The following is a 288,358-nucleotide window of genomic DNA, read 5'->3' as shown; positions in this document are numbered from 1 at the left end:
GGTAATATCGATGGAAAAGAGAATATACCCTTTCTGAGAGTCTTAAAGCTGGACTCTGCATCTTACATAAATAATATCAAGATTCCACAATTATTAGTTCTAAAAGCAAAGCAAAACTACCCCCACCCAAACAAACAAAAAACACCAAAACCTCTTCTCCCCCTCCTTTTTCAGGAATGCCAATTATCTCTAAGCAGGTTGGGTACTTCACTCTTATTCCAAACAATTAATGCCTGGACTCCATTTCACATCTACCAAATATCCTGGATCTCCTCACAACACATTTGTTTCCCTTTCCTTTATCATTCGAGTTTCTTTAACACAGTGTCCAATCCCACTCTTCTCCTTGCGCAAAGCATCTGGTATATTTGCATCGCTCCCTAATAGTTCTCCAACCCCCTCCAAGTCCTAATGTTCTCATGGCAACAACAGTTCTCAACTGGGAGGAGGAGTAGATATCCTACCCCAGGATTAAAAAGCCTCTAATTCTCAGGCATAGATCACGTTAAAATTTCTATCCTAAATTATTTTTGCAGTCAAAAATATGCTGCTACCCAATTTTTATTACAGACATTCAAATATTTCTAAGTAAGTAACTTAGTAAGACTGCTTCAAATGGGTATCCCACTTCTAAATGGGCAAAGAAAACAGATCTACCTTCATAAGTTGAAAAAGGCAACACGGTAATTGCCTTTAGGACCTACAAAAGGAAGGAATGAAATGTATTTTAGATGTATTGACAATACCTTTACCTACCATTTTTTAAATTTAGGGTAGAGATCAGGACCATGCTGGTCACAGGCCTCCTTCAGAGTTCTGTGAAAATGGACAGCATCCTCTTGGTTCAAGTATGTTGGAGTAAGGTCACACCCACCGCCAAACCACCACTGCTTGTTACCTACAAAACCAAGGCATGAGATTCTCATGCAGACGTTGGACTGTGAGAGGCAGCGCACTACTTGTATCTGCAAAGTGAGTTTATCAGATTCGTTTATTAAACATGAAATGGGGGACAATCAAAAAGTATTTAACTAAATTTAGCTCTGAATGCCCAGGAAAGCCTAAGCAGGAAAGAAAAGGTAAAAGCAGAAAGAGAAGTAGGAAATTAAAAAGTGAGAGAGTAGAACCAGACAGGGAAAGGACACGCATGGCAGTGAATGAGGAAACACCATGTGGGTGGGCCAGGCAGTAGATCTCGAGTCTGGCTGCGTATCAGAATCACATGAAGAGCGTTAAATGCCTCTGCTAGGTCACAATTTAAAGAACAAACAAGCAAAAAACAAGCAAATCTCTGGCCCAAGCATCTACGGTTTATAAAAAAACACCCCTGGAGATTCTGATGTTGCCTGAATTAAAAACCACTGCCCCGCCCCTTACTCCAGGAAACACTTGCAGACGGACACAACTTGACATCTGAGAATAACTATTTCATGTGCTCGGTTGGGTCGACAGACTGCCAGTACCAGTGATCGACTTCTACCATGACAAGGTTGAACCGAACGGAATGTCTTCAAAATGCAAGTTAAATACCTGGCCTTTAAATGCCATCACTGCAGAGACACCAAGAGCCCCAGAGTGGCACCGCATGGATGCTCTGCTGGGCGGAAACACCCGGCCCAGCCTAGAGAGACCGGGGCTGGAACTACATGTCCACAATAGGCACCATAATAGGCTTCACCCTATCTTAAGCCCACAGACAGTATGCTGGGGACTAGTGAGCCAACGCACGTGGAAGACTTTTTCCAAAAGCAAATCCTCCATTTCAATATAACCTTGTACATAATAAGGTTTTCCTGTGGACTTCCTGAGGATTTCTTTTCTTGGGCAAAGAACCCTGTGTGCACTCTGAATTTGATATTCCTTAAATCATTCCTTCTGTGTTGAAGGCAATATGGGGAAGTCACAGCCCAGCCAATACTATTTTCTCTTTTCACCTTTAGTGTACAATCCATTGCACTAGCCAAGGAGTAAGGCTTCATATGCCTCCTGAAAAACCTAGTTAAGATTTATGTATTCTGGGGCACCTAGTGACTCAGTGGTGGAACGTCTGCCTTCCGCTCAGGGCCCAGGATTGAGTCCCACATCGGACTCCCTGCATGGAGCCTGCTTCTCCCTCTGCCTGTGTCTCTGCCACTCTTTCTGTGTCTCTCATGAATAAATAAAATCTTAAAAAAAAAAAAAAAGATTTATATACTCTTTCTCACATTTAGATCATACCCTCTGCCTTGTTTTAAAACACACATTTTGCACAATAATATTTTGCACACCTCCAGGGATGCTTACCGTCGGCTTCTTCTACTTCAAAGTATCTGTAGTTGAAATGGATAGTAGGCGCATGAGGATTCTTGGGGTGGATAACAGAGCTCACGCCCATAGCTGAAAATGGCAATTTACCTGGAAAGTAAAACATGAAGTGAGCAGCACTCAACCAGCAGGCTTGATTAACTCCAACTTAGTTTCTGAAGCAATTTTCAAGAGCTGCTTTTATGTCTTTTAAAAAACCAATTTTTAAAAAGTAAATGTGAACATGCTTCTCTGGTATATGCACCCAAATGGCGTTTTTTTTTTTTTTTTTTTTTTACAGAAGCACTGTTTATTTTACAAATAAAACTTGTGAAGGGAAAAAAAGAAGTTTGAAAGGACTGTGATAGGCTATGGAGACTGATTTACCATCTTTAGTCTTCAGATTTTTTCCTCGGCTTCTCATTTGTTTTGCTGCTTCCTCAGAAAGATTCCCATGAACAACAGAAATGCTCACCCCAGCCTTTTCAAAAACATGCCCATCTTGAAGTACACAGCTGATGCCACCACCTCCTGTGTATAGAAACAGAAAATGAGGAGAGAGCATAAGGGTACAGCAAAATCAAATATAACCCTTGCATGAAGGTGGTGGGATGAGGAGTTATCTTCCTCTTCTCCAAATCTTCTATAACATCAGTATATGTATAATTTTTAAATACAATAAAATCAGGTAATCAGCTTAGCTTGACGACACTGCTACTGAGAGGGGGCAAAAACTACACCTTCCCCACATCACTAAACTGAAGATTTCTTCTACAACTAAAATAAACACAGGAAAGGGATGCCTGGGTGCCTCAGTGGTAGAGCCTCTGCCTTCGGCTCCCTGCATGGAGCCTGCTTCTCCCTTTGCCTGTGTCTCCACCTCTCTCTGTGTCTCTCGTGAATAAATAAAATCTTAAAAAAAAAAAAAAAAAAAAGAATCACATAATATCTTCCCTTCAACTACTGTTCAAAATGGCATGCGTTGGTTATGATACATGAGAGGAGGCTGAGATTAAAAACAGGCATGGGTATATTTGAGGGGTATTCTATTATAGAATTTAAGAGCTTCCTATTATTTCAAATGTTTTTTTCTCAGTGTGTCATTTACCATTTAATTCTGCTTACAGGTAATTAAAAAAAATGGTAGCTATTTGAACTCTTCAGGGATTGGGAACCTTAAACTGAGTTAAGACACATATTAATATTTAAGTATCTGAGCTTTATGCTTAATAGCTAGCTTATTTTTTATTTTTTATTTATTTTTTGCTAGTTTGTTTTTTAAACATTAGAGTTACCATCAAGCCAACTGTTTTATGGAGGTACCTGTTTGCCTTGTTTTGTTTTTAAGAATTTTTAGAGCTGGATGGGACGTAAGATGACCCAGTGCAAACTACCCGCCCCCTGCACATTTCAAATGAGAAAATGAGGTCCAGAAAGATAAAACACCTTATCACAGATAAGATCACACAGCTGGCAAGCGGGCCCAACAATTCGTCTTTCTATGCATCACACAGTATTGTAAGCACTTCACATACATCCAACCTGATAATACCCTCATATATTATTTCTAATCTCATTTCATTAATGAGAAACAGAGGTACACCAAAAATTCAGTAACTTCTGAAGACCGCAGTAGCTATTCTAGTACTTGAGCTTGTCTGGTTCAGACATTACATTACAGAATGGAAAACACTTTGAAGACCACATTTAGCCTCGTTTAATATCAATGTGGCGGTTTCACAGCTCAAAGTCCGCTGAGGAGAAGCGGCAGTAGTATTCCTGGCTAAGAAGTCAGGAATTCCTCAAATTTATGACCAAGATGTGGGGTTTTCACTCCACAGGCAATAACAAGGTCATGAATACATGATTCTCTAAAAACTGGGGTTTTCTTTATTAAAGTATTATTGACATATATTAGTGTCAGGCGTATGACGCAATGATTTATTTTTTTGATGCAATGATTTAAATGTTTGTATATGTTGCAAAATAAGCCTACTTAGGTCATCACAGAATTACGAAATTTTTTCCTTACAACGAGAATTTTCAAGCTCTACTCCCTTAGCAACCTTAAAACACGCAATACGGTATTTTTGACTATAGTCCCCAAGCTGTGCGTTATATTCTCATGAGTTACTTCATAACACAGTTTGCACCCCCGGCTCCCCTGGGTCATTCTGTCCGCTCCCCTCGCCCCCTCCTGCTGACAACCACTAATCTGAACAACTGGGCTTTAATACTGAAGTTTCTGGCCGTTGGAAGGAAAGATGTTCCCAGTAGGAAACCTGGCGGTGCAGGCAGAGCTACTGACACGCAAGCGGTCCTCGCGCCCCTTGAGAACAAGACGCAGGGACACAAGGTGGCCGCGGGCTGGAGTCCGGGCCGGGCAGGAGGCAACCTCACGTTTCCTCCAGGAGGAGAAGGGGTGAATGCGCCCGAGAAACGGGGGAGACGGGGAGACGGGGGAGTCGGGGGAGGGCCGCTGCTCAAGGACAACTCGGACACGCAGGCTCCGCGGCTGAAGATGACCCTAGGGCTCCGAGGGGACCGCCGTCAACCGCGCCGCCCGGGGACGGAGCTCAGGGGCTGCGGACGGACGGGGACGGGGACCGGGGCGGGGACGCGGGGCTCAGGGGCCGCGGGCGGACGGGGACGGGGACCGGGGACCGGGATGCGGGGCTCAGGGGCCGCGGACGGACGGGGACCGGGGACGGGGATGCGGGGCTCAGGGGCCGCGGGCGGACGGGGACGGGGACCGGGGACGGGGATGCGGGGCTCAGGGGCCGCGGACGGACGGGGACGGGGACCGGGGCGGGGATGCGGGGCTCAGGGGCCGCGGACGGACGGGGACGGGGACCGGGGCGGGGATGCGGGGCTCAGGGGCCGCGGGCGGACGGGGACGGGGACCGGGGACGGGGATGCGGGGCTCAGGGGCCGCGGGCGGACGGGGACCGGGGACGGGGACGCGGGGCTCAGGGGCCGCGGACGGACGGGGACGGGGACCGGGGCGGGGCCGCGGGGCTCAGGGGCCGCGGGCGGACGGGGACCGGGGACGGGGATGCGGGGCTCAGGGGCCGCGGACGGACGGGGACCGGGGACGGGGATGCGGGGCTCAGGGCCCGCGGGCGGACGGGAACGGGGACCGGGGACGGGGATGCGGGGCTCAGGGGCCGCGGGCGGACGGGGACGGGGACCGGGGACGGGGATGCGGAGCTCAGGGGCCGCGGACGGACGGGGACGGGGACCGGGGACGGGGACGCGGGGCTCAGGGGCCGCGGGCGGACGGGGACGGGGACGGGGATGCGGGGCTCAGGGGCCGCGGACGGACGGGGACCGGGGACGGGGATGCGGGGCTCAGGGGCCGCGGACGGACGGGGACGGAGACCGGGGCGGGGACGCGGACGGACGGGGACGGGGACCGGGGCGGGGACGCGGGGCTCAGGGGCCGCGGACGGACGGGGACGGGGACCGGGGCGGGGACGCGGGGCTCAGGGGCCGCGGGCGGACGGGGACGGGGGCCGGGACGCGGGGCTCAGGGCCTGGCGCACCCTCGGCGGACGGCCGCCCCCTCCCGCCCCGCCCCCCGCCCCGCCGGGCCGCTCACCTTCCTTCCTCTCCCAGCGGTCCACGGAGAAGCGGGCGCCGCCGTCCACCTGCGCCAGCGCCCGGCACACCTGCGCCTGCGTCTCCAGCACCAGCAGCTCCATCCTGGTCTTCATGTCGCCCGGCCTGGCCCGCAGCTCGCGCAGGGCGGTCACCGGCGGCGCCATGAAGCAGCGGCAGCGGCGGCCCAGCTCGTCGTCGTCGTCGTCGTCGCCGTCCTGCCGCCTCCCCGGCGACGGGCTCCGCGGCCCCCGGCTCCTGGGCTCCGCCTCCGCCCGCTCCGCGCGCCCGAAGGCGGCGGCCGCCAGCCCCGCCAGCCCCGCCAGCCCGGCCAGCGCCCCGCTCAGCCCGGTGCCCGGCCGGGGGCCTCCTCTCGCCGCCGGGCTGTGCCCCAGGCCCCGGCTCGGCTCCCGGCCCGCGGCGCCCGGCGGCCGGCAGGTGCGTCCCGCCGCGCGGCTCCCGGCCCCGGCGCTCAGCCCGCCGCCGCCGCCCCGCGCCGCTCGCCAGCACGAGCCCGCGCTCAGCCCGCCCAGGCGCAAGGCCATGCTGCCCGCGGCCGCGTCCCCGGGTCGGTCCCCGAGCTGCCGCGGCCCAAGTCGGCACCCGCGCCTGCAGACGCGACCTGGGGCGCAGAAGAGCCGGGCGGCCGATGGGAGGCGGGGGCTGCTGGGAGCTGTAGTCCGGCCGATGGGAGGCGGGCGCTGCTGGGAGCTGTAGTCCGGCTGCTGGGAGCTGCGGTGCGGCTGCTGGGAGGCGGGGGAGGCCGATGGGTGGCGGGAGCTGCTGGGAGCTGTAGTCCGGCCGATGGGAGGCGGGGCTGCTGGGAGCTGTAGTCCGGCTGCTGGGAGCTGCGGTGCGGCTGCTGGGAGGCGGGGGAGGCCGATGGGAGGCGGGAGCTGCTGGGAGCTGCGGTCCCGCTGCTCCGCCTGCAGGGGCGCGCCGGGGAGATAAGAGGGTGCGCCTCCCCAGGAGGGCGGGCCCCCAAACCCGGGAGCCGGGTGCTGATGATGTGAAGGCGGAGATAAGAGGCCTTCTGGTCACGTCCCACTTCTGGTCGGCTGTCCGTCCAATCAACCCCCGGGAGAAGCCAAATTAGGGCTGGAGGCTGAGGTCTAAGGGGTCAGAAGTATAGCCAGAGACACCCCCCCCCCCCATGCACATTTTCATCCTGGGTTGCAAATCCTGACCCCGAATCTGTAGAAGGCCCCTTCGACTTCCAGAGCCTGCCCGATGGGCTGGGGCCGGAGCCTGGGAGACTCCTTACTTACAAGCAGTTTCTTTTTCTTTCTTTCTTTCTTTCTTTTTTTTTTTATTTTTATTTTCTTTTTAATTCGTTTTTATTGAAGTTCGACTTGCCAACACATAACACCCAGTGCTCATCCCATCAAGTTACCAGCAGTTTCTAAAGGGAGTCCACCAGGTGGTAAAGGGCGCCTAAGAAAATCCTAGAAAAAGACTTTCTGGGATCAATTCATAACACAGTTCATCACTCAGATCTTCCCAGGTCTTTCTCCTGCCCTACCCACTTGATTATTTTAGAACTAGGAAAAGGAACATGATCATTTTTACTAACTCAACATAAAGCTAATGATCTGGTGTGTTTGGATGACCAAGGGATAAGAGATTTAAAAATACTTAAAATCCTAAATCGTGGGGTGCTGCCAAGTATTGCTCACCTGTAGTACTTTCAACAACTCCTGTAAACTAGGCCGGGCAAACGTTCACACTGCTCCCCGCGACCCCCCAACGCACAAATGCCCACACACTCTTTCTATAGAAGAGGAAAGAAGCTAACATAGATTTGACGGATTTTTGTCATTGTTCCTGTAACCATAGCATGGTGCTATGTTTTCTAGACACAAAAGTGTTAGAAAGACTGTAAGCCACTGGTGGTAGTATCTGCAAGTTTTTTCTTAGTGTCTAGATGCAGTGATGGAATTTCCATGGCCATGGGTCAGACCAGCTGATCAAGCCAGCGGATCTTACCCATCCAGAACTTCCTCCGGCAGCTCTCACACTGGGACGCAATGTTAGCTGGGGAGGCATGCTTGACTGGCTAGCAGAGTCAATGAAAAGTAAAGGCTTGCATTGAGAAGTGAACAAACCACTTTGGGGGAAGAAAACCAATGCCTTTTAGCCATAGTGTGACTTGCTGGCAGGCTGAGTTGCAGGAAGAAAGGGAATATAGGAACTAGCACTTCAGGAAGGGTTTTTCACTCCTCCCTGATGCCTGTGATAGGAGTTTGGCTGGGCCTGCGGGTACTGATTGAACCTCATTCATGCAAAGAACCTCTCCAGCCCAACTTCCTGTAAGAACCCCCTTTCATCATCGCTCTGATTCTGAGAATACCCATAAAGCTAGGAAAAGATAAGCAGGCCCAGGCCATTTGGAACATATGCCCAGTCAGATAGTCTGGTCTTGAGCCAGCTGTGTACTAGTTTGCAGGTTTCCATCCCTCCTCATCCTTAGCCTCTCTGTGCAAAGGGCTGCTCTCATTCCCTCTGACTTCCAGGGCCCTCCCTACCCTCACTTGATTATACTCTGCTGAAGAAAGATCTTTACAACTATCAGCCTTAAAAATAAAATAGCCAGTTATTTAACCAGCAAAGATGATGAGTTTATCTGGGAATAGCAGAGGAATTGCAACTTAGGACATGCAAACTACAGCACTCTGGAGGCAAGAAGGAGAGAGGAATGAAGAACAGAGGGGAGGGCCTTGCTTTTATGGAGGAAAGGAGGGAGTTGGGAGGGGTTGCTTTGGAGGAAAGTTCATAGGAGAAGGAGAGTTGCCAGTTGTGATGGTTTCTCATTGGCTGGGTCACTGCTGGGTGAGGAGAAAACCTTCCTCCTTCCTGCTGGGTTATATAAAGTAAGCGGTGACTGATACTGAGTGAGCACCATCCCTTCGTTGCTCCTGGCCCTATTTCATTTTATTTTATTTTATTTTATTTTATTTTATTTTATTTTATTTTATTATTTTATATTTATTTTTATTTATTTTTTTTTCCTGGCCCTATTTTAAATTGAGTTTCAAAAAATAAAAATAAAAAAAAAATAAATTGAGTTTCACTTATTCAATTTCACACAGCCTGGTTAATGAGTTTAAATCATTTTCCTGTGGGGACAAAGTTGTCTCCAAGGGATTTAAGTCCATTTTTTCAGTGTGGAATTAAAAAACAAACAAACAAAAAACCATCCCCCATTCAAGCTGTTTCAAGCATCGGAAAGCTAGTGGGAACAAATAATAAGTTTACAATAACTTATAAGACATAAGGGCTAAGGTAAGAGTTCTCACCCCCTTTTTTTTTAGTCCAGTTGCCTGCACCGCTTTGTGTTCTGTATGACCCTACCAAGCAAAAAGATTCTGAATAGATTCTGAAACTCATGAGACATAGGTATATGAAGTGTAATTTTTGAAACTCCACATACTTCTCAAAATCCTTATGAACATTCCCTCTCCTCTGATCCCAAAGCCTTGAGCATAACGGACATCAGGCCTGCTCTTTCCTAGAGAGAGTCAGAAGGGACTCTGACTTCATCCCCCTGACGCCTTTACTGCTCTCTAATGACACACACACACACATACCCACCCACCCACCTACACCACATACACTCATGATTCCCGCTAGCTTTAAAGGAAAGATTTTATTTATTTATTCATGAGACACACAGAAAGAGGCAGAGACACAGGCAGAGGGAGAAGCAGGCTCCACGCAGGGAGCCTGACGCGGGACTCATCTCAGGACCCCAGGATCAGAGCCACCCAGGTGCCCCAAGTCCCACTAACTTCACTAAATTGTAGTATTTTCACCAATTCCCTAATTTTGAGGTCTGAACTCAGGCTAATTATTAACAAAGTATTGCCAAACAGATGTGTTTACCTTGGTGCACTTCTGCCAATTTATTAAAAATTCTAATGGGGATGGTGGTGGAGTGGTGGAAGCAAGATTAGCAAAGAGATGGACTTTTGGATTTTTTTTTTTTACTCAATTTTTCTCCTTAAGATTTATTTTTTAAATGTTTAGGTCTTTAGAGGCAAGTATTTATACATTTCATGAAAACAATTGGTTCTTAAAGTGACATATAGGTTAAATATGCAATACAATTTGGTGTTGCTGACTTGCGTTTTTTTTTTAACTGAAGTAATTTTAAAATTAGTTTTTCAGAAGAGGTACAGACACCACTCAAATATTCCAGAAAATTTTTGTGAAAGGGAGAAATCATGGTGCCCCCCCCTTAGTCCCTTGCCAGTAGCCCCTCCACATTCCTTCTCTACAGAAATATGCATATATCTGGGTTTGGAGCAACCATTTGTGATGAAGATTATGAAAATCACATGAAAAAATTTGCAGAGCAGTGGGATAGAGGAGCCTGTGTCCCGCTACATCCTGGAGCAGATTTAGCCCTGAGCTGGAGTTCTTGTTATATGAGAAAAAAATGATTAACCTGCTGTTTGTCAGCTTCAGTCTTTTTAGCATCCTAATTATTCCATCTTGATTTGGACGTCCACCCTGGAACCAACCGGCAACGGCCAGGTGTAGAGGGTGGGATCATGCTAGGACATGATGACCTCCTACTAAAAATGGGGGGAATGGTAAGTGTGGGATATCGTTTCTAGAAAAAAAGGAAATACAATAACCAGACAATACCATTGATGCCCACTCTAGAGAGAAATTGTTGAAGATAATTCTGAGGTATGGAGCTTGTGAATCTAAGGTGAACAAAAATATGGAATTCAGAAAGAACTAGCAAGTGTAGGTGTATAGGAGGTAAGTTTAATGTAGACAGTTATTAAAAGTTATTTCTACCAGGACACTGGGTGGCTTAGTCGGTTAGGCGGTGGCTCTTGATTCCAGCTCATGTCGTGACCTCAGGGTCCTGGGATGGAGCCCCGCATCAGGCTCCATGCTCAGGGGGGAGTTTCTCTCTCCCTCTCCCTCCACCTCCTCCTCTCTTTCTCTCAAATAAATAATCTATTAAAAAAAAATGTTATTTCTACCAGTTCAGTCAAGGTGTCCAGCTGTTCCATTTGCTAGGTACAGAAGCTTCCTGATAAACGCACTCTTTCACTATGCGGTGCTTTCCACAACCATTCTCAGAGGCCTAAGAATGCCCTGGGTCAACTAAAATGAAGAATTGTTTAGGAAGATGTTGGGAAAAAGTGTTGGGGTCTATGCAGGTAACCCTTCTTTTGGCGATCAAGGAGCCATGGGCATGGGGCAATAAGACATCAGACAGCAGTAGGAAAGACATTTCCCTTTGCTCCGGTGTATCTGCCTCCATGGTGACCTCATGGCATTTGCAACTGGTGCTATTTGCTCAAGAGAGGCAGAGCTGCTTTCACTCACGTCGTCGTGGTGAGGTCATCTCACCCGGTGAGCTCCAGTGCTTTCTTGGAAAACACACATCTAAGACTTTTTTTTTTTTTTTCATCTAAGACTTTTTAACTTAAGTCCATATCCACATCTTTTGAAACTTAGGAGTCAAGAATCTAGTTCCCTTCGTTCTCTGCTTCTACCTACAGTAACATTTCCTTCTATGTCTGGTTAGCTGGGACCACGACCTGCTTCTAGAAATGATGAGGCTGGAATGAAAGCAAAGGGTACCTCTGAAGTAGGCGCTTAGGCTGAGATTCTGGGGGGTTAAGAATGGAAATGTGGGAGGGTTTTGGGGGAGGGAGGGCCGGAAGGGTAAAGATTGGTGGGACACCCCCAGCGTGGGTTGATAAGAAGTTCATGGGAGAACTTTGGGAACAAAATGATGAAGTGCTCGAAGTCAGAGCACAGGGAAGCAGACACATTTGGGGGCAAGGGAAACACGAAGTTTTAGGGCCTTTGTGTCAAAGGAACATGAGAGGGAGAAGTCATCAGGGAAGAAAGCTGGCCTCTCTGCTCAGACAGCACAAGTGCTGAGCACCAGAGCCTGGAGGTTTTTTTGTTTTGTTTTGTTTTATCGGTGTTCAATTTGCCAACGTATAGAGTAACACCCAGTGCTCATCCCGCCAAGTGCCCCCCTCAGTGCCTGTCACCCAGTCACCCCCACCCCCGCCCACCTCCCCTTCTACCACCCCTAGTTCGTTTCTCAGAGTTAGGAGTCTCTCATGTTCTGTCTCCCTTTCTGATATTTCCCACTCATTTTTTCTCCTTTCCCCTTTATTCCCTTTCACTATTTTTTATATCAGGTCACTGGTTGCCTTTGAGACAGAGCTTCAGAAAACCAGATGAGGTGGCTGCTCGATTGAAAGAATATACGCAACGGTAGTAACTCAGGGTGCGCAATTATAAGAGCAATCTTTTATTTGAAGTGGAAAATTGGAGCATGTTTTATGTTTGTTTTTCGCCCAAAGGAGTGATGCGACAGGGAGAAACTAAAAATGCAAGAATATGCACCAATAGGCCGAACCAAGCTTTGTTTTCTCTGCTTCTTTTCCTAAATTGAACCATTCAGCCCCCATTCAGATGGCCCGAAGATCACGGGGCAAGGGAACGAGGACTGGGCCAAAGGATGAAACATTCTTGATCCTGGCATAGGTACCTTCAAGGGACCTGGCCGCCTTGCTCCAAACATTTGCCCCCAACCCTTCCTCTCCGTCTAACCAGCACCCAGGCAGCCTTCATGCTCTGGCCTCAACTATAATTGAAGGGTTATGAGAACTCTGTAGGGTAACTACTCTTGGTCAAACTAAGTCCTGGATCATTCTTTTTTTTTTTTCTCTGTAGACATTTATTTAGCCCTTTCATGGGCTAGGTTCAAAAGAGCCCCATAAGGTGGATGGAAACACTCTTACTGCCCTTCGGTGATGGATCAGGAAACTGAAGTTTAGGTTCAGGCATAGACCAAGTGTGGATCTTGTTTCTCATGCCCTCTTAACATGACTCCACTGTTCATCTGACCCAGAGTCGTTTTCCACCAAAACAATAAAACCCATTATTTTCTAAACATCTATACCTGACTAGGAAATTCAAGGGACACAAAGAGGTTACCACCCTCCTCCTATCCTCCCAGAAATAAATATTCCATTTGAGCCACCAGATTATCTCTTCCAATGAAATACTATACAGGCAGTCCCCACTTGACATGGGACTTCAAGACCATAAAAATTACAGTACAAGGGGCACCTGGATGGCTCAGTTGATTAAGTGTCCCACTCTTGATTTGGGCTCAGGTTGTGAGATGGAACCCCATGTCGGGCTCTGCACTGAGTGTAGAGTCTGCTTGAGATTCCCTCTCTCCCTCTCCTTCTGCCCCTTCCCCCTTTAAGAAACAAAAAACAAAAAAACACCATGCAAGCAGAAGCCAAACAAGTCAATCTTAATAATCAATGTGAAAAAAATTATGATTGTTCTTTGATCTTTAAAATGTTTTGTCAAGGGCAGCCCAGGTGGCTTAGCGGTTTATTGCTGCCTTCAGCCCAGGGCATGATCCTGGAGACCTGGGATCGTGTCCCACGTCGGGCTCCTAGTGCATGGAGCCTACTTCTCCCTCTCCCTGTGTCTCTCTCTCTCTCTCTCTCTCTCTCTCTCTCTCTCTGTCTCTCATGAATAAATAAATAAAATTTTAAAAAATAAATAAATAAAATGTTTTGTCAAAATATTAAATACAAAAAAAAATATTAAATACTCAGTTACCATAGGTTATAAATGAAAAAAAATGTCAAAACTAATATTTGTGGTGTGCACCACAATTTAAAGGCCTAGAAACATTCAGAATAAAAGTGTCTTATTTCTCTGTACTTACCAAGAATAGTTTGAAAAGTGCTGGCCTTCCCTTCCTAATCTGTAACCTCTGACAAGGAGTGAGCATCTTTTCTATACCTGGGTGAACTCTCATGCTCTTTCTAAGTTTAAATTGTCTTCCAGCATTTTATTCTTTCTGCTGTCAATGTTGTGGAATATCCCAAGATTTGCTGTAAGTTTTTATTTATTTATTAAAGTGACTTCTACACCCAACGTGGGGCTTGAACGCATGACTTTGAGATCAAGAGTCACATGCTCCCCTGACTGAGCCAGCCCAGCGCCCACCAATGCCAAGAGTTCCTTTGATGTCAAGTTGTTGTTGTTTTACCAGCATCACTTCTGGTTCATCATAACCACTTTATTCATTCATATTAATAAGTTTGCCTTCACCAGGTTCCTGTGATGCTTGATTTTATATCTTTACTTGGCTGTGCCATGTTGGTCAAATCTGAAACTACAGCATCAGCTTTTCCCTGGGTTTCCAGCCCGCTGGCTCATTCTGTAGATTTTGGACTTGCCAGTCTCCATAATCATGTGAGCCAATTCCTTAAAATAAATCTCTCTTCTCTCTCTTTTCTCTCTCTCTCTCTCTCTTTCTCTCTCTTGGCTCTATTTCTCTGAGAACCCTGCAGTTCCTACGGCTAAGTATCTGTCTCAAAATGTGGCAGTAATGACATTTCCATGGTCAGCTATTTCTTCTATAACTTCAAGTATATTCAACTAGATTTTCACTTCCAGTGTTAACCATCTTTTGTTTGTTTACTACGCTTCCATCTCTGTTGGCCAATTACACCCTTTGCTTCCTGCGCATAGACTGAACAACAGATATGCAGGGACCAATCACCGACAGACTTTGAGAGAAATAATGTGATTGCTCAGTGAACCTCATGTGCACCTGTTATTTACGCTGTTACCTGTGAACTGAAGAGCTAGCACAAAGTTTGGACTTGATGCAGTTACCCACCTTATATAATGTGGTAACTTGAAATTTGGACCGCGTTGTCAGGGGAGCGGGTGATATTTAACTAAGCCATGATGACTAGCTGTAATTTGTGCATATTGAAAGCATGCAGTGCAAAGACAGCCTGTATTTACTTTAAAACCATTTGTCTAGATGGATCATTTAGAAGCATCCACCATGAGGGACCATAAGGCAAAGGAAACAAGGTTCTCAGGTTCTTGCATCTCTGTAAAAATGCTATCATTTTATTAACTGGCATTCTTGAAATACCTGATTTACTTTCTTGACTATTTTCGTGACTAACTGGCTACTTATTGAATCACATAAGAAATGTCCAAATAGAGGCAGTGGTGTGTGGTAGAGACAGTTACTAAGGATCCACTTTCCCTGTTGTCCTTTGATGATGGTACGTCAGGGTCGGTGGGGCACGTCGCTGCCTCACTGAGGACTACAATCCTCTCTTAAAGCTTATGATCAATTCTGGCCAGTGGGTTGGGAGTAAAGCTGCTGTCTGCCGTGGCCGGGCTTGCCCTTGGAAGGAAGGGCTGTGCTCTCCCCTGGCCTCTTCTCCACGGGCTGCGATACAGATGCGAGAACAGCAAGTGGAGCACCCACTTTGAACTCAGAAATGGGATCTGTGTGTTGAGTGTGAGTGCCAGAGCTTCACTATATGGCCACCATCTCTGGACAGTAACATCAGAGAGAATGAAAAGTCAATCTTGTTTTAACCTTTATGTGTTAGGGTCTTTTTGTTACAGACGTTTAACTCTAACCTAAAATATATATAGATGGCTCCCTGTTTGGGAATAAGCAATAGCCTAACATAGTGATATAGGGGATTTTTACACATCACATTACAGAGTGAATGGATTCTCCTCCCTTCCAACTTTAATTTAAAGAGGATAAAAGAAAAGCATAAGGGCCTTAGCATATCGTCTTCGGACATAATAAACTGAGTAGGACCTACAGAGGACAACTGATGACGTGAAGCCACCACAAATAGGACGGGTAAAATCTGCCTCTTGCAGAGAGTGAATTTGGTGTTTTCCTTTTAGTACCTTCTGTGCACTAAGGATATGAGCCTCCGTTCCTCACCAACAGACTTGTTGGATTGAGCCTTTCAATATTTAAATTGAATTCCCAGGAGCTGTTAAGGTCTGATGAGACAGACGGTTATCCAGCAATATTTATATAATACTTTTGTGACCAAATTATCAATTTAAGGTAGGGACATTGACATGGAAACAACTTATCCTAATACAGTCCTTAAAATGTGTACATCATGAAATTTGGCTATTTTGTACAAAATGATAAAATGTGTAATGCTCCTGTGTATACACTAGAGGACACTCATCTACTATGTTCTGTTTGAACAAAATTGACTACCGTTTTTCAAACCAGTGCGTAGAAGAATCACCTTGGAATCTTGTTTAAAATATGTACCTTTGGGCTGTGGAGGGGCCATGAATCTGCATTTTTAGTGAGAGACTACCTGGGAGCATGGTAAAGCGGGTGGCTTGTGGAACGTGGCTGCTGGACTTGAAACCTGCCTTTGCTGCTTGTGAACGCAAATGATTATTTACCCTATAAGCTCAGTTTCTCATCCAGCAGATGAAGTTGGAAATAGCACTTACCTCAAAAGAGGAAAAGAAAAGAGAAAGAAAAAGAGAGAGAGACAGAGAGAGAAAAAAGAAGAAAGAAAGAAAAAAAAAGAAAGAAAAAGAAAGAAGAAAGAGTGAGCACTTTCCTTTTAGGGTTGTTTTAATGAATGATTAAATGAGTTAACTTAGAACATACAACCTAATGCCTGGCCATAAATATTCATTCTGTTATTAAAGCATTATTTTTAATAAAGACATTCATTGATTTTGTTGTGGGAAGATTTGAGAAACACATGACTATGCTTTAAAGAAAAAAAAAATAGCCCTTCTCCTGATACTCTGCAGCTGGGGTGAGACTTCAGGTCCTGACCCTCAGCTGGGTGATATGGGAAGGCAGGAACCAAAGGTGCAGGATGAATGGAGCAAAATAAAGCTGGTCTTCCCTGTTCTGCTAAAGAACTTGTACTTTATTCAGAGGTCGGTGGCAATCCTTTGAAGGAGGCAGAAGGTGGCACGATTGGATTTACATTTGGGATCCTTGGCTCCGCAGCAGAGTGGGGGGTGGAATGTGAGGGGGAGGCTGGAGGCCGCTGGGTGGGAGGGCTCAGGCGGTCCAGCGCTGCTCACCTTGACCCTAAGGAATAGTCTCCAGAAAGTATTGGGATTGTTCGCGTTACTGACTCTAAAAATAACAATTTTGAACCTTATACATAAATCCTTTCTGTTTGTAACAGAGCCAAGTTTGTAATAAACCACTCTCCCTCCACGCCACCCTAGGAGTTGCATGCACTGTCGAGGATATACGGCACCCAGTAGGCAGGCACCCCAAGTTTCAAGGCAGCAGACCCTGCAAACAGGACTCAGGGGAGCTGTGCAGGCACCGAGGAAAAACTGGCCTGCTCTCCCCTCAGCACCAGAAGCCGAGAAGGGGGTACCTCTGCATCCACGAGCTGAGCCTGTGGATGATGGGGTGGATTGCCAGGAACATGGCAACGTTGCAGGGTCTGACCTAAGAGAAATAAAATTCTGGTCTATCAGGTCCCCTGCCAGGGTCGGTGGAGCTGCCAGGGGAGCAGGGGGTGCGGATGGGAGAACTGGGGCTCAGGCTCCCTCTTGACTCTGCCTGGAATTCACCACCACTGTTCTGCTACTGTCAAATTAGGAGGGTCAACACTGGGGGGCTGGGGGGGCAGAGGACTAGCTACCCGACTCTTTAATACCTGAGGAGTGACTGGGTGATTTCATGAGAAAGGAATTGATCCCTGGGGGCTCCTCTGCAAGGTCCCTTCCTGCCTGTGCACTCAGCCAAGCTTTCTATCTGGTCTCGAAGAAACGTATCTGATTCTAAGTCTGAAAACACGCAAAATGTTAGGTAGATAAAACAGCTCTTGCCTCTGTTAGGCTCATTCAGATTGCAGACTCATGGGGTATTATCTTAGACTGTTTAGAGATAGAACCAAATCCAATGGCTTTCAAATTTGTGTCAGTATCAGATCCCTTGAAATGGAATGTCCAACTGCTAGGTGGACAGAAAGCAGAGCTGCTTCTATCGAAGGAGGTTTCTGGTTGGCAGTGCCTCTCCTGGTTGTCATACTTCCCACGCTCTATCATGTGACTTGATTCTTTGAACCTCTAGGACCTAGAAAAGCAAAGCTATGTATGATTAAACCAATTCTTCCATTTGGTGGAGGGCAAAAATGAGTCCCAGAGAGGTAGGTATTATTTGAGTAGGGTGCAGAGGCAATGAGGGTGGGAATGCACAGAAAGAAAACTGAAGGTACTGTACACATTCATGGTAGAAAATAAAGTTTGAGGGCCCCCTGGGGGGCTCAGTGGTGGAGCGTCCGCCTTGGGCTCAGGTTGTGATCCCAGGGTCCTGGAATTGAGTCCCGCATCGAGCTCTCTCTGCCTGTGTCTCTGCCTCTCTCTGTGTGTCTCTCATGAATAAGTAAATAAATTCTTTAAAAAAAGAAAAAGAAAATAGAGTTTGGTAAGGATTTTCTTAATGGTTTCTTTGGCGTTGGATCAGTGGGTCAAGAAGAAAGACAAATTGAAATGTGTGAGGAGTGAGAAGGTTTAACTCAGATCCGGAGAAGAATTTCAAACTTTGGAACTTTGATGTCTCCTGCCTGGAATGTGTTTGGTGGAGTAAAGCTGATTATCTGTCTAGAGAGAATCAAAGCAAGCTTTGAATTATAGTCCTGCCTTCAAGTGGAGACCTTCAGCCCTCCCAGCCGTTAGTCATCATCATCCTTGGCATTATCAATCACCCATTAAAGGTCTTTACCAGTCAGACACAGAGGTGCATTTCCAGCCGGACACCGTGAAGGTCAGTAGTTTAGACAGAAAACAACAGGGCTATTTCCTGATAATTCATGGGGGAAGCATTACCCAGTTCCAACCTGTCGAGACTGCTTTTAGGCAATGGGCTTGAGCAATGGAAACCAGAGCAAGGCAGGAAGGCCCACAAGGACCACCAGTGGAAAACAAACAGGGCTCAATAAACGACCCCCCCCCTCGCAAAGTCGTCACAGACCCCAATTATATCCAGGCGCAGTTCTGAAGATTACAGAAAGTTCCAAAAATCCCATACTGCCTCACTCCACCCTGTAACTGGGACCCCTCAGCTTGGGGCAGACAGGCTCTCCTTCGCTGTCCTGCCCACCACTCCCCTGCAGTGGTGTATTCAACAAACTGCCATCTCTTGTGTTTGGGCCTGTGATGAATTCCTTCACCACCTGGCCACTGGCCCCCACCCAACTGGGACACCCCACATTTGGTGGCCCCCTCTAAGCGGAACACCCCACACAATGCTTCTTTACTATGTTTAAAATCAAACTCAAAATTTACCTGGTCCAGAAAATGTGTACCCACCTGATTCAGTTCATCATACTTCTATTCTTAATTTATCTCACTGAACCTCTGTTCTTCACCTGAAAAGTACAGATAACAAGAAAGATTTCTCAGTGTTTTTATATGAATAAAAGGAAATAAGATGTGTTAGCTGTTTACAACAGTGCCTGTTAGGAATTATTTCAAAATGATGGCTAGTTTCTTCTCTGACATGGGTCTCTGATAGACCAAATTAATAAAATTTGAAAGAGGTTAAATTTTTCTATATCTTTACATCTTTTTTTTTTTTAATCCACTCTAATTCTGGGCTCTCTTATCTTTTATTTCTTCCCCATCTCCGCTGCCCTTCTTTTTATTCTGGAATAACTGTGATGACCTTTCATTAATGTGGAAGTTAAAACTGATTTGTTAAGAATCAACGTGGAGAATGAATCAGACACCAATACCCAGGACTATAGTTTGCCTTTAGTTACAAAATTTTTAGAATTCTTTGCCTTAGAAATTCACAGCAGCGGTGTTTGTTTCTCATGACTTTTGCACCTCTAGCTGGTTAAAGAACATCTTTTATCTGTAGATAATAAATTCTATGGCATTGACCAAGGGTAAGTATCACTGCAGATCAGCATTTGTTCAATCCAGGCCAGCCTAAAAAAATTAAGTGGATGGGCTTAACAACTGATTGAAGATTTTAGAACAAACTGCATTAACTTGAAGACATGTCAATAGAAATTATTCATTGATAATTCAAATTCAACAGAAACTGAACAAGGGAGAGGAAAAAATGGATGGATGAACAGCTTCAGCAAGTCTCAGTTTGTGAGATAATATCAAGAAGTCTATATATCAAAAAAAAAAAGATGTCTATTTATCTTTACAGTCAAAGGGAGAGAAGGGGAGGAGGGAGAAGAGAGGAAATGGGCAGAAAAAATACTTGAGGAAATAATGGCCCAAATTCCCCAAATTTGTTGAAAAATATCAGTTCACAAATATAAGAAGCTCAGCAAACATAGTATCGTAGTATAAAAACAAAGAAAACATAGCTTGGAATGTTGTAGTCAAACTAATGAGCACCAGCTAAAAAGAAGATCTCCAAAGACACCAAAGACAAAAGGCATATTTCATACAAAAAGAAAAATATATGAAAAATGGTTGACTTCTAATGGAGACCCTAGACAATGAAATTACATTCTAGAGTTTCAAAAGAAAAAGAATTTATCAACCCGGAAGACCATATCCAATGAAAATCTTCCTTAAAAATGAGGGTAAATTAAAAATTTTCAGCTAAGTAAAATGCCAAAAGAATCATCACTATTAGACCAGCAAAGACTACTTTTACTTCTTAATTTTAAAAAAGAAACTAACTGCTTAAAGCAAAAATAACAAACTATCAGTTTTTAACATGTGTTTATAAAACACATGACAACAATAACACAAAGGATGAGGGAGGAAGTACATGGGATTCTGCTGTTGTAATGTTCTTAACTTCACAGGAAGTGTCCCAATATTAACTCCTAGTAGATTGTGATAATTTAAGGATGAATAATGCGATCACTAAACACCAGTTTAACAAAAACACAAAGAGGCATGCCACAAACACAGAAGAGAAATTAAGATAGAATACTATTTTTTTTTTATTGATTCAAGAGAATGGAACAAAGGAGGAACAGAGAAACAAAAACAGGTGAAAAAATAGAAAACAAACTGCAAGATGCATTTACTTGTTCACCTTGAATAGAAGAGAAATGCTCCTCTTTGTGAACACCCTAATCATTCTCACAGAACTTTTTCACATTATACCTTGCACCACAGTTATTTGTTTATAATTTTTTCTATCTTACTAGCTCTCTGAGGATGAGAACCATGACCAAATGGAAGAAGAGATGAAAACCATGCAGACCTTTAAGTTCACTAAAGATTCAGTTTTAAGTGTCTTTCACGTGACTAGCTTGCTTCCACGTGAATTAAAAAAAAAAAAAAAAGAATAGCAAAGGGTAGGTTTAAGCAATCTTTACACATACTTGTCATATTTTCAAAGAAGCTTTTTGCCCCACTGGCCACTTGGCTTAATCATTTCTATATGGTGCCAAGTGAACAAGAGGCCAAAAACTACCTTTAACCCAGATGGTGAAGAGGTTTCTTGTTGATTAAGGCCAACTCCAACTAACTGGTTGTGTGGCCACAGCACAGTCAGCAGTGAAGAATGTCACAGTTGCCTAAGCAGCCATGGGTACAAGTGGGAGAGGTAACAGCACACCTGATACGTAGCACGATCCTGATTTAGAGTGTCATAATGCTCATCTTTACTGTGACTGCAGTCCCTGGGTTTTCCAGAACTATCTCATAAATACACTGTTAATTATCAGATAATGTGTTCAAATTTGAGGTTCAGAGTATGTGATCATCATATTTATGACAATATTTTTCATATGAATGAACATGGAGTTTCCCAAAACATTCTCTAAAAGCTCATCAATTCTAATTTTTCCCACTGCTATTCTGCAAACAATAAGATGCACTTTGCTAACTTTGGTCCGAGTAAATGAACTCACTTCATTATTACTCTTGTTGTTACAAAGACTTCCTGGAGTAGTAGTTTGCAAACAAACACTTTTGGAAAAAAGTGTTTTTATAGGTGAAACTTGATGATCTAGGTAGAAGTATACTGAATGCAGTTTCAGGATTTATTGGTGTACATTCTCTTTTAGTTCCTTAATTTCCATATCATATATGAAAAGACAAAAGAAGTGAATTTGCCATTACCTACATAAATTTTTTTGAAATGAATTCATTTTCCCTAAAGCTTACTAAGAGGAAAAGCTAACCCTAAAGTCATAACCAAATGTTTTACAGTACAAAAAAATCTGAGTACCAGGAAATGAGCATTTATTCAAATGCTCTTTTACTCAGTGTCTGGTCCCATTACATATTTTAAAATCTACTACAGAAGCAGTCAGTAACTCTCAGCAGACTTCTGGTCAGAAAAGCATCACGGAGTCAAGTCATTTGGCTGACATTTCATAAGAAAAATTTACAGCAAATCTCTCTCCTTGAAATTTCATTTTTCTCCTGGGAGTCTATTCATGGGCATTTTCAAATGCTATTTGAAATCTTGTAAGCAGATGACTCAGTGTTAAAATCCAAAGTCATCCAAATCACCTTCCCTCCAAAGTATAAAACGGACAGATGCAAATATGGAAAATAACTCATTTTCACCAACAGAAGAGATTATTGAATGCAGTGTGGATTTTAGCTTTTTCTTTTCTTTTTTAAGGTTTTATTTATTTTGGAGAGAAGACAGGTGGGGCAGAAGGAGAGTGAGAGACTCCTTAAGAAGACTCCCTTCTGAACATTGGGTTCCCATCCTATGTCTTACAGTTCATGAGCTGAGCCAAAAATCAAGAGTCAGATGCTTAATCAAACAAGCCACCCAGGCGCCTTGCTTTTTTTTCTTTTAACACCACAATTCTCATACTTTTTGAATGCCTATTGTATTTGAAGTCAATAGCACAGATATCTTGCTTGTGGTTTTTATATATGACTAATTTATTAAGATATAATTCACATACTATAAAATTCACTCAGTTAAAGGGTAAATTTTTAGTATATTCACAGAGTTGTGCAATCATTGTAATAAGCAATTTTGAATATTTTCATGATCCTAAAAAAGAAACTCTGTACCCATTACAGTAACTACTCATTCTCCTCAATCCCCTCTGACCTAGGCAACCATGAATCTAATTTCTATTTCTAAAGATTTTCCTACTCTGACCATTTCATTTAAATGGAACTGCAAAATATGTGGTCCTTTGGAACTCACTTTTTTCACTCAGCATAATATTTTCCAGATTCACCCATGTTGTAGTATGTCTAGTACTTCACTGATTTTATTGCTGTATTCTGTTCTCTAGCTATACCACATTTTATTTATTCATTCATCACTTGATGGCTATTTGTGTTGTTCCCATTGTTGGGACATTATAAATAATTCTACTTTGGACATTCATGTACAAGTTTTTTATGGACATGAATTTTCATTTCTTTTTTTTTTTTTTTTTTTTTTTTTGAATTTTCATTTCTTAGTATACACCTAGGAGTAGAATTGCTGGGTCATATGGTAACCCTACATTTAACCTTTTGAGGAACTGCCAGTTCCTCAAAATCAGTTTTGGGAACTGATTTAAGAACTAGTAGCCTACAATAAGGACCACAGTAAGTTGAAAGACAGCTGCCATGGGATATGTTTCTTAAAATCCATAATGAATTTTCAACTTCTAGTAATGGCAGGTAGAATAATTTTGACCATTTGCTCCCAGAAAATCTAGATAAACTTTCTTCAAAAAAATCGAAACAATCAGAAAATCTAGACAAACTTTTTTTCCAAAAAATCTACTTGTAGATATTAGAGAGCTAACTAGGCAGTGAGGATCCTTAGGGACAAGACTGAGGAAAGGAAGGAAAATAATAAAGGTAGAACAATACAGATGAGGCTACCAGTTGGTCACTTTTCTCCTAAGAGTATATACCAACTATGGAAGAGATGAATAAAAAGTTGAGCAGAGTTTTGATACCTTCATCTGAAGGGAGTACAAAAACTAGATAATTGGGCTAATCAAGGAATGGTGGTGGGGAGGGGTAGGGCCCTAGTAAATATCACAAAGGTTAAACCATGAGAGTATAGAAATTATTTTTTTTTGAGAGTATAGAAATTAAGATTTAGTTTGGTCATATATTTTAATCCTTGATACTATATCAAAGTGAACTTGTGTTGCCAGTAGTTCTAGACACTCCTCAGAGCAATGTAAATCCACTTAAGAAGAATTCAAAAGTCCTTTGAGTCCTCTGCAAGATTAAAGAAACTTTAAACTTTAAACTCAAATATATTGGTATGCACATCAAATGCCCCAAAGAAAAAAATAATTTTCAAACTAGATTTTTTTTTTAGGCTCCACACTGAATGTGGGACTTGAACTCATGACCCCAAGGTCAAGGGTCACATGCCCTACCAACTGAGCCAAGCAGCCAACCCTCAGACTTGATTTTAAAAATAAAACACAACAACTATAGGCTGCTAATAGTTAGTAGACCTTAGTTATAAACATATAAAAAAATTAAAAGATGGATAAAATCATAACATATAAATCCTTATGGAGCTAAATTGTTATCAGACAAAATGATTTTGAGGCAAAATCATTACTAAAGTTAAAAATAAATACTTTTAATGATGAAACAGTCAATTTACCACAAAAATATAGCTGTATGCACTTATATCATCACATTTTATAAAGCTGAAAATAGACTCTCAAGGAAAAATAACGTATCTATAGAGAGAGAGCTGTATACCTCTCCTGGTTACTGACAGAACAAACATAAAACTTAGTAAAGTTAAAGAATATTTAAACAATATGACTAATAAACACGACTTAATTCACACATACAAAACATGGAATTTAACAACAGAAAAGCAAGTGAACAGTTATTATTTACAAAAGTTGGTCTTATCCTGGGCCAAAAAGCAAGTCTCCACAAACTTTCAAATGACTGGCATCATACAGAAAATGCAGCCCACATGCAATTGAGCTGGAGAATAACAACAAGCAATGACTATAAAATCATCATGGATTTGAAAGGTATGTAATCCACTTTTTAACATTTTTTTAAATGTTATTTATTTATTTATTTTAGAGAGAAGAGGGGGTGGAGGGAAGGGAAGAGGGAGATGACGGGGGAGAGAATATCTAGCAGATGCCCTGCTTAGCATGGAGCCCAAAGCGGGGCTCTATCTCATGACCCTGAGATCATGAACTGAGCCTAAACCAAGAGTCCAATGCTCAACTGACAGAGTCACTCAGGCACCCTGGTATGTAATTCATTTTTAAATAATCCATAGGCCGAGGATTAAAAACAATAGCAGTCTGGAATAGTTTGAGCTGAAAGAACATGAAAATATGCTATATCCAAATCTATGGGATATACTTGAAGGGGTCCTTAGAGTGGACTTAAATAGCCTCGGATGCAAATATAAGAAAAGAACCAGGCTGAAAATGAATGATCTAAGCATTCTTGTCTACAAGTGGGGAAAAAAAAAAGCAACTTAATCCTAAAGAAAGTAAAAGGAAGGAAATCATAATGAGCACAGAAAATGATGAAATAGGGTCAGCTGAGTGGTTCAGTCAGTTAAGTGGCTGCCTTGAGCTCAGGTCATGATCTCAGGGTCTTGGGACCAAGCCCTGTATCAGGCTCAAGGCTTCTCCCATTGCCCCTCCTTCTGCTCATGCTCTCTCTTGCTGCTCTCTTTCTCTCAAATAAATAAATATCTTTAAAAAGAAAAGAAAATGATGAAATAGAAAAAAACAAAATTCAACTGAAAAGATTTACAGGACCAAAGTTGTTTCTTTGAAAAAAAAAAAAAAAAAAAAAAAAAAGCCACCCCTAGTGAGACTGATAAAGAAAAAATAGGGGCAGCCTGGGTGGCTCAGCGGTTTAGTGCTGCCTTCAGGCCAGGGTGTGATCCTGGAGACCCGGGATCAGTCTTCCTGCAAGAAACCTGCTTCTCCCTCTGCCTGTGTCTCTACCTCTCTCTCTCTCTCTGTCTCATGAATAAATAAATAAAATTTTAAAAAGAAAAGAAAAAAATAGAAAACACAAAGAGATCATAAAAGGAATTAAAAACAGACAATAAAGGGGATCCCTGGGTGGCTCAGGGGTTGAGCGCCTGCCTTCCGCCCAGGGCGCGATCCTGGAGTCCTAGGATCGAGTCCCACGTCGGGCTCCCGGCTTGGGGCCTGCTTCTCCCTCTGCCTGTGTCTCTGCCTCTCTCTCTCTCTCTGTGTGTCTCTCATGAATAAATAAGTAAAACATTAAAAAAAATAAAATAAAATAAAATAAAAACAGACAATAAAGATAGGGTTCTATAAAATTCTGAACACTTTTACGCCAATGGATTTGAACATTTATATGGAATTGACAACATCAAAATCAATACAATTTTCCAAATACAACAAAAGAATTAAAAATAGGAATAAATCTCTTTAATTGCTTGATCCAAAATTTAAAACCTTTCCACAAAATATTCCAGGCCCAGTAGACTTCAGCAGTGAATATTACCAAGTACTTAAGAAGTAACACTGATCTCACACACTCATTTTTCAAAAAGTGGAAATATTTCCTGACTCATTCTATGAGGCAGCAAAACCCTGATACTAAAACCCTGCAAGGACATCATGAGAAAGGAAAATTTCAAGGTAACTGCACAAATCAACACAGAGGCCAAATTTCTGGGCAAAACATTAACAAAGTCCAAAAATACATAAAGAGGATAATTCATTGTTAGGGGCACCTGAGTGACCCAGTTGATTGCCTGCCTTTGGCTCAGGTCATGATTCCAGGGTCCTAGGATTAAGTCCTGCATCTGGCTCCCGGCTCGGTGGGGAGTCTGCTCCTCCCTCTCCCTCTACCCCTCCCTCCCTTTTGTGGTCTCTCTCAAATAAATAAAATCTTTTTTAAAAAAAGGATAATCCATCCTGAACAAGTTACATTTAGCTGAGAATGTAAAATTCCTTTAAATTTAAATATTAAACAACATAATTCACTACAGTAACAGAATAAAGGAGAGAAACCATAAGATCATCTAAACAAGTGAAGACAAAAGCATTTAATAAACCTTAACACTTATTTCTGATTTTTTAAAAAAAAAAACCTCTTTGGTACTGCTACACTGATTGATGGTTTCTTATGAAACTAGACATAAAGGTACCAGATGATCCAGCAATTGCACTCATGGACATTTATCCCAGAGAAATGGAAACTTACATTTGCACAAAAACCTATACATACATGTTCATAGCAGCTTTATCCATGATAATCATAAACTGAAACAATCCAGAGGTTCTTCAATGTGTGAATATTAAACAAAATGTGATGTATCTCTACTATGGAATACTAGTCAGCAATAAAAAGGAGTGAACTACAGTATTTATATATGAAACAACTTGGATGACTCTCCAAGGAATTATTCCCTACTCACATCTCTCTACAACTACAGCCTGGAAACGTTCTCCTGTCTAAAGGACCCATTTGATTAAATGGAGCCCACTCAGAAAACCCAAGATAGTCTCCTCATCTCAGTCACATCTGCAAAGTCCCCTTTGCCATGGAAATCTCCGCAATTAGGACACGGACATCCCTACAATGCCATTGTTCTGCCTACCATAGTCAAGTAGGCATCCCTAGGTAAAAAGAAGAAACATCCTTCACCTCTAATGATCACAATCAATTCCAGATGGATTGTAACTCCAAGAATAAATAACATTTTGGAGGAAAATATAGAAGAACATCTTTATGATATCAGGGTGGTGAAGAATTTCATAACTAGGACACAAAAAACACAACATAAGATTGGGAAATTGGTCTACATTGAAATCAAGAACTTTTCTCATTAAAAGATCCTATTAAAAAAGTGAAATGCAAGCGACTGAGTGTTGGGGAAGATACTTAGAACACACATCATCAATGAAGAGCTGTGCCAGTTTTGGTTCCCCTGAAAGCAGAGCCTGGGAAGAAGACTGGGGTCCAAGAGTATGTGTTACACTTTACAAAAATACAAGTTAAGGACATCCTTCCCCTCCCCCTGAAGAAAATGCCTTAAACGTAATCGTTAACATTCATTAAATGCTTTGTACTAAACTCTGGACTAAGCATTTTGTGTATATTAACTCAGTTAGGGCTTAAATGATGTGCCCAAGAAGTGGGTTCCTTTATGGTTCCCGTTGAGGAGGAAGCTGAGTTCAAAGTAGTTAATGTCCTAAAGCTACTAAATTTTGTTTGTGAAGGCAGGGATATTGTCGTTTTTGTTTACTGCTACATTCCCAGTGCCTAGAAAAGTGCCTCTTCACTGAGTCAAGTGGCAAAGACAGGATTCAAATAGACGCCGTTACTGGTAAAGACTTTATTCTCAACCATGGCACAAGACAACTCGGGATGTTTCTCTTCAATTTCATATCTCCTATTCGAGTCCAGGCTATGAGAACAAAGATAATAAAAGTACATGAAAATGAAAATTAATTTAAAAATCTCATCAGTTAATCTAGATGACTTAGGAAAAAAAGGCAGATGGGAGAGATCAAAGACCTGAAGAACGTTTTAAAATAGTTCTCTCCCCCACTCGGTGTAAGATTGTATACCTGTCATCGCCAGTCACCATGTAGCCCCTGCCAATGAACTTCACGGACGATAAAAACTCACCTTCCATAAACCTTGTCCCAACATCCCAGCCTAATCCCTCATGGCCCTCTCTCGGCTGAAAGACATGTTGGCATTGGCTGTTGGATCAGCAGTTGTGTTACAGCCACTGTCATGGTAAGCCGAAATCAAAGCAAACACTTGATCCTCTAAGAATCAGGCACCTGGGACTTTCACACTAAATCCCCAGCATTTTGTCCCCCACCATCTGGGAGCCTGAGCAGTTCAGGAGTGCTCACCAAGAAATGTATTGTCCAGGCAACAGATCACTCATTAGAAGTTTTTACTGCTGGTGGTGATGGCAGGGTTGGTGGTGTTGGTGATGTGTGTGTGTGTGTGTGTGTGTGTGTATGTGAAACCAATGTGGAAAGGTTCGTGCAATGGTGTACTTTCCTTTTAAGAAAAGTGATTACAATATGATTTCATAAATAACAAAGACCCTAAGGTCTCTTCTGAGAGATCACAATTTCCCTTCCAGTGGAAGATGGCCAGGTTGGTTTTTGGTGGGCAAGGGGAATTATTCAAAAATATCATTCATATTTTTTTCACAGAAACATGCATTTAAATTAAGGATCACAAATCTACATTTGTCAATCAAAGCTACAGAAGTGGCTGTTACCATGACTGTCCATACAAGTTTTTGGCACTTGTGATTATGTCTGCAGAGAAAATAAGCAGTCTAAAATATTTATGTATTTCTATTACTTATGAATTTTGTTTTTTTTGCATTTTGTTTTCTATGAAGAATATATATGTATGTATCCATTACCATATCAAATTACAATTCCTGCTTATTGCTATTCCTTGAGCCTGTTGAAAAGGGAGGATTTATATTTTCCTTACAATATATTAAGTTTGTATACAGTAACTTATGTTGTAAAAAAAACTTATTTATTTTGAAAATTGTAATTACACATACTTTTACTAGAATTATATATAATAAAGTTACAGCCTAAAGGGAGAAATTTAGAAAACACACAGCATATCTGCAGGACTAAAGAATAAACTGCAAATATATGGTACACAGGATTATTTATTATTTATCAAATATTATATTTTATTTACTATATTTTCATTTTCTCAACATAAGAGTCCATAAGTATGACTAAGTGTGTTTGTTTGTTTGTCCTCTTGAAAATTGAGGGCATTTGCAATCTCCTCCTGAAATGAAGAGAGTTTACATAAAGGGGTCTCTGGTATAGAAACTAAACCAGGAGAGAGCCAGGATCATTTTTAGGAGATACAATTAGTAAAAAGATATCCACATCCTAAAACAAAGACCCTTGATGGTAATATAATAAAAGGGAGTTAAGGAGAGGAGGGAATCAAGGTCAATAATCAGCTAACCTTGATATGAAGATTATCCTGCATAATTGGGATGAGCCCTAAGTAATTACAAGGGTGCTTACATGTGGAGGATGGACAAAGGAAAAAAAAAAAAAGAAGTGTTATAGTGATGTGATGTGGGATAGATTCAACAGAATATTATTTTCCCCTCAAAAATGTTGGGGGATACGTGTTGATTCTTTTCCCATTAGCATAAAATGTATTGAGTTAATTTGTACAAATACCCATGATTACCTTTTACATGTGCAACCCTATACTGGATCGTGAGTACAAAATGAAAGAATTCAGAAAGTAAAGACATGCTTCCTAAAGAGTGAGCCGGGGGCTCTAGGAGTATAGATAACGTGCACCCCACAGAGGCATGATTATGTGTGTGTTGGTGTTTGAAATATATGAATTATATGGAGATGAAACTCATGCCAAGTCTGCATTAAGAATTTATATGAGATAGAGTTAATTGAGAATAAATAAGTAGAATTAAAATGATAATGGCAGTGTTGATCTTGTTTTTTGTTTTTCCTGAGATACAGAATGTTTCCTCTTTTCCATTAAGACTGTCACTTTCCACTTATGTTACCATGAACAAAAAATGCCTTTTTCTTCAAGTTAGTATTGGATTCAGCCAACACTTCCCTACCTCTCTTCCACTCCTTCTGGATCTCAGGCCTAAGGTCACCGACCTGACCACCTACTACTTGGCCCTCATCCAGAGTGATCCTCTTCACAATACTGGGGTCTTCACCAAGAACTTTTGAGTCACTGAATTTTCAGAATGGCTTCAAAGGTAAGGTGTTTTCTACACGAGCGACATGTGAAGGGGCCTCTCCATCTGCAACACCTGCTTTAGAGCGCACTCCAGGCCATGGTCATCATCCCCAGCACTTCCTGGTTGGCCGTGTTTAAACTGAAATCCACCAGTTACATCTTCCATTCCTTCTCCTCATGGGTCCCCAGGTTGTCTTTCAGGAGTAGCCTCATGCTCTATACCATGCCTTCCAATCCAACCAAGACCAATCTGACAAGTATCAATAAATACTTCTCACTTTCCTCCACAAACTACACCATCTGGCATCTGTTTTTCATATGTCTACACTTTAGAGATGCCTCCTCTGCAGGAACCATGCTTCTTGCAAGTGCATACGTAGTGGTGAGTCTCTCGTCCAGGTAGCAGAGGCCGTCCCAGCACTCTCACAATACCAGCCTCTTCCTAAGAATTCTTTCAGAGAAAAGGGTCACCCAGACCATCCTGCTGTAGGTGAATTTCTTCGTGGTCATGTGCTGGGTGAACTTCATCATCACAACCTCTTCAACCCTACTATGGGCATATGACTAGCCTGGGTGTCCAGAGTTTTGTGGTAAATTTCTTTAAAAAAATTTTTTTTAAGATTTTATTTATTTATTTGAGAGAGATAGAGAGAGAGAGAGCAAGCATTAATAGGGGGAAGGGCAAAGAGAGAAGGAGAGGGAGAAGCAGGCTCCCTGTTGAATAGGGAGCCTACGTGGAACTCAATCCCAATACTCCAGGATCATGACATGAGCTGAAGGCAGAAGCTTAACTGACTGAGCCACACAGTCGCCCCTAAATGCTACTGTCAGTCCTTTGGTATTAATCAGAGGTAATAAAAGGACAATGAAGATGATGAAAAATATACATCAAAAGTATCATATATTTTTAATAAATTATTAAAATAATTCTCTTAAATATGGGTTCCTCTATCATCACTTCAATTATTCACACAGCAGAAGACTAGATGTTTGATTTAATCAAAATGTATGGAATTAGGGGCACCTGGGTGGTGCAGTCAGTTAAGTGTCTGACTCTTGGATTCAGGTCAGGTTGAGATCTAGATCCAGCCCTGCCTGGGCTCCCTGCCCAGCCCGAATGTGCTTAAGACTCCCTCTCCCCCTGACTTCCCCCACTTGTGTGCTCAGTCTCTTTCTCTCTCAAATAAATAAATAAATCTTTTTTAAAAAGTGATGGGATTTTACTCATAGTATATCTAAACACTGCTTTAAAAAAAGAGTTATTTATTTGTTTGAGAGAGAGAGCTTGCATGGTGGGGAGTGGAGGGGCAGAGGGAGAAGGAGAGAGAAAGCTAAGGCAGGGCCAACACGGGGCTCTGTCTCACAACCCTGAGATCAGGACCTGAGCCAAAACCAATAGTCAGACACTTAACTGACACACCACCCCAGCACCCCTATATCTAAATATTTTTGAAGCTAATGCTACCAAGAATTTGTTAGATTCAATTTCACCATGATTCTTTAGAGGATTCCATCATGATTTGGTAGTCCTATCAAATCGACAGGTTTATTAGTTTTCATTTTGATTCTCAGAACGTGATTATGAAAACTTTTCTAACTTCTTGAGGTGTGCTTTTAAGAAGCTCTTATTGGTAATGAAATGCCTTGGGTACCTTACTGCAAATCAACTGACCGTACATGGATAGATTTAGTTCTACATTTTCTATTCTGCTCTATTGATCTAGATGTCCACCTTTATGTCAACACCATGCTGTTTGACTACTTTAGCTTTAAAGTAGGTCTTAAAATCAGGTCGTTTTCCTCTGCAAAATTGCTTTGACTATGCTAGGTCCTTTGGCTTTCTGTATAAATGTTTTATTTATTGTTTATTACCTTTGACCCTTTCATCCATTTCTCCCACCCCCATCCTCTACCTCTGGCACCCATCAATCTTTTCTCTTCATCTATGAGCTTGATATTTTTAAAGATTCCACACATAGGAGAGATCATACAGTATTTGTCATTTGCTGACTTTTTTCACTGAGCACAATACCCTTGAGGGTCATTCACGTCATCACAAATAGCAAAATTTCTTCTTTTTTATGGCCAAACAACATTTCAATGTATGTATACACTACAATTTCGGTATTCATTCATCCGCTGATGTACACTTAGTTTGTTTCTATATCTTGGTTGTTATTAGTAGCGCCATAGTGAACATAAAGGAAGCGTGTATCTTTTCGAATTAGTGTTTTCATTTTCTTCAAGTAAATGCCCAGAAGAAAATTGCTGGATCATATGGGAGCTCTATTCTTAAACTTTTGGGAAACCTCCATACTGCTCTCCATAGGGTTGCACCAATTTACATTCCCATCAACACTGCACAAGGGTTCCATCCTTGCCAACATTTGTTATTTGTTATTTCCTGTCTCTTTGATAATAGCCATTCTGACAGGTGTAAGGCAATATTTCATGGTCATTTTGAGTTGCGTTTCTCTGATGATTAGTGATGTTGAAAATCTTTTCATGCTCCTGTTGGCAATCTGTGTGTCTTCTTTAAAAAACTATTCAGATCCTCTGACAACTTTTTAAATCAATTTTTCTTTTGCCATTGAGTTGCATGTGTTCTTTATATACTTTGGATATCAACCCCTTATCAGATATATGATTTGCAAATATTTTCTCCCATTCAGTAGGCCTTTTTATTTTTGAGGATTGTTTCCTTTGCTGTGCAGAACTCTTTAGTTAATGCAGGTCAATTTGTCTTTTTTTTTTTTTTTTTTGCTTTTATTGCTGTTAATTTTGGTGTTGGATTGAAAAAATCATCACTGGGCACCTGGGTGGCTTAGTTAAGTGTCCAACTCTTGATTTTGTCTCAGGTCATGATCTCAGGGTCATGGGAACAAGCCCTTCAGTGGATCTGGAAGCCAACCAAAGATGGGCTGATCATTCAGAAGCCCGTGACCACCCATTCCCACACTCAGGGTTGAAGAAACACCTTGCCCTGCTGTCAAGGCAGGGAGAATGTGCACAAGTATGCAAAGGTCGTGGTCAAATGCCTGAGGAGTCAACCTGGATGAGAATTCAGAGCTGGCTGCTCAGAAGACCCGGTGACTATAAGAAGACACTGTGTGTATCACAGCCTCAACCTGAAGGTGAAGAGAGACATGTTTAAAAACAAGCTGATGCTCACGGAACGCACCCACAAGCTGGGGGCTGACAAGGGCAGCGAGAGCCTGTTGGCTGACCAGGCCGAGACCACAGGTCCTCAGATCAAGGACACACGGAAGTGCTGTGAGGAACGGCTCCCGCCAAGGAAGAGAACAAGACCGAGACAAGAACTAAAGCTCCCCATCTTTTATCTCTACAGAGTGGCCTTGGGAATTTTATAGCTCCATCATTATTCAATAAAATATACACTTCTCTGTCTGAGAGGCAAATGTGAATTGTGGTTGTTTTTCTGCCAACCCTGTGGTCATGGTGAGTGTTCAACCAAATAAAAATCTAAGTCTTTTTTTACATGTACTACTGCCCAATAAACTCTCCCTCTTCCCATTTAAAATTATTGAATCACTGAACCAATACACAGGACTTTTTTTATTCAGCTTTAGTTACATTTTATATTAATTTCAGCCAATTCGATTTTACCTGTTGAATTCTGTGAGCCTTTTTTTTTTTAAGATTTATTTATTTATTTATTTATTTATTTATTTATTTATTTATTTATGATAGACATAGAGAGAGAGAGGCAGAGACACAGGAGGAGGGAGAAGCAGGCTCCATGCTGGGAGCCTGTCGTGGGTCTCCAGGATCACGCCCTGGGCTGCAGGTGGCGCTAAACTGCTGAGCGGGATCCCCTCTGTGAGCCCTTAATCTGCCATTGTGCATGCTTAATTATGCCTTCCAGACTTATGATGTGTAAATTTGATTAAACTCATGCAAAATATTGACTTAAGAAAACTAAAAAGAAAAGAGGATAGAGTAAGGTATAATGCCTTAGAATATGTCACCAGAGCCTTATGCTAAATTGTCCCCAATCCAATAAACATCTGCCTTAGATTTTCAGATGCCAATCGGAGTACCTACATTGTCATCTAGTGCAAATTCTTGCATCTTTCCACCAAGATGTAAAAATCGTTAGTTGTATGTTGGTGTTTCTCTCCATTATTCTTTAAATATTACCAGTAGTACTTTTCCTAAGTCACTTCCAAAAATCATTATCTCATCCAAAGAGTAAAGTTCACCTAGATTTGGAGGTGTCCTGATTTAAATTATCTAGGTACTCTTCCTATTCCCTACTGAGACTTCCCTCCTACTTCTACTTTCCTACCATAGTACTTGAATTTCTCTATTAGTACTTGAGATTTGTCGGTGTTAGCTGTAAAATTACGTATATATATTCCTGACCCCCAACACCCATGAGAGTTCATAGCTCTTGATATTGCTTTTATGTTTTCATTCCCCTCATGTATTTGTCTTCCATCTTTTTTGTGTTTGCCCTTCAAACATTTGACCACTTACTTACTCTTTCATAGTGAATGGATACCTATTGACCACCTGCTGTGTCTTTGCTAGATGAGGGCAATACCAAGCCATGACGCATGTGACTACCTTCAAGGAGCTCATACGCTAGAAGAGAAGAAATACAGGTAAGCAAGGGGTCGCAAAGGTGTGAAAAGAATCACTGTCACCAAGGTGCACAAAGGTGGGGATGCTGAAACCCAAACTGTAAAAGTCAGAAAACATGTTTTGGAGGCTATGACAGCCATGCTAAGTCTGGAAGTAGAGGCTGCAGGCTATGTGTGCAGGTATACAGATTTCTGTAGATGTCATCTCTCTTTCTCACCAGACTCACTTTTTTTTTCACCAGACTCATTTTTTAATCTTAGCTTTCAATGCCTACTACTGACCTATTTCTATTGATTACCTCATTCATTTACTCCTCCACCCCATAAACATTTTTTAAAGACCCACTCAATGCCTGGGACTGTTAAATATCAGCTCTTCTTTCAAAGACTTACGACACAGAATTCCCTGCTTTCTCCCTCCGACATGATTTTTGGGAACTTGTGAAATCTGCTTTTCCAAAGTGCAAAGTTCTCATTTGGCTCTGCCCAGTGTTCGTCTCTTGACAAGCAATGACTTTAAACTTTTAGGTTCCCTTTTGCTTTCAAATTCTTCAGTCAGTATAATTCATGGAGTGCTTTCTGTGGACAAAGCACTATATTAAATGCTCCAGAAGATACAAAAGTGACTGAGATGTGGGCTCTCTCCTTGTGAGGGTTATAAATTAACAGGGGAAACATGTGCACAAACAACACAATGAAGAGAATAATAAATGTTCCACTAAAGACATTTTCTTTTTCTTTTTTAAATTTTATTAATATATTTTTAAGATTCTATTTATTTATTCATGAGAGACACAGAGAGTGAGAGAGGCAGAGACACAGGCAGAGGGAGAAGCAGGCTCCCTGCTGGGAAACCCAATGCCAAACTTGATCCCAGGATCCCGGGATCAGGCCCTGAGCTGAAGGCAGACGCTCAACCACTGAGCCACCCAGGCGTCCCAAGACATTTTCTTTTTAAATAAAAAAATTTCTTGGTTAGAATTAAGTCCAGAAGAGAAACACTTGCTTCTTCCTTAATCATTAGGGAGATGGTAAGGTGAAATTACACTGTAAGGACAGAAAGTTTGGATCACATTAAAACAATCTTAAGAGAAATTGTACAATTAAAAAAAATGTCTTTGTATTTTCAGCACATTCCAGGGGAGAGAGTACATGGACCAGTCTGATCATATTCCATGATTCAAAAGTCAATTCATCAGAGTACCATCATTTAATAGCGGTGTTATTGATCAAATTAGACTTAAAAATATATATCAGAATAATGGCATTACCCATGGGCTTTCACTTCACTTTCTACATTATATATTGTTGAAATTTTTGGAACACTTTGTAGTGATCATACACTACATTTATAATTAGAAAACAAACAATACATTCATAAATGTGTATGTGAAGCTTCCATTGTGTTCATTCTCTAGCAAGGTTTTATTAGGTTCTTTTTCAAAATAAAAAAATATAAATATAGATTATAAAAGTTTGAAAGAATATGAAAAATAGAAAAAAGAAAATAATTACCTATAAAGCTCCCATACTCACACAATGGTTACTAACGTTGATAACATGTTTCTTTCCTCTCTTTTTTTCTATATATTGGTGAAATTGTTTGTAAGTGTTTAGATGGTGATGTTTCTTAGTAATGTTTAACCCATAAGAATAGGAACATTTTCTTCACATGCATCCAGTTGTTCTGGCCTAGATGGAATGGTAGATCATGGAACGTTTCCATGAAAATATTTTTTTTTTTTTTATGATAGTCACAGAGAGAGAGAGAGAGAGAGGCAGAGACAGAGGCAGAGGGAGAAGCAGGCTCCATGCACCGGGAGCCCGACATGGGTTCGATCCCGGGTCTCCAGGATCACGCCCTGGGCCAAAGGCAGGCGCCAAACTGCTGCGCCACCCAGGGATCCCAAAAAGATCTTATACATCATCCAGAAATATCCAAACTCTCATATTATCTCCCAGTAAATAAAATCTGCATCTTCCAAATTTACTGTTTTGTAAATGGGTCATATTAATAGTTAAGAGTCTAGATTTTATCGTCGCTTTTCCCCACCTGCTCACACAAGACCTTCATCTCCCAAGAAGTTCCCCCAAATTCTTTTGGGAATTCAGGTAATGTTTTGCACATTCTCTGAGTACAACCAGTTAACCATCTAGTCAGCGATCACTTCCTTCGTCTTCCCCAGCTCTAACCCTTGTAGGCCAGGTCTCGCCCAGTGCCCCAGCTCTGCTGCCTTCTCAGGCTGCTGCCGTGGAGGACTTGGAGACCCTGACATGCCGAAGCAGTGCAGGTGTGTGGAGAAGCAGCATGCAAGCCCACCACCCCCTCAACAGACACACACCCAGAAGAGGGCTCCTTAGCAGTGCTCTTTGTGCTCCATGTATTGACACCCTTGCTCCTCAAAATGTGCTTCACGGACCAGCAACATTTGGCAGACGCACCAGAAATGCAGAATCTCAGGTCTCTAAATCAGAATCTTCATTTTAACAAGAACCCCAGGTGATTCGTATTCAAGTAACAGTTTGAGAAGCACCTGCTTAACGCACCTCCCTGGGATTAAGGCATGAATTCAACTGGGGACAAGGGCAATGTTGGGTCAGGGAACACGAGTGACAAATCAGAGGAATTCTTACAATGATGCCTCCCCTTGATGACCTTATCTTCGTGACTGGGCCACACTTGGATTGTTTGGGTGCTTCTCTCAGGAGGGGCTCTCCCTCAGGAGATGCCCTCACCCCTCACTGCCTCAGACAGATAGACTTTTGGTGATCTGTCTCTACTATTCCAGTTCAACTAAACATGGCTTAGGCTCAAACTAAGAATCTTCCAGACTATAAGAAACTTTACACTGCTGCACATGTAAAATAGACTTCTATTTAGTAACTGTTGATTCAGTACCTATTATTTACAAAATATTCCATTACGAGCTGTGGGAATACTGAAATAAGCGAAGCGGTCTCTGCCCTCAAAGGAGGCGAATAAGATGAACAATGGGACTGGTAGGGACTTTGGGAGACAGGTTGAGGAAGGAGCCAAGAGGTTCCCAAGTAAAGCAGTCTGACTGCAGTTTGGAGAAACCACTCTTACATCTTGGGCCAACAGCCTCTGGGTGCCTGTTCTCCCTGCTTCCATTTCCATTTCTTCGCATTCTTACCCACCCTCCAAGGCCAAGTTCAAATCCCAATTCATGAATAAAATCTGCCCCAATCCTCTCAGCTAAATATGCTTTGGACACTTTAGAACTCCCATCATATCCTGCCTTAAGACCAATGACATGTGTTGAGGCCTTATGGGGTCGGGGACAGAGATACCGTATATAGGCAAAGAATGTATTCTAGTAGGTCTTCTTGGAGTCCCCATGGGACCTAGCATGATGTGCCATACATAGTATTTGAAGAAAGAAAAAAATTAAATGTAACGCAGCTACTGTGTCCATGTCTCCCTATTCAGGAAATGTACCGGCTTGCTCAGATCATCGTCAGAGTGAACTTGAGGGAGAATGCTGAGCACCACTGGGATAGTCAGGACTAAGGCCCCCACCCCCATTTTTCTTTGGCCAGATTTGTTCTTTCACACAGAAACAACGTCTGCATTGGTAGATTTGTAGCTGTGAATCTCAGGTGAACGGAATTTCCGCGAGCTGTCAGCTGGCTAGAAGTGGGCTGGCTGGATTGCCTGTTAGTATTTAAGAGATCTCCTCCCTTAACGGTAGTGCTTTTTATGCCTGGTTTTTCCTGGAGCTGAGATGGCATCTACAGCTCCGATTCTGGCTCTGGATCCGGCTCCGGCTTCAGCTTCAGCTTCACCTCCGGCTCCAGCTCGGGCTCAGGGTCAGGCTCAGGCTCAAGGACCCCTCTCAGAGGCCTGTGGGGTTGCTATTAATTATATAGCATCTTATGAGCTGAACGTCAGTGATGGTTATTTATCTATGGTTAGTCTGAGCATTTGAGGCATTGTGAGGGAGTTTTCGGCCCTGATCTGAGCGATGACACATCTTCTAGACCCTTAGCGATGGTGGTTATGGCCATGTTTCTGGTTTGATACTGGATGAGACACTAATTTAGCGACTGGGGTTTTGCTGTGCTATGGCCGGACGATTCAGAGCTGTGATTGCAAATTATGGGAGATGATAGGGAGAATCTCCGCTCTTTCCAGTGATTTCCCAATGCTACATGGGCATCGACTGTGTGGGAAGACTGAATATGCATTTTTTCACCCATATAGTACTTCAGAGTTAACGTAGATGTATGAAGACTGATGAAACAGGTTGATATTTAAGATGTCAGTCTATACTGGACTTCTTCCAGGAGTCTCCATGATGACTAGAAACAAGTAGGAGTGTGTCAGGTTCACTAATCTGACCCCTAAAACGGCCATTACGGCCAAAGGCTAGGCACCAGCAGGTTTGAATGTGGTGGCTTGTCTCTGAGGTAGTCTGGGTTCTGAGAGAGAGCCCGGCTCTTCTGGGAGTCAAAGGACAGACTAAGGAAAAAACAAAGAAGGCCCCTGTCAGACAACCACGGAAATAACGAAGTGAGCTTGTGTAAAATTTCCAGTCTTGAAATTCAGCTTCTCTCACCTCCGTTCTGTTCCCATTCTCACCCCCTGTTCCAGGTCTGTTACTTCGATGAAGACCCGGATGCACCTGTTTATGTCCCCTTTTTCCAAGACCAAGTTGAGGTGAAGAAAGGACACGCAAGGCAGTTCATAAGATACCTGAAGGAGCGTAAGAGTAAAGTCTGCCTTCCAGTGGTTAAGGTGACTGTGTGAATTTTGTCCTGATGATCTCCACGAGGCCTTCTCTGGGTCTAGAGAACTCCATGATTAGTCACTACCTCACTTGTAAGGTTACTTGTGTTCTTACATGGAATTATAGCCACTGACTTGGAGGGCAAGCATCTATCTTCTTTGAAACCTCTTCATAGTACTGTGAGTAAATCTTAGCCACTAAATGTTTGTTTGGTTTCTCTTGTTTGGACTTTCTTAAGTTTTTATTTCAGTAATCTCTACACCCAACATAGGGCTCAAGTGCACCACCCCAAGATCAGAAGTCTCATGGTCTTCTGTGTGAGCCAGCTAGACACCCTTTGGTTTTGTGTTGTTGTTGTGGTTGGTTGGTTGGTTGGTTGGTTGGTTGGTTGGTTTTTAATGGACCAGCAGCACCAACATCAGCCGGGGACTTAATAGAAATGCAAATTCATGGACCCAGCGGCACAAACTGATTCGGATTCTCTAGGGGTGGCGCCCAAGGAGTGGTAGCCTAACAAGCTTTCCAGGTGATTCTAATGCTCTGTATAGTTTGAGAAGCTCTCCCCTAATGGCCTCTTCCCAAATGTGTTAGCATTTTATATCAGATCTTTAGTCTAATTCAGATGCATGTTCAGGTATTTAACATGGCTAAGTCTCCAATGCAGTAAAACAAATTCTTCTTCAATGGGGCATGCACTCCAAAGAAACAGTCTATACCTTAATTAGGGACATTACATATAGAAACATCCCTTAGTTACTTGATGGGTTCTTTTAACTCCAGTTTTATAAAGAAACCTAATGTCTGGTAGTAACAGAACCAACCTACCATTACCGAATTCCAAAGCTAACGTAATAGTGCATGTAACCGCGCTGGTAGTAATCACACTTTGCAACACATTAAAATTACCTGAGCTCTTAAAAATCTTAGTACCTAGTTTGTACTCCATATGAATTAAGCCAGAATTTCTGCAGTTGAAAGCCAGACATATTTAAGATGCTGTGCTGATTCCACGGTGCCACAAAGTTTGGAAACTACAAGCCTATTGCAAACCTAGTCATAATCCAACCCAGGGTGTAGGGTTTAACAAAGGTAGAAAAGCGACCCCCTTGTTCTCTTCAACAGAGGCTTGACAAAGAGTACTGGGGAACGAACGTGCAAGCTATAGTGATGGCTCTGGAGTTGGAAAACGGGTTACACAAGCTCCTGCAAGACCTGCAGAACTTGGCTTCTCAGAAGAATGAAACTGATGTAAGTCGTTGATTGATTCTGAAAGCAGGGTTATCTTTCACTTCTAATTATGGCTTACTTCTAAGAAATGGGTACAAAACAGGAGGTGACCCAATATGTGCTTGTTCCTCCCCAAGGAAGTATATGAACTTATTCCTGGGAGTTGGCTGGTGTGGGAAGAGTAGATGTGCTGGCAAGGAGGAATGCAGGTCAACACAAGATGGAGAAGACTTTCCGGGAATAATGCACTTTGGATAATTAAAATAACTTCTGTTGCTGGCTTGTAAATCTCCTAGGCCAAAAGCGCTTATATTTTAATGGATAGCAGAATCTCCTGGAGGACTAACTGAAACTGCTGGGCCCTACCCCCCAAATTCCTAATTCAATTGACTTTTAAGGGGCATATAAGAATTTGCATTTATTTCTTTGTTTGAGCTTTTATTTATTCATTTGAGAAAGAGCATGAGCAAGCACAAGTGGGGTGGAGAGCGGAGGCAGAGGGAGAAGCAGACTCCCCACAGAGCAGGGAGCCTGATGCAGGGGTCCTGGGATCATGACCTAAATCAAAGGTGGAGGCTTAACCGACTAAGCCACCAAGGAGCCTCAGGAATTTACATTTCTAACAAGTTCCCTGGGGATGATGCTACTGGCCAAAGGCCATATTTGGAGAACCACTATACTTGAGTGTCCCTAAAAAACTGAATATTAGTGGTGACCTCTTATCTTATAGACTTCTCTGGAGTTAATGATGAACCCTCTACCTTGTGGTGGTAACTTTCTTACCAACCCCTTAGCTTCTAAGAGTTAGTGGGGGGAAAAGTGTCCCAAATACAAAAATTATCAAGATGATAATGGACTTGGATGGATAATGGGTAAAAATTACCCTAGATGATATTGGACTCCCTGAGGAGTGCTGAAGAGATAGAAAGGACTCTTACTCCAGACCACTTACATCTGAAACTTTGGGAATGAGATCTGGGTGCCTACTCAAAACCTCCATGTGATTCAAATAAACAGGGTGGAAAGCCATCGCAGTAGGAGCTCATTAATTAAGTTAATCTGTACTTTTGATGAGATGCCCTAACACTCATATTCATTGCAAGTGGATATTTGTATTCACCTGGAGGTCTTGAATGTCTTGGATCAGTGCTCTTTGGATTTCAGCATGCATATGAATAGCCTAGTGTCCTCTTAAAACCTGATTGCTTAGGTCTGGGTAAGACCGGAGAGTCTGCATTTCTGACAAGCTCCCAGGATTGCTGATCCATGCACTGGAAGTCTGGTAGCAAGACCTTAGGTCATCTCCCATTGCAGACAAGGTCTTTAATGAGTCCTTCCCTGTTTTCGCTTTTGTGGGTTTTGTGTTTTGTATTGTAGCTCTTAGAATTCCTGAAAAGGTTCGTTGGTAAACAGAAGAGGAACATAAAATATCTGGAATACCAGCATAGCTATCAGAAGGAATTAGAAAGGCTGACTTCGAAGGAAGGCATCTCGGAACAGTTTGGTGAAGCATCAGGCAGACAGGCTTAACATCCGAAGGCAACACAGCAAGTCTTCCATCGTAGTAGTTCCCAAAAGCAGCTACTTAAAAATCTGGATCTCTATTTGACAGAAGACTGCTTTACTTTTAATAGTATCCCAATCTTCATTGTCATACATGGAAATAAATTGGTTTTGCATTACAATTTTGTGTTAAAGAGATTGCTATTGGAATACCAGAAGAGTTATTTCCATCAATGTGAGTTTGGTGAAAGCATCTCAGGGACAGTGGGTGCATCAGACTTTAAAAAAGAAAATAAGGGAGGGGTGGGTGTGGTGGTGGTGGGGAACCCACCTTTCTTTATTGTCCCAACAACACACAGATGCACAGTCAGGATTTGATAAATTCAACCAGCCTAAGTGGATATTGTAAAAATTAAATAGTAATTTCTTTAGGTCTTACTTACCACAGCTTCCCCCACCCCCCAGCTTGTATACATAATTTAAGTAGCAGAGTTTTCTTCTAATTAAATGCAAAGCTAAATTTGAAAACCAGAGCTCTTGGTCTAGAAAGGGTGACTCCCACCTGAAAGTGTACAGGGGGACAGGCAGCTGCAAGTGCCTTTCAAAGCTGGAGGTAGACATAGAGAACTGGAGGGTACGCAGGCAATTACGACACTGAAGATAAGTATGTGGATGCCCTTACTCACCCACTGTGGGCCAACTAGCAGCTACTAGGGTAATTGCTTTAGGAACAAGTAATGAGCCTGCAAGCTTGGTTCAGACCCAAGGGTCTCATGTAAATAGTATGACCTGGGAAAAAAAGGTGACTCTACAGGATTGTGTCTTCTAAAACTTACTAGCTTCATGGCCTCGAATACATTTTTTTACCTTACTCGTTGACTCAATCTAGTTGTCTATAAAGTGAGCTTATTAGTATTTAGTTCATAGTTACCAAGATTAAATAAATTAATATGTAAAATATCTGGAAAAATACCTACTAGATTATGTATCCTATTAATTTGTAAAATAGTGCCAATTTTTAAACGTGAGGAAAGCCTATATATGATAGAAGCAATTGCAATGAACAAGCACTAAAATTTAGACAGAATTTTAAAACATTTAATCTTAGACAAAAAGGAAGGTCTTTTTTTTTTTTTTTTTTTTTTTTTTAAGCAAGAAAAAGTGGTCATAAGGAAGAACCAGCTAGATACCTCGGGATAAAAAGAAATCAAACTAAGAAATGGACTGAATATTCAAACACAGCTAATTAAGTGATTTAAAAGTAAGATAAGAAATTCTTAGCCAAAGGAACAAAGAAATAGTATTTAATAGTATTAAGACATGTAGTTCCAAAAAAGATCTAATTAGACTTCCAGAAGGAATGAGAAATTGAGGGGAAAAGTTCCATTGTAGTGAAATTTTAGAGCATGGAGAATAAAAAAAGCTATCCCCATAAAGGATATCACTTACAAAGAATGAAAACTGACATTAATAACAGCTGTCTCATCTACATTAGATGAAAAGAGAAAATTGAAAAACATCTTCAAAATGCTGATGAGGAAAATAAGAGTTGAGGCTGAACAGAACTATTCAGACAAAAATATTGAGTTCACAAAAGATTCTTACCTAAAGGGACATCTGGGTTGCTCAGCAGTTGAGCGTTTGCCTTAGTCTTGGGTTGTGATCCCGGGGTCCTGGGATCAAATCCCGTGTCAGGCTTCCTACATGGGGCCTGCTTCTCCCTCTGCCTATGTCTTTGCCTCTCTCTGGGTCTCTCATGAATAAATAAATAAAATCTTAAAAAAAAAAAAAAGATTCTATCCAAAAGAAAACCTTCGCTGAGGGTGATAATTGTTTTAGTGGCAGAGTACAGAGGCCTGCAAGTCCAGTGTAATCTAGCTGATGGTAACTAATCTTTAAAAAAAAAAAAAAAAAAAGATTTTATTTATTTATTCATGAGAGACACCGAAAGAAAGGCAGAGACACGGGCAGAGGGAGAAGCAGGCTCCATGCAGGGAGCCCAATGTGGGACTCGATCCCAGGACTCCAGGATCACACCCTGGGCTGAAGGTAGATGTGCAACCGCTAAGCCACCAGGTGTCCTGATAGTAACTAATCTTGCAGAGTACTTTATGCTTTAGTAATTGCAACGAGGAAGAACATGCCCCTGGGAATAATCAACCACATAATAGACTTCCTTACCTACCTCTTCACACCTTTTCTACCCTTGCTCTTCTTGAGAACCACTGCCATGATTAGCTTGTCTCTACTAGAGAATTACTAGTTCATAAAGTATTCTTGAATAAAGTCTTACGTTTATAATTATTAACTTATGTAAGATTTTATACCTATTAAAGACAGACATTCATGTTAATATCAGGAATAAGACAGGATGGCTTTTTTTTTCATTTTCAACTGCATTAATTAATAAGTTGAATATTTTTTCCAAACACATCAATTTTCAGATTAACAAAGCCTCCCAAATTCTTAGGTAATTCTCATAAAACTAATAAACACATAGAATAAGTGGTAAGTTTTCTTAAAAGTTCCAATATAGTGTATAAATTTAAAAGGATTTCTTTACATTCTTTAAATTTAAATTAGATTTGCCAACATATAGTATAACACCCAGTGCTCATCCCATCAAGTGCCTTCCTCATAGCCCATCACCCAGTTACTCCATCCTCCCCACCCTCCCGCCCCGATTTCCCCTTCTGCAACTCTTCATTTGTTTCCCAGAGTTAGCTTTATTTATTTTTTTTTTATTTATTTATGATAGGCATGCAGTGAGAGAGAGAGGCAGAGACACAGGCAGAGGGAGAAGCAGGCTCCATGCACCGGGAGCCCGACGCGGGATTCGATCCCGGGTCTCCAGGATCGCGCCCTGGGCCAAAGGCAAGCGCCAAACCACTGCGCCACCCAGGGATCCCCCAGAGTTAGCTTAAAACTCCACACTACTTTGTATATTCCTGGAAGTTCTCAGAGTTTCTCAATCTCAGTAGTATTGACATTTTGAGCTAAATGACTTTTTGTTGTGGGGAGGGGTCCTAAATATTGTAAGATGTCTAGTAGCATGCGTGACCTTCATTTACTAGATAGTTGTGACAATCAAAACTGTTTCTAGACACTGCCAAATGCCTTCTGAGGGACAAGGTCACTCTGCTTGAGAACCACTATTGTAGACAATGCAATAGAAAAACTAAAGGAGAAGCAGCTCTGTTTAAAAAGCCTTACTTAATGTGGTATAATTATAACTAGAACTGAAAAACTATTAGAACTTACAAGAAAGTTTAATAATGTTGCTGGATAAATACCTACAAACCAACCTTTCCTATAGATAATCAGTAAGCAGAGAAACCATTAAAAATATGTTTCTTGTTTATAATATCCACAAATACATAAAATATCTAGGAATAACCCTGACAAAAGTAATTTGAAGACTATATGAAATAAAAATGCTTCCTGAAAAAGATACAATAATGAATTTGAATAATGGAAAGAGGAGAGAAAGACTAAGCTTGTGACACCTCCCAAATCACTGTATAGGGACTAAAGCAATTTGGGACATAATCCCAACAGAATTTTGAGAGCTTGGACAATTTAGTACTAGAGAAAAAAACATCATCATGGGGAAAAACATGGGAACATGCACAAAACTTGCTTAACATCTTTGAGAAATACAAGCCCCAGACCACAAGGCGATACCACTTACTACATACTCATCAGAATCGCTAAAATTAAAATAGCTGTGGACATCATATGCTGGCAAGGCGATAAAACAGCTGAAGCTCTCACACATTATTGGTGAGAATGTAAAGTTGTACAACCACTTGGGAAAAGGTAGGGCATTTTCTTATAAAACTAATCAAGTATCTATCCCAGAAATTCTGGGAGAACACAATTTAGCCCATAACAAATGATATTACTGACTAAAATTAGGTAGAGAAAGCTACAGAGAAAAGACAGTAAGTAGGAGGAATTGACAAGTTAACTCACTTGATGCTCATAACCTATTCTCAATAGATACGTCTGAATAAAGAGGGTTCTAGGGTACTATGTAAAAGTCAATTATAGATGGGGCACAGGGTGACACAGCAATCAGTTGGCATCTGACTCTTGATTTTGGCTCGGGGCGTGGTCTCCAGGTCAAAGGAGGGGCCCTGTGTCCGGCTCTGCTGCTCAGTTGGAGTCTACTCCGGATGCTCTCTGCCCCTCCACACCGTGTGTGCACTCTCCCTCTCTCCCCCTCTCTATCTAAAATAAATAATAGAAACAAATCTTTTTCTAAAATTTTAATTATAAAGGCAGTCACTAAAATAAAAATATATTAAGAACTATAATTTTAAAAATAATAGCCTCCACATTGAAAATTTATATAAATATATTTATATGCACGTTTTACTTTGTACCGCTTAAGTTAGCCCTTGTTTTAGTCCTCGTTCTAATGTTCACCCCCAGTCTTTTTCATGTTCCCTGATTCTTTTTTGGTTGAATGAATTGTGTTCTTTGGGAGATGCTTCCCTAAGGCCTAATGTGGACAGTTATCCCCTGAGTCCTTGAATTGGCAGAAATTTTTGCCCGTGGCTCTGACAGCTTGAATGGATTTAAAATCGTTGGCTCAAATTTTCTTTCCTTAAGTGTCTCACAGGTATTGTTCCGTGTGTTAGCACCGACTGTAGCTGCACCAACTTGGCTTTCTCTCACTTGGAAATGATACGGTGTTTTTGCACAGATGCCCAAAGTTTGCTTCTAGTGTTAATAGGACAAGTCTAACGTTATATGATCAGTGTCGATAGGAAGTCTCGGTGTCAGTCATTCTGGGACAGTTCTCTCCTATCTTGAATGTGCCTTTGAATAATTCAAGTCTTATTTCAGAACATTTTATGTTTGTTTTACTCTATCGTTTTGGTTTCCTCCAATGGAAACTCCAATTAATCTTATTTTGAATAGTCTCACCTATCTTTCATAACTTTGACTTTCTCTTTTAAAAAATCTTTTTGTGGGCAGCCCCGGCGGCCCAGTGGTTTAGTGCGACCTTCAGCCTGCAGCCTAACCCTGGAGATCTGGGATCGAGTCCCACATGGGGCTCCCTGTGTGGAGCCTGCTTCTCCCTCTGCCTGTGTCTCTGCTTCTCTCTGTCTGTGTGGGTCTCTCATGAATAAATAAATAAAATCTTTTTTAAAAATTAAAATAAAAAATAAAATAAGATAAAATAATAAAAAATGTTTTTGCTTAGCTTTTTTTCCCTTTCTTTACTTTCGCCTGTGTGCATATTGTTCCGTGTTACATTTTCTATAATATTTATTTCCTCCTTTGTTCCTTATAACATAATCTTTACAGAATGGTTTTGTCTGTGTCTTCTATTTCTTTCCCAAGTTTTGTTAGTTAATCATTTCATATACTTCATTGATAGACCATTACCTTTCCTTTGTTGGCCCTGTCTTCCCTGAGTTCTTGTATTTATTTATTTTTTATTGTTTTCTTTCCTGGTTGCAATTATTATTTTTTTAAAAGATTTTATTTATTTATTCATGAGAGACACACAGAGCGAGAGGCAGAGACACAGGCAGAGGGAGAAGCAGGCTCCCTGCAAGGAACCCCTGGTTGCAATTATACCACGATTTTTATCCCTCTTTATTCATGTTGGGATGTTGTGGTGGAATGTTCCTCTGCCTTGGAGCAATATTTTTCTTTTATTTTTTTAAAGATTTATTTATTTATGATAGACATAGAGAGAGAGAGAGAGAGAGGCAGAGACACAGGAGGAGGAAGAAGCAGCCTCCATGCCTGGAGCCCAACGTGGGACTCGATCCCAAGACTCCAGGATCGCGCCCCGGGCCAAAGGAAGGCGCTAAACTGCTGAGCCACCCAGGGATTCCCCCTTGGAGCAATATTTTTCTAATGAGTATTTGTGGTCTGCAGGGAAGTTTTGTACCTATTTTCAGTTCTTTTTTGCTCCTTTGTTTCCCTAGAGTAGCTTTCTTTAGCTGTAGTCCTAGTTGCCCAGTTACTTTGCTAACCATATTTGTGTGAGTTGGATTTTCTCAATTAGAAGGAAGATCTTTTGAAGTGAGGAAGCCAGTTTCTCAGCTAAAGAGCTCCCTCTCCTATTACTATGATAAATGCCACTTTGGGGACCAAGCCTCACTTAAATCTCAGATCCTAACCTGATTCAAAAAGGCTCCTATCATCAGCTCCAAGCTTCTAAGGTATCTTCACCGCCTCTGGTGAAGAGGCGGCCGTCACTGGGGGATCCTGCTTCTCACCGCCCCTTTCCAACTCCTCTTTCGTTTACAAGTTGCTATTTCACTGAATCTGCCACCTCCGTGTGACTCCTCACCCAAACATGTTCCAAGCCTTCTGTCTTCAGCTGTCCCATCACACCTGCCCTCTTTGATCACAGCAGCTGTCACCGATGAGGGGCCCCATCCTTTTGGGAGCAAATATTTACTGTCGATGCCTAACATCTGGCACTCCTAGAACTCTTCTGCGCCCTGTTCTCAGAAATACTAACAGCACTGTGTGGTTTCCTGACCTAAGCCTGCTGACTTCAGATGATAAACCTAGTTATCATTCAGGATACACCAAGGGGGACAGCAGAGAGCAGAGAATCCCAGGCAAATACATATCATAAAGCACGCACACTAAAATGTTTACTTCCCAACTGTGAGCAATACCTCTTGAATGCAAAACCACATCCTTCCTTTGTCTGCTAAAGAAGGTTCAGGAATAGGACATTTGCTGGCAGAAGGCGCTCACATAAATGGAAAAAGGCAAGCCTCCACAAAGAATCATGAAGACCAACTGGGTTGGAGAAAGGCAGTTGATTGTGTGACTACAGGAAAGAGAGATATCGCATTAGAAAAAAATTCAAAATCACTTAGCCTAGATTACTATTCTGGCCCCTTCTCACCTACAGGGAACTCTTGACAATAGATGATCCAGAAATTCCCAACTCAAACAGCAATGAGACATGCAAAAGAAAAAAAAAGAGGGTGGGGAGAGAGAATTGGCATGGCATCAGTTCGATGCTATTAGAAAACAAGAAGGGGAAATGAAACGCAATTTATTAACATATGAAGAATGTTTGGAACATGGAACAGATGAAAACCAATGAAAACATCCTTAATTTTAGCTCTTCTCGTGGGTATACAGTATATCCATCCTACTGCAGTTTATTATTATTGAAGTCTAATGGACACGTGATGTTATATTAGTTTCAGGTGTACGACAGATTGACTCAACAATTCTATGCGTGCCTCAGTGTTTACCGCAGTAGGTGTAATCGCCATCTGTCACCGTACAATATTATCACAATATTAGAGGCTGTCTTCCCCAAGCTGCATCCCCCATTTCTGTTACTTATTTATTCCACAACCGGAAGTTTCTACCTCTCCATCCCCTCCATCCTATTGTAGTTTGTTTTATTTATTTATTTATTTATTTATTTATTTATTTATTTATTTTATTGTAGTTTTAACATGCATTTCCCTAATGACTTGGAAAAGCAAATGCTTAAAATCGTGAGAGAAAAATATCAGAGAATAACTTTACTCTCTGCCTTGGTTCTCTGTAGGGCCAGAACCGAGCCTGATTAGGAAAATTATTGCAAATGCAATCTATTAGAAGCACAAAACACAAACGTGGAGACCCCCCCCCCCGTATCCTGCCTGTTAGCCTTAGAGATATGACCACAGGGCCACTGATGGAGGTTCACTGATGCTCACAGATATCAGTGTTACTGTTATCATTGTATTTACCTTAAGCCTGAAAGATATAAGAGCAATTGTGCCTTTGCCAGTAATTGTCCTGTGCTTCTTTTTAAGTCCTAGCAGGGTGTTATTACTGGCAGAAAATAAATTTCTTAAAAACACCGTGGATAGTTTCTTAAACATAGGAAAACAAAACTGAGAAGTGTGATGTCTGATAGTGATCGACACAAATGTTTTAAATGTGAAATTTGAACACCGATAGACTATTTGATGATATTAGGAAATTATCAAGTATTTTTTAAAAAGATTTTATTTATTTATTCATGAGACACACACACACACACACACAGATGCAGAGACACAGGCAGAGGGAGATGCAGGCTCCCTGTGGGAGCCTAATGTAGGACTCGATCCCGGGTCTCCAGGATCAGGGCTGAAGGCAGGCGCAGTTTAGACTGCTGAGCCACCCGGGCTGCCCTATCGAGTATTTTTCAATGTGATCATTATACTATGGTTATGTGTGAAATAAGAATCACTGTCTTTTAGAGATAGACTGAAATATTTACAAATGAAATGATAACATTATAAAGGGAGGAAGAGAATGGGATAAGGATAAGACCAGCGTGGATATTATTGAAGCTGGCTGATGGGGTCCTTGGGAGTTTATTACACTATACTATGTTTCAATAATTATTTTTTTAAAAATCATTGCTTTTAGAAGGCAGTTTTATCTCCCTAACACCTGGATTGGGTAGAAGCCAATTTACTATAACCTCCAAACGCTGATGTTGGCACCCTTGGCATTTTCTGACAAGGTCTCCAAGCTTTTGTCACAGAGCTCATTGTCCTCATCATCACCCCAGTGTTCACCCCATTGTGCTTACGGAGGGGTCAGAGTTTGGAAAATCAGTCATTAGCCCTCTTCAAGTGGCCAGAGTTATCACTGGACCCAAGGATATCTGGTCTCCTATTGCCCTGAAGTAAAGCACAGTGAGACTGCCACCACCAAACGGGTTATGAGACACTTAACTACCAGAGTAGCTCTTTTCTGCACAATTTTTCTAAAAGATAAACAGGTTTCTTAAAAAGGCAGCCCGAGCACAGATGTGTCTGATGTCCCCAGCTTTGTTACATCCGACTGAGAGGCTCTCAGGCCCGTGTCAGCTGGCTTCCTGTGTAGCTGGGCCGCTGTCGCCCCCGTTTGGCTCTAATCAGCTCCGTTGTGGGCCTGAACGCTCATGTGGAACAGATCTACTGAAGATTTGGGGATACTGAAACGGAATTACAGCAAAGCACAAAGAAGTAAGTCATTTTCAGTAGAAGAACAGCTCTCTCACGGCCCCTAAGCTCTCAGCACCTCGAGCAGATTCCCCTGGGGCCAACCAGGCGCAAGTGGGGCCAGGCCTCCCTGGTCCAGGATTTCTCCAACATCTGAGTATTTGGATCTTCATCACTGACTCGAGAAGAAACTAAAAATTGTTGGGACTCCTGCGTGGCTCAGTGGTTGAGCGTCTGCCTTGGACTCAGGACGTGACCCCGGGGTCCTGGGATCGAGTTCTGCATTGGGCTCCCCGCAGGGAGCCTGCTTCTCCCTCTGCCTGGGTCTCTGCCTCTCTCTCTCTCTGTCTCTCATGAATGAATGAACAAAGTCTAGAAAGAAAGAAAGAAAGAAAGAAAGAAAGAAAGAAAGAAAGAAAGAAAGAAAGAAAGAAACTAAACATTTCTTTAATAGCAAAGCACTAAACTCCTTTTGCATGAACCTGACCAGAGGACCAAAATCTGTTGACGCACCTTCCTGAGCAGATGTGCAACTCTGTTCGGCGTTCTGCCTCTGTCCTAAGCTAACAAGCTCAAACCCTTGCTCACCTCCCAGGATAACAAGCATTTAAAATAACTTTTCCCCCCTTTTCCTTACACAATATATCTGCTTGAACCAGAGGAGGCACTATGACCTGCTTTACACGTTGATCTAATAAAATAAGATTTTTTTACACCTCTGCACATAGAGAATGCGTAGGTGTGAGCAAACAACCCCCCCCCTCAATATCCCCAGGAACTGAGTTGCTTTTCACTCTCCACTTTGTGTTATAGGATGACTTAAAATTTTGTCAGGAAGGGAAAAGATAAACTTCCTGGGCTGTGACTGAATTTTAGCCTTAGTTATAAAAGGTTAATCTACAGTGAAACTGAAAGTACGAACGTGTATGGAAAAGCCCCCTGCATGTGCTGCTTACCCATAAGCCTGGAACGATGGTGGAAGCGCCACGCAGTTTAAAAGCCACTTTGGAGGGAATCCCTGGGGGGCTCAGTGGGTTAGCGCCCGCCTTCGGCCCAGGGCGTGATCCTGGAGACCCGGGATCGAGTCCCACATCGGGCTCCCTGCATGGAGCCTGCTTCTCCCTCTGCCTGTGTCTCTGCCCCTCTCTCTGTCTTTCATAAATAAATAAATAAATAAATGAAATCTATTAAAAAAATAAAAGCCATTTTGGAGGCGACAGGGTAATAATAACTGGCAGCCGACATCTCCCTATTGCATCTGCTTCTCATTTTTAAAACTTTTTTTATTGGAATTAAATTTGCCAACATAGAGCATAACACCAGTGCTCATCTCATCAAGTGCCCCCCTCAGTGCCCGTCACCCAGTCACCCCCACCTCCGGCCCACCTCCCCTTCCACCACCCCTTGTTCGTTTCCCAGAGTTGGGAGTCTCTCGTGTTCTGTCTCCCTCACTAATATTTTCACTCATTTTCTCTCCTTTCCCCTTTATTCCCTTTCACTATTTTTTTTATATTCCCCAAATGAATGAGAACATAGAATGTTTGTCCTTCTCCAATTGACTTACTTCACTCAGCATCATACCCTCCAGGTCCATCCCCGTGGAAGCGAATGGTGGGTATTTGTCGTTTCTAATGGCTGAGGAATATTTCTAAATGTTTCCTATCAATGCACTTACCTTACTTCATCCTAAGTGCTTTTTACATTTAATCCAAGGAAGAGGTGATGGGGGTGCTGCTGTGTAGTCCCAGCCACAGTGAGAAACCAGAAGGTCAAGTAGTTCACCCTAAGCCATCTGGCTGCAGAGCCTCTACTCCCACCACCACCCCCAGGCTACCTCAGTGGTGACCAGCAAGCAGTTAAAGGGCTCCTCGATGACCTGGATTAGCAATAAGGCTGGTAATCCCTTGGTCCTCCTTCTCTAGGGCTGTGAATCCCTTGGTCCTCATTCTCTGAGGCGGTAATCCCTTGGTCCTTATTCTCTGGGGCCATGAATCCCTTGGTCCTCATTCTCTAGGGCCGATAGTCCCTTGGTCCTTATTCTCTAGGGCCATGGATCCCTTGGTCCTCATTCTCTAGGGCCGATAGTCCCTTGGTCCTTATTCTCTAGGGCTCTGCAGTCTTTTTAACCGGTCTCTGTATGTCTGCTTCTTTTCCTCTCTCTCTGCAGGTTCTCCATGTCGTCAGTTCATGGCCAACCGAGTCCTCCCAACTTGATGTGTCCTTTGCTTAAGAACCAGCAAAAACTGACCGATGGCTTTGAATTCCAGTTCCAAAGTCCCAGGGAAAGGATTTCATTCAGGCTGAGAAGTCAGGGATCCCCGGCCCCTGGGGACTACCGGCTGCAGTCACGGAGGAAACACAAGGTCACAGGTCAGAAAAGTGGTTGCCCGGGTTCACAGAAACTGGTTTTCAGAGAAAAAAACTCACCCCCAAATGCTTGTACTGTTACACTGCTCTCTGTGTTCACTGTATTGACATTCCTGGCATATACAGGTTTGTGTGGGTTAAGATCATGAGAACGTTTGCAGCTAGCTTAGCCTTCCAGAACAAAATCTATCTGCATCCTTCCATTACCTAACAAATCTAGAATTTGCACAGGCTTAAGATAGAAATCTGCATTCATTTTCTGTGTCACCACAACAAACGACCGCACACTGGGTGTGTTAAAACAACGGAAATCTATTCTCTCACAGTTCTGTGGCCAAAGGTCCAAAATCAAGGTCTCAGCGGGGTTTGTTCTTTCTGGAGGCTCTGAGGGAGACCCCATGGTAGGCCTCTTTCCCAGCTCTGGCGACCGCCTGCAATTCTTGGCATTCCTTGGCTTGCAGATGTACCCTCCGATCTCTCCCCCAACCTTGCATTTTTCTTCCCTGATTTTCTCTTCTTCTATCTCTTATAATTTTCACTGGACTTAGAGTTCACCCTAATCCAATACGATTTCATCTCAATCTTTCACCCTAATCACATCTGCAAAGACCCTTATTCCAATAAGATCACAGTTTGAGGTCCTGGGTGGTCATGAATCGTGGGTGTACACCATCTGGCCCACTACAGCAGCCATCACGCCTCTTTGTGATCAAACCCCGAGGAGCCTCACTTGTCCCCTCCAAACTGATTGGTTGTACTTTGACCAAACACTTAATACGTGGCAAGCACTGTTGTAAGTACATCACAAATAACAACTCATTTAATAGTTGTTCCAAAGCGATATTGTTTGTTTGTTTGTTTGTTTGTTTGTTTTTCTTCTGGGTTTTCTCTCCCAGGAGTGAAGGGCTGGCCACCCTGCCCTTCGCAGCTGGTCCAGTGCTTTGTGTATGGTCACCCTGATAAAGTGACATGAGACCCAGCCATAGCTGCCTGACACTGATGGTCCATATGGTTGCTCACTTAAAAGTTAAATATCACCGCCTGGAGAAAGGTAAAGAAGAAATTCAGGAGCCCATCAGATAAGCTTAAAGGTTTCTTAGGAAAATGTCGCCTTGGAAAATAAACAGCAGAACAGCTCTGCGCGCCAGGCGGTGCTCAGGGACGTTCCCTGCACCTCAGGAACAGGATGCTATCTGGACTATGTGCCCCACCAGGTTTTTTTACATTGCCACTTTTTTTCTCCTCTCCTCCCCTCCCATTGCACCCGGAGAGCTAACTCCTAACCGAGGTGCTCAGCGGGACTAAATTCTTTTTAGTCTTTGTCTCTTGTTTTGTTTTAAAATACCATGAGGATCTATAACACAGTAAGCTGGGAACCAAATAAGAATTCAACAGACGAAATTTTATCTCCTTTTGGTGGAAAAACCAACATAAAAGTTTACATAAGATTGGAGCTACCGATTTACTTAGAACTGATTGTTATCAGCCCCAGGGGTTCAGGGCTGTTTTTTTTCATGTGTTTATGTCTTCAGAGAGCACGGGGGAGCTGGAATCTCTATTCTGCAGGCACTCCATAAAATACGGTGCTCCTCCGTGGTCTGGACGGATGAACTGCCAACAGGTGACAGAGGTACATTTTGTAGAGCAGTGAGTAGGTAAAAATGATTCATGTGATGGAATCAAGTACTTACACGTGGTAAGAGTATTGCCCACGATGAGGAGGACTGCAAGCTGCAATAAATTATGATGCCCACTGTTCCAAACACAAAGGGATGGAAAACTGCAAAAATCCAGTGCAGGCAAGACTCCTACCGAGAAGCTTCGGGAATGAAGGTTCGGGTCACTGTACCAGGTAAAAGAATCATGACTATAGGTGTTTGCTAACATTTTTTCTGAGTGTATCAAATAATACCAAAGCAGGGGAAGTTGCATTACAACAGACACATGTGCACCATACTGACAGCATTTTAAATATATCCTCTCTCTTTGGAAAGAACTTTGGTATCATATATTTATGCAGTATTTCCAATTATTTCACTTGGCTTTAGAAGACACATTTTGGGGATGCCTGGGTGGTTCAGTCAGTTAAGGGTCCCACTCTTGCTTTCAGCTCAGGTCAGGGTCTCAGGTGGGCTTGACCTCCATGCTGGGCATGGAACCTACTTAAGATTCTCTCTCTCCCTCTCCCTCTACTTCTTCCTAAAAAATAGAAAAAAAGAAAAGAAAAAAGAAAAAAAAAAGACATGTTTCGTTGGAATTAACCAGACATTTACTAACGGGGCATGGTTTTTGTTTCAAGTTGTAATTGGTTAGTTGGTGGATAATTTATCTCACTATATCATATAAATAGAGCAATTTGGTTTTGAAAACTACCAGGAGATCAAAGCCTGACAGATTTTTTTCCTTTTTTTTTTTTTTAAATGAGAGAAAATGTATGCTTCTGCAAAAGTGAGGATGGGGTAGAGAGAGAGGAAGAGAGAGAATCTTAAGCAGGCTCCACACCCAGCCCACACAGATCTCAAGGCAGGGCTCAGTCTTATGACCCTGAGATAACAACCTGAGTCAAAATCAAGAGTCTGATGCTTACAACTGAGCCACCCAGGTGCCCCAAAGCCTGATAGATTCTTACTACATCTTACTTGTGAACTTTTCAACTTCAACTAATTCTCTTATTAAAAATTTATAAAATGATTTCAAGAAAAAAGGTCAAATCTCACTTATCTCTACAGTACTAACTGAATTAGAAACGCAGCAGAGGGCAGCCCGAGGGGGGCTCAGCGCTTTAGCGCCGCCTTCAGCCCAGGGCCTGATCCTGGAGACTCGGGATCGAGTCCCACGTCGGGCTCCCTGCACTGAGCCTGCTTCTCCCTCCGCCTGTGTCTCTGCCTCTCTCTCTCTCTCTCTCTGTGTGTGTCTCTCATGAATAAATAAATAAAATCTAAAAAAAAAAGAAAAAAGAAAAAAAAAAAGAAACCCAGCAGAAATAAAATACAAGATTTCATGATATTATATCATTGTGTGGGGGTTTTCTCCCCCCTAAATTAGCCATGGTGGAAGAAGAAAGAATTTGCTTCCACTTTTTGCCATTAGTTGCCTCCCTACCTTTGATTATACTCAGGCCCTTGACAGCCAACTGTCAATTCTGGCTAGAAAGAGGAAAAAAGAGAGAAGTAGAAATTGGTAGTTCAGAGCTGGCCATTCTAAAATGTGTAGGCCTTTGCCTCTTAGCAGCACATTTACTTAAAAGGCGCTCATAGACTTGTTTCCTCCCAGAACTTAAACTCCTTAATGGTGCTGTAGCTTGGGTTGGGGTGAAAGCCTCCATGGAGGGACAGAAAAGGACCACAGGGAATAGAAGTTCCAGTGAGAAGTCCAGCTTTGTGAATGATTTTAGCAAGTCCTGTTACCTTCCTAGGGTTAAGAGTTCTTTCCTATAAAGTGAGGAGGGGATCTGGCTCCTCCGTTCTGCACCTCTTTCCTGCTTTGACACATAGCAGATGACGATCTCATGATCCCATCGAGAAAAAAAAAAAAATTGGTTTAGCTCCCAGACATATCCACCTGAAAGTTGACTATGTCCACATATGAGAATGGTCTTATTAAGAATGTCTCTATAGAACGGGTATTATTATTGTTAAAAACATAAAACTTTTCATATGTTTGAAAAAAAGAACTAAGGAAAGTCCAAAACATTTTCAGAGACATACAGCAAAGAGTAAGCAGATTTATCTATTTATCTGTTTGTTGTTGGTTTGATTTTAACACGACATGAGGGCCTATAATGTAGTCTACCGAGAGTCAAGCAAGAGGTCAGCACCTGAAATTTATTTCCATCTAGCAGAGTAACCGGCACAGAAGTCCATCCTTATTCAAGGTTTGCCTTCCCCAGGTTCAGTTACTCAAGGTCAATCATGGTCCTGAGGCAGATGCTCCTCCAGAGGAGGGTCAGAAGGTCAACAGTCCCTTAGGGCTATGTCACAATGGCTACATTGTCACTCTCACTTCTCTCCTCACTTCACAGTTGCCATTCTATCATCTCACGTCATCACAAGAAGGGTAATCACCATTTCTCTCGCAATGAAAAATAGAAATATTTCTTCCATTTTTCTTTTGAAAAATAAATGTTGATATTAGGTCCTCTACTCCAAGGTGAACTAAACTGAACTGATTTCCTTATGCCTTTGCACATTTAATCTTCTGACGTGACTTCCTAAAAGGGTAATGGTGCAAACAGCGTGTCCTCCTTGAAGCAGTGTTGCCAGGGACAGTGGTTTTTAAAAAAAACTTGTGTGATGATGAGAATCAGAGATTTGGAGCTGGAGATCTGGTGTTTGGTCCTAATTTGGCAGCTCACTGTGTGCCCTCAGGCAAACCACATGACCTCCGAAGTTTCTGCTTCATTTTACCACAATCACAAGTAATCAGCGGCACCTCTCAGAAGTAGAGTGAAAATTTTAAAAAAAGCTAGTGATTTTTTAAAAGAAATATTTTGTTACCTTACAGAAAGACAGTAATTCTTCATTCTAACAATGCATCCTTGATTTAGTGAATAAAGACGGTTCTTCTTCTTTTTTTTTTTTATGATAGTCACAGAGAGAGAGAGAGAGAGAGAGAGAGAGGCAGAGACATAGGCAGAGGGAGAAGTAGGCTCTATGCGCTGGGAGTCTGATGTGGGATTCAATCCCGGGTCTTCAGGATCGCGCCCTGGGCCAAAGGCAGGCGCCAAACTGCTGCGCCACCCAGGGATCCCAAGACGGTTCATTTTTAATCAGCATTTATTTTTATGCGAATGGAAGCTATTGTAATACTTGAAAATAGTTCTTAAAGTTGGTTAAACGTTTCCTTCTGAAATTTTGTTTATATTATCCCTTTGCCTAGCAAACTAACACAAAACTAAATGCCTTTTCAACTTTGTTCAATTCACATAGGAGCTAGCAACTTTTTAGTAACTATATTGTTGTTGGATGATAAATACTATTAAGATGTTGTCTATTAGTTTGCACTTTGGGAGCAGATGCTTATTCTTTATTACAGATAGAACCAACCTTCGGGCCACACCTGAAATTTCTTCCTACTATCTGGAATCATGGGAAATTGCTCAGAAGTGAAAATTTAATGTTATTTAATGAGAACCTGTTAAGCACTTACTGTCTACTTTGAAAGATTCAAGCTAGAAATAAGTCACTGTCTTAGTCCTCAAGTTTCCCATAACCTGATTGCCACAATTTCCTCTGGAGTCTTAAACTCCTCGGTGCCTAATGCAAAAGTCCATTCTTCCCCCTCCCTCCACTTTTTAAAAGCCAGTTCGTTTTTAAATACATAAGATGAAAGTAACGGCTAAATAACAGAGATGGGCATTTACTTTCTATACAATTTGTAGCCTCATTTAGGAAATGGGACACTCATACTTTTATTTATTTATTTTTTTGGGGGGAGAAGGATGCTTGCTCATACTTTGAAAGTCTTCAGTATTGTCTTCATTGTTTGCAGATGCTATAAACAGAGAGAGAGGCAGAGACACAGGCCGAGGGAGAAGCAGGCTCCTTGCAAGGAGCCCGATGTGGGACTCAATCCTGAATCCTGGGATCAAGCCCTGGGCTGAAGGCAGATGCTCAACCGCTGAGCCACCCAGGCGTCCCTATAAACATCTTTATAACAAGGAAAGAGAGAACTGTATCACAGGTAAAACAAGTAAGGGAAAACAGTAAAAACCAAACCAAAACAAAACAAAACACCCAACCTACTATTTTTTTAAACACTAGAAAGGTTATAAAAATGTATTTCATTTTAGTTTAATCGAGAGCTAGCAATACCCCATCCTTACAATATTTACTCACAGAAAAATTCTTAACATATTGGGGAGACATAAGGGAAACTAGCTGAACTTTTCCAAAATTGTGAAGTACATCTGACATTAGCCATTCAGACACACCAAGTCAAGAGGAGGCTGGTAATTACGACCAGCAAGGTCGGAGTGAACTCCAAGGTGGCCGTGGAGTTAAGGCGGTGCACCACTACTGCCAGCCCCATGTAACAAGAACCCTGAAAGAGTCATCGCTTTTGACCTAGTGATCCCACTACTAGAGCTTTCTCTTAAAAAAAAAAAAAAATACCTTTGTAATACATTCCTTTAGGGGGTATTTCCATACCAGCAAAGCCCTGGCAACGTCCAGTTGTACAATCAGCCACGACAAAAGACAGGAGGGGATCTGAGCGCCCTCTACCCACAAGACACACGACTGGAGAAAAGAGTGCCCGACTGACAAGTCAACGCCCGTCTGTGACTGACAAAGCTCGGCAGGGATGTGAGTGACTACAGGTAAGTCCCCTCTCATTTGCAGCGGGGAGGAAGGGAGGACTCCCTTATCATGAAGCTCATCACTTAGGGTTTTCCGGCCCCCCTGCGCCCGCCTCGACGCCCAGGCTGCGGTCCCTCGGGGTTGGGGTCCGAAGGGCGGCCCCGCCCCCCACCTGCACCTGCGCCTGTGCCTGTGCCTGCACCTGCACCTGCACCTGCGCCTGCACCTGCACCCGCGCCTACACCCGCGCCTGCACCTATGCCTGCACCTATGCCTGCACCTGCGCCTGCTCTGCACCCGCACCTGCATCCGCGCCTGCACCCGCGCCTGCGCCTGCACCCGCACCCGCGTCTACAACCGCACCTGCGCCTGCATATGCACCTGCGCCTGCGCCTGCACCCGTACCTGCGCCTGCACCTGCACCCGCACCTGCGCCTGTATCTGCACCTGCGCCTGCGCCAGCACCTGCACCCGCGCCTACACCCGCGCCTGCACCTGTGCCTGCACCTGCGCCTGCGCCTGCACCCGTACCTGCGCCTGCACCTGCGCCTGTATCTGCACTTGCGCCTGCGCCAGCACCTGCACCCGCGCCTGCACCTGCGCCTGCACCTGCGCTGCGCCCCCCGCCCCCGTCTCCGCCCCCAGGACTCCGGGGCTGCCCAGGCGCTGCACCAGACCCTCCCATACCCCAAGAAAGTATGACGACTCAGTCATCAGGAGCTTGCTCCCGGGAGCTGGAGGGGGTCACGCCCCATGGCACGTGCCAACAGGCCCAGAAATTTCCGAGGGAATTCTAAACACGACCACCCGGCCCCCCTCCTCAGTCTTAAGCCTGTAGCTGAAACCACGGGTACAGGTTGAATGTTGTGAAACCTTAAAAAAAAAAAAAGGGCAAGCAATTGGGTAAACAATGCACGAGTATATGGAACTTTCTGGGGTCCCCCCCCCCCGGAAAGGTAAGGGACACCCTGGCAGTGCCTGGGGGCTCCTGGAGAGCCGTCCTTTCACTGATCACTTTTTGCTAGTCTTCAGGTAACCAAATCCTTATTCTGTTTATGACTTAATAAGGCCCTATAAACGAATTACCTAAGGTAACATATTTGTGTGTTGCCTTTCACTGCTTCTACTTCACATTAATTTTTAGTCATAAGATGGTTAAATTGATTCTTACCTTTTTTTTTTTTACTACTTGGTTTTCAGTGTATGTATGTGATACACCGGAAACTAATATAACATGTGTCAAATATACTTTAATTGAAAAAAAAAGGGGGGGAGGAACCCACTACTAACTCAAGAAAAGCAAAATTCAAATTCATTGATGCCAGTAAATTACCTCCTTATTTCCCAGCTTGCATAAGGTTTGTTTTCTCTCCCCACTGGTCCTAGCAATTCAAATCCAACAAGCCTGTTGTGTATTTTGGGGCTCAGAGCTTTGGTAAAAAGGGAATAATATCATATACATTGGCTTTACTCTCAAAGATAAATGTGGAATAATGGTAAACATATAGCCAGGGAAGTGGGCGGGGAGTTGGGGTGACTGGGTGACGGGTACTGAGGGAGGCACTTGGCGGGATGAGCACTGGGTGTTATGTGCTATATGTTGGCAAATTGAACTCCAATTAAAAAAAAAAAAAACATAGCCTTTGGATTTAGATTTGGATTTGAATCCATGTACTAACTATTCTGAGGCTTACCTGGCCCTGTGAAATAGGGCAAATAGTACTTACTTTCAGGGTGGCAACCAGCATGATGAATCTAAAGCACTTAGCACAGTAGCTGGAATGTTGGTGAGGCCCACTGACTGGTGTAATTATTATAATTATTGATCCAATTATATTAGCATAGACCCACATACACATAAGCCTTGTTTCTCAGGCCACACCAACCCTGAGAAAACCAATTAAGGGTGTGAATTACTCCTAAGGACATATTATTTCAATGCCAACCTCCCCCACCTGTTTTTCTAGGACCTTCCCTGCAACACCACTCAGGCTGTATGACAGTCTAGAAAGGAAGGGAGCCCTATGACCTCTGCCTTCCGCACACGTATGCACCCAGGCACATCCATGGAGCTATTCTCCATCTACGGAGTCTCCACGACAAATCCTCCTCCACCACAGACGACCTGACCCAACAAAGTGCCATCCTCATCCCAAGCGCATGGTTCTGCTTTTCCCAAACCATAGCTTGTGGGATATTCTAAAAGCTGGTCTTGTTCCTTGCAGGGAACACCCAGGCACTCCAGTCTGTGACTATAAAATAAAGTTAAACTTCTACTGCTTTGGCTGGGGCCCCACCCATCTATTTTCTGGAAATTTCCATAGAAATTTCCCAAACATTTTCGAGATGTTTCAAAGTGCTGCCCAAGGCATTTAGGCTATAAATCTCTTGGGTTCCTCTGATAGTTGTCCTAGAATGCATGCAGTCCAGGAGCTGAATGGTCTAAAAAGGTCAGAGCCCTAAGAGTTGAAAGAGTAGGGTGCCCTGGACTTGAGGGAAGCGGGTGGCAGAAAAGAGTCTGTAGGTGGGAGGGCTGCCCAGTTCTCACATGGGGTTCACATGCCTCACAGTTTTCACTGCATGATCAAGCCACAGTGAGATTCCTAACTGTGGTGTTTGGCATGGAATACATTGTTCGTCTTGGGCAGAGAACGTTTGAGATCCAGGTCAGAGGCCCCTCTCAAGTTTCCAATAGGCCCTAGGATTCCTCATGTAGAATCCTGAGGTAGCAAAGGGGACCCTTCTACTCACTCCACGAGTAAAATTAGATTTTCTGTCAGATAAAAATTGGATTTTCTTCCAACCTTAGTAGATGTGTGGGAGAACAGATTGATTCAATTTAGAAAAAAATGTTTAAAAGTCAACTTTTTTTTTTTTTTTTTTTGCACTTTGAGTGGCTGAAGTAAATCATGGTTACTTTCCTATTTCAGCTACATTTAACTGGCAGGGCTCCAGCAAGTACCCTAGGTTCGTTACCGTGAGGTTCCGCTAACTTCTCTGTGACCTTGAAAAGTTACATTCTCCAGGAATGATCTGGAAAGCAAAGATAAACTCCTATATATGACGGATTATCCTTTTTTTTTTTTTTAAATTGTTAATGGTTCCAGTATTTGGATTGTCTTTCTTTGGAATTTACAGGATTAGATTCAATTATCTGATTTACTTAAATGAAATGTCTTCTGACAAGGCAATTTGTGAATTCTGAAGAAAACTGCAAGAGGCCACATAAATATAGTGCAAAAACCAAAAACTTTAGAGACAGAAAAGCAAGCTGTGAGACCTTGCACACTTTGCTTACTTCCTCTCAGTCTCAGCATTTTCACCTACAATATAAAGATATTAAATATATTCTCCACGAGTTTATGATGAAGAAATAAATGAATACATACTTAAAAGTGCAAGGTCTTCAATAAACTCTCATTTATCCTCTCTCGTAACCACAGTTGGCGGCTTTATGATCTCCTTTATGTACCTAAGTGTGTTGATATATGACATACAGGAGTGTGCATCCTAAGCTTAGAGCTTGATGAATTACCACGACAGGAACACACACTTACAATCGCCATGAGATTAAGAACCTCACCAGGGTCGGGGAAGCCCCTCCTGTCCAATCCCAGGGGTTACGCGTTACCTCCTCCGGTAATGCAGCCACTATCCTACCTTTGACACCATCATCCTGTAGTGTAGTTCTTTTGTTTGTCTTGGATTTCACTGTGATAAGGACACACCATGAGTTATAGCCTCTTACATTTTAAGTGGCTCTTGTCGGCTACAGACGCAGCGCTGCAGCAGACCTCTAGAGCCCATCCCTCCCGCTTAACTGACACTTTCTTGCCTGTTGATTACCCCATCACGTAGCTTGGCCTGATCATAAACATCATAGATATCGAATCGTAGAGGATATCAGTATTCTTTCGCTCACAGTAATGAAATTCATTCGTGTTTTGCAATAAATAGGAGTTTGTTCATGGTCATCGCTAAAGGGTTTTTCCATTGCTTGAATATACCTTGTTATGTGTGTCCATCCTTATGCTGAGGAGCGTTTGTGTTGTTTCCAGGTTGGGGTCATGGCGAATAATGTTGTGATGATTTGTACTCACGTGTATGCATTTCTGTTCGGAGTGTGCCTAACAGCCACTTGCTGGGCCACAGGGTAGGCCCGTGAACAGCTTCTGAACATCCTGCCACGCAATTTCCCAAAGAGGCTGCGCCAGTTTTCTGTGGCTCATGAGCAGTAGGAGAGTTCTTGTCGTTCTACATCTCTGCACTTGGTATCCACAGTTTCTTCTTTTTTTAATTTAGCCATTCCGAGCGCGATAGATCTCCACGTTAACACCTTCCCTGACAGCTACGGATGTTGAACACCTTTTCCCACATTGGCTGCTCATGTGCCTAAAGCCTTTTGTGACGTGCTTGTTTAAAAGTTCCTTGAGCAGTTTTGTACTGGGTTGTCTGTCTTACCATTAATTTTCTTTTTTTTTATAATAAATTTATTTTTTATTGGTGTTCAATTGGCCAACATACAGAATAATACCCAGTGCTCATCCCATCAAGTGCTCCCCTCAGTGCCCGTCACCCAGTCACCCCCACCCCCGCCCTCCTCCCCTTCCATCACCCCTAGTTCGTTTCCCAGAGTTAGGAATCTTTACGTTCTGTCTCCCTTTCTGATATTTCCCACACATTTCTTCTCCCTTCCCTTATATTCCCTTTCACTATTATTTATATTCCCCAAATGAATGAGAACATACACTGTTTGTCCTTCTCCGATTGACTTACTTCACTCAGCATAATACCCTCCAGTTCCATCCATTCCATTGGATGCACATTCCATCCAATGGAATGAGGAATATTCCATTGTATACATAGACCATCTTCTTTATCCATCATCTTTCGATGGACACCGAGGCTCCTTCCACAGTTTGGCTATTGTGGCCATTGCTGCTAGAAACATCGGGGTGCAGGTGTCTCGGCGTTCCACTGCATCTGTATCTTTGGGGTAAATCCCCAGCAGTGCAATTGCTGGGTCATAGGGCAGGTCTATTTTTAACTCTTTGAGGAACCTCCACACAGTTTTCCAGAGTGGCTGCACCAGTTCACATTCCCACCAACAGTGCAAGAGGGTTCCCTTTTCTCCGCATCCTCTCCAACATTTGTGGTTTCCTGCCTTGTTAATGTTCCCCATTCTCACTGGTGTGAGGTGGTATCTCATTGTGGTTTTGATTTGTATTTCCCTGATGGCAAGTGATGCGGAGCATTTTCTCATATGCATGTTGGCCATGTCTATGTCTTCCTCTGTGAGATTTCTGTTCATGTCTTTTGCCCATTTCATGATTGGATTGTTTGTTTCTTTGGTGTTGAGTTTAATAAGTTCTTTATAGATCTTGGAAACTAGCCCTTTATCTGATACGTCATTTGCAAATATCTTCTCCCATTCTGTAGGTTGTCTTTGAGTTTTGTTGACTGTATCCTTTGCTGTGCAAAAGCTTCTTATCTGGATGAAGTCCCAATAGTTCATTTTTGCTTTGTTTCTTTTGCCTTCGTGGATGAATCTTGCAAGAAGTTACTGTGGCTGAGTTCAAAAAGGGTGTTGCCTGTGTTCTCCTCTAGAGTTTTGAGGGATTCTTGTCTCACATTCAGATCTTTCATCCATTTTGAGTTTATCTTTGTGTCTGGTGCAAGAGAGTGGTCTAGTTTCATTCTTCTGCATGTGGATGTCCAATTTTCCCAGCACCACTTATTGAAGAGACTGTCTTTCTTCCAATGGATAGTCTTACCATTAATTTTCTTTAGGAGTTCCTTACATACAGTCTTTCTTTACTCTCTGGCTTTTTATTGGCTGTATTAATGATATTTTCGGATGAAAACAAGTTTTAAAGTCCAATGCAGCCCAGTGTGGCAGTCTCCTCCTTTCTAGTTAATGCTTTCGTCATGCTGAAGAAATCATTGCCTACACCAACCTGATGAAGATAGTCTCCTATGCATTCTTTTGGAAGTCTCACTATTATTTTTTTAACTCTCATATTTGGTCTAAAGCTACCTGGAACTGATTTCTTTTAATATGGTCTTAAAAAGGGATTAAGATTCACCTGTTTTCTACATATAGATGTCCAATTGAGTCAGCACCATTTATTTGTAAAAAATATTCTTTCCTCACTTCTTTGCAGAGCCACTTTTCTCATTAATCCAGTTGCTATGTATGTGTGAGGTTGTTTGGATTCCCTGATTCTGTTCCGGTTGTCAACTGTCTATTCTTAGCTATGGCAATATTATAGTAAGTATCGGTATTGACTATTATCAGTGTTCCAAGTTTTTTCCTTTTCTTCAAGATGATCTTAGCCAAAAAAAAAAAAAAAAAAATGATCTTAGCCATTCCTGGCCCTTGCATTGCCATATGCATTTTAGAGTCAGCCTGCCAATTTTTTCACAAAATCTGCTTGGACTTTCATTGGAATTGTGTTAAATCTGTAGGTCAGTTTAGGAAGCATTTTGCATATTTAGTATGTTGAGTCTTCCAAACCATGAATATGGTGTTTCTTCCATTTATTTATATCTTCTTTATTATCAATAATATTTTGTAGTTTTACAGAGAGACATTACATCTTTCATTATTTTTAAAATATTTTATTTATTTTTGAGAGAGAGAGAGAGTACATGAGCAGGGGTGAGGGGCAGAGGCAGATTCCTTGCTAAGCGGGGACCCCAATGAGGGCCTCAATCCCAGGGTCCTGGGATCATGAGCTGAGCTAAAGACAGATTCTTATCCAACTAAGCCACCCAGACACCCCTCATTCATTACTTTGAACCAGATTTTGAACTTCGGGAAATTTTGACTTCTTAAGTTTTATTTGTTCTTCATATTAAGAAATATAGATTTGGTCTATATTACCCAATGCAATCTACACAATGCAATCCCTATCAAAATACTAACAGCATTTTTCCCAAAGCTGGAACAAACAATCTTAAATTTTGTATGGAATACAAAAGGCCCTGAGTAGACGAAGCAACCCTGAAAAAGAAAAGCAAAGTTGGGGGCATCACAATTCCAGACTGCAATTTATATTCCAAAGCTGTAGTGAGCAAGACAGTATGGCACTGGCACAAGAACACATAGATCAATGGAATAGAATAGAAAAATACAGAGATGAACCTACAACTATATGTCCAGTTAATCTTCGACAAAGCAGGGAAGAACATCTGATGGACAGACAGTCTCTTCAACAAATAGTGTTGGGGAAACTGGACAGTCACATGCAGAAGAATGAAACTGGACCACTTTCTGACAGCACACACACACACACACACACACACACACACACACACACATTCAAAATGGATGAAAGACCTACATGTGAGACAGGAATCCATCAAAAGCCTGTAGGAGGACACGGGCAACACCCTCTTTGATCTCAGCCACAGCAACTTCTTACTAGACACATCTCTAGAAGCAAGGGAAACAAAAGCAAAAATGAACTGTTGTTGGGACTTCATCAAAATAAAAAGCTTCTGCACAGCAAAGGAAACGACCAAGCGAACTAGCAGGTGATCTACAGAATGGGAGGAGGTATTCTCAAACGACATATCTGATAATGTGAGAGGATTTGTGTTCCCTTGTGCCTATGGCTCTTGCTCACGCCACCTCAAGGTCTGAAGAGGCAGGCCGGACGAAGAGTGTGGGCTGCAAAGCAAAGTTTATTGGGCAAAAGCACAAAGCTCTTGGAGGAGGTGGGGTTGAGTGGGTTGCCTCTGGAATTTCTAAGTTTAGGGGGTTCTGTGAGGTCTTTTGAAGAACTCTCTTAAGCAGTCAGAGTGTGCTGAGTGGTGCTAATCAGGCCTCTGGTCAGGTGTCTGTCTACCTATTAGGCTAAGGGCCACGTGCTGATGGTCTTTTTTTGCTGATATCCAGGGCTTAGGTCTTAGCTGCCCCTTGCCCATGATATTAATAAACGCTTTTGTGGTTTATTGTCTTATTCTAGGATGTTTTGCGGAAGTCATTTCTGCAAAGGTGGCAAAGTAGAATGTCAGTGAGGTCCTATCTCAGCTGCAAAACAGGATGTCAGTGCTGTTTTACTTTAACTGCCCTGACTCCATAATTTCTTGTTGGGGACCCTGGGCCTGACTTATCTAACCATCCGACTAACTCCTAACAATAAAGGCTTAGTATCCAAAATCCATAAAGAACTTATAAAACGTGGGGCACTTGGGTGGCTGAGTCTGTTAAGTGTCTGACTCTTGATTTTGGCTCAGGTCGTGATCTCAGGGTTGTGAGATCCAACCCCAAGTTGGGCTCTATGTCAGGCTCTGCAGTGGGCGTTGAGCCTGCTTAAGATCCCCTCTCTCTGTTCCTCTGCCCCTCCCCTGACTAAAAACAAACAAACAAACAAACAACAACTTGTAAAACCTAGCACCCAAAATACAAATAATCCAGTTTAAAAATAGAGGAAAGACGTGAATAGACATTTTTCCAAAGAAAACACACAGATGGCTAAGAGACACGAGAAAAGATGCTCCACATCACTCATCACCAGGGAAATACAAGTCAAAACTATAATGAGATATTACCTCACACCAGTCAGAATGGCTAAAATTAGCAAGACAGGAAACAATAGGTGTTGGTGAGGATGCAGAGAAAGGGGAGGCCTCCTGCACACTGTTGGTGGGAATGCAAACCTGTGCTGCCACTCTGGAAAAGAGTGCGGACTTTTTCCTCACAAAGTTGAAAACAGAGCTACCCTATGATCCAGCATTTGCTTGACTACCTATTTACCCAATGGATACAGAAATACTGATTAGAAGGGACACAGAATCCCTGGGTGGCCCAGCGCCTGCCTTCGGTCCAGGGCCTGATCCTGGAGTCCCGGGATCGAGTCCCACGTCGGGCTCCCTGCATGGAGCCTGCTTCTCCCTCTGCCTGTGTCTCTGCCTCTCTCTCTCTCTCAATCTCTCTCGTGAATAAGTAAATAAAATCTTTAAAAAAAAAAGGGACACATGTAGCAGTAGTAAGGTTAAAGGTCCTCACGCCCACAAGATTTCTATTATGATGGGCAGAAAGACAAAACAAACAGGGAAACGTGTACATCTTAGAAAGTAATAACTATTCTGTGAAACTTTGAAATGAATGGCTTGATGTTTATAGAGCATGATCTACGATCACCAAATCATGGGAAGACCCCAAATGTCCAACAACTGGCGAATAAGTAACGAAGATGTGGTATAAATATAAAATGGAATATTATTCAGCCATCAAAAAGAATGAAATATCGCCATTTGTGACAACATGGATGGGGCCTAGAATTTAATTTTTTGCAGAAAGGATTTTAATCATAGATCCAAAGATCTAATTTCTTAAATAGATATAGGATTATCTGTATTCTCTAATTCTTCTTGTATCCATTGCAATCAGTTTTGATTTTCTAGAAATTCATCTCTTTTATTCAAATTTTCAAATTTATTGGCATAAAGTTGTTTAAAATATCCTCTTACAATGTTTCTAATATTCATAGAACCTGTAGTGACATCTTTCTTTTCATTGCTGATGTTATCAATGACCTCTTTGTTTTTTCTAGATCAACCTTACCAGGATTTTATCAGTATTATTAATTCCCTTCAAAGAGCCAACCTTTGAGTTAATTGATCCCCTCAATAGGAAATGTGCTTTATATTTCATAAATTTCTGCTTTTATCTTTGTTATTTTTTTCTTTCCAGTTTCAGCGGGCTTAATTTGCAGTTCTTTTTTATAACCCATTGAGATTGCAAATTTAGTTATTTGGATATTTAAGTAATTAATATATAGACATTTTTAATATTTGCACTTCAGGCTATAAATTTCCTCCTGAGCATTACTTTTGTCCAGTTAACAAGTTTGGATATCCTGTATATTCACTATCAATTCAGTTTAAATATTTGCTGATTTTCACTGTGATTTTTCTTAACACACTCCTCATTTAGTACTACTATGCTCCTAAATTTCCAAACATTTGGAAATTTTCTACTTCATTTATGTCTTTTAAGTCTCTTTTTTCTTTTTTAAAGATTTTATTTATTTATTCATGAGAGACACACAGAGAGAGAGAGACATGCAGAGGGAGAAGTAGGCTCCATGCGGGAGCCCAACACGGAACTTGATCCCAGGACCCTGGAGTCATGACCTGAGCAAAAGGCAGATGCTCAACCACTGAGCCACCCAGGTGCCCCTTCCAGAGAGAATTTATTTTTGTTTGGTAATTGGATAAAAGTTAATTTTAATTCCATCAAGGATTTAGTTGATTGGATGCCAGTCTTCATTACATTTGAGGGCACATTTAGCCCTTTTGGGGTTCCAAGTTAAAAGTGGAGTGTTAGCCTGGGCCTCTCCTCCTTGGTAGGCCTCAAGTCCAATTTTTGCCCACCAACACTGTAAGACTGTTAGAACTCTCCTCAGCTCCTCAGCCTCTTGCCTTCTGCTTACAAACAGACAAACCTAAGGAGCCAAATTGGGCTCCCTTCTCTGTACTTTCACTCTGTCTTGACCTTAATTCCCTAGAAAAAAAATTGTTTACTGGGAGGTATAACCCCAAGACAGTGAAAGTAAAGGGGTAAGAAAGTTGGGCAGAAAGGAAGGAAAAGGGGCAGCCCAGTGGCTCAGAGGTTTAGCATCACCTTCGGCCCAGGGCCTGATCCCGAAGACCCAGGATCGAGTCCCACCTCGGGCTCCCTGCATGGAGCCTGCTTCTCACTCTGCCTGTATCTCTGCCTCTGTGTGTGTGTGTGTGTGTGTGTGTGTGTGTGTGTGTGTGATGAATAAATAAATAAATCTTAAAAAAAAAAAAAGGAAGGAAGGAAAAGCAAATATAAGCTAGCGTCTTATTGCCCATGACTACAGCTTCAAGAAGAAACATAGCTCGCTGCTTAGAGCCAAGCTGGCTTGGAACAGTCTGTCAGAGGGAGAAGGGGGGAGAGGAATTTATTCAGTGGCTTCCTCCATTGAATGACTTCTCTTTCACTGGTCAACATTTACCCCACAAGGCATTAACTTCTATGCATTTCTAGGTTTTTCAACTGACCTCTTCAGACCCACTGAAGAAAGAAAATTCTATACCCTACACCAGGTTGCTTCATCCAACTCCAGACAGTGAGAGAAATCAGATACTTGCTGGGTACAGTGGGTCCTGCAGCCATGGCTACCGCAGCTCCAACTGCTTCAGGCACAAAGGAATCATGCTGAAGACTGGCCCTCACCTTGGGGGAGGCTGAGGCAGGCTGTGGAGCTACTAATGACATAGTGGTGGCCTCAGGACCACAGTACATTTGAGGATCTGGGAGACAGATAGGGCCTAGAGGATTTGAGAAGCTTCCTCAATTTTCCAGTGTGCTTTCTCCCAGGAATCTTGACCTTGTGGCTTCAAAATTCCCCAATGGCTTCAAACTGATGGTTTTATATATTGCCCAGCATTTCAAATTCTCAAGGGAAGGTTTGGTCTACAACCAACTACTCCATGTTACTGGAAAAGAAGAATACACAATCTTTTCAAGATCTCATTATACTAATATAAAATGTTTGCCCCATGCATCACTGACACCAAACACGGTTAAAAACTAGTTGACACGAGACTCACAGGACAATTAGTGGAACATCGAGATGTCAGGTTCTCACTTGTAGATATAAATCACCCCTGACTTATATATTGACTCCTCAGATAAAGTCAGTCTATATTTTTCAGTCAACATCAAGCTGACCTTGTTTTTTTTCAGATTCAACCACTGACTGTATTATTCATTTAATGGAAATTCCCATCCTGACTTAAGCACTAATCATGGGTGAGGCTGTGAAAGAAGGGCACACAATTTACCGATTACATCATCCCCAAGGCGGAAGATTCACAACTGGCTTAATCCTGATTGCTTCAAAAATTCATTTGAGACTGGTGAGTATCTCTACTTCCTCTTCTCGCCTCTAAAGCTACCTCTGGTCTATCCTAGCCTGTGGTCAACTCCTTCTGTCCTACTCTAAGAATTCCAGAATCTCCTCACCTGTTGTTCTAAAACATTAGTGACTCTATGTACCCTGAAGTTTCAGGCCAAAGATATTAGTTCTTAATGAAACCTCCTTATAGAAGTTTACTATCCTATCAGTTTTAGTATGTTTATGTAATATGAAACAGAATGTGTCAGTGGAAGGAGATCTAAATAAGAGTCTTCTCTTCCACTTGCTACCTTGTCAGACCCCCTGGGATGCTTCTCTTAATACGAAGATCACTCTATAGAGAATGGTAATAGGATGCATGCTTATTGATAAAGATCACGGAAATTCAGAGACATTTCACCAGCTTTCTCCAAAATAACAAGTTCACTACAGAGATTTTAGGGTAGTAATCTTTCTTTACTGCCTCCCAATCTGTCATCTGTCACCACCATGGGTCATCCTCACTACTGTAATTTGAATATGTGTGGACAGTAGGAAATATTGACCTTTCCAAAGAGAAGAGGACTTTTCTTCAGTAAATGGAATATGTATGCGGTTCCTGCTAGAAACTAATCTATAGCCCCCATCTCAACATCAGGAAATACTTTATCACAAAATTGTGTATGCAGTTTTAAAAATATGTGTGTAGTATGTCATGTATTTGATATTATGCCTGTAAAACTTATATGCATATATAAGAATATCTACTAAAATGTTAATTGATTATATCAGCTTCATGAAGTTATGGGAGCAATCTAATTCCTATGCACTTATTAATATAGTCATCATTTTACTTAATGGGCATATAGTTCTTTTTCCAAAATAACTTTTTAAAAAAATTTTGTTACATGTTGGGCTCTTTTAGGTACCATATATGCGTTATGCTCCTCTAGGCTATCAGATCAGGTAATAAACATGAAATGCATAGAACAGAACCTGGCACATAGTCTGTTCTAAATAAATGCTAGTTATTGTTTTTACTGTATAGGAAATGAAACTTTTTTTTTTTTTTGCAAATTTTAAATATATTTAGGGTCTTAAAGAACATACAGATTACAAAGGCACCAAATGATCTACTAAGGATGCTTGTCTCCTGTTTTTTTGTTTTTTTGTTTTTTTGTTTTTTAAGTGAAGTATAATTGAAACAGGGTAAAAAATTGATGATAACCAGTAGGAAAGGAATATTAAGAGGCTGGAAGTCAGCAACTCTGGGTGCTGCCACTAGTTAGCTAAGGTTATTATCTGGGCAGAAAAAAATGAAAAAAATACCTGGGGAGGAAAATGATAATCAAATGAGGAGGAGAAGAGGGAAGAGATGATAAAAATAGAAGAAAAGGAAAAAGTTGGAAAGAATATAAAAACAGAGAAAGAGAAAAGGGGAAGATAAAATGAAAGTGATAAAAGGAAGAGTGGCATCTACAAAGACCAGTGTTACTTAAGTTTGTCAGGTGTTCTGCTAAGTGTTTTTACAAGAAATGACTCATTTAATTATTAGAACAATCTTGTGAAATCAGTATTTTATTGTCCCTCTTTAACAGAGGAGAAAACTAAAGTTTTCAGGATTTTTTTTTTAATTTTTTTATTTATTTATGACAGTCACAGAGAGAGAGAGAGAGAGAGGCAGAGACACAGGCAGAGGGAGAAGCAGGCTCCATGCACCGGGAGCCCGACATGGGATTCGATCCCGGGTCTCCAGGATCACGCCCTGAGCCAAAGGCAGGCGCCAAACCGCTGCGCCACCCAGGGATCCCAAGTTTTCAGGATTTAAGTGATTTTGCCCTAGATCATGGATTGCATCTTTTTAATAAGATTATGTCCGAAAAGCCCAATTCTCTTTGAGCCTTCTTTGGTCTGATTTGTCTTTTGGGGGGTATGATGTGGGATCTTCCTAGGTTAGAAAATAAAACCTAAAATATCTTTCTCTTGCCTGATGTCCTCTATCTGGTCATTATTTTCTATCAACCTGTGAAGCAAGCAGGTTTTTTACTAAGGTTCAGAACAACTTAATATGAAGAGAAATGTGAAGCCTAACATTAATACCATGTCCGTATTTTCTAAATTAAAAATTAAATTGTTAATTTTAAGATACTATATTTGCAAATTTATTATATATGAAATTTTAGTAAAACATAAAGAGAAAAATCACAAAGCACTTTTTTGAAAAGCATCAAATTGAATAAAATCTGTTTGGCCCCAGATTTTTAATACTGTTATCATAATACCAGACATCTGTATCATCCCTCATTGAAGAAGAATATTAAAAAAAAAAAAAGAGCTAAATGGGAAAAATAGCCATTGTGAGGTTTTATACTTTTTGCAATATTTGATTAAAAGAGCTCTGGGTTACTAAGCTCCTGCTCTGTCAACTGTGCAATCTTTGCCCTATCCCCCAACTTTTCTGAGTCTTAGTTTTCTGATCTATAAAATTAAGGTTTAGACAATATGTTTGCAAAAATCCTAGGACTGTATAGCTTATAAAAAACAAAGCAGAGTTTTCCCGTGATAAGAAATAGGTCATAAGGAATTTTAAAAATACATATTCTAAGGTTTCTAATAACACTTTGCTGTGAAAAAATATCACATGTTAAATCATGACTGCTGACTTTTACTTGATTCCATGAGTGATAGGAGACATAGTAATGGTAGGTGATTATACTGAACAAAAGAAACAAAATAGGGGCACCTGACTGGCTCGGTAGGTAGAATATGTGACTCTTGATCTCAGGGTCATGAGTTTAAGTCCCACTCAAGTCCCACTTAAAAAAAATGGTCATCCATGAGGGCCAGGTTAGTGAATGCTATTCATTTTTCGTTATTTTGAAACATTTTGTATAAGATATGCAACAGCCAACACTTTGGTTAAAATTGAAATAATTCAGAAAGAGTTTCATGAGTTTTATTCATTTGCATGGTAGCGATCACTGGGGTGACACAGAGTTAAAGTATTTGGGGGGGGGTCAGGAGAGTGTGGAAGAGAGAGAAGAAACAATTACTCATAGCTTTTAGAAACCATCCTTCAATTAAGGTCAAATAGCATTGACACATTACTATGTTAAGATCCAATAACTTGCTACTTAAAATATTTTTTCCCAATTTAAAGATTTGGAAATCTTGGGGTGCCTGGGTGGCTCAGTCAGTTGAGCATCGGGCTCTTGGTTTTGGCTCAGGTCATGATCTCAGGGTCATGAGATTGAACCTTGAACTGGGCTCCCTGCTCAGTAGGGAGTCTGCTTCTCTCCCTCTCCCTCGGTCCCTCCCCTTACTCATGTGCTCTCTAAATAAATAAATACATACATACATACATACATACATACATCTTTTTAAAAAAAGAGATTTGGAAATCTTAAAAAGTGGAAAACTTGAGAAAAAAATTTTTGGAGAAAGAAAATTTTATTTACTTATTTATTTGAGAGAGAGAGGGAGTGAGAGCACACAGATGAAGAGGGAGAAGGAGACTCCCCACTGAGCAGAGAGCTTAAAGTGGGGCTGGATCCCAGGACCCTGGGACGTGAGCCCAAGGCAGAGCCACCCAGGTGCCCCAAGGAAAAAGACAATTAAGTTTGTCAATAGCTGTATTTCTCAAATCAGTGATGGAGTGTTCAGCTTCAAGTAACAGAACGCACTGCTGAACGTGGCTTTAAAAAACAGGGTTTTGTTACTTGACAACCCAGAAATCTGGAGGAAACTATTTCCAGGATTGTTAGAGCAGCTCCACAGTCTCCTCAGGTGGCAGGACTCTCTCTGCCATCCATGGTACATTGACTTGGTATGTTCATACTTGCAAATGGTTCTCCTTGTTCCGGGTTCCACATGTAAATATGACAATATTGGGGTCCCAAGATGGAGTCCCATGTGTCACTTTTTGTTAGAGAGGAAACCCTTTGCCAGACTCCTTATTTTCCACTGTGCCCTTGCCACAAGGGGCATGCATGGCCTCTAGCCAAGCAGTGCCTGCCATTTGTATTTCATAACAGCCATGCTTCGTCAACATGGAAAAGGGGGTAGGCAGCCAACACACTCACTTTTGCATGTTGGTCGATGTCCTTCCAGACATTTCTTCCCTGCAGAGTTTTTATCTGCACTGTTTCAATCATACTCTATATCGGGTTTTGCAACCTGCCTTTATACTTCATACTTTACCGTAAGCATTTGTCCCATAGTAATAGCCTTTGAAAATATTATTTTCAATGGTGGCATGACATTCCATGCCAAGAAACGTATCTTAATTTACTCAGCTTGTAAGCAGCATTCCTTTCATTTGCACAACACTTACTGGGTGGTACCATATGCCAGAGGCTTTACACAGGTGCCTCTAATCTCTACAACATTCCAGCAAGGTAGCTATTATCATTCCAAATTTACAAATGAGGACACTGGAACTCAGAGAAGTTAAAGCTGGGAAACTACAGAATAGGGAATTTGAGCTCAGGCCCAGCTGATTCCCAAACCAGCTAAAACAATGATATTTATTCAACATTGAATGGTTGGGGGGAAGAGAAAACAAATTAAAGCCCAAATGAATGGGCCAATTCATAGACATAAATTAGGTAAGTTTACTATTGAGCAAAACCAACCAAACCAAAGCCAACCAAACAAAACCTGAATTCATGCAGGCGGCCAGCAAGTGGCTGCAAGGCTGTACAGGATATTTAGCTCTGTTAATACGGACTTGAAGCTACAATTCATCACTTAGCTTTTGGTGAAGCATCAGTAGTTATTCAATTTGCATCAGTAGTTACATCAGGCTGGCTCTGACATCCTGTTTTTCACAAATCTCTATCAGGCTCATTTTCATGCTTTGTTCTTCATAGTTGTTTATCAGCACTTCCTACAGTTGCCCCCCACCGCGTAACAAGCACATACAATTCATCAGTCACATTCTTCAACATGTCTCTGGGAGGTCAGATTTAGTCCAGCTCCTCAAAACACCAACAATAAAAAAATCTCCTGATTTAACTCTCGTAAGCCAGAATAAATTCCATTAGCCAACAGAACATTCTAGAAACCACATATTTCTATGGTGTTTTTGATAATACCCTCTGTCCATATCCTCAGACAAGTGGCACTCAGTCTTGTTGTTCTGAAAATATTAAGAAGGCCAAACGGTATCCACAGGTGTCAGAGGTTAAGTGGAGTGCATTAGTAAAAAAGTGAAAAATAAGAGAAGAAAAGAAGGAATAAAGAAATGAAGGTATAAGACAAGAGAAGGGGAAAGTGGACAGGGCTGCAGTTACTGTCAATTCTGTGGCAACGGAATCAATTCTAGGCAGTCCAGGAAATAGTACAGGGCAAAGGTTTTGGGCCGGCGACTGGGACTAGGAGAGACTAAAGACTAAGCCAAACTGCTGCCACTGACTGAATCACCGCAGGTTCCCTCCCGGGGGCTTATCCTCCTCCCACACCAGAGACTTGGGCCCTTGGTGACAATGAACGCGCTCTCGGTGGGTTTCAGGCGCTCTGGGCCTAGTCCACTTGGTTTCCCTCTCCCCTTCCAGGACTGCCCCAAAGGGCTTTCCCGAATACTGCTCTTCTCAATGACGAGTCCTCACTTCTTGCTTCCACATGTAAATATGACAATATTGGGGCCCCAAGATGGAGTCCCATGTGTCACTTTTTGTTAGAGAGGAAACCCTTTGCCAGACTCCCCCCCATTCTTGCCTAATGGTGTGGGTGGTTCCTGCAGAAGGGTGACATAAACAGGTTTCCTCTGGACTTGACACAGCAGAGCCAAAGAGGAAACGATGCTGGCAGCTTTCCCCGAGAGGCCAGACACTCGCTAAAATGTGTTGACAGGATGGCAGATGGGAAATCAGGCCCTCAGAGAGCAGGGAACTGTCACAGAGCCTCCCAGCCACCGGCCCTCGGTCCTAGTCACCAGGGCTGCACTGGGGTCAAGAAGCCAGAGTGCTCTCTGTCTGGCCACACCAAGATGATTTGTGGGATTGGCTTCATTGTGGTTCTTTTTTTTTTTTTTAATATAGAAACATTTTTCTTTTAAGATTTTATTTATTAATAAGAGATGCAGAGAGGGAGAGGCAGACACAGGCAGAGGGAGAAGCAGGCTCCTCCCAGGGAGCCTGATGCGGGACTCGATCCCGGGACCCTGGGATCATGACCTGAGCTGAAGGCAGAGGCTTAACCACTGAGCCACCCAGGCGTCCCTTCATGGTGGTTCTTCGTCCCATCCTGATACAAGCCTCTGGAGGGAGAAAGCAATTCATAAATATGCTTCAGTTTAGTCTATGTGACTAACCAAAAAAAAAAAAAAAATTTGTTCCTACTTTTTCTCTGTTCTAGATTACTAATATTCCCACTTGGTACCTCATTAATAATCCAATTCTACAATTCAGGGTTTTATTTGAGACAGGAGCAAAATGATGCTCAAACGGAGATGTGAGAAATGAATATTATTTGGATAGTCACTATATAGATCAAGATTATATTTTATAATTATATTTAATATCATATGATATATGCTGTATAAATGTATACTAGGTAATTACATATAAGAAAATTCTTATTGGGATATATTATATATTATGATTATATTTTATAATTATATATCATATAAGATTCCTAAGTAAATTTTACAAGTTTATAAAAAGAACAAGAATAGATTTTGGATAAATACAGGTCTGGTTTTCATTAAAAGCACAGTAACAGAGGACAAGTTGGCTACTTTTCAGGCATCATTTTCTTCATCACTGAAATGAAGTGATGATACCTACCTCAGATGGATGTTAAGAATTATGAGAGAGGATGGCTATTGAGCATAAGATGTAGAGTGATTGAAGTGAACTATTGTTATTATTTTTTTAAAGATTTATTTATTTATTTATTCATGAGAGACACACAGAGAGAGAGGCAGAGACCCAGGCAGAGGGAGAAGCAGGCTCCATGCAGGGAGCCCGACGTGGGACTCGATCCCGGGTCCCCAGGATCAGGCCCTGGGCTGAAGGTGGTGCTAAACCGCTGAGCCCCCGGGGATCCTGAAATGAAATATTAGTTCCTTTTCTCTTTACCCATCAGCTCCAGAGAACACAGGGGTTTTTTAAGCTTTTCAATCTGTCAACAAACGTATTAAAGTATTAAAACATTGTGACTCTCATAGAGCTGACAATCTAGGTGGGGATATAATGTTCAGTCACATGGAACAATAAGAGAACAATAGAAGTCCACAATTTGGGCAGCCCCCGGTGGCTCCGTGGTTTAGTGCCGCCTTCAGCCCAGGGCGTGATCCTGGAGACCCGGGATCCTGTCCCACATCAGGCTCCCCATGCAGAGCCTGCCTCTCCCTCTGCCTGGGTCTCTGCCTCTTTCTCTCTGTATGTCTCTCATGAATAAATAAATAACGTCTTTAAAAAAAAAAGTTTGCAATTTAATCAAGTAATCAATCATTCAACATGTGGTTGAGCTAATGAATTATAATTGTTGAGAAAAAAATGAAATAAAAATGGACTACAAGTTTTCTGTCATGTAGTCCTTCCCTCTTCTAGAATCTTCTAGGTATTCTGTGGATGAAGAAATAAGTCTGAGTTAACTATAAAAAATATTAATTTATATTTTCCTATATAAAAAAAAGACTGACAGATATACTTGACATTTTTAGGGGTGCTCCAGACAAAGTTCTCCTAATCCTCTGAGGACTAGCCCCAAATCTCTTTTAAAAACAGAAAAACCCTCTTAAGAGTCCACGTTAAAATCAGCCTTTCCTTCTGACCCTCTTATAATCCTCTTGTGCTTTACTGCCACTTTGTGCCTATCGTGATGGTTATAAAAGCATTTTACATAGGTAAATTGTCCCATGCTTATTTGTATTTGGTAAAAGAATCCATCAAAAATCTATGAAGTAAATTAAGAATCCCCAAGCTCCCTCCTACTCCCATTCACCAAAGAAGCAGATACTCTACCAAATACCAAAAAAAACAAAAATATGCAAATCCCCCTTTGGAACTCTTCCTGGGATCAAAACTCTATAGGGAAAAAATACAAACCTGTTAGGCTTTCCATCTTTGTCTTTTACCTTTAAAGCAGTTGATAGAGAACATTCGCATTTGTAAGTGTATTTTCATATGATTCAGGAATCATGTTCCTTTTTGGCCATCTAATATAAACCCAGGATGTTATTTACCATGTCTATAGAAACTACTCTTCCATTATGTCTATGGCCAAATCTTTTGCCACATTCTAAGGAATTAAGATGCTTTTACTCTCAAGAACCAAAGTCCTAAGTGTGGCAGAAAGTATCATCTGGATAAAAACCAAATAAACTCAGTCAAAATTAAAGAAAAGAACAAAGTAACTTACCCTACTATGTGCCAGACACTGTTCAAAACATCTTATAATTTTATAATTTTATAATTGGCGCAGTAGGTTAAAGATCTGACTCTTGGTTTTGGCTCAGGGCGTGGTCTCAGGGTCATGGTGGCCAGCCCTGCATGGAGCCCTGTGCTCAGGGTAGAGACAGCCAAACATTCTCTGTCCCTCTCCCTCTACTCTTCCCCCCACTCCAAGTAAACAAATCTTTAAAGAAAACCCCACATTTTATATTTCATTGAATCCTCCTAACAGTCCTATGCAGCAAGGATAAATGTTCCCACTTTGTAAATGAGAAAAGTGAAGTGAGAGTCGCTTACATAAGGCCCTAGAACTAGTAAGTCAGCATTCAGACGGACTAAATGATCGCTCCCAAATGCGAGTTCCATAAGCACCAGTAAATTTTGAGTGAGCATTGTAGAATCTTTAGCTAGTACAATGAAAGAATGGAATATTCTGTTAAGTCAGAAATTCCTTTAAATGTCTACACATAGCTGTAAATGTCCCTTTAAAATAGTCTACTTCCTTTTGTTATAAATGTTATATGCTTATATACTACATATAATAAATCATATATATATATATATGGTTTATTTTAAAGAATTGGCTCCCAGGGGATCCCTGGGTGGCGCAGCGGTTTGGCGCCTGCCTTTGGCCCAGGGCGCGATCCTGGAGACCCGGGATCGAATCCCACATCGGGCTCCCGGTGCATGGAGCCTGCTTCTCCCTCTGCCTGTGTCTCTGCCTCTCTCTCTCTCACTGTGTGCCTATCATAAATAAAAAATTAAAAAAAAAAAAAGAATTGGCTCCCATGAGTTTGATGGCTGGCAAAGTCCAAACTCTGCAGGGTGGGCCCAGCAGGTTGGAAACCAAGAGAAGAGCCGATGCAATTCAAGTCTAAAGTCCATCCACTGGCAATTCCCTTCTGCTTTGGGGAGGTCAGTCTGTCTTTTGTTCTATCGGGTCTTTAATGGATTCTAAGAGGCCTACTCACATTATGAAGGGCAATCTGCCTTATTCAAAGTCCACTGATATAAGTATTAATCCCATCAAAAAAACATCCCCAGAGAAATAACAAAAAAATATTTGATCACATATCTGGGCATCACGGTACAAAATTAATCATCATATATGTGTCCATCACATACATTTTTTTTCAAAAAGGATGGAAGATATTCTTGTAGTGCCTTGGAGATCATGAATAGGAAAATTTCAAATCACTCTTCAATGACTAAAGAAATAGAATATTGGGCCAAATTATGTACTGACCACTGTGCATAACTCAGAATTTGGTTTCATAAGTAAATCCTGAATATTAGCTTTATTTGTGATCTACCTATTTCTCTTAAAGCCTGAGAGCAAACAAAACAAAAATCAAATCAATCAAGATGTTCATATAAATACCATATCTATTTATCTACCTATCGGAGACTAAGAAGTAGGTCTACCAAAAAATTGAAGAGTAGGAAATGTTTCCAAGTCATTTTATGATGTTCATACTACCATGATACCAAAATCAGACAAGGTTTGTCTCAGGAAAAAGGAAATATTAGGCTAGTGGACATAATGAACATAAATGCAAAAATTCTCAAGGAAACAGTAGCTGATCAAATTCAACAATACATTAAAAAGACATGCACCATAATCAAGTGGAATTTATTCCAGGGATGCAGGGATGGTTCAGCATATGCAAATCAATCAATGAAATAACACCTTAACAGAATGAAGGATGAAAATCATATTATCATTTCAATAGATGCAGAAAAAGCATTTGCCAAAATTCTGCATCCATTTATGGTAAAAACTCTCAACAAAGTGGATATAAAAGGAACACACACCACAATATGATAAAAGCCATATATGACAAACCCACAGCTAACATCATACTCAATAGTGAAAAGTTGAAAGCTTTTCCTGTAAGATTAAGAACAACACAAGGATGCCGACTGTCTCCAGTTTTATTCAACATAGTATAGGCATACCTCATAGATATTGCAGGCTTGATCACAGACCATCACAATAACTCAAATATCACACAAAAAAAAGTGACTCAAGCAAATTTTTTGGTTTCCCAGTGCATATAAAATTTATGTTTCGACAAAAATCTATTAAGTGTGCAATAACATTGTATCCAAAAAACATACCCTAATTATTTATTGCTAAAAATGCTAGCCATCATCTGAGTTTTCAGTGAGTCATAATCGCTGATCAAGATCACTATAACAAATATAATAATAATTAAAAAGTTTGAAATATTGTGAGAATTAGCAAAATGTGACACAGAGACAAAGTAAGCAAATGCTGTTGGAAGAAATGGCTCTGATGGACTAGTTTCAACATAGGGTTGCCACAAACATTCAATTTGTATAAAACATAATATCTGCAAAATGCAATGAAGTGAAGCACAATAATACAAGATGAGCCTAGAGTGGAAGTCCTGGCCACAGCAATTAGGTGAGGAAAAAAAAAAACAAAACATCTAAATTGGAAAGGAAGAAGTAAATCTGTCTCTATTTGCAGATGATAAGATACCATATATAGAAAACCCTAAAGACAATCAAAAAACTGTTAGAACTGATTGATGAATTCTTTTTCTTTTTAAAGACTTTATTTATTTATTCATAAGAGACACAGAGAGAGGCAGAGACACAGGCAGAGGGAGAAGCAGGCTCCATGCATGGAGCCTGAAGTGGGACTCAGTCCGGGGACTCCAGGATCAGGCCCTGGGCTGAAGGCAGCGCTAAACCGCTGGGCCACCAGGGCTGCCCTGATTGATGAATTCAAGTAAGGCAGCAGGATACAGAATCAGGAAACAAATCTACTGCATTTCTATACACTGATAATGAGGTATCAGAAAGAGAAATTAAGAGGAAAGCAATCCCATTTATAATTACTATCAAAAAAATAATACAGCTAGAAATAAGTTTAACTGTGGAGTTGAAAGACCTGTACACTGAAGACTACAAGACACTTATAAAAGAAATTGAAGATGGCACCAAAAAATGGAAAGATATTCTGTGCTCATGAATTGGAAGAATTAACATTGTTAAAATGTCCTTACTACCCACCACCCAATCCACAGTTTCAATGCAATCCCTATCAAAATCTCAATGGCATTTTTCACAAAACTAGAACAAGTAATTCTAAAATTTGTATGGAACCACAAAAGACTTTGAATAGCCAAAGAAGTCTTGAGAAAGAAGAACAAACCTGGAAGTATCACAATCCCAGATTTCAAGGTATACCACCAACTATAGTATTCAAAAACAGTATGATGTTGGCATAAAAACAGACACATAGATCAATGGAACAAAAGAGAGAACCCAGAAATAAACCCCCACATATACGGTCAATTAATTTATGACCAAAGAGCCAAGAATATACAACGGAGAAAGGACAATCTCTTCATTATACGGTGCTGGGAACACTGGACAGCCACATGCAGAAGAATGAAACTAGACCCCTATCTTAGATCAAACACAAAAATTAACTCAAAACAAATTAAAGACTTGAATGCAAGACTTGAAACCATAAGGCTCCTAGCAGAAAACATAAGCAGCAAGTTGCTTAGCATTGGTCCTACCAATATTTTTTGGGTCTGACTCTACAGGCAAGGGAAACAAAAGAAAAATAAGCAAATAGAAGTAAATCAAACTAAAAAGCTTCTGTGCAGTGAAGAAAACCATCAACAAAATGAAAAGGCAACCTACTGAATGGGAGAAGATATTTCAAATTATATTAACCTCAAAAAGCGGTTAATATCCAAAACATTTGGGGGGGACTGGGTGGCTCAGTCAGTTAAGCATCTGCATTAGGCTCTGGTTGAGGTCCCAGGGTCCTGGGATCAAGCCCCATATCCAGCTCCCTGCTCAGCAGGGAATCTGCTTCTCCCTCCGCCCTTCCCCCTGCTCATGCTCCCTCTCTCTTATAAATAATATAAAATAAATAAATATAATATTTAATTATATTTTATTAATTAATTATTATTTTAATAAAATTATTAATAATAAATATAATTATATAATATAAATATATTATATATAAATATAAATAAATAAATATTTTTTAAATGTCCAAAATATATAAAGAACTCATACAACTCACAAACAGAAAACCCCCGAATACTCTAAATGGGCAGATCTGAATAGTCATTTATCCAGAGAAGACATACAGATGTCTAAAAGGCACATTGATTTTGTGCACGTGGATTAGTTCCATATCACTAATTCTCAGGGAAACGAAATAATAACCAATGAGATATCGCCTCACATCTGTTTGAATGATTATTATTGAAAAGATATGAAATAAGTGTTGGCAAGGATGTGGATACAAGGGACCCCTTCTACACTATGGGTGGGAATGTAATTGGTGCAGCTACTATGGAAAACAATATGGAGGTTCCTCAAAAAATTGAAAATGAAACTACCATATCTACCCACTCTTGAGTATTCTACTTCTAGATACTTATTTGGAGAATATAAAAACACTAACTCAAGAAGACACATGCACCTTTATGCTCATGCAACATTGTTTTCAATAGCTGATATGGAAACAACCTGTGTCCATTGATGGATGAATGGATAAAGAACATGTGATATCTATCATCTATCTATCGATCTATCTACTCAGCCATAAAAAAAAAAAAAGGAAAGTTTGCCATTTGCAGCAACATGGATGGGCTTACGGGACATTACGTTAAATGAAGTAAGTCAGATAGAGAAAGAAAACTACCAAATGATTTCACTTATATATGGAATCTAACAAAACAAAGTAAAATTTATAGAGAACAGATAGGTGGTTAGCAGAGGGGCAGGGGATTAGGGAGGGGGTGGAATCAGTGATGGGACTCAGCTGTGTGGTGAGGGATGCTTATGGTAATGGTCACTTTGTAGTGTACACAGATTATAAGGTACATTCTACACATTACTCATCACGGTAGTGTGCTCTTTAATCCCCATCCCCTATTTCACCCCCTCCCTCCATCCACCTCCTCTCTGGTAACCATTGTTCATTCTCGATAGTTAAAGTCTGTTTCTTGGTTTGTCTCTCTCTCTTTTTTCCCCTTTGTTATTTGTTTTGTTTCTTAAATTCCACATATGAGTGAAATCATATGGGATTTCTCTTTCTCAGACTGACTTACTTCACTTAAAATTACACTCTTTAGCTCCATCCATGTTATTGCAATTGACAAGGTCTCATTCTTTTTTTTTTTTTAAAGATTTTATTTATTTATTCATGAGACACACACAGAGGGGGAGGGTGGGCACAGACACAGGCAGAGGGAGAAGCAGGCTCCATGCAGGGAGCCCCACGTGAGACTCGATCCCGGGTCTCCAGGATCAGGCCCTGGGCTGAAGTCAGCGCTAAACCGCTGAGCCACCCAGATGCCCAGTCTCATTCTTTTTTTATGGCTGAATAATATTCTTGTGTGTCTGTGTGTGTGTGTTTCTCAAATCTTCTCTATGTATTCATTTATCCATAGATACTTGGGCTGCTTCCATAATTTGGCTACTGTAAATAATGCTGCAATAAAGAATTTATATGCACTAGTATGATGTATGGCTAATACAAAATATGAAATAAACACTACTATTTTTAAAATGTTTAATTTTTATTTCATCTTATTACAAAAGTGCAGAAATGGCCACAAATTCTATTCATCCCTGTATGCATGTCCCCTTTGCAGTGTGACTATGGCAGCCACTCCCATGAAGAGGTAAAGTGGATTCTTCTGTCTCTTGAATCTGGACTTGACCATGTAGACAAATAGATAGTGGGGAAAATTATACAAGCAGAGACTTAAAAAGTAGTTGTATGTTGGGGCTTGTTCCCTTGCTGCTCTTGGGAACCCATCAGCCACTGGCATATAAAAAAGCCTGTGTTAGGCTGCTGGATGATGATGTGTGGCTCAGTACCCATATGAAAGCCAGCTAACCACCAGATATGTGAGGTCACTGCCTGCCCGCTGACCAGGAACCACAAGTAAGACTGCCTAGGATCAACCTCCAAAATAATACATGATTATTGTTTTTACTAACTGAGATTAGAAGTGGCTAGGTACACAGTAAAAACTGACATAGAAATTAGTACCTAAAACTGAGTTGTTATAAAACAAAACAAAACACCCTGAAACATGTGGCTTCAGGTCTCTGAACTGGGCAGAGACTAAAAAAACATTAAGAATCCAGGAGCAGAAACTAGAAAAAGGGTGAGTAAACTTTAGTGGTTGCTGGAAAAAAAAAAAAAAAGGTGAGAAAATTGCTACAGCTGGCCAGAAAAATGGCAACATGTGTCGTGTAGTTAAAAGCAATCGGCCCACAGTAACTTAGAAGATTAAATATATTTTTTTCTTCTAATGAATTTATAGCCCTTGCAGGATGAGTTCCTGGCAAAATGTTGAACGTGTTGACTGGTTTCATTTAGCTGCCTAGGAAGAAAGAAAGGAGATAAAGAATTTAAAGGAAGTTTATAGAAAATGAAACTGCTTCTCATCTCTAATCACTTTAGCCAGTAAAAATCCTTCAAGCAAAAGAAGTCTGGGGCCAAAGATCATACCCAGATGTGGCTATTAAAACTTTATTAAGATATTTCAAAGACTTAAGGTGATATCTAGTAGACCCTCTCAACTAAAAGAAGGGGGCTGAGTCTAAGAATTTTAAGAATTTTATCCCACAAAGAGACCCACAAAACTCCATCTCCAAAAAATTGTGGGTGTGGTATTTCTTGAACCAAGTAGTCTCAAGTCAGATTCATAGCAAAACCACAAAATTTTGAGGGTTGTATTGATGAAAGGACCACACACATGGGATGAAAAATTCAAGATTGCTCAAATTACAAAACAGCCACTGGAACCCTTGCTTTTTTCCAGTAGGAAGTAATCAGAGAAAGCTATTTAGTTGTAAACTTGGGTTTTTCCTTATAGAAAAGGAACAAGGCAGCCCGGGTGGCTCAGCAGTTGAGTGCCTGCCTTCGGCCCAGGGTGTGATCCTGGAGACCCAGGATGGAGTCCCACGTCGGGCTCCCTGCATGGAGCCTGCTTCTCCCTCTGCCTGTGTCTCTGCCTCTCTCTCTTTCTCTCATGAATAAATAAATAAAATCTTAAAAAAAAAAAAAAAGGAACAATGTCCCAGAAGACAGAACCAAGAGCTCAGAGGGTAGGAGTTAAGAGCCTTGGAGGCAATGGAGCAGGGAGATAAACCTAGACCTAATCAAGGAATATTTCTTGCTCCCAGAATGGAGAGACCTGATGTCCATCTGGATTTCAGAATCATTATAGACCAGTGGCTGCTATGTGTTTCACATCCTTTCCCTTTTTTTTTTTTCTTTCCTTTTTTGATGTCAGTGTGTAATGATCTTGTCTCTGCTTCATCATTGTATGTTATTGGGTATGTTGGGGACAGATAATCATTGTGTTTTTTTTGTTTGTTTGTTTTTTTTTTTTTAGTGTATAGGTCTCTAGAATAAGAGGAGCCCATCTGAGGATTCTTACCTGATCTGATTTAGATCACAAGACCCCACACTAGCATGATGCCAAAATTAGATGAGATTTTGGGAGTCTAATATGTGGAAGGAATGATTATTATTTTGTCCCAAGGATGTATGGTCCTAGATTACAAAAACGGCTATGATATTTGGTAGCTTCTTTCATCAAGATACATATATTTCTCCTGGGATCTAAACTAGTCCTGTGACTTATTTCACCATTAGTTTGTACCAAAAGGGATGCTATACCTGTTCCAGGCCTAGAACATTTTTGCTTCTTCTGTTCATGTCAGCCACCACCACGTGAACATACAGGGCTTCGTGCCGTGTGATGAGAGGTCTGTGGCCCAGGCACCCTTGGCACTCCAGCCTACAACCAACAAAAGCAGAACCAGAGTGCTTGATTTTTTTTATCTGCTCAGAGGCACTTGGGTGAGCTAAATGAACCAGATGAGAAAAGCAACCAATTGGTCTCAGCCCCAATTTTTGACCTAAGAATTATGAAATAAACACATGGTTATTATTTTAAGCACATAATTGGAGGCAGGGAAGGTTGTCATGCAGCCATAAGTACGTGATTCAGACACCCAATGTCACAGAATGATTTGTCACTATCCCATCCTTTCTCCTCTGGTCCTCAATTCTTTCTCTGACATAAACCAAGCATCTGTATAGCAGTGGGTCTGTTTGGGGCACTGTAGACTGTTCCAGTGGTTATTTGCCTGTGTCTGCATCAGTTCAACACTATGTTATTCAACGTAGCTTGATTTCGGCTGAGGCAAGTCTCCCCCAAAGTACCTTTTTCTTCTTCAGGAGAGTCTTGGCTATTCTGGGCCTTTTGTTCAACTCTGTGAATGAGTTTATCAAGTACAATAGGGAAAAATAAAAAACTACCCCTGTGAGATTTTTCATTGAAATTTTATTAAACCTATAGATAAACTGGGAAGAATTGACATTTTTTTAATTGGCCCTTCCTACCTATAAGTATGTCTCCATTATTCAGGTGTTCCTTGGTCTCTTTTAATACATTTTTATAATTTAGGAAATTATATATATTTATATTATATAAATTTTGGCTACATCTTTTTCAGACTTATTCATAAGTACTTTATATTTTTATGGTTAATAGAAAATAATATAAATTAAATGAATATAAATTAAATTCATAAGTAATCTTAATCTTACTAAATTAATATAAATTGGACTTTTAAAGATTTTCCCAACTGACTGAAGCAAAATGCAAATGTCTCATTAATTATAATAATTTGTGTATATTTAAATATTTTCTATTAAACAGTAATCTAGACAAAACAGCTCTCTCTCTACACCTTATGCTTGGGTGAGTTCAAAACAACAGCTGCATATATAGAAGAACAGGGAAAAGGAAAAGAAACAAAGCTAAAAATGCCCCATTTTCCGTTAAAGGTTGCAAGTTTGAAGCAAATTTAGAGAGAGAAAAGGAGTAGCTACTTGGATAAGAAATTGTAGTTTAGACATTATACTTGTAGGAATGGAAGTAAATTATTATTAGACCAGACCAAACTTTTATTTCCTAAGAGCAACTGCAAGATCTCTGGCACAGCAGACCACTTATCATCTTCAACGTCCGAATTTATAAAAACAATTTAAGCTTTGCGAAAAAAAAGTCTTACATGTATTTAATGCTTCTCTGAGATGACAAGGAAACGAAGGTACCCATGAATTCAACATTAAAATAAAAGCAGGAAGTGAAAACAATATGGAAGTTCCTCAAAAAATTAAAAATAGAATTACCTTATAATCCAGTAATTCCACTAGTGAGTATTTACCCAAAGAATATAAAAACACTAATTCAGAAACATATATACACCTGAACGTTTATTGCAGCATTATTTATAATATCCAAATTATGGAAACAACCCAAGTGTTCATTGATAGAGGAATGGATGAAGAAGAGGTAGTGTATGTGTATGTATATTATATATATATATAATGGAATATTACTCAGCCATCAAAAAATGAAATCTTGCCATTTGCATAATGACATGGATGGATCTAGAGGGTATAATTCTAAGTGAAATCAGTTAGAGAAAGTCAAATACTGTATGATTTCACTAGTGGAATTTAAGAAACAGAACAAATGAACAAAGAGACAAACCAAAACACAGACTTTTAACTACAGAGAACAAAGAGAAGGTTACCAGAGGGAAGGTGAGCAGGGGGATGGATGAAATAGGGGAGGAGGATTAAGAGTACACTTATCACGATGAGCACTGAGTAATGTATAGAATTTTGAATCGGTATATTTTATCCCTGAAACCAATATAACCCTGTATGTTAACTACACCAGAAATAAAATGAAGATAAATAAATAAAATGGGAAACCTAAAAGGTAAGCAAGAATCAAAGCCAGTATTTGCCCAAATGCATCTCCAGATCCCTGGTGGCTTTGTGCTTCTGTTTTCATGAGTGACCAATTCTGGTGACAGAGAGAAGGCTCAGAGATCACCACGGATGGGAGTCTCGTAGGGCTACCCCTTGCATAGCGGGAACCCCAAATAACGGCCCTCCAAGGATGGCCTCATCCTAATTCCCAGAACCTGTGAGTTACATGGCAAAAGGGAACTAAAGTCACAGACGGAGTGAGAGTTGCCAATCTACCGAGTGTCAAGTAAGTGAGTTATCTTGGAATATCCGGTGGAAACAATGTGATCACAGTGGCCTTTTAAATGCAGAAGAATGAGGAAGATGGTCAGTCACAGAAAGATTTGAAGATTCAACGCTGCTGATTTTGAAGATGGAGGAAAAGGCCAGAAGCCAAGAAATATGCATGGCCTCTAAATGCTGGAAAAGACAAGAAAACAGATTCGCCCATTCAGCCTCCAGAAGCAATGCCAGCCTGCTGACACTTTGATTTTAGCCCAATGAAACTCATTCCAGACTTCTCACATCCAGAACTGTAAGATGATACATCTGTGTTGGTTTTGGCCGCAACGTCAGTAGTAATTCATCACAACAGCAATAGAAAAGTAATACAGACCCCAAAGGGATAATACATTTCCAGAACGTGTGCAATACAGGGTTGTTAGGGAAGACTCTGGCTAGAGAGATAATATAATAATTCCTTAATAAATGTTAAATGCACATTAAAATGAAAAGCGCATACCATACTCAACCCATTCAGGGATTCAACAGACAGAAGCTCTTGCTTATTGAACTGGATTTAATAAAATAAAAAGCATTATCTGCCTCTGGGAAAGGCAGGGCAAGGTTCATTAAAAATTACATTTACTGGTACAGGAAGAGCTGAGTCATTATGAGCCTGAAACATGAAAGTGATTTCAGTCATTCTACAGAACTTAAATACCATAAATAGAAATGCATGCCCTTGTCTGCAGTCGGTTCCTTCTTCCTCTTCCAGATGCTTTGATCTTTTGCCCCAAATAGAAGAAAAGGATTTCTGTAAGTGAAGCAAATAATTCAAATTTCATGGCATTGAAAATATGAATCACGAGAGCTATCTGGGAAACCGTTTATCTGTAGGAAATGCAACAGCACCTTAGGTTCACAGAGTAGAGCCCGGCATTCCTTCTGTCTCCTTCTCTCAACCACTCCCATACGCCAGAAGGGTCTTCATCTTCCTTTAACTGCACGGGCATTTGATATTACGGCGGCAACCTTGGGGTCTGATATTTTCCTTTCAGAGCTTATGTCTTGGGTTTTAGAACACTTTTGCTAAAGAAAAGATTATGTGGTGGTGGGGAGTGACCTTGAGACATCTGGAGGAAAGACACACTATTAGTTGGCTGAATGGGATCCAGGTTTAAAAGGACTCCCTGTTGGGGAGAAAGGAGCTGAAGAGAAAAGTCTAACCAGGAGAACATGACACTGGCTTTATCCAAGGATCTGAAACAGCCAGCAGACTGTACTCCCCATGAAGGCCCTTACTCTTGACCTCTGACCCTGGCTAAGTTGTCAGGAATGAGGCCTAGCAGCCTGAGACCCTCCCCACAGCTACTCTGGGCAGAACTCTACCTGCGTCTATCTTCCCTTTTCCAACCTCACATCCCAACAAAATTCAGCTGTTAGGGGCTCCTCATTCCTCTGCTTCTACTTTCTTGCTATTCTTATTAGGCAGCAGCTCATAAACTGATATGTACGTGACACTACATGTAAAGGATTCCCAGGTTGTCCTTCCGTCCTGGCAGCCCATGATGACTCAGAACCACGCAATTCTCCTCCACTACCTGTCCACCCACCCGGGGAATGTCTTCTCGGGCACTGCCAAGTCAGTTCCTGGAATTTATGGTGAAAGGTGGCGATGGAGGGAGAACCTGTGAGGCAAGAGGAAGAAGGAAAGAGGTTAAGCTAATCCTCAAAACAAAGAGATAAGAGGATTTTGGAAATTTAGGACAGAAGAAAGGTGCTGGTGTGGTGTGGGTCTAAGGTCATCGGGAAGAGGGGGGAAACCGTAAGAGAGATTGCTGGCAGGAGGGTGTCAAATAATCAGCCTTAACACATTTTTAAAGCACAAAAGTTAGACTGTAATTCCATTTTTATAACTAACAGATATTTGGTCTGGACTTCTGTGGATGAGACTTTATACACAGACGGAACCACATGGGCCAGAGGTCAAAAGGGTTGAACACCAAGTCATTCTGGTTTGCGCAAGATTTCTCTAATTTTAGCAGTAGAGTTTTCACATCCCAGAAAGTTCTACACTCTCTGTCGATTGGGGTGTCTGGTCACCCTAAGTCATTAGTGATCAATAATGACTTCACATGTTCTATTTCCTGAGAGAATAGTAAACTCATTTTCCCTGAGAAGAGTTGCTAAGGGTGAAGGGAAAATTATGATGACATTTGGCAAAAAAAAAAAAAAAAAAAAAAAAGATGAGGAAGGGGGAAAAGGAAGAGAAAGAAGGCTGAAAGGGGTGGAGGGGGGGAGGGATTTATAAGGGAGGACCTAAAGCAATCTTGACCTAAAGCAGTAGTTTCCATCCAGGAGCGGTTCAGTCAATCCTACAGAGGGGATTTGATCCCCAATGCCTGGGGATAGTCTGGGTTGCACAATCGATATCCACTAGGATCTACTGAGTAGAGGCAGAGATGCCGCTGAACACCCGGCAAAGCACAGGACAGCCCTCCACAACGAAGAATTACCCAGCCCCCAAAGCCAAAGGGATCAGAAGAGCATACGAGAGGAGGCTTGGGGGCGCAGCCTTCCTGCCTGCCCTTCAAGTGTCCCAAATGGACGTGCCATCACAGAGACAGCACAGAGGGTGCTAGAAGAATGCGGGCAAAAAGCAGGAAACAGGTGTCGGTTTCTTTCATGCAGACGCCCAGGTCTAGGATAAAACGCTTGGCTGCGCAGGTGACGGTCACTACTTTTCTCCAGGGTTTTCTGACACTAGGAAAACCCACTTTGCTCAGAAGCTATAAGAGGTGGTGTCAGATTAGTATTAAATTGGTCCTTGGAGCCGAAACTGATCTCCTGAGTGTCAGAACCAGGTCATTGACTCCCCTAACAAGGGTCAGAGTCCTTGATGCCCGGATGCTTGAGGACACCCGAGGGGCCAAGACGAGCACGGCCCGCTGAGACTACAAGGACAGACGGCTGTTAAAGGTGAGCGCATGGCACGGGAGCCAAAGAAAGGAGGGTCCTGCCTGGAAGGGCCTCTCAGAGCAGGGCCTTGAGAAGCGAGTAGTCAGTGGGAGTAAATACCCCCCCGGAGAAGGCAGGGGAAGGCCTCCGCATGAAGGCATCAGTGAGGCCCAATCACGGGGCCTCAAGAGATGTGCCCCTAGGTCCCTGCAGCAGGTAGGCTTCCTGGGAAAGAAGGAAGAGAGCGTGTACCAGAAGTTAAGGGAAAAACTCCCAGGAGGCCTCCGAACCTCTGTCTGCAGGCAGCAGCGTACAGGTCCTCCCCACGCCCGCGATCGCCCTCTCCTTGGGTCAGCGGGTCTGCGGACTTGCCCACCTTCAGCTCCCTGCTTGCACCCCGCAGGCCCAAGGGACGCCATGCACCGTCCACGCCGGCCAGCACGCGTCTACACCTCTGTTGGAGCCACCCCTTTCCTGCGGCTGCATCGCACCACCGCCCACCTGTGGCGGGAACGGTGTGGACGTGGGCCAACCCACGTGGCTTGGCTCTCCCGAGGGCTAGGTCACCGCAGGCATCAGCGATCCCTCGTGCGGAATGAAGGTTGGTGAGTCGATATTATGAATAGAAAATATTGCTGGATGTGGACCGAGATGGAAAAGGAAACAAGTGAGAAACATTTCACTGAGCGCTCTGCTAGAGGTTAGTGTTCAGGGGCTTAAGAACAAATTCCTCTAGACCCCTGAGTAGTGAATATGTGTTTGCTACGAGGCACATCTTGGACCTCAATAAATTATTTGTCTAATAAATAAAATGCCAAATAAGATGTTTGAAATCGGGGCGCCTGGGGGGCTCGGTTGGTGAAGTGTCTGTCTTCGGCTCAGGTCGTGATCCCGGGGTCCTGGGGTCGAGGCCCGCCTGGGCCTACCTGCTCAGTGGGGAGTCCGCTTCTCCCTCTCGGTCTCCCTACCGCTCCCCTCGCTTGTGCTTTCTCTCTCTCTCTTTCCCTCTTCTCTCCCAGTCAAATAAATAAATAAAATCTTAAAAAAAAAAAAGATGTTCAGAATTGAGTTGATGTTAATCGTTCAATGTCTTCTAATGTGTCCCGTCACCCTTTACGTCTGCCTTCTATCCCTATGCTTCTGCTTTCGATGCAGAAAAAAAATAATCAATTGCCCTGATACACCCTCACTCACATGTCCCCAAAGGTACGACCACGTTTCGTCTGTGAGCTAAGCAGGTGGAGCTCACCCCGGCTGACATGTACTGTGTTCTCTGGAAGCTTTGTAGCAGGTGGCGGTGCGTGGTGTGTGGGGTTCAGTCTTCTGAGAAAAACATGAGCCAGCACATTGGCTTTAATGTGGGCTTTTTATTGATGCCTAAGCCTCCAACAGGTTTAACCGGAGTTATCAATAAACAAGAATTTTAGAATCGTGAAAACTTCAAGGTGGAGGGAAGCTCACAGAATCATTTTGTCTAATTCCCCTGACTCTTGGGCATAATGTGGCATCCTTCTTGTTTTATTTTTTAAATATAGTTATTTATTGGTGAAAACATTGAAATGTTTTATCATTTATTTAGTAATGCTCCTAAAATGACAAAAATAAGCCCCCTACATGTTATCATAATGTAAAACTATGCAAAATAATTATCCTTTCCGAAACAAAAATGAAAAAAGGCTGTGATCTGAGCAACACCATTTCACATATTTGCAAATCTCTTTAGTGTTTAGCTTAACAGGCATCTGGATTCTCATCTGTCCATGACTTCAGTCTGTCGCTGTATATTGTTTTGGTTGAAATACATGAAGAAACTGCAGCCTCGCACAGATGAGTAATTGAAAATGAAAGAGGCATTTTTAACCTCCTTTTCAAATAATTGAGGATATTTTTCTCTGCCGCTGCACCAAAATTTGATGTCGTCAAACTCTAAGAAGAGACTTCACTTTTCTGAGCATCAGGGCTGCTGTGAGAACTACATCAGATAATACCTTGCAAGAGCTTAGGGCCTGCTGCATAGACGTGTGTGTGTGTGTGTGTGTGTGGGATGTGTCTATGGCATCTATATGCATATACATACTTGAAGGATTCTTAAAATATGAGACGAGAGGGAAGCCTGGGTGTCTCAGTGGTTGAGTGTCTGCCTTTGGCCCAGGGCGTGATCCTGGAGTCCCAGGATCGAGTCCCACGTAGATCGGGCTCCCCTCAGGGAGCCTGCTTCTCCCTCTCCCTGTGTCTCTGTCTCTCTTTCTCTCTCTGTGTCTCTCATGAATAAATAAATAAAATCTTTAAAAAAATAAATAAAATATGAGATTAGAACAAAAAAAACAAAAAAATATGAGTTGTAACACATATGGGTTCAACTGATCATTTTAAATTCTGCACTGCAACTACTTTTTATTTTTCTTTATTGGTCCGGAACTTTTGCCCAGACAGGCTTGCTACTCGACAAGTGATTTCATACCCGGATAAAAGAATCATACTGCGAAATACAGGAAGTCCTGTCTTTCCAGAACCAGCCCTTGAACACTGACTAAATACAAAAACTTGAATGCTCTTGGCCTTAGCACACATTTTATATACAGATAGATTTATACACGTATCGAGAAATGTCTGTATAAAAGATACGTAAAAAGGTGCCCAGAGAGAGACACCTATACGTACATCCCAGTTATACAAAGTGGTTGGTTTGCTTTGAACTGAGACAGGTTGGTTTAAAAGCTTTGCTTGCTGTTAAACCTTACCTGCTTTCACAATACGAAGACTATCTGAGCCTTCAGGAGGTGAGACGATCAGATAACTGGTCACAGGCCCAAACTGAGAGCCAAGGGAATGATTGTTTATTGTTGCTATCAGCTCAGAGAGGAGAGGAGTGACTGGCAGGTAACAGATCAAGAAAAGTCCCAGAGCAAAGGTATCTTGTTCCAGGAGCCGGCTAGCACTGGGCACGCCAGGAATCTGGATCCGGGCCTGGCTGAGCCCAAAGCCACGATCCTCTGACTCTTGCTCCTCACTGTCTCTGGAGGGCAGGAGGCCGTGTGTGAGGGGCTCCTTCCTACACAGCGTCCTGCTGCCCGTCCTCGTTCCACAAGGTGCAAAATCTGAAACCCATTCCTTGTGTCACTACAACAACTGGGAACGGAATTTGTTACTCCACCGCAGCTCAGGAAGGCAGGTAGGATTTAAAAAGAAATCATCCCCCCCCCCCCAAAAAAAAGGAATTTCCATCATCACACATATATGTGGAGCTGATGGGAGCTTAGGAAGGCAGGTGGTTTCTCATAATATCTTTTCTACAAATAAATCGACCCTGGTAAACCATTTCCTACAAAATGATTCCTCGGGTGCCCATCTGCAAGCGAGCTGGGTGTTGGTTTCTGGGTAGATAGTTTAGGATGAGATGAGCAATGTTATAGTTAAGGGGGTTGGGGGTGTGGGGGGCTGGGGGTGGACACCACTGCCTCCCCTGTCCTCAGGCTCATCAGACCAGTCGGAAGGGACCAGCCCGTTGGCTGCTGGCAGCACTTTGCAGGCTGTGTGGCCCGCAGGAGGGATCTGGGCCCCGTTACCCCCCCAGTCCTGGCCGCCCTCTGCAAACTCAGTGCAACTAACTCCCTCATTTTTCTGGGGTTTTCCTCCCCGCCCTTGATTTAGTGGAGGACGAGGCTTGGATCTTAGGGTGGGAAAGACTTCATACAATTTGCACTTGAAAAGAGGAAGTGAGAAAAAAGAAAAAGAAACACAAAGAGAGGCCCAGCCAGCTGTTTCCTACAGACGGAGGACCACCCCGCAGCTGTTCACTGCCCTCCCGCCCCTGGGAACCGGCTCCCACCCCAGCCCCGGCCCATCCGGACAGGGTCACCCGGCCGCTGTCCCTTCTCTTCCAAGGTAAGAGTCTGAGATGGTGTCACGTGAGCTCTGCGACACCTGGGTCCTGTCCTTATCCGGTCACAAGCGCCCGACAGGAGGAACTGGGCCAGAAGACCCCACTCTGCCCCCCCGCTGGTCACCCCGGGACAGGGCAAGACTGTGCTGTTACTCCCATGTCACAGGCGAAGAAGGTGACACTCGGACATGTATCCACGGCATCATGACTCCAGGGCCTGTCCTCTCCACCAAGGATGTCAGACCGTCTTCCCGGGCGCCACGTGCTTGTCAAAAACAGATTCCCCGGGTGGCCTGGGCTGGCCTGGTGCAGGAGCCGGAGTAGAGCCCCAGCAGGTGTCCCCTCGCTGCCCCCCCCTTGCCTCCCAGTCCCAGCTCTGAGGAACCTGTCCCTCCCGGGGTCCTTGGAACACTCTGTTCTCGCCGCCTCCACGGCAGGAAACACACTGCGAAAATCAGCTGATGTTACGTCTGTGTCGCTGGGGAATTACTGGATTTCCAGGATCCTGTCCCGCTTTTTCACTTCCTCTCGGATGGCTTCTTCTACCGATCTTTCCACAGCTTGGAAACATCTGCTCTGTGGGCCTCCACTTACAAGTTCCCTCCTCAGAGAAACCGTTTCTGATGACCTTCAGAATTAATTAAGAAGGCCGTCACTCACTCACCATCAAACTACTCAATTGCATCATCTAGCACCAAGCACGGAGCTTCCCACACGTAGGTCCTCAACTGGGACTTAATTATCCAGAGGCAGATGAAGCACATTCTTGGGGCACCAGAAAAACAGACATACCAAACATTTTTTTAAACATGTTGACATGCGCTTATATTCGTATACTATAGAAGTCATGTGAAAATAAAATTAGGATCTTGCTGGCCTCCGTTCCACTTACATTGGCCTGGTATTATTTTTATATAGAATTGCATATATATTTTATATATATTATTTATTGGAGAGAGAGAGCATGCGTGCATGTGTGCTCAAGCAGTGGGAGGGGCAGACGAAGAAGGAGAGAGAATCTCAAGCAGACTCTGCGCTGACCATGGAGCCCAAGGCAGGGCTCAATCTCACCACCCTGAGATCATGACCTGAGGCTGAAATCCAAGAGCTGGATGCTTAACCAACGGAGCCACCCAGGGGTCCCCTACAGAATTGTATATTGAGAATGGGCTTCATAACATTTGGGGGCTTTGGGTCTCTAAAGCTTTTAATCTGGCACTTGTATGTGTCTACGGACATCCTTGCTCTCTAAAAAATTTTTTTGAAAATAAATTGGGCAGGTACAGTATTATTACCTAGTCCTATCTCGAGATAGTTCGGAAAAAATAAAAAAGCACCACTAAGCAAGAGGAGACAGGTTCAGATGTGACAGGTGAAGGGCCAAGTCCTGCAAGACGGCCCCCATGTCCCCACTTCATGCACCAATGGCAAGTCCAGCTTGGTCATCTGTGCTCCTGACCCGCCAGCTGTAGCCTGGGGGTTCCAACGATGTCCCCTTTGGGTTCCAGTAGTAAGTTAGCTAGAGCCTCTCATGGAACTCAGAGAAACCTTTTACTTCCTAGACTGCCAGTTTGTTATAAAAGGGTAAGTACGGTTCAGGACCAGAGAGAAGACATGCACCGGGCGAGGTATGGGCAAAGGGTGCGGAGCCTCTAAGGCCAAGCACATCGCCCTCCCCCAATCTCCATGATAGTCACCAACCTGGAAGCTCTCCCCCTGCCCCCAACCTCAGCCTCTGGGGATTTAGGGAGGCTGCCTCGAGTAGGCATGATTGATGGAGTCACGGGTCACTGGGGATGGAACCCGTCTCGAGCCATCTCCCCTCCTCCCAGGAGGTCGGGGTGTAGGACTGAAACTTCCAACCCTCCCTCACCGGGTTGCCCAGGCACCAGGCTCCTCCTTAGGTTCAGGCCTAAAGTCATCTCATGAATATAACAAGAGATACCCTTGTCCCTCTGGACCCTTAGGAAAGTCCAAGGGTTTCCAGAAATGGGCCCCAGACCTGCCATACATACATGGTTTCCCACAACTCGAAAGTCTCAGTTAGGGCGCTTCGCTCTTAGGAAAGCGCTGCCGATGACCCCCCCCCCATACCTGTTCCCCCTAACCGCATACCCTCTGAAGAGGATTCTCGCTTTCAGATCTCACTTCTACCCAAGTGAAAATCGGGCCCAGCATTTGTTTTGTGCGGAGCCCCACGGAGGCAGCACGGAGGGCGCGGCGGGGAGGCCCCCCGGCTGGGCGCTGAGCATCGGGCAGTAGGCGGCGGCCCGGAGCCTGTCCCTGAGCACCTGCGCCCTGGCCCCGGCCAGCAGGTCGGCCCGAGGGTACTGGGGAAGCCGTAAGAGAGGGTTCGTTCGGGGGCTTGGGGATGCTCAAAAAATATTTTCATGTAAATCTCGGTCTATGAAAGCTTTCAGAGCAGTGCTCTACTTTCCCATAGCGGGGGACCCCTGTATTTCTTATTATAAGTTACAGCATTACACAGTCAGCGGGGGCCCAAAGGCTGTCCACAGATACAGAAAATAAGAAAAAAATATATATATATAAAAAGAAAATATCATTATGCACTTTAGCCCTGTAAACTCCGTAAGGCTGGTTGAAGCTGCAGACCTGTGGGGACCATCCCCTTCTAACCAGAGCAGGTCTGCGAGAAATGGAAACACTTGGTCTTTTTGTTGGCTCAGACTTTGTCACTGAAGTTCGATTGCGCTGACGTCCTTCACCAGACTTGGGGGCCACAGATCGGATTTTTCTCGCTCCGTCCAGCTTTTAAAGAAAGGATCCTTACGCACGTGCAGTCCTTTATCGATATTCTCAACAAGCGTTGGCGAGGATGTGCCTCAAAATGAAACTTTTTTTTTTTTTCCGGCTGTACATGCAGGCACGGGTCCTGTAAAATCTATAAAGAGAAGCGGGGTGAGAAGAGAAAAGCATGTCACCGTTATCCCCGAGGAGCTGTCCCTTTCCAGAACCTAAACTGGGCCAGCAACCTGCTTCAACTCATCCTGATTCCAAAGGAGGAGGAGATGGAGCCGGGAGTAGAGGAAATGAAGTGAGAAGCCTGAGAAGATTATAAGGGCCTTAGGGGTATACGGTCCAAAAATCACATTTAACAGAAATCAGGGGCCATTCTCTCTTCCACACAAGGGAAGAACATTTACCAAACAATCCTTTGCTGCGGCCCCCCCGTAATTTGCTGTCGCTGTTGACATAGTTTCCTGACCATCTCTCGGTTGAATTCTTGCAGTAGCAGGTGCATCGGTTTATCGGTATGTGGGGAGGTTAGCGCAGGGCTTGCGCAGGTTGACACCACAGGATTGTCGATATTTTAGGAATTAGCAAGTTGCTCTTGTACTCAGGCAGGGATTCATTCTGGAAGGGAGTCCGCTAATGCAGGCAACCTGTCCCCTCCCCGGACCCCCTGCAGCGTTAACTGTAACTGGCGGGGTGAGTACGTAGCACTTTAAGGATGCGACGGGAGCCAAAGGACAAAGGTGAGGATCCATAGAGAATAAAAAATGAACCCAAAATGTGCCTAGCAGAATCTCCCACCAGAAAATCAGGTCAGTCATCTTCACCCAAAATTCACTCCCCAAGCCAGCATTGGGATTAAGACCAACGGAGAGTCTGAGCCCGCACCGTCGGGTGTGATGTGCAGGGAGCTCTCGGGGCTGGAGGAAGGAAAGATGCGACCCGCTGGGACACTGAGCACGTGTGACTCTATTATGTGTCAACGTAATGGGTGATATGCTCCCTGGGGACTCCAGGGCTGGATCACCTAGTAGCTCGTCCCCTCGTCAAGGGTCCAGACCCTTTCTTTCTGTCCTGCCTTCCTCAGACGTTAGCCCTGTCCTCAGCTGCGTCCTCTGCCTCTCGCATCAGATGCCACATCTCCGGGCGTCACATCCTCATGCGGAGATGCCTCACAGCTGGAACAGAGAAAGAGGCCGCTCACTTCCCCCACGGATCTTTTGAAGAGATGAAGACTTTTCCAAAAGCCTTCTTCTCCTGTCTCGTTGGCAAGAATTGGGTCGCAGATGCCCATTCCTGACCTAAATAGCAGCAAGGGCAGCGGTCAGTTACCACGCTTGGCTCAGACCCATCCTGGCCTGTACCCCTGGGGTTGGGGGGACGCCCAGCCTCCCGTGAGGTTTATGGCCCACTGACTCCTGGAAAGACTTGGGTTTCTATTGACAAGAGCAAAAAAGATAATGTATATACGACAGACCACCCCATAAAGAAGGCAGAGTCGGGACAGTGAGGGGGTTGGGGGGCACAGGTGGTTAAGTGTCCAACTCTTGATCTTGGCTCAGGTCATGATCTCGGGGTCATGGAATCGAGCCCAGTTCTGGGCTCCATGCTCTGTGGGGATTCTGCTTAAGGATTCTGTTTCTCCCTCTCCCTCTCTTCCCCCCTCTTCTCTCTCTCTCTCTCAAATAAATAAATAAAATCTTTTTCTTTCTTTTTTTTTTTTTAAAGAAAGCAGTGAACTTTGAAAGTCAGTGGTGCACAGAGAAAGGATTATATCACCCTCGGGGGGAGAAAGAAGGAACTTCTTATTATTCACAAGTTCTTGTCAACTATGGAGATGAATGTTTTTGTCATTTCCACTTGGGCTTGGATATTTTTTCTGGATCGAAGTAAAATAAGTCTGATTTCTTTTGTTGTGCCAACTGCCCAAGCACAGTATTTAAATACAGGTCTCATGTGACTCCCCTGGCTGCCGTCCCCCAGGCTCCTCAGCCGCTCCTCCTGGTTTCCAGTCCTTCACTACGTCTTCTCACTGCGGGGCCCTCGTTTCTGCCCAGCTCACCGTAAGAAACTGAGCTTTTAAGACCTCGCTCTGGAGAATCTCTCCGAGTTCTCTGTGCCACCATGTACCCCATGCTGTCTCACTCTCCGCCTCAATGCCAATATTTATGGAACTCTACATGCCCAGCCAGTGTCAAAGGAATTATCGAGAATCTCGCTGAATGTTCCTAAGGGCCCTGTGAGACGGTCCTGATTTTAATCTCAATTTCCTAAGTGACAAAATGGAGAAATTAAGTCATCTGCTTAGGTCCCACAGTGTATGAAAGGTGAGGCCAGGATTCCAAACCAGATGGTTAGGTGTCAGAGCCCTGGCTCAAAAGTACCGCACTCTACAGCCACATAATGGTCTTATCTGTCCCCTGGGAGTGCTCCTTGCTCCGTGCCTGGCACATCAGGAACACAAATATTTGCAGAGGGAATGAAGGATTCACGGTCATTTTCTTTTGCACAACACCATTTGCCAATCTTTTCCTGAAGATGTACCATCCCATACTGAAGACACTACTGCAAGTGTCTTTTTGGCCAGAAAAAAAAAAAAAAATAAATGCCATATGTGGGAAGTCCAATAATGCCCCGCAGAGATGTATACACACTAATCCCCTGAAACTGTGAATATGCTACTTCAAACAAAAAAAGAGACTTTACAGACACCATTAAGTTAAAGATCTTGCAATGGGGAGACTATCCAGGTGGGCCCAATGTCATAAGGACCTTAAGGGAGAGCTGGGGTGGGGGCAGGTGTGTGGTCAGAGTCAGAAAAGAACTCCTCGAAGTCATAACTATGAAGATGCTACACTTCAGGCCTGGAACATGAGTGGCCTCTAGAAGCTGGAAAAGGCAAGGCAAGGAATCCGCGCCCCCGCCCCAGCCCCCCCAACCAGCTTCAGCTTCTGGAAGGAACCCAACCTTGCTGACAAATTGATTTCAGACTTCTGGCCTCCAGAACAGTCGGAAAATTAATTTGTGTTGTTTCCAGCCAATAAGGTGCACTTTACTATAACAAATTTTAGCAGTGTCTGGGGTGGGGGGGTATGGGGGGGGGTAAATAACTGAGCATAGAGACTTTTCTCCATGTGGTTATTGTTTCTGTTAATAGCTCCGCATAGCAGTGAAGTCCTCTCACTACTGGGCACACTGGATTTTCACACTGCAGGCAGAGGAAAACATAGATTCTCTCCATTTTCATTTTCTTATTTAAAGTATCTCACCGCCTGTCCTCTCACATGACCAGCTCCTCAGGCCGGTCACCACCAAGCTGGGCCTGGCGCTGCTGCTGCTGCTGCTCCCTTAGAGGCTTGTCTCCCAAGGGGCCTGTTCACGGGAAACAACACAGCCCCCACGTCCTGGGGGCAGCCTTCCAATCACAAAGTCGAACATGACACTACTTGTTTGGACATCTTCAGATTATTATTATTTTTTGAATTCTAAATTTCTAAAACATCTGTCGACGGGAGGGGGACATAAGAGTTATTTCAAGTCAAAGTATAAAGTATCCCAACTTCAGAGGGTTTCAAATCTGGAAAATCAGGGATAGAAGGAAGTCTGTAACTTTAAGATAATCGTTGCATTTAGGATATGAGGTATTTATAACTTTACTTCATTTTGCTTACCTACTTAAATTTGCATTTTATAAATAATTTATCCCTTGTTATTTGTCCTGTGAAACAGAGATATTATCTGCCTCACAGTCCCTTAGTACTGAGTATACCTTGGGAAGTTGGTATATTCAATCCCCTAAAATATGCTTCTTGAAGGGGATGGCTCCCCTGGACTGACTGGCAGCGTCCGTGACTTCTGGGAGCCTGTTAGAAATAAAATTTCTTGAGGCACATGCTGGTTTTACAGAATCAAAAACCCTGGGATGGTGCCCAGTGATCTGCCTTAGGGCTTGGAGCCATATGGGGTAATCAGGGTCAGAAGGTCAGGCGTCTAAAGACTTTTTCAGAAAAGTCACTCTCTTCTCAGTGGCTGAGAATCCTCGGGTAGAAATTTCCTTCTGGCAAATTTTAAGTACATGTTTCCCTTATTTTAAGCAAAGGTAACCCTAAGAAGGGAAAATCGCTGAGGGACAGAATAAACAAGGGAGGTTATTTTCTGCATAAAGAAAACCACAAATGTCACCTTGCAAGATGCTCCCATCAGTGTCCCCCACACTCTGTGTCCACAGTTACGATACCCGGATAAATTGTACCGTCTACAGGTCTGCCGGTCTGCAAGCGTCATCACAGCGGGCAACCTGTCAGTTCTCCACTGTTTTCTTTGGACTCAGCCAATGCAGGACACACACAGAATCTCTGTAAGCATCTGTAGTCTGAAAACCTATTTCCCTCGAATCACTTCTCAAGGCCAGAACTCTGATGTCTAGAATTCTCCATGTCTGATGCCTCCAATGCTACTGCGCTGGGCATTTTGGTAGGTTCTCAATTAACACGTACGAATGAACACATGTTAAATTATGATGTACTTAGTTAAATTCCATTTTTTAAAAAGATTTTATTTATTTATTTATTCATGAGAGACACAGAGAGAGAGGCAGAGATACAGACAGAGGGAGAAACATGCTCCCTCTGGGGAGCCTGACCTGGGACTCGATCCCAGGACCCCAGGATCAGGCCCTAGGCCAAAGGCAGATGCTCAACCGCTGAGCCACCCAGGCATCCCAATCAAATTCCATTTCTAATACTAACATGATCATAAAGTTTTGCTGGAAATAAGTCGACAATGAGTTGGTGCTAAAGGAATTTCTGTCGTACTATGATTTTGGCTGCAAAATATTTGACATTAGAACACTTAGATTATGCAGGCTACTTCTGTAGGGATGAAGAAAAGCCAGCTAGCAAAAAGATACAAAATTATTTCAGACTAACCTGAATTTTGGTTAGAATCTACTTTATTACATCTGAATCAAAACACACATTTTATAATAATGTCTGATCATATTAATTACTCACATTATAAAATATTAACTAATGCCGATAACTGCATGGTTTGAAGAGCTATATGGTGGTGATTTTAAAATAAAACTGTCACTACATGTTCGCCCTGTAGTTTTTTTTTCTAAGAATATTTCTCACGAACTAAGTGACATTTATGTCCAAGTTTTTATATTCATGGTTGATTTCATGAAAGGATTCCAGCCCCTGGTTTTCTCACTGGCTATACAGATAATCAAATTTATAATTTTGTTCCTTGTAATGGTTTTGGGAGATAGGGGGAAAGTGGGCTATAATAGAATAAGGAAGAAAAGAGTCTTAACCTCACAAAAATAAGCTTGTTTAAATTTGTTTAACCATTAACCAAAGTTAAACACCTTTCTTTATTGTCTTGAATATGCTGATAGGTACTGTGTGTGGCTTCCTGTGGGGTTGTAACTCAATCTTACTTATCTAAGAATCTTTGTTCTCTAAATTCAGATTAGATTCGTTTGTTTCTTGGGTGTTGAGTTTGATAAGTTCTTTATGGATCTTGGATACTAGCCCATTATCTGATAGTTGCAAATATCTTCTCCCATTCTGTAGGTTGTCTTTTAGTTTTGTTGACTGTTTTGCTGTGCAGAAGCTTTTTATCTTGCCTAAGTCCCAATAGTTCATTTTTGCTTTTGTTTCCCTTGCCTTCATGGATGAGATGAGTGGATAAAGAAGATGTGGTCTATATATACACTGGAATATTCCTCAGCCATTAGAAACGACAAATACCCATCATTTGCTTCGACCTGGAGGGTATTATCCTGAGTGAAGTAACTCAGTTGGAGAAGGACAAACTATACGATTTCACTCATACGGGGAAATATAAAAAATAGCGAAAGGGATTATAGGGGAAAGGAGGGGAACTGAGTGGGAAAAATTAGAAAGGGAGACAAACCTTGAGAGACTCCTAACTCTGGGAAATGAACAAGAGGTAGTGGAAGGGGAGGTGGGCGGGGGTTTGGGGTGACTGGGTGACAGGCACTGAGGGGGGCACTTGGCGGGATGAGAACTGGGTTTTATACTATATGTTGGCAAATTGAACTCCAGTAAAAAAATATACATATTAAATTTTAAAAATTCAGATTAGTGTCTCCCAAAAGAACACAGCTTGGGAAAAGACTCCTAAATTCCGAAAGCAAGTAATTAATTCATCATGAAATAATATTTAGAAAGAGAGGAACCAGAAAGGCCCACCAGACACTGCATCAGACTCTGTTTTTATTTCTTAGGCCACTCCCAGGTGGGTGAGAAGAGCATAGTTTCCACTAAGGCAAAATAGAAAGGTTAACATAATGGAAAATTTGAAGTTTAGTTTGAAAATTAAAAAAAAAAAAAAAAAAAAAGACGTAAATAGAGCACTACTTTATCAAAATCCAGAAACTTAGGAATTAGGTTGTATCTGTTCTCTTTAAGAAAAAGAAGTGTGTGTGTGTGTGTGTGTGTGTGTGTGTGTAGCAGAGTAAGTGGAGAGATTTCCCAGCAAAAGCATTAGATTCCCCTTCCCTCTGCCCAAATTGAACATATGTGCTAGGGCTTTGGACCCACTCAGACCTAGGTTCAAATCTAATTTTCTTTCTTTCTTCCTTTCTTCCTTCCTTTCTCTCTTTCTCTCTCTTTCTTTCTCTCTCTCTTTCTTTCTTTCTTTCTTTCTTTCTTTCTTTCTTTCTTTCTTTCTTTCTAGATCTTATTTATTTATTCATGAGACACAGAGAGAGAGAGAGAGGCAGAGACACAGGTAAAGGGAGAAGCAGGCTCCCTGCAGGGAGCCCGACCTGGGACTCGATTCCAGGACCCCGGGATCACCGGAGCCAAAGGCAGATGCTCAACTGTTGTGTGTTCTTCTTACTGTCTCAATACTATTTTTAACTCCCAGGTTTGTTACAATGAAGTGTGATCACAAACACAAAGCCCCTCCATAGGGCCCAACAAATGTTACTTTCTGTTTCAGTTGACCCATCACATCTGTCCAGGGCTTTATTCATGGGCAGGCGCCTCCCTGGGCCTCGCATGGTTGGGCCTCGCGTGGTTTGATAACTGTAAGAGTTTGTCTCAAGCCTCCTGGGTCCCCTGCGGGCCCCGCAGCAAGTTGTCCTCCTCCATCTCCACGAGGTAACCAAGCGTTGGTGCTCTGTTGGCTCTTCTGTGACAGGGTTAGACCTAAGTTAACAGATCCTCAGAAGACATTTCAACTTGTGCTGCCTCTGACTTCTAGAGACTGACAAGAGGGTGAAGTCCAACCTTGTCTTTTTGTTCTAGTAGGGTTAACGGGGGTCGGGGAGGCAGGCTGTTTGAGAAAGGGGAAAGGGGCCTACCAGACGTTGGAGAGATTGCTCAAGACTGGCTAGTGAGAAAGGCAGCTGCAGGTGCCCAGGGTGTTATTACAAGAGAGCCACTCGAGGTGATGGGGCCTGTGACAGGGTGACTCAGGGACTCTTCAAACAGCATCTTGCCAAGTCCTTCATCTGGATTTCAACGGGGCCTGGGGTGGGGTGGGGGGGGGCGTGAAATAAACACCATGCGAGAGGGAAGCACAGGTGAAAGGCTTATTAAGCATGTTAGTAAAATGTAAGCTCCAGGAAAGCAAAAAAATAGTTTCCCCACTGGCAAACTCCTCCTAGGCCCTAGCACTGTGCCTGGCATGGAGCAGGCAAGCGAGTGTTTACTGACCGAATGCGGAGTGTGTGGGTGACAGGGACACAAGGTCCTTGTGACCAAGGACAGAAGCTCAGGGAAGATGGAGGAAAAGAAGGAGATCAAGGATAAGACTAGGGTTGGGATGCCTGGGTGGCTCAGGGGTTGAGTGTCTGCCTTCGGCCCAGGGCATGACCCTGAGGTCAAGGGATCGAGCCCCACGTCAGGCTCCCTGCACGGAGCCTGCTTTTCCCTCTCCCTGTGTCTCTGCCTCTCTCTCTCTCTCTGTCTCTCATGAATAAATAAATAAATAAACCTTAAAAAAAGAAAAAGGATAAGTCTAGGGTTTGAAAAGTGGAAGGTGGGGAGAAGAACATGATCAGTAATAAAAATGAGTAAAGTGAAAAGAAAAAGCTGCTCAGGGCAGAAGACTGACAACGTGGCTTTGGGTTTGCTGACCCTGCGTTTTGTGAAATACTTGGCCCGTGGCGGGTGCTGAGACATGGGTGTTGGACTGAGTGCTCAGTTGCACCTTGGAGGCTCGAGGCTGAGAGGGAAGAAAGTCGGGGGGCTCGCGATGGAGGGAGGACTCCGCGTTCCCCGGTGGAGATGGGCAGCGGGTCCCTGCGAGAGCTCTGGTTTAGACTAGCCGCGCTCCCCTGGACAGCAAGGGATGCACACATTTTCTGAAGTCACGTACAAGTGAATTCATGAGTCCCCCCAGCTACATAAAATTTAGGGACGACTTCCCAAGTATTTAGTATCGGACTTTGTTTGCCAGCCTGTGGATTAACACTCTGAGGACTCTTAACTCTAAAGGGCCTCAGAAGATTCGATGGTTCTCTGCCTTTTAATCTACAGCCAGTAAAACTTGGATCAATTATTTAAAAATCTGGTGGGTCCAAAGTCTAGGATCTGGTTGATGGGGCTAAAATGCATTTACCTATTGCACGATAAACCCACAGACATACAGTTAATTTCTGCCTACTTTCGACTCCCTCTCTAAGCAAAACCAAAATTATGCGCTTCTCCAAAGTCCCTAGACAGAGATGCAGAAACCCTTGATTTTATGCAATGATCCTAAATGATGATAAAGAGTAAAGTCATTTGTATTTACCATTTTGGAGGCACTGCAAGTAGCTGCTTGGATGGTCAGGATATGGCCCCGTGGCTAACATACTTGTAATAATTACCAGTCGTGTGTGGGATTTGGAGAAACTGCAGCCAATATGGCATGTGCGTGCAAAAGAAATGAACCTGGGGGCTTAACCAGAAGATACAGTAAAAACAAAAATTGTAAAAACTTTAAAACAGAAGTTGAGGGATCCCTGGGTGGCGCAGCGGTTTAGCGCCTGCTTTTGGCCCAGGGCGCGATCCTGGAGACCCGGGATCGAGTCCCATGTCGGGCTCCCGGTGCATGGAGCCTGCTTCTCCCTCTGTCTGTGTCTCTGCCTCTCTCTCTGTGTGACTATCATAAATAAATTAAAAAAAAAAAAAAGAGTTTAAAACAGAAGTTGATTACTAGCTGAAACTCCTAGGAAACAACGGTCAGTTTTTAAGCCTTCATTTCACTTCTACTCGGGATGTTGGTGGTGGTCCCTATATCTATCGCACTTTATTACTGATACCGAGTGTCTTGTATTCCTAGCGTCCTATGGGGGAACACACTGGTCGTGGCGTAGAACAGAAAGGAAGAATGGAGGTACTGGATTGGCACGCTCCTGGGAAGCCGCTGGACATGCTTCCCTCGTGATAACCCTGATGTCACTACAGTTACGGCCTCTGCTACTACAATTACCTTAAACAGGAGACCTACCCCCCTAAAGTGAGTTCAAGCATGAAAGAGAGCAGACCCAGTCAGGAGGAATGCTGACCAGGGTCTTGAAGAAAGGGTCTCAGTCATCTATAGTCCATGTGTCCTTGGAGAAGGCATTCTGGTTTTGGGGGGCAACTGGAACTGGCCACCATACATGTCAGCTGCCATCTTGATACCCACACATGAGGTGCTCATGGAAGCTTCCCAGGATTCCCATTCAATTAACCGTGGCTGTAAGTGTTTTCCTGAAATGTCATCTTCCAGCATCATGGTCACTCATCTTCTCACACCCTTCATGTCTTGAATAGGAAGGTACACGTCATGGGTGTGAAAAGAGACGCCTGGAGTTCAACCTGGTTCCAAATTCTAGGTTTGATGTATCCAAGGTCTGGCCCTGGGCCAAATGAGGTACTTTTGCTGAGTCTTCAAGTCATCATCTGGAAAACGGAGACAATGATAGTGAGCTCACAGGGTTGCTGTGTTCATAATAAGCAATATGATTTATAAAATCACCTAGCATCTGGCAGGAGTATAATACATACGAGCTCACACTTGAGCGTATCTAGTGGCTTCCACCTTGCCTTCTTTCTCCCCCTTTGCACTGAGGGCCTCTCACTCTATCTTTGGAAATAATGGCAGACAGGTTCCCAGGTGTGCACAGGCAGTGGTTCTTAGAGGACGCTCCACCTGACAAGTCACTCTCTTATAATATCCTTTGGGGATGTGACAATCCCCTGCAAGTTTTGAAGTAGACAAGATCTTTTAATTCCGAGGCTGAGATCCTCAGAAACCCCAAATGCTGTCACTATCAAGGTTATGATGAAAAACGGCACAAAGTCACACCTTTAGAGCGAAGCTTTTGTCATTACTTCTCAGAAAAACCACTGATCAGTCTCCCGATCACACTCCCCAGGAAGTAAAGCCAGTTTGATATGTGTTTCTAAGCAACTGCATGTAAAAATCCCTAAAATGTAACATGTCTTGAAAAATCTCCCTTTTTGCAGTTAAAAATAAATTATGAAGATCAAACCTTCAGAATTGTATGATTTAGGACAAGCCCTCCGTGCCCAGTCCTCCAGAGATAACGAGGGTTCACAGCTGATGCGTCTTCCTTCAGATACTCTGTGCGCTGACATCAGCTGTGCTATAAATACCATTATTTCTATTTTTGAAAAACATTGACCAACATCAGAAGCCTACGAGGCAACGTGTTTTGCAATGTGATACTTAGATTTACTGGTATCTTGGACATCATTCCAAGTCATGAGATAGAGACTCATGGCTTTAGTGACTGCACAGAACTCTCTAGTTTATGTGTACCATGTAATCCCTATCCCTAAAAGGCTACTTGAGTCATTCTAGGGTCTCCATTATAAGCAATGTTTAAAAGATAATTTTTATATACAACTTCATATAACTTGTGCGAGGGTACCTGTAACGGAAGTTTCTATTGCTGGGATTTCTATATTAGCATATATGACTTCAATCAATGAAGTCAAGGCTCCTCAAATTTTCTAGAATGTAAGATGCATGGAAGCAGGAATTATTATGTTTCCTTTCCTGCTGTATACCTGCTTAGATTAGTACCTGGCACACAGGAGACATATATATTTGCTTAATTAAGTAATGTGTGTTTTATTTTTCCCTTCCGAGCTGCTTGTCCAAGTAGTTTGTCTATTTTTCTACTAAATTCATTTTTTTCCCCTAAGAGTTCTTGGTAAAATAAGAAAATTAACATTTATCATGTGCTGCAGATGCTTCTTACCCAGTTTGTCTTTGTATTTCTGTGTAGTGTCCTATTTAGAAAATCTACATTCTCATGAAACCAAATGTATTAACCTTTTTCTTTTTCTTTTCCTTTTTAAAGGATTTTATTTGTTTATTCATGAGAGATGCAGAGAAAGAGACAGAGACACAGGCGGAGGGAGAAGCAGGCTCCAAGCAGGGAGCCCGATGTGGGACTCAATCCCAGGACCCTGGGGTCACGACCTGAGCCGAAGGCAGACACTCAACCGCCGAGCCACCCAGGTGCTCCCTTACTTTTTTCTTCATGCTTCTTTTACATCTAATTTTTTCCCAGCAAAACAAAAACAAGATTCACATAGGTTCTCTTCCTGTTCTTTCAATGTGGCCTTAGGGGTTTGGTTTTGTTCTCGTCTGATATTTCTATTTTGGTCTCTATAGATTGGGGGGGAAATGCATTGTATAGAACGAAGAATACCCAGGTAGGGAATCACCGAGGTAGAGGTCAGACTTGTGCCTAAGTACTGACACATTCTCATTACACATTGACATGTGTCTCTCATGACACATTCTCATTAAAAATCTCAAGGATTTTTAATCTCTTTCTCCAAAACACATAAAAGTAGCTTTGTTAGCATCTTTGTTTAATTACAGAAGTTATTCATATACGTTGTAAAAAAGTTCAAGTTATCAGAAATATGTAGACTAAAAAAAGCAAAAATCTTCCTTCACTTTATCTCTGCCTCTGTAATTCCACACTCTCTAGAAGAAATCGCTGTCAACACTCCCTATGGATTCACAAATATATGCACACACATTACTGCTCCTTTATCTTTTCTGCCTGATATTAATGAATCATAGTATCTGTGATACACTCTTTGAACATTCAGTGTACATTTTCTGAGTAGAACTTCTAAAGCCAATGTATTATAGCCGTTATCACATTAGTGAATTGAACACATACACACATTTATGATAGCTTTAGCGACGGCCGCATTCATTATTAGGATATACCACAATCTAATTAGTCACTATTCCTGGGCATTATTTTCCTGTTTTTAAATATTATAAGCAATGCTGCTGTGCCCACCCCTATTCATATTTTTGTCTTTATATGTGATTATTTCTACAGATGAAGTCCTTAAAAAATGGAATTGCTGGTTTGCAGGTGACTTGCATTCATAGCAGAGTGGAGTTTGGGAAACGCAGAGAAGCTTCTAGACCATTCACTGCTCACTTTAATGACTCCATCTTGCACTTGGCTTTGGGAATGCTATCGAAAATTGTTTTTTTGTTGTTGTTGTTGTTGTTGTTCGTTTGTTTAGAGTGTGAATTTCTGAAACAGAAAGTAAAACGTAGAAAATTATTTGAGGGTGGGTTCATGTACACTTTGTCCAACAATCCCACCTTCCTGGATCCATCCTATCAACACAATCTCATGAAGTAAAATACTGTAAATTCAGCTCTGTACCTCAGTTAAGATGAGAGACAAAGGGGTTCGCTAGGTAGTTTAATTCATGGGCTGAGTGGCCCAAGGAAAGGTCCCTGTAATACATACTTTGATAGAATTATCGGTCATGGGCCTGGAGTAGAAGCGAGGAGAGCATCTCCACAGACAGATGGGGTGACATCTCCCCACTCTGGGGAGCGCAGCCCATCAGCCAGGACAGTGGGCCAGGCTCCTAACACTCGTCAGAACTGAGTTAAGTTCTCTGAGCAAGTGGCTCCAAGAGGCAGCAGTTTTGCAGCCTGTCCCCATCCAACCGTAGGAGGAGCCCGACCATCCAGGGGGTGGGGGGTGGGGGGTTCGTTCAGGGAGCTGCTGGGCCACCAGAAGGGCTGCCCTCTTGTGGACCAGGGATTCCAGGAGGCAGCTCACAGATCCTCTGTCATTTCCCATCCGTCCCTCTTGCCCACTCCCCTCTTTCCTATTTTGCTTGGCTTGAGGCCAAACTGTCTTCTGAAGGGGGAAAGTTAAGGAACCTCAATTAGAGTTTTGAAATTCAAACTTACAGCAACCTTGTAAATTTGATAGCAACCACCAAACTGCCCTGAACTTCAAGGAAGTTCTTCATACTCCCTTGAGTGGGCTCCCCCACGCCTTGAGGAAACCCATTAAGCTCATTACCCTTAGTTTTTGCCAATCTGATGTCTCATTATTGTTTCCATTTTCTTAAACAGTGTTAGCATAAAAAGACACAAGTGTCTCTGCACCTGTTTGTGGGCTATTTGTGTTTCTTCTATAAATTGCTTATGACCCACGTCCTGTTTTTTAATGGGTTGTCTTTTTGCCGCAGAGCCACAGGAATTTTTGACGTAGTCTGAATATTAACCCTTTTCATGACACACTGAAGTTGTTTTCTGTCACTTGTCTTACAGCTTCTACCATACAGGTATTTTATAGGTTCGGGTGCTTAGAACACGCTGAACCCCAAGGCCACCCTCCCACTTCCCCTCATCCTCCAGCTTGTGAAGGGGAGAGCAAGTGCAGTTCTGGAGACTGGGCTACCAAGAACCCTGAAACCTAGAAGGGAAGTTGCAAGTAAGCTTTCTGATGGTCTCAAATTCCTTTTTCGAGCCCTGACCTTACCAAGGAAATGGGCTCATTGGTTATTTCCATATGCAAACGCGGGGCTGAGGCCCCACAATTGGAGATGCTAGAGAAGCTGGGGTGTTGCTTAACAGAACTAAGCTGCCTTTTGCGAAAGAAACAGTTTCTTACACCGTAGGCAGAGGCAGAGCTCGAGCTGGGAGAGAGACTGCCTCCTCCCCGTGGCTTATTTTTTTTTGAGATGCGCATGTTCTTTAAATAGTTGCTTGCAGTAGAGAAAACCCCAAGACAGCCAGAAGACCAGGCTGGCAGGATCTTCCCCTAGAGTTGGAGGAACAATTGCATGTAAAAAAAGATGAGCTTGGCCAAATTCAGTCTTGAGCCAGAGGCTGTTTTAAAACTGGACAACTCAAGCCTTGAAAAATGTTAGAAAAATGAGAACTTGTTTTTATTATTCACTTACCAGGGGGAAATTGTGAGAAAGTGGTCTCTTGTCATTTAAGGGGGTATCTCGCAGGTCCTTGGGTCACCTGGGAGGACTGTCCTGCTGAGACCATACCACTGAGTAGGTCTCTACATGAACTAGACGGTCCTACATCAGTCGTGCAGGAAAAAAGTCTCTTCTTGGGACAGGACACGTCACCTCTAAAAGTGATATAATGCAGCTTATCTTCCGGGGTTGGGTCTTTTGGCAGGACCTACACTGGGATTGAGAAAGAAGTACTATTTTCTTTAACCTTATTCTCTATACTGTGCTGAATGGCAACCCAGGGTGGTGTGGAGAACCTTTTACTTGTCCCTAGGGAGGCCATATCCTGTGAAACAATGTGATTTTACCAAAAAGCTTGCATCATCCATGAGCACATAAGAAACTTAGGAAACGGCTGGCCTTATATGTACACTGCTAAAGATTATGATTTTGGAGACCATTAAAAGAACCTGCATCTTCGGGATCCCTGGGTGGCGCAGCGGTTTGGCGCCTGCCTTTGGCCCAGGGCGCGATCCTGGAGACCCGGGATCGAATCCCATGTCGGGCTCCCGGTGCATGGAGCCTGCTTCTCCCTCTGCCTGTGTCTCTGCCTCTCTCTCTCTCTCTCTGTGACTATCATAAATAAATAAAATAAAATAAAAAAAAAGAAAAAAAAAGAACCTGCATCTTCTAAGAGTCCTCTCCTACCTGCTGGTCCTTCCCCTTCTACCTCATTAGAAGAAACCTTTTGGGGCACCTGGGTGACTCAGTGGTTGAGTGTCTGCCTTTGGCTCGGGTCATGCTCCTGGGGTCCTGGGATCCAGTCCCCATCAGGCTCCCAGAGGGGAGCCTGTTTCTCCCTCTGCCTATGTCTCTGCCTCTCCCTGTGTCTCTCATGAGTAAATAACATCTTTGAATAAAAGAAAAAAAAATAAACCACTTAGTCAAAGGCTAAATCATATATATTTACATAGTGGAAACATTTTCCCAAAACAATTACCAAAAACATTATTCCAGAAAGCTAAAGTCCTATAATCCCATCACCCTGCTTAATTCTTTATCACCTTCCACAGGAATTCAAAATTTCTGCACAGATGCAATCATGTGCCAATACAGTAATGCATCCTGCCTTTGAAAAAAAATTAATGTCACGCAGCTCAAAAGTCCCTGCTGTACATAACTACATAGTCATGAGCTGTTCTGGAAAAAAACAAAACAAAACAAAACAAAAAAACTGATTTTGGTCTCAGGTACTTTCATTTGAATCACAACTCAGTGTAGGCAGTGTGACCTTGGACATATTTCTTAACCTTCCAACTCTATTTCTTCATTTCTAGGAGGAGATTATTCTGGCTTGCAGGATGGATGGGAGGAACAGATATGATGCAAAGGCGGCAACTGACTCATAGTGGGCAGGGACTGGTAAGTTAGTATTCTTATTTCCTGACCTGGTGGATTTTGTGCAAAGCACTGCGCCAAGAATTCTTTAGATCATCGCCTATTTTAATCCTAACAAGCCCTGAAGATAGGATGTATTACATCCCTTTTACAGGTGACACGAAGCAAGTACCCTGAGGTTAAGGCACTTGCTCAAGGTCATGAGGCATGCCAGCGGAGGAGGTGAGGGGGAACGGTGCCTTCCTGGCCACTCCTGTAAAGAAGCACCAATGCCACCTAAACACAGCACATGACCTCTCCCTCCCCTTAGCACATGACTTTGCAGATCCGAAAATCCTAAAAAAGGACAGAGCGGCTGAGGTATAATACTGGTTTAATTCTGAAGATCATGAACAAGAGAAGGGTAAGAAGGAACCCAGGAGGAACTAAAAGGAAAAAAACTAAAAGGGAAACCCGGATGGGCAAATTCCCTAAACATCGCTCACCACTCTGAGGTCTCAGGAGCCACCTTTTAAAATTTCAGAACGTGGTGCCTTCCTTCAGAGGCGATTGGCAGACAGGGGCAGGAGATGGGCATTTTCTGAACACTCTCTGGGTTGTGTTTTTTTTTTTTTTTGCACAGGGAGAGTGGGGAAAGGACATGTGCCGTCTCCAAGGCTGTTGTTAAAATTAACACAAACCCCCCGAGGCCCGTCGTCACAGGTGGAGGCTCCGTCGCGGGGAGGGGCCGCCGCCCTGACTCGCCCCGCGCCCGGGGCTGCCCTCACCGGGGTCCCGGGATGGGAGCGAGGTCGGGCTCGGCGTCCGCGGGCTGCGGCTCCGGGGAGCGTCGCCAGACCGCGGAGGACCCCACGAGCCCTGCAACCCGAAAGGCGCTCGGAGCCTCCCAAGGAGGGGCACTGCTCACCGCGCCCTCCCCAGGGAGCGCCGCAAGGAGCAAGCGCACGTGCGCCCGGCCCGGCCCGGCCCCGCCGCGAGCCCCCCGCCCCCGCCCCCGCCCCGGCCCCGGCCCCGGCGCCCCCCGCAGCCGCGGGATGGGAGTGTCCGCTCGGCGGGGACGCCGGCCCGCCCACCGCGCCTGCAGCCGCCTCCCTCCGTCCTGACTCTCCGCCCGGCCGCCCCGCCAGGGGCGCGCGGCCGCCGTCCGCCCGCCTGCAAGGTAGGGGCCCCCTGCCCCCTGCCCCCCTGCCCCCCTGCCCCCTGCCCCCCTGCCCCCCGCGCGCGCCCCCCGCCTGCGCCCCCCGCGCCTCCTCCGTGCGCCCGGCGCCCGCAGCCCAGCGGGAGGAGCCTCCCCGCCGCCCCGGGACCGGCCCCGACCCCCACCCGGGTCCGCGAGCAGAGCCGTGCCCCCCCCCCCCCGCCCGGCCACGTCCCCCGCTGCGGGCTCGGGCCTCCGCGGTCTGGGCGCCTGGGCCGCGGCACCTCCTCCGCCCGCTGCCCGGGGGGGTCCGTGCACCCGGGGCCAGCGCGGGGGCGGGGGGGGGGCGCTCCCTCCGGGCGGGCCGGGGCCTGGGCAGGGGCCGCGAGGGGGCGGGGCGGGCGCGCGAGTCCCGGGGACCCGCTTGGGGACCCTCCCGGCTCCGAGCTCCGCGGCGCGGGGCTCCCACGTGCGGGGGGCGGGGGCTCGAGGTCTGGACGATTCCCAGTTTTTTTCTTGGAAAAATGTCCAGGCAGCCCCCCTTCCGCCCAGAACGGGACCTAACGCCGCAAGCACCGAGGCGGGGGGGGGGGCCCCGCGGGGCGCCCCGAGGCCCTTGCTCCCGCGCCTCCCGGGCCGCCGCCGCCCTGGCCCCGCTGGGCTTCTGGCCCAAAGGAAGCTCCGGGGACGGTTTCTGGAAACTCCAAACAGCCCTGGAGCCTCGTTAGGGGACCTCAGGTGGGGCGCGGGGGCGGGGCGGGGCTGCGCGCAGGGGGCGCGGGGGGCACTGAAAGGCTGCGCGGGAGCGGGGGGAGCGGGGGGAGCGGGGGGAGCGGGGATGCGGGGATGCGGAGTCCGCACAGCCACAGGCCCGGGGCCAGGATGGGGGGCAGGATGGGGGGCCCCAGGGTCCAGGTACACCCGCAGGCTCGGGGCCAGGATGGGGCGGGGTGGAGGGCAGGGTCCAGGTACACCCGCAGGCTCCGGGCAGGATGGGGGGCAGGACGGGGCGGGGGGTGGGCAGGGTCCAGGTACACCTGCAGGCCCGGGGCCAGGATGGGGGGGCAGGATGGAGGGCCCCAATGTCCAGGTACACCCGCAGGCTGGGGGCCAGGATGGGGCGGGGGGGAGGGGGTCAGGGTCCAGGTACACCCGCAGGCTCGGGGCCAGGATGGGGGGCAGGATGGGGCGGGGGGTGGGCAGGGTCCAGGTACACCCGCAGGCTCGGGGCCAGGATGGGGGGCAGGATGGGGCGGGGGGTGGGCAGGGTCCAGGTACACCCGCAGGCTCGGGGCCAGGATGGGGGGGCAGGATGGGGGGTCCCAGGGTCCAGGTACACCCGCAGGCCCGGGCCAGGATTGGGGGGCCGGATGGCGGGTCCCAGGGTCCAGGTACACCCGCAGGCTCGGGGCCAGGATGGGGGGCAGGACGGGGCGGGGGGTGGGCAGGGTCCAGGTACACCCGCAGGCTCGGGGCCAGGATGGGGGGGCAGGATGGGGGGTCCCAGTGTCCAGGTACACCCGCAGGCTGGGGGCCAGGATGGGGTGGGGGGGAGGGGGTCAGGGTCCAGGTACACCCACAGGCTCGGGGCCAGGATGGGGGGGCAGGATGGGGGGTCCCAGGGTCCAGGTACACCCGCAGGCCCGGGCCAGGATGGGGGGGCCGGATGGCGGGTCCCAGGGTCCAGGTACACCCGCAGGCTCGGGGCCAGGATGGGGGGGTCAGGGTCCAGGCACACCCGCAGGATCCGGGCAGGATGGGGGGCAGGACGGGCGGGGGGTGGGCAGGGTCCAGGTCCCGCACTGACGGCCTCCGGATGGTCCACTTTCTGGCCCTTAAGCTTCCCCGGGCTGTGCGGGGCGGCGGGTGCCGTCCTCTTCCTCTGTGGGGGCTGCCAAGGGTTCGGGAAGGTCAGGGCCGCGGGTACCCCCGGGGAGCAAGCGGCCGGCACCCCGGAGATGGGCCCCTGGAAGAGCCTCCTTTTCTGCCCGGGACTGCCCCTGGCACCCAGACCTGCCCAGGAGAGCTTCCATTGCTTCCTAGCCTCTTGTCCCCGAATGAGGCCCGTTGCCCCAGAGACACTTTATTATTATTTTTTAAGGATTTATTTGTTTTAGAAACAGGGGAGGTGGGACAGGCAAAGGGGGAGAACCTTCCAGCAGGCTTCCTGCTGAGCACAGCTCCAGGCTCCAGATTTGATCTCTGGCCCCCGAGATAATGGCCACTTTGGTTTATAAGAAGAGAACTTTTTCAGAAACCGACTGTATTTCCCCCAACCTGGCTTCCCGAGCCTTCTTATTGGTTCACGGAGAGGAGGAGATTTTCATTACTTGCTCAGTGGGGCCTCTTCCCTGGAGCCCTGTTTTTACCCCAGGCCCCAAATATCACAAGCCTGGGGGAGGGGGTCTCCTTATAAAGATGCAATTAAATGAGACCACGTTTCAGCACATTTGCTGGAAATACTCAGTTTGTTCTCATGCCCCAAATCCATAAAAATCCTTGAAGCTCCCAGAGGAATAGACCGTATTGGCAGAAGAATATCAGTAAAAGTCATACTGTTAAAAAAAATAATAATAATTAAAACACCGGAACATTAGCCTGTCTTTTGTGAAAATTGTAATTCTCAAGTTACCTCATTCTAGAGTGTAGTCTAGGCTGCCTTTTTTTTTTCTGTGGGAAGTATTTCTGTGTTCCACAGGGCATGGAATATTCGAGGAGGGGGTGAGGCGGGCCACCTTTCCCATATTTCTCCTCCGGCCGGGTCGATTGCCCCTTGGCTGCTGTGGAGGCTGTGATGACCTCCAGGGCCGCGGCCCTCCGGGCGATGCTTCTCCAGGGGCTGAGGCCAACGCAGAACTCCCGTGGCACCCACTCGGACTCGCGGCGTGTTCACATGTGGGGTTTTATTAAATCCTCCCACCAACCGTGTGAGACAGGAACAGTTAGCCCCGGTGTGTCCGCCAAGATTGCCCCGCACAAGTGGCTCCAGATGGATCACGCGAAGGTCTGTCTCCCTCTGCCTTACACCACCCCAGGAAACCTCCAGAACGTCCATTCCTCCCAAATTCTTCCATTCTGTGTGCATATCGTTCACCTTTGCCTTGCACACACTCGAGCTGTACATCCTCTGGTCTGAATACACTTTCTCAATTAACCCCTCCATCGAGGCTTCTCGAATAGGGCGGCCTGCATACTTTGCCTTTCCTTCGGACAGCTTCAGGCTTCCGTCAGTTAGGCATCTCGTATCTTCTCTGGGTCTCTGACGTACCACTTCGGTGTGCTGTGTCTGGCCAAATTCGGGAGCATGTGTTATCTCCAGGGGGTTGTGTCCCCAAAATTCTTTTCGTTCTGCGTATATTTCCGCGGAAGTTCCTACTCACCCTCCTTGCCCGGGGAAGTCTCCCCAGGGCTGCAGCCCTGCTCTCACGGTTTAACCTCTCCTGTGCATTCTACCTAGAGTGGATGACAGCACACATCAGAATTTCCAGGCGAACCCTTTCTGGGATAAAAACAAAAATGTGCTTGTTATCACGCTGTACGTGAATTATGCTCCGATAAAAACGTATTCGATTTGGAGCCAGCTCGATGCATGGCGTTCGGTGGGTGCCTTGGGCGTTAGAGCGTGTCGGTAGGAAACTGGTGCTGGGTCTGTATCGGGATGGGAGAGGCGCTGCTCCTCCCCGGGGTGAGGTAGCAGGGGCTCTTTCCCTGCGGGCGACTCCCAGCACCAGGTAAGCAGCAGGGTCCTAGACTTGATCAGGACCTCGGCCGCCCTGTAGTCACATTAAGAAGGGGCGAGGTTCTGGGGATGACTTTGAGGGTAAAAGAAAGTAGGGAGTATCAGGACCTGAGTCTCTTCCCCATGTCTGTATTTCCTCCTCTTAGAGGCTTTTTGCCAACCGAGGGGGGAATAGCCAGCTTACCATTTACTGTTAGCCTTCTGCAGCAACCGGGAGGGGCTTTCCTCTTTTTGGACCATTGGGAAAAAGAGGAAGGAAAGTACCCAAACCTTGGAGAAAAAAATTTTTTTTATCACAAAAAAGCTGAAAAAGCTGAGTGAAAAGATGCTGAAAAGCTGAGTGAAAAGATGCTCTCCTTCCACATTCTCTTTGCCCTTATGCGTAAGACCCAGTGTGCTTAGTAGCGTGCAAGGCTGGTCTTTGAAGGACTTTTTAAACCTCTCCCTACTTCTGTCTGGTTGGGAATGGAAACATCTGTAGGAGATGAGGGGAATGAAGCCTCCAGATAAAGACGCGGCAAGGAAGCTGGAGCTTGTTGCAAGGGAAGCAGCCTTCCCCAGGTTCTGGAAGCAGGCCGGAGTTGGTATGGTTGTGGGTTGTAGTCTCTGTGGGGCGACAAGGGAGCAGAGGGTGGTTTTGCAGTAGATCCTGGGTGACTGTGCATAGGCATCAGCAGGTGGGACTTGGGTTTCAACTAGTCTTTACTAGTTTCAACTAGTCTCCACTACCTCCACAGGGGGTGGTGCAGGTGCTGGAAGGAGGGGTGAGAGCATGCAGTGTTGCACAGGATAGAGCCCCTGCTCTTGTAGACCTTCTGTTGTCATGGGAAATAGGGTGAATGAATAAGGTTCAAGGCGTAAGCCCTGCGGAATCCTAGAGGGAGCTTCTTTAGGGAAGCAACCAGAGAACTCTGAGGAAGCACTGTTGGATGATGAGAACAGCAGCCAAGAGCAGAAGGAAAGGCTTCCTGCTGAGGCCTCGAGGGCTGAGTGATTCTGGGGTGTTTGGAGAACTGGAGAGGAGCGCGAAAGGGGAGTTTGGAGGAGATGCAGTCAGTGAGGGAGGTGGGAGACAGTTTGAAGCCTTCACGTCTTGGAAAGGCGCTTGGATCGTGTGTTCATTAGAACGGGATGCCAGCAGGGATTTTTTAATTGGAGGTTAAGCCAGTCTTCACCCAATGGACACGAGCTTTCGTGTTTGTGACCCTCACTTCTCCCTGTCTCCCCCTTCCGCCCTCTCTCCCTCTCTCCGTCTCTCCCACACGCACACCTTCACCCTCCTTCAGCTTTACTCCTCTCCCTTAATTGGCCACCACTGAATTCTCCTTCCTTGCCCCAGGCCAGGGCACAGGCATCCTGCAGGCAGGCAGGGCTCAAGGGACTCCAGCCCATGGGCCTCTTATGCTCAGAAACAAATCCATGTGCCCCTTTCCTCTTCATCCCTAAGACTGTGCACCCCTAGCTCTGATTTCTCGATCTCTCTCCATACTGAACCTTGAGTCATCTCTAAAAAGCCTCTGGGTTGGCTGGGGCTATCTGAAACTAGATACTAAAAATTAAGTTAATTAGGCAAGTCAATCACAATTGATATCTTTTGTAAGACGAGGATCCTCACGAGAGGTGAACATTTAAGTAAGCCAGAGGCCTCCCCTTTTCCTGAACACCTACCTGCCCCTTCTCTCCCAGGCTCCTGTCTATGCAGTCTGTTGGGGAGGCTTGTGTTCTTCATAGGGTCCTGTTTCCGTGGAAATGTGTGAGATTCTTGTCATATTTGTCATGGGAATACCGTATGCCTGAGAAATTTCGTTTCATGGGTCTTAGAGTAGTGTTTAAATCGTGAAGGTTTATGTCCGAGCTGCTATCCCCTATAGCGCTAGTTCATCAGAAATGAACAGGAGGCCCCAGCATGGTAGCCCTTATCCTTTGCCGCTGGGATAGCTCCTCATCACCGGCAGGCGTATTCCCTCCAGGGAAGCTTGGTACACTCCTTGGAAAATTGATATTTGAGATACTTTAACCAGATGCCTTGTTTATTTATTAACTTACATACTTAATGTCACTAATAGACATAACCCGAGCAACTCACTTTCAGCTTTCTTTGTTGTTGTTTTCCTTTCTGGTGGATGCCATAAAATCTGGAATACCTTTCTATTTGAGAGGGCAATGATTACATCTCCTCTGGTTCACCCAGGCGTCCTCTGTACCTGGTGCAGTGTCCAGAATGTTACAGAGAGAACAAACATTTGCCAAGTGACTCAATCAGTGTCCAGGGATTAACTCAAATGTTAATATATTAGCTCAGTTGTAACATCTTTATAACTATTATGGTTCCTTTCTACAACTATCATCGACTTATCTCAAAAAACTTTTCCCATTGGAGAAAGCAGGCAAAAGATGAATTCATCCCTGTGGATTTGTATATATTCATTAAAACTCTTTTGGTTTTGGATAGATTTTTTTTTCTTTTTGAAAGTATTATAGGGTATTTGTGTTGACGAGGAAGAGACCAGTCTGTAAATGTCATCAGATGGCTAGTCCCAAATTTGTTTCCATATACAGTAAATGTTCTTTTTTTTCCTTTTTTCTCTCTTTTTCTTTCTTTCTTTCTCTCTCTTTTTCTTTCTTTCTTTCTTTCTTTCTTTCTTTCTTTCTTTCTTTCTTCTTTTCTTTTCTTTTCTTTCTTTCTTCTTTATTTCTCTTCTTTTCTTTTCTTTCTCTTTTCTTTCTCTTTTCTTTTCTTTTCTTTTCTTTTCTTTCTTTCTTCTTTATTTCTCTTCTTTTCTTTTCTTTCTCTTTTCTTTCTCTTTTCTTTTCTTTTCTTTTCTTTTCTTTTCTTTTCTTTTCTTTTCTTTTCTTTTCTTTCTTTTCATTTCTTTTCTTTTTGTAAAGTAAGCTCTTAGCCAAGCATGGGCTTGGATTCACGACCCCAAGAGCAAGAGTTGCGTGTTCAACCAACTGAGCCAGCCAGGCGCCCCAGTAAATTTACAGTACAGTTTCATAATTGGCAATTTGCGATGATTTGAGTTGGGTTAGTTTTGTGGTCAGATTACTGAGGAAATAAATGTGTGTGCCAAAGATGAGAATAACAAAGTCCTTCCCCTCTGTAACAGTACATCTTTACGTCCGCATTTCAGGCAGAGACATGCATTGCTCGAGTGCCAGCACTTATGATGGACTGTCTTAAATTCCTGTTAGGTGTCCTGTAACCTGCTATGAGATTCGCCCTGGGGGACCAGAAGTTCTCCCCATCAAGATCGCCAGAGCTGGGAAGAATGGGAAGAGCCTGGGTGGCAAGAACTGGGAGGCTGTGGTGCCACAGAGGGGCCAGCTGGGGGCTCTTGTGGAGACTCATAGTGACAAAGTTTCTCACAGAGCTCCATGTCTTTGGGAGCACCCTTTTGGTTAATAGAGATATTCTATATCCATACTTTTAAAATTCTAAATATTTAGAGGTTTTGCCTTTTAGGTTTTCTGCCCCACAAACACGTAATGCGATATAAACACAGCCTTCTTGTTTTCCGTGTCTAGCATGGAGGCAAAGAATAAAAAGGCAGAGATTAAAAAAAAAAAAATTCCCAGGACACCTGGGTGGCTCAGGGATTGAGCGTCTGCCTTCAGCTCAGGGCGTGATCCCGGTCCTGGGATCGAGTCCCACATTGGGTGCTCCCCACAAGGAGCCTGCTTCTGCCTCTGCCTGTGTCTCTGCCTCTCTGTGTGGTTCTCTCATGAATAAATAAATAAAAATTTAAAAGTTCCCTGACTTTTTCATGGATAATTGATAGGCGTATTTACAAGTTGAAAATGGGGTATCCAGTTGCACTTAGACAAAAGCAATGAGATAATAACCCAGGCCTTCAACTAGGGTCTGAGAGGAGATTCGGTTGCTTTTCAGCAACGGCAATTAAATTGATTTATCGTTTTATTTAATTGATAGACTCTGAAAGTTAAAAGAACTTTCTGTTGTAGGTGATGTGTGTGAGATAAAGGATGCTTCTTTCAAATTACTTTTGATATTTGGAGCCAGTATTTTAGGTAAATGTCAAAGTAGTTTAGTTAATGACTCTTGTTTGACTCCCACTCGGCTACAAATAAATTGGAAATAATTGGATATTTTGAGAAGCAGGATATTAAGAGAGAGGTGTACTTTCTGACCATGAAGTACCTAAATATGTTTTCCAGGCACTGAATTGTTTGGAGGACACATCTGGTCCACCTACTGCAAAAAAATAAATAAATAAATAAAAGAGAGAGATTTTACAAATTTGGTGGGTAGTAGTCAGTCTTCTGCTTTACCCATAAAAGGAAATAATCATATTCTTATGCAAAATCTTCTACCGAAACTGCCTACCTGTGACCACCAGTATTCCTGTCTATGTACCTCTTGTAATAACTTTCTCTAAGCATGGTTTTCATTACGGAAATTTTTTTCTGCTCAGAAATCCAGAGAATTTCTCCAACTGACTTTTGAAGTTTTGTTCTCTCACGTTGCTACCTTTCATTGTAGCAGGTTGCTACCTTTCATTTCATTGTACTCTCCCATTTGAACCCATGGTCACTGCAGGCCTTCCAGTCCTTTAGCTTGAAGTGTTCCGGTGATCCTTCCCACCTTTCCCCTTTCACTCTCCAGCTCCCCACCCAAGCCAGATGATCATAACCTGCATTCGTTTTCTGGCTTCATGGCTTATAATGGTGTGACTCTGCCTAAGTCGCCTAACTCTGAGCATCATGTTCCTTATATCTATAAACTCGACATAATGCCACATCGCATTATTGCAATTAAAGAAACCATTTGAATAGGTCACCATCTATTACTTGCGGTTATTATTGTTATAACTCTCGAATGATAGCTGTTACTATAAGTGTTCTTCCTCAAATTATTGAAAATTAACTTTCTCCAGAAAAGCTTCCTGGTTGACCTCACTGAGCTCTCATTTTCCCTTAAGTCTGTTTCATCTTGGCGCCTGGCTTCACTTGGAACTTTATTGTTCATGTTGTTGTATTTATTCTTTAGCGAATGGGAACCAATCTTTGGGCACCTGTGATGTGCCGGGTGCTGTGCTGGTTATTATGTAGGGATCCAAGGGCGCATGGGAGAATGGAGTGTGTGTGTGCATGTGCACGCACGTGCGGGCATATGGGCTTTGGGTGGAATTGGGGATGAAAATCTGTTGGTCAAATAGCACTAGGAGTTTTTCATGATCAACTAGGGTTAAGAAGTAAAAACGTTTCTATTCAGATGCCCTTTAAAAATCTTAACATCTTTTAGCCTGAGGTTTTTTGTTTGTTTGTTTGTTTTGTGGTTTAAAAAGTATGTTATCCTTATTCTTGGAACACTTTACACACGTTTTCTTCCTTAGACTCTCCTCGATCCTCTTCCAAATGCAGTGTGAAGGTAGAAAGTGAAGTCCTCCTTGAGCAGAATGCCAAAAGGTGAATCTGAGCTATGACGGGGAGGGGAAGGTTGGGAAGGTGAGGAGAACATTCCAGAAAGTGCAAACAGCATGGTCAGAGGTGCTGAAGCATGAAACCGTGTCGAGAATGACTAAGAATTGTGCAAAGGCTGGTGCTTTTAGGCCATGGTGTTCAAAGTCCAGCATTTTAGGAGCTGCCACGGGAGAGAACGTAGGCGTCAGCTCAGTCTGACTCAGAGACCTCCTGCCAATGGTGTTTATAGCTCCCTAAGAGGTTATGAACGTGGGAATGTAGGTGTATATGGACAATTTATAATAGGCAGATTCTTCACGTTGCCTCTGACGTTGGGCTTGGGATTTTACATATGGCGTGGATCACTTCTCTTCCATTTGCTGCTTTCATGAGAAAATGATGAAAACATTAGTGATGGTGATGTATAATTGATATTAGAGCTCTCATTTTTTTTTAAAGATTGTACTTATTTATTCATGAGAGAGAGAGAGAGAGAGAGAGAGAGGCAGAGACACAGGCAGAGGGAGAAGCAGGTTCCATGCGGGGAGCCCGACTCTATCCCGGATCCCGAGGTCATGCCCTGAGCTGAAGGCAGATGCTCCACCACTGAGCCATCCAGGTGCCCCAGAGCTCTCATTTTTAATAGCCCAGGTATTTAAAACGTAGAAATATTAAACGTCTGAAGCATGGGATTCTGTTAGCGATGGGAGAGTAGGGACAGTCTTCGATGGGACTGAGACGTCTGGGGAGACAGTCAGGAGGATGGCCACAAATTCACAGCCTTGACACTTTCCATACCTCCTCTTGTTAGTACATTTTTACACAATACAAAGCCAAGTGCCTCTGTTCATAGCTCCATTTTCTATAATTATATGCTATGTTTTTACCACAAAAATATGTTTTCTACTAAGTCTGAGCAGTGTCCAGTATTTTAACTTTGTCCTTTGGTGTTGATTTCTCTTGCTTGGAGATGAAGCAACAGGACCCAGAACACCCTAAGCCACAAGAATTTAAAATTCCCAGAGAAGAACTAGATGTGAAAGAAAAAACACTGTTCACTTACTTGACCTGTAATTAGCCCGAAAATGGAATGTGTGGGAGAGGTCTGCAGGGATGGTAGGAAAACAGAGGGCAGGGCAAGAAGTGCCCTCACATGTTTCCAGCCCTCTTGACGGGAGAATGGATCCTTACGACTTGTAATGGGTCTCTACTAACCAAACAACTTTTTAATGATTTCCCATGGATTTGCCTATGGACGTTGCCAATCTGCCAGGTCAAGTATACGTATTCTTTGGCCTGCCCATTTTTTTTTCTTTACATGATAAGTAAATTATTTGAGCCTTTCTGGCTACTCACCTGCTTCTAGGAGTTGAATGTCTTGGGCAAACTGGCCGTTCAAACCCTTGGGTTGTGGCTTCTCCCAGACCAGTCACCCTCTCTGAGGCTCTCCTTAGGTCGCTAAGACCTCTGTTCCTGGGACAGCTCCAACTTCTCCAATGTTCTTTTAAAATGAAGTGTTCGTGGAAATATATCAGACATACGGAGGAGTACAAGACCATACTGTTTCTTCCCAGTGACCCCAGCCGTGGAACCTGCTTCTAGATGAAGAGCTAGAGCATTGCCTGCCCTCCAGGAGCGCACCCTGGGCTCCCCTCCTGACACATAACCAGTCTTCTGACTTTCACTACCACCGGGTAATTTTCTTTCTCTTTCTCTTCAACTTGAATTAACGTTCCAGTTTTCTAAATAGCTCTAGAGCACTAGAGTCCTGGCCGGGGGTGAGGACGGGGCATTTCAGGAAGACTCATCTAGGTTGGACTGTGTCCGTCAGAAAAGGCCACGCTGAAGGCCTCATTGCCGGTCCCTGAGGTTGTGAGCTCACGTGGAAGGAGGGTCATTTCAGATGCCACTCGTTCAGGTGAGGTCCTGCTGGAGTGAGATGTGTCCTTAGAAGAAGGACACGGCAGGGATGACGCCATGTGAAGCTGGTGGGTTGGAGTGACACACGTGTAAGCTGAGGGACGCCGGGAGGGTTAGCCGCCCCCCTGGAAGCCAGAAAGAAGCAAGGACGCTACAGGTTGCAGAGGGCGCCCGGCCCTGCTGACCCCTCCGTTTTGGACTTCTGGCCCCCAGAAGTATGAGACCGTCAGCCCCTGCTGTCCTAAGCCCCCACCCCACTTGTGGTACCTTGCCCTTGCAGCCCGGGACAGGTGCCCTGACGCCTCCTTTCTGCGTCCCACAGGGCACCCCCGGCCCCTGGTGCTGGGGCTGCCCCCGGCCCGGCCCACGGTGGCCCCGTCTTGCTCCGGGGTGCTCCCCGTCGGGGACGTGCCCCAGGGGAACACAGAGGCTTCATCACCACTGTGGGGCTTTTTCTTTATCTCTTCCCTGGTGCTTCCAGAGCGAGCCGGTGTGGTTCCCCGACCTGCCCCCCCCCCCCCACCCAGCCTGGCGCGCCAGCCCCTGTGCCTGCCCACCAGCGCCTGCCGGGCTCCTCACCCCTCCTGCCACAGCCAGACTGGGGTGACCTCCTCCTCCACCCCCCGCCCCCGGCTTCCCCAGCTCCTCTGGTCCAAATCATCCTTGACAGGAAAACAACCACCACCGCCACCACCAACCAAGCTCTAGCCTTTAGATGACATCTCTGTTTCCAAGCCGTGTGGCATGCTGGGAATCAAGGGCTCCTTTCGCTGAACTGAGGCTCCCCACAGACCAGGGCTCATGTGAGAAAATAAAAAAGGCCTCTCCGATCAAAAAGCAGCCCAACAATTGGGCTTTAGGAAGTGCTACGGAAATGCGCACAGCAGGTTACGTGACCCAGTACTTTCTGTGGCAGAGGATTGCTTTCCGGGGGCCTTGGCCTTCCGACTGCCCTCGAGCCCGGCCTGAGCCCGTGAGAGGGAGCCACCGGGATGGCAGGAGCCACCGGGATGGCAGTGTTGCGAGGCCCCGGCACTCCGCGCTCAGGCCACTTCCCGGGCTCTTCTCCTGTGGCCTTGCTTTGGGACCTAGGGCCTCGCCGCTCGTGGCCTTTGACCCGAACGCTCTTAGCACAGGCTCCGTCCCTTGCCTTCCGTCCAGACGTCGTTACCCACCACTACCAAGTCTGGGCACGTCTTCAGGACATTTTTAAACACCCCCGGACCTGGGGACAAAGTTTCACAAGTTTAAGTGGCCCGACTTTTGGTTTCTGGTCTGTCAGTGGTGCCTTGTTCTCGTGCTGAGTGGCTTTGAACGTCTAGTTCCTGCTGTTTATGTTTCTATGTCCTTTCTGCCCTTTGAGGAAGAATGCAAAAAAAAAAAAAAAAAAGGTAGGTTTTGGGCTAAGCCTGTATTCTGTACAATAGACACGTTAGGCAATGAAAACTAATAAAATGTGCACTTCGAGTCTGTAGTTGAGGGGTTAGAACGAGACAGAAGGTTGCGTTTGGTGTGTTTGTGTTTACCGTGGCCTTGCTCTCTTTTCTCAGATATCCTTACATTATGAGATCTTGTGCCTTGGGGCATATGAGTCATAAATATCTGGGTTAGCTGGATGGATGGACAGACGGACAAGTGGATGATTGAAGCTGCTCCATCTTGGCCAGTTATTTTATTAAACTGCTGCGGGTAGAACAGATTTTCAGTTGGGTTCAGGGCTACCTCCTGAAGCCTGGAAGGGTGTTCCTAAGCCTGGGAGGATTTCTTGGGCTGGAGCCCAGGGATCTAGAAGTGAGATCTCCTTGGCTGGCCTATGGAATGTGCTAAAACATTTGGCTCGTTGTGTGAAAATGGGGTCACATAGTCTGATTCCACTGGGACCCCCAATGCGTTGGAGTCACTAACTTTCATTAGAAACCCAGATTTATTTTTCTGTTTACCTGAGTGGCACCTAGAAACCTGCTAGGAGACTTGACTTCCCTTTCCTTCTGAAGACAAATGCATGCCCATCTTTGAATTCTCTTTTGCATTTTCTGCACGAAGTTATCTTATAGCGTGAAGAATGCAGCCGTTCATCAACAGTTATCCATATTTGAATATGGATATTCAATATTGAATATGCCTTTTGAGGCTTTCCCGGAAACCTTCTTTATAGAAAACAATGTTAAAGTTATAGGAATCCCATAGTTAGGTTTTCGTGGATTTGTAGAGTTGACTGCAGTTTACATTTTATGATAATACTTGTTACAGTGACCTTGAGCTAAAAAGTCCCATTAATATAAATAGATGACTATTTTTAGTTCCACTGTTCAGAGGTCTAACAACTGCGAGATCATTTTATTTCTTTAACTGCCCACTTTATCAAACATTGATTTTGGCATTTAACAGGCATTTGCCAATCCCTTGATTCTAATGAAAAATTTGCTCATCTTTCTGTGTAGTTGTGCCTTGGATTATTTTCTGGCCAGAGCACAGAACAAAGAATTCCAGAGAAACGTTTGTTTTGTTTTATCTACTTGCTCAAATGCTCTGATTTTTCTTGCCGAGTGTGGTGTGCCCAGAAAGAGAAAGTGTTATAAGATACAGACTGTTTTCTGCAGTATGTTTTGTTTTCAACAGGATTAGAATAGATTCAACTTAACTAGAAATTTACTTTCTCATTTAAAATACTATTAACTTCCCCTCTTCAGAGTCACAGTATTTTAATTGTCTAGGTATTTCTTTATGACTTGAATTATCAGAGGTTTCTTCTTTCTTCAGAGAAAAAAAAACCTATTCATAAGGGAAATTTCTATTTTAAAGTATTTCCAGCAATTTGTGAGATTCAGTGTCTCGCTATTTTATCTAGATTGAAAAAAAAAGAAATTTGTCTCCAAAATGGGATTTTAGATAATCAGTCCTCTGGAAGCAACCTAAATGTCTGCCGGTAGGGAATGGGTAACTTTGCGATATATTTGGTCAGTAGAATATTCTACGGAACTTGAAAAGAAGGAGCCAGACCTTTCTGCAGCTCATCAGTAGAGGGGGAGTTCAAAACCTAACAGGTAGGGTGAACAACACAAATTTCAGAATATTACATATTTGTTATGTAAACGTGCAACATCACTTAAAACAATATCACACACCATATGATATTTATGAATGTGTGCGCACCTGCGTATGTGGGCCTGCGAATCAAAAGGGGACTGGCTCCCTGTCAAAGTCATGATCCTGGTGGTTCCTGGGAGAAGAGGAACAGGGACAGGGAGGGGAAGATAAACGTGCATTACAAAAATTCAAAACAGAACCCCGAGAAGATAGTTACCCCAGTGAATGGGTTCACGGGCTTTTAATATTAACCTTTGGCTTCGATGCGCGTCTTGTGATACACTCCCAGGTACTACTTCCTAACGAAACCGGTTCCCACCAGGAAGGTGCAGACTCCGGGAGCGACACTGCCGCGGCCCTAATCCGTTTCTGCGTCACGATGCCCCCCAGGGAGTCCTCACAGCCGCCGGCCTGGCGCTGACCCGGCTCGCCCCCTTGGAGCTCTGAGGCCCTGGACCAGTTGCCTTCCGTGTCCCTAGCTGTGGAACGAGGGTCGCCCAGCTGTAAATATTGATAAAACCCTGAAGTTATCATTATACTTTGCTAGAAATGATGGCTAAGCAATGTCAGGTCAGCAGAAGACAGAGCAGTGCGTGTAGACGGCGTGTGGCAGCGATTGGCGGTCACTGTGCCCGCGTTACTCGTGTCGGAGGCCTCAAGGCCTCGATGTAAAGCTTTTGTCCCCACCTCAGAATCTTTGCAAGTGCTCTTTCCTGACCCCCCCCCCCCAGGTTCTTCCGGGGAGCTCCCTGTCCTCCCCACCTGGGCCTGGGCCTGGCCAGACCACGGTTGTCACCGAACGGTGCCCTGGGGACTGCTTGCTAATATCTGCCCCTCTCCTGGATGGCGAACTGGTGGCTTGTTTTGTTTTCCCTTCATTACTTTATCTCCAGTGCCTAGAACATCTGGCGTAGCGTAGGCGTCGAGAAATTACTTACTGATTCAATCAACAGTTATTGCAGAAGGTGGAGACATCCAGCAATAATTTTATCAGGAAATAAATTCGATTCACTTTGCCCAAAGGATTAACCTACTAGCATGAGAAAGTAAATCTAGGATTATATGACTTCATAAAACATGCTTATCACATGGATTGGTTTGTAATAATATTACAAAGTACCCCAGGGCAAGGGTACTTTATAAAGATTTTTGCGTCATCTTTGGAATCCGGCTTCAGAGAATCATTTTATGGACAGTAATATAAGTTATCATCACCTATTTCCATGTGCTGTGGAAAGCAGAATAATGGGGCTCCCAGGCAGCTCAGGGCATGACCCAGGGTCCTGGGATCGAGTCCCGCATCGGGCTCCTGCAGGGAGCCTGCTTCTCCCTCTGCCTGTGTCTCTGCCTCTCTCTCTGTGTGTCTCTCATGAATAAATAAATAAAATCTTTAAAATAAAAGCAGAAAAATTTCCAACACTTTAATCTTAAGATTTTATGTATGTTCATCTGATTTCTCATAGGCTCACTCACTTTTTTCTTTTAAAAATAGCAAAAGAGGAACTAACAGGTGCTACTTCCCAAGGAGAATAAGCTAGGGTCCTTCAGAATTAACTGACAAGTAAATAAGCAGTTTGAAAAAAAAAGGGCTTTTATAAATCGGATAGAATGCTACTTATAACTTTGAAGCAAACTGAAACAGCAATCCCTTTGGAAGGGGGACTGTCACAGTCAGAAGAAAGGCAGGAAACTGATTCCGTCTTAGTGGTTGGGGTATTTACTCTGGGAGAGACACACGAGAACGCTTCGAAACTTAAGGACGGTCTGTGTTCGGATATTAGCGTAATTTTCCAGGAAAGACCTTACATAGGATTTTGAACTAATTAAAGTCCAGATTTATTAGATAAGGGAGTAGAGCCAGAAACGGGGAGTTTCAAAACAGTGAAGCAATTTTTTAGGACTGGTATGCCTGGTAGGGAGGTGAGATTTCAGGGCTAGGTAAATAAGGCAAAGCCCTCCATTGAAGAAGGCCACAAATTGTAGCCTTGGGAGGCTTACCCCCTCCTGGCCTTTCTTTGGAGACACGTGATTTTGTACCACAGATCACTGGGGAAAATGTATAGTCATATTCCTTTCATCCTACTTCTCTGTTAACTGTGCTGTACTGAAATCAGAAGTAGGGCAGCCTGGGTGGCTCAGTGGTTTAGCGCCACCTTTGGCCTGGGGCCTGATCCTGGAGACCCGGGATCGAGTCCTGCGTTGGGCTCCCTGCATGGAGCCTGCTTCTCCCTCTGACTCCCTCTCTCTGTGTCTCTTGAGAATAAATAAATGAAATCTTAAAAAAAAAAAAAAAAAAACAAGTAACCGCATTTTTGAATACTGAGTTCATTTTTACAATGTAGTTATTTGGCTTTAAGTATTTGGCCTTGAAGTATGAGTATCATCGTGCAAAATTATGATGGGGGCCGGTCCTGCAAGACACCAAGATACAAACTTTTGTGAATTTTGAATGTGTGGACCCACAAAACCCTGCTAATCACCCCTTAACCTATTTATTAGTCATCTGCCTCCAAATCAGGGTTGGAGAGTGCTTTTGAAGTCATGTGGTTAGAAGACTGCACTTGGCAGGAGCACTGGTTTAAATCACATCCCAATCGAGTTACATCCTTAACACTCTTGACTTGAAGCCTTGGCATCACCTGGCTGCTTGTTAGAAATGCAGATTCTCACGGCCCCCTCCCCGCCCGCCCCCCCCCCGCCCCGCCCCCATCAGAATCTACAGTTTAACAAGATGCTCAAGTGATGCCAATGGACGTTTAAGTTTGTTAAGCTCCAAATGGCTCCCAAGTGGTTTTTAGAACAGGGTATCTTTAGTAACAAGTGACTCATTATCCAACCATGCCACCTGTGTTATCTTTCCTGTATTATCTTTAGGCAACCCAAATATTAGCAAGTTCTCTCCTACTGAGCTCAAACCTAACTCCTTGAATATCGCATTTCCCGGCTTTGGCCTAGCGTCCCCTCCTCCTCCCTCCTCAAGCCTCCAGAACCCGGCTGATGCCTCTTCTTCATGGGGGTCATTCACACATGAGAATGGGCGACCTTGTTTCCTCCCTTGATTTAAGCATCTCCAGGGGTAACTAAGTCCCCATCCCCTGAGCCAGTCCTGGCATGTTATTGTTTGGGGTTTCCTTACCAAATATTCAGACTAGATCATTTTAAAGGAGCCTTCTAACTTCAAATTTGTGATTTCTCCTTTACGTCAGCTGGTGATAAGTACTAGTGGGCAGAAGATGACGGAAACCAGGAGCTGCACTTCTCTCTGTGTTTGGGGAGACTGATTCTGAAGCACAGGTGTATAATTATCCATAATTTCCTTAGGCTCAAAATTCTGCAGCACAGTAGAGTCTTCCATTATAATAACTCCTAAAGAGCCCCACTTGGCCTTTCTTCTCATTTCTAAATGCATCAACGACTTGGCATTTCAAATGTTAAAATAAGCATTTTTGTGTCTCTATAATAAGTTTTCAATTTCAAAGAAAAAAATTCCCTGTAATCTACAACTCAGCACATCAGATTTCATTAGGGGTCTTTAGGGTCTTTAGGGAATTTGTCACAGACACACATCCGTCTTATTCATAGAACTAATTTTTGTGTTCTCAGCTTTTAAAATTTTTCCTTCTTGGGGCTCCTGGGTGGCTCAGTCTGTTAGGCATCAGCCTTCAGCTCAGGTCATGATCCCCAGGTCCAGGATCAAGCCCCGCATCGGGCTCCCCACTCAGCACGGAGTCTGCTCCTCCCTCTGCCTCTCCCCCTCCCCCTCCTCGTGTGCATGCGCATACACTTTCTCTCTCAAATAAATAGTTAAAATCTTTAAAAAAAAATTCCTTCTTGGTAGATTCTAAAGATTTTTTCATGTCGTTTGATCTTCATAATAGTTAAGCCCAATTATCCCCTGATTGTAGGACATTCAAGTTCATAGTGGCTTCTAAAATAGAGTATTTGCCATATTTTTGTTGGTTTTTGTTTTCTTATATTTGTTTCCTAAGAATTTTTTTTAGAATAACATTTTCTACTAACACAAGTGCAGAGCGTGCAATTTTTGTTGTTTTTGTACCAGGGTTCGTCTTGTGTAAGGAAAGCCATAACAAGAGCAATTTGAGACTTTTTTCAAAGTGTTTTTGAGAAAGTAGCCCACAGCACATTCTTACTGGTTGTTCTTCTGATTTCTCCATGCTTCCTTTCCCCTCACTGTCTCCTAGATATCTTCATCCTTGACCTCCTCCTCATTTTCCTGCCTCCCTTCCCTTCCTCCTCGGAGGGTTTTCAGAGCGACAGCTTCCTCTCTCACCTCTGCATTTAACAATAAAGCTGTGTGTATGTGTGGAAAGAAGCTGAAAAATAAGACAGATGGTTCTTTCATTACCAGGTTGTTTTGGATTAATTGAGCTGGATATGGGTTTGTTTGTTTTTTTCGTCAAGGAGACTGAGCTGGATCCCGTGGCTAACCAGTCATGAATGATAGTAATGTAATATATGCTGCTAGTTTTGTTCTTGGAATTTTTTTTTTGTCTTGTTTTTGGTAATTTCATTATCCTGTCGAGTACTTTAGGAGGGGTCAGAAGTGAGTTTACTAAAATGATGTAGTCATTAAAAATGTTTTAATGGCTTAAAAGTTTTTCTTGGGCACTTAGATCCCTTCTTAATAAGCATGCTATCGTTGTGTTTTCTTTCAGCACTTGCAAGTGAAGAAGCAGCACAGCCCTTTATCTTGGGCTATTTCCTGTGGAGAGACTCCAACAATTTAGCAGCCAGGCTCCTGGGCCTCTGGGACCCTCACCACATCACATCCTTCACCTTCAGGAGCAGAGCGCCTTTGGGAAACAGACTTCTAAAAGTGCAGGTAAGCAAAGGCAACACTACCACTGTCTCAGACTTCTTAGATGTGAGCTTGAACCCTTGAAATGTCTCATGCAACGTTGCCAACTCTAACAGGTACCTTTTTAAAAAAATATATTTTATATATTTATTAGAGAGAGAGAGAACTAGCAGGGAGAGCAGCAGGCAGAGGGAGGGAGAGAAGCAGGCTCCCTGCTTGAGCAGGAAGCCCGACGTGGGTCTCTATCCCAGGACCCTGGGATAGTGACCTGAGCCGAAGGCAAATGCCTAACCGACTGAACCACCCAGGCGTCCCTAGCAAATAACTTTAAAATGCCTATAAATTTATCTCTTACTAGTTCAACATATGGCCAGAGGGCCCCTGAGACTATTCATGTAACCAGTGAGTCATCAGCATATCCCAAAGTTTAGCTATAGAAGTTATTAATGTTATTATTAATAAAGTTTATTTAAGTAATCACTATACCCAGTGTGGGGCTAGAACTCCTGCCCCCAAGATCAAGAGTTGCATGCTCTTCTGACTGAGCCAGCTGAATGCCCCTTAAACATTATTTTTATTCTCAATGTGAATAGATCTTCTTTGGGACTATTATAGACCAATTTGGAAGTGAAAGAGTAAAAAACGCTGAAATGAAAACTAGAACATTACACACATCACAGCTATTGTAGAAACTGCTGTTAACAAGCTGTGTAACCTTGGGCTAGATGCTTGCCCTCTCTGGGCCTTGTGTTCTCCATAGAATGAACTCTAATTCCTCGCTGTCCTTAAGTGCTGCAGTTAATAATAGTTTTTTTGAAGTACCTTAGTATAATGTTTAGGGATAGCCTCCTTACCATTCCTGGAACCCATGTACACATTTAAAACCTCACTTCATAAATTTATTCTGAGAAAGCTCTGGAAGCTCTGGAGCTCAAAGATATCCATCAGGAATCAGCTCCATGTTTTACCTGTGCCTCTGTACAGTCTTTCTGATTTGTTAAGGTTCATCAGAACATAGTTATTCTACAAGCAAATGGGATATGTTACTGTTTCGTTTGAAAATCGTTTTTGTGAAGGACACCCGCAATGCTTGAGTGGTACTGGCAAATTAGGACATTCACAGTGGTTTTGGGATTTGGTCATTGGGAATCTCTTCACCCCTTGCACCAAGATTAGTCATGAGTGATTTCAAAGCCCTTCCCTAGCATCGTGAGCTGCTGAGCCTGCAAACCTCTTAAACACCCCAAACTTCGGCTGGACATAGGGCCGGCTCTTCAGGTTTCTTACGGCCAGATGTATCTTCATTTAGTGGAACCCGAGGTGTAGTCATCTTGGTGACTTGCAGAACTGTCTCGCCTGCCAGTCTACATCTTCCGGCATCGGATGGAAATACTCCGAGTTGTTGCAGCCCGGTGGTGAAGGGCGTGGGTTCTGGTGTGTGCCTGCCCCTTACTACCTGGGGATTCTTGTGTACGTTATAATTTCTCTGTGCTGTAGCGTCACCATCTCGGTGATAGAGATGACAGTAGTCCCTCTCTTAAAGGGTGGTTTTGAGGATTTAAAAGAATCACATATGTAAAATATTTAGAACAGCTCTATTATGTAAGTGTTCAGAACATTTAAACTGTTTCTATTGCCATCTGTTGCAGCGTTTCATTCTCTGCTCCCATTCTCTAGGGCTACCGACCCTCAGCTCTTCATCCTTCCCTTCTTAGGCATCGCCGAATGACCTTGGCTTTGCTTTCTGAGTCTAGAACGCAGTCTTTGAATCCTCAACAGTATCGCGGTGTAAGATGCAACTGTCACTCCAGTTCTTTGCAGAATTCTTGATTTTATTTCTTGCATCAAGACATACATTTGGCATGCTGGTTACACGTCCGGGTTGTTGGTTTCTTAAACTCCAGAGCAGTTTTATTATGAAAAGCATAAAAAGGTGTAGCTTCTACAGCCGGGAATGGGGTCTAATTCTAGCGTGAGTTTTGCTGATGATGGATTACTACTACGACTGGGATGCCCTTCATTTTTTATTCAGAAGCAGATGAGTAAGTCTTCTATCACAGATACTTTGAGATGTTGAAATGGATGTGGGGAAATAGCTAGCGTGGTGGTGGATGCTTGATGTTTTAAGGCTATTGTTAGCCTAACGTCGTTGGTTCTTTAGGGTCCTTGCCAGGATGTTACAAAGTTCGCTTTTCAGTATATGGGCAGTTAATATTTCATTGGTTTTAAGAGAAGAATGAGAACAAGATTAGGAGAGACGTTACCATGTGCCAGACTTTTACATAACTGCTTTATATTTGCCGCTTACACTAGCTCTATCGGGTGGTGTTAGTCCCACCTGACAGCTGAGGACACCGAGTTATAAAGAGGTTAAGCAACTTCCCAGGGTCCTATAACTGGTCAGAGATGTCAAGCTGAGACTCGAACCCACAGGGGCGGAATGCCGTGCAGGCAACCTTAACACCTGATCACGCTGCTCCCTGCAAAGAATAGATTCCATGGAGGGGGAGATGAGAAGATGCAAGGACCAATTATAGAAGGCTTAAATGCCAGGCCAAATGATTTTACGTTGGTAGGGCAGACAGTGGGAAGCCACTGAAGGTTTTCCTGTGGGGTGGGTGACAAAATGAGAGCTGGGCTCGGAGGATTCTTACACCAGGTGCAGCACGGGGGTTGCTTTAAAGAGGAGAGAGATTAGAGATCATTGCTAGAAGCTGAGAAGAAATGGGCACGTGGGTTTAGGAGGCAGCGTTGATTTAAGAGAAGAGCTTGCGAGCACCCACATTCACGTGTGCTCAGGAGGAAGTGAGCTGGAGGTGTGGGCAGAGACTGTAGGGGGGGGAGACCCAGGCCTGTGACGTGCCACCCAAAGGAGGTGGTTGGGGAATTGGAAACTGTGGAGGTTGGAGAGGACCACGTCAAGACAGAGACCGGAATCGTGCTGGAGGGAAGGCCACGTACAAGCGTCCTGCTGCGCCCCCGACCCTGCTTCTTGTGAGTGAGGTCCCCTGTGGCAAGGTGGCGACTCTGTCTAAATCCTGGCCGCCTCTTCTATCTTATGGTGACACCGAACCTTCCCCCGTCAGCGCGCCCTGAACCCTTTCCAGCTCTAAGGTGTGTAATTCCTGGGTTCAAATTGTGAATAACGATGGTTGGAAATGCCGTGGGAAGGCCGGGGGGTGGGTCCGTGGACCGTGATAGGCCGTGCAGGACGAGGTGTGCGTCCCGTAGCTATGATGACGGGGTCCTCTCTATTTCCTCCCCAGAATACCGGGAGTATCGGGGCGATAGTGGTAGCAAGTGGAAGGGTCAGGCTGACAGCAGCACAGGAATGAACGTGTTGAGGGAATTTACGAGGCAACCACAAATAATCCCTAGAATGTGAGGGAAATTCTTCTCTGAGCCGCTTATTTCAGAGACACTCTGGTTTCTTCAGAGAAAATTCTGTTGATTGGAAACCCTAAAAGTCAAGTCCAAAAGACTTAAAAGAGCGAGGAACTTGGAATGAGCTTCCAGTTCCTCTCAAAACCCCTTCCTTAGGAAGCCCTGAGCCTCGTGGGACGCAGCCTCTTTCTCTGACCTTCTCCATCGGCGCTTCTCAGACACACACCTCACCTGGGGGCTCTAGGGTGTGGAGCTGCGGTTCTCCATTTCTGCCGAGTTCCCAGGTGACGCCACTACTGCTCCCTGGACCCCACTTTGGATAGTGGGAGTCTGAACTACTGCCCTTTAGGACTCCCAACAGGTAGTCAGACTTGTGTAGAAGGGCCGTAACCGTTCGCTCTGTTTCTCCTCTCTGGTGTCACCCATGGTGAGTGTTTGGCCTTAACAGGTGAATCTGTCCTTACTTCTGATTTGTATTATTCAATGGCATCAATAACTTGAATTGTTATGGGTGGAGGTTTTTTTTTTTTTTTTTTCCTTTAACTGAGGAATTGAAGCAAATCTGTTCAGGAATAGGCTCCAGTGTACAATATAAAGTTTTTTTATATAAAGTTAAACCTACATTTGCTCTCTGACCCACGAGAACATATGTTTTTCCAAAGACTTGTACCTGAATGTTCAATGTGGCTTTACTAACCGTGAGAACAGGAGAAACTACAAAGAACCAAATATCCATTAGCTGGCGAACTGGTAAATGTGGAATAGCCACATAATGGAATGCCACTCAACTATGAAAAGGAGTGAATTCCTGGGACAGGCAACAACCTGTACACTTTTTAAAAAAGCATTATGTTAATTGAAATAAGCTAGAAATTAGATACTTCCCATATGCTTTTATTTAGGTGAACTTTTAGAAAAAAAAAAAAAAACCCAAAAGGATAGAGATAGATTGGGCTAGGAATTGTGGGAAAGGGATTTGGCCATAAAGAGGAACATGGCAACATGGGGGTGGGGATCATGGAAATGTTCAGTATGATCTTGAGAGTTGTTACAGGACTGTATACGTTTGTCAAAACTCATCAAATTGTATGCCTGAAAGTGAATCTTATTATAGAAAAATGATATCTCAATAAAGTTAATTTAAAAAATCAACCACAGTCATCCTGTTAGCCTGTTAACATCTAATATTCCTTGGAGGTTATCTTATCAGTGGGGTTTAATATAAGAAAATAGAGAAAATTTCCACTCCAGGAAAAGAAATGGGTCTCTAGGAGAAAATATGAATAAACAGTAGGAACATAAGCTTAAATGCTTCTTTGTGTATTTTCGATGTAGCTGAGTCTGAAGGGAGAGATCCTGAAAACAGGAACTTCAGTTCATTTATTTTTAGCATGCAGAATAGTATGCTATTAGCTGAATGATTTTAAAAGCACAGTGGGACACACTAAAAAAAAAAAAACAAAATTCTGAAAAGTTACTTCTATCCTTCTTATATTCTTTGCAGTAAGCACACCCAATTTTCAGCAGAGGATTTGGTCCTCTGCTTTGGCAGTGGAAGCTTAGCTTTAATTAAGTAAAAAGATCTGTCTACATATGCTTGGGATGAAATCTGGCAAAAGCACTGGCTTTCTTGAAAGACTGAAAGAATGTGTGTGTGTGTGTGTGTGTGTGTGTGTGTGTGTGTGTGTGGAACTAGCTGCCTGTTCTTGCATTAGCCAAAGAATTGGGAGAAGAGAGAAAGAAAGTTAATTATACGTGTTCTCCTTTTGCCGTGCAGACAGAAAAAAAAACTATTTAGAAATCAAGAAAGTATAGAATTGGTCCAATTTGTTGAATCTAGACAGAATGTATACTGTTGGTCCAATTTGTTGAAACCAGACAGGAGGGATGGTGCGTAAATCACATTTTCTATTTACTCAGTAATGTCAGATTTTTTTCTCTTAAATTTGTATCAAATAGTAACTCAACATTTCAGACATAATTTCAGGCATATTAATTTTGTATGTGCTACTTTTTTTCTTTAATTATGGCCTAGCGAGAATTTTTCTTCTAGTAGAAATCTCATCAGACTGAGTCCTTAAGATTTAACTTTTTAAATTATAAAGTGAGCATGTTTTCATATTATGTTTCTAAGTGTATTTTAATAAATGCATGCAATTTAATGTGTATCATTCCCTTGTTTTACCTTTAAAAAAAGGTACTAAGTGAATGTAGAGTTCATGATGTAATAGTTAAAAAAAAAAAGTGATAGTTTCCCATATGTACAATTTAAAAGTTTTCTATAATGTACAGTTAAACTCAGATCTGAGTTTGAATTCTTGCCACTGCTCTGGTGACTAAGCATCTCTAACATAGGGATGATAATATACTTGCTTTCATCATGTGTGGAAAGGGCCTAGGGTACTGTTGGACAGTTAGTTCTTCATATATTGTGCTGTCATTTACATGATCATCACCAAACTGTGGAGGCTACCAGACATTTTTGGATCATCCAATTAGTCATAAGGACCATAGTTTAAAAAGAGGTGGCAAATGAGTGAAAGAGCACAGAGCCCTTTACATAGGCCACTGGGGGTCCTGTGTGTCTCTGTTGAAGCTTGGGTTATATGGAGATGGTTAGGCCTAGGAGGCTTAGGGACCCTATGGGGCTGAACCAAAAAATCTGGACATTAATACATAGCCAGAACCAGAGCTGATGCTCCCATGGGCACGTGATCACAGAGAAGAGTCCTAAACAGAGCAATAATACAAAAAGGAAGGCAGACAGGATGTATGATCTGTTGGCCAAGTTCACACAGTCTTGTGTGTGTCCTTGTGAGCTGAGGACTGGTGGAGGCCTGAATGGAGAAGGGACTCTCTGAGGGCTGATGGGATGTAGGCTGTCAGCGGGGCTACCTGGTAAGGCAGTGGGGGTGAGCCTGGAACAGGGAACACCGCCTATGATCGGGCCCACATGGCTGGGGAGAGCCAGAGGGGATGTTCTTTTCTAATGTGCACAAGGATGCGGGTTGTTGGGTCAGGCTGTTGAGCAGCAGTGTGTGAAGTGTGAGATGAGACCAAGCGGTGGAAGGGCTGTCACTGTCAGTCACTGGAGTGGCACAGAGCCTGGGGAACAGGTTGGATGAGACGTGGTTTCTGAGCTACTAAAAAATTGTAAGTTTGACTGCAGAGCTGCTGGGGTGGCTGGGAGAGCGAAGAATGCAGACTTTGGAAAACAAGGGTGTCCTATCCAGTGAGCCAGCAACAGAATTCAGGGCAGGTGAAAGAGCTGGCCAAGGTCAGCGTGCAATCAACCAGAACCTGACCAAACGGTTGAGCTCCAGGGCTCCTCAGGCTCCCTTTCCTTGGGCCAGGATCCATCCCAGAGCCTGGGTGGGCCTGAGTCTATGGACAAGAGGGGCATTGGGTGTAGAGGAAATGTCACAGAGAGGCCAGGTAGGCTGGGTCTGTGTCCCCAGCATCTGGAAGAGGAAACACAAAGAGAGCTCACTCCTTCATGTTGTATGATGTCGAGATACCCACAGGGTTTTTGTGCTTGGTGAATAGAATAATTCAGAACTGCTGTTGAACATGCTTTGTTCTAGCTGGTGGTTGGCAAAATGAACTCCCTTTGGTTTGAGAAGGTATTAGGAGAGTCCAAAAATAGAGATCTGACCATTCTCAAGGGTCATTTCATAGGTTTGGTTTGTTTGTCCTTTTAAGTAATGCCATCAAGCTTGCCCTGAGGCTCAGGAATGTGTGTTGAAACAAGCACCCTCCTATTTGCTTCTCCTGTTTGAGAATTGCTGCTCTAAGACACTCAACAGAACCATGGAGGGGAAAAAAAAATAATGGATTTCCTGAAATCCAGCAGAATGAGTTGGGAGGAACAAGTAATAGGGTTTTGCTTCATCCCAGTTTGTGACTGTGACCTACTTCTTGATTCCCTTAATCCCTAGGATCTATGCTGTTTAAGGAGCTGGTAGGAAAAATGAATTAGAGAAATGCTTTTTAGTGTTTAGTCTGGTATCAAAAAGATGGGCCTGTACCCGTTTACGGAAGCTGACCTCAGGAGAGAGGCGGTATAAGGCGTGGGCTCTGGTCTGATCGATGAGGGTTGGCGGGCTGGTTCTGTTCATTAGCAGCTCAGGAAGGTTACTGGTCCACAGCGTGGGGTTGTACGTTTACCACTCCATGGGGCGATTGTGAGGGTTACATGAGCTAGAGCACCAGAAGCCTTTATCATCTGCCTTGGCACGTAATGAGCATGTGCTGAATGCACCTGTCTCAATGATTCTAATCAGCCATTATCCACTGGGCATTTGCCATGTGCTAGACATTTCTGCCCCCCCCCCACCACCCAAAAAAAAAGGCATCTAGTTAGTGGATGTGTAACTACATTCAACGGCTATCTGCTTAACCTCTCCTGTGTGCCGGGTATTAGAAATGCTCCACACTCCCCTAGGGAGCTCCTAGCCTTGTCAGGATAACTCCTGTAACCTCTGTGTCATGGTCCCTGGATTTCAGGAAACCCAAGATTTTTTTTTCTTTCCTCCATCATTCCCTGGAGTAGAGCAGGGCAGTGGTTCTCAAACTCTGGTATGCACGAGAATTCTATTGGAGGGCACTTGTTTCCATGTACATTCCTGAGCTCCAGAGATTCGGATCAGGTTAGGGCTCAGGAATGTTCTCGTTAGCAAGCTCCCATCTGGTGTTGACCCTTGGACTGCCACATCCCTTGGGGGGGCACGCTGCCCTAGAGCCATTTCCCTTCTGCGGATATCTGAATTCCCCCTCTGGGAACTCCAGCCACCACTTGGGAGCACTGACAGGAAGTTATAGGCTAGAACTCTCTTTTGGGTTCCCCTCATGCCTTTTGTCTTGAGAAACAGGATGACACCAGGAATAGAACTGTGAGGAAGAAATGGTCAGACCTTAAGTCTATTTCTGTCTCCCAAACTGTGTGACCCAGGGCAGCTCAACCTCAGACTTTGAGTTTCCTCCTCCTTCATCAGGAAGATGGTACCTACCTGCCATTTATCAAGCCCGGTTTGAGCCTTAAATGAAGTGAGGGACTTAGAAGCATTTTGTGAACCTTAAAACTCCACGCAAATGAGACCTGCTTTTTATTAAAGAGGAGGGAAAGGCGTTGCCAAGATTGAGCTCCCTTTGATGTATGGAGATTATTCATATGTCAGTCTATTATAATTTGAGATGAAATAAGGATTTGATTTCTGCTGATCCAACAGGAAGCTGGGTCTGTCAGGTTTAATGTCGAGATCTTGAAACTTCTTTTGATGATTGAAGCTCTACTGAAGGCTTGCTTTTTTTTTTTTTTTTTTTTTTTTTTTCCTTAAAGCAGGCATTCTGGGTTAAATTCTGGGTTTCTTTTGAAATCTTCCGTTCAAAGCAAAATGGTCATTCCATTTATGGAATTATAATTAGAGAATTTGTTTATTAGTGGAATTTTTTTTCCTACAACCAAGCAGAGGGAACTATACATGTTTATCACAAGGATATCCTGACTGGCCAAGTCTACTTTGCAACTTGGATGTGCTTTGTATTGCCCGTGAAATACAAGAGAGTTGATAAGCTTCCTAATTTTTTCTCAGCTGGTGTATGCAATGGCTCTTCAAGAGTTGCTTTAATTTTTTTTAAAGGAAAAGAATGCCTCACACTTCTGACTTTTCAGCTGAAACACATATTTGTGAATGAAAAACCACAAAATCTCGGTTACTTCTACTTCTGTGATTTGCAAAATAATATGCAGGTTTCCCAAAGAGTTCGTTCTGGAGGACAGATGAGCAGACCAAATTGTAAATATGGAGTTGTTTCTCTAGACCTTCATATACTGTTTTATCTTCCTTGTAGAATAGATTTTTTAAGAATTACTGGTACTCGTAAGTGGCATCCATGTTGGGTGTTTGCATAAATGATGTTATTCTAGGTGGAGCCTTGACTATTTGAGCACTTAAACAGATTGTTTTGTGACTACATTGGCTCATGGTAAGATACCTTCCAGGACAGTCATAAGTAACTTCTAAAACTATTTCAGGTACAGTCAAACGGGTGGATTCCAGAACTGAGTTACCAAATACCCCTGATGCCTGTGACCATCAACATATATAACAAAAAAGGGTTACTTACAGTGTATTTTCAAGGGAGTCGCAGGATCTATAAATAATCCCATTGTGTTCTTTGGAGTCTTTAATATGTATCCTATATTTGTGTTCGGGTAATAACCGCATGTGGGGCGGGGAAGAACTTTGCTAAGGTCACATCAGTCAAAGGGATGAGACAAGCCAAGTCCACATCAGTTTCTCTGAGCACCGATAGGCCTGTATCTTGTCATCATGAAGCTTTGCTCATGGCCTTTGGTCAGCATTTAATATGATCTCAGCCTACGCGTACGACAAGTTGTCTTTCAGCACCCAGCTGGGCACCCACTTCCTTGACTTTTCTCAACTCTATACAAGGAAAGGAAGGAAAGCTACATTTGTTGAACAAATACAAGGGCCAGGCTCTGGGCTGGCTAACTTCTCTTTGATTCTTCAATTAGCCACTTCACAGATGCATCTAACATCCCAAACGCCTCGATGTCTTAGACTTTTATTGACAATCCAAACCTTAATTCTCCCCCATCACTTGGGTTTTACCAAGTTTTCAAGAAACCTAGAACCATTCTTTTTCTTTTCTTTTCTTTTCTTTTCTTTTCTTTTCTTTTCTTTTCTTTTCTTTTCTTTTCTTTTCTTTTCTTTTTTCTCTTCTCTCTTCTCTCTTCTCTCTTCTCTCTTCTCTCTTCTCTCTTCTCTCTTCTCTCTTCTCTCTTCTCTCTTCTCTCTTCTCTCTTCTCTCTTCTCTCCTCTTTTTTTCTTCTCTTTTCTTTCTTTTTTTTTTTTTTTTTTTTAACCTACTGATAATCCTGCAGCTTATTTCTGGCTTTTTAAAACCATAAAGAACTTAAGGCATTTTTTTTTTTTAAACCACAACATGTCAAGATAGCATACGTTACAAATGGATGAGGAAGACCAAACAGAGTGGAAAGAGATGCACAGGCCTGAGGAGATGGGAGCAGCAGACCTAGATATTTTTCACATGCTTTCCTCCCTTTGGTGTCAGAGGCCTTGGGGCTTCCTGCCAGGCTAGTGAGAACACCGTGTAAGGCTGTGTCAGGACAAGCCAAGGCTCACTTGGGTGTTCTCAAAACCCATGCATACTGCTACTTAGGCAAAGAGCACAGCTGACTTCAGTTTTAGGAAACCAACAACAGTAAAATACACAAACTTAGCGCATGTTTTGTGTCCTAGGTTGTGTCAGATGCCCATCCTTTGGGGGTAATTTACCTCATAGCTCGAAGAGTAGGCTGTGTGCTCTCCCTTGTAAACACGTGAGTTTACTTGGGGCTGGACGAGGTAAACTGTTTAACCTAAGCCCCCCCCGCCCCCCCAAGCCAGGAGTTACGTGAAGTTAGGCCATGATTCATGTCATCTGATTGCCAAGCAGTGTTGACTTTTCATGAGCATTATGTATCCTGAGTTAGAAGTATGTGTACAGTTTAGCTCATTTAACTCCTCTGTTTGCTTTCTCTTTACACAGGCATTTCTAACTCCCTTATAATAATGGCACGTAGGGGTGCTGCCTACCGGTCTAGCCCTGAGAAGCCACAGCTGAAAGCAAGGGAGGGGAAAACCAATCCCTGCTGGATAAAGACTGCCTAGCAGACAGTCCCCACACCGTCGCTGGCTCCAGAGGAGCCCAGCACAATTCTGACATTTGTTAAGATGATGCCACGTGATCAAAGAAAGCTTAAGTTATACTTGTTATCTTCGGCTTATGAAGGCAAAGGAGTGTTTTATATTAAGAGTTCCACGTGCACTTACTTTACTGTCACAAGGGACACAGCATCGTATTATGTGGAAATGTATCTACCCAGACTCGCAGTGTCTACACTGCATTGCCCCGATTGAGGTTAATAGATACAAATAGGAGTGGGAGGAGTGGTACGAGCAATTGTCTAGATGAAGCAGAAACTTCGTAAGAGGTAAAGAGTTGTAGTATACTTGTTTAAAAGCACCAGCATTGAAATCTATGATAAGAACCATATATTAGGGACACCTGGGTGGCTCAGCAGTTGAGCATGTGCCTTGGGCTCAGGGTGTGATCCTGGGTCTGGGGATCAAGTCCCACATCGGGTTCCCTGCAGGGAGCCTGCCTCTCCCTCTGCCTATGTCTCTGCCTGTCTCTTGTCTCTCATGGGTAAATAAGTAAGAACCTAAAACAAACAAAAAGGAACCATATATTAAATTTGTCCTTTTGCATTTAATTGCATGGGGAAGTGAGAACTTTCTCGGAAGCAAAAGTGAGAGCTAAATATGGTGAGGGTTTTTTTTTATATATATGTGTGTGTGTGTATATATGTACATATACATTCTATAAAGGGTTTTTAAATTTGTATTCAAAAGGGAGTTGTGTCCAGGTTTCTATCTAAAATTGTATAATGGACTATGCGGTCTATGTAGTGCCCAAGTAAGTAAGAAATTAGATAAATTTACCTGTGCTGTGATACTGAAAAATCAAATGGATACAACTTAAAAGTATATAAAAATTGAAGATGTGGGAAGAACTTTTTAGTAGCTTTTTTCCTGTTTTTATAAAGTGTGTGTGTGTGTGTGTGTGTGTGTGTGTGTTTGGAGAAGAAGAGAGAATCCTAAGCAGGCTGCACACCCAGTGTGGAGCCCAACTTGATCTCACAACCCGGAGATCACCACCTGAGCCAAAATCAAGAGTCAGACACTTAACCAACAGAGCCCTGCGGGCCGGGGCGCTCCTCAGTTTTTAAAAGTTACAAAAAGGACTTGTAAAAATTACAATGGAGAACATTTGAAAATCATTTTGAGCACCGAAGAAATGCAATGTTTGCTTACATCTTAGGGCATGTATTCACTGTCTACTGAGAGAGTGAAAATAGATATTAGTGTCTCTGAAGAAAGTTTTGGATATGGAGATGTGCAAACTTTTGTTCTGCGTGAATTCTTTCCTTCTCTAATGTAAGAAAGTAGGATGGACGCCACCAGCTTTGAAACAATGGTGCCGTTTACTGGTCTACATGTCACGTTGGATTGACTTACCACTTGAGAGAGAAAAAAAAATACTTTTTTTTTCCCCTACAAATTTAGTAGGTATTTCCAAAGACAATAGGTGCACATCATGTAGGCCTCGGTTTCCCTTTCTCTGTTTATTCACTAATCTTGTATTTGAGCCTTTGTGTGAACCCATCTACATAACAAACTATTGCCTTTTCTTGGGACTTCATTCCTGTGTTTCAGGTGGGCCAGCCATGAGAGGGTACCTAGTGGCCATATTCCTGAGTGCTGTCTTTCTCTATTATGTGCTGCATTGTATATTGTGGGGAACAAACATCTATTGGTAAGTTTCATGGTTGCTCTTTATTTTTGTTTTATTCTAAAGAATTTATTTATTTGAGAGAGAACGATGGGAGGAGGGACAGGGGGGTGAAGGAGAGAATCTCAGGCAGATGCTGTGCTGTGCATAGAGCCTGATGCGGGGCTTGGTCTCACCACCCTGAGATCATGACCTAAGCCGAAACTAAGAGTCAGACATTTAACTGACTGACTCAGGTGCCTCATCATTCTTGCTCTTTAAAAATAATTCCCAAACTAGTCTTTCACACAGACCCAAAGATGATACTGGGGGGAAATAATATATATGGGGGGAAATATATATATATTTATAAATATATTTTTAATATATTTTTTATATTTATAAATATATTTTATATATTTATAAATCTATATATATTTCCCCCAAGTCTTTAACATTTTGAGCCTTTTTCTTGCTTTCCATTATAAATTGGGGTTTTACCATTATAGTAGCTTACATGTCATGCTCTAACGGTTTAAAAACTGATAAAACAGCACCTTCTTTTTATTGGCTTTTCAGTGGAGCAGTGATGTTGTCTTTGAGACATGACATTTTTCTTTATATAATATTTCATCGTCGTGAATTGATGGACTAATTCTTGGGCTCCAGGGGTCCTTGACTACTGTGCCTAAGATGCTTGGATAAGAGATTGTTGACTAAAATATAAACACTACGTATGGTTCTCTTCGTTTAAAAATATTTGGTGAATGATGAACATACTTTATGAAACCACATTGACTGGAAACGTCACATAAGACTTTGAAGAGGCGCAGGTAGTTTTATGGCAGAGAAAACTTACAAGCTTTTTATCCTTTTCCCTCTTATCAGCTCTTTGACTAGGAATAGTCTTGATGACCTTTAAATCCTGAGTGGATGGTAGTATATGATATCAAACTAAATCACAATGTAATTTCCTGTCTTAAACTATGAGTGCTCTTTGCCGGCTTTTTAATAGGAGATCCTAGATCACGTTTCTGGTTTTTTTGTTTGTTTGTTTGTTTTTTTCCCCCTACTAGATAAAAAAAAATGATGCTTCTGAATTTATTTCACCACTGGTTGTTTGAAAAATTATTGTAATGTTCTTCATGGAAGGAAGTTAGGCAAATGGTCACTGGAAAAACCCAATGCCAGATGGGTAGGTTTGGGCCTAAGTTTCTAGGCTTTGGACTTAAATACCGAGCTAGAGGACTGAGGAGTTTTATTACACACCCTGTGAGGGTTATACCATGGGGATCTCTCCTTCCATCTTTGCCACATGCTATCTCTGTACCACACTTAGTAATGGAAGACGACAGGAGAGAAAGCAAAGAGGTTACTAGATACTAGATAGCGACTTCTCTACAAATCCTATTGTGTGTCACTGGGGAAATGATAAGGAAGACAATGTAAAGAATCTGAATTTCGTGTAGTCTTTTGTTATCAGAGTTTGAGGAGTGTTTATGACACTCGAAAGCTAACACATCACTCCAGTCATGTAAAGTCCTGTAGAACGTTACCCTGGGTGGGTTTGTGCTGTGAAGTTGATTCCTTAAGAATTATTTAAGACTGGGGGTGTCTGGGTGCCTCGGTTGGTTAGGCGTCTGCCTTTGGCTCAGGTCATGATCCCGGGGTCCTGGGATCGAGCCCTGTGTCAGACTCCCTGCTGGTGCTCTCTCTCCCTCTCTCAAATAAATAGATAAGAATTATTTAAGACCGATAACTTTTTTAAGCCACTTCAGAGCTTGTGTTCACAATATCCTAAAAGTTTTTCTGTTTTAAAACTTTAGAAACCAAATAATGTCTTATACTTCATTTTTTTTAATTTTTTTTTTAATTTTCAAATTTTTATTTATTATACTTCATCTTATCCTCTGAATATAACTTGGTGTTTATGGTCTAATGTGCTGGTCCCCATATTTATGTACCTCCCTTACATATAGGTCGAGGGATTCTTGCCACTTGGGGTATTCACAAAAGATGTTTCTCTGGTAAGGACTTTAAACTAGCTTTGTCATTTAGAAACCTAGCAGTTCCAACTGCGGGGATTTTTTTTAACAACAACAAAAAAAAAAAAATTGAAAATTGAGGCCTGTTCTTTGAGTTGGAGTCCCATGATTGTAGAAGAACATTGGTTAGTTGTTTAAGATTAGTTGTTCCTGTAATTGGTCGTTAATACGTTCTTCTGTTAAGCAGTGTTGAGGCTGGCTGAATCTGGATCCCGCCACCCTGTCCCCTTCGCTTATTTGTGTTGTCATGCTCTGTCTTGTTTCACAATACCCTTTTAAGTTGTGGAGACAAGCGCTCCATTCAGGCGACCCAGAAGGGCCTAACCTGTGCCAGGAACAGAGGAGAGTCCCATAGGACTCTGAATAGTGGGATTTGTGGCGTCCAGATGACAAGGCTTGTCTGGGGAGCTGCAGGTCTGTGTCTCTGTGGCAGGTGTCCCCAGATGGGGCCGGAGGACCGGCTGCTCAGGCTCTGGGTGGGGGCACTTCTGCAAAGTCAGCCTCCTTGTGGCGTCCACAACGTGGTAATCCTAGGCCTTCTCGAAGGCCCTTTGTTCCCTGCTCACTGAATTATTTCCGGGTGGCTTGGCACCTCGGCCTTTCTCAGTCTCGTGCCTTGTGTCTGGGGTCCTCAGACATACGCAAGGGACTGTCCTCTCGGGGGCTTCTGGGAGAAGGCGTCCTCCCGGCGCGGGCACCGAGCGGACTCCCAGGGCATTGGCTTTCCTGGGGGCGGGCTGCCGGGTTCTCGTTTCTGACCGAGCCTACTTTTGTCTCCTAGGGTGCCACCTGTGGAAATGAAGCGGAGAAATAAGATCCAGCCTTGTTTAGCGAAGCCAGCTTTTGCCTCTCTCCTGAGGTAAAACTAACAAAAGAACTTGTGACCCACAAAATGTTCAAAATGCGTTTGTGATCATTTTTCACACTCCTCCCCCCCCCCCCCCCCCAGTGTAAATCCTAGCGGTAGAAAGTCAACACTCTTGTGTTTAGGGAAGAGCTTGAATATCCTGTCTCCTTTTTGTGCTTTTAGTCAGATCTGCATCTATTTGCAGCAAAGGCCTTGAAGAGCTCAGTCAGCCCAGTGCTCCTCTCCCAGGTGAGATTAGAGAGGCCTGTTTGTGTCGGATTATAGACCCCAGTGAACTGTTTCTCAGGGTTGTATTTCCCCCTTGGTTGTTCCCATGTGATTTCCCACCCTTCATGTTCTGGGGCTGTTTCTCCTTTGCCTTTAGGTTAAACTTCTGTGACGAGAAGTTTTTCCTGACTTTGAGGGACTGGATTTCAGTGAGGTCCTGGGAATGTAGAGCATGATCGTTATGGGGTTGTCAGGAGTTGCACAATATCCACCAATACTCTTTCCCTCTGTCCCCCCAACTCTGACACGTTGCTGGTCAACGTGCTTCTAGAGAAATAGAAATAAAGGACAGTCTGGTCACATTTAATTATATAAAACAGGGACAGGCTTTTTAACACTTTGCCCATTAAGGATCAAAAACCCGTGTATTCTCTTAATTCTCTCCCTGCCCCTTTTCCTTACTGGTTCCTAACCTTGTGAGGCTACACATTCCTTTACCATCAACTCTCTAGGAGACTGCAGCTTCATCGGACATTCCTGCATCTGATCACAGCTGTGCCGTGGCTGCCTCTGGCCTTCCCATGGGTGTGTGTCCAGTTAGGTTTTAGGCTTTTTTTTTTTTTTTTTTTTTTTTTACCATGACCTGTAGTTAGGAAATAGGTTTTACTTTGGAACCCAGTAGACACTGGGGATAAATAATGTTTTACCTGGGAACCCAGGTATTTAAATAAGGCTGCCCCCCGCCCCCCCGGACCGGTATCACTGTCCCCACTAAGTCTGGGGCACAGGTGCAGGGAGTGCTCATCCTCCCGTTTCCTGAGTCTGAACATGCTGTGAGGTCTAACTCCACCCTTGTCCCAGGTTAGCGGCTCCTGAGCGGCACACTGTCACCCCTACTCCACTGCTCTTCGTTGCCTTTTTAAAAACTTACATTTTTGTGTTTAAATTCAGTTTGCCAACATATAGCACATATTGCCTTTGTGTCATGCAGCCCCCGAGCCCCCCTGAGGCGCTCTCGTCTGCACCTGCAGTTTTTAGGCTAAAAGAGGGCAGAGCTGATAGGACTGGAAAAGTGAGGCCAAGTGTGGGGATAGTTTGACTTATTCCTTTAATTAAAAAAACTTTTTTTTCCCCCCTCTATGTCCTACTGGTTCTGTAAAGAAGTCCTACAGAGTTGAACTTCCTTCGATCATTTATTAACCATAAGTAGCCTGCTTACTCTGTGCTGGCTGCTAAAAGTCGGGGGCAGAGGCGGAGCACGTCCTGCCCTCCTCAGCCTGGCTCTGGCCCCTGAGTGGGCCCGGGGGCTGCACAGGACGCAGCAGACAGGACGCCCACCATCCTTGTTCTCAAGCAAGTCTGTTGTTTTTATTTTATTTTGTTGTACTTTTTTTTTTTTTTTCTGAGCAGGTTTTAATAGAGCAGTGTTGCATCTTTGGTGCATTGAACTTTTATCATCTTTTTAGAAGTTTGTACCTACAGTAGTTTTAAATTTGGGAGCGGCCTAGCATCCATGCTTTTGTTTTCCCTTTGTGGATAACATTTTATCACTTACTGTTGGTTTGATTTTTAAATTTTGATCCCCCCTTCCCTCTCCACCCCACCCCCAAACCCTCCCCCTAAAGCTGTGACATAATTTTGGTTCCACAGCCTGGAAAGTGTTTCCGTTCTGGTTGTGTAGTTCCACTGCATATTCCATTCTGTGTGATGTTTGAATATCATCGGAGGTGATTTTTTTTTTTTAACTAAAAAAATAATCACACCTTCACATATGGTCACTGTAATCAAGGTGAGCATGCTACTGCAGTTGTCATCAGCCGTTATTTTAGAAGGGCCGCAGAGGGGGCAGGCATTTGGGAAAATCACTTTTTCCTTTCCTTGCAGGTTTCATCAGTTTCACCCTTTTCTGTGTGCAGCTGATTTTAAAAAGATTGCTTCCTTGTATGGTAGCGATAAGTTTGATCTGCCCTATGGGATAAGAACATCAGGTCAGTAATACCATTCTTTACGCGACCCTTTAAATGTGAGTGGTGTTTGATGTGAGCCACATGTTGATGTGATTGTAAGGCCTTTTCATCTTTCTGCTTCGTAATGATCCCTAAAGGAAATGATGTGGGGATGGGATGAAGGGCATTAAATTTTAACATAGAAATCCCCACTCCTTTTTGAGGCAGCAAAGAATTTAAAAATAAAATGGTAGGTTTGTTGTTTTTATTGAGAAACTTCTGCTTTTTACTTCAGTGTAGCCGTAGTATTATTAGGATACTGAATAACGTCTGATGCCTTATTTTATTCCAGCGTGGAATGAGCAGGATAACCCTGTGGGTTGGGCTAACGTCCTCCCTGGATCCCTTTTTGCCTCTTGGCCTCTGGGTTTTGTTTTATGTCATCCATTTAAGTTCTAGCTCTGGGTATCTTATTTTGCTAACTGGTGGCTATTTTACTTTCGCTAAATTGAAAGAGAATTACTCCATCTACTAATGACGAAATGGTTCACCTCTTTGCTTCTTGGCCACCGAACCGGCTCTATGTAGCTTGATGGCGTAGATTATTTTTGAGACCCTCAGAGCCCAGGAGGTGACACGCTTTGTTTTCAGAATTAGATTTTGCATATTCAACTGACCTTGTTTTGTGTATGTGTATGGTGTGTGTGTCTCAAAAATACATTGCAGTGAATTTGATAATTTGCACCTCAACTTACTAAATATTGGCTTCTAGACGAATGTCAGTTTGAAGGCTATATTTTTAAATATCTGATGTTGATCTCTTGGGGATTACTTTCTTATGATTGTTTTCAAATTAAGCATCTCTCTCTCTCTCTCTCTCTCTCTCTCTCTCTCTCTTTTTCCTGGAGTTTTTGGAAAGTGTCCTTAGAGCACTTCTGAGTGTGCCTGTTGAGCTGTGCTGGCTGATTGCAGTTGCCTCATTAATTTTCACCACAGAATAAATCCATGGAGCTGCACCAGTTTGAAATGGGCTTGGGGGAGGGAAGGGGACAGATGGCTTACTATGTGCCCAAGAAGCCATGAATCCTTTTATTTATACCACTCCATTTGTTTTCCAGCGGAATATTTTCGACTCGCTCTTTCAAAACTGCAGAGTTGTGATCTCTTTGATGAGTTTGACAAGTGAGTGGATTTCCTTGCTTTTGTTTACTTTTAGTTTTAGCTAATGTGGTTCACAATGTGGGCCCCAATGTAAAACGTCTTCACTCAAGAAAGTTTCTCGAATCTGTGCCTACCTAAAACGTCGAGTACGTATTTCTACGGAACATCCAATAAACACTACAAAGCTAATTTAGGAGCTGCCTAACTGATTGTCTCAGAAGCGTGCACGGAGTGTGTGGTGAGCCATGCTAGTTCCAGGTCAGGATATTTTAAGCCACATTCATCGTGTCCAAGTTGTTGCTACCGCAGAATTAATTCCTGGCCTCTGTGAACCAGCTCATGGCCCCTCCATGGGCTGTTTCCTCTGCCTTCCTGTGTATCCTATAACTGCTCCTGAGGATCCTTTTTGTTTCACTTGAGTGTTGGATTTCAGAAGCGACTCTCTTCCTTTTATTCAGAATTTTACAGGAGGGAGGCAAACAGCTTGCTCAGATAATGTTTTCTGACTACAAGAGGCAGTTTAGTTTGTAGAAAAATCTGGTGTCATGTGAGCCCTGTGGGAATGAACTTGCTCTTAAAGATAGACTCCTTAGCAGGTGTACTTACTTGGGTGGAGGTAGACTCTCTTCACACATTTTAAAGCTACATTTTAGGATCTGACCAGTGGCCCAGTGGGACAGTACAGGTGGTCTGCAGGTGGCCCAGTGGGACGGTACAGGCCTCCATTACAAAGGGAAATGACTGGATTTTTCCTCTTGCCCAAGTGGACAGAGGTGCTCGTTAGCAGATACATAAGTGAGGATACCGGACGGAGGTGTGAACATGGAGATAGTTTCCAGAACAGTGCTAGGTTTTGTCTGAACGTATCTCCTTTTTCTGTGGGAGCCCATATTATCAAAGTGTGGATTATGTCATAAATGTTGCACATTTAAGCTTGTCCTTATTTGTTATAATCTGAAACTGTGCCATAAACTTAATTTCAAATTTTGATCACCTTTCAACAGCAACCACGTATGTTCTTTTCTAACCTAAAGTTCATAAAACTCTAATGGGTAGGATATTGTTTTTGTGCAGACCTTTGGCATACATGCATTAGGTCACGCTTTGTCATTTTTACTACTGACCTGCAACACTCCCTCCCCCCCGACCCCCCCCGCCCCGGGGCCATGTTCTTAGCTATGATTAGCAGGAACCTGGACTGTTCTTTTTTTTTTTTTTTTTTTTTTTTAATTTTTAAAAGATTTTATTTATTCATGAGAGACAGAGAGGCAGAGACACAGGCAGAGGGAGAAGCAGGCTCCATGTAAGGAGCCCGATGCAGGACTTGATCCCAGGACCCCGGGATCATGCGCTGAGCCCCCCAGGGTGCCCCGGGACCTAGGCTGTTCTACCGTGAGTCTGTTGTTCCTACATACACAGCTTCTTCCTCAGTATGCGGTGTGATGGCTGGACTTGCAGCAGTCACATCTGCATTCTGGCCAGGAGGGAGGAGTCAAGGGCAAGGCCCTGCCTCTGTCAGTTAGGATTTGCCTCCTGCCTAAGGACATTGCCCAGAAGTCACAGACAATACTGGATGACATCCAGGGTCCTCAGCTGCTGGAGCCAGTTGACACCAGCGTGAGAGCTGTAGTTCTTTCCAGTTCCATGTTCAGTGTCATCAAAGTAGGAAGGTGAAATGAGCCATTTGGGGAATATTTATACCCTGGAGAAATTGGCAAGACTACAAACCAGGCTTCTCCTATCCTTTTTTTTTCTCCCAGAGCAAACTGATGGTTTAACATTTGCTAGCAGCCACCGATTGCATCCCATCGGTTAGGGCTACAGTCACAGGCCACACATGGCTGGAAGTTGGACAAGGAATGAAGCCTAAAAAAAAAAAAATTAATAAAGTGGCTGTGGCCCACATTTTAAAAAGTCCTATTTGAGGGACAAAGGAAACAGGATTATTGAGGGGCCACTGGTCTCCACCTGTCTCTCTGTGCCTGGTAAATATTTAGGATTCTTTTTTTTTTTTTTTTTTTTTTTAATATTTAGGATTCTGAAGTCAGTTATGTAACCCTACACCAAGCCAGCGTGGTTTGTCTCTTGAAGAATTGGTTGTCTGTGGAAGCTTTTGTAGATCATTTTGAAGTGGCATTTCTTTTTTTAAAATTTTAAAATTTTATTTTTTTTATGAAGCGACACCTTTCTTAAAAGATATTTTACTCACAAGTGTGTAAGTAGGGGGAGGGGCAGAGGGAGAGAGAAGCTCAAGCACACCTCAAGCTGACTGAGGAGCCTGTCGTGGGGTTCCATCCCACGACCCTGAGATAATGACCTGAGCCAAATCAGGAGTCAGCTGCTTAACTGAGCCACCCAGGTGCTTCCCCACCCCGCTCACCCTGTGCCCATGAAGTGACATTTCCTATGAAGGACTTCTCATATTTGCCATATTGGCCGGTAACGTTACTAATGTAACTCTGAGGCAGAGAGAACCTTTCCCCAAAGCTACTTCCATCAAGAACTTGGGCGAGAAATAAGGGAGGAAGGGAAGAGGAGTGTGTGTGTGTTCGGCCGTGGCACTGAAAGACCCCTGGAGCTACACGGCCCCATGCTTGCTCTTTGCTCGGCCTCCTCCCTTTGCTAACCACTGCCCCCCCCTCCCCCTGGCCACCAAAACACAAAACAAAAAACCAGACTCCCCTGTTCTTTTTCTAAGTTTTTGGTCACTTAGTAATTAGTCATTTGCCTCCTTATGTGCAATCATAACTGTTAGGAAAATATTTGCGTTGCAGAAAATTGCCTTTTGCCCTAATTTTGTAACCGGGATTCTCTGTGAACCAGGGACACCATGCAATGGGAAATGTGCATCACCCATTTTTATTCCTCTTTTTAACAGGGAATATAAGTCTTGGGCTTTTCCCTGTGTATCGTTGAGCTTCTCTTCTGAGCAAGGCCCAGCAGGTTGGGGCGGGTGAACAGGGGGGCACCGTGCTGTCCTGTGAAGAGTCCCGAGGACCCAAACTCCCCTCCCCTGGCCGTTCCTTGGCCTGAGATCCAGACTCTAAAGTGGTGAATCCTGCAGCCCATGGAGGCCTAGTCCAGCCCAGCCCTCTAAAGGGGAGAGAAGTGAGGCCCAGAGAGGTTATGGGGGCGGTGGAGGGAGGCCTGCAGACTTCTCCTGTTCTCAGCACCTCCCTCCACAATTTAACAAGCAGAGAAAAGACCAGAAAGACCCCACAATTGAACATCCTTTTTTTACTTAAAAGATTTATTTATTCGTGAGACAGAGAGGCAGAGACCCAGGCAGAGGGAGAAGCAGGCTCCATGTGGGGAGCCCGAGGGGGGATCCCGGGTCTCCAGGGTCGCGCCCTGGGCCTAAGGGAGACGCTCAACCACCGAGCCCCCCAGGCACCCCGACAAACCGTTTTTAAAACCAATTAGAGCAACCTTTTCATGGTGTTTTTGTTTTTGTTTTGTTTTTGTTTTTTTTCCCCCCCGTGTTCCTCCTTTTATGGAAAAGCGCAGACTGGGTGTGAGGCCGGGACTGTGGCCTCAGAGGAGGGACGTGACCTGGCCGGGAAGGGGAAGGTCGAGGAACGGGGGGTGGGGGGGTGGGGGGTGAGGGAGTCGGCAGGCGGGGGGCGCCCACGGGGATGCCCGGCTCTTGGGGAGACCACGGCCTGCTCCGTGACCTGGCGCGGGCCCCTCGGTGTGTGCGGGGCGGGGGGGGGGGGGGAGGGGGGGTGGTGTTGCTGGTGGCTGAGGCAGGGGACCTCGTGACCTCGGGACCCCGGGCGGGCCCTCGCGGCGCAGCGGGGAACCTGGGGACCTGCGGTCCGGGCCCCGCGATGCCCCCGAGGCCGCCCCGGGCAGCTCGCAGGTCCCTTCCGCGGCCCCGTCCGGGCCTCCGCTGCTGGGGCATCGCGACCCCCGAAGCCCGGCCCGCGCCTCGCCCACCCTTGAGGACGCGGGAGGAGCTTGCGGGAGGGAGGGGTCGGGGGGGGGGCAGCTCTCCAGCCCCCGGGGGGCCCCCCTGCAGCTCGGGCCTCGGCCCCCGCGTCCCGCCCCCTCCACGGCCCGCCGGGAGCCCGCCCGGGGAGCCCCGCTGCAGCCGCAGCCGCCAGGGTCCTGCCCCCCCCCCCCCCCACTGTCGCAGGTGCAGCCCGCGGGGCGCCCCAGGGCCTCGACCACGGGCGGGGCGCACAGCGGGGCTCCCTCCGGGCTTCGCGGCGGGACGTGCGGGGACGGCCGCCTCCCCAGGAGGCTCCGAGCTGGGACCCTGCCCCCCCCCCCCTCCGGGAGCGGCGGGGACCCGCAGCCCCTCAACACCCCCCGCGGGGCAGCCCCGGGGCCGGTGGGGACTCCGCGACCTTGCCGCGACCTTGCCTTGACCTTGACCCGGGGCCTCCGGCCTCCCGCCTCCCGCCGCCGGGGGCAAACCGGGAAGTGTCGGGGAGCGCGGGGAGGGGGCGCCGCGAAGCGCCTTGAGGACCGCGGGCCCCCGCCTTGGGGTGATGGGGCTGCCGGGGCGGCCAGAGGAAGGCGGGAGGCCAGGGCCCCGGGCGTGACCCGTCGGATGACCGAGGGGCGCCGCTGCTCCCCCGCCTGTCCGGCCGCGGGGAGCCCCTGGAGCGGGGCGCAGCCGCGGGTCCCTCCCGGCCCCCCCCTCCTCCTCCTCCAGGCCCCCCGCCCTCCTCCAGGCCCCCCGCCTCCCCCCGCCTCCCGAGTCCACCCCCTCTCCCGGCCCCCCCCCCCCCCCCCCCCCCCGCCCCCGGGTCCCCTCCACACAGGAGGGCGGGTCGGGCCTCTGCTGAGGCTCCGGGGAGGGCGCGGGGAGGGGGCGCCGCAGCCTACGGGGAGGCCCGGTCGGTGCCCGGGTTCGGGCTCTTCTCCCGCAGCCCCGTGCGCGGTCGGAGCCGCTGTTCCATCCTCCCTCCGGTGCCCGAGGTGCCCAGCCTCGCTCGGGGCGCAGGGGAGGTGGCGCCAGCCTCAGGAGGCCCAGCCTCTGATGTGCATTAAAATGAGCCCCAAGGTTCTGGAAGCAAGAGTCAGACCAGCTGTGGGTGAGACTTGCCCTTGTTACAGAGCATGCGGGGAGAGTCCGGTGAGGAGGAGGAGGGTCCCCCCCCAACCCCCCAAAGGAAAGAGTTTGGGCTGTTTGCCAGCGTTCCCCTCCCCTCCGGGTCCCTGGTCGCCACGCAGAGCAGCAGGGGTAACCTTGCCTTCCTGGAATTCTAGAGCACGTTGTGGGCTGCCCACGGTGGGAGTTTTTGGGGGTGCGTCCTCCAGGAGTGCCCGGACAAGGTCGCCCTAACCCAGTCTCTGACGCCTGTCCTGCTCTGGATCTTCTCCTTTGTATGACAAAGTAGACGGAGTCGGACGTGACTCTTCGGTTGGGGACCTAAGAGACCCAAATCAAAATGCGTAGAAGAGCATTTTCCAGCACTTCAAAGCTTCCCAAATAGGTGCGCTAAACAGATCCCAGTGAGGAAAGTCAACTTACGCATCTGTGTGCAACGTGGACGTTGTCCCCTCTTAACCCGACAGGGCCGGCGCTCGGCTCTTTTTAGTTACTCCTGTATTCTCTGGGATTACTTATTCATTCAAGTTTATTTAAGTAATCTCTACACCCAATGTGGGGCTTGAACTCCCGACCCCGAAGTCGGGAGCCACATGGTCCTCCAGCTGAGCCGCCCAGGAGCCCCCCTAAGTTGACAGATGCTACAGTACTTGTGATTCTGCTACTCCTTAATTTCCGAAGAGCCTTATGGTCTAGAGTTCTGGTCTGCTTTATTTCATGATTTCTAGAAGCAGTGTTTTTTTTTTTTTTTTTCTTTACACTTTCATGTCATGAAGGCTTTGGACAGCCAGTCTCAACAGGCTTCCCCTCTGTAGCCTCGTCCCCCAAAGGAGAGGGGCATGATCTGTGTTGTCCTTTCTCCAGGCCTGGCCGGGAGGCGGTGACGGGCCAGGCCGGGTCTGCCGAGAGCTGATGGTACACAGTCCGGGGCCCTGGGCTGATCCCCGCCAGCAGCAGGAGGTCCCACTTCGTCATCTACCTGAAAGCTGCCAGGAACACCGAGTGAACTTTTAGTTTTCGTTGGTTAAGCTCCAAGGAGCAGTACGTGTTTGGGGAACTGAAGGGCTCACGGGCAGGGCCGGGGAGGCTACACCTTCCCCACCGGATTCCAAACTGTCCGCACACTGACAAGATGCGGCCGTGACCCAGAGCTGGAATCTCAGGATGCTCAGAGTGGGCAGTGCCGGTGAAAAATGTACAGGGGTGTGACGTGAACACACTATCAATATTAACACGCAGGACCACAGGCCAGGTGGTGATTTTGTCATCCTGGGGTCTGGATGCAAATTCTGATTCTGCCTCTTGGGAGTACGACTTTGAAGTGTTCGCCAGCACCTCTCTGAATGCCTTTTTCCTTTGTAAAATGGAAATATCGAGCGTGGCTGTCTCAGCAGGTGGTTAGGAGAGTCACGTGAGGGACTGTGTATGGACTTAAAAGCAACTGTCAGTTGCTAACGATCATGTGCTTCCTGTAGAGTGTTATTTCTTGAATCTTGCGTCTTTCTAATATATCCCTAGACATTTAAGTCACAATTGGTTCTTTTTCTACCTATGCAACAAGTGAAATTTGGCGTTGGGTTCCAGAAAGTCTGAACAAATTCTTGGAATCGCCCAGTTATGTGAAAGATGTCTCAACCTCTCGCTTGTCTGTTTGCCCAACAGTGTGCCGTGTAAAAAGTGCGTGGTGGTTGGTAATGGAGGAGTTCTGAAGAATAAGACATTAGGAGAAAAAATTGACTCCTATGATGTCATAATAAGGTAAACATAGTTCCTATTTGCTAATCTGGAATTGTTGCTAAAGAGTATGGTTTTCTATTTTAGTAGGACTGTCATTTTAAAAGGAAGATGCTTAGATCTATTTAAGTCCATTACACAAGCGGGGTCTCAGTGGTTGGCTAGGGTAGGCCTAGATTGTCACATCATCTCCTTAGCAAATATTTATGAGGTCTCCTTACTATTCCAGGCACAATTCTAGCCACAGGGGGTAGAGCAGAAATAATAATGTTCTTATTCCCTGTGGAGCTTACATTCTCATGAAGGGGGGAGAACACAGAAATTAAATAAGGAAATCGAAAAATAAAGGCCGTGCAGACAATACTGGGATAGACGACGGAATAGCTACCTTAGAATGGATGACCACTTGGAGGAGGAGACCTCCACCTGGACCTGAGTGATCGTCTATACCAGCCACGTGAAGACTAGGGAAGAGCAGTCCGGGCAGCGGGAATGGTTAGTGCAGGTCCTGGGGAGGATACGATCCTGGGTTTGAGAGAAGGAGCAAGCAAACCAGTGAGGAGGGAGGGCGGCAGGATCAGAAGCTGAAGAGTCCGGGAAGGAGCAGGCTGTGTGGGACTCTATAAACTGAGGTTACAACTTGGATTTTATTTTAAGTACAACAGGAAACCTGAAGATTTTTAAGCAAGAGAGCAAATTGATCTGGTTCTGTTCTTAAAATACATTGGCTGTAGCATGGACAGTGGGGTATGAGGGACAAGGATAGAAACGAAGAGGCCAGTGGGGTGGCTGTATTCAGGCAGGTGGTGGTGGCTTGGAAGAGGATTGTCGCGACAGAGAGGTAAGTGGATAGATGGAGACGTGTCTTAGAGGTGGAGTTACCAGGACTTGTCACTCCAGGTGTGAGCGGAGGTGGGGATAAAGGAACAGATGCCCCCCTTTGGGTTTTCGGCCTCAGAGACTGACTGGGTAGGGTCTCGAGGCACCATTTACTGAGTTGGGAGAAGCCTAGGGTAGGGACATGTTTGAGGAGAGTCAAGATTTCTGTGTGAACATGTTCGGCTTAAGATGCTTCTAGATTTGCGGTGATGGGGCAGGTCGGCAGGTGGGGAACAGGTTCAAGGCTTGATGGAGGTTCAAGGCAGCCTGTTAGTGGAATTTAAACCACGGTCTGGGCAAGACTTCCAAGAAAGAGAAGAGGGCCCAGGACTGAGTCTTGACATACTCTATGCTTGGAGGTAGAGTAAAAAAGGGGGGGCGGGGAGGAGTGAGAGATGGAAGAGGATCCACCAGTGAGGTCGGGAGGGTTTCAGAGGAGAGAAGGGTCGTCAGCTGTGCGCAGCGCTGGCCGGAGGTCCTGCCAGAGGAGGACGCGGAGTTGGCCGTGGGCCTGGCCCCCCGAAGCCCGCTCACGCTCCCCAGAAGCAGAGCTGGAGGCAGGATCGGGGGGCGCCCCGGGCAGCGCGGTCTGCAGGAGAAGGACGGAGACAGAGGGGGAGGCCAGGGGAGGCGAGGGTCTTGAGAAGTTCTGTGTGGGGTCGAGGAAGGGGCTGTAGGGGAGATGGTATGCACCGGAAGGAGGCTTTTCCTGGTTGCTCCTCTTGCGAAGGTCGGGGTGCCGGAGCCTGCCGTGGGCCGGGCCAGGGTAGAGCGAGGGGCTGGGGCGCCAGGCGGGCTGGGCCCCTGCAGCGGACGGAGACCTGGGGTTGGAGGGCGGCCAGGGGAGCCCGCGGGGGGAGTGGGGAGCCGAGGCCACTTCTCCCTTTCCTCCCTGAAAGGTCGCAGTAAGGTCATCCTGGGCTGTGTGGGGCGGTGCGTGGGGGGGGGGGGGCTGTGCAGGGGCTTCCGCAGGGGGAGGCCCCACGCTCCCCGGATCACTGCCCATTGTGAGACCCTCGAGAGGGTCCCCCCCCCCCCCCCCCCGCCCCGGGGTCTAGACACCTGCTCCTCGGGCCGCAGCAGGCAGCAGCCCCTGGCGGGGGAGTGCCCCGGGCACAGCCTTCACGGATTCACGGAAGTCGTGTCAAGTGTTACTGGGACCGTCTTGTGTTACACGGAGCCGGGGGCAAAGGGGGAAACCGTACCGCTCCCCCAGGGGCCGGTGTTGGGGAAACAAAGCCTGTGCCCCCTCGGCCGATGCACGCGGCACCGCGGCCGCAAACCCAGCAGCGGGTCTCGCTGTGCCAGTCGCATCTGCTTGGGTGTAATGAGGCAGGTTCAGATGGATTCCAGAGCTCTGCAATTTTGGTGGCTCTTCAGATCACCTTCAGAGCCCTTGCCTGTCCCTCCGTGTGCCACACCCTGTGTAACCCTGGGCGAGGCGCTTTGTCTCTGGACTGCAGGGCCCCGATGCAGGGGGTTCTGGCTGCAGGCCCTCCTAGGTCTCTTCTAACCCTAGCATGCTGTGGCTCTAGGTTCCCATTTTGTTTTACGCAGACTTTGGTTTTCCTGGGTGTAGGGCTGAATTACCAGTGGCCCCACAATTAATTTTAAAAAAGCAGCCGTTTTGTGAAAGGGAATTATTTCCTTGGCTGTTGTGTATTTAAAAAAACAAAAACAAACAACAGTTGCCTTGTAGCTTTAAGCACTGGGACCACTGGCTGCTGCTGTTTGTTCTGAAAGCTCTGAAACGGATGGAATTGGCTCACGTACTTGGTCTACATATTTTGTGTTTTACTACCCACAGAATGAATAATGGTCCTGTTTTAGGACATGAAGAGGAAGTTGGGAGAAGGACAACCTTCCGACTTTTTTATCCAGAATCTGTTTTTTCAGATCCCAATCACAATGATCCTAATACTACAGCGATTCTCACTGCTTTTAAGCCGCTTGACTTAAAGTGGCTGTGGGAAGTGTTGACGGGTGGCAAAATAGTAAGTTGGCAACATCCATCTGTCTTCCGATTACCTTCATTTTTTTTTTTTTTCACTTAAAAAACCAAAAGGACAACCACAATGTTCTATTTTGTGTTGTTCTATTTCAGAACACTAATGGTTTTTGGAAGAAACCAGCTTTAAACTTGATCTACAAACCTTATCAAATCAGAATATTAGATCCTTTCATTATCAGAATGGCAGCTTATGAACTGCTTCACTTCCCAAAAGTGTTTCCCAAAAACCAGGTACGTTATTTTTCTTTGCACAGTTTCAAACTGAAGATCTGGCTAGGGGTGGGGTGGAGAGTTCCTAGGGTTCTCAGAAAGGATGAGCTACAGGACTCGGGGTGGCTTCTGAAGGCCACATCTGGGGCAGTGAATTAGGCAGCTGGGATATTATTTTTGTTTTTCAGATCGCAAGGAAAGAGTCTTAGGTGGAGTGGGGGTTTTTTGTTTTATGTTTTTTTTTTTTCCTGGCCTCAGAGCCTTCTGGGGTCTCTCTCTGTGTGGCCCAGCGCCTCCTTTCTCAGAACCTGTCTTCAGTGTCTTCAGTGGGAGGGAGCTGCCGGGCAGGCTGTGCTGGGGTAGCAGGACGGCTCAGGACAAGCGCAAGGCTTTTCAGGCTCGAGAGAACTGTCTCGGATAAAAATATCTCAGCCAAGGGGACGAAGGACAAGGTAGCCATACTTCTGTGGTCAGAGGAGACACTGGCACTGAAGTCTGAGGAAACGTTGTTGAAACTCCAGATTCTTTAATTAAAAGCAGTCTCCCTGACTTGGACTCCTGGAGCCCTTTGGTTTCCATGCCCCAGAAGACGAGGCCCACTGGGCCCCTCCAGGGGCCCCTCCAGTGGCGGCCCAGACGGGTTTCTCACTTGAGGCCTGAGAAACTGACATAATAGCTCACTTGACATGAGGTGTCCCCTTTTTGTCATCAGGGAAAATCCAAAGAGATAAACACACATCAGGTATCTTTTTTTTAATATGATTTAATTTTTAATATGATTCTAAACTTTAGAACTATTAGATTCTAATGCTTATTATGAAATAAGTTCAAGGGAATATGTGTGTGTGTATATATATAAAAACATATTGTTTAATATAGATTTGATTTTATATACATATAAAGAAAATCATCCTTCTCTTCCCTCTGTAACTCATTATCCCACAAGTATTTTTTTTTTTTTTTTGCCTTTTATATCCTTCCAGACTATCATCTATGCATTTACAAACACCTATTTTTCCTTCAGTATAATTGCACTTCTACCGTGGATATTTTCTGCCATTCCCCCCTCCATTTAACTATTCCCCTATTTATAGATATTTCTGCTTGAATCCATCTTTTTTCCCCTCTATAAATTATGTAGAAATACACAGGATTATAGGGCTTTTCAGCCCACTTGTGTGATTTCTAAGACTCCTTGGAAGTGGAATTCCCAAGTCAAAAAGCATAAATGTTTTAAATGTAAGCCTTATTTCATAGTAATTTTGAGAGGAAAGGTCAACTTAAGTACTTTCTTAGTAATTTTGAGGGGAAACGACAGCTTCTGAATGTATGTTTTATGCCTTTTTTCACTCTTATTTCCTGCCAGGTAAGATCAGATACCCCCTTTGTTTTTTATTTTAGGTAGTATCTCCAAAAGCATAGGAAGATCCTGATCTTAGAGACGATGCTAAAACTAGTTGTAACTAGATTAAAGTTCCAGTAGAACGTGGCATCCCAAAAGCCAAGTTGAGGACACAGCAGTGTTTCAGAGAGGTCAGTTATGTGGGATGCTGTCCAGAGGTTGAGCACAAAGAACAAACCCTGGTTCTGGAAACGTGAAGTCATCCTGATGATGTGGACAAGAATAAAAAAGAAAGCCTGCTTAAACTAGGTTAAAGAGAACACAGGGCATGAGCAAGTGGAGGCAGTTCTTCAATGGCCTTTTGTTAGAAAAGGGAGCAGAGAAATGGTTGAAAGACACAGGATCAAGGAAGGTTGCTCTTGTGGTGGTTTTTAAAAGATGGGTGCCATGTTTATATGCTGAAGAGAAGGATTCAGCAGAGGAAATGGAGGAGAGCAAGTGGGTGACTGTAGAAGCAGACTTGGGAGAGAAGAGATGGGATGAAAGAAGAAAGCGCGAGTGCAGAGGCTGGCCACAGGTAGCAGGGACATCGCCAGCACATAAAAGGAGTGAGCGCTGAAAATACAGGTAAAGATGAAGGTAGTTGGGAGTTGGGAAGACGGTATAGATTTTCTGTTAGTGAAATGAGGATTAATTTGTCTGTTCAAAGGAGGAAGGAAGCTGATAAAGGTATAAAGTGGTCATGTTGGAGGGTAGGAATGGAAACTTACTAGGGGAATACTGACAGCCACTCGAGACTTTGGCCATGCGTGTCAGGTGTACCCAGGCACATGTGGTCTTCTCTTAGCTCGTTGTTCTGCTCGGGTGTAGACTGAGCCAGGGTTAAGATTCCGTCAGGGGATAATCTATTTCTGTGGGTGAGAGGTGCACAAAATGGAAGGTCTCTGTAAGGGAGTGATTATGATGATGAATGAAGTACTCTAAGGTACGAAGAAAGGAAGTGGAGGACAGAAGGACAGAAGAGGGAAAAAGCGATGGGATGAGGGAGGTTGGAGGACTCCCAGGTTTTTAACCCCAACCACTAATTTCCTTTTCTAGCAGATGGTGAAGCCTTACGGTGTTCACAGTAGGGCATGGGGTAAAGAAAAGCTTCTGCAAAAGGCAGTTTTCAGATGAGCTTGCCTCCTGGAGTTTGATATTATGGTGCTTCTTGGGGTTTGTTTTTTTTTTTTTTTTTTCTTTTCTCTCTTTCTCAAAATCATTGTGTTCTTTCCATGGACTCTAAGTCACACCTTTAATGGAAAGGAAGTCTCCTTAGACTGCTGTGTTAAAGAGTTTAAGATGTGTTTTGTTTTTGCCCTAGAAGGCCAGCCTGGTAAGAATTAAAAACTGCCTGTCAAACATCTGTTACTGCCTTCTCATGGGGGTGCTTGTGTGGGTTTTTTTTTTTTTCCTCCTTTTGGCTTTTCAGTTGATAAGGGTCCAGTCTCCACTGACTTTATCATGTTTACATCTGGAATTTTTATTTTCTATGGAAGTTAGAATCTTACTATTTGTTATTGAAGTAAATTATTATAAAAGCGATCTATTTTAAGGCTTATGTGAATGAAGCCTTTTACCGTGATTCCATCCATTAGCGAACTAACCTTACGTTTCATGTACGGGTTCAAAATTCAGGCTGCTTTTTGTACAGGAAGCTTGGCTCCGCATGTTTTATAAAGTTGGGGTAGCAGCAGCATCCGTCTCCTCGAGCCTCAGTGTTTCTTCCTTGGATAGTTGTCCCCTGGGCTAATACTGCAGTTGAGGTGTATCAGAAAGATTTTCTAAGATTTCAGTCACATTTATATGCTCTTCAGGGGTAGGAAATTAACCGGGGCCTGGGCCTTAGACATGATGAGGGTTGAAGTTAGGTATTTCTCATCTGAATAAGTGTTCAGAAGTCCTGGTTTTGTATGATGAGGTCACCCAACTATGCTTTGGAAACAAGGATCTTGTTTGAGTTTTAAAAACACTTTTTTTCATTTCCCTCCCCAGAAACCCAAACACCCAACAACAGGAATTATTGCCATCACGCTGGCCTTTCACATATGTCACGAAGTTCACCTTGCTGGTTTTAAATACAATTTTTCTGACCTCAAGAGCCCTTTACACTATTATGGGAACGCGACCATGTCTTTGATGAATAAGGTAACACACGACACACGTGGGTGAAATCTTTGACCTTTAGAGTCGGAAAGCCCCTGTTTTCCCTGAGGAAGTAGGTTTTGAGAGTCTGAGAGCTGCTTAACTCTACCGAGAACTACCACGAGCTGAAACTGGGACTCAAATCTAGGGTCATCACTAGCACAGTAATTCCAATCTGTGGGCCTCAGACCCTTGGGAAAAGGACATAGTTATTAATTGCCATCATCTCTGCACTATTTAAATCTACACCTAGGCAGCTTGCTCTTGATAATATCTCAAATTCACTTAAAAGCATGGCCATGGAACAGAGACCCTTATCTAAGAGGATTGTGCACTGCAAACACCATAAAGGAGAAGGTAAATTTGGAGTTGGGAAGATGATGTAGCTTTTTGCTGTGTTTTTCAAAGGTGTTTTTTTTTTTTTTAAAGTAGATATTGAAGAAGTCTGTAACATTTTAACTCCATGAGGGAATATTCATAGTCAGAAAGGTAACATTTAGAGTAGAGCATGTTTCTTTTGAATGAAAACATCAATGGTGGTGATTGGATCGCTAAGAGTTTTTAACTGGATGGGAAGTTGTTGTCCAGCTGAGGTTAGTGGCATATCACAAGTGATAGGACTAAAATGTTATCTTTGCATTTTTAATAGGGAAATCTGAATGGTTTGCTGTACAGTATGTGGACATATCATATGTAATCAGTCCCCTTAAGTCATCATCCCCACACATTACATACGCCGAGGAAGTGGTATTATTCGGGTTAGACCATAGGTTACCTCGTCTCCCACCCCATCGTGGGACATACTTCAGGATCATTTTTCTTCAGCCCTCATCTTTTCCTGTAGCACTTGTGGGATTTCTAGTGATCTAAATAACAGAACATTGAAACACCTTCCTAAGGAAAATGAGGATATCGTCAATAGAACTGAATTATTACTATTATTTTAAAAGATTTTATTTATTCATGAGAGACACAGAGAGAGGGAGAAGCAGGCTCCGTGCAGGGAGCCCGATGTGGGACTCGATCCCAGGACTCCAGGATCACACCCTGAGCCTAAGGCAGATGCTTAACTGCTGAACCACCCAGGTGTCCCTAGAACTGAATTTTTTTTTTTAATTTTTATTTATTTATGATAGTCACAGAGAGAGAGAGAGAGAGAGAGAGAGGGGCAGAGACACAGGCAGAGGGAGAAGCAGGCTCCATGCACTGGGAGCCCGATGTGGGATTCGATCCCGGGTCTCCAGGATCGTGCCCTGGGCCAAAGGCAGGCGCCAAACCACTGCGCCACCCAGGGATCCCTAGAACTGAATTATTTTTTAAAAAACATGCATTTCAGGTGCTTAAAGGACAAACCCATTTTGACTTAAAATTTTGGTCTCTAGTTTGACTTCATGATTTGGGAGATTAGGGAATGATATGAGGGGGTGCTTTTATGGGATAGTTTAAGTGGAAACAGTGGGCTTTAGGGAAAACTCTAGCAAAGGAATGAACAAGGAAAAAGGTAACAAGTTAAAAGTTGACCTGTACACTTGTTCACTTGAGTTTTTTTAGTCAGACGCTTTTTAGATAGCATATCCCACTATTGCTGTTACTATCTTGAGATTGGGCTAGATGGTGATTTTATTTTACTTTTCTTCTTTAGAATGCGTATCACAATGTGACAGCGGAACAGCTCTTTTTGAAGGACATTCTAGAAAAAAACTTTGTAATCAACTTGACTGAAGATTGACCCTACAGACTCTGCAGATGATGCTAAGAGTATTAGTTTTATTTTTATACTGCAATTTTTAGTTTATTTTTAAATATGTTGGATGCACTTGTCAAAAAATTGTGTATAGTCAGTCTGTTGCTGCCTGGTGATTCATAACCACCAGCTTAATTTCTGTGAATATATTTAATTTATAAAAACCAAGAAGATATGCTTAGATATCCGGGAAGTTTTGATTGCGTTGGTTTTAAAACAACCTTAGTTCTCTGAAGTGTTTTTAAACATCTTTTTTAATAGTTACTTCATCTTTGACTTCTGAGGGCATGTGACGTCCAAGTAAGGGGCTTTAGCTTGACCACCACAAACTCTGAACAGAGTTGGTGGCGGATTCGGCTACTGTAAATTGGTGGGGAATAGCCATGTGATTGTGCAAACTGGAACCGGTTTAGGCAAGTATCGAGTTCCTTTTTACTGAACCCGAGGAAACGGATTTGAATCTTAAAGCAGGCCCAACCATAGCAGTAGGTACGGTTATGAAATCTAAGATCATAATGGTTTCATTAAGCTTTTTTTCCTGTAAGTAAACCAGATTATAAAATGAAAGGTGTTTGTTTTTAAGGTGGAGGAAACAGGCTACATGTGAAATTCTGGATGAGTAAACAACCTAGGAATGCAATTACTAAAGTCTGGTGGCTGCATTATTTTAAAGTTCATACAAAGAAGCAGAGCTAGGCCACCTCAAGGAGACAGTTCTTAAACGTCATCTTTTGCCTGCCTTAATATGTTAAAATTTGGAAGTTTACTATTTGAAATAGGAAAGATGAATACGGCACAGTAGGTAAATCCTTCAGACTCCTCAGGCTGTTTTTGGATTTAAATGGTCCTTTCGTGAAAAATCTCACTTGTCCACGGTGAAATCCCATCTTCAAAGGGAAGGCTTACCCAGCTACCTAGGGTGCATCAGAGAAGAGTCCTGCTGGATGCAGACAAGTCAAAACCAGCCTGTCCAACAAACGTGCGCCCGTCTCTCTTCTCAAAGAGGGATGGAATGAACAGCTCTCAGAAGAGGTAAGAGTTGAAGGACTTGTTATCCTCTGAGCGATAATCGTCATGGAGAGACACTGCTGGTGTTCCTGAAAACCAGCCTGCCTCTGAGTCTCAGAGACAAAATATGAGAGCAGCCACTGGGATAAATCGTGAAGCACGGCATAAGGGGGGAGAAGCCTCGTAGTTGATTGAACCCATGTCTACGTGGCTTCAGCTGATTCCCCTGTAACGGAGGTGGAAAGTTCCCGCACGTACACAGCTGCACGCTGCAGCCTGGCGGCTGGGATTCCATGGGTGGACTCATTCAGGGTACAAAGACAGTCCTGGCTGCAAAGTGAAAAACCCCAGGTGGCATTTTCAAGTGTTTATGGACTGAAATAATGGCTGTACGGTATCTGGCAGATGCTCAACTTGAGGAATCGGCATTTTTGTACAGTGGGAGCTGAGGCTATAAACCTCAGCGTGGCTTCACATAAGCCAGAAGAAACTCTCAGCCCGATACATATGTACAATTTATTAAAAACACATGAACACGTTAAAATCTCACTATTTATACAATCTACATTCTAGCAACATATACAAATACCGAGTGACTACAGTACATGCCGAGGTAAGAAAAGTACATTCGGGGAGACTATCACTGACACTCAAGCCATTTTTATTTCCAATATGTTTTGCTTTCACCTTTCCCAGTGCCAAAAAAAAAAAAAACCTAGTCACAAATTGGAGTAAATAAGAATCGGTGCCAGTTGACCTAAAAAAAAAAAAAAAACAACAGTATTTTCATAACTATCCAACTCTTACTAGACTTTTGCAGTTTAGGGACTTCAAGTTCAGAACAGAAAAGCAGAGCTAATAAGCAGTTTTCTAAAGGTAGAGCTTAACTGATTTCTCTTTAAAAGGGTTTAAAAAGTTTTCGCCTCTCACTCGTAGTTCTTGTCATCTGACCTGGTGTTTCTCAGCCCTTTTGCTCTCCAGGTGTCAGTGTGGAGCCAAGGCAAAGAAGTTCAGGCTTTCTCACTGTCTCCGGACTTACGGCCACTTTCAGGTTTAGAGGAGTGTATTTTCTGCTGGGGCAGGGGCGGGCAAGAGTACGCAGGACACCGTAATTTCAAGTGCTGTATAAATTCTCTACATGAACCACTGCATCAGCTGATAAACCCATTGTTCAATGCAAAGTGCAAATAGTGAAACATGAATTTAAATAACTGGACTAGACCCTGCACATACAGTAGGATCCAGTTAGTGTTGCAGCTTTTAATATAACTCAGCATTCACAATATCTTTACTATTAAATGACCTTAGGAACCAGCACAGTTAAAGTCAGTGTGATTTTAGGAAAGCTTATAAGGGCCGCACCTGCTGTACCACTGTCTGATTCTATTTTTGTAATTGTGCTAACAGGAAAAAAGTTCATTCAAAAAACCAGTTTCAAGCAAAGAATAAAAATTTAAGGGAATTTGGCGGGGGTGGGGTAAAAAAAGTTACGTTCACATGTTCAGTTGATTGTCTCCAAAGCTGCATCAGATATATGTAGTTAAAAACAAAACTCTAATATGAAAACAAATGAACTAAAAGTACAAAATCAGAACTATATCAGGCTCAGCTCTTCATTTGGAAAGCAAAATATAAAAAGCAATAAAAACTTATAAAAATCATTGGTAGTTCATCATTTAAGAAAACATTGACCTCTTAAAAATCAGGTGTACAAAATTAAAAAGAACAGGCATCTTTGGGAAAATGAAATGGTTTCTCTTAAAGCTTCTCAAACAGGCCTTGATTGGGGAAATTATTTATTATGTATGGAGGATGAATAAAAAAATAAATTGGTTTACTCTTCCCACCTGAAAGGGGATGCCTGCATTAATACCTGTGCTACACACATTCGTGTCTTAATAAAAGTTCACCATCTGTGCTTTTTGTTTCAAATATCTTGAAACAATATATTTTTTCAATGAATAAAATTATGCCTCAAAGTTTGTCTGGAAAAGCAAAGGCAAATCAAGGTAACACCAAAAAAAAAAAAAAAAAAAAAAAATCACAGTACTGGAGGGCAGAGAGGCTGCAGAAAGAATTCTATTTTTAAAGCAGTGCTTTAGGATACAGATACACTGAGGCAAGCAAAACGAACACTGTCTTTTTGCAAATCTAGCAAATTCTGGAAACAATCTGGGGGCAGAGGCTGTAAGTAATGGCTAGAACCTAAAGGAAATTACCTAAGATTTACAGAAGAGGGGATGTCAAATTATATGTTTTAGTCCTAGGGCCAGCTCTTCTTGCCTAAGATTTTGATTCTTATGCGATGGGCTGATCACTTGTACAGGACTTTGTCACTTATCTAAAGCTAGTTCTGGGCAAATGGGTGATGAGGAAGTTGCCTGGAAGCATCAAGAACAAGACCTCAGTATTCACCGGCAAGGATACTAGGACATCCATCTGGTCCCTAGGTGAGCACACTCACAACTGAGGAATTCATGCTGGCTTTCAGTACCTCACTGTGGATAATTAAAAATGCTTTTTGACCAAAAATACATTCAAGTTCAAAGGAAAATCTCAAAGAGGGTGAATCCTTTTTTTTTAAGGTAATTTTTAGGACTTTTGAGGAAGGAATCTGCTTCTCACAGTGGTAAATGCAAGGGGTCCTGTTCACAGTGTTCATGCAGACGCCTCTCGCCTGGGAACAAACGAAGGGGGAGCAGGGCTAGAACCGCTGTTCGAGCTTTTTGAAATTAGAGGAGTCACGAGGCTGAGAAAGCAAGCCTCACTCAAAAAAAAAAAAAAAAAACCCCACAACAGTTTATAGACACAAGAGTGGGGCTGGCCCCAGATGGAACGAGCAGGGAGGAATCCAAGTCACCATTAAGTGTTAAAGCTCTTCAGCGTGTCAGAAAGTGGAGACTCCCTGCCCCTGCCTGCCCCTTACGAGTCCGTTTCCACCCAGAGAGCTTCCTAAGACAGGTGAGTGTACGACTGCCATCAAAACAATGACTATCACTAATTTTTGAAAAAAATCCATAAGAAATAGAGGAATAGAAGAGAACTCAGGACACTACCCACCTTTCACAAAGCAAAATTTCAAGCCATTAGACATTTCAAGAACAGTACCGTGCGTTATTGCCAGTCTGGCTTACAGAGCCACCTCTGGAGTTCATGAACGTACCTGCAGCATTGGTAATAAATACTCTCAGTGATTCTTAATTTCTTTGAAGTGCATAGTAGGGAGCTTTTTCTGTATTAAAAATAGTGTTTTACAGTAGTAACAAACAGGATGTTGGAAATTTAACAGGCAAGCAGCGGCAGCTGCCACAGTAACACTTTTAAAGCAAGATGGCAAGATTAGTAAGTAGTTCCCTGTACCTCGGTCATCACATTTCCCCACCACGTCTGTGACAGATACGTAATACATTCTATATATTACTACCACTAACACAAAAAAGGCCATGTGCTTTAAAACGATGCTCTAGAAAAAGCAGCACCCCCTTCAGAGAATTTCTTTAAAGACATCACATTCACCATCCCTCCCCGCCCCTGATACCTCCTGTGTGCTCTGCGGCACCTGGTACACCAGTTCGTCCGGGGCACTCGGACCTGGCTTCCCGCCTTTTGGGGTATCATACTGGGCGCGGGCGGAGGAGCAGCTGTCAGTTCTGGAGAGCAGAGTGTTGTATGCCCCCACCACTGGGGGGGGTTGGTTCCCTGGAGCCTTGAAAGTGGACGTCGAGGGAAGACCAACGGAAGCTGCGGGGTGCCCAGACATATCCATGATGATGGGGGTTGCGTACTCGGGCCCAGTAATTGGCAGCGGTTCGGCATAGGCATGATAAACTTCTTGAACCGGGGAGCTGTAAGGATCTAAGTCAGCATAACTTGCTTCTTTTCCTTCTTCTGGTTTAAAGGTAGACCTCTGATGAAGGGTGCCAACAATTCCTCCCACCAGTGGCTGTGCATACTCTGTGGACGTCACAGAAACAACAGAAAAGTTACCCCAGTCCTACAGGGATCATACAATTTAGGGGTGGCGGCCGTAGCTTTACACCAAAAATGGACACCTCTCTATGGCGCTTTTATTCCTATCAACACAGACCTATGGATTTCTCTACCGGAACCAACGTAAAAACTTAAAAACATGATCTTGTATCTCGTAAGAAATTAATATGCCATAAAGCCTCATTCATGAAATCTTAAAATGCTGATATATTTTCTTCAGATTTACAAATAGTGTTTCACCGGTGAAAAAAAATTCCATTATTAGAATAGTATTTTCAAATAGAACGACGTTTAAAATAAATGTGTGCTAAACTAATAGGATAAATACTGTTGTGGCTCGCTCCGTCTTTCCTACTGTTAACAACACTCAAAACTCCAGGTAAACAGATAAAATTGCCCAGAGCTTTTAGAGTCGGACGCTCATAGGAGGTGCCTGGGTGGCTCAGTTGGTTAAGCAGCCGCCTTCTGCTCAGGTCACGATCCCTGACCCGGGTGCTGGGATCAAGCCTCCGGTCAGGCTCCCTGCTCATGCTCTCTCTCGCTCTGAAGTAAATAAATAAAATCTTACGAGAAGTGCATGCTCATGTCTTCTGGAGACCATCTAAGGCACCAGAAAGGACTCTCTCAAGGTCATCCTTTTAAAAAGTAGTTCTACCTCAAGCCGATAGTTCATCTCCTACATATGGAAAAGCTAAAAGACCCCGCAGGTCCCACAGCACTTCGCAGCTACCTGCAGCGGGGTCTTCCTCTCCCGCGCCAAGGCCACAGTTACCTGCAGAGTCGGTCTGCAGCATCGTGGTGACTTCTCTTGGACTCAAGTGATTAACTTCACTGCTGCTGTAGCGAACGGGGGTTTCTTCGTGTTCCACCGATTTGGCAGGGAGAAACTGCTTCATTCCTTTCCACCAACCTTCACGGTGATTGTAAGCAAGAAAGACCATTAAATACAAACCTCTGTGTGACAGGATGACACTGTTTACAGGAGAAACCCTGGTGCACTGAAGCCATTTCTGTAACACGTCTAAACAAACCCGCCTCTATGTTCAATCTTTTTTTTTTTTTTATTGCGATAAAATACACAATACATAAGATTTACCATCTTAACCATTTTTAAGCGTAGGTCAGGGGCTCACACTGTTGTGCAGCTACCACTAGCATCTAGCTCTGTAACTTTTAACCTTGTAAAACTAAAAGGCAGACCTCTGATGCCCGTGGAACAGTAACTCCTCGTTCTTCATTCCCCCCACCAAGGGCAACCACTGTTCTACTCTGGGTCTTTAGGATTTTGACTCCTACAAGTACTCACCCACGTGGAACCATGCGGTATTTGTCTTTTCTGGCTTATTGTACTTGGTGTAATGTCCCAAGCTTCATCCATCTTGTAGCCTATTACAGAAAATCTGTCCTTTCTAAGGCTAAATATTCCATTGTATGTATCTAATAAAACATCCTGCCTTTCCATTCGTCAGCTGATGGTCACTTGGGTTGCTTCCACATTTTAACTGTTGTGAAGAACTCTGCTATGGAAACAGACTTCCAAGTAGCTCTTTGAGACCCTGCTTTCGATTCTGTCAGGTGGAACTGCTGGATCATACGGTTCGTTTTATCAGGAACTGCCATTGTGTTTTCCCAGCACCTGAACCGCTTTATGTTCCCACCAACAGTACACAGGGTTCTAATGTCCCCACATTCTCACCAACTCTTCCTGTCTTCAGTTTCGAGAGGAGGCACCTCATGGGTGTGAGGTGTTATCTCACAGTTTTCATTTCCCTAGAGATTAGCGATGTTGAGCATCTTTTCATGTGCTTATTGACCACTGGTATATATTCTTTGGAGAAAAGTCTACTCAAGTCCTTTGTCCATTTGTGAATTGTTTTTTGTTGTTGTGTTTTAGAAGTTCTCTATATATTCCGGATGTTAATCCTTTAGCCAATACAGGATTTGCCAATATTTTCTCCCATTCTGTGGGTTGCCTTTTTATGCTGTGGATAATATATGCTGATGCACAAAAATTTTACATTTCCAGGCATCTAGTCTATTTTATTTCTTTTGAAATTTGTGCATCTGGTGTCATAGCTAAGAAGTCATTGCCAACACCATTGTCATCAAGTTTTTTGTCCCTTTTTTTTTTTTTTTTTTTGAGTCTTACTAAGATATTACATTTTGGTGTTTTCACCCACTTTTGAGTTAATTTTTACAAATGGTGTTAAAAAGGAGTTCAACTTCATTCTTTTATATATGGACATCCATTGTTCTCAGCACCATTTACTGAAGACTGTCATTTCCCCAATGGTCCTGGCACCCTTGCCAACAATCATTTGTCCATATTTATGAGTATTGATCCCTGGGCTCTCCATTCCACTGGTGTATATTTATGCCAGTACCACTGTTTTGATGACTGTAAAATCTTCCAGTTTTATTTTTTTCAAGACTGTCCTATTTGGAGTCCCTTGAAATTCTATATGAATTTTAGAATGGGTTTTTCCATTTGTACAGAATATCATACACATGTTGATAGGGATCGCCACTGAATCTGTTGATTGCTCTGGGTAGTAGTACTGGCATGTTAACAATATTACGTTTTCAACCCATGCACATAGGAGGTGTTTTCATTTGTATCTTTTTAAATTTCTTTAGCAATTTTTATAGTTTGTATTGTACAAGTCTTTTACCTTCTTGGTTAAATGAGCTCCTAAGTATTTTATTCTTTTTGACGCAATTGTAACTGAAACTGTTTTTTATAATTTCAGATCGTTCACTGTGCACAGAAATGAAACGGATTTAACATGCTTTGTATTCTGCTACTTGGCTCAGTTACTGGTGTGAACAGCTTTTTTGTGTGTGTGTGTGTGTGTGTGTGTGTAAACTTTAAGGTTTAATTCTACTTTAAATGTTTGTTAGGATTTTTCTTTTTTAAGTTTTGATTATTGACTCAATCTCTTTAGAAGTTACAGCTCTATTCAGATTTTCTATTTCTTTGTGATTCATTCTTGGTAGGTTTTATATTTCTGGAAATTTGTCCATTTCGTCTAGGTTATTCAATTTTTGGCATATGATTGTTCATAATACTCTCCTAATCCTTTTTATTTCTTTAGAATCATAGTGATGCCTGCACTTTTTTCTGATTTTAGTAGTTTGAATCTTTTTTCTTATTCCATCTAACTAAAAGCTTGTCAGTTTTGTCAATCTTTTCAAAGAACATTTGGTTTCACCCAATTTTCTCTATTTTCCCATTCTTCATTTTGTTTTTCTTCCTTCTGGTAGTTTTGGGTTTAGTTTGTTCTTGTTCTAAATCTGTAAGTTGTTCAAGCTTGTTTCTTTTTCTTTGATAGGATGTCTAGTGCAATGCAGAGCATGGTAGAAATTTCTATCAAAAGCATATACAGAAGCAAATCACTGCTATAAAAGTGCAGCCAGATACCTGTTTGTCTGTTGTAGGCTGGTTTTTTTTAGTAAGTTTTTCTGAAGAAATGCTTCCCATGATCTACCTTGGGGCGTTGGCAGCACAGACTCTACCCCCAGCACGTGGTCTCTTCTACCCTAGTCACAGCAGTGAACCCTTTTGCCTTCTATTCCAGTCCTTCTATTTCCAGCCAGACTGGAAAGTAGGACGCTATAGGGGGCCTCTGGCGTCCTCTGCTACCACCTGCCCCCTGCCACACAGCGTAGGAATTCAGAAAACAACAGCTCATCATGGCAGAGATGGCAGGCCTGACAGTTCCTCAACTGCTAGACTATACTCGGAAAGTACCCCCAGCAGAGGGACAAACACACAGTGTTACCAAGACCACGACCTCTTTACACAGTGCTCACACAGGCCACACAGAGAGCCAGTCTCCTCAAGAAAAACAGATCCATTGGACACACCACACAGGTTTCCCAGGAGAGCGGAACAGAGCGCATGTTCCAAGAAATCCTCTCTTTTCATTTCATTACTTGTTGACTAAAAGAGATTTTCCAGAAGAGTAAAAATGATCCGAATGTTAGAGGAACACCATTTGTTCTCACAAGTGCTGGGGAGTTTATGTGGGCCTGAAGACAACTTTCCTCCTTCACTACTGCCACCCGCAAGGTGTGGATTCCCTCTGATGGAAGGGGATGCAAAGCCCTGAGTTACCTGCCCGGTCCCAGTAAGGTAAGTCATAGGTGCCTTCGGTTTTTTTCTTTCTGGAAAAATACAAAAAAAAAACATGTTAGCAAACAGTGAGTTCCCAAGTAAGACAGCTCTGAAAGTTAGGATAAACACTAAAGTTAATAATTAGTCAGGAGTACACATTTCCATTTGCTGACCTACTCGGCAGGGTCCTCTATTTCATTCGCCTTTCCAAGTTGCCACTGCTGACATTCAAGTTCTGGACTCTCCAGGAGTTTTAAACAACTATCTCCTGAGAGAATTATTGTTACCCAAGGTACCTCCCACTCAAGGGGTGAAGGGATAAAGGAGTAAGAAAGGCTCAGTATGTAGACAAAAACAATCTAATCAAAGACCCATGGGTGACACGTGGCTTCTTATGGGAAAGTTATTGTTAGGGAAAGTTATTGTTGGTTTCAAATACAAACTATGCAAATCAGCTGATTCACAAAATTTATGGAAAAAAAATCCCCACATGTGCTTCCGCATTGCTCTTTTTCCCAACTTTCTGTCTTTCTTCCGTGGTCTTTTGCCCCTAAGAAGTTTAAAGTGTCACGTTCTCTGTAACTGCACCAGGTTCATTCCCATGGCCATCCCAGCTTGGGTCAATGAAAGCTACAACAGTGACAAGTGGCAGAGTGAGAACAGGATGCTCCAGGCCTGAGAGGCCAAGGCAATGAAGAAGAGGACTGTCCCTCATCCACCCCTCACAGAATCTGGACGCATCTTACCCAGGAGAAACCTCCCTCCTCTCCATGAAGATTACTATCTACAAAGAGCCTTAAAAGGACATGTTCTGACTCAAGAATTCAAATCTAGTGCAAATTGATGCTTTGCAAGCTAAAGAGAAAGCAGAAATTACTCTAGTGTGTGAATGAGGACAAGACAGTTACAGGACTTGCTCAATATCACAAATGCGGCTTTCTCAAGAGAGCCTCAGCTTTGTGCTTTTCCTACTTAAAAACAATTCTTCTCCAGTATAAGACATTATTTTTATTATTTGACATGAAAATCTTCCTCACTCTAAAGTCTGGCTGGATTTAAAATAGGTCTTTTTTTTTTTTTTTTTTTCCCCAAAGTACAGGATAATGTAAAATTTCTGGAAGAGATGGTAGGTGCTGAAGCTGCTAATTAAAAACTAGAATGTAAAACCAACACTAAAAAAAAATAAATAAATAAAAAATAAAACCAACACTAAAAGCCTGGTTTAATAATTAGGTACATGTTGAAAATCCTGAAATCATCCTAAGACTTAAAAGTAAACAGAAACCAAATATATTCTCAAAAATATTCTAAGTGGAAGTTAGACACCTTATATGGCTGGGACAAGAAATTAACCGTCTGATTATCAGCCAAAGGTTGTACTAAAAAGATTTTATATACTCTAAAGTGACAAAGCTTCAGGTTATTTATTACACGTAAAGTGCTTAGAACAGGCGTGCTTAGCGTGGGTCAAGGATTCAGCAGGCTGCAGCTCTGTTTATTATTCTTCTCCTCCCAGCTATTCTCCATATCCCCATTCATGCATCTCCTGAAGCCAATCATTAGAAATTTCAACTACATTCTTTTTATTTTTAAGTTTTTTATTTTTTAAAGATTTTATTATTTGAGAGAGAAAGCGTGCATGTGTACACGTGCATGAGCTGCAGGAGGGGCAGAGTGAGAGGGAGGGAGCCTGACCTGGGCTCCATCCCAGGACCCTGGGATCGTGACCTGAGCCAAAGGCAGCACTTAACCGCCTGAGCCACCCCACAAGCCCTTACCCACATTCCTAGAACTTCACTTCTGCAGCTCAGACGTTTTGTCCTGAACAGGCTGTCCTGAACAGGCGTGATTTCCACCTGTGTCCCGAGAATCTGACCCTCCACAGGGTCCTTTAAGCACCAGCCCGAACTGACCTCAGGACTTGCCTCCCACCTGCCCTACAACCTGACTCCCCAATCCTCACCTCCTACGCCTTAACCCAAGTGGACGAGACCTGACTGCCTGACGACCGCACACGCAGGGCAGCAAGGGCAGCAGTGGTCCACAGGCCCGAGCCCTGCTGTGCTGTGTGTGTGGGTGGGGTGATCTCAGACAGGTCATGTAGGTCCGGTCTCCTCCTGTGAGACAGGACCTGCTTTGGAGGTGGTTTTGAGGTTACAATGAATTGAACCATGTAAAACACAATAATCTCTAAAATCAGCTTTAATTGTCTATACAAACGAGCCATTGCTGTGGTCCTCATTGTTACTACTGCTTCTACCCAGGTCCCCAAGAGCACCTGGAACTTTCTGCCCTGGACCTTTCCAGAGCCCCTGTCCCTCCTTTCCCTACTGCTCTCACAGTAACTTGCTGGCCCTCTGTCCAGACAGCCTTCCCGAGACCATGAATCCAGGATCCTCCTGCTGCTTCCGCTTCCCCCGTGGCCCCCGCCGTACGGTCAGTACCACCGCTGACCATCTCCCGCTCTGGATCCTCCCCCGGCCTGGGAGCTCTGGGGCTCACCGCCCGACTCTCAGCACAGGATCACTCCCTAGCCCAAGGCCGGAGCTCACATATTTCAGTGAACAAATCAAGTCATGCTCTTGCTCCACCAAACCTGTCCCTCCTGCTCTGTCATCTCCACTCACGACATCTCTACGGGTCTAACTGCACGAGCCAGAAACTTCGGTCATCCTGGAGCCCTCCCCCTTCTCTAGTGGCCAGCCAGCCCTGGGGGTCTGAGGACGGGCCATCTGCTCCACCCTCCTCAGGGCGAGGCCCACCTACAGAGCGAACCCCCATCTGTCTCCCCGCAGCCTCCCAATCCAGGCCCAGGTGCAGCTCCACGGTCCCTCCTCCGCACCATCCCAGGCCAAGCCTACCCTCACTCAAGCACAGAGGCTGCGCTGGCCTCTACCTTCCTTCAACCTTCTCTTTAAGGCAAAACAAACTTGAGGATTACTTCTTCCTGCAGAAAGGCTTCAGATGATGCTCTTGGTTCTCACATCTGTGCTCCCCAGCACCTCAAAAATAACTCTTGAAGCCATATCATGGCTCCTTATCAGTCAGCCTTGCCAAGCACCTGGGAGATAGTTCATGCAGATTCTTTCAGGAAATATTAGTTAAGCACCTATTATGTGGCAGGCTGTTCTGATCAATGTGTATCTTCCAGCACGTAAAGCAGGTCCTGGTACAATAAAGGAACTTAGCCACTGTGTTACTGAACATACTCATTTTTTATGGAAAGGAGAAATAAATGTTTTTTTCCTGATTAACTATATAATTTATTGTGCAATTAACTATTTTTCCCAATTTCTAAATTAAAATGAATTATTTAAAATCAGATATAAACTCATGAAACAAATGTATTTTTACCTTAATAACTACCTTAACTCTCCTCAAAAAAGGTGGATAGTACTTCACCTTCTATATTTAGTTTCTTTCTTTTTTAAGAGTTTGTTTATTCCTGAGAGACACACAGAGAGAGAGAGAGGCAGAGACACCGGCAGAGAGAGAAGCAGGCTCCCTGCGGAGAGCCTGATGTGGGACTCGATCCCAGGACCCCGGGGTCATGCCCTGAGCCAAAGGTGGATGCTCAACCCCTGAGCCCCCCAGGTGCCCTTTCTATATTTAGTTTCTATTTCACACCTGGAAACACCCCTTCCTGGATCAATCAGGCGAACTGCTTTGTGTACCAACCTGCTTCTCCAATGCCAAGCACACACTGCTAGGAGGATGAGAGCGGTGAGCACCATGACGAGCACTGGGACTAGGACCGCGGCCAAGGCTACATCTGCAAACACACCAGAGGCAGAGTCACGAAGCACAAGTGGGAAAGTTATTACCCCTATCATCCTTCAAAGCTTTTCTATTTCAGAAAATACCATACACATTATTTATGAAGTGAGCGTGGGCCTGTCTTGGTTAACGGCAGAGGCTTTGACTGTTAACGTGAAGTCTATCGCGCTATTTACTTCAACTTTGCATACACTTAAAATTTTTCGTGACTTTTTAAATCACCAAGACAAACTTAAAGACAAATGAAAAACTTGTAAGTTCTGAATATCTGATATAAAGGGTTCCTGTAATTTATATATTACAGAATTTACAAGTCAAAACCAATCAACAGAACAGCAGAGATGAATGAGCAATACAATTAAAAGATGCGAGTGACCACGACATGTTAGCTTCACCAGTAATCATAGAAACAGAAGTTAAAACAAGAACAAGATGCTATTTCCACTCATCGAATTGGCAAATATTTAAAAGAGTAATGCTAGACAGGATGCCAAGAAAGTTATTTTTATGTGACTTTAAATGATACTTTGTTTCATTTTGGGGCAGTACGCATAAATATGGGATACGTGGCAATTCCACGTATGGAGTCTGTTCTTGGGAAAAAAATTAAGACAACATTCAAAGACGCATTTTTAAAGTGGATTGTTTCTGTAGCTGCAAAAGAGCGAAAAACTGGAAATGATCCAAATGCCCAACAATGGAAGGGAATAAATGCATCATAGTATCCTTCGCGTAGTCAAACACTATCCAGCCACTGGAAATGACATTGCAACTTGGTGGGGGAAATACTTCTGGGAAGGTAACATCGTAACGTTAAGTATGAAAAAGGCAATGTGCATCAACAGGGCAGGAAAGGACAAAGCTTGGCCTGCAAGGAGGAGCTTGAAAGCTCGGCCTGCAAGGAGGAGCTTGCACCAGGAGATCACGCAATCCCCTTATCTCCTTCTGTAGATAAGGAAGTCCCAGCCCAGACACAGAAAATGGTCTGCAGAAGGTCATTTGAGACATCAGCTTCCCTCCGAGCCTGGCGCCCCCAGTGTGGCAACGGGGACGACAGCAGCAACCACTGATCCTGCTGGGGGCTAAGGGCCAGCCACTGCGGGGCCTGACCCACAGCATCTTACGCTCCCTCATACCGTAAAAAGAGGCAGTGGATAGATACAGGAGAGGGCGAGGGGCCTCTGAGGAGCTGGATGGGTGGGAACCAGGGCGCAAGGCGGGCCCGCCCCGGCCAGTGCTAGGAATCCCCCCTTCCACGTGTGGACAGAGGGCACAGGTGCATTGGCAAGTTCCACAAATAGGGAGCTTCCTTCTACCTGCTACCTCCTTTGAAAAGTAGAAGTGGTGACTGAGAGTGAGTAAAGAATTTCTGAGTCAAGGGTTTGAAAAATATGAAGTCTGAGAACAGACAGATGGGCTGACCAGAGAATAGAAAGACCGGCCGGCTGGTGCTTGGGGCTCCACGTGCAGAGGAGTCAAGAAGTTACAGGGGCACGAGTCTGATCATGATAGGATATTCCCCAGCATTGCTCTCAGCCTGAATGTAAAACTGGAAAAGGAGGAGCACATAAAAGAGAAATCAGGACTCAGGCTTTCTAGAAAGCACGAAGAATTCAGAAAAGTAAATGTGCGGTATCCCTAAAATTTGTGAAACTGGAGAGAGAACACTCACGTTCAGGTAGACAGTCTGATTTAATTGGAAGTTTAAAAAAAAATCTCCTTAGGTTTGAAACATAATAAAAAGCCCATATACCACTGTCCAGGGAGAAGGAGACATGAGGTCTTTTAACTGAAAAGACCTGTGCATTCTTTGTCATTCTTCTGAAGCTTACAAGAATCCTGGCTATGGAAGAAAATGCTTCAAGGACACTTTTAGTCTTGAGATTTTAAGATTCTATAATCAGATTTTAAGATGAGCAATACTTTTAAATGACGGTTTTTCCATCCAGGCACGTGGTCCGGGACTCTGCTCACACAGAACAGAACGGTAAGTTCTGTGGGACACTGGGGTCTCTCGTCTCTAAGAAGTCTTGCTTCTCTTTAGCTTTTCCAGCAGCGTGAGAAAGAAAGTGGTCTGTTTAGAATGTACCTTAGAAGATACGGGAATAAGTGACATGTGCGAAGTTGGAGTGTGTTATCTTGAATCAGGCAAATTTTTAAAAACTGAGAATGAATAAAGTTCTGTGTGGCACAGGTTACCTCGGGATGAATTGCTTTCTCTTCTCTGCACGGTCTCAAAAATGCTTTATCTGCCAACATTGAAATTCATTCCTCTGGGACACTGATGATTTTTTTCCAAATTCAGTTGAAATTTTGTTTTGCAACAACTAGTAAAATCAAAGTACTATGCTTCCTATGTGTTAATGCCTTATTTATCACCAATAAAATGTGAAAATAAATTCTACTTCATTTATCTTTATAATCTGAAAAAACTAAGATTGCAAACATTTTCAAAGTAAAGACCAAAGTTTTTTAATAAATACATGAACTCATAGTACTTTTTTAAAAAAAGCCTTAGTTTTCATCAAAATTGGTTTCTTCTCCCCCCTCTTCCCTTTGTGCCACCAAATTCCCTATTCAACGAATTAATTTGTAACCAAAGGGGGAAAAAAGGTTTGTTTTTACAAACAAACAAACAAACAAACAAACAAACAAACAAACAATTAACCTGTTACGGTTTTAATTATTTCTAGAAAGAGAGACTCCTTGTGTTTAGCTGTGGTGGGGAGAAAAGATCACAAGAGGAGACCCAGAATACAGCAGCCATTTCTAAATATTTAAAGAACAATTCTACATGACACCAGAGAAGAGAAATCAGAGCAATGCAATCAGTTTCCTTTCTAGAGAGGAATAAAAGTTTCTTCTATTCTTAAGAAACACAGTTAAGAGGAAAAGAAACTGAGGGTTTGAAAGCTGGAAATGCTCCTGAAAATTTGTTACAAACAACATAAAATGCTACCACGTGACAGGAGTTAATTTCTGGATCTGCATACCTTTGGTCACACTTGGAGTTACGGTAGTATTTTTGATATCGGGAGTGGCTGTCGTTTGCTCCGTCTGTGCAGGAAACTCGTTGCTGCGAGGTTGTAGTGGTTGAGTAAATTTGGGGGCTCGACCTAGAAAAAAGTTTTAAAACTTCTTTACTCTTTCATCTACATCAACCTGATTAAAATATTTTATAACGCTTTTATTTATGGAAAATTATACCACAAATCCAGGGAATACTAAATTCTCATACTTACAAAGGAAGCATACCTTTGGCTATTTTTGGAGGGGCTGTAGTGTTTTTGAAGTCATTGCTGTTCCGAGGAGGTGGAGGTTGAGTAAGCTTTGGAGGACGACCTTGAAAAGTAGTTTAGAAAAGTTTATACCTTTTTGCTGGTAAGAGTCATAGTTAAAAAACAGTAATTTAAATGTTTCCAACATTTCCTAGAGTACTCATTTCTGCTCGGTAATTTTAAGTCTCAGGGAGCAATATGCCAGAAGGATAAATATACTATGCATTACATATATAAGCTTACTGGGATCTCTCATTTTTTAAATAACTGTCTTAAAAATAATTTTCTTAGAAGGAGGACACTGAGGAGGTGGATGATGTTAAACTCTAAAGCTACAGAAGTATCATCACAGTTTGACATACGACTCTTTCATTTCATCTAATAACGGTTTGTGGAGCGCCCACTACGTGTGGGCGTTGGGGCAGGTCCTGGAGATACACAACAGTAAACAACGTATTAAAATATTCTACAATATTGAGGGGAAATTACTTACACTTTTCCTTTTTTTCAAAGGGAACGGCACTTAAGCTTACTGCTATAACCACTGGTGTTTGTGATACGATATTATGCTACATGGAATCTGATTAGAAATTGTGAAGATTGAGACTAGATCTGAAAAGCAATCTCATTATATGAATTATCTCATCAATGATGCTCTGTCTTCTTCTTGTAACTTTGGAAACCATCCTGGTAACTAGCTTTTTAATAGGATGACTATTTCTTTTAAAAAATCCTTTTTAAGGAGGATCCCTGGGTGGCTCAGCAGTTCAGCGCCTGCCTTTGGCCCAGGGTGTGATCCTGGAGTTCCGGAATCGAGTCCTGCGTTGGGCTCCTGGCATGGAGCCTGCTTCTCCCTCTGCCTCTCTCTCTCTATCACGAATAAATAAATAAATAAAATCTTTAAAAAAAATAAAAAGATAAAAATCCTCTTTAAGAAGATGTTGTAATTAAAATCTAAACACTCGTATTATCATTACTTATCTTCTCTGAGAGCCGCAAAGCCATTTTAAATTAATCCAGTGAAAATAAAATACTGTTGCTTTACCTTTAGGAATAAACTGACATCCAAGCAGTTCCATTTTCATGGCAATTTTCTGCTGCCACTGGGTAGGATTCACTCTAATAAAACGTGCAACAATTGGTGGCAAAAAGTTATTACGCACATCCTGGTGATAATCTTTGTTTCCTTGAAATATCTTTAAAAAACAACAAAAAATTGGTACTTTACATCAACAGAAGTCAGGGTTATACTGTTCCACTGAAACATTTTTGTTTTTTTTGTTTTTTTTGCTCTGGGTCTTAAATGACATCTGTAAAGTATGACAGTAAGAATTAATTTCTCAGAAAATAAATTAATCATAATTTGGACAAACTATTAAGAAGCTACACATTCTTAATCAAACACTTATAAAAGTACTGAATACACAAACGATTTTAATGTGATTTAAACATAATAAAAATGCTAACTTGGCAACTGGGAAGAGGGTTTCAGTCCCGTGAGGCAGTATAATTCTATTAGTAAATTAGGAATTGTAGCCCTGTGGGATTACCAACTGTTCAAATATATTAATTTTCAAAGTGAAGCATAATTGAACATACAGTCTTAGAGGAAATGCTTTACTGTGTACTTTTCATAATTTTTCTCACAGAAGAGGCACAGAAAGTGAACATCGACTAAGGAATATGCAACAGTCAGATACCCCCACCTACTGGATAAACGACATAAAGACAGTTCTCATGTTAAACCCACTTTCATTCCTTGTTGCTATCTAAACCAGACAAGTGATTCTGAAACGCTGCTGCCTAATTTTAATGAACCCATGTAAACAGCAACAGATGCATTCTATGTATTATATGCATTCTATGTATTAGGTAAAAATACGATTTCAAGTGACTAGCTCATCCCCTCAACCATTTCAAGCAAATCATGATAATATATAACACTGAAGGGCTCTTATTTACAAAGCATTTTCACATAATTATCTCAACTGTTCTCTAGGACAACCCCATGAAATACACAGGACCCAGAAAACTGCAGCTCCCAGAATGTAAGTGGACTGGATAACGTCAATAAGCGAGCAGTGACTTGAGTCCAAGTTTTCTGACTTAACTCTAGAGCTCCACTAAGCAAAAAGTCCTCCCTTTTCCTTTGGGTGAAATCACCAGGCTAGTTTCTAAAGACTGCCAAGAGATAGATAGCTGCCTAAAACCAAAGGGGTTTGTATTTTTATCAGTTGATGTGAAAGCAAGTTAATGTTTAACTCTTCAATCAAGTCATGTCCAAATACAGCTACTTTCTTTTGGCTGATTCACAAAGTATTAGACTGTAAATTTCTAAGACGTGTTAACAGCCTTCATTTTCTACAAGGTTTGTTTTGAAGTTATAATAATCCCCTACCTAGTAAACTTCCATTATTTCCTCAGATATTACTCTGAAATGAAGGCAATTATTTGCAGTCTATTATTTTAGTGGAACAGGAACCGTAATCATTTTAGGACATAAAAACTATCCCTGAGGCCTTACTTCACACTATAGTTTCATTTTTATGAAAAAGCTTAAGGGAGAAAAATTTTATATGAACTAAGTAAAAAAAGATCTGCTATAATCTATGAGCATTTATTAAAAGCCCCTGAGTGTAGGAAGGTCTGCAAGGTGTCATGAGGATAAAAATGGAAACGGAAGTCAAAGCTTCCACTCTCAAAGAACTTAAATTTTATTAGATATCACCACACACAGATATGGCACACTATTAAAAAGTAATATATTATGAAGTTGTACATACACTGCTATCTTCTGAAAACAAACCTAAAAGCCATCTCAATCTGTATGTGTTCCTGCATATGTGCATGCTTAGAAAGGGTGTGGAAATGAACACATCAATTACTCTGGAGTTGGAGGTCAATGAGAGAGCAGATGGGCTAACGTAAGTGAGGCAAGAGACTGGTATTCCATATACTTCAATGTAAGGACTTCCGCTTCTCTTCAGGACAGAATAACAGGGACTAAAAGTTTACTCTTTGCCTTACACATCTGAAAAAATCAGACAGGATATATGAAACACTGGACAATAGGCAGCATAGCGCACTGAATCCCTGAGAGAAAAAAGACACATGAGGCGAGCCTTTCTATTGTCCCAGTGTTGTCTGGAGAGAGCCTTGGTGGTCTCCTGAATTGAGGACACAGAGCTCAGAGATGGAGAAGCCAAAGTAGCTAGAATGTGCAAGACAGAGTATAGGAGAGAAGAGAACCGCACAAAGAGGGACTTCTTGGATCTGTAGGGGGGGTTTCCCCTTAAATCTTCAGTTGCATGTAAAGTAAACGACCTGTGGATGGGAAAAGAAGTGTTGGAAAGGAGCCAGCCCAACAATTCTCAGAGCTATGCAGGGTTGGGAACAGCTCACATTACCGATAGATAGCATGGAGAAAACCCATAATGTATGAGACTTTGGGTTGAGGACTTGGAACAGTATTGTCTCAGTAGCAGAAAAAAAATTAGAACTAAAAGCTGCTCAGGTCCTGCCTAACAAAGCTAAAATGCAAACCTTAAAAAGACCAAATAATTCCCAAGTAACCTGTGTCTTAGAATAAAGCTCTAAAATATGTAGAAAACAGAAAACAACCCTAGCACCAAACAACATAAAAGTCCATCACGTTTGGCAACCAACCAAAAATTACCAGGGAATATAACTCATAATATCCATCCACATAAAAAGACTCACATATGACACATTAGTAGACAGAATTAGCAGAGAAGGGCATCAAAAGAGTTACTATATATTCCATAGGTTTTAGGGGTAGAAAAAAGCATAAGTATGTTCAGGAGAGACTTGAAAGAAATTTTAAAAGCACCAAACTGAATATCTGGAAGCAAAAATACAACGTTGAAGATAAAAGTACACAGGATGGGATTAATATATTAGTGCAGAACAGATTAGTGAACTTAAAGCAAAACAGTAAATTTTCCAAACTAGAACTGGGAGAAAGATTAAAAAAAAAAAAAAAGAACAGAGCATCAGTAAGCTGTGAGACATCTTTAAGAGTCATAATAGTCATGTAATTAGAATTAGGGAGGCAACATATTTGAGAAAACATATTTGAGGAAACATGGCCTACAATTTTCTAAATTTGATGCAAATTATAAATAGCAGATCCAAGAGATCAAAGAAGCCCAAGCAGAAGAAACATGAAGACAACTACACAAAGGCACAAAATAATCAAATTGCTTCAAATAGATGTTAAAAAGAAAATCTTAAAAACAGTCAAGGAATAAAAAGACACATTACATAATGAGGAACAAAGGCATGAAAGATAGAATTCTTACTGGAAAAATGTAAACCAGAAAACAGTGGACCAGCATAGTTAAAGTGTGGAGGGGAAAACAAAATCAACCTAGAATTCTATACCTAATGAAATTATCCTTCAAAAATGAAGCAAAAAAGGAAGTCTTTTTCAGAAATATAATTCAATCGTGCTAGATGTTTTTATAATAGAATCATGGATACTTTTTTATAATTTCAAAAAGTTAACTATATTCCGCAAGTACAATACATATTCTACAAACAGGTATGGATGTGCTCAGAGTAAAAAAGTAGCCAAGTTTGAGGTTATTAAGCAGAAGGAAGATAGGTACAAAGACAATACTGTTATTTACTTCAATGGGTAGAGCCTCACCAAAGATGAAGGTCATGTGCTATCACGCAGAAGAGAGAGGAAGGAGGCCTTGAGTAACAACGGAAGGGTTTAGATCCACATGACAGATTATAAGGAGCCCCTCGAGTTTTCTGAATAGAGAGATAAGAAAAGTGGAAATTGAAGACATATCAGCAAATCATACATACGATAGAGAACGGAGGGTATCATAGAATTGAAATGGAACTCAGGGAAGTTTCATGAAAAAAAAAATTGTGAGTATAATTTCAGTTCTAGATGAGAAGAACTTGGCCTTCCTTGGGAGCAAGGACTTCCCCGAGTTCCAAGGTCCTCGTGGTGGATCACAGGCCAGAAGCCCAGGTGAAAGTGTCATCTAGAGGATAGCCACTACTCCCCACTCCCCACCCCTGATCATCTGCTCTGAAACATTCCTGCATTATCACTGTCTGTGAACTAAAACAATTTGACAACTAGCATGGAAGCTAAGGAAACACTTCAGATAGGAAAAAAGTTTTCTAAGCCCCAATTTGCTATAGTGATCTTGAAATAAACTTTCAAGTCTACATCCCATCCTATAATGCACTTTTGCCTTCAGCTATTGTCTGTTGTCCCCTTGCCTCCATAGAAGAAATCTGGGGACAAATTAGGCTCTCCATCATTCTGTGGATTAACAGGAAAAACTTATTTATGACAAGAAATTACAAGTTCCTTTTTAGAATTTTTTTTAATAAGTTACCACTACTGATTGAAAATTATTCATTCCTTCATTCACTTATGTAGGCTCTACACTCAAAGTGAGGTTTAAATTCATGACCCTGAGATCAAGAGTCACACGCTTTGCCACATGAGCAAGCCAGGTGCCCCTTCTTTTTAGAACTTCTTAATCAAGTACCTAAACAATTGAGTTAAGAAATCTGAGATCATCAAAAGGAACCTAGAACCACTGAGAATTTCCTAACCACAGTTAGAAGAGTACGGCTAATAACCAACACAACCTACATAACCAAGAGACAGCAAAGACCTAGCAATAGCTAACATGAACACTGCACATGAAAATGTCCACGATTTCTGGCAGAGGCCCATTTTCAAAAACACCCTGGCAATCATCTTACCTTATCCTGCTCCACGCCTGGCTCTCTGTACACAGTCCATCTCTGTCCATCATCGCTGTATAGAATTCTGTAGGCTGACACATAGTAATTGTGTTCCACCATGGTGGAGCCAGTGGTTACAATGCCTAGGGAATGGAAAGTTGCTTTCGTTAGTGCACACAGTCTGATCCTTGAAGTCTGTTCAGCATTGAAGCACAAACATCCAAAGTGCACTGTTAAAGCATGCTTGCCAATGGCCCATTACCATCTCCAAGTGCAAGGTTTCATTATAATAGCAACTAAATCCTTGCCTTTGTTCCCTTGTAGAGACACAAGAGTTAGGGGAGCACATAGGGAAAGGACTGTTCTATTTTGACAGCCTGTATTCATGTCATTGCAAAATATATCTCATCTACCAAGTAACAATGACTGCCTGGGAATGAATGGATTAAAACAATTATTTTTTTCAGTGCCAAATCAAAATAAATCTTTAACAAAACTACCTCACCTAATAATTCTAATAAATTATACTGACCATTTGATAAATTGCTCCAAATAAATTTGTATTCAGACACATGCAGAATATTATTTATAGCACTTAAAATGAACTCCTTGAACATGAATTTCCTTTAATAACTAGAAGAGATGGTAATTTCAAATATCAAGATCACTTAATTGAAACACTACCTTAAAAGAATCTTATTACGATAAAAACGAAAAGCTAGTAAAAATCAAAAACCAACACCTTTACTCTGCCACGTTTTAATAAAACCGCCTTTTGGAATACTTAACACCAGTAAAGAAAACTTAAAACCATACAATTAAATTGGCAGTGACCTAATTTCCTATGAAAATCTTAGATGTCATCAGATTTCCAAATAAAATCAGAACTATAAAGCATTCTAGAAAATTATGTCTCTTGACCTGTTATCTTCTTTTCTTTATTCAGATCTATTTGTAACCACTGATATTCATCAGTGGCAAAAGCAGCCCAGGGAGGCCCAGGTTTCTTCAGCCTGGCCTTTTCGGGTTTCCAACTGTTCTCTTGTCCTGTGTGGTCAGTCCATTCCAGCACAGATGACGCTGTTATTTGAGGATCGGCAATCACACCAGATTCCATCCCCAGGGTTCCATAACAACCTGAAACAAAAAAGACAGAAATTTGGTTTCTAGATATAAATTCAAAATCTGTATAAATTTGCTCACTGGAAACTTTCTATTGTATATGCAATTAATATACACTGTCCTAATAATATACTGTAATAGAGAAATAACAAAAGTAGGCAAATGTTTCTTGGGTCCATGTCTTTGTGTCTCATCAGGAAATGTACAGACATATTTATTCACAAGCAATAACCATTAATTTAATGGGAATACATTATCCTCTCCCTGTGATACTGTCTCCAGACCAGTGGAGGACTCACTCCCTACTGCAGTTAGGTGTTTGCTCAGATGTCACATTCTCCATGAGGCCTATCCTGACCCCACTTAAAACTCCAAGCCAGGCACTCCTGCGTTGCCTATATCCGCTTTCCTTGACCGATTTTTCTACATCTTCAATAATATTATAAAAAGTACATCATATATAGTAATTTATTTACCTACTGTTTACTGTTAATCTCTCAATACTAGTATCTAAGCTCCAAGAAAGGAGGATCTTGTTTATTCTGTTCACCTTTGTTTCACTAGCACCAGGACAGTGCCTAACAAATCAAAGGCACTCAATAAGTATTTTCTGTTGAATTAATTCCTTCTTCAGACATATTTAAAAAATAACCTTTCCTAAGGAACTTTCCTTGCTACATGATCATTTCTTTATTAAATATAAAACCTCCAGTTTATTCCATCTATTATATTATTGTGACATACAAGAAGGTGCAAAACACCAGCAATTGGAATACTACATATTTTAAAAATATTAACTATTATGCAAATTATAATAAGTTATAAAGTCCATGAGAGGCTTACCACTTGTCTTAAATGTAAAAAGACTTGTAGATAAGTGTCCCCTGAAAGAGAGAAAGGTTGTTCTTGGTGACACTCATATATTGACTTCCCTATATTTTTCTTAAGTAAAACTTTTTCTTTTGTTTTTACTTTACTATATAAAGAACTAAGGATATTCTATGGCTATATGTTAGACAACCGATGCTATTCTTAGGCAAAAAAGGTCTCATTTCAAAGCAGAACAATTTCTGAAATCAGCATAATCAACTTTCTCTACGAGTACCTAGTGCCTGTCTCATACATGAAATGTGCCAAGTAATCCCGTGTAACCTTTAACATGTACTTAATTTATCTTTCATGGAAATAAACTGATTCCTCAAACTTTTCTGTGTCATTTGCTTTTGTTGCAAGTACACTAATTCTCAGAGAATGAGGCTTAAGTTTCCTTGGGTAAACAGAAAAAAGCTGGCTACAAACAGAAGAGATTGCATTTGTTACAGAAAATAAACACAGCTAAGAAATTTCAGTGTTACAATGCAGCACTGCATCTGGATTTCAAAGTAAGAGGCAAGGAAATGCAGTTGGGGAGAATGGAGCAGTGGGACAAGGGAGTAGTTTACCAAGGACTCTAAAGAACTTGGGGAGATCAGAACATCAGAGTATGCTCTTGCCTTTAGCATAACATTCAAACGATTATTACAAGTGGATGCAACCTATCCTTATTTTTTCTTAAGGTGTGAAAGAAAGAGAACTGACAAAATTATTTCTAAAGATAGCAGAGGGGAAAGGAATGAGAAGTCTCTGCATAAAATCATCTAGAAGAAACCAAGAAAAGGAAAGGTTGCTAACTCTAACCAGGGATGGGCAAACGATGGCTCGCTCATGCATGGCCTGTTTTGTATGGCCAGTGAGCTAAGAATGGTTTATACGTGGTTAGAGAGTTTTAAATGAACCAAAAATATGGATATGGCTCATGCTCTCATCTTCTGAATGAAAACTGGCCAAGAACCTCTGAAGAGAAGCTGGTTTCAATTAGACTCAGTATTGTCTATAGGACTAAGCCCATCTAACAGGTGAGATTTACCAAAACAGATCCCAAATATTAGATTTCTATTTAATGTTTCAACCTTTCCTGCGTTTGTTGCCTTGTCTGTGTTTCATAAAACAGATAACTGTAGTGACCATAAAGATACATTCTTAAAACATTCTCTTTGGATGAGAGGAGGATTCATAATACTGCTACTTCTGAATTTATGTCAAAATCTAACTTATACTTAAAGTATTTCAGTTATCCTCAATCCATCCTAGGTCAGAGTCTATAAGAAACAGAGTTGTTATGCCTTCTAATCTTGAAAATGAAGTAAAAATTTGGCCACAGACTCTTAGACCCTTACCCTAGGCATTTTCAACACTCAGAAAAGTACAAAATCATCCTAGAGAATGACGACCTTTGTGATGGAGAGCATGTTAAGGTAGTGCAACCTGCCTGGACTCTTCAGTATGCTCAACCAACACACAAAAATGGGAATGCCTGTCACACAAAGGTTACCTTCTGAACACCATTAACAGTGATGTTGCTGAGATCTAACTAGTTGCTATACCAACCCATGCCCAACACCGTTACTATGACCAGTAACGTATATACTTACACCACAGACGTGACGTTGTTGGCCAAAGAACTCTCATAGTACGGGATACCTTTACTGATCACAACACTGATTTGTCCACCCAGAATGTTTGACACTACTCCTGCATGCACGCCAGCCATGCACAACGGCGAGGACTTGAGGAAAGGGAAAATAAAAGATTAGTTATTTCACTTTCTTTTGACAATTTATAAACAAGACACTTATGCTTCCTCAAGAAATGAGTTGACCAGGGCAGTCTGCTCAATAAACACAGGATGATTAACGTGATAACATAGTACAGACTTGTAGCACAAGACAAAGAATAAAACATTATGTGATACTAAAGGGAAATAATTCCTAGAAAATAAATCAAGATGAAAGATATACAATAGGTACATCAACCTATTTGGGAGTTTAAGAAAAATATAGTTCTCTCGTGGCTTCAACTAAGTCTATGTTCCTTAGACTTACATCTCTATATCCATGAGGGATTGTTCCAGAGATCTCAGCAAAAGGAAGCAGACAACCAGCTGGGCAGTACTTACTGTGAAATAAAAACAAGTTAAAGGGTATAATATAGTTCTGTGCTCACTGCGGGGAAAAGAACAAAAACATCACATATTCATTTTTCGGTTCATTAAATACTATCATCTCACTACCTACTATTTCCAAAAAGCCCTTTCAGACTTTATTCTGTCTGTCCCTATAACACATCTTCACTCACATATTTAAAATAATTGTTTCATATTCTACATATTGCTTTATTTTACTTCATAATTCATCACAGACATATTTGTACTTATAAGATCTATTCATATTTAATAACTACACCCTCTTCTATTCTGTGGATAAACAATAATTTATTTCACCAATCCTTTATTGATCAAATTTGACTTTAAAAGGTCTGGCATTCATTCATTTATTGACTCACCCACCCACCCACTCAACACAGTTACCTGAATGTCTACTATGTTGTCTGTTGCGTGCTGGGCTTTGCTAGGTATTGGGTTTATGAAAATCAATCACATAAATATGGCCCAGTCGTCACTGGGTTTACACTCCAGAGGCCGGGATAGGGGGGGAGGGTGGACATTAAACTAATATTTAAATGAGCAATTCATCAGATTATGGTTCTGCTATGAAGAAAAAGCACTCCATGAAATTACTGGGAGGAAGCAAACTTAATAAAAGTAATACAAAAAGGGCAGCCCCGGTGGCACAGCGGTTTAGCGCCGCCTGCAGCCCAGGGCGTGATCCTGGAGACCTTGGATCGAGTCCCACATCAGGCTCTCTGTATGATGCCTGCTTCTCCCTCTGCTTGTGTCTCTGCCTCTCTCTCTCTCTCTCTCTCTGTCTCTATGAATAAATAAAATCTTAAAAAAATAAAAAAAAAAAATAAAAGTAATACAAACATTCAGTAAATTTACTATGTGCCAGCAGGCTTTCTGAGTAGCTCCGGAACCCACACAAGAACCCGAGTGGTAGGTCTTAGTATCATCCTCATCTAACAGAAGAGGGAGCTGTGAAACGGTGTGTCCAGGTCCCACAACTAGTAAGTGGCTCCAGAGTCTATGCTCTTACACAGGGCTCTGCACTGCTGAAGTCAGGACACGGGGCCCCGAGGAAGGGAGGGAAATGGACCCTAATCAGCAGGAGCAGCATGCCCACGAGGCAGGGTGGCTCGTGTGTGTCTGCACCTGAAGATGAGCAGCGCAGATAGAGTACAGTGAGCACTGTCCGACCCAAAGGTAACATTAGACTGAGAGAAGGCTCAAGAGGTGGACGGGAGCCAGATAGTGCTGAAGCCTTGTGGACTATGGTGAGGAGTCTGGAATGTATTTCTAAGTAAAACTAGGAAGTCAATGAGGGATTTCAAAGCTTATACACATCATCTGATTTATACTTCTGAAAGAGATCATTCTGGCTCCTGAGAAGAAAGAGGCTGTAAGGAACCATGAGGGGACGCCGAGACACTGCTGGGCTGGTGGTGCAGCCGTCCAGGCCAGGGAATACAGCAGCTCGCGTATGGGTGGTGGTGATGGAGCCCAGAGCAGAGGCTGTGCATCACACAATGATGCCAGAGTCCCCCCTGCTGACCGGGACCCTCTGAAGTGCTGAAGAGTGTACCCATCCCACAGAGAAAGAGCAATCCTTTATGACAAAATAAAGGCTGCTCTTTGCAGTGTGGTAGCAAGTCAGGGGGAGGTTCCTGAGACAGGTGTCACTTCGATGAGAACAAATTTGCCAAGCAGAGGAGTCCAGTAACTCCAGGCAACAGTTCTGAGAGCTCAGAGCAGCATAAGGAATCCAGAGCCATTTCAACCTAAGTACATAAGATGATACTGGACAAATGGCCCGAGGCCTACCTGCGAAGGATTGTGAAACCCAGGCCAAGAGATCTGGATGGCATTTTGTCTCAATAACAAGGAGCGCCTGGGGATTTTAAAGTAGGAGAAGGATCAGGTATCTACCTTAGGATGAAACCTGGAGGCAATGCGAGGGGCAGGATAAAAGCCAGCAAAGGTTACAAACAGAAAATAAAATAGAAGTTAATCCCAGTCCAGATAAGAGACAAGGACATAAAGCAGGGAAACAGTAGTAGAAACGCTGCCTGGGCAAGAACACTGAAGAATTCCCTCAGAGCCTAAATCATTCTTTCCCCTTTTTTGAAAGGGGGTGGGGGGTGGGGAGTTAGCTTCTCTAACTTCATTAGCAGTTTTGCCAGGTTTTGAAAGGGGACCAGTTCTACTTTTAAAGCATATTAAAATTATACTTTCAGGGTAGAGAAGACCCAAATGCTACAATTAAAGCAAAATGTAAACATAGTAACTCAAGGGCTTAAAATAAGCTCTAATTTACTGACATCTCAGAACCATGATTACGTGTCACACCTGTGATACATACACTGATGTACATTAATCCGAAGTGTGTAAGAATAATGATGAAGTAGAGAAAGAGTGACATTCAAGGGGCGGAAAGTCAAAAATATGGTCATACCTGAACTCAGGTTCCAAAAAACTGGATGCAGTATCTAAACAAGTGATTAGATCTAGAAAAACAAAAATAAAAACCGGATTCAATAATACATAGGTTTACTCTTACTACAACACCAACTGTTTCCAAATCCCAAAATGATACTGTTCCAAATTTTAAATTTCAACAGTGTCGAGGTGGTTCTTGTAACTTTTTACACGTTTTTGTTAATCATGATTTCTTTTTGATTTTAAGTATCCTGATTTCTGGGGCTATGCCTTTCCAATCCTCTTTGCTACCGTATCACCTCACAGAGTCCTGTATATTTATATACAGAAGGTACACAGACAGGTATAATGTATAGACTTAACTCCTATAAAATACAGCTCCTGAAAAAAGAAAAATCATTATTATAGAACTAAAAAATGATCCTTTGCTAGTTATACACAAGGAAAACAATGACAAAAGACAGATGAATTAATTTTGTTACTCTAAGTAACTGATACTCAAACTAGTCCATGGCCAGGACCAGCTACATGAGGATCTTCTGCGAACTTAAGAGAAATTCAAATTCTTGACCACCACCCAGACTTAACAGGATCTCTGGGAGCGGGCACTTGCTTTAACAAGTCCTCCAGGTAATTCTTGAGCACAATGAAGTCGAAGAAACACTTATCTAAATAAGAAGGAACTTTAAAGTTTTAACATTTCTATCTAGAAATCAAATCTGAGTAAGAGCTAACCTGTTTCATTAAGACTCAGTTCACAGGTCGAGTAAAAGGGGGCTCTTGGCTCCAAAAGGTCGTCTTCCTTCTGTGCTTAGGACAGAAGGCCAAGTCCTCAACATAGCTCATGGGTCCTGACGTGGCCCAAGTCCTCAACATAGCTCATGGGTCCTGACGTGGCAGCCTGCTTCTGGCTAAGTCTGGTTTCCTACCTATGCTGGGTTCCTGCCACACTAGCCTTCTTTGGCTCCTCTGGCACACGCTGCCCTCTCGACCTGTAATGATCTTCTCCTGTCCCTGAGCCTTGCTGCCTTACCTGTCACTTCCTCACAGAAGCTGTTCCTCATCTTCACAAGTCAAACACCTTTAGCACATAGTGGGCACCTAAGATTTGTTTGTTTTAATGAGTAGGTGACTATTATGTGTTGCCCAAGTACTGTGTGTTACGTAAGAACAATCCACTGAGGCAGTCGTAGAGTTATAAGCATCATTTCATGATGCCTAAACTATGGACAGAGAAGGGGTCAGTCCTCCTTTGTACCGTCAGCAGCAATCACAGCAGATGAAGAGGCTTTCAATCAACGTTTACTGAATAGTGGATGAATACAAAGTTTGTGATCATAAGCATATTTGGCTAAGTCCAATCGCGTTCTGCCTTGTATGAAGGAACACCTAGAGGGCCCTAAAGCAATCACAAAGGTAAGGGATTTCACATATAAATGCTTGACCTTACAGCCATGCTGATGGTGACAATGCACTGGTGTCCTAGCACACTGAAGCCTTGCAAATACTAGTTAAATTAATGGCCACCGCAGCAGGCACAGGATAACTGATTATTCTATTTTACAATTCTGAAGAAATGATGGGATTATCACCCACATGAAATGTGCTTTGAAACAATCTGAGAATAATAACTTTATACCTATAGGAAAGTGGTATTTGAGAGTGATTACATGGACTAATATCTACACACCATAGGCCCATGGACGATGATTGACGATGATTAAATCTGTGTTTCAGAAGTTTAAGAGAATACATGGCTGGATAGGGGTTCACGATTACCTGGCTAAATGAGAAAAGCAAACATACTGAATTACCTATACCTTGGTTATTCCTGGCACTTTTCACACTGCATCAATTAGAACTGATTTTCTGCTTTCCTGCTCCACCAAGAGAGTTTCTAACTTCTAAGATTAGAGGCTGAACTTCTAGAAATAATAGCCTGGGATGCAGAGGTAGCTGTGTGGTCCAACATGGCATTCACGCCACAAGAAGACTGCCGGCTGGCCTCACTGCTTTCAGGCCAAATGCCAGGATACTGGTCAACTATGGATATACTTGATCAGGACAGGGCTTTATTACAAGTCCACGCAGTGCTAAAACTTCAGAGTAGGCCAAGCACATGTATGCAACTCACTTGACCTTGCTTTTAAATTCCGTGGGGGCTCAATACAAGTCCCGAGGAGGAAAATAGGAATTCAAAATGGATGGCTATGAAGAGAGCCAAGAAGACTAAAGACAGAGAAAGGAAATCATGATTACAAATACTGAGCTTTACAACTCCACAAAGGTGAAGAAAACATCATGCAGGCAATGAAGAAGCTTTAAAATGTGTCTTCCCTGAAAGCTTTTCCCAGGTAAACAGCCTTCCAGAAAACCACTATTACTACAAGGATCCCAGGTAATACCAACGGCTTAGGCAGGATGAGTACAGCTCAAAAGAGACCATCTGCCTCAGAGCCTTCTGACAGCAACATATAAGAAATTATAACGAATGGAACAGAAGTGAGAGTCCAGAAATAAATTCTAAATTTAAAGTCAACTGATTTTGATAAGGATGCCAGAATGATTCTATGGCGAGGAAGGATAGTCTTTTTAACAAATGGGACTGGGACAAGCATTTTTCACATGCAAAAGAATGAAACTGGACCCTGACCTCAGATCCCATATAAAAATTAAACGGGATCTAAATTTAACAGCTAAACTTATAACATTCTTAGAAGAAACCACAGGGATAAATCTTAACCCTGGAGTAAGCATTGTTGTCTTGGCTATGATATCAAAACATAAGTAGCCACATGAAAATAAACTGCATTTCATCAAAATTAATTATTTCGTGCTTAGAAGGATGCTATCATGAAAGAGAACGATAATCCCCACAATGATTGAAATATTTGCAAATCACACAAGTCTGATAAGGATCTAGTACCAAGAATACATAAACAATTATTCCGACTTGATTTTAAAAAGACAACCCAATTTAAAAATGAGCAAAGGATCTGAATAGAACTTCAAAGGAGACATGCAGATGGCCAGTAAGCACATGAAGATACTCAACATAATTAACTATCAGGGAAACGCAAATCAAAGTCACAATGAGATAACACATACACACTGGGATAACGAGAGTCAAAGGACAGATAATAACAAGTGTTGGCAAGGATGCGGAGAAACTGGAACCCACATGCACTTCTTGAGGGATTTTTAAATGGTGTAACTGCTTTAGGAAACAGTTAAGCAGTTTCTTAAAAAAGGGTAAACACAGAGATACTGTACGACCCTGCAATTACACTACTAGTATATACCCAAAAATGAAAATGCACATCCAAACACTTGTATACAGATGTTTATCAACTAATGAATGGAGAAATGTAGTATATCCATACAGTAGAGTATTACTCAGCTATAAAAAGTGAAATGCGGGATCCCTGGGTGGCGCAGCGGTTTAGCGCCTGCCTTTGGCCCAGGGCGCGATCCTGGAGACCTGGGATCGAATCCCACGTCAGGCTCCCGGTGCATGGAGCCTGCTTCTCCCTCTGCCTGTGTCTCTGCCTCTCTCTCTCTCTCACTGTGTGGCTATAATAAATAAATAAATAAATAAATAAATAAATAAATAAATAAATAAATAAATAAATAAATAAATATTTAAAAAAAGGTGAAATGCTCATACATACTACAACAACAACTCTGAAAACATGCTAAGTGAAAGAAGCTAGCCATGAAAGACCACAGGTTGTATGACTCCAGTTTTATGAAAACATCCAAAATAGGTAAAACTATATAGAGAAGTAGTAGTTTAGTGGGTACCTAGGACTGGAGAGGGAGAGGGTTAAGGGGGTAGGGAACACAGAGTGACCACTAGTGACTGTGGAGCTTCTCTTAGGCTGATGAGAATGTTTTAAAATTGACTATGGTCAATGACTGCACAACTGCGAATATACTAAAAAATCAATGAACTGCATATTGTAAGTAGGTGAAATATATACAGTGTAATAAAACTGTAATAAGGCCTTTAAAGATGAAGAAAGAGAAGGTGACATAAAAGTGGTACCAATGTTCCTTTATCACGTGCATTGAGGGATGAAATAAAGCCTAGTAAGAGGGCTGGGATTGGCAGTTCGCTGGTTTATTCATTTGTTCATTCATTCACTCAACACACATTTAGTAAGTATGTATTATGACCAGGTGTTGTTCTAGGCACCACAAATAAAGCAAAGGATACGGACAAACATCTCTGCATCTTTCTAGAGCAAGCAGGCCTCAGGGAGCTTGTGAAGGAAGAAGAATGTATTTGTGATGAAGAATACAAGAAAATATAAAAACAGAGGCAAGCCAAAAGTCAACAACAGGATGAAGGATTTCAAGGTCTTCTTGATGAAAATACCGTCAGGTTTTCTGAGATAGCTCCCAACTTAGTAATATTACTGTCCGCCGTAACGGACATCCTATGCACACGTTTGTGTTTTAATGTCAGTACAATTAAACGTTTGTCCACTACATACTAACTGTATGGGCTGGGAACTTTGTAACTGCCCCATGAAAATATTTATTTAAACATGACATCTAACGTTAACCCATCGTAACATCATAGAAATATGGTAAATATTTTGAATTTGCAAATCAATTAAAAAATTGTATACTGGTTACTATCTCAAATATTTTTGGCAGACAGCACTGGCTATTTCTGAGACTGCAGAATTATGAAGTAGATCTTCCTCCAATTAATATTGTTTCATGTTACTAAATAAATTGAAAAACACTCTTAGCAGTGTTAGCACCAACTATATTAGTTGCTGGGTATAATTTTTATCTGGTTGAAGCCATTTACTTCTAAAAGGAAGGAAGCTTGAGAGCCTGTATTTATTCTAACTCAAAGAAGCAATAAGTACTATAACTAAGATACTGTATTTATTTGCCCGAAAGAAGAAAACAAATGAGGAGGACAGTATATATTCTTCTCCTTCATTTGCTCTAATATCCTTTAAATAACAAATTTCTCAGAGGCTGAAGGACCATGAAGTCATGCCTTCCTGCTTCACACCTTGTCAGAAACCTGGCATTGTAGGCTGTGACAGCTACTTTGACCAAGTGTTACAGGATACAGGACAAGACTCTTCCTGTTGCCAAGTTCTCCAGCCAATGTTACCATGTGACCTTGGGCATAATTCCTTGTTTCTGTGGTAGGAACCTGGTATTAATTTGTACCATCTGTCGTTTAATGGAGGAATATTTACATATATAATAGAACATAATTTATTGTGATTCAGAGTCAAATAACATTTACTTAGCAGCAGATACTACGGGAGGCATTTTACATCTTGTCTCCTTTTACGTGCTGAGAGTAGAGATTAAATCTTGCTTCTCTTAGAAATAGTACAATGCCATCTATGGAAGCTGAGTCTATAGTAGGAGCTCACGTGAAAATAGTCATTGATTTCTTACGGATGATGCATGTGTGACTCGGTTGCCTAATAAACAATGTAGTTGGGCTGTAAGGTACTTATGGTGAATCAAACTCTCTTCATACCTAAGTTCCTGTATGTTTACATGAAGAAACAAATACCACAACATTAAAAGTCATTATAAATAAGTGTCCTAAAAATATGTATATAAACTGAGACCTCATTAATAAAACCTTACTGAACAGTTTAAGAGTTTAAGATGTTTACCAGGTACAACGGTAACAAAAATCAGGAACACAACAGAAACACTAAAAAGAAAAACCTAGCTAAGCGTAGTACTCAAAACAGAATGGTTTCTACAAAATTGTGTGATTAAGGTAGCAAATAATCTTAAGCAACTCATGCTGTTTTTAAAACCAAAGCATCTCAAGAATAAAAAAAAAAAAAAAAAACAAAACAAGCAGTTACAGAAATCTGGACTCTATTAGGAAGTAGTTCTATAGTCTGCCCTGTTTCATTTACAAGTTGATTTAATCTACTGTAAGATGGAAAAAATGGAAAACATTTGCAAAAAAAATAAAAGTGGTTAAAGAAGGTAGCAATTGGGAAACTTTTAAACTATTAGTGTTAATTCTAAAAAATAACCTAACATATAGCAAAAAATCCTGTAAAATGGGAACATGCCCCCTGGCTCAGCTGTTCCTAAGTCGTAAACAGATTGTTATCAGATTCTAAGGAGTCAGCAGGCAGTGAATAAACAAGTTCTTGTGAGTTCCAACTGGAAAGTTCATTCATACCTACATTGGTTCATTTTATTTCACATGCAACTTTAAACTATTCACTATTTTTTCCTATTTAAAAAAAAAAAAAAAAAGCAAGCACAAACTTTAGTATAACCAGGACAAAATTCTGGACTGGTCAAATCTAAAATAAAGAGGTTAAAAGTTACTTTTTAAGTTATGACTTCATATTCTACTAAAGAAGTATCAACTATCAATTCTTAGCTGGGCACGTACACGCAGACACATACCTCCACTCCCCCCACCGATTTATGGCACATAACAAATAGAGCCTGCCCTAGGGACAGAGAGGAATAAAATTATAAAAAAAATTATGAAAACTGGACAGGAAAGTGAAAAGGACACCAGGTACAGTGCCCTAGACACCCCTGGGGTATGACTGGAGTTCAGAGATACATACAAGAGGGTCTTTGTGTCCAAAGCCTCTCTTATTACAACTGACACGTAGGAAGAATCCTAATTCTTTGAAATATTTTCTTGTAGAAGGTATGTCTGATTCTCAAGTCTTTAAAAAGAATTAGAATCTGGCTTAAGGGCAGCCTGGGTGGCTCAGCGGTTTAGCACCACCTTCAGCCCAGGGTGTGATCCTGGAGACCCGGGATCAAGTCCCACGTCGGGCTCCCTGCATGGAGCCTGCTTGTGTCTCTGCCTCTCTCTCTGTCTCTCATGAATAAATAAATAAACTCTTAAAAAAAAAAAAAAGAATCTGGCTTAATTCTAGAGTTAGATTTATATAACAAGACCTCTTAATTCAATCACCTGACCCAGTATCCTCCAAAAGCCTCTTAACTGGACTCCTTACTACTATTCCTTCTTTTCTTCGACCCATTCTTCACAGAGCAGGGAAGATTGTAAAAATAAAAAATAAAAACACAAATCCACTCGTGTCATTACTCAGCTCTAACAGCTTCCATGGACTCTTAGGAAAAAGCTCCAAACCTGACATTTTCTACAAGGCTCTGAATAATGTGACCTGCTCACCATGCAGTCAATTCCACCTTAGCTGTGCCAGCTTCTTTTCCAGCTCCTCCCCACCACAGGGCCTTTGCATCTGCTGTTCTCTTCCCTAGAATCTTCTTCTTCCTGGTCTGTCTAGAACTTTCCAATTAATCCTTCTGCTCCTCGCTTAAAAGTGACTTCTGTGGAAGAGTTAGGCTCTTCATCAATCTCCTGCTCCTTCCGCCCTGTTGTTGGAACTCTCCCTTCATCATACTTATCATAACTGCAATTGAGTTACCATGTGTTTAATGCCTTTTCCTAACCATGTACTATAAGCCCCACGAAGGAATAACTGTGTCTTGTTTCCTGCTGTTTTCCCAGCGCCAGGCATATGGTAGGAATAAGGCACTGAAGGGAATGTAATTTTGCAGCGTGCTTTTGCATAAAGGCACGAAAATCAGTCTACCTCACGCAAAATCATGACTCTATCAACAATACACAGTAGAACATTAACAAGTGTTTGTGTGAGAGCTTAACAAATGAAGAAGCTGTTGAAGCAAAATTGTTCACAATCTTTTCATTCCCAAATACTCCTAAATTTCCAGTGAGGTTGCTTTGCTGGGGACATGTGGTGCTGCCCCTTGAAAATATCCACGGGATTCAGTGTGGTAGCAAAGTTTCCTGGGTGGAAACAAACGGAGGCTCTCAACCAAAGCCAATCAGCATTCAAATGAATGAGTCATCAAAAAAAATTGTGTCCGAAAGGCCACACAAGAAGAAATGGTAAGAAATTCAACCAAGGTTCTCTCAGGGTTAGCCAATTCACTTTTAACTTCAAATAAAACAAATGCTTCACAGAAGAGGCAAGGATGTGCGGAAACCTAAGTAAACACTAGGAGGGAGGGAGCCGTGAAATGAGGATTTCCCATGATTCTGCCCTGACTAAAAAGAAGTTCCTGATTTATGGTAGATATTCCAAAAAACTCTGGAATCTAAGTTTCATCTAAAACAGTGAGTAACCATTTGATATTTGGCACAGACGTATGTCAGTCTACAACACTCTGATTCTGTTATCTGAGGTCACGGTCAATTCTTAAACTTTAATGCAGGACATTTAGGTTTCTGTTGAACAAAAAGCTCCATCATTTAAATACCCTATGAAAAAAACCTTTTTCTTTTTTTTTAAATGAAAGGATATTTATTTTCAAGAAACCTTCAAGAAGGGGCACCTGGGTGGCTCACTTGGTTAAGCAGCCAGCTCCTGATTTTGGCTCAGGTCCTAGGATCTAGCCCCACGGGGAGTGTTGCTTGAGGATTCTCTCCCACCCTGTGCCCCTCCACCCCATATGTCCATGAGCTCTGGCGCTCTCTCAGATAAATAAATAAATCTTTAAAAAAAAAAGACTTCAAGTCAATGAAGAACAGAGAAAAAGGGGAAAAATATGAAGAAAAAATTAACAATTTAAGCCGATACCGAGAGGAGGAAACTCAAGGAGAATAAGCAGCAAATGAATTGTAAATTTTCTATCCTCTTTACCTATCAGCTCAAGATTTTCAGGAAGTAAAACTGAAAGGATGGGAATCTATCACCATCTCACTTAGTGCTTTTAATCTACTCTTCCGATGGTGGGGAGTGTGTGTGTGTGTGTGTGTGTGTGTGTGTGTACAGTGGTGAAAGGGGGAAACTAACATTTGTTTTGTGCCTACTGTGTCATGTGCTTACAGACACCGCACATGTATGCGTGCATCCTCCCGGCCAATCCTCGGAGGTTAGAGAAGTGAAATGACAGGCCAGCAACCACCTGGCGAGCATGCGGCAGAGGCGGGGATGCTCCTCCTGCAGCACCACCTGCCTTACCTGCACTGGCTCTGTTGGAAATATCGTTCATCCAGTGTATTGTTTCCAAGGGTTTTTTCTTTCCATTATTCCATCCAAACGAGTCTTCTCTCTCACTCTCTCAGAGGAATTTTATTAGCTTTCCCACCTTGTTCCATAGCTTAGAAATTAGGAAAAAGCAGATCTTTCCTCCCAGGTAACAGCTGCTTCTCTATCACATTCTAGGTGGAACTGTTAATGAGACCTATGGTGTTTATCTCAAACCCACCGGAGCTGAGAAGGAACAGCAAGCACTGCCTTCATTCTCAGTGTCCGACATTTTCACACCTGGGAGATTCTCAATTTTCTCATTTATATACCATAAAATAACAGCTTTCCCCAAATTTTAAATTGTCAGCTTAATTAAATCATTGTTCAATATCAATATATTCATCTATTTTTCTAATTTAAAATACTGACTGCTTTGTGGGACATATTGTTGCATTAGCAGCACTTCTTAAAACTTTCCTACCGCAGTGCCCCCAACAAATCCAAGCCACGGTAGCCAAAATTCACGAGAGATTTTGTTCAAGTCTTGCATTTTATTTTAGAACTTCAAGTAACTTTTGCATTCTATTCCACTTAATAGCTTTGCTTTAAATTTTCAGAGAAAGACTTGAGACTGTCAACACTAACAATCTAGAAAATATCTCAGGTTTATTTTGCAGTGTCTCAGTACTCCATGAGAATCTATTCCTTTGAGAAGAATGGTAATGTGGTCTTTAACACAGTACTATGAAATGGTAATCTGTGGATAATAAAGCTTTACGTTTATAGAATACATTTCAACAACTGACAGATTTTTTTTTTTAACTGACAGATTTTTAAAAAGTAATTGTCATTTGTGTTCCAATCTTATAAAAGTGAAAAATCAGTATTTTCTCTACTATGGAAAGGGAAGTACACAGAAGTTATATAAATGCTAATATACTTCTAATTTTTAGAATTCTGGACTAATTTTATTTGTAAAATCTGTAAAACTTATGTTATTAACTGTTCAGTCTTTCTACTCTATTCTAATCTCAGATAACAAGTACTAAAAGAAACACTGCATTTTTGTTTTTAGAAATTGTAAAATGTAGAAGTCATGCTATAAAGTTGAAAATTACCTTGTTTATCTACAACAGAGTATGAGGCCAAGAATCCTCGTCCAGAAACATGGATTCCACTCATGAACAGCACTGTAATTTCATTGCTTTTTGATTCAATTGAATGGTTCATCTGCAACCCCAGACCACAGTATTTGCCTAGAAAGGAAGGGAAAAAAAGATATTTGGTAGGACTCTCATAATGTCAGTAATATTTACAATGTAGGGTAAGAGCATCAGAATATACCAAACTGGACATTAACTAGAAAATGGTGACTAGGATGCTTAGTGATTAAAAAATCACATTACTCTGAAGAAAGAACAAATGCCAAGTATTAACTGTAAACAATTCAAAGAAAAAAATGGTACAGGCATCAGTGATCTTACAAAGATTCTATTTCTTGTGAAAGACATGTATACTCTTTAAAATAGTAGTGAGAAATTAAAAAGAAAAAAGCATTTCATGCAGGCAGGTGGCTCAGAAACAAATTAATAGTTAATCAGTAATATTTTTAACATACTCCCCACAAAGTACCCCTAGATTCCTGAGCTCAGGGCATTCCTTAAACCTTTTCCAGACTTCCCTCAATTTTTCTTCCAAAGATTGTTGAACTTTTAGTGAGTGCCTTTAGGTGATTATGCCCAGTCCTACAGCATTAACTATGCTCTGACAATTCACATTTCATCTTCACCCAGAGCTTTTCTCTTGAACTTCAGGTATATATATCCAAATGCCAACTTTTACTCTTTAACGTCTAATAGACATATAAAAATAACATAACTTCAATACAAATTAAGAAAAGGGAAGAAGAAAAACATTAGAGTAAGATACCCACCATAACTAATAAAAATGCATTTTTCTTATGTGCTTGTTAACCATAAAATTCTAAGTAAATAATAACATTCCAAAAGTGTTTTAGGCTGTGCCAACACCATTCTAGAATAAGAGTAATAGGCACTTCCATAAATACCATTTTCAAGGACTGAACATGATCTTGTGAGTAAAAATATCCTAAAAAATCAATAAGAAAACCCCAACAGAACTGGTAAGGGAGTTTAAAGATGTCATAGGATCAATATACGAAAACCAATTCTATTTCCACATAGAAGTCACAAATAACCTGAAATGAAATTTTTAAAACTTTGTAACAGTATGAAAAATATTAAAATATTTAGGGATAAATTTTTAAATTTTTTTTTTCAATTTTTATTTATTTATGATAGTCATCAGAGAGAGAGAGAGAGAGAGAGGCAGAGACATAGGCCGAGGGAGAAGCAGGCTCCATGCACCGGGAGCCCGATGTGGGATTCGATCCCGGGTCTCCAGGATCGCGCCCTGGGCCAAAGGCAGGCGCCAAACCCCTGCGCCACCCAGGGATCCCCCGGATAAATTTTTAAATAAGAAATTCAAGGGGTGCATGGGTGGCTCAGTCGGTTAAGCATCCAACTCTTAATTTTAACTCAGGTCATGATCTCAGGGTTGTGGGATCGAGCCCCCTGTTGGGCTCTGCACTGGGTGTGGAGCCTGCTTAAGATTCTCTCTCTCCTTCCCCCACCTCCCCCCACCCCCCGTCTCTCTCTCCTCCCTAACCCCCACGCTTGTGCACACTCTAAAAACATAAAAATAAAAAATAAAAACCAGTACACTAAAAAATAGAAAACACTGCTGAGAAAAATTAAATGAAAACTAAACAGAAAGACGAAGTTCATGGATTGGAAGACACAATACTGTTAAAATGTCCAGTCTGCCAACATTGATCTATTGATTCAATGCAATTCCTATAAAAATCCTGGTGTTATTTTTTTCCCCAGAAATTAACACAATGAAGCTAAAATGTATATGGAAGTGCAAAGGACACAGAATAGCCACAACAGTGTAGTGAAAAAGACAGCTGAAAAGACTAATATAATCTGATTTTAAACTTACTATAATACTACAGTAACCAAGACAATGTGATATTTTTTAATGGCGAATCTAGATCTATACCTAAATCTTTATTTATACCACCTATATCTATATCTATACCTATATCTCTGTACATTTCAATGGAGCAGAACAGAGCTCAGAAATAGTCACATTTGTAGTCAACTAGTTTCTGACAAAGGTGTGAAGGTAACTCAATAGAGAAAGGATAACTCTTTCAACAAATGTACTAAACCAGGTGGCTATCAATATACAAAAACAAATGAACTCAGAACTTCAAGTCAAAATGGACCATATATCTAATTCTAAGAGCTGAACTTATGGAACTCTAATAAGAAAAGACAGGGAAAAACTTTGTGACTTTGGGTTAGGCAAAGATTTCTTAGATCCAACATCAAAAGGAAAAACCATTAAAGAAGAAAGTGAAGAATTTGTACTTAATCAAAATCTAAAATGTTTCCTTTCAAAAGATACCATTAAGAAAATGAAAAGACAAAACACAGAGTGGGAGAAAATATTTACAAAACATTAATCTGAAACAGAACTCATATCTGAAATGTGTAACGAATTCTTACAACTCCATCAATCTCATCCTGTAAAAAGGGAAAAAGATCTAAATAGCCACATCTATAATAAAAAAAAAAAAAAAAAGACCTACTAAATGGCAAATAGGCACGTGAGAAGATGCTCAAGAGCATTAGCCATTAGGGAAATGAATATTAAAGCTACAATGAGATAACACAACCCTCTTATTAAAAAAGCTAAAATCTAAAAGACTGACAATACCCAATACTGGTGAGGATATGGAGAAATTAAAACCTTCAAAGTCTAATGGTAGAACTGTAAAATGGCACAGCCATTTTTGGGAAGCAATTTGCTAATTTCTTAAAATGCTAAATACACATGCCTCTTTCTAAGAGGAAAGAAATCACATGTACATAGGAAGATCATTCAAATGGTCCCAGCAGCATTTCTCATATTTGCCCCAAACAAAAACAACTGAATAGTTCATCAACTGACTCATGGATAAAAACAATGTGGTATATATCCATACAAAGAACTACTACTACTCACCAATAGACAGAAACGAACTAATGATACATGCAGCAACATGAACGAACTTCAAAAACATTATGCTAAGCAGAAGCTATCTGTGGTATTTCCAGAAAAGATTGCCCAGAATAACACTACTTGTTAGAGATGAAATCACTCCAGAACCTGGGTCCTCCACCTTGTCCCATGCTTTTTTCTTCTACGTACTATGTCCCCGTAAAGGAGCTGACACTTTCCCTGGGGCTGCAAAGAGAAGCATTTAATAACAGCATGATCTCCTTGTAAGTGATCTGGGGCAGCACTGGGGGACCACAGGGTCTGCAGCAGCCTCGCCGCTGTCTTCTTTCCACCCACAGCAACAACACCCTTTTGCTTTTTTCCTTATCATCCAGCAACTGGTTCATTCCTTAATGAAATTAGTAAATGCTTCAGCTTGTCTTTTGGTATAAACCATCTCATAATACTTCACTTTTGCCCTTACCTGAAGTATTTAAATCTATGCCACCTTTCCAGTTCATTATAAAACCATTTTAATTGAATCAATGTTTCCAAAATATCATTTAAGCAGAATTGGGAAGTTCAGCCCTATTTTTAAAAATGAGTTACTCTTTACAACTGTTTTTTCCCCAGCCAATGAGAAAGTACTATATTTGTTTTAAATACACTTCATAATTTTGTATTTTGTGTGTTAGATAAAAAAAAAAAAAAAAAACAGGTAATTCTTTGTTATTTCCCCAGAAGATGAGAATAATTTACCCCTAAAAGCATACTGACAGTGGTCAGTTAAAACAAAACTTCCAAGTTCTAAAACATCTAACACTGTCTACAGATTTTATACATAGAATTTTTCTTTCAAGACATATTTCTCCAAAGCTTTATAATTTGTGAATTATTTAAAAATTAGCATGTACATGTGATAATTCTGTAAAAACTTTTAGGATGAGCAGAGAAACTAGTTTGTTCTAAGACTGTCAGGCCCATATATGAATAGAATAACACATATAAGAAATAGATATATTTTATTCTATGTATCACTGTGTTTTAGATTACTTTTTCCCCCTTAACTTGGAAAGGTTACGTTCAATTTTTCTGTGAGATTAGCCTGCACAAACTGACAAAGCAAAACCCCTGAAGTTTTCTCCTCTTGAGGCACCAAAAAAAAAAAAAAAAAAAATGCTATTATGTCTTAGAGTGAACAGCATCCATAACCTTAGCATAATTGTTTTTAAAGATTTAATTTATTTGAGAAAGACAGAGGGAGAGAAGGCACACGCGCGCGCACACACACACACACGCACGAGGTGGGTAAGGGGCAGAGGGAGAGAGATCTCAAGCTGACTCCACGCTGTGCCAGAGCCCCATGCAGGGCTGGATCTCACAACCCTGAGATTATGATCTGAGCAGAAACCAAGAGTCAGTGCTTAACCACCTGAGCCACCCAGGTGCCCCAGCATAACTGGTTATAAAGTGGCAGTATGACCCTGGCCATTATACAGAACTTTTAGGAAAAGGTTATAAACAAAAAACAACCATCAAAACAGCAATCTAAAAATAACAAGGGGGCAGCCCAGGTGGCTCAGGGGTTTAGCGCCACCTTCAGCCCAGGGCGTGATCCTGGGGTCCCTGGATCAAATCCCACGACGGGCTTCCTGCATGGAGCCTGCTTCTCCCTCTGCCTGTGTCTCTGCCTCTCTCTCTCTCTCTCCGTATCTCTCATGAATAAATAAAATCTTTAAAAAAAAAAAATAACAAGGAATTTACTACATTTACAGAATTAAAAAAATAAACAATCTGAAAGTCAAGAACATCCAGTCTATAACTTCTCCATTTATTTACCATTTAATAAATAAATACCAAACATTAAGGCTTGTGCATGAGCACACACACTTGGTCATAGGTAACAGGGTGTTCAATACATGTCTTTGCTCATCCTTTATTTCTTTAAAAACACCGATTGTGGAAAAGGAAAAAAAAAAAAGCTTTCTATTCCAAATAAAAGTTAATATCAATTTTATAAAAGTAAACATAAAAATTTTTAACATTAAAGCAAAATAATACTTAAGAAGTCCTATAACAGTTATCCGCATAAACAAAAAGATGATTAAATCATCAGACTTTTTCAATACTAAATAACTCAAAAATAGATTGGTAAATAGAATATTAAATACCATATTACTTTTAAATACTAAATATTTTCAAATAATGACCTACCATTAAAAGCATAATATAAAATTGATGTTATTCCATATCTTATCTCAAATATTAAAAATATCTAAAAAAAAAAATATCTAAAGCTGTATAATTTGTCAGCAAAGCAAACAATATGTGCAGAGCCAGTGCCCATTACATTAAATCTTAAGGCCAAATGTGAAATAATAGGTAAAGGCAAGAGAAGTTATATCAAGTAGAATCTCTATGTATGTGAGTTAACACTTGTAAATGTGAACAAGTTTCATCTGGGCTCATCAGTACTAGCTGCTGTCACTTAGGGATCTATGTATGTGGGATTTTATTACAAGGCTGATTAAGGCCCTCAGTACAAATATGACTTTTCAGATACTCTTAAGTACAAACGAAAAAGATCACACTTAAAGAATATTACCAAGCCATGCAAAGGTGTCTTTATAAAAATTTTATCATTTATACTAATACTATGAAATCCCAAATTATTAGATTGAACTTGGACGTACTCTAAAAAATTAAAAAACAAAAGTATATTCTTGAAGTGAAACAATGTTTAAAAAAGTTTTTCCAACCCTTTCAATATAGACAGGATAATAAAGCATTTCCTATTAGCACTACAGCTTTATCTCCTTTTTTTTTTTTTTTTTTTAAATCATTTGGAGTTACCCTGTCCTCTGAAATGTGAATAAATTCAGTCTGTGGTAGTAACAAAACTTTTTTAAAAACTGTGGATCTCAAAAGGCAGTAAGTGCTAAAGAACAGATAATCTCAATTAAAAAAGAAAAAAGGACAAGTACAATAGCTGACTCTGTAGGTGCTCAAGTGAGTTCAATATATACCAGGTAAACATCTGCCTTCACCTCTTATTCCCAGCCAAAACAGATATCTCCCTCCTCACTCCTCAACCTTTGATCAAAGGTTTTACCCATTATACAAGTAATGCAAGCACTTAGCGAAATACTCTGGGAAAGGAAGAAGAAAATTCATTCCTAATCTGGGCAATATACTAGTTAGTTCTTTAATTCCATTTTCCTAGTTTGGCCATCCAAAGGTCCTCCTAAATCAACACAAATCATTCAATTGCTAACAATTATAGATTCTACTGATGGCTCTCAAACCCTGCCAACATTTCTAGAAGTTTCTCGCAGATAAAATAAGAATTTCAAAAAATAGTATATGGATACATGCACAAAATTATTTTTAAAAAAGTTAATCAAGTATGTTAATCACCATAAGGCCTGTGAAACACTGGTTTTAGTCTAAAAGAATCCATGTTCCAAGGCAAGTAAAAATGCTTAAAAAAGTATTACCCTTAGGAAACTAGAAAAAGAAATCCAGAGTAAGAAGAAAAGATGTAAGAATTAGAGCAGAGACCAGTGAAACTAAAAACAAGAAATCAACAGAGAAAATTAATAAAGCCAAAAACTGGTTCTTTGAAACCGAAGTCAATAAGCCTCTAATAAGGATACTTAAAAAAGGGGGACACACAAGAAAGAGGTAACAAATAATATCAGAAACAAAGTGGTGACACCACTACAGATCCAATGGTCATGAAAAGATACTAAAGGAATATTATGAACAAATCTATAAGTTTGATAACCTAGATAAGATGAACAGGTTCCTTGAAATACACAATTTGCCAAACCTCAAACAAGAAGAAATAGACAACTATTTAATTTCTATTTAAGAAACTGAATCAATAATTAATAATCTTTCAAAAGAGAAAGCACCAGGCACAAATGGGTTCACAGATGAATTTTACCAGACATTAGGGGAAAAGTTACACCAATTCTCTACAATTTCTTTCAGAGGACGGAAGTAGAGGGAATATTTCCTAACTCTATGAGATCAGCCCTACCATAAAACCAAAATCAAACATATTACATGAAATGAAAACTACAGGTCGTTATTTCTCATGGAATAGACATAAAATTCCTTAACAAAAGATTAAGAAATCAGGGGCACCCAGCTGGCTCGGTCAGAAGAGTGTGCGACCCTTATTTCGGGGTTGAGTTCGAGCCCCATGCAGGGTGTAAAGATTACTTAAAAATAAAAATCGTTTAAAAATATTAAGAAATCAAATCCAACAATGTATTAAAAAGAATTATAGACCACGATCAAATGTGATTTATTCTGGGTACGCAAAGTAGATTCAACATTTTAAAATAATTAATGTAATCATCATATCAACATGCAAGAAAGGGGAAGTATTGTGATTAAATCAATAAATGCAGGGGCATCTGGGTGGCTCAGTGGTTGAGCATGGGCCCAGGGCATGACCTGGGTCCTGGGATCGAGTCCCACATCAGGCTCCCTGCATAGAGTATGCTTCTCCCTCTGTCTATGTCTCTGCCTCTCTCTATCTGTGTCTCTCATGAATAAATAAACAAAATCTTAAAAAAAAAAAAAAAAGATGCAGAAAAGACATTTGACAAAACCCACCATCCATTTGTGATATAAAATATAAATTCTCAGTGAACTAGGAATAGAGGGGAACTTCATTAGTTTAATACAGAATATTTACAAAAAACTAAACTACCATCATACTTAATAATGAGAAATTCAAAAATTCAAAGCCTTTCCAATAAGAACAGAAACAAGGCAAGAATGTAGCCTCTCACGACTCCTCTTTTACATCATACTAAAGTATTAATACAGTTATTAATACAGTAAGGGAGAAAAGTACACAGAATGGAAAAAAAATAAAACCATTCACAGATAATATGATAATGTATGTAGAAAATCCAAAACAATTGAACAAAAAACTCCTGTGATTAATAAGCAGTTTTACAAGTTTGCACAATACAGGATTAATGGATAAAAGGCAATTGCTTTCCTATATATCAACAATAAAAAACTGGAATTTGAAATTAAAAACATACTACCATTTACATTAGCAGCCCCCAAAATGAAAACAGGGATAAGTCTAATAAAATATGTGCAAAATCCATATAAGGAAAACTACAAAACTCCAAGAGTGAAATAAATGGAGAGATGCTCCATGTTCATGGATAGGAAGACTAAATATTGTCAAGATGTCAGTTCTTGCCAACTTTACATATTGAATGCAAGCCAAATCAAAAGCCTAGCAATTTAGGATAATTGGATATTTGTATGTAAAAGAATGAAATTGGACTCCTATCTCACACCACTCAAAAAAGAACTCAAAATGGATTAAAGACTCAAATGTAAAACCTGAAACCATGAAACTTCTAGAAGAAAACACAGGAATAAAGTTCCTTGACAGGGATCTTGGTAATGATTTTTTTGAGTATGATACCTAAATGTTTACAAGCAACAAAATAAAAGATAAATAAGAGGGACAATACCAAACCAAAAAGCTGTACAGAAAAGAAACCAACAACAAAGTGCAAAGACAGCCTATGGAATGAAACAAAAGTATTTGCAAACCATTTATTTGTTAAGGGGTTAATATCCAAAATACATAAAGAACTTATATGACTCAAAGCAAACAACAAAACCGAACTGAAAAATGGGCAAAGGACCTGAACAGACATTTCTCCAAAGAAGACACATGAAAGGCCAACAGGTACATGAAAAGATGCTCAACATCACTAGTCATTAGGAAATTGCAATGAAAACCAGTAAGTTATCACCTCATGTCTGTTAGAATGGCCATCAACAAAAAGGTAAGACTTAACAAACACTGGTGTGGATGTGGAGAAAAGAGAACCCTGTACACTGTTCATGGTATTATAAACTGGTACAGTCACTACAGAAAACAGTATGGAGGATACTAAAAAAAAAATTCAAAATAATGCAACCATATGATCCAGCAATTCTATTTTTTTTTTCAGATTTTATTTATTTATTCATGAGAGACACAGACAGAAGCAGAGATACACAGACAGAGGCAGAGACACAGACAGAGGGAGAAGCAGGCTCCACGCAGGGAGCCTGACATGGAACTTGACCTGGGTCTCCAGGATCAGGCCCTGGGCTGAAGGTGGCACTAAACCGATGAGCCACCCGGGCTGCCCAGCAATTCTATTTTTGGTTATACATCCAAAATGAACAAAAAAACTAACTCAAAAAGATGTCTGCACCCCCACATTAGCAACATTTATAATAGCCAAGATAATGGAAACCACCTAAGTGTCCACCCATGGATGAGTGGATACATGCACATGCAACAAAGTATTTACAACAAAGTATCATTCAGCCACAGAAGGTAAGGGAACCTTACCATTTGCCTTAACACTGATGGACCTCAAAAGCATTATGCTAAGTGAAATAAGTCAGAAAAAGACAAATACTGTATGATCTCACTTACATGTACAATCTAAAAACAAAACAAAACAAAACAAACAAACAAAAAAAACCCACCAAACTCATAGAGAATATCAAGTTTAGGGGTACCAGAGGCAGAGGTACCTATGGGTAGAGATCAGGGGAATAGGAGATGATGGATGTTAGCTAAACGTATTGTAATAATCATTTTACAATATACATAAATGAAATCATCATCCTGTATAGCTTAAATTTATATAGTGATAGATGTCAATTATTTCCCAATAGAACTGGAAAAAAAAATCCCAGTGAGTTATTTTGTGGATATCAAAAAAGTAATTCTCAAGGATATATGGAAGGGAAAAAGACCCAGAATAGCAAATATAATTATTGAAGAAAAACAAAGTTGGAGGAATGACACTACCCATCTTCAATACTTACTATAAAGCTGCAGAAACCAAGACAGTGTGATACTGGTGAAAGCATAAATAGATCAATGAAAAAGAATAAAAAGCCCAGAAATAAATCCACATAAATGTGGTCAACTGATCTTTGACAAAGGACCAAAGGCAATACAATAAAGACAGTGTGTTCAATAAATGGTGCTGGAATGAGTGGACATCCATATGCAAAAAAATGAATCTAGACACAGACCTTATGCCCTTCATCAAAATTAACTCAAAACAGATTACAGACCTAAGAGTAAAATGCAAAACTCCTAGAAGATAACATAGGAAAAAATCTGGATGACCTTAAGTAGGATTACGACTTTTTAGATATGACGCCAAAAGGCACGATCCAAGAAAGAAATAACTGATAAGGTGGACTTCATTAAAATTAAAAACCTCTGCTCCAAAAGAATAAGAAGACAAGCCACAAACGGGGAGAAAATATTTACAAGATACACAAGTAATAAAGGACACACTTGATAAAGGACATAATAAAACCTCAACACTCAACAATAAGAAAATAATCTGAATTAAAAATAGGCCAAAGACTCTGACAGACACCTCACCAAAAACATACAGATAACAAGCATATAAAAAGATGCACTACATTACATGTTATCAGAGAAATGCAATAAAAACAATGAAATATCAATATACACCTATTAGAATGGTCAAAATCCAGAGCACTGGCAACATTAAATGCTGATGAAAATGCAGAGCAACAGGAACTCTCACGCACTGCTGGTGAGAAAGCAAAATGTTTTTTTGCAGGGGGGTGGGGTGGGGTGGAAATTTCTTATAAAACCAGAAAGTCCCACCATACAATCCAGCAATCGCATTTCTGGATATTTACTCAAAGGAGTTGAAAATTTATGTCCATATATAAACCTACACACAGATGTCTGTAGCAAGTTTATTCGTAAACTGTCAAAGCTTGGAAGAACGTCCTTTGGTAGGTGAACGAACACATCTGGAAGATGAAATGTTATTCGATGTTAAAAAGAAATGAACTATCAAACCATGAATAGACATAAAAGAACACACAGCACATTAAGTGAAGGAAGGCAGTCTGAAAAGACTACATATTGTTGGACGGCAATTATATACCACCTTCTGGAAAGACTAAACAATACGAAGATCTATGTATAGTAGAAGACAATAAAAAGATCAGTGGTTGTCAGGCACTGGGGGAGGAGGGATGAATAGGGAGAGCACGGAGAACTTTTAGAGCAGTGGAAATACCACAAAGGCGGATATATGTCACCCATATTTCAAACTTACAGGATGTGTAACACACACACACATCATTAGCCATCAAGGAATGCTAATCAAACCCCAATGAGATACCACTTCATACCCACTACGACGTGAAGAAAGATAATACCGCGTGTGGGCAAGGATCTGGAAAAACAAACCCTGCTACACTGCTGAAGGGTGCAGATGCTTTGGAATACAGTCTGGCAGTCCTTCCCACGGTTAAACGTGGAGTTACCATGTGACCCAGCCACTGTACTCGAGGCATGTACCCAAGGGAGATGCACACATATGTCCACACAAAAAAACCTGTAAATGATAGTGGGTTATCTGTGCGGAGTCCTGGATGCTGGAGACGGTTTGGGTGCAGGGCTGTCCACACCACTGGAAACTCAGACCGCGGTAGGAGTGTGACGAAGCCCCAGTGGAGAAAGTGGCCAAGGACCCCAAGTGCTCTCCAAAGGAAATGCAGGAAAGCGTGTAGGGGCTAGAACCAATGATCTCTGAAATAATTCTTCCTAAGTGGGTAAGCCACAGTATATGTGACGATTGCTTTTATCATGGAAATTCAGGTTACCAATTTTTCCATACGCTAGATAATTCTATAATAGACTTGTTCGCGTGTACAACTTTGTTCAATATTTAAAATAATTACTGAGGCCAGATTTTTTTTTTTTTTTTCAGATTTTTTGAAGTGGAATTACAGGATCACGCTATTTCCAAAAGTTCAAACTAACTTACACTCCTACCACCAGTGCAGGGTGTTGATTTCAAGGCAGCCCTAGTATCACTTTTTTCCTGTTTGTAAATACTTAAAAAAAAAAAAAAAAAAACCTATAAGCTTTTCAAAATTTTATAATAATATAAAAAGAAAATGATAAAAAACAATAATCATTCTCACAAAATCCTATTACCAAGAGAGCAGCTAATACTACCTGGGAGGGTACCTCTCTCTGCCTCAGCTCTCTCCAGGTGTCCAATAAAAACAACAGTGCTTATCTTCTAGGGCTACAGTCATCATTAAATGGACATGAATATGCGTATAGGGTGCACATACCTATGCGCAGGCGCAGTATCATCTCCCTCTTCATTCTTCCACTCGCGCTGTGGCTCTGTGACTTTATTTTTTTATTTTTTAGGCTCTGTGACTTTAACATCAACTATTCCTACTAAACTGCTTTGTGGAAAGGCTGTATCAACTTACTCTCCCCGCCCCGCTCAGTAGTGTTAGACATAAAAGAAACTGGTAATCTGCTGTTCTCTTAATTAGTGAAGGCGAACTTCTCCAATGTGTGCTTAGTTTAACATTTCCTCTGGTAGGTGATATTCTTATGCTTCTAGACTATTTTCTTACCAGCATCCCTACCCTTAAAAATGTTTTTAAACTCTCTGTATATAGCATATGTTCTAGGAGGGAGATTTTCCTGGGTTGGCCTGACCTAATCAGTTAGGTGCAGATTGATTTCTCTAGCTAGTCACAGAATTGGAAATTAGACAAATAAATGCCTGCTGGTCTAGAAAGAAAAAAAAAACCTATGTGGTGAATACTCCACACGACCTCTAAGAACTGAAAGTCTCTGGGCAAACAGGTAGCAAGACTATGCGGACACCAGTTTTACAACCGCAAGAAAGTAGTAGTAGATTCCGTCAACCATCAGCCAGCTTGAAGAGAACCTTCAGCTTAGCTGGGAACCACCATCCTCATGGAGTCCAGCCAGGCGAGACCCTGAACAGATGATCCAGTCATGCTGAACCCAGACCTCAGGTTACGGAAACGGAGAGAGCTGTGCTATTTAAAACTGCTGGGTTTGCGATGATAGTAGAAAACTAACACAGCCAGAAATTTACCTTGGTGCACCAGCGCACTTCATTTTATTGCCCTCCGCTTTATTACTCTGCTTGGCAGGTACTGCCTTTTTCTCTTACAGGCTGAAGGTTTGTGACAATCCTGCATCTAGCAAAGTCTATCAGCACCATTTCTTCAACAACCATTGCTTACTTTGTGTCTCTGTGTCACGTTTCAGTAATTCTTGCAATTTTTTTCAAGCTTTTTCATTATTGTTACGTCTGTTATGGTAATCTGTGATCCGTGACTGCATATTACTATCCTAACTGTGTTGAGGTGCCATGAGACCCATGTGACAGGTAGACGTAATAAACGTTGTGCGCCTTCTGGCTGGCTACTCCACCAACCAGCCATTCCCCATCTCTCTCCTTCTCCTCAGGCCTCCCTTTACCTTGAGACACATCAATATTGAAATCAGTCCAATGAATAACTCTTCAACGAATGGCCTCTAAGCATTCAAATGAGAAAGTCATGTCTTCTCTCACTTGACATCAAAAGCTAGAAATGACCAAGTTTAGTAAGAACTCATGTCAAAAGCTGAGGGAGGTTGAAAGTTAGGCCTCTCGCATCAAACAGCCAAACTGTGAATGCAAAGGAAAAGTTCTCGAAGGAAATTAAAAGTGCTACTCTCGTGAACATATAAATGGTAAGAAGGAACAGCCTTACTGCTGATGTGGAGAAAGTTTTAGGGCTTTAAGGGGAAGATCGAACCAGCCACAACATCCTCTTAGGCCAGGGCCTAACTCTCTTTGAATCTGTGAAGGCACAGAGAGGTGAGAAGGCTAGCAGAAATTGGTTTATAAGGTTTAAGAAACCGTTTCTAGAACGTCCAAGTGCCAAGAGAAGCAGCAAATGCTGACAAAGAAGCTGCATCAAGTTGTCCACAAGATCTAGCTAAGATCATTCATGAAGGTGACTACACTAAGCAACAGATTTTCAGTATTGACAAAACAGCCTCCTATTGGAAGAAGATGCCATCTAGGACCTTCACAGCCAGAGAGGAGAAAAAACAATACCTAGCTTCAAAGCTTCAAAGACCACACTACCTCTCCTGTCAAGGGGGCTAAGGCAGATGGTGACTAAGTTGAAGCCAAAGCTCATTTCATCATTTAGAAAAATCCTAGGGCCCTCAAGAAGGAAGCTAAATCTCCTCCGCCTCTGTGCTAGAAATGGAACAAAGCTTGGATGACAGCATATCTGTATGCAGCATGGTTTGTGAAGTATTCTAAGCCCACAGTTAAGAACGTTCTGCTCAGAAAAAAAGATTCCCTTCAAAATAGGACTGTTCCCTGACAATGTACCTGATCCCTTAAGAGCCCTGATGGAGACGTACACTGGGCTAATACTATCTTTATGCCGGCTAACGTGACACTGATTCTGCAGCCCATGGATGAGAAGTGATTTTGGCTTTTAAGTCTTATTATTTAAGAAATACATTTCATAAGGCTACAGGTGCCACAGACAGTGGTTCCTTTGACACATCTGGGCAAAACAAACTGAAAGTCTTCTGGAAAGGATCCACCATTCTAGACGCCATTAAGAACATTCATGATTCATGTGATAAGATCAAATTACCAACATGAATGGGTTTGGAAGAAGTTGATTCCAAGCCTCCTAGGGGACCTTGAGGGGCTCACGACTTCCACAAAAGAAACAGCTGCAGATGTGGTGGAAATAGGAGGAGAACAAGAATTAGAAGGGGAGCCTGAAGATGTGACTGAATTGATGCGATCTCATGATAAAACTTGACTCTATGGGGAGCTGCTTCTATGGATGAACAGAGAAAGTGGTTTCTTGAATAGAAACTACTCCTGATGAAGATGCTGTGAAGATTATTGAAATGACAACAAAGGATTTAAAAAGTTTATAAACTTAGTTGACAAAGAGGATTAACTCCAACTTTGAAATAAGTTCTGCTGTGGGTAAAATCCTATCAAACACTGTCACATGCCATAAAGAAACCTTTTATGAGAGGAAGAGTCAACTGATGCAGCAAAATTCACTGCTGTGTTATTTTAAGAAACTCCACAGTGACCCCAGCCTTCAGCAACCACCCCCATGGTCAGTCAGCAGCCATCAACACTGACAAAAGATTCTCCACCAGCAAAAAAAAACTTACTCAAAAGACTGAAAGCACAGATGATGGTTAGCATTTTTTAGCAATCAAGTATTTTTAAATTAAGGTACGTAAATTTTTTTTTTTAGATATAACACTACTGCACACTTTAAGTAGACTACAATACTGTAGTATACTACAGTATAGCGTAAATATAACTTTTATATGCACTGGGAAACCAAAAAACTCATCTGATTCAATTTATCCCAATACCTGCTTTCCTGCAGCACTGCAGAACTGAACCTACCATATCTCTGAGGCACGCCTGTATAGTAAGAATTGCCTGCATCATACACAAAAATTCACTGTGGATGGACTGAAGATAATATGTGTGGAAAGATAAACAATAAAGCTAGAGAAAACCTTGGGAACAATTTCATGACCTATGGGTGGGCAAAGATTTTAAAAGAGAACATGAAAAACGGTACCGACAAATGGAAAAAAAAAATTGTAATTCTGAACATTAAAAATTAAATGTCTCTTTATCAAATGAAACCAAATAAGGGAAGTAGAAAGAAAAGCAATAGAAAGGGAGAATATATATTTTAATATATACAACCCCAAAGAACCCATACCAGAATATAGAAAGAATTCCTACAAATAAGAAAAATGATCACCTAATATTAAAAGAATGCATAAAAAATTGCAACACTTTCCATAAAAGATATTCAAATGGCTAACAAACATTGGAAAAGAGAACAGTATCATTAGGCATCAGGGAAATGCAAGACCGAGCTACCATGTGGTATCAGCACACACACACACAGAATGGGTAATATGGCAAGAGTAGAGACAAGTAACTGGAACTCTCATACACTAGAGGTAGGTATAAACTGGTACAACCACAAATGCATTTAGCCATATCTACCAAAGGTAAAAAATATCTACCAGAGGTAAATGCACACCAGAGACCCAGCAGCTCCTCTTCTAGATGTAGAATTGTACATTTGCAGGTAAGAAAATGCTTATAACAATCAATAAGAGCTAAGAACTGGTTATATGATGGACATGTCTTAAGTTCCTTATTGTTAGAAATTTCTTCCAATTTTTCTATACAGTGAATGGTGCTGGAAGAGACATCTTCCTGACACAACAACTTCTATTTTTGAAATATTTCCTTAAGAATTATTCTTAATATATACTTCCAGACTGCTAGCCAAGTGAGCTATATCAACTAGAGAGCCTCAATTAAAAAAAAAAAAAAAAAAAAAAGTACCAATTTCACTATACTCATGTCAGCATAGCAAATTTTTTTTTTTTTTTTTTTTACTAATTCAAAATTCAAGGAGGGAATATAATTACTTAAAAAATTTGCATTTCTTTAAAAAAATAAAAATAAAAATTAGCATTTCTTTGATTATAAGCACAGTTGCCTCCTGCAATACTCTCTTCCAGAATGGCAGGTTAGACAAAAGAGCACACAATTTTTTATTACTATCCATGATGGTGGCCAAAGAGCCTTGATGGAAAATTTTTTAACATTCATGCGGACCAAAATAGCCAGCCACAAAGCAATACCAATCTTCCCCATCAAATTTTTCTTAGTGGGCTGTCTCTCTTATGAAACATACACTTCTAGAGTTTTAAGACTTACCTTCTGGATAACCACCAGCAAACTTCTGGACAGAAGAGAACGTCATTATTCTGCTTTTATTTCTTAATAAAAACTTTTGAAAAAGTAATGACTCAAGGCTTTGGCTTTTATTAAATTGACAGTTTCTTCCTTGACAGTTGGCAGATTTCCTCAAACCAAGGATACTAATGTAAAAAGCAATGAGTCACAACAACGTGTAGATTTCAGTAAAACCAGATGTGTCGTTAAGCATCACAGGTGGGACATACAGAACATACCATGAAATATCTTTCAAGACTTTTTTAGAAAAATAAACTTTTCGCCACTTAGGAAATGTCAGAGCTTTTTAATATTTCCGGTAAAGGCCCACAAATAGGAATTCTTGGACAGGATGGCATAGATTAGGTTTTATCCAGTTGAATGCTGTTGAAAAATGAGACAGCTGTCAATTCCTCATTGACCTGCCTCAAAACACCAGAGGAAACATTTTGAAGTGATGACATCATTTATAGAGACAAAGCTTCTGTATTTCTTTTCTGTTCTGGGCCACAAACCAGCTTGACCATTCCAGGGCACATAGATTCACTAAGGTCTTTTGAATTGTGTTTGGCTTCTGTACTTTGCAATGCCACAAACCACCTCATACGATACTTCCTCATCAGGGAAAAATCCAAGTTAAATTGAAGTTGCCTCTGATCCTTCTCATGAAAACCATGCATAGTCATCAATGTATTTTCATGACAAACAGATATGAGATGCCTTTAGCCTTCCTGACTACACATTTTTATAGGTAAGGACTTTATCTCACATAAAACTCTGGGGCTCCTACATCTATCATTTAAGATACCTACACTCGTAAAGATTATGTATCACTTTTTCAATTCCTGCCTATGGAAAACTATTCTAAAGGAAAAATGTTAATGATGATGATAGCATTGTAATACCCTTCCTTCTTTCAAATGAAATAGTACTGATGACTTAATTTGACATAAAATAATTATTTTTTACCAAGACAATTTTAAAAGAAACAGGAAGAAACTCAAAGGACAAGAAGTATTCTGCTTTTACTAGGACCACAGACCCCTAAAGCACAGCAATAGATTTCACAGAGTCTAAGAATAACGGTAGTGTTTAAAATTAAGGAAAAACCCACTGAAGGAGACAAAGATGATCAAGGTATTCCATGCACAGCCAGAAAATCCTGGGGAAAAATGTCCATTGGTAGATGAGAGTACTGACTTCAGGGAAGGAACTTAAGAGCGCAGAAATCCCCAGTAGCACAACTTTGGAAAAGAAACACGTCAAGGGGAGAAGTTAAAAGTAATAGGGAGAGGGGTGCCTGGGTGACTTAGTAGGTTAAGCATCAGCCTTTGGATGGAGCCCTGCATTGGGTTCCTAGCTCAGCTGGGAGCCTGATTCTCCCTCTACCTCTGCCCCTGCTTGCACGTGAGTGCTCTCTATCAAATAAATAAATAAGTCTTAAAAAAAAATAGGAATACTTTGGAAACTGCACCGTGAAGGGGAGAAGAAATAAAGAGGGGGAAATTTAGCATCCTGCAAGACCAAAAAGAAAAAAAGTCTACAACTCCTCTCCCACTACAACCTTTTCTCCAAAAAAGAATATCTACTACTCTGACAAAGGAGGGCTATTATGAACATATCACAAACTATAAAGTAAACCACAGCAAATCACCACCTCTGTCCCCACAAATACCTAGACACAGTCTTTATCTACTTAAAAAATATACAGTATAAGGGGCCTCTGGGGGACTCAGTGGTTTAGGTGTCTGACTCCTGATCTCATCTCAGGTCTTTTTTCTTTTTTTTTTTTTTTCATCTCAGTGATGTGAGTTTATGCTCTGCCTTGGGTTCCATGCTGGGCGTCGTGGAACCTACTTTAAAAAGGGGAGGGTGGCGACTAAATGGCTCAGTCAATTAAGCATCCGACTCTTGATTTCAACTCAGGTCATGATCTCAGGGTCATGGATTAAGCCCAGGGTCAGGCTCAGAAGAGTGTCTGCTTGGGATTCTCTCTCTCTCTTTGCACCTCCCCACCACACACACACACACACACACACACACACACTCTCTTGCTCTCTAAAATCAATCTTTAGGGATGCCTGGGTGGCTCAGTGGTTGAGCGTCTGCCGTTGGACCAGGACATGATCCTGGAGTCCTGGGATCAAGTCCCGTGCTGGACTCTCTGCGTGGAGCCTGCTTCTCCCTCTGCCTGTGTCTCTGTCCCTCTCTCTGTCTCTCATGAATAAATAAATAAAATCTTTAAAAAAAATACAAAAAAAATCAATCTTTAATATATATATTAAAAAAAATGAGAATCCCAACAATTCAGTTTATGGAAACCCTCTCCCTCTAAAAAACAACGATAAAACAGAAGGAAACTGGAATACTCCAAACTTAATTAAATGTCCTCAAGAAACTGGGGATATGATAAAACCCCTTGAAACAGAAGCTCAAAGGCTAAAAGTAGAAATGGAAAATATCCGGAAAGAACTAAGAGCTGATCTCACAAAATATTTTTAAAAATGACAAAATTATATAAAAAATGAAGACCATATTACAGGGTGCGCAAGGAATAATGGATCCAATGAAACATGATAATGAATGTTGAAAAAAAGAAAAAAGAACCAAATAGAATGAAAAAGAAATGAAAAACGAAAAGCACTGGTGAGAATATGGTTGAAATGGCAAGGAATATCCAAGTTTCTTAGCTTAAAATGTGTCTAAAAAAGATGCACAAGGTAATAGAACAGAAATAATATTAAAACTATCATCCCATAACACTTTCCAGAAATAAAAGACCCGAAACTATATATTGAAAGAGTTTACTGGATACCAGTGAAAACCAATCCACAATGATCACTTTCAACACACATCCTTATAACATAATTAAGACTTTAAAGGCAAATAAGCTTCTCAAAAAACAATATAAAAAGCCAGGCAACAGAAGAGTACTTAAAAACAAAAACAAAACTCAAAGAAAGAACAAGTGAATCAAGGACATATTTATATATAATCAAGCTGTCCCTCAAGTCTCCACATAATACAAATTTAAAAATAAGCAGTTCTAAACATGGAAGAAATTCTGCACTTGTAAATCCTGCTTAAGGAATCAATCTATTCCAAGATGAACTTCATCCACTCATAATATGACTAGGAGAACTTGGGCAAAAAAACAGAGAGTGAACATTTAATATTTTTAAATAGAAATTTAGGAAACTTAGAGGTGGGTTGAAGAATAAGATGTTACATTATGTAGGCTACACGTTATGAATTTATGTTCTAACAGAGTGAAAATAGGGAAAGGAGGGAGAGGAAAGTAGAACAGTTCACTGAATGTTGTTATACAATTGGTAGGAGTTACAGACAATACTTAGAACAAAATTATAAGATTTATTAAACTCCAAAATCAGTTTAAAAATGGAAGGAAAGAAAACAATGTAAATAAGCACAACAAATACATAAAATTGCAACTTAAAATACAATAGAGTTGAGACCAAACATGTCAGTTTTATAAATAAGTATAAATGGGCTTAACTCAGCTATTTAAAATAAAAAAGATTTTCAATTAGGTTCACAGAGTAAGACCCAAAAATGTGCTACATACAAGAAACACTGAAAACAAAATGATTTACAAAAGTTAAAAATAAAGGATGAGCAAAAGCAGGTATACTAGGCAAATGAATACAGTAAGAGATGTGGAGGAAGATGTACAGATGATATTGTCACAGACACACAAAAAATTCAAACTCAACATATTAGCCACGACAAAGGAGGAACTTTTTAATGCTGGAAGTCACAATTTAAAATAAAGATATTACAGTTAAGAATATCTATACAGGGTGGCCTGGGTGGCTCAAGCGGTTTAGTGCCACCTTCAGCCTGGGGCCTGATCCTGGAGACCCAGGATCAAGTCCCATGTCAGGCTCCCTGCATGGAGCCTGCTCCTTTCTTCCTCTGCCTGTGTCTCTGCCTGTGTCTCTGCCTCTGTGTGTGTGTGTGTGTGTGTGTGTCTCTCTCATTAATAAATAAATAATCTTAAAAAAAAAAAAGAATATCTATACAACAACACTGAAACCACCTTTATAAAAGCAAAACCCAAAGAAAAACAAGGGGGAATAAAAGAGACATGCCATCTTTGTCATTTGCTTAAAAAAAAAATAAATGCGAATGTGTTTGGTGCAAAAAAAATAAATAAATTAAAAATAAATAAATAAATAAAAAATAAAAGAGACATGCCAGTAAGAGATCAAGTAGTTAAAAATAAGGAAAAAGAAAATCCAAACAATAAAAAAGACAGACCTGAATGCGTACCACACCTTTCATCTTGATATTAGAGAACAAATCTTTTCTGAATGTGGGATATTCATAATAAAGGTTGCATATGAGGTTTATACAGAAAATATAAGCAAGCTCCATTAAGAAGAGCTATTACAACCACATTTAGAGATATTTACGACTACAATGTAGTAAAAATTTAACAGCAGAAAAAGGTACTTCCAATTGCAAGCTTATTTATGTACTATAAACCAAATTATAAATATCTATTGGGTAAAAAGGAAATACAAAACAAAGTTACAGACTTCCAAAAAAATACTGATTCTGTAAATCAATCTGTGATGTATCAATCCTAAAGATGTGATCCAAGTAAACCCCACAGTATTAGACACATTTATCAATAACAATGATAAAATAAATATAAATGAATTAAGATTCTTTGCTAAAAGCTAGGTAACAACAACAACAAAAAACTTTAGCAAGCATAATGAAGAAAATAACTAAAAACAGAAATTAGTAAGGTGGAGAAAAAAAGAACATACCTAATTATAATAAATCAAAATACATTTTTTTGGAAAAAATTGACAAAATAGGCAAACCACTAGCAGATAATCAGGAAAAAAAAAAAGAGAAAGCACAGATAAGACAAAAATGATATGAAGGAAATAGCCACTGAAAAAAACACTGAAATAACCATCAGAAAAAAATCATATGATTCTATTTTGCAGACATCACTGCAAATAAATTTGAAGGCCCAGGTGAACTGGGGAATTTACGAGGCTAAGAGCTTACTGAAACTGAACTACTTAAAGATAAAATCTGAAAGAGATCATTCTCCTTAGAAAAAATAAAATAAGGACCTACCAGAAAAGCACCAGGCCTGGATGGTTTCACAGAGTGGAACCTTCAAATACCAGCTTGTTCAAAAAGTCTCTTACATGTTTCCAGAGCAGTGGAAATGAAGGAAAACCTTTTAATTCTTTGCACTTACATATGTAACATCAATACCTAAACCTAATAAGGACAATGCAAAATAAACTATAATTTTTGCTTATCAATATTTATAAAAAACACTAAATTGATTATTGGGAAACAGAATCCAATGCCACAGTAAAAGAATGACACAACAAAGGGAAATTCATTCCAGGAACACAAAGTTTGCTCAATATTAGGAAATCTATTAATATAATCTATCACATAGATTTTCAGAAGAAAATCTCACAGCCATCTCCACAGATGCTAAAAAAAAAAAAAAAAAAAGGTTTCTGACACAATCCAATTCTTTCCTAATGAAAACCACTCAAGAAACTTGAAATCAATAAATATTTCCTGCTATGTACTCCCCCAAATTAATTTGTTGCAGCCTCCTCCCACTACATGGGAACATATTTAAAGACAGGGCCTTTTTGGAGGCAACTAAAGTTAAATGAGGCCATAAGGGTAAAGTCCTAATCTGATAGTATTAGTGTCCTTGTAAGAAGAGAGAGAGAACTCATTCCCTCTCTTTCTCTGCCATGTGTGGACATAGAAATAAAGTAGCTGTCTATAAGGCAGAAAGAATTCTCAGCAGGAAATCAATCTGACACCCTGATTTCAGACTTCCATACTCTAAAGCTGTGAGAAAATAAGTTTCCAGTATATGGTAGTTTGTATGGTAATCTGAGCTACCTTTCCATTACGATCAGGAACAAGGAAAAGATGCCTACTACCTCCACTACTGTTTGACATAGCAATTACTGGTGGTAATAGCCAATGTAATTAGATAAGAAAAATCAATCACAGGCACAAGAACTGGAAAAGAAGTAAAACTATCTATTTGCAGATGTGACTGTGTACCCAGAAATTCTTAGAAAGTGAGTAAAACTGAATGAAAAGAAAAAAAAAACAGTAAAGTAGTAGGATATAAAATCATCATATAGAAAGGAATCATCGTCACATAATTAGTAGCTGGTAAGAAGACATAATGGCAAAACAAAACTAAACCAAACCATCTCCCCTTATAACAGCAACAGAGAAGATATTTAGGAATAACTTGAACAAAAAAAAATGTGTAAAATCTATATGAGAAAGTTCAAAACACCTTTGAAAACAATGAAATTAAATTCAAACAAATAGGAAAAAAAGCAGCTCTTGTTCTCCAACAGGATGACTCAACAAAACAAAGACAAATTATGAACAATACAATCACAATAAAAACACCAACAAACACTGTTATGAACTTGGACAGGCTAATAACTAAACTTCATATGAATTGGGACGCCGGGGTGGCTCAGTGGTTGAACGTCTGCCTTTGGCTCAGGTCATGATCCTGGGGTCCTGGGATCAAGTCTCACATCAGGCTCTCCACAGGGAGTCTACTACTCCCTCTGCCTGTGTCCCTGCCTTTGTGTGTCTCTCATGAATAAATAAAACCTTAAAAAAAAAAAAAAAAAACTTCATATGGATCAATAAACAGGCAAGAACAGCCAGGAAAACACTAAAAATGAACATCCATAAAGAGAGACTAGACATTAAAACATATTGTAGAACCTCTATCATTTAATCTGTAACAATTTTATTTTTTATTATTATTTTTTAAAGATTTTATTTACTAATGAGAGACACAGAGAAAGAAAGAGAGGCAGAGACACAGGCAGAGGGAGAAGCAGCCTCCATGCAGGGAGCCCGATGTGGGACTCGATCCCAGGTCTCCAGGATCACGCCCTGGGCCAAGGGCAGGTGCTAAACTGCTAAGCCACCCACGGATCCCCTAAAGCATAAGATCTTATATGTGAATATTGACCAGTGGAACGCAACACAAAACCCAGAAACAGACCCAAGTATATACAGAACTTGAGGATATAACAGTCAGTATCTCAAATCACTGAGGCAGAGGTAGACTTTCAAATGCATAGCGTTAGGACAAGTGATTAGTCATTTGGAAAAGATATCCTATTAGATCTATACTTCACATCACACAAAAGAATATCCCTAAATGGACCAAGAATCTAATTATTAAAAAGAATGAAACCACATACATGTATTAGAAGAAAACATGTGGGGAGAGGCTTTCCAATTAGGACTCAGGATCCAGATGCAAAGGAGAAATAAATTTGTTACACTGAAAAAAAAACTGCATGGCAAAAAAAAGAAAAGATCCATATAAACAAATTCCATATACAAAGTCAAAAGACAACTGACAAAGAAGGAGAAATTGTCTGCACCATGTAATCATATGGCGGTACTATCACTAAAAGACAGTATCAGAATTCCTAGCACGGAAGAAAGACAAAGACCAAAAAAAATCTGACAAAAATAGGCAAATGACGCAAACATAAAGTTACTTAAAAAATGAATCTTCAACATACAAACAAAATATGTTCAACGTGACTTATAGTAAGAGAAATGCAAATTATCAGTATACTGAGATACCATTTCTCACCTATCAACTGGCAAAGCTTCAAAAGCATGATGATGCATACACCAGCAAGGCTGTGGGGAAACAGGCAATTTTATGCATTGCTGAATGGAAATGCAAATTGGCACAGCCCTTATAGGGGGAATCTGGCAATACCTAACAAAGCTATATCTCCATTTATCTTTTGAACCAATAATCACACTTCAGGAATTTATTCTGAAGATGTACCTCCAAGAATATAAGAAAACAGAAGTGTAAAGTTATTTATTGCAGCACTGTTTATAACTGCACAATGCTGGAAGTATCTATGCATAAAAGAGAGGTTACATAAACCGTAGTACCTCCACACTATGGAGTTTCTGTAGCTGTTAAGAAGAATTAAAAGCTATGTCTATGCAGTGCTGTTGGAATGATTCCCCTGTTCGGTGGGGAGAAAGCAAAGTAGAAAAGACTATCAACAGTATATTAGATTTGAACTTTGGAACGTCTCTAACAAATCAGATCTTAAAAAAATAATTATAACCTTAACACACCAAAAACAATCATTCCTGCTACCACTGAATGCCTGGTTCCTCTTAAAATTTCTCTGATTAACAATGTCCTCCTGCAGCTTGAATCAAGATCAAAACAAGATCTACATATTAGTTTTGGAAGATGTAGCTCTTAAAGTATCACAATTCCCTTTCTTTTTTAAAAATGCTATTTATATACAGTCTTTACAGTTGATAAAATGTGTTTCTCTAGCTCCTTTTGTCCTGTAAACTGCTGAGTTTGACGGGACACTGGCTCACCTTTCTTTATTGCTGTTACAAGACCATGCAGGTGGTATTATTACTCCTGTCTGCGTCACACATTTAATATCCAGCTGCCCTTTATTAGTGTTACAGTGGTTTCTAGATCCTTAGACAATCTGAGTTCCTTAAAGCTTATCCAAGACCGTATATTCATGGCAATATACACACCGTGATCAAGCTACCAGACTAATTAAGAGCTGACTGAGAGGCAACAGAGGTTATCAATCAGCAGTCAGAGAAGCTGGCCAGGAATTGCTTCTCTCCTAGGTAAGAGGCCAAAAAGTAGAGGAGATAAAGGATTTGACTACAGATGGAGAGGAGGCTTCTGGAGGATGAACATCATGCTTAAACAAGACACTGGGTTCCAATTACAATTCTGAAAGATATTTTATACAGCGGTACCAATACATGTTTCCAAATTAATTCACAGAGAATTCAAGATTTTATGATGTTAGTTCATTCAAATAGTTGTAAACATTTTTCCACCTTTAAGACAAAGGGACTGGTTTCTAAACCAAAGATTCTCAACATAACTACAAAGCAGATTCTGCTGGGAAGCTTTTAAAAATACAGAGGTGTGGGTCCTACCCAATCAATTCTGACCCAAATGGTCTAGGATGGGGATATAGTATTATCTAGAATATAGTATTATTTAAAATCTTTCCAAGTGACTCTAACATGCAGCCATAATTGAGAACTGCTGATCTTAGTGAAGAATAACAGCAGCAGCTAGCATTAGTAAGCACATATTACGTGTTATGGACTGTTCTAAGCACGTTACATGTTACTGGTTCATTCCCTATTTTACAAGCGAAAAAAGAGGTCAGGTAACTTGTCCAAAGTCACACATAAGCTAACAGCAGAGTGACGATTTGATACCAGGCAGTTTGGATCCAAAATCTATGCTCTCAATCACCATGATACAGTGCCTCCTAAGCATGAATTATACTTCTATTCTTTAATTGCAAATAAAATGATTAGAAAAAACTAAAAAACGAGACAATTAATGTTCTAGAAGCAGTACAGTGTCGTCTTGTAAAAGTACTGACAAGCTCATGTGGAGAGTAAATGAACAGATGAGAATCTCCCCTTCCCAAAAGATTCACATTTGAGATTTCCACACATAATCCACACAATAATTTCCTGCATATCATCCTACATAGCCTGCTTATTCAGTGTAAGTATAAAAGATCGCTTTGTTTTAAAACTCGGGGAAGTGATGTATTACATGTACATTTATAAGAAAATGTCCTACCTATTTCAGTTCTGCTAACTCCAATGCCATTAAAAATTCTCAAGTAATTAAAATGACAAGAATCAGAATCTTCAATGTCAAAGTCACCAAATTTGATGCGCACTCTCTCTCCCATCTTTACACGGATCTCCCATTCGCAAACGGTGCTGTTGGGATAGGTCTGTGGGTAGTTTATTGATGTGAGGGTTCCACTTTCAGGGCCTAGTACAGTATGTCCACATCCATCACCTTAAAAAAAAAAAAAAGAGTTAAAAGGATGAATCTTTATTACACTTTTAACTTTATATATAATCAGGATTTTTTGGTGAAAATGTTAAAATATGTATGACATGTTTTATACCAACACTTTCCTTATACAAGATAAAAGGGATAACGGGGTTCTTAGTATATCTCCTCACAGGGATCAAAAGATGTCAGGTAAGGTCAAATTAATCAATGATTACCCCAGTGAGTTCAAAGAACCTTCCAATCTCAATAAACAGAAGTAAACATAGGTTACAATAAATGTATATACATATCATAATAAATTTAATCTTTAAAAGAGTATCAATTCATATATATTGTTCAAAGTAAATGTAAACTATAAAAATAAAAGTATGTGATCAGCTCCATCCATTCATCACAAACCCTTCTAAAAGCTCTGTGAGAAGTTGAAGGATACCTAAAAACAGTTTATACTAAAGGTTACGCAGGTCACAGACCATATGACAGTATTTCAAGGCATTCATTGTTGAAGGCATTAAAGCAATATTTAAGGAAATTTAATTTTACATTCTACTGAAATTGGACTTGTTAGTAATCCCTCTCCAAAAACTTCATTTTCCCCCTATAGAATGATGAAGAAAAAATAACAGTTTAATGAATGAGTAAAGATTAGGAAAAATAACCTTCATATCTTGGTAGCAGCATTATCTGCTCCAGAATTCCTTCACTACGGGAACTCAGGTAACTTAACGTACTATTATTTGCATCCACCTTTTATCCTAAAATTTGGTGTTTGAGCACCTAGAAGAGGCAAGCAATGCTGAGAAGTTTCAGTTGCTGCTCCCATTGTACCATTTAGCATTCCTTCATGATGGGATTCAAATGAATCTCCTTCTGAAAGGAAGATGAAAACATCATACTAAAATTATAGTATTTTTTTCCTCCAAAATAGCCATTTATAATCACCTTTGGAATAGTTCTGTACTTACACAAAAAAACTGTATCAAAAGTGACAGTGGTGAATTTAAAAGTCAATATGGATACAGATGTCTGTAAAAGGATTTTCTATTATGTTGATTTATTATTTTTAAGAACAATGCAGTGCTGATATTATTTACTACAACAGATGAATGAAAGCTTTAAAAGCTAATATAGTATCTGGCAAGTAGCTGCAAAAAAAATATTTATTAATTCAGTGAATAAGGAAACTGTACAAGTACCAATGAAAAAGTAATTTCAAACCCGTCTCAAAACTCACTTTAATAAAGGAAAAATTCTGTACGTACATTATGACGACAGTACTTCATGTCCTTTTCTGATCAAGAAATTTTATTCTCAAATCCCTACTAGTAATGTTGGCCCACTTTTAAAGGTCAATACTAGCAATCTGGCTTCCTAAACAAACCTCTCTTATAAAGCTCAACTTGTGAGCAACACTGAACTTCAGCTATCCCTACACCTGCTTTCAATCTACACACAGAAACTAGGCATAATCCCTCAATACTATATAGAGGCACCATGAAATAAACATGTTTTTGTGATACACCCACTGATCTTCTGCAAATATAAAACTTAAATGTTATACAACTCAGAAGGAAAAAAAAAACACTCAAATTTTCTCCGCAAGTATGATGAAAATACCTTGCATATCTCTTCTGAAAATCATCTAAATTAGAAACACAGGGATATAAAACCTTCACTGTGAAAATAAATGAATTGTAACATAAATAACTTTTGAATAATCATTACAATTTTTCCTTAGAGAAAAAAGATTATCCCCTAAGACAGAGTTTTTAACATTACGAAACTAGTCTGAAATGTTCTCTTGCTATTGAAAAGATGAAAATGTGCTTTCTGGAGTGTTTAAATCTTTGAAAAGTAGCCACTGAATAAATAAAATAACTCAAAATATAAATGTATTCTCTTTAGTGAATAGACACTAAGGCAGCTTTTTAAGTGACTGGAAGTGCCGATGGATTTCAGGAACCCAAGAATTTCCTATTAACAGCTGAATTCATGACTTAGTAATGGCAGATTGTCCCATGTAATGTATTCCCCACAGGCTACTATTTAACTTACGGTTGCCATTTTAAAATGAATTTTACAAAGAGCATAAGCAGTGTTAGGAGTAATTTTTAGATGTCTTTATGCTCATACTTATGTTTGTCAATAAATATGCAAAATGTCTCTTGCCCTTTCCTCCATAAAGTGCAATTTAACAAAATAAATACTAACTGATGAAAAACAGGACTTTTGCATGCACGCTGATGAAGAAAACAATTAAGATGGAGCCGTCTTTTTTCAGTATCTTGTGTAGGGGGAGGGCATGAACAGTCCACAAGGACTGTGCCAAGAATGTTCTAAAATATGTGATGGAGTTCAGAGCTTCCTCCCCTAGCAAAAAAGATGATATGCACCAGAACCCAAAGTTAAAAGAAGGTCTCAAGTCTACTACTACGATGTACAAGTTTGAATGTTTCATACTTCCAAGACAATTTGATAAGTTTAACCTGACCAGATAAATAGATGTGCTGGCCTCGACAAACACCTACTGCTGCAAAGAGGATGTTTAGAATATTCTAGTTTGAAAGGGGAGGCTGGGCTTATACAGTATCACTAGGCCAGCAATCTTCAAATGTTTTTCTCAGTTATTCCCAAGGAAGAAATACATGTTACGCTGGCATCCTGTACACTCCTGCCTGCACAATCCTGACCCGCTAAAGGGTCCCCCGCAAAAAGAATGAAGCTGGGAGCTATTTCTTTTTCTAAAAATTGCCACAGTGACCTTCTTCAGGCTTTCAGAGCATATCCATCTTGTCTAGTATTTAAAAAAAAATGAGTGAAATTAAAGCAGTACTGCGAATTATTTGAGATTTGTGGTGGTGCAACTTTAAAGATTTAATAGTAGTAAGACTGATGTAATCCTTTAGTCCAGAAATTCACAGTGCTAAATACTGCATTAAACATCGTCATTGTAGCCAGATGAAATAGGATGTATTAGTTAATTCTTGCAAGTTATTCCTTTGAATGCTTTTCTACTCTGAATGCCCTTTTTCAGCGATTTATTTTAAGATTACTGGGACTCTGGAAACCACTGCAGGAAGCATCCAGAGGTCGTTAGGTTGAACTCTCCAGGGAGACCCTATCCTCACTTTTACCCTCAAATTAGAAAACGTGCCTCCAGTTTTCCAGTTATGAGCAAATCCTATTCCGTACCAATACTTAAAATGCCAAAGTATTTAAAAAAGTAAGACTAAAATCTGGAAAAAATTCTTTATTGTCTAAGCACCTACTACACTTGGAGCGGTGGTGCTCGAATGGGGGGAGACGGGGAGGCTCCCACGGGAGCAGTTTTACCTCCCGATTGGCAATGTCTGGAGATATTTTAGGTTGTCACAATGGGGGCGGGGGGCGTGCTACTGGCATCTGGTGGGTAGAACCAGGAATGCTGCCGAACATCCTCCGAGGTGCACAGGACAGCCCCCCAGAGTAAAGAACGATTGATCTTAAACTTGTCAGTCGTCCTGAGGCTGAGGAGGCTGAGGAGGCTGAGGAGGCTGAGGAGGCTGAGGAGGCTGAGGAGGCTGACTTAGAGCAAAGGCGAGGACGTCTCGGGAGGAAGGCCTGAGAGCCTTCTCGGCTGGGTTCCGTCCGGCCCGAAGGCTAACGCTGTTCTGGCCACTGAGATACACACAACCTAAGAACACTTCCCTCCCACAATCAGCAGTTCAACGAGAGTTCTGGAGTCCCGCTTCCTGATTTTTAAAACAAGTAAACAGAAGTTACAGGAAAGAGAATGTTCTTTTCATTAGCCTACAGCCCTGGAGTCATCTCTTTCCTGGGCCAACGGCTCTTAAAATTAGGGTTTGGAAAAAGGCGCGGGGATCCCTGGGTGGCTCAGCAGTTTAACGCCTGCCTTCGGCCCAGGGCGTGATCCTGGGGTCCCGGGATCGAGTCCCACGTCGGGCTCCCTGCATGGAGCCTGCTTCTCCCTCTGCCTGTGTCTCTGCCTCTCTCTCTCATGTGAATAAATAAAATCTTTAAAAAAAAAAAAAAAAAAAAAAGATAAAGAAAAAAGGTGCTAATAGGGTCAGGAGTAAGTCTCCAAATTTTCTGCCTAACTTTGTGAGCTAGAAAGAATAATGATGACCTGTGACCAGCCAACACCACCTCCCGTTAGCCATTTTCTCAAGGCAGAGTTGACAAAGGCAGCATAACTACGACGGGAAAAATCCCTTTCACAATGGTTATCCTAGGACCAATCCGTGCGCCCTCACCAGTAACTCCACCACCACCACATCTTTCTCCAACATCAACACCACCATCACTGTTAGCGTCTCCTCCGCTAGACGGTTTCCACCAAAGTATAACTGGCCATAAAGGACAGAAGCCCGTTGGTGCAATTTTTGAATTTCAGTGGAGAAGAAACACTGGAATTTGATCTTACTGCTCTTTTGTTTGGCTGCCGATTTATCTGGGGGATTGCTCACAGAACATGTGTTCACTTCCTCTGAAGAGTCTAAGGTCAGATGTGTTAAGCCAGATATAAATTTTGGTATTTTTCCAGGAAAATAACAGTATTTTTTTAAACTACTTATCCCTAGAGAAAACAGAAAGAACGTTAAACATATATAAGTAACAATGAATGAATACAACAAAGAACATATTATTTTAGGCTGCTCTAAACTTCAAGTGTTTGTGTTTTTTTTTCTAATAAGCACATGCTCATGATACCAATTACATGTAACCCTGCTGCCACCCCCGTATTTTAGCCACATTACTAATACTTAATATAAATTATCTGAATGATTGAAGAGTATTAATATAAATACTGTGTGACTTCTAATACACTGTGACAATACCATACGCAAATGCAGAAGCTTGCACAAACATGCCACAAATGTAGAGCAATGTAACTTTCATTACAATCAGTGTAAACTATGAACAGTTTATACTTTTCCAGTGAGCTTTCAAGGATTAACCCCCACTGAGTCTGACTCTACTTCCTATAAATGTCACTTCTATCCCATCTTATAATGCATTTGTGAAATCTTATAATAAATCAGCTGAAAAGAAAAGGGCATTCAGAGTAGAAAGGCATTCAAAGGAATAACTTGCAAGAATTAACTAATACATCCTATTTCATCTGGCTACAATGACGATGTTTAATGCAGTATTTAGCACTGTGAATTTCTGGACTAAAGGATTACATCAGTCTTACTACTATTAAATTTTTAAAGTTGCACCACCACAAATCTCAAATAAATAATTCGCAGTACTGCTTTAATTTCACTCATTTTTTTTTTTTAAATACTAGACAAGATGGATATGCTCTGAAAGCCTGAAGAAGGTCACTGTGGCAATTTTTAGAAAAAGAAATAGCTCCCAGCTTCATTCTTTTTTAAGCCCGAACTATTCTCTGCATGTGTGATAATTTACAAAATTGAATTACATGAAGGAATGTGAGATGTATAAATCCTCTTTAATCCCCACCAAGCACACACCCAACTTGGAACACAGTGGTTAAGCAAATGAGCTCTGGAGTCACAGAATGAATTTAAATGCCCTATCCCACCACTCACCGTGACCTTCAGGTTAGTTACTGCTACTAAACCTCGGCTTTGTAAAATGGGGGTACTAACAATTCAGACACACAGGGTAAAAATTAAATGAGATATTGTATGAAAATATCTAGTATTGAGGGCCTTACCTATAATAATGTGCTCCATGAACACTCCTTGCTGGAGGCTACTATTACAGTCGTAAAAGCTCAGAAAGGCTTTTGCCCATCTTAGGTAGATAGAGGGCATCTGGCCACAACCTAAAGTAACAACAGTCCAGTGGAATGTCTTGTGAAAAGCATAAATCAGTGAGAAAGTAATTCTCACTCCTCCTCTCCACGATGACCTTCAGTAACTCTCTCAGGACCACCACCTGGACTTGACTTTTGCCACTGTCAGAGGCACGCCCACCCACCTGTGAACACTCAGAAACTTTGCGGTCTCACTCTGCTGGTCGGTGGGTGTCCTGACCTTGCAGCTCTCTCATACCCACATACTTTCTGTGAACTTGACGTCTCTCTTTTCTCCCCATCTATCAATCTGGTTCTGGCCTCATGGCTTTCCCTGCCCAGCCTAGACTTCACATCTGGCACTAACTACCTCTTCCTGGTACCTTTACTTCCTAGCTTTTGTGTCCTTCCTGACCATCTCCCTCCCAAACCCTCATTCCTGGATCATATGATCTGCCAAGGAGCTGAGCACTACTGGGGGGGGGAGGGGGGGTCACAAACTCCAGGGGGATAGGTGTCATTAAAGTAATGGGTTCCAGGAGGATGCCTAAGTGGCTCAGCAGTTGAGTGTCTGCCTTTAGCTCAGGGTGTGATCCTGGGGTCCTGGGATCGGGTCCCACAACGGGCTCCCTGTGAAAAGCCTGCTTCTCCCTCTGCCTGTGTCTCTGCCTCTCTCTCCGGGTCTCTCATGAATAAATAAACAAAATCTTAAAAAAAAAAAAAAAAAAAAGTAATGGGTTCCAATCTCAAATGGGCACTCAATGCCACTCAGTTTCACCCTTATTCAGTGATTCTCAGATCAACATTAGAATACCTAAGGGCTAAGTAAAGGTTCTGAGATTCCCCCCTCTCTATCTCCCTAGATTCTAATAAACACATCAGAAAAAGGATCTTAAACTTGGAAATTGGTTAAAAAAAAAAAAAAAAAAAGGTGAGCAGCACATCTTTTCAATGTCACAAAAGCCAAAAGCTGCCCAAAGATTTATAGGACAAAACAGTTAGCTGGACTTGGTATTTATCACTGCTTAAAGGTCCCAGTTTGGGTTGCATGTTAACATACCGACTGTTGTCTAGTAGAGATGCAGATCACTTTTGTCCAGCTGAAAAGATAATCCCGAAGGTTACTGTTTATGACCCTACTGGCCTTAGCCATCTAATCTAGTGATCATATCCTATGATTATAAACACCACTTAGTATCTCAAATACTCTCTGGACAGGACTTAACATTAGTGGCTCCCTCATTAATGAATGAATTGAATAAAATCTTTGACATGTGTTCATTTTATATTTGCAAAGCAGGTATAGTTTTGCCTCTTTTGCAAATTATAACCTGTAAAATAGCTCCACGGTGGGTCCTAGGTTTTGCACTTTAACAAATCATAGAACGCTAACACTAACAGCAACAACAAAATACCACAGAAAATTCGTTCCATCTAGTGTCCCCCAACATCTACTATTTCCTTGCTCACTTTTCCTTTCTTTTACAGAGAAATTTCTTCTGTTCTCCATAATTGACATCTTACTTCTTTGCCTCCTGTTCTAAGTTTCAAAGCACTGCAATTCATCTTCCGGACTGTTAAAGGCTGGACTGCATCCCTTCCAAAAAGATATGTTTAAGTCCTAATTTCTGGTACCAATGAATGTAACTGTATTTGGAAACAGGGTCTTAGCAGACGTCATGAAGTTACAATGAGGTCATGCTGGATGAGGGTGGACCCTAATAAAAAGTGGTGTCCTTATAAAAAGGTGAAAATCTGGACACAGATACAGACACAGGAAGGCTGCTACATTATAGAGGCAGAGACTGGACTGATACAAAGGAACTCTAAAGATTAAAACGGCCGGAAGCTAGGAAGAGGCCAGGAAAGAGCCTCCCCTAGCATCTTCAGAGAGTATGGCCCTGCTGATAACCCAATTTCAAAATTCTAGCCTCCAGAACTATATGCCAACACGGTTCTGTTGTTTTAGGCCACCTAAATTTGTACTAATTTGCAATGGCAGCCCTACAAAACACAGACCTACCTCCCCAAGGAAACTCTTCACCCAAGTGGGTGGTTTCCAAGCTGCCAAACGTCAGTGGATACTTTTCCATCCTTATCATTTGTGACCATTCCAGATTATCTAGCATTGCTGACCCTTCCTTCCCTCCCATCTTTCTTCCTTCCGATTTTCCCTCCCTCCTTCTTAAAATTCTTCCCTGGCTCAGTTCTTTGAACTAATTGCAACTTCTCCAGCATCTTCATGGACTTATCTTAATACTGACTGCTGCTGCTGCTCAGGTCTTCCTCCATTCTGCGCATCTCCCTACTTAGTTTTCAGTTACCATGGAGTCTACAACCTTCTCCTTGTCCTCAAAGCTGTCACCTGCTTATGTATTAACCACCTCCACTCGTACAGATTCATTCAAGAAAAACTGACTACCCAAACAGGTTTGATCCCAGCCCCCAAACATTCTAGAAAAAGAGGGGACTTCGAGATTTAACAACAATAAGAGTAGTAGTAGATATCCTCGATTGACATGCCTAGTATTTAAATGCAGGTGCATCTGACTCCAAAGTCTCCATACTTTCAAAGTCCACCAAAGTATGAAACAGTAGAGACGAAGAAAGTGTTCAGGTTTTTCAGAGTAAACACAAGCCAAAACCAAAAAAGGAAAAAAAAAATCTGGCAGTTTAAATGATACTTGCAGGAGAATGGAGACTAGGCTGCAAGGAAATCCATATTTAATGAGTATTTGCTGCGCGCCACATACTAGGAAAACGCACAGCACGGATGGAGTCTACTCATGAGAACGGTCGTCACTCCAAAAAGCCTAGATGTTAGGTACCTGGAAAGCCAACAGCCCAGAAGAAAGATGTACATGAGCCAGTGGGTATTTTGAGCATGATTCCAGGTACAGAATAAGAAACACCATTCGAGTTTAAATTATACTAAAACATTAACAAAAAATTATACTATAACATGACTTACATTCCCTGACACAGCAGTGTCCTGGACAAGAGGAAGAGATGGTTTGGGGAAGAAAGGAAGGAGGCAGTTATACTGTGTGGGGATGCAAGCAGGGCCGGGGTTTGGTCTACACAGCTGGAGATTTGCTCAGTAGTCCTCACTGCGGTAGATCCAGTCCCACTGGCCACATGACTTTCTCCAATAGCCCTGAGCTACCCAGAATCAGAGAAGGCCGGGAGGACTGGCACGTAGCCACATATGGGATCTGACAAGGAGAAGGGCATCAAAGGCAGCAGGGACACGGGAGGCTGGGATGACAAAGTGAACCTCGAGAGAGACAAGTGGAACGGATGAAGGCAGAGGAACCTAAGGATGATGCCTGGCTAACACTTCAGGGACAAACTCCTGTCTGGCCCTCCATGGAAAGTCCTCCACGATCTTGTTCCCACTGGACTTTTCTGCCTTCATTTCTCATGAACTTTCCTCTGACACCAGATTGCTGAAACTACCTGAACATTCTCCAGGAATTGGAGCCGTCAAAGAAAGAGGAGGCAAGGCAACTACTAGAACCATGACTGGGGGACTCTGATAATGCCAGTGGCAGTCACTCAAATCAGAGTTTGAAAGACAGGGCCAAGAAGGGCACCCCATCTGCTGACACTGATTTAGGCTGCTGCTCTTCAAGATGACCAATCGGACAAGGTGGGCACGGCAGTGTTTTCTGAGAATAGCCATGGCTGTGTGCAGAGTTCTGGTGGAATTTCCACCTAGGGAGCAGAGTAGCCTACCTAGGTCCCAGACGGAGGGCAGCTGGGAGACCCTAGGCGGAATGTTAGGCCCTGAGCAAGGAGGTAGTCAGGTGCAAGAGCGGGCTCTCCTCCCATGAGCCCGAGAAGTGCAGGCTCTGACGCTAACGGAGCCTGGGGAGGAGATGCCCAGAGACCAACACCAAATCATGGGCCTGGGGCAGCAGGTTCACTCCAGAAATGCCTTCTTAATTCATGTGTTTTGAATGACAGACATCATGCTGCATATTAGAAACAAGAAAATGAGTAAAACTCTCTGCCAGGACTAATCTCTAATTTTCAGTGTGATTAATGAATGAATAGACATAACTGAAACGTCCCATCTGGAGATGAGTGTGTGGTGACAGTCAAAGAACTCCTCTCAGGGATAATACCCAAGAAGGGTTCTGAAGGGATATTAGGAGTTTACCAAGCAGGCAAGGAAAGGAAGAGGCCTTTCTAAGCCGAGAAAATAGCATGTATAAGGAAGTCAGTATAGGGAACAAGGCAAAAAAACCATGAAATTATACTCTAGAGCAATAAAAAGTAGTTCAGTCTTACCCGTGAGCTACATATAAAAGGTGACAGATGCTGGCATGAGATTAGGTCAGAGAGGAAAGGAGAGACCATGCTGTGAAAAAATTACATGTATAATATGCAAAGGAGTTTGGATTATATCTTACAGGTGATCAAGAGGCTGCCAGCCACACTGCTTCAGAAAGGCAATACCCCAGTGCCCCAGAACCATGGCCAGCAGTAACCAACCTGTCAATATCCACCCGATTATTAGGCAGGAGCAAGGCCTGGGGCTCAGGAAGGAGGCAGGAAGCCAGGACCAGGAGCTTAGAGTCTTGCAACAGGCTAGGCTTCCACACCCAGGCCTTCCTGACTCCCTGCTATTTTGATACTGTGATCTTTACTTCTCAAACGTCTGTCATCCTTGTGGCCTACAAACCTACAAATCCTTCAAAGCTCACTCAGTTAAAATAACTTTATAAAAAAGGGATCCCTGGGTGGCGCAGCGGTTTGGCGCCTGCCTTTGGCCCGGGGCACGATCCTGGAGACCCGGGATCGAATCCCACGTCGGGCTCCCGGTGCATGGAGCCTGCTTCTCCCTCTGCCTGTGTCTCTGCCTCTCTCTCTCTTTCTGTGACTATCATAAATAAATAAAAATTAAAAAAAAAATTAAAAAAAAAAAAGGCTTCTACCTCCTTAGGCACCACAAGTGTTTCTTCCCTGCAAACCCACAGCAAAATGCAACCTCCCTTGAATTATATATGCAACTTAAAGATAATTATTTCCCCAACTACACGGTAGGTTCTCTGAAGACAAAATGTTTTACTCTTCTCTAAATGTCTCAGGACATACGTGCACACATGCTTGGAAGCTCATAGTTGGTACTACGTCATGCTGCAGGTTCTCAATGAAAGGATGATAAAGAGTACCAGCATCTTTTCCTTATCAACCAAGCAATTCAGTTTTGCCCCCAACTTGCATGCACCCAACTCAACAAAAGCCTTGCCCACTCTCAGAGGGCAGTTGAGGGAACCAGCATCTCCATAATTCAAGTGGCTAATCAACATTTTTCTTCCAGCTACATATCCTTCAGCGTGCAGGATGATTAGTAGGTAATGTTTTAGCAGGCATTTAATCCACATAATGATCTGGGAAATTTGCATTACATAGGTTTCTAAGCTAATATTTTGCACAGAAATATCTTCTTAAAAGACTCCACCCTAGATGAAGAATTCAATCAGATGGACTAAAGAAAATACTGTAACAGCAATTCCAAACAATAGAGTAATTACTTCATAATGCCTTGTGATGAATTTTTACATTTTGAATATTTTTTTGCTGTATTTTTATGTATTCCTATGGGTGCTAAATTAGCCTACACAGTACACAATTAATTTCAACACAACACCCCTATGGAACATAACACGATTAAAATTACAACCATGTAAGATTATTATGTAGGAGTGTGAATATGGAATAGGAAGAAACATATGAATAGTAAGCTGATAGATTAGGGGGTGGAACTGTGGATAATGATCAAGTTTTTGGTCTTAAACAACTGTAATTATCTGTACAATATTTAATAAATAAAGTGGCAAGGCTGTGTAGTAAGGTTGTTACAAAGTAATAAACTGAATCCATGAACCGCACAAGAAAAACCACCAAGTTGTCTCACTTCGTCTTTCAACAATCACATTTCACTATCTCTACGAAGCTTTTCCTAAACCTGACAATTTTAGGTCATCATGCTACATCCTTCCAACGAATTAAGAAGCTCAAATAGAAGCTATTTGCATGCATTTCATTAATGCCCAACATTACTACCTGAGCTTTCCCATCCTAGGTTCATGGTTCATTTTGTTAAGTATAATCCTAAACTTAAAACCACTTCTATACACGTGTAGCCTTTCCTCATCATATATATCCTTATGATTTCTTCTTGGAAATTAATTCATTTGTCATTTTCATTGTAGCGCTGGTACTTTCACTTAACACCAATTTCACGATCTTAAGGTAGTTTTTTTTATTATTGGGTCTTCTAGAATGAAGCTCAGATGTTCAGACAGAGTTATTAACCATCTCCAGAGGGAATTAATGTTTCCTCTTTGCTTAAAGCATAGGGAAATCTACCTAAAATCAATGACTTACAATTCTACAATTGATTTTTCATTTGAGTTTTTAAAATGTGGATTTTAAACCTAATCATTAGCAAATATGGAATTTATGCTGTATTTCTAATTTTCACTCGGCAAAATTAATCAGAAATATAGCAGAAGAAGGATGTTCTGATTTTTACCTCTGAACAAAACTACATGTAAGAGGCCTTTTTTTTTTTTTTTTAAGATTTTATTTATTTATTCACAAAAGACACTGAGAGAGAGGCAGAGTCACAGGCAGAGGGACAAGTAGGCTCCATGCAGGGAGCCCGATGTGGGACTCCATCCCGGGACCCCAGGATCATGCCCCTGGGCCGAAGGCAGACGCTCAACCACAGAGCCACCCAGGAGTCCCAAGAGTCTAATGTTTTATTTTGCCAAGACAAGACAGTGGAAAATTCTAAATTAACCTAATGTCAATATTAGAAATAATTACAAATGACCATTGCTGAGGGAGATGTGCTCTTCATTTCTGACAATTTACAAATACTGTTGGAAAACTATTTACCTGCCTCACAACCAAATAAAGCCACTACATGACAGAAAACAATTTTTTCCCCACACATTAGTTCTGACATCACTGTGAAGTTGAATGATTAAGACTGAACTTGTTTCGTATATTTATGCAAACAAAAATCAGTACTTTCACAAATATTTCATATTAATAGACATAAACAGGTGGCTGAGCAGTTTAGCGCCACCTTCAGCCCAGGGCGTGATCCTGGAGACCCGGGATTGAGTCCCACGTCGGGCTCCCTGCATAGAGCCTGCTTCTCCCTCTGCCTGTGTCTCTCATGAATAAATAAATAAAATCTTAAAAGAAAAAAAAAAGGAAATCGTAAAAAAAATTAATTCCCTGATATTTTACCACATTCCAATAATAATCTAACCTAGAAGGTAGCCAAACCCTCCAGGACACGAAGGAGGAAGCTGAGCTCCTGAGATGAGGGGACACAAATTTCTAGTCAAGATGTAAATCAGAGACACAGAATTATTCACAGTAGACTCTGAACTTCCTATTAAATACATTTATTACAGTAGCAAATATGCAATCATCATAATAAATTTGACCAAATTAAGTCTTTGGGACGTGTTACAGGAAAAAAAAAAAATGCTTTCAACAGCAAAAATATTCTGAAGATGAACTCAACTCAAACTTAGAACTTAAAAATACAAAAACGTAAGCTATATCTAAAACACCATCACAGAAAATTAAATGTGCAGAGACACAATCTATTTACAAATAAATGAAATAATAATGGTTAAAATACATCCCTGCTATGAAAGGTTGACAAATTTTCAGACCAATGATAAATTTTATTCTGAGCCAAATAAAAAGAAAAATCACTCTGACAGCAGAAAACCCGCTCAGGAATAGGTATGTAGAGCATTACAGCTGATCCCTGAACAACTCAGGGGTTAAGGGTACTGACCTCCCTGTGTGTAGTCAAAAATCCGTCTGTACCTTCGGACTCCCTCAAAACTTTGTTCGCAGCTTACTGGTGACCAGAAGCCTGATCAGCCTTACAGATTACATAAACAGCCTATTAACATGTATTCTGTATGTTACCGGTATTATATACTGTATTCTTATAAAATAATACCTTCCTTATTCTTAATTGTTAAAATACTTCTGGGCTATGCAGTTCCTCTGCAACTTTTTTCAAACTGTTGTAAGCCTTCCCCAAAGCTTCCAATATATTTATTGGGGAAAAAAAACTGGCGCATACAAATGGATCTGTGCAGTTGAAACCTGTGTGGTTCCAGGGTAAACGACAATTGGAATGAGAGTGAACACCTTCTGCTACTTCAAAACGATGTCTGAGAGATTTTTAAAAATTCCTGAAGCACAGTTCTTCCTCAACATATACACTGAACGCATTTCTACCGAGACTAAAGAAAGAAAAATCTAAGCATCGCAAAACATTTTTTCACAGCTTACATTTTGATTCTTTGTTAACTGCAGAAAATTGGGAAAAGCATACAAAAATTACCCACAACTCTACCACCAAAAGACAACTATTATTTTATTACTTCTCTTCAGTCTTCTTCCTAAGATTTCTTATAATAGTAAAAACTCAAGTTTGTCACCTAACACTACAATATGTCGACAATCCCATTATTAAAAATTCTATAGGTGTTTTAAAACACTGCTTCTCATTTTGAAATTAGACTTCTTCTCAGTTTATGTGAGAGAATACCAAGTGCACCCCAAAGCATGTGTCAGATTAATTAAGACTGGTCTAAAAGCAATTCCACTACAGTCTGCATCAGGGTCTTTTGGGTAAAAAACAGAATTTTTAAAAATTAGAAAATAGAAATTTCACACAATTCCTGCGTGTCCAGTGATATCCACCTAACTGGTTCTTATTTATCAGCTTAATAAACTCAAAATTAATAACAATAATCACAGCTATATTATGCTTTTCCATTTGCAACACTCCTATGTACTATCATTTCACTTTTGTTAGGCTACAAAATAGATACGTATTCTCATATCACTGATAGACAAAGAAATGAAATGACTTCACAAAATTTACCCAATCAACTAAGAAGAACTAGAAATCAGAGGTCTTTTAAATTACCACCATGATTTCTATTTGTGTTAATCTACACAATTTATATAAGACATCACTGTGAAAGAGGACCATGTATTCGTTAAAATGCTGTGCTACAAAATGAAATTACACCTGGAAAGAAAATGAGGTAATAATATTTGCATGTTAATTAGGCCAAGTTCAGGAAATTCTAAAAAGATTTTTTTAAAAACATGATAGAAACACTCTCACCCTAGAAATAAGCAAAACTGAATATTCTGCTTAGGTAGCTACATTCCTTTCTGTATCAAGGAATAGATTATTCTGTTTATGTAGTTACATTCCTTTCTGTACTTTATATTTTTTGTGTCTCAGTTCCTTTCTGTTTGAAATGGGATAAGGCGATTTATCTCAGGTGGGTATGGTAAGGATTAAGTGTCTTAATACAGAGAAACCACTTAGCATTGTGCCTGCCTGCACAAAGTTAAGTCCCAATTAGCGCTGGTCGTATATAAGCCTTCCTGGTTTTTTTTTTTTTTTTTTCCTCCTCCTACTAGAAGGAAAATATAAGCATACACTCGAAAACTTCAGTTGGGGGTAAGGATTCAACATTTTAATTTAGTAAATGCTGCTGTTTAAGAATTTATTTAAGAAGACGATCTAACTAAAAACCTGAACGCTAAGCCTCTACATTTTAAGTTAGACATGTAGGAATGTGCCTAGAACAAAAAGAAGTCAGTTTGCAAAATATATTTCTCTTTATTGTTAGATTATACTTCCACATGCCTGTCAAAGTTTCAGCATCTTCATAATGACAGGCTTATGGCCATGATTCCACACTTTACTGAAAACCATTCGAGAGCAACATTTAAGCTGGACTTAAACATGGAGATCAACTTAAAAATCTTCCCAGCAATAAGTAACAAACCAAGCCATATCCTTCTCACTGCAGTAAAAACGGAAATGCAATGGAAAAATGTGTTCAATAACTGATGCCAAACTGATTAAAACATTGCGGTTCGCTGCCTGAAAATAGTACTAAAGGGTGGGGGGGGGGGGTAGGAATGGGCCCTGCATTCTCTTTCCATTATGATCATTATTCAATAAGTTTTGCTCGATTCTGAAATAGGTATTTCAAGGTCTGTAGGGGAAAGAAAGTTTTGTCACTTTCTGAAAGGGCTCCTTACCCTTGTAACTCGGAGTGCTCCATCTGGGAGCACAGCTCGTAGGCGGGGCACCCAGGCCGCCCAGCCCACCAGGGATCACAGAAGGGGCCTTGAACCGCAAGGCCCGAGCCCAAGGCTCAAAGCTACCCACAGTCAGGGCCATTCGCGTGTGAACCTGAGCATTTCCACGAAAGAGAAGTGTCGCCAGTTGCCTTCAATTAGTTTAAGACGCTCTTTAATTATCTTGCCCTCCTGGGCTCTCCATCATCTTAGCCTAACTTTCGGGAATCACGCCTCCAAAACTTCTCTTTTTCCTCCCAAAGGTTCCCCCGAGAAGAATCCACTACCAAGAGGGAGGCCTTCCTAGCCGGGTCTCGCTTCTCTCTTTTCAGGAAAGCCAGAGGCTTTGTCAAAAAGTAAAGGCGCGCCAGGTGGGGGGGGCGGGGGGGGGGGGCACAGGCAGAGCCCACCTTTGCAGCTGAAGCCCGCGAGGGGAGGGTCCGGCCGGGTGCCGCCCGGTCCCGCGAGGTCCCACCGGGTCCCAGGCACCCCCCCCTCCCCCGTGCATCTGCACCTCCGGCTCACGTCCCGGGGCCCCGCACCCTCCCGGGCCCCGCTCACCTTGCTGGGCTCCGGCGTCCTCGAGGAGCAGGACCAGGATAAGGAGCAGCAGGAGGGACAGAGGCATGGGGGAGGAGGAGGAGGGGGAGGAGGAGGAGGAGAGGGAGGAGGAGGAGGAGGAGGGGGAGGAGGAGCAGCCGCCGCCGCGGGGAGGGAGAGGGCGGGAGAGGGGGAGCGCGGCCCGGGCGGGGGCGGGGGCGGCGGCCGCGGCCCGCAGTCGCGGAGCGGGAGGGCTGAGCCCGGCTCTCAGCGGCGCCCCGCTCCCCATCGCGGCGGCCGGCGGTCCGCCTGCATAGTGCGGGCGCCCGGGGCGAGGCGGCGGCGGCGGCGGCGGCGGCGGGAGAGCGAGCGGCGGCCGCGCTGAGCCCCGCGCCGGGACCCCGTCCGCCCCGCGCGCCGCTCTCGCCGCTCTCGCCGCTCTCGCCGCCCGCTCAGGTCCTGCCCTCGCTCCCCCTCCCCGAGACCCCAGAGCGGGGCGCGGCGGGAGAGCGAAGGGAGCGGGGCGCTGGAGCCGCGGCGGGCGGCTGCGCGGGAGCCGGGCTCGCGCCTCCCGCCCCGCGGTCCTCCGCCGGCCCGGCTCGCGGCACACGCCCGGGCTCCGAGGGGCTGGCTGGCAGGCCGGCCGCCCGCTCCCTCGCGCTCCCTCCGGCGCGCACTGGCCACGCCCCCGGCCCGCCGCGGCCAATCGGCGGCCGGCTCCGGCGCGTCTCCCTCCGCGCCCTCCAATCGGCGCGCTCCGTCCGCGGGCGGCCCGTTAGCTCCCCGGCCCTCTCCCGGGGCTGGGCCGCCCCCCGTCGCTCGGCTCCAATCGCCTGCAGCCCACGGAGGCGTCGCCCCGCCCCCGCCCGGGCCCCGCCCCCGGCCCCGCCCCCGGCCCCGGCCCCGCCCCCCCGCCCGGCCCGGCGCGCGCGCCGCTCATTGTTGGGCCCGCAGCCCGAGCCGCTCCGGCCGCCGCGGCCGCCCGCCCTCGCCGGGCCTTCCGGGCTGCCCCGCCCGCCTCGCTCCTCCCCGCCGCGCATCAGGCCACCGCGAGGGGTGGGCGCCCAGGCTCCTGGAGGCTCGTCGCTGGGGCCTGCGTCTGAGAAACCTTTTACAGAAAAAAAAAAAAAAACAAAAAAAAAGCAGAGCGTGTGTGGCGTTTGTTTTTTTTTGTTTGTTTTTAAATGAAAACTACAGCCGATTGCTGCAGCAACTCCGAGTTGAAATTTTTAAAAAAATACAGGGTTCAATTCAAAAAAATATGTATTTCTTTTTTCCTATGCCTTCCACTATTTTACTCTACTGGGAGCAGGACAAAAAAAACAAAACCACATATAGCACGATCCATGCCCCCACAGCAGTTTAAACCTAACATCCCAGCATTCGTTCAGCCATTCTTCCAAGAGGTGTTGAGCACCTGCTATGCGCTTGCAAGCCCTATGCTGACACTTGTGGGATTAACAGCCCTAATACAGAAATCCTCCAGGGTCTAGTGTTGGTAGAGAGGGAAATACATCGTGAAAGTCAGGATGCAACAAATGCTCGTGAGAGATGGAAACTGTGGGTAAATGCAAGGACAAGGACAACTGGTTTGGTGGGGGAGGGAAATCCTCAGGACGAGGCAGCGATTGGTTTTATTTTATTTTTTTTAAGATTTTATGTATTTATTAGAGAGAGGGGCAGAGACACAGGCAGAGGGAGAAGCAGGCCTCACCCAGGGAGCCCGATGCGGGACTCGATCCCGGGACCCCAGGATCAGGCCCTGGGCTGCAGGCGGCGCTAAACCGTTGGCCCACCGGGGCTGCCCCAGCGATTGGTTTTAGGAGAAAGGTGCCATCCAAAATGTTTTTAACATGGGCCCCTAAGAAGAGGATGGTGTCATCCACAAATACAGAAAACTGGAAAGGTGGATTGGGTTGTGCAGGCAAGTGAAGTAATTTCGGACGTACTGAATTTGAGAGGCTCACTCAGCTGCTAGTATTTGAAACAGGTGGACATTTTGGTCCAAAGTTTAGGTTGAGGAGTACCTTGAAGTCATGGGTGAGAGTAATAAACGGATGTGATACTCAAAACCATGGAAGGGACTAGTACCTTCAAATGAAAAGCTAAGAATTGGAAAGGACTCTGGAGGTCATTCTGTTCAACTCCACTATAAAGCCCTCATGCATTCAACTCTTCTACCAAGTTTATCCAATAAGCAATTTTGGAATGTCTGTTGGACCCTACTGTGGTATGGGACTCATGTAGGCACTGGATATAAATTTCAGTAGGAGGAGCCTACATTTTGTGGAGGAAGTGAACAAAATCATTGCTGTCAGCATCAGTTTGGAAGTTAGACTCGTGCCACGATACCACAGTGGAAGGAGGTCAAGAAACCCTTTATGGTGACTATGAAACTCCAGCTGAGCCTTAAATAAAAAGACAAAGTGAGGAAGGTGTTCTGAAGCTCCAGGCAGGCACCGCAGTCTATCGTGAGGGAGTGGAATGGGGTCAACTACTGCTGATTTGACAGGAGGAACTGAAAACTAGTCTGGAAAAGTTAGTAGGGGCAAGATCTAAGACAGGCCAAGGAGTTGGAATTTTATTTTGCGAACGCTGTGAAAGAGCAAAAGGGTTCTAAGAAAGAGTGACATTTTCAAGTTTTTATTTTATTTTTTTTTTTTAAAGATTTTATTTATTTATTCATTCATGATAGTCACACACACACACACAGAGAGAGAGAGAGAGAGGCAGAGACACAGGCAGAGGGAGAAGCAGGCTCCATGCAGGGAGCCCATGTGGGACTCGATCCCAGGTCTCCAGGATTGTGCCCTGGGCCAAAGTCAGGAGTCAACCGCTGCACCACCCAGGGATCCCAAGTTTTTATTTTAAAAAGCTCAACCAGGCAGGAATAGAATGGAGTGAGAGCCAGACGAGAAGCCAGGAAGAGCTCATCTGACTAGTCCAGTGATTTGTATAATCAAAGGCAGTGACAGGGAATCTGAACTGCAGTGGCAGTGGGCTTGGACAAGGGACACTGACATGAAGGATATTCATGAACGTAGAGACCGATAGATGTGGGGAGTAAGGAAGAGTCAAGGAAGATGCTCAGGTTTCTAGGTAGAAAGCATTGCCTTTCACACAGCAAAGGAATATTGATAAGGGGAACTGGTTGGATGTGGAAGGAGAAGATAAGATCATGGGCTCAGTATTGGACACATGAAACAGGATGTGCTAATGTGGCCAAGCAGTCAGTCACATACTAAGACTTGCAGCAATAGTCTCGCTGAGACAACCCATCTTGTTTGTTGGACAGTCTCTTTCCAAGGGCACTGAATGATGGATGACCTTGCCACAGAAGTGGGGGCAGAGCAAGGTATTGTGAATCTCAGGCTGGCATTCTGTTGGAACTGCATCAGAGGCAGAGGATTCACCTGTGAACTCTCAGCGTTCCAGAAGCCTTGTTGAAACGGGCAAAACCTGGGCTATCGTCCCCTCAACTCCTCTTTGCCAACACAGCATGGAAAGATGCCAACTCTACACAACTAAAGTAAGAGGTAAGAGTACTTACATGTTTTTCATCCCTGTTTTTACTGACTGGTATTTTAAAGGGTTATTGAAAGTGGAGAATAGAATAGTGAAGAGGTTCTGAATGAGGTTGGTGGCAGGAAAGGGATGAAGGAGGAAGGGACAAATTGGGATTATATTTAAAGAGGTGAAATAAAAAGTTCTTGGTGACTGATACTCTATGACAATTTCCATATTTCTGTGCTTCGGCTTCCTGGGTTTTGCTTTGGCACTGTAGCATATGGAACTCTGGCTAGAGAATACTTCTGGAGGCCCTAGTGCTATATACATATAGGGGAATTATAGGTATAACACGGGTGTGGGAGATGGTTGTGCTATTTCTGTCCTGATTGTCTCTTCACTTCTGAGCATTGTCACTCTACTGAGTTGCAAAAACAATGGCAAGATTGCTCTGTGATGACAAAATCTCCTCGTGGGACCACACGCCAATGTCATATAACAGGCATTCACTTCTAGGACAATGCCTGGAGAGAGTGGAATTAGAGTTTACAGTACCTTTCTCACCCCTTGCATGCTGCTTTAGTCAACGTGGTCATCTTCCTTACCTCTGGGACTTGGGTATGTTTGGGGGTTAACATCTGCTGAGGCCATAGGAACCCTACTTGTCCAGGATCATTTTACCCACATGTCTCAGATGGCTGAGCTAGGTAGGATCTGGGGATTCTAATCAGGACCCAAAGTGGATAGGAATGGAGGAGGCCATCATGATAACAGAGGTTCCCAGAAGCTGGAGTGCTTCCACAAGGCAAGCCCAGGTTCCAGCTCTTTCCTACCAAGTTTCAAACAGTTTTAGAGCTTCCCTTGGGGACAAGCCAAACAGAGAAAACACAAACTGAACAGGGTCTTCATTGCACACCCATTTACTGACATGTGCTAGGACTTGTGGCAGCCATGGTCATCTCCATTCATCGGTAAATGAACTGATGTGTTGGATGAAGGCTCTGGGGAAGACTAGAGCTTCAGGAAAAGAACATATGGCATTATATATGAAACACCAGGAAGTTAAAACACGTATTGTTTGAATATATTTATGTTTGTTTGCTCCATGTTAAGGAATTAAAAAAAACAAACAGATGGGGTCTTAACTGAAATTTTAATTTACCAGAACTTGTTCTCCTTTTTGGCTTCTCTCTCGTCTTTCCCTTTTTTCTTCCTTCCTTCCTTCCTTCCTTCCTTCCTTCCTTCCTCCCTCCCTCCCTCCTTCTTTCTTTCCTTCCTTCCTTCCTTTAATCAATAGTGAGGGTAGGAATACAGAAAATGCAATTGCTCTATAGAGTAAATGAAAATATGGAAAGAACGGTTATAGCCTGTTATTTCTGCTTCCAAATGAATCCCAGCTCTGCCAGTGCTAAGGAAATGAGAATGGAGGGAAAGAACCCAGGGGCTGGTGCCTTTGCTTCTGTTCATACAGAAACATCTGTGTTTTGATGGTGTGATACAGTAAGAATCATTGGCACCATCATTGCTATTAAATGTCTGTTAGGCATTAATAAAGCAGAAGAGATTCATTTAATATGGCATTTATACTGGAAACCTTGGGATGGTGGTATGTAATGAATCACTGGTGGGCTTTATCAGTGAGTGTGTATTTTTGGCAGGATACCAGAAAGAGGGAACAAACGAGAATTTACTTTTGTGATCTTCCAATGGGATAGGAGAGGGAGAAGAATGTGGCAGTTCTGGGGAAATATTTGAAACTTCAAAGACCAGAGCCCTCAGATCTGGTTATTGTTCTCACAGGAGCGTTTTCTTTGTCCTGTTTACTGTTTGGACAAATGTTTGCAACCAAGATTGTTGCTAAAAGTCTGAATTCTGCTGAGGAGACATTCTTCCTTTTTGTCAACAGAAGTGGTTTGGATACATTTTTTTTCTTCATCTTGTAGCTTCTTTCAGTTACTCCTTTCATTCAAATCTAACTCTCAGGTTTATTATTCATATTTTCTTAGCATTTATAAACTATTTAGGTAGCACAGCAAATTTAAGACCAAAGTGTTAGAAACTTAATTTTTAATTTGTTTTAGGAGATATTTAATTTCTGCTAGTGGATAATGGTTAAATACTTTTTTCTTGGCATATTTCAGCAACACGCCAGACCTTGATCATATGCCATTTGCCTTTTTTCTCCACTACAGCCATCTCCCTCTTTCTCTTTCTACTCCTCACCCCCACCAACACCCTTTGGTTTTTCTAGTAACATAAAAACTCACTGTCTTGTGGATCAGAACAAGAAGGCTTCAGGCTGGTATTTTATCTCTGAGGGAGGCTGCCAAAGAGTTTAGTAAAATCATGTGAAAACTGCCCTCTATAACATCAACCTCATACCTAGAAATGAAATAATTTTTCATGAATGGTAACAGAGAAGTAAAAAAATGAAGAGGGAACATACCAGAGTATCTAAGATAATAAGATTTAAGTGTGCAGTAACTGCGTGCCTCCCCTGCTATACGCCTGGATTCTTTCCTGTGGGACCTTTGCTGGCAACACAGTTGAAAATTAAATACACAGAGCTGAAATGCTGTTTGGCTTCTGAAAAATTGAGTTGTTTCATGAGATCATGGAAACCGCTCTGGACCAGACTCTTGTATCCAACTTCCATTTAAAAGCACTCTATGGCCTCCAGCAAGGCTCCTAACCCCTCTAGGCCTCTATTGCCTTATTTATGGACCTTATGATGGGTTCAAAGTTTGACAAGTTTTCCAAATTCTCATTTTCCACCGCTTGCTTTCATCTCACCGCCAAATTCTAGGTCCTGGATTCCACAACAGCTACCTAATGTAGGAGGGAGAGGAAACAGCAGCTGATGACTACACAATTCTCCTCTAGGAGAACATTGTCTGTGCTGACCCGGAGAGCAAGGGTGCACTTAGTTTGGAAAATAACCCTCATGGCCCCTAACCCTGGCCCAGCAATGCCTTCGTGAACTGGGGCTAGATGAAGAGCCCCAGGGCTGTTCAGTGAAAGAAGCAAATAGGACCTTGGAGTGGGGAGGGTAACCTCGTCAGGGAGGAGATGAGGGAGATCAGAGGACCTAAAGCAGGCCATGACGTGGCTGGAAGCTGGAGCTCAGGAGAAGTGAAAAAACAGTGAAAATTTCCCAGTGGTTAGAGTGCAAAGATGCTTTGAAAGATAGAGATATCTAATTTAAAAAAAATGCTTTAGTTGTTTGCTGTATGTGCTATATTGTAACACCCCACCCCACCCCTTACCTAGGCTTTTCCCCAAACTCTCCCTCCAATTTACCACAGTTTAAGCCTTGACTGGATGAAACTCTGGGAAGGAGGGTCTTACGAGTAAAGGGAGAACGGTCAGGTTGATGTCCATCTCATTGATTCTTCATGGAAAAGGGCAGTGCCCTCGGGAAGTGAAATGAAAGCAGAGAGAAAAAGATCAGAAGTAGCAGGAGATTCCTAGAACCAGTGGGTTTTGAGAAGCTTAAACCCCTGCGCTGCCTGCCATCCTTTTGGCAAAAGGCTTTCATCCCTAGGTAAGTCGGGATATTTGAACAATTTTGTGGTTTTGCTGTTTGCTTTTAAGTTTTTATTTAAATTCCAGTTAGTTAACATGCAATGCAATATTGGTTTCAGGTGCAGGATTGAGTGATTCAATGCTTGCATACATCACCTGGTGCCCATCACAGCAAGTGCCTCTTTAATCCCCATCACCTATTTCACCCAACCCCCCACCTTGAACAATTTTTTTTTTTTTTTAAATATAAAAGGATGAGGTGACTGTAGCAAGCTAGAGGATTTGAAATCATCCAGACAGCTGACACTTATTACAGTAGGACAAGCAAATAATAGTACAATAATTCTCCTTTTTATTTTCTAAGAACCAAGAGAATAGAAATAGAAACTGGGATTTTTTTCTTTATGTAGGCAACTCTTCCTTTGAATCCTTTAATTAAATTTTAATTTAGATGCTTTAAATTTAATAAGTTGATAAAATAGGAACGAATGTTTTAAATACGAGCAAGGCTTTGGAAATGCAGTTTTAAAAAGGAATACCTAAGATTTTTGAAACAAAGAAGGATAGCATCTTCTTTATATCACATTCATAGACTAGCTGTTGGCCTGCTTTTTAACACAGTAAGATATAAATGGGATGCATAATATATTCTACATTTTTATTTAAACAGATCTTTTTACTTGGGAATTTCTTTTTTTTTTTTTTTAAGACTTTATTTATTCATGAGACACACAGAGAGAGGCAGAGAGATAGAGGAAGAGGAAGAAGCAGGCTCTAGGCAGGAAGCCCGATGTGGGACTCGATCCCAGGACTCCAGCATCATGCCCTGGGCTGAAGGCAGACACGCTTAACTGCTGAGCCACCCAGGTGTCCCTATTTGGGAATTTCTATTAACCATGATTTTAAAATGGCAGATTGTGGACTAAAAGGAAATAATAATATGTTGTTCAGATTAACCTTACCTTCCAGGAGCTTCTGCATTGATAATCAGGTTTTAATGCCAATATAAGTAATACTTTACATTTGACTGGAAGGTACAACCATTTGTTCATAGTTAACATAGTGCATGAGTAAAAATGTCATAGATTTTTTAAAGGATTCGTTGCAGACCAAGGTAACTCCTGGGAGGGAAATAAAAGAGAATATACTTTCCCTGACCTAGCTAATTAAAAAAAAAAGAATCTTGAAGGACTGTAGAGGCCTAGTGCTCATAGAATTTTGAATAAAGAAGACTATTTTCTCACCACCTATCTGGCCTTATTTACCAGTTATCCCTTTAAATCAATGCTTGGTTCCCACCTGTAAATCTGAAGGAGGTGCTTTCATTTCTGGTGCATGTAATCAGTATATTTGATGCTACTCACTTGACTATAAGAGACGATGAGAGCAGGCCTTGGTAAAAGACATAAATTATTGAATCACAAACAGTCATGTAGTAACAAAATTCATGGATTTCCTATTTACTTAGCACTCATTTGGAAGACCCTCAGATAGTAACAGCTCCATTTAATGAGACAATTTAACTATTTGTTTAGCTGTTTGATTTGAAACAGTAAAAGTGGTTTTATTCCCCAAATTTCCTATTTCCTTAGCACTCATTTGGAAGACCCTCAGATAGTAACAGCTCCATTTAATGAGATAATTTAACTATTTGTTTAGCTGTTTGATTTGAAACAATAAAAGTGGTTTTATTCCCCAAAAACCAATGACCAGACATAAGGTAACTCAGAATTCACTTTAGTCTTTCTCTCATTTGCTATTATTCTCATATTGATAAATAACTAATATTGAAAAACTACTTCATTATCACAACTGAAATAAATCCACTCACCGTAGATGCCCTTAGAAAGCCACATATGCATGGGATTAACCAAATCACCTACAAAATAATGTCCCCACCAGAAAGCCATGCTGAATCAGCACCCAGGGTTTTATTTTAATAATAATGGCAACAGTGCGTACAATTAAACTGAGATTCTCTCCAAACTCAGTCATTCATGCATACTTATTATGGCAGCCATCCATTTAAAGAAATTATAGTTAGACACGGCCCAGAATGAATTTTTAAACACCATCTGTGCCCTAATGGAAAACAAGATGAAACAAATGAGCCATGTTTGAAGATAGGTTAAAATATTACACTCGAATCCCATCTGTAATCACATATTCTCTTCTGAAAGTTACTTCCCAACATTTACGTCTATATATTTGGCATCTAGAGAATTTATTTTCTTTACTCATTTCTTCCTGGCCCTGGAACCGTTTTCATAAGTGTGTATGTTACTCTATTCCATCATGTGAAATAACCCTCACCTTTATTTTCCCAAACTAAATGAGTACAAGAGGTAGTTAACACTCATGAAAAGTAAAATGAATAGTCTCTAAATATTTTTCTTTAAAAGTTGCTCCGGTGAACTTGATGTAGCTAATAAATGATAAGAAAACTGTGGAAGAGAAGACAATACGAAGACTTATTTAGGAGAAGAGAATCTGAATTGGAGAATGTAAAACATTCTTTAAAAAAAATGCAAAGAAGCTCTGAATTCTACACCCTACTCAAAGAATGTTAATTTTTCCCTACCGGGTTTCCAAATTGATTTAAAAACAAGATGCATAAAAATTATGACGCGATTTTATGGACTATGGGATAAAAGGAGCTACTCTGCTAGGATGGTGAACACCAACAGAATCACCTGACTGGGCTCTCCGACTTCTTGGAAATCTGTGGTTTCCTTTCAATAATGGTAGGAAAAATGTTGAGAACCACTGGGTTAGGACATTTAGTTCTGACAGCGAGGCTGTGTGAGTTCATTAGGGTCTTTGGCTTTTTCAGCTTTACATTTAAAAATCCTCTGTGTCTATTTCTGCCAAACTTGTGCCCGTCCTAAGCTGTATATCTTCCATATTCCTTCTCCTCTGCTGCAAGACTCTAAATGAAACACTCTGAACCATTAGTGGAATGCGGTTGACCCAGTGCCCTCTCTGTCACAATGTTGATTCACAGCCACAAGGAGCGATGGGCAGCAAGCCCAGATGCAGACAGTGTCTAAATCGCAGCAACAGGTCAAATGTGGTGCTTGCTTAATGGGCCCCTCTGTCCTGAGCAAGCAGGTCACCTGTCACAGTGGGTACAATTTCTCATGGTAGGAATTAGTTGTACACAATTTCCTGTCACCAGGATCCTCGGAAGGCCGTTTGTGACCAGGATGAGGTACTCTTCTGTAGCAACTGAAGAGTCCTGCACTCTAATGCTGGCCACCTCCCGTGCTCAGGGACTGTGGCCAGAAGACAAAGGGCAGGGGATTCAGGTTTAGTGAGCCCCTACCTCTGCTTGGCATCTTACACAGATGATATTATTGATGTCTTGTGGCATTTCCGTGAAGTATGATTATTAACACATGGGCACACTGATTCAGTGATTAGGCTGGGACTCAGCTGGGTTGAGACTCCAGGCCTGTCTAATGTGAGTGCTCGTGTGCTTTCCACTTGACCACACTGCCTCCATAGCTATTCTGGGAATTTTGCTTATATCACTCAGTGACCTAAATTCTTTCCAAAGCCTTCTACCGGCAGGCAACAAAACGCCTAATAAAAGCACGCTATTTTTTTGGTCACAAAATTGTTATTTGATACAAATGCCTATTTTGGAAACTGTTAGTAAGTGTCCATTTTATCTCCTGAGTTTTCTGAAACTTGGTAAAAAAATTCAAACCTTGAATATTTTGAGAGGTGCACAAGCTTAGATTCTGGAGTTGTTTGGTTGAATTTGACGTTCAGAGAATGTACTGGCATAGCTCATCTTTGCATAATGTAGTCCCACAAAGGCTTGGAGAATCTGGGAGATTAATTTCCAGTTAAAAATGGTGAATTAGGGACCCCTGGGTGGCTCGGCTCAGGGCATGATCCTGGAGTCTGGGATCGAGTTCCACATCCGGCTCCCTGCAGGGAGCCTGCTTCTCCCTCTGCCTGTGTCTCTCTCTCTGTGTCTCTCATGAATAAATAAATAAAATCTTAAAAAAAAAAATGAATTGACCATGAACATTTATTCTTTCCTCCTACTCTGAAAATGATGTCAAAACATTAGAAGAATTAAGAAGGTATGTATCGATAAGGACAAAGGCTAGAGTTTTATAGATCCAGGGAACACCAGGCAGAGGACCAGAATTTAAAAACCAGAGCTGAAAATGGTGTTGAGTGGGTGAGTAGAGTGGGATGGGGGTGGGGGGTGCTGCATAAGTACACGTCTTCATACTGATCTCTAGTGTTCTTTCACAGACCAAAAGACCAGGCCACAGTGTCATCTAAACATTAAGTGGAATGTTCTGAAACTTCACTAAGGTTCTGGAACATTCTGCCATATCATTACTATCTATGCTGCTTAAATTTTGTCTTGGGCCTGCTGTGGGAGGCACTACGTATGGCAGGTTTGGTCAGTGGTTACCCTCATCCGATATTCCTGACATCTCATGGCCCTCTTTGCATTTCAACAGCTACTTACTAAGTGGGCAAGAGCATGCATTGACATGGTGCCAAGCTAACCTGGGAAGTGGCAAGCTAATTTCTACTGAGCCAGTTTGGCAACATGAAACTGTGAAATTTGCTAAAGAAACATACAGGAATTTTGCGACAAAATTAAAGGGGTCCCGATAGCATTTCTTTTCAATCACCAGTTGATCTTAGAATAACCCTTTAATATCATAACCCCAGAAGAGACAATTGCTATGTCAAAAGTCATGCTGGTATCTATCTCTACTTGCCCCTCCTTGCTTCCTCCTCCGTGTTTTGTGCAGTTTGCTGTGTACAATTGCATGAAGCGCACCCACACTTCTCTATGGTGTGAGCAAATGGCATACAATAAACTATGAAGAGTTAGCTGGAAATCATAAATATCTCTTTACACTTTTGGATTCTCTTAGTATATGCTTAAGATTTTAGAGAATCTCTTCCAGGAGCTGGATTTTTTTTTTTTTTAATCTTGTCATGAAGGAATCTGTAAACCACTCCTTAAGATCTAAGCTTACCTTAACTGTGAATCATCTTATACATGTGCTTATACTGAATTATTTGCTGCTTGACAATACATAGCACTACAGTAGGTTTATGATAAAGGTTTGATGAATGAATAACGTACAGATGAAAGGACTGACTCTTTTGGACTCAAAAATTCTCTTATTGTTTAGATTCTAGGTGTCACCCTTCTATTTCCAGGTTTTACCACTAGCTTCTGTCCTACGTCCCACTTTACAGGACAAAAATAAAAAATAACTTCTATTTATTTAACTTTATATATTCAGGTTTCTGATATTTACAGCAAAGTGCGATTCTAACTGATACACGTGTATGGCAGCAGGGAGATAATGCTGCTGAAAGAAAATATAAAGCAGGTCCACACTGAATGTTTTTAAGAGGCATTTGTACTGAAAAAGACTTTGTTTTAATTGGTATAACAGTCCCTTTCATGAATGCTGAATACAGAGTTATATGAGCCTGCTATTCTCTAATTCCTAATCTGATTAAATATTAAGTCATTTCTAGCATGTCTAAGATATTGTCCTAATACTATAGCAAGATATAAATACGAGTTAGGAATGGCTCTCTAATAGGCTCTAATAGAAGCTTCTATTAGAGCCTATTAGAGATGACTGGATAAGCACAAATATTTATGATGCAAATTGGAGTCCACCGCATACCATGAAATAGATGTAGATGTAATGGAGAGAGACATTGCATTTTGCTGAAGGGATCTGGAAAACTTCATAGAGAAGGACTTTATGAATGGGTAGGATCTCATTAGGTTGAAAGGTTAGGACACTATCAAAGAAGAAAATGGTACAAAGTCATGAAGGTGGGTGTGATCTAAAGAGGTATTAGCTACTGTATAAACTATGCTAATTTTTTTCAGCTCCTGACAACTGTCAAAATATCATTTTAGATCATTGAGGTCCCTCATTTACATTTTAATTTAGCTACCTTCAGTACTCTTGCCAGGAAAAAAAATTATTTCTGCATTTAGTCTGAGCAATGCAAGTAGGGACTTGAAGATATTACAATTTGAGGGTATTAATGTAAATGAATTCCTTATTTGTACTCGCTGTCTGTGAGAGAGCTTGGAATATACTCGTACATCTTTATTTTCCATGATGACTTGAAAGATGCCTATTTTAATGATATCAGGATTATAATAAATGCAATCTCCTTGACTATCCTTGCCCACTGTATAATGTGTGATGCTCTTTAATTGCACTCTTTGTCAAGCAAAAGGAAATTATACAAAGGAAGTGGTACATCCTGTGAACAGATAAGAGCGTGCACTTTGCAAATTGTTGGGGAGTGCAGGAGAATCCCTAATGAATTTTTAACCATCACTTTATCTCCCTTATTTTGGAAATGCAGTCAATGACATACATTCTTTCTTGATGGCACGATGAAGAGATTACCCTTCTTCAAGGCTGCCAAATAATTAATACCATGGAATTTTTTTTGCATATAACCTGAACAAATCATCTGAACAATTGAAGAGATTTTAAGGGTTTCAGCAAAGAAATTTAATTCATAAAGAGTGTATATATCCAAAATGAGGTCAATGTATGGACACGGAGAACAGGAATAAGGCTCCTTTTGAGAGTGCCACATATAGGCTGTGAACTGGTCAATTCTGGAGCATGGCATTCACATCATAGTCTGTGCATTGGCTCTCTTTGATACAGGGCAGCCCAGGCCATTCTTTGAGTTGTCTTTTGTTTTGTTTCATTGTGGCTGCAAGGGTTTCCTTACCAAGTTTCCCCGTGTTTTTGGCCTTTCCTCCAGCTCTCACTTTTCCTGGAGCATTGGCAATGGGAATGACTGGCAGCTGTGTTATCCTGCACTGTCTTTGGCTGTGTCCTTGACTCCCCACATGACCCTGAAAACTTGCATTCATGTACCCACACAGGTTCAGTGTGGACCTGCTTTATATTTTTTTTATATGTAAAATAATTATTATCATCATATGTAATTGAACAACAAAATAGCCTTGTCTGAAAGCACTGGATCAAACTGTCTTCCCAAGTCTTTCCAAGTCGTGATTCTACATATTACAATGAAATATTTTTAATAAGTGCAATCTGTCATGAACTACAAGTTTTTATATTATGCCTAAATAATGAACTTAACTTTAACTACTATAGCAATGATTTAAATACATGTGCTGTTAAAAAAGTTACAAACATGCTGTGAATTTTTTTTATCTGTAAGATGATATTAAAAAGGGTTCCACAATTGCTTCATTCCTTAAGAACTAAGAAGCAAAATACTGAACACAATAAATAAATATACAACCTGGAGCCCTAGAAAAGGATATAGAACACCGAATATAATAACCTTTGTCTTTGTCAGGTAATTAGTGGTGATGTTTCTACCTTACTTACCCTTTTTTTTTTTTTTCTCCTTCCAGATGTCAAGGTCTTTCCCTGGTTATGACTTTGCCTTAAAGAGAATTGCAGGAATGCCTGGGTGGCTCAGTGATTGAGTGTCTGCCTTTAGCTCAGGGCGTGATCCTGGGGTCCCGGGAACGAGTCCCACATTGGGCTCCTTGCAGGGAGCCTGCTTCTCCCTCTGCCTGTGTCTCTGCCCCTCTGTCTCTGTGTCTCTTATGAATAAATAAATAAAATCTTTAAAAAAGAGAGAGAGAGAGAATTGCAGTTTGTGCCTTTTTATTCGAGAGGCTATATCATATATTGTCCAATCAGGGACACTTTGAGGTATATTATATATCATCCTAGCTCAAGGATGATATTGAAAATGAGACTAGAATAACAGGTATAAACTGGACTGTGCTGGGCACCCTGGGGGTGTGTGATCACCTTTCCTTCTCCTTCTCTAAACTGATAAGGAACAAGCTCACATCTGTAAGGGAGAAGCTATGTTTGGAATATTTACATGCAGTAAACAAGTAGCTACTGTCCTACTGTCCCCAAATACACCCTCGCTTCATGTCACTGCCTCCAGGACTCTCCAGACCTCCCTACCCTTTGGCATCCAAACTGCTAACCCTTGGTGTGGCTGGAGGCCTCTACTCTGTCCCAGGCCTAAGGCTGGCATCTGTTGGGATAGGAGCTGTGCCGTATCACCCTACCCCAGCCTTTTCTCTATCTATAGACAAAGTCCCTTTTTCTTTTACTTATTTTGTCATACTATCAGAGTCCAGTCCCAATATTGCAGATACCCAAACTTCAGTTTTTTGTTTCATCCCTACAGAGAGGTGTGTTCCATTCAGTTTTGTAGATGTTAGTTATATACACATCATAAACGGTAGGATATTTTTTTCTCCCTCAAGGAGAAGAAGATATTTGATTTTGTTATCAGCCTCATGGAACCACATTGATTACGGTTACTCTAAGTAAATGGCTTTGAAAGAAGAGCTCTGTCTCTCATTGTAATAACAGCATTATAGAAAGATTGTTTCTGCCTGTGAACTGCCTCCTCTGACTGGAATGTGTAGATGATGACCGGTCTCCACGAGTAAGATTAGAAAAACTAGAGAAGAATTTCACTGTGCATTATGAATAATAAAAAAGAAAGGGTAGAGAATGATTGTGTCTTTTGCTTCAAAACTATAAGCCAACTATTTCAGATTACTGGGTGAAATTAAGACATTTCAGAAAGCAGTAGAAAAAAATTTAAATTTTGTGATTGGTGGAAAAAAAACCTCCCTTTTTTGAGAGCACCAAATAAGAAATCAGGATGAAGTTCCTCCTCTCCTATAGCACCTGTGAATTGAAGGGTGAGCTCTGGATTTCAAGAGTCAGTATTTTCATGACTTCATATAAATGTGAGATCTGAAATATTTAAACTGCTAAGAGGTCTTTAATCAGAACTTCTTTGGGGAGTTAGTGGCTTTTTTGTCACGTCCAGAACTGAGATCGAGAAAGGCAGAAGGGGAGCATAAAAAGTCTAGGGATGTGATGGGGCTGCAGAAAGAGCGTATGACCTATAGTCAAATGAAATCTGGGTTCAAATCCAGCTGTGTCCCTTGCCGACTAAACTTTCTGTGCAGGGACTTCCTCATCTTAGAGCAAAGCAAATACAACTTTCCCTATGAAATTATTGTGAAGATTTTACAATTTAATGTAGATAAAATGACTAGCATGTCTACTCCACCATAAGTGCTTGATAGAGTCGTACATTAAAATCTGGGGTAGCTGATGCAGAGTCTAAGAACTAAAGAGATGATTTTTTTAAAGATTTTATTTATTTATTCATGAGATACAGAGAGGGAGAAGGAGAGAGAGAGAGAGAGAGAGAGAGAGAGAGGCAGAGACACAGGCAGAGGGAGAAGCAGGCTCCATGCAGGAAGCCTGACGTGGGACTCGATCCCAGGTCTCCAGGATCACTCCATGGGCTGAAGGTGGTGCTAAACTGCTGAGCCACCCAGGCTGCCCTAAAGAGATAATTTTTTTAAAAAGAAGCTAAGAGAGAGAGAAAGGATGGATCAGTGTGACCTGAAAACTAGATGGGAGTCCAAGGAATGTGTGGAGATTTGGAAGAAGAGTGTAAAATGAAGGAAGGAGAAAGAATGAAGCTGGCACTCCTGGAGGAGTTGATTCCATATCAGGTTGACACCAAAGGCGATCCTGGTGTATACACAGTCCCCTTGCTTCTCTGGAGGTCAAAGGGAAAACAGTGGCAATTTCTGGCCCCGGAATGATAAAAAGAAGGCAGACTGTTACAATGACTGCACCTCCTGGATCTGTGTTGAGATGAGACATTCATAACCCTGAGGTCAAGGGACTCCTAGAGGAGCTGTCAGTGTGCTTTGGGAGGCCCTGTGACGACTCTGAAATTATGTGAAAAATTTGGTGTATATTTGTGTTTTCTGGGAACAGACTCCATTGCTCTCTTCAGATTGTACAAGAGTGGTCATGGACGTTAAGCCTCCAACATTCCTTCTGTGGCTCCCTCATTGCGCAGCAGCGGTGTAGTTTGGGGCTCTAGTGATGTGCTTGACCTAAGGACAATCCCATGCCCCTTTGCAATAACTGGTTTGATATTAGAAAGAATTGAAAACAAACCTGATGTACTCAAGACTCAGCTTTTTCTCTGACTCTTGAGAGAGAAAAAGCGGTCCTTCCTCTAAACACACGTGTCTGAGGAAGCACACGGCCCAGCCTGGAAACCAGCCTACAACCATGACAGGATGAATCTGACACTGTGGGTAGAAGAATAGAGAGATGGAGAAAACTGGGATCCTCAAGACATTCTTGAGCCAATGGTTCAACAATGTCCTGAAGCCTGACCTACATCTGAACTTCCTCTCCTGTAACTAATAAATGTTATTGTCTACACGAGCTTGAACAAGGTTTTCTGTTGCTTTTAATCAATTTTATCTCAATAGATGTGGTGACCCTCAAAGTGTGAGGGCCAGTAGTTTATACTACATTAAAAGGAAAACAATCATAGCGAATGCTTACGGAGAGCTAGCATTCAAAAAGAGGAGGCGGTAGGAAACTTAGGGAGTGTGTGTGAGGGGCCTTAGTTATGCAGTGTATAGACTATGGAATCACAATAGTTCAGACAAACTCAAGTATGTAAGAAAGGTAATTGGGAGGGTACATAATACAACTGCCTCAAGGCATCACCGGCATGGGAAGTGTCTGCTTTTAGGTCTTGACCAACCCCTTTCTGGCCTTTTGCTCCAGAGGTAGCTCTTTCGGTTTGGTACTTGACAGGAGTGATTAAGTGCTCTGACTTCATTGGCAAACGAATACTCTGTAGGCAACCGACCCAGCTTGTGTTCTGCCTTTGCCTTTGGCATCTGCAGACACAGCCGAATCCTAATCAAAATAGACAAACGAAGTACCAATCCGCATCTTTTGGATATGCACTTCTCTAGACTGCAACACTCTGGTTGGGCACATTACCTTGCTTTCTTTCTAGAGAGCTTTCATCAAAACTCTACACTCTATTCAGGGCCTACAGTAACTTTCAAATGCTCTTTATATCACTTTAGGTCTTGGACAACTTGGGAGGATGAGGATGGACACTTATGCCCCCCTATTGGCTAGATCTGCTATGCTTCTCTCTCTCTCTCCCCCACACACACTCTTTCTCTAGACCTTCTCATTACTGTGTGAGGCTGTATCTTCCAACATTCCAGGCAGAAAACTAGGCAAATGTCCACTCTACTCTTGGAACTCAAACTTAAAGTGAAATCTGAGAGGGAATTCTAGGGTGGGTTCTTGCTGCCAGCCTCTCTGCATTTTTATCAACCACTTGGGTTAATGAATACAAATCAGTCTACAGATGACACGATGCTGGGAGAAATGGATGAACATAAAGTCATGGCTGCAAATGCTTGTTTAGTGCTTACTATAGCCATTCTTCCTGTGCTCTTCATATATTAGCTCACTTAATTGTTATTTCATAGATGAAGAATTTGGGACATGGGGACATCAAGCTACTTGCCCAAAGCCACACAGTGAAGCAAGACTAGAGTAAAGTGTGAACCCAAGTAGACTGGCTCTAAAGTGCATGCATTAACCATTATGTTTTGATGCCCTAGGCACGGTATAATAGTCAAGCCTTAGATTAGATTCCTTAGATTAGCTAAAACAAAGGGGTGAGTAGAGTAGGTAGGAAAATACAGATTTTATAATAGTCTATATGGCAAAAGACAAGGGTTTTAGTTGGTTATCATCTGGATTTGAACATGAATAGCAGCTCTTAAAGGGTTAGCACGATCTCAGACTTCTGGCAAAGAATAACATGATTTCAGCAAAAAACAGGTAAATGTTTCACTGTATTCTGAGTACTGTAACCAATAGATTATGCTGGAATATTTCATCTAAGCCTAGTGCCAGAGTTTACAAATAACACCAGTAGACTCAAGATGTCTAGGATACGAGCCAAAATTATATTCAGTCCAGTGATCACTTCATATGAAATGGGACAGAAGCTTGTCAAAGAGGCCATGTAAAAAGAGTGTTCAGATATTCCGAGAATGATCCCAAGGAAGAGGTCATTTCAGGTCAAGAAAGAGTTAATATTTCAGCTCAAAACTGAGAAGAAAACATCTAAATGTTCAAAGTCTTCCACAGTGGTCAGGGCTTGCCTCCTCATGCATGAGTTCCCCATGTCCTCAAACTTCAGAAGTTTGAGGAAGTGACTGGATGACTCTTTGTTGAACATCTGATGGGAAATTATATTAATGGAAATACCATTCCAACAAAGTTGTTTTAAGAATCTGGCTTTTCAAAGGTAAGTTTTGGCCAAAAAGACGTTTCCCACAAAATTGTTAATTAAAAAACATCAGATTACTATAGGCTTCCCCAAACTCATATTAGCACATAATGAGCAACATTGCCATTAAATTTGAAAGAATGAAACTTACGATGAAATTTCTAAATGATTTACTTATCATATGTTTTGTAAAAATGTTGAAAGCCCAATTTCAAGCGGATGTTTTCCCACCCCTTTAATGTTTTTAAGTGCTCTGTCTTTGGGAAGATGCTGCAATAAATAGAAGTGTGCAAGTGGTTGAATGCTCTGCCAACATGCTCTGACCCCAACTGCACAGGTGATGAGTGAGGAAGGCAGAAAAGTTCATGTGATTAGAGAAATGAATTCTGGGTAACCACAAAGAACATGTCGTGTGAATCACCCGTGTTCACATTTCTTTGAACTTTGTCTCTCCTAAGGGAGGTGACGCAGTTAAGTAGACATAACGTTTTGCCCTTTCAGTACAACGCATCCCACATCCCTGCATCCATTCATCACCATCAGTGGCATTTGTGTTCAATGCTATCATGCAGACCTAGTTGCCAACAGTTATTAAAAAAGAAACCAAAAGGTTATGCATTCAGCAGACCAAGCAAAGCCAGTTTTTACAACCTGTACTATAAAGACATCAATCCATTAAGGAGAAAAGTCACTAAGAAGCCTCTGAAAGATACTCTTTCATCAAGGGTTATTTCCAGAGAACTAAGAAGCGAATGAAGTGATTATCTATCACTTGTGATTTCTCTTCTCTGAAACAGAATCCACGATGGCTATGACAGCTGTATAGCAGCTTACCCCTCTCCATTTGCTGTCCATTTTACCTATATTCTCACTCACTGCTTGTGAAAACCTTTTTCTCTGGACCTTCCTCATTGCCTGCTTTTTTTCTTCCAAACAATAAGAAAAATACTTTACGGTTTTATTACCAAAGACATTTCATGTTTCAAGCATCCTGTCTTATACAGTATTGCTAGTATCTCTCTCAACTTCTTAGAAAAAGACTGTTCTTAATATATTTTTCTCTTCTCCTCTTCCTCCCTCTCCCTCCCTTCTCTTTTTCCTTCCCATCCCTCCTTTCTCTTCTCCTTTCCTTCCCCTGGTACTCATGTTTCCTAAAACATTAAATGTCCTTGAATCCCAATCAATCTTCTCATACCACTAATAAGATAGCACTTCTATAGTGCCTTCCATGTACCAGGCAGTGTTCTAAGCACATTACATATATTGGCTCACTTAATCTTTTCAACAACCCTAAGAGGAGATACAGTATTGCTATACCCTTTTGTAGAAAGAAAACTGAAGCATTGAGAGGTCACGTAATTTGCCAATAGTAATGTAGCTAATGAGATCCGAATACAGGTTCTGTGGTTCCAAAGTTCATGATTGAAACAGTGACATATATCACTCCTTTAACACTAGGATTTTTCAGAGCAGTTACTTTCTTAGAGGCTGAGGAATAAGGGAACCAACAGGGGCATCTGGGTGGCTCAACTGATTAAGTGTCTGTCTTGGGTTCAGGTCATGATCTCAGGTCGTGGGACTGAGCCCTACTTTGGGCTCCCTGCTCATTGGGGAGCCTGCTTCTCCCTCTGCCCCTCCCCCTGTTCATGTTTTCTCTCTCTCTCTCAAATAAACAAAAAAAATAAAAACATAAAGAGAGAGAACTGAGATCCTGGGCTTCTAATTTATGCCAGGCACTCAACATATGTTATCTAGTTAGATCTCTGGAACAAGCTAGACATTATTATCTCTGCTTTCCAGACAAAGTTAAAACAAAACAAAACCAACACAACTAGCCTTTACATGAGGCCTTATCTTTGGCATGATCTTCTTGCTCATTCTGATATCCTGAACTCCTGATATCCTGGACACTCTAGAAAATTTGAATTCCTCAAAGCTTCATCTTCCTTCATTCTCTTTTTCTTCTTTCCTTCCTCCCACCAAGCCCTTCTTTCTTCTTTCCCTCCTTTCCTCCCCCTCCTCTTAATCCTCCCTCTCCCCCACCCTTTTCCTACTCTTTGTCATAGTCCTCCTCCTCCCCTCCATCTCCTTCTTGCCACTCTCCTCCTCCTTCTTCTCCTTGTTCTGTCTTTCTATTTTAATCTACTCTAAAAAAATTTGTTCTCTTATCTGGGAGACTTAGTGGACCTACAGCATCATCTGGTCATGAGTCATATTGCTGACTCTGATCTGTATCATGCATTTTCCCCCCTTTCTTTGTTATCCTAAATACTGAAATGGGATATTAAGAGGAAATGATTAAAGGAAAACTATATGCATCACATTATAAAAATTATTAAGTTGAACCATATGAAACTAATGTTTTTGTAAGTCAAATAGTATGCCTTAATATGGATCGACATCATATAAGGTTTACAATTCCCATTTTTATTTCCATAATTTGGAAAATATAAATTACAGAAAACAGGCTAACTTTAAAGGAAAACATAATCCTATTACCAAGAAGTAGCATTAAAAAGCAACAACATGGGACACTTGGGTGGCTCAGTGGTTGAGCATCTGCCTTTGGCTCACGGTGTGATCCCAGAGTCCGGGATTGAGTCCCACATCAGGGTCCTTGCGAGGCATCTGGTTCTCTCTCTGCCTATGTCTCTGTGTCTGTCTCTCACAATTAAATAAATCTAAAAAAAAAAAAAAAGCAACAACACATGATAGCTCTATAAAAAAAGAACTACTTATATATAAATCTAACAAGATGTATAGGATCTATATAGTGATAACTAAAAAATGATAATGAAAGTACAAATCTTTTATCTCTTTGGTTATGTTTACTCTGGTTTTTGGTGCAGTTGTAAATGGGATCGATTCCTTGACTTCCTTTTTCTGATGCTCATTATTGGTGTATAGAAATGCTATAGGTTTCTGTACATTGATTTTATACTATGCAACTTTGCTAAATTTGTATATCAGTTGTAGTAAATTTTTGGTAGAGTCTTTTAAAGAATGCTTACGAAAGAAATTGAAGAGGACACAAAGAAATGAAAAACATTCCACCCTCATGGATTGGAAGAATAAATATTATCAAAATATCCATGCTATCCAGAGGCGCTGAGGTGGCTCCAGTTGGTTAAGCATCTACGTTCAGCTCAGGTCATGATCCCAGGGTTCTGGGATTGAGCTCTGCAATGGACTCCCTGCTCAGCAGGAGTCTGCTTCTCTCTCTGCCCCTCCTCCTCCGTTTACTCTTTCTCTCTCCTTACTCTCTCCCAAATAAATAAAATCTTAGAAAAATGTCTGTGCTACCCAAAGTAATCTACACATTTAACGCAATCCTTATTAAAATATCAATAGCATTTTTCAGAGCAAACAAATGATCCTAAAATTTATATAGACCCACAAAAGAGCCCAGATAGCCAAAGCAATCCTGAAAAAGAAAAGCAAAGCTGGAGGAATCATGATGCTGGACTTCAAGCTGTATTACAAAGCTGTAATCACCAAGACAGTATGGCACTGGCACAAAAGCAGACACAGAGATCAACAGACCAGAATAGAGAACCCAGAAATAGACCCACACTGATATAACAAAGCAGGAAAGAATATCCAATGGAAAAAAGACAGTCTCTTCAACAAATGGTAGAAGAATGAAACTGGACCACTTTCTTTAAAAAGAAAAAATTTTTAAAAGATTTTATTTATTTATTTGACAGAGAAAGAAAGAGAGAGCACAAGCAGGGGAAATAGGCAGAAGGAGAGGGAGAAGCAGGCTCCTTGCTGAGCAAGGAGACTGATGAGGGGCTGGATCCCAGGAACCTGGGATCATGACCTGAGCTGAAGGCAGACACTTAACCAACAGAGCCACCAGAGCACCCTTAGACTACTTTCTTACATCATGCAGAAAAATAGATTAAAAATGTATGAAAGACCTAAATGTGAGACAGGAATCCATCAAAATCCTAGAGAAGAACACAGGCAGCAACCTCTTTGACCTCAGCCATAGCAACTTCTTATTAGACACATCTCCAGAGGCAAGGGAAACAAAAGCAAAAATAAACTATTGGGACTTCATGAAGATAAAAAGCTTCTGCACAGCATAGGAAACAATCAACAAAACTAACAGGCAACCAGTGGAATAGGATAAGATATTTGCAAATGACATATCTGGTAAAGGGTTAGCATTCAAAATCTATAAAGAACTTATAAAATTTAACACTCCAAAAATAAATAATCCAGTTAGGAAATTGGCAGAAAATATGAAAAGATACTCAACATCACTCATCATCAGGGAAATACAAATCAAAACCATGATGAGACATCACCTGACACCCGTCAGAATGTCTAAAATTAACAACAGGTTAATAACCGATGTTCCTTCCATAAAGGAAACAACAGATGTTGGCGAGGATACAGAGAAAGGGGAGCCCTCTTACACTGTTGGTGGGAATGCAGGCTGATGTAGCCACTCTGGAGAACAGTATGGAGTTTTCCCAAAAAGTAAAAAATGGCACTACTTTATCACCTAGCAAATGCACTACTAGGTATTTGTCCAAAGGATACAAAAATTGAGATTCAAAGGGGCACATGCACTCCGATGTTTATAGCAGCATTATCAACAAGAGACAAACTATGGAAAGAGCCCATTGACTGATGAATTATATATATATATATGTGTGTGTGTATATACACACACACACACACACACACACAATGGGATATTAGTCATCAAGGAGAATGAAATCTTACCATTTACAATGATGTAGAAGGAGCTAGAGTGTATTATGCTAAGTGAAATAAGACAGAGAAAGACAAATATCATATGATTTCACTCATATGTGGAATTTAAGAAAGAACACAGATGAGCATATGGTAAGGAACAAAGAGGGAAGCAAACCAAAAGAAACTCTTAACTATAGAGAACAAACTGAGGGTTGATGGAAGGAAGTGGGTGGGGAGATGGGCTAAATGTGTGATAGCGATTAAGAAGGGCACTTGTGACAAGCTCTAGGTGTCATACGTAAGTGATGAATCAGTAAATTTTATACCTGAATCCAATTTTACCGTATATGTTAACTAACTAGAATTTAAAAAAGAACTTGGAGGGAAAAAAAAACCCAAAACCAAAATGATGATGAAAGAAAATTCTTCCAGGAACCTAAATAAATGAAGAGACATACTGTGTTTGCAGATTGGAAAACTTAATAAAGATGTTTGTTCCCCTCAAATTGACCTATAAATTTAGCACAATTCCAATGAAAATTCTTGCAGGATTTTTGTAGAGCTCAAAAAGCTGATTTTAAAATTTATGTGGAAAGGCAAGGAACTAGAATAATTCAATTTCAAAAAGAAAAAGTGGAATCTTTAAGATAAAGTCTTAATCTTAAGACTTACTATAAAGTTATAGTAATGAAATTAGCGATAGTAACAAAGAGATAGACATATGGATCAACAGAACAGTGTGGAGAATGCAGAAATTGACCCACACAAATATGGGTGATTGATTCTTTTTTTTTTTTTTGGGGGGGGTGATTGATTCTTAATAAAGGTGCAGAGATAATTCAATGGGATAAGCATAACCTTTTCAACAATTGGCTCTGGAACAATTGGATAGCCATGGAGAAAGAATTGAGCTTTGGCCTAAGTCATATCTTATACAAAAATTAACTCCAAAGGGATCACATATCTAACACAAAACAAAACAAAACTACAAATTTCAGAAGAAAACAGAAACTCTTTATGACCTTGGGTTAAGTCAAGAATTCTTACCTCAGACTCTAAAATCCCTGAAAGAAAATATTCATAAATTGAACATCAAAAAAATGAAAAAAATTTGCTCTGTGAAAGACACTGTTAAGAGAATGAAAAATACAAATTACAATCCAGTAGAAAATATTTGCAAATCATATATCCAACATCTAGACTATAATAAGAATTCTCATCTGATCATGAAGAAACAAACAACCCTATTTAAAAATGGGTAAAATATTTGAACAAACACATCAATAAAAAAGACATATGGGTGGCAAACCAAGCATATGAAAAATGCTCAATGTTACTAGTCATGAGGGAAATCCAAATTAAATCCCTAGTAAGGTACTATTATACACCTATCAGAGAGACTAAAATGTTAAAAAGCAACAACACCAAAACCAAATGACAATGTCAAACAGCGTCAAAAATGTATAACTAGAACTTTCATACATGTTGGTGGGAATGCAAAATGGTATAGCCACAATGGAAGAGAGTTTTGGAGTTTCTTACAAAGTTAAATATATATTTACCATATAATTTAGGAATCTGACTCCTAGGGGTATGTAAAATAAATACATGGGTTCACACAAAAACAGTGAAATGAAAGCTTATATTCACACTAAAAAACCAGTACACCAATGTTTATAGCAGTTTTATTCATGACAGCCTCCAGTTAGAGACAACCCAGATATCTCTTAATGGGTAAATGAATTACAGTACATCTATTGAATGGAATACTGCTCAATAATAAAAAGGAATGAACTATTGCTATCCCAATAAGACGAATCTCAAAGCCCTGATAAATGAAAACAGCCAGTCTCAAAATGATACTGTATAACTGACATTCTAGAAAAGGGAAAACTATGGGGATATAAAACAGATCAGTGATTTTTGTTACACATGGCTCCTGGTCCACTGTCTAGAAGTTAGAATTTCTGGAGAGTTATTGCTACTTTTACTTAAGCAAAGGAGAGAAGACGGAGAGAGAGTGTTCTTCCTTTCATAGCTAAGACGGAATATTGCTAGGGTTCTCCTCCATATGAAAGAGTAAATTCATTGTTGTCACCTTTCCCTTTAATTCAGAAATTGTCTGGAAGATAAGGTTTCTAAAATCAACAGACATTTAATGAAATATTCTGTTCATCCTATACTTGGAAAGAAAGCTTAGATTGTAATCGTGATGCCTTCAAGGATTTTAATAATGATAAAGGATGAAGGTGTCAGGCCTTTCTGATTTTTTAAAATAAAATAGAACTAATCAAAATTAGAAACTGAATGTTATTTCTCTTGTGGATGTAAGGCTTGCCACTCTAGTGGGGAGGGTTTGGGGAGAGAGCGTGGAGGAACTATGAAATCCTGCGCTGTGGCTCTTAAACTTCACAATCACACGAGAGTTTTCTTGTGACAGATTCTCAGGCTCCACACCACCAGGCCATTCTCCTTGGAGAGACAAAACAGCAAAATGAACAATTCTGGTGTACAACTGCACCACCATTTGGGGGTAATTCTGCCAACTGCAGAGAACCAGCCAAGAGATTCTAGAAGAGAATGGGAGTGGCATGAAGCAGTGGGCGTTGCACCTCTTCAAGATCATTGCTTAGTTTTCTTCAGGCCTTTGGACTGGTTTTTATTAAACAAATGGCTTCCTGTCAAATTTAAACTTTGCCTATTCTCATAGTAAGAGGAATCATAAACGACCCATTGCTACCCAGAGAATTCTCTCTTTTTGGCATCAGGGAGTAGAGCCAACAGACTCTCCTTTAATCTCATTACAGAGTCAGTGGTACAACAGAATGTAAGTCATGGTGTTCCTGGAGAACACTCAACCACTATTATAGATATTCTTCTTGGCTACGTTTCAGCTACATGAGAATAACTTTAACTTCCTGACTCTACCGATCTCTTCCCCTTCACTGTATTTAGCATTAACTTTGAATTAGAATGTGTGTGGTTGAAAATAAATTTTCAGCCACAGTGTACATTTACAGATGAGGGTTCATAGCAGTTCAATTTCCTTTAAAGAAGGCATGGCGCATCATCAATATTTAACTCTGTGCTTATCCATCCTGAGTATTTTACTTGCAATTATCAAGTTGCTGTCCTGGTTGCCATTTCTATTAAGGACGTTTTCAATAAAATAAAACACATCTGAATGAAAAGTTTCCTTCTCTCACATCAAACTTCATTCTCCCCACAGTCAGGGCAACAGCCAAAGGGCCAATGAAACATAATCTGGGGCAGCCCGGGTGGCTCAGTGGTTTACTGCCACCTTCAGCCCAGGGCCTGATCCTGGAGACCCGGGATTGAGTCCCACGTCGGGCACCCTGCATGGAGCCTGCTTCTCCCTCTGCTTGTGTCTCTGCCTCTCTCTTCCTCTCATGAATAAATAAATAAAATCTTAAAAAAAAAAAAAAAAAAAAGAAAAGAAAAGAAACATAATCACAATTTACAGGTGTCATGTATTTCATGAGTTGGAGATTTTAAGTGTCCTATGAAAGATATGAAAAATCATTTGAGTTACCTATTTTGTTTTACAGATTTAAGAAAAATTTGGGGCAAATGGGCAGCTCAGACAATTGAGTGTCTGACTCTTGGTTTTGACTTAAGTCATGATCTGAGTCATGGGATGGAGCCCCCCATTGGGCTCCATTCTTGGTGTGGAGTCCTCTAGGGATTCTTGACCTCTCCTTCTCCCTCTGCCCCTTCATGCAAGCACTCTTTCTCTCTCTCTCTCTCTGAAATAAATAAATGAAATCTTTTAAAAAAGAAATAAAAAGAAAAAAATGTCTGAAATACACAAAGGTTAGGTAACTTACCTAGCATCACACAACTAAGCTACTGACTGAGCCAGTACTAGAAATGGGCCTCCTAGTGCTTGGGAAAATCAATATTGAAAGAAATGAACTGAATCCTAGCATGTCAAAGGATGTATAAAGTATTATAATTCATCCAGGTCTATTTGATAAGGCTTTTAAAAATCTCATAATTCAGATATATTATGATAAAAAATAATGTACTGCAGGATTTAGATACTGATTTCCTTCTATACAGTTCATTAAAATGTTTGATTTAAACCAAATAAAAATGAGTATTAATGATGTATTCCTGCTGACTTCTGAGGAGCTACAAATAAGTGGTATAGGGAGAAGCTTGTGGAAGGAATGGAAATGCTAAAGTAAAGCCATAGGAGAGATAAATGACCCAGTGGGAATGTATTTGGAATAAAATTTTTTTGTAATAACCTTCTCAACATTTAACTTTCCCGATTTCTCAAAATCTACATTTATTTTTCAGACTTAAATTTTCCTTCACTCTCTATATTCTCTATACTCCTTCACTCTCTATACTCCATACTCTCTATGTTTTCACTGTAGCTTAAGACACAGGTGGATAAATGTTGGTACTGGTGGCAATAATACATTTTTATGGCAGGTTAGTATTCTAATTGAATTTAGTTAATAATAATGAATGTGATTTCAGAAACATTTAAAATATTGGTTTTTATTTTTTGAGCTGAATTTTAAAAAATAACCGGTTGTTAAAACAAGACAGGTTTTGGATGGAGTTTGGCTTCAAATAAAGAGTTTCTGTCTTAATAAGTTCTGTGGCCATGCTAATATATGGCAAACGAACTCAGAGCAAAAACAACCAATCAATTGTGCCAAATTCATTAAGTTCAATTAACCAACATGCCAGTCTAGTTAGATAAAGCACAATCAAATGGATGAAGTACCAAATATTGATGTTTTATTTACTCAATGCTTTATGTGTAGGCTTGAACTTTTCACAGAGAGGAACTTCTGAAAGAATGCCAGAAAACCAACCCCTCTGCTCTTACTTTGTCTTTTGGCTTTGCTCCCTTGTCTCTGTGCTTTGGAACTATGTGGATGAAGGGAGTTGACTTCCTTCCCTTTCTGGGACTAAGGGAAGAATCAGGCTCATTATCTTTAGCTTGCTCCAAAATTGTGAATCAGATCAGACTATGAAAAATATTGATAGCAGCTGTCTGTTCCAGAAAAAGAATTACATCAAAGTCTGTATGTTGCCTTCATGTTTGATTCTTAACCTATAGAGAAATTATTGATAATGATGAGATCTAATATGTATTTTTTAAAATATTTTATTTATTTATTTGAGAGAGAGAGAGAGAGCATGTGTAGGGGGAGGGGCCAAGGGAGACGGTGAGAATCAGACTCCTTACTGAGCAGGAAGCCCAACATAGGACTCTATCCAAGAACCCTAAGATCATGACCTGAGCTGAAATTGGCTGAGCCACCCAGGTGTCCCTAGATGTAACATGAATTTTGTGCTTACTATTTATAATTACTACTTAATGTATATGTTATTTAATCCTTAACACCCCTTAAAGAGGTAGTTTCACTTATTACTAATACTGCCATTTTCCAGATGAAAAAATAAAGGCAGAACAAGGTTAAGCTACTTGTTTAAGATATTCAGCTCATAATTAATAGAGCTGGAATTTAAACCCAGTGGGAATGTATGTAACCCAGGGACCTAAAACCAAATTCTTAATCATTCCATCCTTCTTCCTCTTAATTAAAGCTCAAGTTAGAAATGTTTAAAAAGAAGGTAATTTATGTGACTCCAAATAAATTACTCACGGAAATGAAAAATGCACAAAAACTGAAAAATTTAATAGATGCACTAAGATGTTAGTCCATCTGATTTTTTTGGTAACAATTACTGTTATCATAGCTTCTATAAACATCTGAGAAATGTAACAATATAAAAACACTTTATGAGATAATCTAGCCCATACTTTGTCTTAAACTCAGGATGACTAGAACAACAATCTTGAAAGTCATTCAAACTTTTGTTTTTTTTTTTTTTTCCAGCAAGTATTTACTTGTTAGTATTACAAACAGTTGAAAGAATTTTAAGATATAGCTCTTGATTTCACGGAACTTACTATTAGGAAAACTGGTCATTCACATTGCACATTAGATAACCATACATATCAACACAGGGTAATTAGATTTAGTTAAGTATCACAATGAATACTACTCTTGCATTCCCTTTGCTGGATGTATTCAAGTAGGAGTTTAACAAGGTGGATCATTTATGAGAAGTTTCATGAAGAAGGTGAGCTTGAGCCTGGGTGCTGGGTAAGATAAAGAGAGTGGTGAGGTGGGCTTACCTGGATGCTGGGTAAGATAAAGAGAGTGGTGAGGTGGGCTTACTAAGTGTAAAGTAGGATCAGATTGGTATGTTCAGGAGAAAGTGAGGAGACAACTGGGGCTGAAACAAGGTAGTAGAGAGAACAGTTAGGTGGGTAGGGTCAGGTGTACTCTTAGGTTTAGGAGTTTAGATCTTAAAACAGCATAGATTATGAGGGGGTTGGAAGGTGATGTTCAGTGTTTTAGGATGATAATTACAAAGATGTGGAGAATAGATTGGAAAGAGACGATCTCAAGTTAGGAGAATAGTTAAGAGACTGAAGCACAAAGCCTGATATGGAACAGAAGATATGAAACAGGATGGAATCTGTGTGCCTCCTGCAGAGATGTGGATCAAGCTAACTGATATCATGGCTTGTCCCTGAGGTGGTAAGTTAAGGCAGAGCCAAAACAAACCATGTCAGAAGAGATAAGAGTTACAGAGCTCAAAACTCAAGAAGCCAAATACAGGGCCCAACATAGGGCTGAGAACTAGAGATGAAGTCAAAAGTTGCTGGGTGAAAGCAAGACCTGACCAGGTGGTGAGGAGGCGGGATAGGGGCAAAGTGAGAATGCTGAGAGAGGGCTAGAGCTTCACTGTAGAAATGATTATATTGACTAAAGCTCTTCTGTCCCATAGCCTACCAATTAGTCATTCTAAGCAGAGGATGGACAGACGACCATCACTCTGGCTTATGAAACATTAGGAAGCCTGCAGCAGTTGCCAGCAGTCTGGTTGGGCACTGAAGAGTCATGGTTTTGAGGACTTGGGAAAATCTAAACTGGTTCAAGGGGCTTTCTTAGGACTTTGCTTTCCTCTAAAATGACAAAATATCTTGGACGACCACAGTTTTGCAAGATCTGAGTTTTGGATCTCAGAGAGATTGCAAGATGGAAATGAGTTCAAGAAACTTGCAAAGCTGAATCAAGATTTTTAAAAATAGACAAAACCTAAAATTAAAATCATATAGTTTTAGAGCAGAAAGGGACCTTAGAAATTATTTGTTGTTTCCCACCTATGGTCTAAGCTAGATTCTCAAAAATAACATTCACTACTATCTTAAAACTGTTTTTACATCATCAAGAATATTTCTTTTTTTATTTTTTTAATAATAAATTTATTTTTATTGGTGTTCAATTTGCCAACATACAGAATAACACCCAGTGCTCATCCTGTCAAGTGCCCCCCCCTCAGTGCCTGTCACCCATTCACCCCCACCCCCCGCCCTCCTCCCCTTCCACCACCCCTACCTAGTTCGTTTCCCAGAGTTAGGAGTCTTTATGTTCTGTCTCCCTTTCTGATATTTCCTACCCATTTCTTCTCCCTTCCCTTCTATTCCCTTTCACTATTATTTATATTCTCCAAATGAATGAGAACATATAATGTTTGTCCTTCTCCGATTGACTTATTTCATCAAGAATATTTCTATATATTTTATAGCATTTAAATCTCTCCTTTTGTAATAGATGGAACTCATAGAGAAATGTGGTTTTTTAAAAGATTTATTTATTTTAGAAACAGAAAGAGAGCACAGAGGGTGGTGGGAGAGAGGCAGAGGGAGCAGGAGAGAGAAACTCAAGCATACTCCCCAGTATGGCTCAATCTCACCATTCGGAGATCACGATCTGAGCCAAAACCAAGAATTGGGCTCTCAACCTACTGTGCCACCCAGGTGCCCCTCATAGAGAAATATTAAAGTTTATAAGAATAAACTACCATGCATCTTATTATAAACCCTAATGCCATGATAATATTCATTAAAGAACAAAATAAATTGAGACATTTAGATGTAGATGACAGTATAAAATATAATCAAGATTGACTTCCAAAAAATACAAAAAGTGGTTTTAAATGATGTATTTGAGAATTCCAGTGGGAAGTTTCTAGCCTTGTCAATACTACTACTCTACAGTTGTGCCCCACATGAGTACACATGAGATATTTAAACAGTAAAATCCCATCTGTTGCTGCCACAGAGAGCAGCAGACAGGGCTATAGGAAATCATATAGAACCAGTGATGAACGTCCAGTTGGGAGACATTTTTAAGAGGCAGAGAAAAATAAAATTTTTACTTTAAACCTGAACATTGACCATGGCTAGAGAAGGACCAGGGGATATTCTCTTGTTAAATTTTTAGTCTAGCATGAGCAAATGAACAACCATAAACATTAAGGTAATAAAAGAGAGACATCCATGAGGGATCGGGATTTTTATTAACTACATCTGACTAAGCTTTCCATCAACTCTCTATCTAGAGAGGGACTGACACTAAAGCCAGGACAAGGAAATCTATTCAATATTATTGTGTGTGTGTGTTTATAAATAGAATTATAGTATCCTTATTCTATCATCTTTAATTAAGAGAGGTAAGATTATGAGCTGAAGACATTGGATTAATTTGTAACAGATTTTTCTTCAGCAAGTTAAGTACCTCCTGGCTCATTTGCTTCACTGTTTTTTTCTCATTAATTTTAGTATGAGGAATATTCTTAAAACCAGAGTACAGAAGCAATCACAGAGACATAATCTGAAATAATATTTTTTCTCCACATTAAAAAAAAAGACTAAAACAGTATCAACACATCCTAACCAACCTCTCCCCAGAGAATAAATTTTCTGCTCACAAAATAGTTGTATATCCCATCTTGTTCTAATTATAGTTTAAGTCATATAATGAACTGTGAAAAGAATGTTACATGCCAGTGTACCTTGTCCTCATACTAAACAGCTTTGGAGCACGCTGCAGTAAATGTCAGTTTGTCATTCCTTGTTTAAAATATGATTCTTGTGATTCTTTTGGAGGTAGCCATCTACAACTTCAATACTATTAAGTCATTCTTTGTTTCTTCTTTTAGATACTGTTGGGTAACTTTAAATGTTCATCACTTTTCGCTTTAAGCCCTCATATATTGTAGATTTATAGTAGCATGCTTTGGGGGTTTTTTGCAGTAAAACTGTGGAAGTAAATTTATGAATCATCTGCTCAGTGTGCAAAGCAGAATGACACATTTAAGTTGCGTTGACATCACTGACCAACTAGTTAGTAATGTAGGAAATTTTCTTAAAAAAAAAAAAAAAAAAATCCTGATCTGGATGTCTGTCTTGCTGAATTAGCTAATTTAGGGAAATAGCTCCAAGAAAGACAGATGAGTAATATGCATGCCCAAGATGACAGAAGTATTTGAATCATTTCTATAAAAGTGGAGCCCATCCCTCTGGTCTTAAAAATATTCAAGGGTGATTTTACATGGGATGAATGAAAACATTTGTGCATTGCTGGTTCAGAGAGGGCAGTGCAGATTACAATGAAGGGTTTGCCACTACAAGGTTTTCTCATTAGAAATTCTCATTGATTTAACAATTTAGCTATACACTCAAGCTTGTGTTGGACTTCTGGGGCCTGAGTTACATGTAATGATTAGTCAAGATGAACTCTAAAAGGAAATGTCCATGGACCATTTGGATGTGTAGGAATGAAAAAAAACTGACCCAGGCTAAAAATTAGTGGCGAATATGGGATACACAAAGGAGGGTGCCTTCTGATGAATGAAAGGCACACCTGGGATATCTGGTCATCTTGTCGCTCAACTTATAATAACTGATAAATGGAAAGTTACTAGTTATCTCCAATATAAGTCAAACGTCTATGAGAAAAGTATATTAAGCTTGAAAATAAATTATTCCCCACTGCCAATAAGTGCTCATACTTGTTAGTAGCTAATCCTTGAGCTTGTATGTATCTATTTTATTATAATGACTGAAATGAGAAAAAATGGTGCCTGAAAAACAAACATCACCAGCTAAACTGCATAAAAAAATGGGAAGTTTGAAACATTTTTGTATAGTCAGAATTAGGGGCACTTTGTCCAATGATTATTTTTTTCTAGAATATTTTTTTGATTGCAGATATAAATGTTCTGGAAATCCCACACTGCACCGACCATGTTTCTTTACTAACTGTCTAGGAATGCAAAAGTTTGGAGTTTATGGAAATTCCTTTTTTGATTTAGTGCCATATGGAGATGGCCGAGAAGAAAATAGGACTTTGTGTTTTTTAAAATAAAAAAGTTGATAAATTCTTTGAAAACCAATCAGTGATGAGCAAGTAAATCTAAAAGAAAAGTGTGAGGCATCCCTTAATGAATCTATGAGTGTTATATAAGTAATTTATCATGCGGTGGAAATTGGTTAGTAGAAGAATCCCACATGAAGCCATGGCTTTATTATTGGAATTCCCAAATGAGAAAAGATGAAGACTAGAAAGGAATGGCCTCCTGGGAGAAATCCAGCTGTGCCAGATAATTTTCTTATTAACTCAAAAAATTGTTCAAAAATTTGATAATACACATCACTTATGGAGTATGTTCCATGTGCCAGACACTGTGCAAAGTATTTCACATGCTACATACCAGGCTTCGTGCTAAACATGTCTCCTTAAGTAATCCCAGTGACACTATGAGGTAGATGCAGTTATCACTGGGTCCATTTTGGAGGTGAAGAAATGAAGACTAAGTGGCTTACCTAAGGCCACTCACCATAATCTGCATCTATAATTGCCTAGCTTCAGAGCATATGTTCAACACGCAACGTTGTGAAATTGGAGCAATAAATGTCCTTATTTATTAAAAACAAACATGTCTTGTAAGTACAATTATTTAAACTGAGTAAAGTTTGATTCCAATTCAATGCTGCTGCATCACTGCTCATCACTGTTCCTGGGAATCACATCCAGCACAGAGTAGAGTTACTTATTAACAAGAATTATGGAGTTATTTCTTATTTTCCCACTTCCTCCTCTTTTGTCTCCTCCTCACAGTCATGTTGTCATCCTTTTAAACCTTATACATTCTTGGCTTTAAGAATTACTTAGTTCAATACTCTTCTGGAGTTTCAATTCTTTTAACATTCCCACCTAGTGCTTGATTACCTCCCATGAGGGCAAATTTCTCCCTACTCGTGCTGCCCATTCCATTTTCAGACTATTCTGACAATGAGGAATTTATCTTATATTAAAAGCTAAGAATTTCTTTCTGTGACTGATTTTTACCCACTATTCCCAGTATAACTGCATGGCCTCACAGAATAAGCCAACCTTAAAATGCATTTGCTGAGTAGATCAAGTATATTTCCTATAGAAAAAGGTATTTGCTAACAAAATATGGTAAAAAAAAAAAAGTAATGATTGTGTACTGTTAGTAGGTGGGAAGAAGAAGCAGGTAAGAAGACAGGAAGAAGCAGAGGAGACAGTGGCAGAAGGGAGAAGAGCAAAGGAGAAAGAATTTTAAAAGTTTTGATATAGACTATTTTGAAATGAACGCAATGCTCTATTCTTCTATGAAAACCCAGCAAGCAAGTGGCTGAAAATAGAGGGCCACAGAATTTCACAGATACATCAAGAAGTCTAAAATCTTCAACTAGTTTTGTTTTGTTTTGTTCTGTGGATAATACCACCATGTGCTTCCTTAAAGACAATTGTCTTAACTGTCTTTTAAAAAAAAATAAAATGTGGTACTAATAATGCTCACATTGTAGTAGTAATATCTGACACAGTTAAGTACATATTAAATATTACATAAACACTTTTTTTTTTTAGATTTTATTTATTGATTCATGAGAGACACACAGAGAGAGGCAGAGACACAGGCAGAGGTAGAAGCAGGCTCCCTGCTAGAGCCCGATACAGGACTCCATCCCCAGACCCGGGATCACAACCTGAGCCAAAGGCAGATGCTCAACCACTGAGCCACGTAGGTGTCCCTCAATAAATACTTATTGAATGTAATTAAGTTAAATTAAATCAGGTAATAGATTAATTTTTATGTGGACTAATAGACCTTACAGAGTTGATGAATGTTTCAAAGGCTAAATCGTTTTTTTTTTTTGCAATTTATTAAAAAAAATATATTCATTATGCCAGGTAATCAGTAATAAAGATGGGAGTACTTATTTTGTTTTTTTTTTTAATTTCAAGCTTTTAATTCTAGTTAGTTAACATATATGGTAAAATTGGTTATAGGTGTAGAATATAGTGATTCATCACTTACATACAACACCTAGTGCTCATCACAAGTGCCCTCCTTAATAACCATTGCCCATCTAGCCTATCCTCTGCTTACCTCCCTCCATCAACCCTCAATCTGTTCTCTATTGTTAAGAGTCTCTTATGGTTTGCATCCCATTCTTCTTTCTTTCTTCCCTCTATGTTTATCTGTTTTATTTCTTATATTCTGAATTATGTTTTAATTTTAGCTGGACACCACACAACGACCTAAAGAGAACACAGATATAAGATTGGAATAGTTTAGACCTGGTACCATAATACTCTTAGATGAACATATAGGTAAAAAGCTCTTTGACATTGGTCTTGGCAAGGATTTTTTTTTTTTTTTGATGTGAAACCAAAAGCACAAACAACAAAAGCAAAAAGTCAACAAGTGAGAATATATCAAACTTAAAAGCTTTGTGCAAAGCAAAATAAATAATGAACAAAATGAAAAGGAAACCTACAGAATGGGAGGAAATATTTGCAAACCATATATTGGATAAAAGGTAATAT

The 288,358-nt window shown here is 42.0% G+C and overlaps 3 protein-coding genes and 4 long non-coding RNA genes across 33 annotated transcripts in view; 3 read left to right on the top strand and 4 right to left on the bottom strand.

Moving 5' to 3' along the window:
• The window catches only part of CPOX (coproporphyrinogen oxidase), a 16,732-nt gene extending 10,240 nt beyond the window's left edge, over positions 1 to 6,492 (bottom strand). Inside the window, exons 1-4 of the mRNA XM_077884430.1 lie at positions 5,885 to 6,492; positions 2,671 to 2,814; positions 2,284 to 2,394; positions 757 to 898 (exon numbers count right to left, since the gene is read on the bottom strand). Of these exons, the coding sequence (XP_077740556.1) occupies positions 757 to 898; positions 2,284 to 2,394; positions 2,671 to 2,814; positions 5,885 to 6,428 (941 nt within the window). The 5' untranslated portion in view covers positions 6,429 to 6,492. The remainder of the gene's footprint in view (positions 1 to 756; positions 899 to 2,283; positions 2,395 to 2,670; positions 2,815 to 5,884) is intronic.
• Positions 6,493 to 16,047: 9,555 nt separating this feature from the next.
• LOC144305152 (uncharacterized) lies at positions 16,048 to 54,531 on the bottom strand. The gene is made up of 3 exons (XR_013372189.1): positions 53,117 to 54,531; positions 19,057 to 19,115; positions 16,048 to 17,821 (listed from the first exon to the last, which is right to left on the bottom strand). It is a non-coding gene; the product is annotated as an uncharacterized LOC144305152 (long non-coding RNA).
• LOC144305150 (uncharacterized) lies at positions 51,058 to 74,062 on the top strand. 5 transcript variants are annotated; one of them, XR_013372186.1, is made up of 6 exons: positions 51,058 to 51,465; positions 53,609 to 53,811; positions 59,299 to 59,490; positions 59,943 to 60,127; positions 71,836 to 72,008; positions 73,643 to 74,062. It is a non-coding gene; the product is annotated as an uncharacterized LOC144305150 (long non-coding RNA). The 5 variants fall into 5 exon arrangements; XR_013372185.1 differs by having other exon boundaries at positions 71,836 to 72,012; positions 73,649 to 74,061; XR_013372184.1 differs by lacking the exons at positions 71,836 to 72,008; positions 73,643 to 74,062 and adding an exon at positions 62,075 to 62,391 and having other exon boundaries at positions 51,060 to 51,465.
• An 11,921-nt stretch (positions 74,063 to 85,983) lies between these two features.
• On the bottom strand, positions 85,984 to 94,052 carry LOC144305245 (uncharacterized). Of its 2 annotated transcripts, none has more exons than XR_013372299.1 (5): positions 93,718 to 94,052; positions 92,083 to 92,157; positions 91,382 to 91,602; positions 88,094 to 88,214; positions 85,984 to 86,789 (listed from the first exon to the last, which is right to left on the bottom strand). It is a non-coding gene; the product is annotated as an uncharacterized LOC144305245 (long non-coding RNA). The 2 variants fall into 2 exon arrangements; XR_013372300.1 differs by having other exon boundaries at positions 93,804 to 94,052.
• Positions 94,053 to 96,930: 2,878 nt separating this feature from the next.
• LOC144305128 (uncharacterized) lies at positions 96,931 to 98,201 on the top strand. Its single transcript, XR_013372144.1, has 2 exons — positions 96,931 to 97,312; positions 97,477 to 98,201. It is a non-coding gene; the product is annotated as an uncharacterized LOC144305128 (long non-coding RNA).
• Positions 98,202 to 115,993: 17,792 nt separating this feature from the next.
• On the top strand, positions 115,994 to 194,203 carry ST3GAL6 (ST3 beta-galactoside alpha-2,3-sialyltransferase 6). Of its 20 annotated transcripts, none has more exons than XR_013372522.1 (13): positions 116,712 to 116,858; positions 135,684 to 135,850; positions 148,516 to 148,615; positions 151,397 to 151,474; positions 153,575 to 153,678; positions 154,755 to 154,818; positions 161,522 to 161,617; positions 164,280 to 164,466; positions 164,577 to 164,714; positions 168,070 to 168,222; positions 169,862 to 169,977; positions 184,805 to 184,842; positions 186,876 to 194,203. XR_013372522.1 is itself a non-coding variant. In XM_077884403.1 (12 exons), exons 4-12 carry the CDS (start codon positions 148,527 to 148,529, stop codon positions 169,946 to 169,948), a joined length of 996 nt encoding a protein of 331 aa, XP_077740529.1. In that variant the 5' UTR covers positions 116,068 to 116,102; positions 127,575 to 127,694; positions 135,684 to 135,850; positions 148,516 to 148,526; the 3' UTR covers positions 169,949 to 176,429. The 20 variants fall into 20 exon arrangements, 16 of the variants coding, with proteins under 16 accessions (XP_077740530.1, XP_077740529.1, XP_077740537.1 ...); XR_013372521.1 differs by having other exon boundaries at positions 184,805 to 188,181; positions 191,055 to 194,203; XM_077884403.1 differs by lacking the exons at positions 116,712 to 116,858; positions 184,805 to 184,842; positions 186,876 to 194,203 and adding exons at positions 116,068 to 116,102; positions 127,575 to 127,694 and having other exon boundaries at positions 169,862 to 176,429.
• Positions 171,474 to 252,282, bottom strand: DCBLD2 (discoidin, CUB and LCCL domain containing 2). 3 transcript variants are annotated; one of them, XM_077884398.1, is made up of 17 exons: positions 251,652 to 252,282; positions 235,901 to 236,023; positions 234,926 to 235,153; positions 208,555 to 208,692; positions 198,448 to 198,499; positions 195,922 to 195,994; positions 195,472 to 195,605; positions 193,844 to 193,884; positions 192,800 to 193,015; positions 191,897 to 192,021; positions 187,179 to 187,329; positions 186,111 to 186,197; positions 185,849 to 185,971; positions 182,757 to 182,850; positions 179,079 to 179,128; positions 175,734 to 175,871; positions 171,474 to 174,925 (listed from the first exon to the last, which is right to left on the bottom strand). In XM_077884398.1, exons 1-17 carry the CDS (start codon positions 251,917 to 251,919, stop codon positions 174,456 to 174,458), a joined length of 2,511 nt encoding a protein of 836 aa, XP_077740524.1. In that variant the 5' UTR covers positions 251,920 to 252,282; the 3' UTR covers positions 171,474 to 174,455. The 3 variants fall into 3 exon arrangements, with proteins under 3 accessions (XP_077740524.1, XP_077740525.1, XP_077740526.1); XM_077884399.1 differs by lacking the exon at positions 235,901 to 236,023; XM_077884400.1 differs by lacking the exon at positions 251,652 to 252,282 and having other exon boundaries at positions 235,813 to 235,933.
• Between the last annotated feature and the right edge of the window lie 36,076 nt (positions 252,283 to 288,358).

The sequence above is a fragment of the Canis aureus genome, chromosome 35 (genome assembly GCF_053574225.1).
Source record: "Canis aureus isolate CA01 chromosome 35, VMU_Caureus_v.1.0, whole genome shotgun sequence".
Taxonomy (NCBI): Eukaryota; Metazoa; Chordata; class Mammalia; order Carnivora; family Canidae; genus Canis; species Canis aureus.
The sequence above is the reverse complement of the archived record's forward strand: the minus strand, read 5'-3'. Positions and strand labels throughout refer to the sequence as shown.

Bases quoted from the DNA above. Each gene is read 5' to 3' on its own strand.
- DCBLD2 (XM_077884398.1), bottom strand. From the start codon at position 251,919: ATGGGGAGCGGGGCGCCGCTGAGAGCCGGGCTCAGCCCTCCCGCTCCG. The intron at 195,606-195,921 runs GTAAGTCTAAGG...CCTTTCCTCAAG, and splicing joins TCCCTCATGGATATAGAGAT to TCCTCGCCGTTGTGCATGGC. The intron at 187,330-191,896 runs GTAAGATGATTG...TGTTTTTTAAAG, and splicing joins CAGGCGTGGAGCAGGATAAG to ATATTTCAAGGAAACAAAGA.
- ST3GAL6 (XM_077884411.1), top strand. From the start codon at position 148,527: ATGAGAGGGTACCTAGTGGCCATATTCCTGAGTGCTGTCTTTCTCTAT. The intron at 148,616-151,396 runs GTAAGTTTCATG...TTTGTCTCCTAG, and splicing joins TGGGGAACAAACATCTATTG to GGTGCCACCTGTGGAAATGA. The intron at 168,223-169,861 runs GTAACACACGAC...TTTCTTCTTTAG, and splicing joins CCATGTCTTTGATGAATAAG to AATGCGTATCACAATGTGAC.